This window comes from Musca autumnalis, unplaced genomic scaffold, assembly GCF_047663935.1.
Source record: "Musca autumnalis isolate F117 unplaced genomic scaffold, ASM4766393v1 scaffold_4, whole genome shotgun sequence".
Lineage (NCBI taxonomy): Eukaryota > Metazoa > Arthropoda > Insecta > Diptera > Muscidae > Musca > Musca autumnalis.
In genome coordinates this window covers 210,427,222-210,715,579 of record NW_027411977.1, presented here as the reverse complement: position 1 = coordinate 210,715,579, position 288,358 = coordinate 210,427,222, and the positions used below count along the sequence as shown (strand labels likewise).

General features: G+C 36.3%; 16 protein-coding genes across 29 annotated transcripts; 8 read left to right on the top strand and 8 right to left on the bottom strand.

Moving 5' to 3' along the window:
- Positions 1 to 59,172: 59,172 nt before the first annotated feature.
- On the bottom strand, positions 59,173 to 61,343 carry LOC141401197 (UPF0389 protein CG9231). Its single transcript, XM_073981177.1, has 3 exons — positions 61,223 to 61,343; positions 60,973 to 61,145; positions 59,173 to 59,557 (listed from the first exon to the last, which is right to left on the bottom strand). The coding sequence occupies exons 2-3, from the start codon at positions 61,143 to 61,145 to the stop codon at positions 59,353 to 59,355; spliced, it is 378 nt and encodes a 125-aa protein (XP_073837278.1). The 5' UTR covers positions 61,223 to 61,343; the 3' UTR covers positions 59,173 to 59,352.
- Positions 61,344 to 61,933: 590 nt separating this feature from the next.
- Positions 61,934 to 63,707, top strand: LOC141401196 (rRNA methyltransferase 3, mitochondrial). The gene is made up of 2 exons (XM_073981176.1): positions 61,934 to 63,180; positions 63,344 to 63,707. The coding sequence occupies exons 1-2, from the start codon at positions 62,057 to 62,059 to the stop codon at positions 63,510 to 63,512; spliced, it is 1,293 nt and encodes a 430-aa protein (XP_073837277.1). The 5' UTR covers positions 61,934 to 62,056; the 3' UTR covers positions 63,513 to 63,707.
- Positions 63,708 to 64,179: 472 nt separating this feature from the next.
- Positions 64,180 to 71,862, bottom strand: Kap-alpha1 (karyopherin alpha1). The gene is made up of 8 exons (XM_073981175.1): positions 71,738 to 71,862; positions 71,010 to 71,200; positions 70,530 to 70,940; positions 69,243 to 69,463; positions 68,903 to 69,166; positions 68,496 to 68,838; positions 64,913 to 65,072; positions 64,180 to 64,847 (listed from the first exon to the last, which is right to left on the bottom strand). Exons 2-8 carry the CDS (start codon positions 71,193 to 71,195, stop codon positions 64,663 to 64,665), a joined length of 1,770 nt encoding a protein of 589 aa, XP_073837276.1. The 5' UTR covers positions 71,196 to 71,200; positions 71,738 to 71,862; the 3' UTR covers positions 64,180 to 64,662.
- A 4,488-nt stretch (positions 71,863 to 76,350) lies between these two features.
- On the top strand, positions 76,351 to 110,599 carry Usp32 (Ubiquitin specific protease 32). 4 transcript variants are annotated; one of them, XM_073985600.1, is made up of 17 exons: positions 76,351 to 77,006; positions 89,130 to 89,364; positions 89,436 to 89,712; positions 93,049 to 93,277; positions 93,342 to 93,544; positions 93,604 to 93,775; positions 93,842 to 94,123; positions 94,201 to 94,563; positions 94,628 to 95,617; positions 96,218 to 96,523; positions 96,591 to 96,949; positions 104,447 to 105,135; positions 105,192 to 105,358; positions 106,274 to 106,497; positions 106,564 to 106,749; positions 108,543 to 109,370; positions 109,428 to 110,599. In XM_073985600.1, the coding sequence occupies exons 1-17, from the start codon at positions 76,949 to 76,951 to the stop codon at positions 109,704 to 109,706; spliced, it is 5,847 nt and encodes a 1,948-aa protein (XP_073841701.1). In that variant the 5' UTR covers positions 76,351 to 76,948; the 3' UTR covers positions 109,707 to 110,599. The 4 variants fall into 4 exon arrangements, with proteins under 4 accessions (XP_073841701.1, XP_073841700.1, XP_073841699.1 ...); XM_073985599.1 differs by having other exon boundaries at positions 96,588 to 96,949; XM_073985598.1 differs by having other exon boundaries at positions 76,367 to 77,006; positions 96,591 to 97,006.
- On the bottom strand, positions 110,283 to 116,019 carry LOC141403341 (DNA repair protein SWI5 homolog). Its single transcript, XM_073985607.1, has 2 exons — positions 115,881 to 116,019; positions 110,283 to 114,522 (listed from the first exon to the last, which is right to left on the bottom strand). The coding sequence occupies exon 2, from the start codon at positions 114,513 to 114,515 to the stop codon at positions 114,273 to 114,275; it is 243 nt and encodes an 80-aa protein (XP_073841708.1). The 5' UTR covers positions 114,516 to 114,522; positions 115,881 to 116,019; the 3' UTR covers positions 110,283 to 114,272.
- On the top strand, positions 113,030 to 114,054 carry LOC141403336 (protein MIX23-like). The gene is made up of 3 exons (XM_073985601.1): positions 113,030 to 113,209; positions 113,280 to 113,552; positions 113,621 to 114,054. The coding sequence occupies exons 1-3, from the start codon at positions 113,168 to 113,170 to the stop codon at positions 113,735 to 113,737; spliced, it is 432 nt and encodes a 143-aa protein (XP_073841702.1). The 5' UTR covers positions 113,030 to 113,167; the 3' UTR covers positions 113,738 to 114,054.
- Positions 116,020 to 120,276: 4,257 nt separating the features above from the next.
- On the top strand, positions 120,277 to 121,210 carry LOC141403337 (protein MIX23-like). The gene is made up of 3 exons (XM_073985602.1): positions 120,277 to 120,365; positions 120,436 to 120,708; positions 120,777 to 121,210. Exons 1-3 carry the CDS (start codon positions 120,324 to 120,326, stop codon positions 120,891 to 120,893), a joined length of 432 nt encoding a protein of 143 aa, XP_073841703.1. The 5' UTR covers positions 120,277 to 120,323; the 3' UTR covers positions 120,894 to 121,210.
- Positions 121,211 to 121,272: 62 nt separating this feature from the next.
- LOC141403339 (DNA repair protein SWI5 homolog) lies at positions 121,273 to 130,230 on the bottom strand. 3 transcript variants are annotated; one of them, XM_073985606.1, is made up of 3 exons: positions 130,092 to 130,230; positions 128,537 to 128,733; positions 121,273 to 121,678 (listed from the first exon to the last, which is right to left on the bottom strand). In XM_073985606.1, exons 2-3 carry the CDS (start codon positions 128,724 to 128,726, stop codon positions 121,644 to 121,646), a joined length of 225 nt encoding a protein of 74 aa, XP_073841707.1. In that variant the 5' UTR covers positions 128,727 to 128,733; positions 130,092 to 130,230; the 3' UTR covers positions 121,273 to 121,643. The 3 variants fall into 3 exon arrangements, with proteins under 3 accessions (XP_073841707.1, XP_073841705.1, XP_073841706.1); XM_073985604.1 differs by lacking the exons at positions 128,537 to 128,733; positions 130,092 to 130,230 and adding an exon at positions 122,936 to 123,074; XM_073985605.1 differs by lacking the exon at positions 121,273 to 121,678 and having other exon boundaries at positions 128,328 to 128,733.
- On the top strand, positions 127,332 to 128,265 carry LOC141403338 (protein MIX23-like). Its single transcript, XM_073985603.1, has 3 exons — positions 127,332 to 127,420; positions 127,491 to 127,763; positions 127,832 to 128,265. The coding sequence occupies exons 1-3, from the start codon at positions 127,379 to 127,381 to the stop codon at positions 127,946 to 127,948; spliced, it is 432 nt and encodes a 143-aa protein (XP_073841704.1). The 5' UTR covers positions 127,332 to 127,378; the 3' UTR covers positions 127,949 to 128,265.
- A 4,739-nt stretch (positions 130,231 to 134,969) lies between the features above and the next one.
- On the top strand, positions 134,970 to 156,028 carry Rab8 (RAS oncogene family member Rab8). Its single transcript, XM_073985842.1, has 5 exons — positions 134,970 to 135,507; positions 147,577 to 147,637; positions 147,712 to 147,916; positions 152,252 to 152,392; positions 152,466 to 156,028. The coding sequence occupies exons 1-5, from the start codon at positions 135,384 to 135,386 to the stop codon at positions 152,556 to 152,558; spliced, it is 624 nt and encodes a 207-aa protein (XP_073841943.1). The 5' UTR covers positions 134,970 to 135,383; the 3' UTR covers positions 152,559 to 156,028.
- A 4,194-nt stretch (positions 156,029 to 160,222) lies between these two features.
- Positions 160,223 to 198,243, bottom strand: Papss (3'-phosphoadenosine 5'-phosphosulfate synthase). Of its 3 annotated transcripts, none has more exons than XM_073985841.1 (5): positions 197,632 to 198,243; positions 164,012 to 165,067; positions 163,797 to 163,952; positions 161,138 to 161,560; positions 160,223 to 161,075 (listed from the first exon to the last, which is right to left on the bottom strand). In XM_073985841.1, exons 1-5 carry the CDS (start codon positions 197,671 to 197,673, stop codon positions 160,869 to 160,871), a joined length of 1,884 nt encoding a protein of 627 aa, XP_073841942.1. In that variant the 5' UTR covers positions 197,674 to 198,243; the 3' UTR covers positions 160,223 to 160,868. The 3 variants fall into 3 exon arrangements, with proteins under 3 accessions (XP_073841942.1, XP_073841940.1, XP_073841941.1); XM_073985839.1 differs by lacking the exon at positions 197,632 to 198,243 and adding an exon at positions 182,160 to 182,826; XM_073985840.1 differs by lacking the exon at positions 197,632 to 198,243 and adding an exon at positions 173,082 to 173,403.
- A 7,661-nt stretch (positions 198,244 to 205,904) lies between these two features.
- Positions 205,905 to 209,705, bottom strand: LOC141403985 (ATP-binding cassette sub-family F member 3). Its single transcript, XM_073987132.1, has 9 exons — positions 209,472 to 209,705; positions 208,985 to 209,362; positions 208,708 to 208,925; positions 208,000 to 208,647; positions 207,759 to 207,932; positions 207,507 to 207,687; positions 206,643 to 206,952; positions 206,482 to 206,573; positions 205,905 to 206,378 (listed from the first exon to the last, which is right to left on the bottom strand). Exons 2-9 carry the CDS (start codon positions 209,327 to 209,329, stop codon positions 206,226 to 206,228), a joined length of 2,121 nt encoding a protein of 706 aa, XP_073843233.1. The 5' UTR covers positions 209,330 to 209,362; positions 209,472 to 209,705; the 3' UTR covers positions 205,905 to 206,225.
- A 1,504-nt stretch (positions 209,706 to 211,209) lies between these two features.
- On the bottom strand, positions 211,210 to 229,904 carry ash1 (histone-lysine N-methyltransferase ash1). The gene is made up of 6 exons (XM_073987774.1): positions 229,315 to 229,904; positions 224,963 to 225,071; positions 218,575 to 224,874; positions 215,379 to 217,058; positions 213,144 to 213,413; positions 211,210 to 213,077 (listed from the first exon to the last, which is right to left on the bottom strand). Exons 2-6 carry the CDS (start codon positions 225,047 to 225,049, stop codon positions 212,898 to 212,900), a joined length of 8,517 nt encoding a protein of 2,838 aa, XP_073843875.1. The 5' UTR covers positions 225,050 to 225,071; positions 229,315 to 229,904; the 3' UTR covers positions 211,210 to 212,897.
- A 3,711-nt stretch (positions 229,905 to 233,615) lies between these two features.
- Positions 233,616 to 241,870, top strand: Taf6 (TBP-associated factor 6). Of its 5 annotated transcripts, none has more exons than XM_073987052.1 (6): positions 233,616 to 233,796; positions 234,460 to 235,367; positions 235,429 to 235,874; positions 236,121 to 236,306; positions 241,098 to 241,437; positions 241,649 to 241,870. In XM_073987052.1, exons 2-6 carry the CDS (start codon positions 234,492 to 234,494, stop codon positions 241,733 to 241,735), a joined length of 1,935 nt encoding a protein of 644 aa, XP_073843153.1. In that variant the 5' UTR covers positions 233,616 to 233,796; positions 234,460 to 234,491; the 3' UTR covers positions 241,736 to 241,870. The 5 variants fall into 5 exon arrangements, with proteins under 5 accessions (XP_073843153.1, XP_073843154.1, XP_073843155.1 ...); XM_073987053.1 differs by having other exon boundaries at positions 233,718 to 233,952; XM_073987054.1 differs by having other exon boundaries at positions 233,735 to 233,790.
- Positions 241,871 to 248,488: 6,618 nt separating this feature from the next.
- On the top strand, positions 248,489 to 270,424 carry LOC141403940 (uncharacterized). Of its 3 annotated transcripts, none has more exons than XM_073987057.1 (3): positions 248,489 to 249,201; positions 249,349 to 249,373; positions 267,045 to 270,424. In XM_073987057.1, the coding sequence occupies exons 1-3, from the start codon at positions 248,923 to 248,925 to the stop codon at positions 267,371 to 267,373; spliced, it is 633 nt and encodes a 210-aa protein (XP_073843158.1). In that variant the 5' UTR covers positions 248,489 to 248,922; the 3' UTR covers positions 267,374 to 270,424. The 3 variants fall into 3 exon arrangements, with proteins under 3 accessions (XP_073843158.1, XP_073843159.1, XP_073843160.1); XM_073987058.1 differs by having other exon boundaries at positions 248,716 to 249,201; positions 267,060 to 270,302; XM_073987059.1 differs by lacking the exon at positions 249,349 to 249,373 and having other exon boundaries at positions 248,737 to 249,201; positions 267,045 to 270,063.
- On the bottom strand, positions 249,407 to 253,101 carry lush. The gene is made up of 5 exons (XM_073987060.1): positions 252,945 to 253,101; positions 252,734 to 252,874; positions 252,616 to 252,651; positions 250,980 to 251,094; positions 249,407 to 249,549 (listed from the first exon to the last, which is right to left on the bottom strand). Exons 1-5 carry the CDS (start codon positions 253,011 to 253,013, stop codon positions 249,461 to 249,463), a joined length of 450 nt encoding a protein of 149 aa, XP_073843161.1. The 5' UTR covers positions 253,014 to 253,101; the 3' UTR covers positions 249,407 to 249,460.
- Positions 270,425 to 288,358: the final 17,934 nt, after the last annotated feature.

The following is a 288,358-nucleotide window of genomic DNA, read 5'->3' as shown; positions in this document are numbered from 1 at the left end:
TCTGAAGCGATTCGAGGCATTCGTCGGGAGACAATTTCGTCATTCCGAAGCCGTTAGAGGTTTTTCAGCTATTGCGAAGTCTTCAGAGGACTTCTTCTATTCTGAAGCCATAAGAGGGGGTTTTCACATTTTTGAGAAGTTTTCAGAGGACTTCTTCATCTATTCTGAAGTACTCCGAGGCATTCGTCAGAAGTCAATTTCGTCATTCCGAAGCCCTTAGAGGTTTATTCAGCTATTGCGAAGTTTTCAGAGGACTTCTTCATCTGTTCTGAAGCAATCCGAGGTTTTCTTCAGGAGTAGATTTTGTCATTTTGAAGCCCTTTGAGGCTTTTCCAGCTATTCAGAGGTTTCCAGAGGACTTCTTCATCTATTCTGAATTACTCGGAGGCATTCGTCAGAAGTCAATTTCGTCATTCCGAAGCCCTTAGGGTTTTTTTCAACTATTGAGATGTTTTCACGGGACTTCTCTCCTGTTCTGAAGCATTCCGAGGTCTTCCTCAGAAGTCAATTTGGTAATTTTGAAGCCCTTTGAGGTTTTCCAGCTATTCAGAAGTTTTCAGAGGACTTCTTCATCTATTCTGTAGTACTCCGATGCATTCGTCAGAAGTTAATTTCGTCATTCCGAAGCTCTTAGAGGTTTTTGAAGCTATTGAGAAGTTTTCAGAGGATTTCTTCTATTTTGAAGCCATAAGAGGTTGTTTTCACCTTTTTGTGAAGTTTTCAGAGGACTTCGTCATCTGTTCTGAAGCATTCTGAGGTCTTCAATTTCGTAATTTTGAGGTCCATTGAGGTTTTCCAGCTATACAGAAGTTTTCAGAGGACTTCTTCATCTGTTCTGAAGCATTCCGAGGTTTTCCTCAGGAGTAGATTTTGTCATTTTGAAGCCCTTTGAGGCTTTCCCAGCTATTCAGAGGTTTTTGGAGGACTTCTTAATCTATTCTGAATTACTCCGAGGCATTCGTCAGAAGTCAATTTCGTCATTCCGAAGCCCTTAGGGGTTTTTTCAGCTATTGAGAAGTTTTCCGAGGACTTCTTCTTCTGTTCTGAAGCATTCCGAAGTCTTCCTCAGAAGTAAATTTCGTCACTCCGAAGCCCTTAGGGGTTTTTTGGCCTTTTCGAGAAGTTTTCAGAGGACTTTTCTTCTTTTCTGAAGCATCCTGATGTCTTCCTCAGAAGTCAATTTCGTAATTTTGAGGCGATTTGAGGCCTTTTCAACTATTCAGAGGTTTTCAGAGGACTTCTTCATCTATTCTGAACTCCGAGGCATTCGTCAAAAGACAATTTCGTCACTCCGAAGCCGTTAGAGGTTTTTCAACTATTGAGATGTTTTCACGGGACTTCTCTTCTGTTCTGAAGCATTCCGAGGTCTTCCTCGGAAGTCAAATTCGCCATTCTGAAACCATAAGTGGGTGTTTTCACCTTTTTGAGAAGTTTTCAGAGGATTTCTTTATTTTGAAGCACTCCGAGGAATTCCTCAGGAATCAAATTCGTCATTCGGTAGACCTTAGAGGTTTTCAGCCATACAGAAGTTTTGAGAGAACTTCTTCTTCTATTCTGAAGCACTCCAAGGCATTCCTCAGAAGTACATTTCGTCATTTTTAAGCCCTTTGAGGTTTTTCCAGCTATTGAGAAGTTTTCAGAGGACTTCTTCTATTCTGAAGCACTCCAAGGTCTTCCTCAGAAGTCAATTTCGCCATTCTGAAACCATAAAAGGATGTTATCAGTTTGTCGGAATATTTCAGAGGACTTATTCTGCTATTCTGAATCACTCCGATTTCCTCAGGGGTCAATTTCGTCATTCCGAAGCCTTTAGGGGGCTTTTTCAGATATTTAGAAGTTTTCAGAGGACTTCTCTCGTTCTGAAGCTCTCTGAAGCATTCGTCAGAAGCCAATTTCTTCATTCCAAAGCCCAAGAGGGTGTTTTCAGTTTTTCAGAATATTTCAGAGGACTTATTCTTCTATTCTGAATCACTCCGATTTTCTCAGGTGTCAATTTCGTCATTCCGAAGCCTTTTATTGGATATTCAGAAGTTGTCAGAGGACTTCTTTCATTCTGAAGTTGTCTGAGGCATTCCTCAGAAGTTAATTCCGTCATTCTGAAGCCGTTAAAAGTTCTTTCAGCTATTCAGAAGTTTTCAGTGGACTTCTTCTATTCTAAAGCACTCCGAGGCATTCCTCATTAGTCAACTTCGTCATTAAGGTTTTACAGGTTTTCCCAGCTATTGAAAAGATTTCAGAGCACTTATTCTTCTATTCTGAAGTACTCCGAGGCTTTCCTCACATATTTAGAAGTTCATATACGTATTCCTTAAAGGACCTTTGGCATCATTTTCGCCTTTCCGAAGCCCTTAAAAGTATTTGCCACCTTTTCCATAACATCAGTGGCCTTCTGCTATTCAAAAGTATTCAGAGGAATTACTTATCTATTCAGAAGCCCTTAGAGGTCTTTTTCGCCTATTAAGAAGTATTCGGAAGTCTTTAAAAAATTCGTACAACAGTCCTCAGAAGTCATTCTAGAGCCCTTAAAGACGTTTTCAGTTACTCAGGGGTTTTCAAAGGACATTTTTTTCTATTCTGAAGCACTCCTAGGCATTCCTCAGAAGTAAATTTCGTCATTCTGAAGCCCGCATAGGTTTTTCCGGCTATTCAGAAGTTTTGAGTGGACTTCTTCTTCTCTTCGGAATCACTCCAAGGCCTTTCTCACGTATTCAGAAGTCTATAGAAGTCTTCCCCAGAGGACTTTTGAAGTCTCAGAAGCCTTTAGAGATATTTTTTGCCTATTCAGAAGTATTCGGAAGCCTGTTAAAAATTCTTCCTATGTACAACGGTACTCAGAAGTCATTCTAGAGCCCTTAGAGGGTTTTTAAGCTACTCAGAAGTTTTCAAAGGACATATTTTTCTATTCTGAAGCACTCCGAGGCATTCCTCAGATGTAAATTTCGTCATTCTGAAGCTCTCAGAGGGGTTTTCCGGCTATTCAGAAGTTATGAGTGGACTTCTTCTTCTCTTCGGAATCACTCCAAGGCCTTTCTCACGTATTCAGAAGTCTATAGAAGTCTTCCCCAGAGGACTTTTGAAGTCTCAGAAGCCCTTAGAGATATTTTTGCCTATTCAGAAGTATTCAGTCAAGGTAAAATTCGTCTTATGTACAACGGTACTCAGAAGTCATTCTAGAGCCTTTAGAGGGGTCTTCAGTTACTCAGAAGTTTTCAAAGGACATCTTTTCCTATTCTGTAGCACTCCGAAGCATTCCTCAGATGTAAATTTCGACATTCTGAAGGTCTTTTTCCTATTCAGTTTTATTCGGAAGCCTGTTAAAAATTCGTCTTATGTACAACGGCACTCAGAAGTCATTCTAGAGCCCTTAGAGGGGCTTTCAGTTACTCAGAAGTTTTGAAAGGACATCTTTTTCTATTCTGTAGCACTCCGAGGCATTCCTCAGATGTAAATTTCGACATTCTGAAGCCCTCAGAGGTTTTTCCAGCTATTCAGAAGTTTTTAGTGGACTTCTTCTTCTCTTCGGAATCACTCCAAGGCCTTTCTCACCTATTCAAATGTCTATAAAAGTCATCCCAGAGGGCTTTTGAAGTCTCAGAAGCCTTTAGAGGTATTTTTTGCCTATTCAGAAGTATTCGGAAGTCTGTTAAAAATTCGTCTTATGTACAACTGTACTCAGAAGTCATTCTAGAGCTCTTAGAGAAGTTTTCAGTTACTCAGAAGTTTTCAAAGGACATCTTTTTCTATTCTGAAATACTCCGAGGCATTTTTCAGTAGCCAATTTCATCATTCTGAAGCCCTCAGAGGTTGTTTTCAGCTATTCAGAAGTTTTCAGTGGACTTCTTCGTCACTTCGGAATTACTCCTAGGCCTTTCTTATCTATTTAGAAGTCCATAGAAGTCATCCCAGAGGACTTTTGAAGTATCAGAAGTCCTTTGAGGTCTTTTTTGCCTATTCAGAAGTATTCGAAAGTCTGTAAAAAATTCTTCTTATGTACATCGAATTCACTCCAAGGCCTTCCTCACCTATTCAGAAGTCTATAGAAGTCTTCCCAAGAGGACTTTCGAAGTCTCAGAAGTCCTTAGAGGTCTTTTCGCCTATTCAGAAGTATTCGGAAGTCTGTTAAAAATTCGTCTTATGTACAACGATACTCAGAAGTCATTCTAGAGCACTTAGGGGGCGTTCCAGCTATTCAGGAGTTTTCAAAAGACATCTTTTTCTATTCTGTAGCACTCCGAGGCATTCCTCAGATGTAAATTTCGACATTCTGAAGCCCTCAGAGGTTTTTCCAGCTATTCAGATGTTTTCAGTGGACTTCTTCTTCGCTTCGGAATCACTCCAAGGCCCTTCAGAAGTCCATAGAAGTCTTCCCCAGAGGACTTTTGAAGTCTCAGAAGTCCTTAGAGGACTTTTTTTGCCTATTTAGAAGTATTCGGAAGTCAGAAGTCATTCTAGAGCCCTTAGGCGGGTTCCAGCTATTCAGAAGTTTTCAAAGGACATTTTTTTCTATTCTGAAGCACTCCAAGGCATTCCTCAGATGTAAATTTCGCCATTCTGAAGGTCTTTTTCCTATTCAGTAGTATTCGGAAGCCTGTTAAAAATTCGTCTTATGTACAACGGTACTCAGAAGTCATTCTAGAGCCTTTAAAGGGGTTTTCAGTTACTCAGAAGTTTTCAAAGGACATCTTTTTCTATTCTGAAGCACTCCGAGGCAATCCTCATAAGTAAATTTCGTCATTCTAAAGCCCTCAGACGGGGTTTCCAGCTATTCAGAACTTTTCAGTGGACTTCTTCTTCACTTCGAAATCACTCCAAGGCCTTTCTCACCTATTCAGAAATCCATAGAAGTCTTCCCAGAGGACTCCTGAAGTCTCAGAAGTCCTTAGAGGTCTTTTGTGCCTATTTAGAAGTATTCTGAAGTCTGTTAAAAATTCTTCTTATATACAACGGTACTCAGAAGTCATTCTAGAGCCCTTAGGGGGGGTTCCAGCTATTCAGAAATTTTCAAAGGACATCTTTTTCTATTCTGAAGCACTCCGAGGCATTCCTCAAATGTAAATTTCGTCATTCTAAAGCCCTCAGAGGTTTTTTCCAGCTATTTAGAAGTTTTCAGTGGACTTCTTCACTTCGCAATCACTCCAAGGCCTTTCTCACCTATTCAGAAGTCCATAGATCTCTTCCCCAGAGGTCTTTTGAAGTCTTTTTCGTCTTTCCAAAGTTCTTAAAAGTATTAGCCAGCTATTCAGTTATCTTCAAAGGACTTCTTTTCCTATTCTATAGCATTCAGATGTCGTCCTCATCTATTCAGAAGCCCATAGAGGTAATTTCCGTCTATTACAAAGACTTCGAAAGTCTATTCAAATCGCTTTTCATGTTCTCTTCACAATTCTCGTTTTAAATACCTATCAGCCCTCGAATAAGTTCTGTCAAACCTCATGTGCACCACCAAACTGAACTGAACTTCTACATCATAGCCATCAATGGAACTTTTACTTTGTGCTTTACATATCCCTTTTTGGTGTCGCTGAAAAATGAACAAAAAAAGCACAAGAAAAAGAACACGAAAAAAATAAATAAATAAAAGACATATATCAATTTATATATAGAGTCTAATAAGTACATGAAATTATATGGTAACATACTTACAAACATACATAGATCGTATGTATGTATGTATGTTGGTTTTGCTACATACCCCCGGTATACTTTGTATAAAACGTTCGAAAAAGTAATGAAATATCACGACTTGTATAGAATATGAAACAAGAAAAAAATCCTGGATAGTTTCAATATCTCCTCTACGGCGAGTGAGTGGGTATGTGTGAGTGTGTGATTGAATGAGTGTGTCGAGTAACGCACTTTAGGGTTTGTTGTTTTTCTTTTTTTTTTCAATTAAAAAGGCCACCAATTACACATTTAAAACATAATCACGTACTGAGAAAAAAATAAAAAAATCTAAAAAAACCGAAATGTTTTTTTGTTTAATTGTTGAATTGATTATTTTTTAATTAAATGATTTACAAAAAAGCAACAGAAAAAAGAAGTGCTGAAGTTTAGGGGAATATTTCATTTATTCCCAAATTAAAATCTCCCATTTTTATTTATTTATTTTGTTGGTATTTAAAGATCCATTGATAATCTCTATTTGACATCTCCCAAACTTTCGCTTCGGCTGATTGTATATCAACAGATTTTTTTTTTGTCTGTCAAATCAATTAATTGTTAATCTTTTTCTTCTTCTTCGTCTTGCCAGACATTTTAGATGTTGAAAATCAAAATCGAGAGAAAAAAATGCTGTCATCATCATCATCCGCCAAAAAACAAAACAAGTTTTTTTCATTTGTTTTAAAAACAATTTTAAACTGGTTTTAAAAATTTAAAAATTGAACGAATTTCATTTCAATATTCGGGGTGTTGTCTTTCACCTCTTTTCGCTTTTAATACACATGAAGCTAAGAAAAATTTGAACAAGTGCTCGTTTCTAAAGTCTTTTGTTTCAATTCCTTTAAAAAACTATCGAAAGAAGCACCTTTTCTTTCAGAAAGGGACTATAAAAGCACCCTTTCTTTTTGAAAGGGACTATAAAAGCACCCTTTCTTTTTGAAAGGGACTATAAAAGCACCCATTCTTTTAAAAAAGGGACTATATAAGCACCCTTTATTTCAGAAAGGGTCTATTGAAGCACCCTTTATTTCAGAAAGGGTCTATAGAAGCACCCTTTATTTCAGAAAGGGTCTATTGAAGCACCCTTTATTTCAGAAAGGGTCTATAGAAGCACCCTTAATTTCAGAAAGGGTCTATAGAAGCACCCTTTATTTCAGAAAGGGTCTATAGAAGCACCCTTTATTTCTGAAAGGGTCTATAGAAGCACCCTTTATTTCAGAAAGGGTCTATAGAAGCACCCTTTATTTCAGAAAGGGTCTATAGAAGCACCCTTTATTTCAGAAAGGGTCTATAGAAGCACCCTTTATTTCAGAAAGGGTCTATAGAAGCACCCTTTATTTCAGAAAGGGTCTATAGAAGCACCCTTAATTTCAGAAAGGGTCTATAGAAGCACCCTTTATTTCAGAAAGGGTCTATAGAAGCACCCTTTATTTCTGAAAGGGTCTATAGAAGCACCCTTTATTTCAGAAAGGGTCTATAGAAGCACCCTTTATTTCAGAAAGGGTCTATAGAAGCACCCTTTATTTCAGAAAGGGTCTATAGAAGCACCCTTTATTTCAGAAAGGGTCTATAGAAGCAACCTTTATTTCAGAAAGGGTCTATAGAAGCACCCTTTATTTCAGAAAGGGTCTATAGAAGCACCCTTTATTTCAGAAAGGGTCTATAGAAGCACCCTTTATTTCAGAAAGGGTCTATTGAAGCACCCTTTATTTCAGAAAGGGTCTATTGAACCACCCTTTATTTCAGAAAGGGTCTATTGAAGCACCCTTTATTTCAGAAAGGGTCTATTGAAGCACCCTTTATTTCAGAAAGGGTCTATTGAAGCACCCTTTATTTCAGAAAGGGTCTTTTGAAGCACCCTTTATTTCAGAAAGGGTCTATTGAAGCACCCTTTCTTTTAGAAAGGGTCTATAGAAGTCTTCAGAGGACTCATATTCTGATGCACTCAGATGCCTTGACAACCTATCTAAATTTGCATAGAGGTCAAATCAGAGGCAGTTCGGAAGTATATAGAAGCCATTGAGGGCTTATTCCTCTAATCAGATGAATTTTGGGAGTACCCAGAGGTCTACCTCACCTACTCAGAAGCCACTTGAGGTCGTCCCCACCTACCCAGAAGACTTCAGAGGACTCCTTCTGAAATACGCCGTGGTCTTACTCAAACCTTTTCAGAAGCTCTTAGAGACCTTCTTCGACCATTCAGTGTGCCTTCAGTGTGCCTCCTCCTAACCAAAAGTTCATAGGGGTCTATTCATCTCTTCGTACAACCTTGGTAGTACTTGGCGTCATACTCAAGAGGTCTTCTTCGCCTTTTCACATGACCTTAGAATTCCGTTTCTGTCATTTCAGTATTTAGAAGTCTTCAAAGGATTCGACTCTTATTCTGATATACTCATACCTCTTACTCGTCTATAGAGAAGCTTTTAGACACTTTCGTCGCCTATTCAGATGACCTTAGCAGTCATTTTCGTCATTCTGAAGCCTTTATAGGTCTTTAGAAGTCTTCAGAGGTCTTCTTAACCTTATCAGAAGCTCATAGTTTTCCTCTATTCGTATATCTTCATGGAACTTCCTCTTCCATCCTGAAGATTTTTTATACCCTCAGCCTTTAGGCTATGGAGGGTATATACACTTTGATACGATGAAAATGTGCCTCATCGAAATAATGGTTTTAGACCCCAAGTATGTTTGGACGAAATGTGTTTCAGACAATTTGGAGTCGATCTAGCCATGTCCGTCCGTCTGTCTGTCTGTCCTGCTGGCTGGAGCGCACGATAACACTCGAACGGATGAACCGTTTCGGTTCAAATTTTGGCTTTCGTAATATTTTGCCCAAACTTAGTTTAAGTTCGAAGATGGGTTATATCGATCCACTCCTTCCGGTACCTCCCCCACAAAAGTTCGAAAATGTTCGAAAAGTTTGTGCGCACGATAACTCTTGAAGGGAGTGACCGATTTGGTTCATACTTTGTATAGTGTAAACCTTCTACCAGGGTAATATGAGGTTCTAATATGGTCTCAATAGGTCCACTCCTTCAGGTACCTCCCACACAAAATTTCGGAAAAGTTCAGTTTAGGCCCATCTCTAGAATCGCTTTGATTTTTGTTTTAGAAACTTGTATTCACTGCCCTCCATACGATGGTACAAGTACCATCAGAGGCAAGTCCATACTTCCTGAGAAAATAGCATGAAAGTTGCAAAAAAAACCTATGACACCGTGTGAGGTGGTTGGAGCTCAAGATAACTCTCGAACGGATCTGCCGATTCGGTCCAAAATATGGCCTTAGTAATGTTTTGTCCAAACATAGTTTAAGTTTGAAGATAAGCCATATCGGTCCACTCCTTCAGGTACCTCCCCCACAAAAGTTCAAAAATGTTCGGAAAAATTGTTCGTACGGTAACTCTTGAAGGGAGTGGCCGAATTGGTCTATACTTTACACATCCTTATATATCTACCAGATATAATTCAGGTTCAAATATGGACTATATTTGTCCACTCCATCCGGTACCTCCCACACAAAATTTCGGATAAGTTCACTTTAAGACCTAATATCGAATCACTTTGATTTTTGTTGAAGCAACTTGCATTCGCTGCCTCAATTACGAAGGGACAAGTTTTTTTAGGGCCAAGTCCATACTTCTTGAGCAAACAGTCCGAAGAGTGTAAAAACCCCCTATGGCACCATAGTTGTGGCTGGAGATCCACTTCCATAACGGTCAATGTCGATCCTTTCCTTTTAGTATCTCCTCCGCAAAACTTTTGATCTTTAATCCTAATCAACATTTTTGTCGGTTAAAACACCCAAAATTTTTAAAACCCACTAAATACATACGTATTTTGGGAAAAAATTGTTTCAATATACACAGGCTGAGGGTATATCTCTGTCGGCAAAGCCGACTGATACTTTTTTACTTGTTTTTAAAAAGTCCATTGAAGTTTCTTCACCTATTCACAGGACCTTGGAAGCACTTTTCGTCATTCCCAAGCCTATAGAAGTCGTATTCGCCTATTAGAAAGCCCATATACACCTTTTTCACCTATTCAGATGTCTTGAGATGATTTTTTCTCCTATCCTGTAGTTCGATTCTCTAACACATTTTTTGAATTACCGACAAAAATCGGTAACTTTAAAACGTAAAATTATGAATGAATGATCAAATAAAAGTTGACAACACTCTTGCTATCTGTAGAACTTTACGACTACTTTTTATTCGTCTCTAACTTACCGAAATATATCGTTAATTACCGAAATTATAAGCAAATAAATTTTACCGATTTTTGTCGGTAACTCAAAAAATGTGTAAGAGAATCGCACTACTGAAGTACTCCGAAATATTCCTCGCCATTCAGAAGTTTTTAGCTAACTTTTTCTCCTATTCAGAAGTATCAGAGGTTTTCTTCACCTATTCAGAACCCCAAAGAGGTTTTCTTCCTCTGTTTTGAAAATTTCAGAGGACTTCCTCTTCTATCCGGAAGTACTTAGAAACCTTCGTGACCTATTCAGAAGTCCATAAGTCATTTTCTATAAAGTATTTTTATTTTGAAGCCCTTAGAGGTCTTGTTCGCCATATTGTTGCTCTAAACAATCTCAGAAGTCTTTTGAGAGGAAAATTCTGTAGCTTTTAGGTCTACTTTACCTACTCAGAAGCCCATAGAAGTCTTCTTTTCTATTCTGAAATCTTCAAAGTCTTTATCTCTTATCCTGAGATCATAAGTCTTTCCAACCTATTCAAAAGGATGTTAAGAGAGCCTTGGAAGTTCTTTTCCCCATTCCGAAGTCTATAGAACTATTATTCACCTATCAGAAGTTCTTACAGGCCTCGTTCACCTATTCAGATGTCTTCGGAAGACTTCTTCAAGAACTATGATGTCCTCTTTGACATGCAGATGCATTTAGAAGACTTTAGAGTACTTCAACTCCTATTCTGATGTCCTTAGACGTCTTACTCGCCTATTTCGAAGCCTATAAATACCTTGTTCACCTATTCAGAGGACCTTAGAAGTCCTTTTCGTCATTCTGAAGTATTTAGAGGTCTTCAGAAGTCTTCATAGAACTTCTTCTCCTATACGGAACTACTCAGAGGTCTTCTTCACCTACTCAGAAACGATAGAGGTATTCTTCTTTAATTCTTGAAATCTTTAGAGGACTTCCTGTCCTATCCTGAAGTACTCAAAAGTCTTTCTTACCAATTCTAAATTCTTCTACAATTCTGGAAATCTTCAGAGGACTTCCTGTCCTATCCTGAAGTACTCAAAACTCTTCCTAACCAATTCTTAATTCCATAACGGTCTCTTCACCTATTTCGAGGAGCCTGGACGTGCTTTTTCGTCATTCCATGGTCTATAGAAGTATTATTCGCCTATTCCGAAGTGATCTTGTTCAGCTATTCTTAAATACTCAGAGGTCTTTCTCGCGCAATCAGAAGCCAATAGAGGTACTCTTCTTCTATTCAAAGGATCTTAGAAGTCCTTTTCTTCATTCAAAGGACTTCTCTTCATATCCTGAAGTACTCAAAGGCTTTCCTAGCTTATTCAAAAGTTCATAAAGGTCTCTTTGACCATTCAGAGGAACCTGGAAGTCATTTTCTTTATTTCAGAGTATGTATATAGCATATTCAGAAGCCCTTAGAGGTCTTATTAACCTATTCAGGTATCATCAGAGAACTTTTTTTCCTATTCTGAGAACGTCCTCTGAGGTCTTCCTGCCCTATACAAAAGTCTCTAGAGTTCTCTTTCTGTATCCAAAGGATCTTGGAAATCTGTTTCGTTATTCCGAAGCCTATGGAAATATTTATCGTCTATTCAGATGATCTTAGAGGCGGTTTTTTCCTATCCTGAAATACTCAGAAATTTTATTCGCCTAATCAGAAGTCCATTAGAAGTTCTCTTCGTCATTCTGGAGCATTTAGAAGTCTTCATAAGGCGCTAAGAAAAAGCCTATATACACCTTCTTTGCCAATTCGGAGGACCTTAGAACTCCTTTTCATCCTTCTTCACCAATTCGGAGGACCTTAGAAGTCCTTTTCATCCTTATGAAGCCCTAAGAGGTTCTTTTCCTATTCAAACGTACTCAGAGTTCTTCTTCGCCTACTCAGAGGTCCATAGAGGTCTCTTTAATTATTTCAGAGAACCTTGGAATTCTTTTTCGTCATTGCTTAGTGTATATACATACATAATTATTGTGTGCACGTTCAGAGGCTCTTATAAGTCTCTTTACCTATTCTGATGTGTTCAGAGGACTATTTTTCCCATCCTTAAGTACTCAGATGTCTTCCTCGCCTAATCTGAAGTCCATAGAAGTCTTCCTCGCATATTTAGAGGATCTTAGAAGTCCTTGTGAATTCGTCAGATATCTTCAGATGATTTGTTATCCTAAAGTATTCGGAGGCCTTCCCAACCTATTCAGAAGTCCACACAGGTCTCAACACATACCATGGAAGTCCATTTCATCATTCCGAAGCCTATAGAATTATTATTCGCGTAATCTTAGATTTCCCTTTCTACATTCAGAAGCCTCTATAGGTGTTCAGAAGTCTTCAGAGGACTTCTTCTCCTACTTATAAGTACTCAGAAGCCTCCGTCAGCTACTCAGAAGCCCATTGAGGTCTTCTTCCTTTATCCTGAAATCGCCAAAGAACTTTCTGTCCTATCCTGAAGTACTCAGAGGCCCTCCTAAGTCCATAGCAATCTCTACACCTATTCAAATGAAATCATTTTCGTCATTCCAAGGTCTTTAGAAGTATTATTCGCCTATTCAGAAACCCTTAGAGGTCTGGTTCACCTATTCTAATGTCCCCAGAGGACTTTTTCTCCTATCCTGAAGTATTCAGAAATGGTTTTTCCCTATTCAGACGACCTTAGAAGTGGTGTTCGTCATTGTGAAGCCTTTAGAGGTCTTCAGAAGTTTTTAGATAACTTAATTTTCTATTTAGAAGTACTCAAAGGTCATCTTCTCCTATTCAGAAGCACATAGAGATCTTCTTACTATGTTCTAAAATTTTCAGAGGAGTTTCTCTCCTATCCTGAAGTACTCTGATGCCTTCCTAACCTATTCAGAAATCCGTTGATGTCTCTTCATCCATTCAGAGGAACTAGAAGTTATTTTCGTCATTCCGAAGTCTATAAAATTGTTATTCTGAAGTCCTTAGAGGTCTAGTGACCTTCTTCACTTATTCCGAAACCTTCAGAGGACTTTCCCTCCTATCCGGAAGCACTCAGAGGTCTTGCTAACCAATTCAAATGTCCATAGAGAGGCCTCTTCGAAGTCATTTTCGTCATTCTGAAATATTCAGAGGAGTTTCTCTCCTATCCTGAAGTACTCTGATGGCTTTCTAACCTATTCAGAAATCCGTTGATGTCTCTTCATCCATTCAGAGGAACTAGAATTTATTTTCGTTCTTTCGAAGTCTATAAAATTATTATTCTGAAATCCTTAGAGGTCTAGAGAACTTCTTCACTTATTCCGAAACCTTCAGAGTACTTTCTCTCCTATCCGGAAACACTCAGAGGTCTTGCTAACTAATTCAAATGTTCATAGAGAGGCCTCTTCGAAATCATTTTGTCATTCCGAAGTATAATGATCTAAATAGACAGATTAGGGTCCTCCTATCCAAGATAGATGAGAACTTTCTCACACCAACAAACTTGGATGACGAACAGGTCGACGAGGTAAATGACTCAACTCTAACCAACGAGGAAGAAATAATGGAAACCACCATTATTCCCTCCACAGGTCAAGCTGAGTCGTCACCTCTGTCCGACAAAATCGTTCATCCAATTTGTTCAGGAGAAAAACCCACACAGCTTCTTAGACAAACTGCGGTTTATGAAGTTGTCGGAGAGTGTGACGCAACCATGGAGGTCATGGATGAGTCGCAAAAACCCTCAACCTCAAAACGCGCAAGTAAAGAGGCTATTGATAGGAAAAACTATCGCTTTGCAATCTCGTATTGTGGGCGATTTGTTGATAAGGACCCCAAGACCATCACCGAAAGGGAGTTTAAATTGATTAGGAAAAACCTAAAGTTTGTGAGGAGATTCAAAAGAAAATACCCTCACTTAACGATTAAGGATTTCCAAATTAATAAAATTCCCACGTCGCGTGAGGGAGGGTATTCTGTCGTAACCCGTATGGATGTGACGACAGACTACCCTCCTACTACTTTACCCGCCGGGGACCTGGCAAAATCACAGTCCATACAGACTGTGAAGAGGCCAACCAGGCCCAAAAAAACCGCTGCCACCCCCAAACCCCTCCGCTGCCCCTTCTTCTAAGCCCATAAATAAGGTGATGGAGGTGGGTCGGCTGATGGGCAGGGGGAAGCTCGAAAAACGGGATGAGAAGTCAGCGCCGGCGGCGACTTCTTCAAAGCCCAGTGATACCTCGAAGACCAACTCCACCGAACCCGCAGTGGTGAAGAGGATGAGGTCCTGTGAGGAGCAACCACCGGCTGCGAAGAAATCATCGCTATCACGGCTGATCATCTCGCAGACCTCTGCCGCACCGATAATCAAGGTGAGTGCAGGTGCCAGTAACTGTGGGGCTATACACTCCGCAGCGACCGCCACCATGCAATAACCTTGTGAGCCGAAGGTGATCAAGGAGAGTGCGAAGGACAGCACAGGGAAGATCTACACTTCCACAATCGCTGTCCCTTCACAAAAACCTTGTGAACCAGCCAGCGGGTCTCAAGAGAAACCTTGCACATCCAAGCAGGGTGACAGTGCGATGCGACGGACAGTTCCGGATGACCTGAGAGTGGCCATCATTGACAAGGCAGACCCTAATGGAAGGATCAGCACAAGTGACTGGTTGGAAATCGAGGGTCATCTTAGAGACGTCCTCATCTCAGACGAGGTGGATCGCAGTAAAGTAAGACTCGGTCAGTCTGCCCCCTATAAGGGGGTCATGGTTGTTAACTGCGAGAATAAGGAATCTGCAGATTTCCTTAAATCTACAGTTAACAACCTTGATCCTCTTTGGGAGGGGAATGATTTGGCTGCTGTCAGCATTGCTGAGATTCCGTGTGGGATGGTGACTTCAGTATGGGTCCCCCCTCCATCTATGGAGCTGGACAAAATACTGAAGCTAGTCGAGAGGCAGAACGTCGGTCTACAGATGGAAAACTGGAGAATTCTCAGTTCCTATCCGAAGAACGGCGGTCTTGTCATTCGCTTTGCAACAGATGTTAGCGGGGAAGCCTACCTACGTAGTCGAGAGGGGTTGCTTAATTTTGGATTGGGAAGGTTATGCTTCAAAATCCCACCAAAGCAACAGTAGGAGATAGGCGACAGCAGCTAAATGTGGTGCAGATTAATCTGCATCATTGTAATGCTGCTGCTACCGAGCTCCTACTTACTCTCTCGACTTCCAAAATTGATATTGCTCTAGTCCTGAGTAATAACAACTACACTGTCCTCGCTGCCTCCAACGGAGACATGGTGAGAACATGTGTAGTCGCAAAAAAGAACCTAAAACTAATGCTTCTCCCTAATTTCAGCAGAGGAGACATCACCACCATAAGGATGGACAGAGGGCATGGAAACCCCAAAAAGCAGTACAGGAAGGTACCTCGACAGAGAAATTAATCGAGAATGTTCCCACCTCCTCAACTTCAGGCCTATAAAACCTCCTTCTGGTGGTCTATAAAGGTACCCATCTGTTGGCCTATAAGAACTTTCTTTTGGTGGTCAATGAAGGCTCTCTTCAATTGATGATATTCATACTAGTCCGTTTCGAAATACCCAATTCAATCATTGATTCATGTGATTCATTGGCCACAATTTCTTCCTCTTCTCCAAGAAAAGAAACCGGCTAAAAATTTCCCAATGACGAAGAAATCTATGACGAATTTCACAAGTATTTCTGCACTGCACCACCGACTGTGGGAATTTTACAAACAAAAACAAACAACATGTGTTGGCCTTTGAATGGTGGTGGTGGTGGGTATTAATTCTTGGAAAATCCAATGACAAGATTTCAACATGACCGCCATCAACTAACTAGCTAACCAACTAAAACTACCTGCTTAAACTGGCAGCTACCTAGCAGCTCATTAAAGTAAATAGATTTCCTGCAAAATTTCTCTGAAACATGGAGGAGAGAAGATAAAGGAATCCTGCAGGTGCTAAAATCCACATTAAAGTGTCTACTTTGTATGGGGTACAGCCAGCAGGCAAGTTAGGCAACACCCTGTGCGCAAACGTTGTTTGGCGGCATCGAGGAATAATCGATCGATCTAGTCAACCGGCAAAATATCAAAATTCATGGTTAACTTAGGCTCGCCTCGCTCGCTCGCTCACTCCTCGCTTGTTTTGCTTGCAGCATACCAACTGAAAATCAAGCTACACCAGTTCGGTGTTTTGGTATTCTGGTTTCTTTTTTTTTTGTTTTGTTTTAACTTTTTGACATTATTGTCTTGCCAACAACAATAGCAACAACAACGAGATTAAGAACATGAATAGCATTCAAACTCCCCCATTGTGGTCTTGGTTTTTTGTTTTTTGTCTTTCTTTCAAACCTGGCCAAGAATATCGGCTGTGGCATATTTAATGATTTAGAGAAGGGGGATCGAAAAGATAACCGACATCAATGGGAAAAAAGTTGGTAATAAAGTCAAAGGTGGGGTCCCCATCAAACCTGAAAGACAAGGGGAGGGGAGGGGTTAGAAAATCAATACAATGAATTTTCACAATTCATTTAATTTGCCCCCCCCCCCCCTCTTTGCTAAGGCCAACATGAACAGCAACAACAACAACTACATAATAATAAAAAAGAGATCATAAAACAATGCGAGCAAACTAATCAGAGACGGAACATTGAAAGAAGAAGCAGCAGAAGAAGAAGTTAAGAAACCCACACACAGACACACACACTCAAACGCATTCACTTAGCCAACAACTGATTGTTGTTCGTCCGTCCGTCCACAAAGCCACATTGTTTCTGGTTGTTGTTGTTTATTTCTCTTTTTTCGGGGCGGGTTAGTGTGCGTGCAGCTCGTACGTGTGAACATGTATTGATCATTAAAACAAAATATCTGTACCGACCTACCGACGAACGACCGAACGAAAGGAGGTGGAGGAAAAGGCATTATACCAATACCCATTACCTGACTTTGAATTTGTACAATTAAAATTAAAGGCCTAAGCCGGGTAAAAAAGAAGGCATGCTGGCATGACAGCCAAAGAATAAAGGCAGAAGGCCAAAAACAACAACAGCAATAACAATCAAACGCACACACAACAAAAAAGGTAAAATAAACATTAAAAATTGATTGATCGACTTAATAAAGTCGAAGAACAACAACAGCAGCAAAGGTATAGAGATAGGTGTTGCTGCTGCTGCACAGTGTTGGGAAAACAAAGAAGATCAGGTGGAAAATATTTTTTAATGGAGGATTGTAGAGATTTTCTTCTTCACAGACTTCACAACACAACTGATGGTCTTTTTTTTTAGACGAGTAGAAGAGATTCTTTATAGACGTGCTGATTGTCGTCTTTATAGACGATCTGATGGTCGCCATCACCTATTCAGAAGCCTTCAAAGGAATTCTATTCCTATTCTGATGTACTCAGAGGTCTTACACACCTATTTATAAGCACATAGAGACCTTCTACGCGTATTCAGGTGACCATTTCGTCATTCAGAAGTCTTCTTCGCTTGTTCAGAAGTACTAGGAGGTCTTCATCACCAATTCAGAAGCTAGAAGACACCTAACTTCTTCAACTATTCAGAAGTGTTCAAATTGCTTCTATTTTTATGCTGATGTACTCAGACGTTTTACTCGTCTATTAAGAAGTACTTAGTCTCCTATTTAGTAGCTCATAGATAGCTTCTTCGCCTATTCAGAGTTCCTTACAAGTCCTTTTTGTCATTCAGAAGCCATTAGAGGTCTTCAGAGGAATTTTTATCATATTCAGAATACTTAGTGTTCTTCTTCACCTATTCAGAAGTGTTCAGAAGACTTCTATTCTTATTCTGATCCACTCAGAGGTCTTACTCACCTATTCATAAGCCATTAGGTGTCGTTTGCATCTATTTAGAAGTATTCAGAGAACTTCTAATCTTTTTCTGGTGTACTCAGAGTTCTTTTTCATCGATTCAGAAGTCATTCGAGGTCGTTTTCACCTATTCACAAGTGTTCAGAGGTCTTGCTCACATATTTAGAAGTCCACAGAGATCTTCTTCGCCCATTCAGATGAGCGTAAAAATCCTTTTCAACATCTAGAAGCTTTTAAAGGTAATCAGAAGTCTTTGAAAGACTTCTTAAATGTTCAGACGACTTCTATGGTTATTCTGATGTACTCTGAGGTCTTCTTCACCTATTCTGCTGTGCAGAGGACTTATATTTTTATTCTGATGTATTCAGAGGTCTTTCTCGTCTATCGAGAATCCATTATCAGAGGGGCTTATTCTCCTATTCAGAAGCACTTTTAGGCCTTCTTCTCCTATTCAGAAATGTTCAATGTATTTTTATTCATGTTCTGATGTACTCAGATGCTTTACTACCCTATTTAGAAGCCCATTGCGAGCTTCTTCGCCTATTCAGATGACCTACAAGTCCATTTCGTCATTCAGAAGCCTTCAGAGATCTTCAGAAGACTTATTTTCCTATTCAAAAGTTCTTAGAGGTCTTGATCATCTATCAGGAATTGTTCGGAAACTTCCATTCACATTCTTAAGTACTCAGAGGTTTTTCTCACGTACTCAGAAGCCGTTAGATGTCGTCTTCACCTATTTAGAAATGATCAGTGTACTCGGAGGTCTTACTTACCTATCTAAAATCCTCAGAAGATGTATTCTCCATTAGAGTTCCCCTAGATAGCAGTGTTCAGATCACTTCTATTCTTTATCTGATGTACTCAGAGGTTTATAATCCACTCTGACCTATTTAGAAGTCCATAGACACCTACTTGGGCTATTCAGAGCACATTAGAAGGATTTTTCGTCATTCCGAAGCTATTAGATGTCTTCAGATGAATTTTTATCATATTTAGAATACTTAGACGTCTCCTTCACCTATTCACAAGTGTTCAGAAGACTTCTATTCTTATTCTGATGCACTCAGAGGACTTACTCACCTATTCAGAAGCCATTAGGTGTCGTCTTCCAGCAAAAATCCTCATTACAAACCTCCTTTCCCACCCATTATTTTAACAAGGGGCATGTCGCGCGAAATATCTAGTTATTTTGTAACCGCTGAAATATGTAGTCAGAATCTACTCAGTATCTACTTATTTCAGTGGTTACCATCTACTTTGTTCAGTGGTTACAAAATAACCAGATATTTCGCGCGACATGCCCTTGTTAAAATAATGGGTGGGAAAGGAGGTTTGTAATGAGGATTTTTGCTGGGCTGCCTCTATTTAGAAGTGTTCAGATAACTTCTAATCTTATTCTGGTGAACTCAGAGTTCTTTTTCGTCGATTCAGAAGTCATTCGAGGTCGTTTTCACCTATTCACAAGTGTTCAGAGGTCTTACTCACACATTTAGAAGTCCATAGAGACCTTCTTCGCCCATTCAGATGAGCGTAAAAATCCTTTTCATCATCTAGAAGCCTTTAAAGGTCATCAGAAGTCTTTGAAAGACTTCTTAAATGTTCAGAAGACTTCTATGGTTATTCTGATGTACTCTGAGGTCTTCTTCACCTATTCGGCTGTGTTCAGAGGACTTATATTTTTATTCTGATGTATTCAGAGGTCTTTCTCGCCTATTAAGAATCCATCAGAGATCATTTTGACCAATTTAGAAGTATTCAAAGGACTTGTTTTCTTATTCTAATGCACTCAGAGGTTTAGCTCATTTAGTTAGAAGACCATAAGAACCTTCTTTGGCTATTCGGAAGACCTAAGAAGTTCTTTTCGTCATTCAAAAGGCCAGATAGAGACCTTCTTCGCGTATTCAGAGCCCTTTTCGTCATTCAGAAGTCTTTAGAGGTCTTCAGAAGGCTTCCTCGCCTGTTCAGAAGTACTTGGAGATCATCACCAATACAGAAGCCATTAGGTGTCTTCTTCACCTATTCAGAAGTGTTCAGATTGCTTCTATTCTTATTCTGATGTACTCACACGTCTTACTCGCCTATTAAGAAGTACTTAGAAGTCTTCTTCGCCTATTCAGAAGTGTTCCGAGAAGTATTCTTATTCTGATGTACTCTGTGGTCTTGGTCATCTATATAGAAGCCCATAGAGAGCTTCTTCGCCTATTCAGAGGACCTTTAAGTCCTTTTTGTCATTCAGAAGACATTAGAGGTCTTCAGAGGAATCTTTATAATAGTCAGAATACTTAGAGATCTTCTTCACCTATTCAGAAGTGTTCAGAAGACTTCTATTCTTATTCTGATGCACTCAGAAGTCTTACTCACCTATTCAGAAGCCATTAGGTGTCGTCTGCCTCTATTTAGAAGTGTTCAGAGAACTTCTAATCTTATTCTGGTGTACTCAGAGTTCTTTTTTGTCGATTCAGAAGTCATTCGAGGTCGTTTTCACCTATTCACAAGTGTTCATCGGTCTTACTCACATATTTAGAAGTCCATAGAGACCTTCTTCGCCCATTCAGATGAGCGTAAAAATCCTTTTCAACATCTAGAAGCTTTTAAAGGTAATCAGAAGTCTTTGAAAGACTTCTTAAATGTTCAGACGACTTCTATGGTTATTCTGATGTACTCTGAGGTCTTCTTCACCTATTCTGCTGTCTTCAGAGGACTTATTGTTTTATTTTGATGTTTTCAGAGGTCTTTCTCGCCTATCGAGAATCCATTGGAGATTATTTTGACCAATTTAGAAGTATTCAAAGGACTTGTGTTCTTATTCTGATGCACTCAGATTTTTAGCTCCTTTAGTAAGAAGACCATAAGGACCTTTTTTGACTATTCGGAAAACCTAAGAAGTTCTTTTCGTCATTCAAAAGGCTTTAGAGGTCTTCAGAGGACTTCTTCTCCTATTCAGAAGTACTTAGAAGTCTTCCACTCTTATTCTGATGTACTTAGAGGTCTAATTCAAGTATTTAGGAGCCCGTAGAGACCTTCTTCACCTATTCAGAGGAACTTAGAAGTCCTTTTCGTCAAAAGAGGTCTTTAAAAGACTTCTTATCATACTCAGAAATACTTAAAGGTCGTATTCACTTATCCATAAGTGCTCAGAGGACTTCTATTCTTATTTTGATGCACTCAGAAGCCTTACTCACCTATTTAGAAGCCCATATTTAGAAAACCTTATAAGTCCCTTTCGTCATTCAGAAGTACTTAGACGTCTTCTTTACATATTCAGAAGTGTTCCGTGGGCTTCTATTTTTTCTGATGTACTTAGAGGTCTTAATCACTTATTTAGAAACCCAAAAGGTCTTCTTCACCTGTTCAGAAGATCTTAGAAGTTAATTTGGTCATTTAGAAGTCTTTAGAGAACTTCTTCTCCTATTCAGAAGTACCTAGAAGATTTCTTCGTCTATTTAGAAGTGTTCAGAAGATCTTAGAAGTTAAATTGGTCATTTAGAAGCCTTTAGAACTCATCAGAAGTGTTTAGAGGACTTCTTCTCCTATTCTGAAGTACCTGGAGGACTTCTTCACCTATTTAGACGTGTTCAGACGAGGTTCAGAGGTCTTCCTCGCTTATATAGAACGTATTCTATTTCGTCTTCAACTATTCAGAAGTGTTCAAAGCAATTGTTTTCTTTTCCTGATGTACTCAGAAATCTTACTCATCTATTTGGAAGCCCATAGAGACCTTGTTCGTCCAATCAGAGGACCCTCACGTCATTTAGAAGAATTTCGAGGTCTTCAGAGGACTTCTATTCTTATTCTAATGTACTTTGACGTTTTACTCACCAATTTAGAAGCCCATAGACACTCTTTTCGCCTACTCAAAGAATCTTATAAATGGGTTTTGTCATTCAGAAGCCTTTAGAGGTCGTCAGAAGTCTTCGGAGGATTTTTTTATCCTATTCTTAGAAGTCATATTTAACTATCTAGAACTGTTCAGAGGACTTATATGGTAAAAAAAAAACAAAATTCCTATGCAATTCCATTTGAAAAAAATTAAACATTTTTTTTGCGGGCACGTAAAAAACTGAATTCACGCGCGGTCCAAAGGAAATTGAATGACAATTGTAAATTTTACACCCTAAAAATAGGTTTTTTAAGAAAATTCACGCATGAAATTTTGGCCTTTACTGGGATGCTGTACGGAGCACACTCAAGAGATATGTTAACAGTTCGCGAATTCTGAATGGGTGAAACTCGTATTCATCGATTGTAAAACATTTTTGGTTTTTACCATATATATTTATTCTGATGTTCTTAAGAGATCTTACACACCTACTTAAAAGTCCTTCTTCGCCTATTCATAGGACTTGTCAAACTGCAGGTTTCACCACAACCTCAGCAACCACACACATCCAAAACCAGCAGCCACCTCTCACAAGTCTTCATTTCATCACATCATACCACTTACATCAACAAAATCTGCAATAGACCAACCACTACTCATAACTTCTTTATGGGTGATCACAATGGACCTCAAGGTCTCCGAGTGGAGTAGCTGCCAACAATGGTAACTGCGCGTCCTAAAACCAAACCAAACCAAATCATAGGACTTTAGAAATATTTTTGGTCATTCCGAAACTTTTAGAGGTCTCTAGAAGAATTCTTCTCCCTTATTACAGATTTTCTTCACCCAATCAGAAGACATAAAAGGTCTTCAGAAGTCTCCTTCCCCTATTCAGAAATACTCAGAGTACTCTTATTCACCTATTCGAAATGTTCAGAGAGATGATATATTCATAGGTCTTACTCGACTATTTAGAAGCAAATAGAACCCTTCCATGCCTACCCTGAGAACCTTGGAAGTCATTTTCGTCATTCAGAAGGACTTATTCTCCTATGCAGAAGTACTTTGAGGCCTTCTTCTCCTATTCAGAAATGTTCAAAGTATTTTTATTCATATTCTGATGTACTCAGAAGCTTTACTCCCCTATTTAGAAGCCCATTGCGAGCTTCTTCGCCTATTCAGATGACCTACAAGTCCATTTCGTCATTTAGAAGCCTTCAGAGATCTTCAGAAGACTTCTTTTCCTATTCAGAAGTTCTTAGAGGTCTTGATCACCTATTAGGAATTGTTCGGAATCTTCCATTCACATTCTGATGTACTCAGAGGTTTTACTCACGTATTCAGAAGCCGTTAGATGTTGTCTTTACCTATTTAGAAGTGATCAGTGGATTTCCATTCTCATTCTAATGTACTCGGAGGTCTTACTTACCTATCTAAAAGCCCATAGAGATCCTCAGAAGATTTCTTCTCCATTAGAGGTCCCCTAGATAGAAGTGTTCAGATCACTTCTATTCTTAATCTGATGTACTCAGAGGTTTATAATCCACTCTCACCTATTTAGAAGTCTATAGGCACCTTTTTCTATTCAGAGGATATTAGAAGTATTTTTCGTCAATTAGAAGCCTTTAGAGGTCTTTAAAGGTACTAAGAGTCTTGTTCACCTATTCAGAAGTGTTTAGAGTACTTCTATTCGTATTCTGATGTACTCAGAGGTCTTACACACTTATTTAGACCCATAGACACCTTTTTGCCTATTCAGAGGGCATTTCCGTCATTCAGAAGCCTATAGAAGTAGTCAGAAGTCTTCAGAAGACTTATTTTTCTATTCAGAAGTAATCAGAGGTCTTCTTCATCTATTAAGAAGTGTTCAGAGGTCTTCTATTCTAATTCAGCGGTCTTCCTCGCCTATTCAGAAGTACTTAGAGGTCTTACTCCCTTATTTAGTAGCCCATAGAGACCTTTTCGCCTATTCAGATGACCTTAGAAGTACATTTCGTCATTCAGATGCCTTTAGAGATCATCGGAAGACTTACTTACGTATCTAGAAGCCCATAGAGACCTTTATCGCTTTTTTTCAGACGGGCTTAGAAGTCCTTTTCGACATTCAAAAGGCTTTAGAGATCTCCAGAAAATGTTTTATCCTTTTTGAAGTACTCAGATGTTTTCATCTTCTCCTGTTCAGATGTGTTCAGAGAACTTCTTCTTCAGAAGACTTTTTCTTCTATTCAGAAGAATTCAGAGGTCGTCTTCACCTATTCAGAAGTCATTAGAGGTCGTTTGCAGCTATTCAGAAGACTTCTATTTTTATTCGAGAAGCCCATAGAGACCTTCTTCCCCTTTTTAGAGGGCCTTAGAAGTCGGAAGCCTTTTATTCTGATTCTCATGTACTCAGAGTTTTAACCCACCTATTTTAAAGCCCATAGAGATCTTCTTCACCGATTCAGAAGACTTTAGAACTTCATTTCGTTATTTAGAAGCCTTTAGAGGTCATTTTTCTCTATTCAGAAGTACTTAGGGTCTTCTTCATCTATTCAGAAGCCATTAGAGGTCGCCTTCGCCTACTGAGAAGTATTCATCGGAGTTCTATGTTTATTGAGATGTACTCCGATGGCTTAGTTACCTATTTTGAAGCTACATCGCCTATTGAGGGGCCTTAGAAGTTCTTTTCGTCATTCAGAAAGCTTTAGAGGTCTCCAAAAGACTTTTACAAATCTTTTAAAGTACTCAGAGGTTTTTCTCACCTATTCAGAAACCACTAAAGGTCGCCTTTGTCTATTCAGAAGTGTTCAGAAGGCTCTCATTGTCTTCAGAAGACTTCTTATACTATTCGAAAGTACTAAATGTCATATTTAAATATTCAGAAGCAATTAGATGTCCTCTTCAAATATTCAAAAGACTTCTATTCTTAATCTGTTAAACTCAGAGGTACTATTAACCTAATTAGAAGCCTATAGAGACCTTCATTTAGAAACCTTTAGAGACGAATTCTCCTTTTTTGAAGTACTCAGAGGTCTTCCTCGCCTATTCAGAAGCCACTAGGGGTCGTCTTCATCTATTCAGTAGTGTGCAGAGGACTCCTATTTGTATGCTGCTTCGGTGCTTCTATATACCCTTTCTGGAAGAAGGTGGATTCCATAGACCCTTTCTGAAAGAAAGGTTGCCTTTATTGACCTTTCTGAATGAAAGAGTGCCTTTATGGACCTTCTGAACGACAGGGTGCCCTGTAGACCCTTTCTGAAAGAAAGTTTGCTTCTAAAAACCCTCTTTGAAAGAAAATGTGCCTCTATTGACCCTTTTCTGAAAGAAAATGTGTTTCTATAGAGCCTTTCTGAAAGAATGGGGGCTTCTATAGATCTTTTCGAAAAGAAAATATGCTTCTATAGAGCCTTTCTGAAAGACATTTTCTAACTATGTTACCCTTATCCTTTTATTCGTGTACTTCAATAGACCCTTTCTGAAGAAAAGGCTGCTTCTATTGACCTTTTTCTGAAATAAAGGCTGCTTCTATAGACCATTTCTGAAAAACGGCTGCTTCTATAGACCCTTTCTGAAAGAAAGGTTGATTCTATAGACCCTTTTTGATAGAAATGCTGTTTCTATACATCCTTTCTGAAAGAAAGTGGGCTTCTATGGACTTTTCTGAAAGAAAGGGTTGCTACTATAGATCCTTTCAGAGAGAAAGGGTGCTTCTATAGATCCTTTCAGAGAGAAAGGGTGCTTCTATAGATCCTTTCAGAGAGAAAGGGTGCTTCTATAGATCCTTTCAGAGAGAAAGGGTGCTTCTATAGATCCTTTCAGAGAGAAAGGATGCTTCTATAGATCCTTCCAGAGAGAAAGGGTGCTTCTTTGGATCCTTTCAGAGAGAAAGGGTGCTTCCTTGGATCCTTTCAGAGAGAAAGGGTTCTTCTATAGATCCTTTCAGAGAGAAAGGGTGCTTCTATAGATCCTTTCAGAGAGAAAGGATGCTTCTATAGATCCTTTCAGAGAGAAGGGGTGCTTCTATAGATCCTTTCAGAGAGAAATGGTGCTTCTATAAACCCTTTCAGAGAGAAAGGGTGCTTCTATAGATCATTTTAGAGAGAAAGGGTGCTTCTATAGATCCTTCCAGAGAGAAAGGGTGCTTCTTTGGATCCTTTCAGAGAGAAAGGGTGCTTCTATAGATCCTTTCAGAGAGAAAGGGTGCTTCTATAGATCCTTTCAGAGAGAAAGGGTGCTTCTATAGATCCTTTCAGAGAGAAAGGGTGCTTCTATAGATCTTTTCAGAGAGAAGGGGTGCTTCTATAGATCCTTTCTGAAATAAAGGGTGCTTCTATAGTCCCTTTCTGAAAGAACCTCTATGGACCTTTCTGAAAGAAAGAGTGCTTCTATAGGTCCTTTCTGAAAGAAAAGCTGCTTCTACAGATCCTTTCTCAAAGAAATGCTGCTTCTATAGATCCTTTCTGAAAGAAAGGCTGCTTCTATAGATCCAAACTCAGTCGACTAGTATTTATATAGACCTCTGCATTGCTACTTTCTCACAAAATACATTCTCAAACAACAATATGTGGCCTCTAGGGTTGATATTTCAGCACGTGAAATGAATTTTTGTTTTACAGAATAATTGGCAACTCTAATTTCTTCCACAGCATCATGAAAAATTCTTGAGACTCCTGAGGTTAGATTTATTATTCTAGTTGATAATATAACTACAACATGCATATGGATCTAGAATATATTGAATATCCATATTGCCTCCGTGCAGTGACAATATTGTTGGTTTGTACGGTTTTAAGGCCTCGGTACATGAGAAGCCTCGCGCTGTCTGTCTTAAGTCATTGGCTGGCATATTCGTACATGAATAAAAGGAAAATGATAACATAGCGTGGAAATTATCGAACTATGTTACTCTTTCTTCATAGGATTTTTTCTTATATTCTGAAGTAATCAGAGATCTCTCTCACCTATAGAGAAGCTATTATAGATCATATTCACGTATTCAGAAGTCCATATAGTTATCTTCCTCTATTCTTAAATGTGCATTGGACTTCTTTACGTATTCTGAAGTAATCAGAAGTCTTTTCAATAACATTTTCTTCTATCTTTCAATAATCAGAGGTCCTTCTCGCCTATTGAGAAGCTATTAAAAGTCGTCTTGATGAATTCAGAACTCAGAACTCTCATATTCAATAGTACTTAGAGGTCTTTTTCATCTATTCTGAAATGTTCAGAGGATTTCCTCATATATCTCGAAGTAATCAGAAGGTGTCCTAACCTATTCAGAGGTCCATAGAGGTATTTTAACCTATTCAATAGACCATGGAATTCCTTTTCATCATTTCGAAGTCTGTATAAGTATTATTCGCCTATTCGCAGAAGTCCATAGATCTTGTTCGCCAGATTAGAGTCCTCTTCACGTCACAGAACCCAAAATGAATTATTCACTTATTCTGAAGCTGATAAAGTTCACCTTCACCTATTCCGAAGCCACTCAGAGGTAGTCAGAAGTCTTCAGAAGACTTATTTTTCTACTCAGAAGTGGACAGTGGACTTCTAACCCAAAATTAATTATGCACTTATTCTGAAGCTGATAGAGGTCTTCTTCACCGAAGAAGAAGACCTCAGAGGACTTCTAATGCTAAAGGAAATATTCCTAGAATATTCAGAAGCCAATAGAGATATTTTCCCTTATAAGTATAATATATTCAGAGCAGAAGCGAGTCGATATTGAAAGAATTGCTTCTGTCCATACAAACATATACTCGTATGTTCCCTTATAAAAACTCCCTTCCTGTTGGGCTCAAAATAGATAAGTGGCGCCCAACATGGGGCTCAAGTTTTCAGAGGATTTCCTTCAGCTTGTCCATAAAAATTACCTTCTGCTCGTCTATATAGACTCCCTTCTGCTCGTATAGAAAGACTTCCTCCAGTTCGTCTATACGATTCCCTTCAGCTCGCCTATAAAGACTCCCTTCAGACCGTCTATAAAGTTCTTCCCAGAGAGTCTTTATAGAATTCCTTTGCCCAGTTTCTGGTCCACTAATTTTAAATCTATTTTCATCGTCCGAATCTATATCGCATGTGAGATCTTCCTCGAATATTCAGAAGCCAATAGAGATATTTCACCTACTCAGAGGAACTTAGAAGTTATTTTCCTTATTCCGAAGCCCTGATAAGTATAATATATTCAGAGCAGACGCGAGTCGATATTGAAAGAATTGCTTCTGTCCATAAAAACAAATCTGTACCTTTATAAAAACTCCCTTCCCGCTGGGCTCAAAATAGATAAGTGGATGCATCAAAATGGCGCCCAACATGGAGCACAAGTGTTCAGAGGATTTACTTCAGCTTGTTCATAAACTTTACCTTCTTCTCGTCTATAAAGACTCCCTTCTGCTCATATAGAAAGACTTCCTTCAGTTCGTCTAACGATTCCCTTCAACTCGCCTATAAAGACTCCCTTCAGACCGTCTATAAAGTTCTTCCCAGAGAGTCTTTATAGAATTTCTTTGCCCAGTTTCTGGTCCACTAATTTTAAACCTATTTTCTGCGTCCGAATCATATCGCTTTCCTACAATCAAAATCAATCTTTTGTTCCAAATCAATTTCTTCATTTATTTCAAATGTCATTTCCCTCCCCATGCAAACAGGTAGACGAGGCTCTTTTAACATTTTAAGCCGGCTATTCATTTCATTTGAAAAGAGATTTGTTGTTTTCTTAAACATGAGAAAGAATTTCTAGAATTTAAAACAAAAACATTCTCTAAAACGTAATTAAGTCACTGTTTTCGGCGCAGGTGAGATAAAGAGAGAGAGAAATGTTCCCCCTATTGGAAATGTGTAAAGAAAGAGCAAGAAAATGAGAGGGTGAGTTTTGAAAAGAAAAATATTTAACTAAAGAAATCTCTACCTAGCTTGGTTAATACATGTACTTGCAACATACCTATCTATCTACCTACCTACAAACCATGGCATAGCTGCATGTGCTTTAATGAGAGTGAGAGAAAGAGGTAATCACAAAACCTCAGCTCAAAACAAATGAATTGATTTCCGTCTCCTCCGTAGTTAAGAAACATAAGTTATTTCAAGACTGGCTAAATGGGTGTGAGTATGTATGTGTGTGTGTGTGTGTGTGTGTGTATTGTGTACTTGTTGCTTGGCTTCTTGAGACAGATGACTGTGGTTCAAGTCAGTGAACTAAAGTGTTAGCGCGTCGACGTCGTCGTCGTCATCATCATCACACACAACAACAACAAAAAGAGAATGGTGGTGGAGAATGAGGCAACAAGTTTTAAGATTGAGGGTTGTTGTGTTAAGAAAGTGTGGTAGCAGCAGCAGTAACAACAAAAACAACATTGTTAATATAACCCATACACATACACCCATGCCTGCTGAGCCAGACAAAAAACCCGAAAATCAGGTAAAACATTCAAGACTTCTCAACTTTTGCGGCTTATGGTATGGGCCAAATTTCAACAGTACCAGTATAAGCCACAACGTCAGCTAAGTCAACACGTTTTCGACACAAGATCAGTTTGAAAACGGCCATTGAACAGTGAACAGACCTAACAGCCTAAGCAAGAGCGCTCGCTCGGTCTTTCTTTTGGGGTACCGGCAAAAATCTTAAAACTATTAACACACACACAGATACATTCAAACGACGAACACCTACATACTTACAAATACCACTGAAAACGTTTTTATTTAATTAAAAAAAAAAGAATTTTGAAAAAAATCAAGAACAGCAGCAGCAAAAGTTGTCGTCATCATCGGCACCAACAACGCCACCACGATCTAACAGACGTTGACGGTTTTGATTTAAAAAAAAAAAATAATAAAACGAGTGGGCTTTGTTGCTACGTTTTCAGAATTTGTTAAAACTGTTTTTTTTTTCTTCACGAAAAAAAATTCTTAAGCAAAAAAATTCTTCTTTTTTGTTAACCGAAATTAGTTCGAAATTGTTAGGCCATGTTGAATTACCCGCAAAGCAACCAACACTAAACTTTTTTTGCTTCATGTTTGAAAATCACGCAACGAACGAGTTCCTAACTGAAATATTGCTGTGTGCAAAAGTACAGTGTGTAACAAAATATCGCCGATTTCGAAATTGGAAATCGGATTTTGTGAAATTTAAAAAAATGTGTTCTTTTTTGGAGACGAAAAATAGTTTTTTTAAATTTTAATTATAAAATATAAAGAAAATTGAAGCTGCCAAAAAATGGAATTTTTCTGAAATTTCGTGGACGAGGTGAGTAAAAAAAATTTGAGAAATATTTTGGAAAATATTATTTTTTTTTTCAAAATATTTTGTAATTTAATTTTTTTTTTAAAAAAATATTAAAATGGAAAAAAAATCTTTAGATATAAAAAAAAACTTTAAATAAAATAAAATTCTGTTTTTTTATTAAAAAAAATGGAAATTAATGTTTAGGAAAAATTGTATATTTATAAATAAAAAATTTGAAAAAAATATATATTTTATTTATTTTTATTTTATTTTTTAATTTGCTAAAGTTTGAAATTTTAAAAAAATATTTTTTTTTAATTTTTTACTGAAATAATAAAGTTTAAAAGTATAAAAATATTATTTTGTTAATTTGGATACTAAGAAAAATATCGAGAAAATCCCAAAATATTGTTTAGAAATTTTTAAAAAAATATTTTTTTTAATATTTTTTTGAAATAAATATATTTTTAAAAAAAATATTTTTTTTTTAATTTTTTCTGAAGTAATATACTTTGAAAGTATAAAAATATAATTTTGTTAATTTGGATACTAAGAAAAATATCGAGAAAATCCCAAAATATTGTTTAGAAATGTTTAAAAAATATATTTTTTTAATTTTTTCTGAAATAAATAATTCAAACTTGATTTATTTCAGAAAAAATTAAAAAAAAAATATTTTTTAAAAAATTTCTAAACAATATTTTTTATTAAAAAAATACTAGATAAATTCATTAAAAAAATACTAGATAAACTCAGATATATTTAAAAAATATTTTAAAAATATATTTTTTTCAATAAATATAGAAAACTAAATTTTAATAAAAAAATTTAACATTTCAAAAAAAATTAAATTAAAATAATAATTTTGTGAAAATTTTCAGACAGAAAGGAAAAAATTAAATATATTCAGACATTTTTAAAAATATCTTGAAAAACGTTTTTTTCAATTAAAAACAAAAAATTACATTTTAACAAAAAAAAAAAAAAAATAAATAAATTTCAGAAAATTTAAAATTAAAAAGCAATTATGAGAATTTAGAAATTTTCAGAAAAAAATATTGGTTTTATATAAAGAACGAAATTTAAAAAAAAAAAATATATTTTTTTTTAAATTTCCCCAATCAAAAAATTCCAATATATTGTTCACACAATATTTAAAAATTTTCTTAATTTTGAAAAATCCATAACCTTATCAAAAGATATTTGAAAAATTATACAAATTTATTTCTTTCTCAATATCAGAAAAATAATCAAAACTAAAAAAAAACTAGATAAACTCAAATAGATTTTAAAAATATATAAAAAATTTAAAATTTCAAAAAATTTTGAATTAAAAAAATATATTTCAATTAAAAACAGAAAATTACATTTTATTAAAATTACATTTTAATAAAAAATTTTAAATTTCAAAAAATTTAAAATTAAAAAAAAATAAATTTTGTGAAAATTTAGAAATTTTCATATTGAAAAGGTAGAAATTTTCATATTGAAAATTTAGAAATTTTCATATTGAAAATTTAGAAATTTTCATATTGAAAATTTAGAAATTTTCATATTGAAAATTTAGAAATTTTCGTATTGAAAATTTATAGGTTTTATATAAAGAAAGTAAATTAAAAAGAATTATAGGTATTTTTTTTTAAATTTCCCCAACCCAAAAATTCCAATATATTGTTCACACAATATTTAAACATTTTCTTAATTTTGAAAAATCCATAATATTATCAAACGGTATTTGAAAAATGATAAAACTTTCTTTCTCAATATCAGAAAAAAATAAAAAAAAAATAGATAAACTTAGATACTTTTAAAAAATATTTTTAAAATGTATTTTTCAATTAGTATAGAAACAATTAATTTTAATAAAAAATTTCATATTTCCAAAAAAAAAAAATAAAAATAGGTTTTTTGAAAATTTACAGAAAGAAAGAAAAAATCAAATAAATTCAGACTAAATCTTAAAAAACATTTTTTCAACAAAAAACAGAAAATTACATTTTAACAAAAAAAAATTAAATTTCAAATTAAAAAACAATAATGAAAATTTGGAATTTTTCAGAAAAAATATTGGTTTTATATAAATAACGAAATTTAAAACAAAATATATATTTTTTTAAATTTCGCAAATAGATTGTTCACACAATATTTAAAAATTTATTTAATTTTGAAAAAACCATAATATTATGAAACGATTTGAAAAATGATAAAACTTTCTTAATTTTAGCAATTTTTTATTTGACAAATTTTCAATTTTTTTTTTCAAATTTTTCAATATTTTGAAATAATACATTTTTTAATTTGGAATATATAAATCTAATTTTGTTTAAAAAAAATTCTATATTTATTTTTAAAAAAATTGACAAAAAATTTTAATTAAAATTATTCGAAAGTTTTTTTTTTAATTTTTCTTTCTTAATTTTGGAAATTTTATGAAAATAATTCCAAATTTTTATGCTACAAAAATTCCTAATCTAAATTCTCCAATTAAAAACAAGTGTTTTAGAAAAAAAGCAAAATTATTTTCTTTTTAATTCTGTCAGTAATTTAAAAAATGTCAAATTTGTTCTGGATTTCGAAAAACAATTGACAAATTTAAATTTTCCTAATTTTCGAAATATTTAAAAAATCGATATCTAATTTTTTAATATTAACAAAAATTTCGATATTTTTTATTCCGAAAACTTATTTGTTTAATATTTTCAAGCAAACTGGCAAAAATTTCCAAATAAAATAGCATTAAAAATCATTTGAAAAAAATTTTAACACTTCAAAAAATTCAAAATATCTATGTTCCTGATTTAAAACCCGGAATTTTTCATTAGAACATATTTTAAAAAAAAATAACATTTCTCATTTTCTAAATATTTGAAACAACTTTTAATTTGGAATATTTTATAAACATTTAAAATTTAAAAATTTTAATTTATTCTCTAAAGTACCTAAAAACTTCAATTTTAAAAATATTTTTTTAAATATAAAAGACTTAAGACCAAAACTTCGGGTGCCACCGTGGTGCAACCGTCTTTTAAACCGTGGCAAAATTATCCCTCAAGAATGTTAACGGCGTTTCTTGAGTATTTCAGCCACGTAAAACAGCTCTACAAGTGGTGTCTTAGGTCACGCCGTTCGGATAAACAGTAGGTAATATGAATCGGGGTGCACTCATTGATATGAGAGAAATCTCCCTTGTCCCTTCTCGGATGTTTGTGTAACATTTATATTAAGACAAAAACTTTAAAATACTCATTTACGATAAACTTCAGTACGATAATATCTCGAAATAATCAAATCTCCCTTTTGAGATTTCCGCAATGAGAATTTAAATGGTGTCTTTTATTCCTTTTTGAGGGATTCTGAAGTTTGTGCCTTAAGTCTTTTGTTTATTATTGGAACTTCGCATTGCCCACGTGTAGCTTTTGATATGATCAATGTGGGCCCCGGTTTTTACGGCGAGACCAAGTCTTTCAGTCCTTGTTAACTTAAAAAATTTTTTCTTTGAAGTTGGCATTTTCCATGTGAGTTTTGTACACAACTTTTTTTCCAGTAGTTTCGTTTTTTTACAAAAAATCACTTCCATTCATTTGTGAAATACCTCTAATAAAGTTATTGTTGTTGTTTTCTACCTAACTCAATATTGGTTTTAACATCATCATCACAATCATTGATTGATATTTCGTTTGTCTACATCCGGCTGTGGGAATAAATAGCAACAACAGCCACAACAACAACAACAAAAATAATGAATGATCAATGATAGCAATGGCAGCACAAATGCGATGGCGGTGTCAGCGGCATTGACAGCAGTGACGATGACAAGATGAGAGATTTGCGTACGCGCAATATTTTTTATTTTTATTTTATTAAGTTTTTTGTGCTTTTGCTGCCTTTAAAAACAATTATCAATGTCGTTTTCAAGTGTGTGTGTAGGTTTATTTGGTGAAGCCAATGTGTAAATGTGTGTGTGTGTTTTAATCTAAGATCTCGTATAAACTGGTAACTAAAACTCGAAATTTAAGAAAATGGGAAGTTGATATATTTTCAATGGATTTGTTAATTCAATTTTCGGGCTTTACTAAATCCCATTTGATGTAAATGTGCCATAAGATATCGCAATGCAATGTCGTTTATTTAAACTGGCAATTACTAAGAACCGTTTGATGTAAATGTGCTATAAGAAAATACCATGTAATGTTATTTATATATCTTTATGTATCTCGGCCGCGATATTGGGAGAGGGCTGTTATTCTCAGTCTCTTTCTCTTCGTTTGACAATTAAACCGTATTTGATGACATTACACATGTCATTTATAATGGCCGCCGCATGGCCTTTTACTGCCTCCACAAAAATTGTCATATATATTTTTAAAATTAACGGTCGTTTATAATACACACACCACTTACACACACACCCGAACCCTCACTCATGATGATGTTATTTTTTACTTTTGTTATTTATTAATTAATACCGGTTCTATTAACATGTTCTTAAGTCGCATTTATTTATATTTTTTTTTTTATTTATTTGTACTTTCGTTGTTGTTATTGCAGGTTAATATCTCGCAAGCAGCAGTTTCTTGGTAATTTTTATTATTCATACACACAGAGCTGCTATTTAGACTATTTACATTAATAATGCCATTTATGGCCACATTTTCAGTTGCAATGTGAACAAAATGTTCCGGTTTCACAATACCAAAGTGATTTGTTCTGTTTTGTCTGTACTCTGAAAACGGTAATTAATTTTTATTATACGCACATGTCAGCAAATGAATCATTGGATGATGATTGAATGAATCATTGAAATGGTAATTTAAATTTCAATATCATTTGTGATGTAAATGTGATATAAGAAAATAGTCGGATAATCTTTAATAGCTCATTTAGATTAGCCATAAATCCTCAATTGGATTTAACAAATCTAGTACAAATCTCGTTGCATTTAGATATACCTTGTCCGTGTTTACACACACGGGAAAGTAAATTCAGTTTTTAGGCAATAGGGGTTAGGAAAGAGTATTGAGGAGCTCTTTCCTCTCCGCTCTCTCCCAAAAACTCAATTTACTTTCCCGAGAAATTTGTGTGTCTAAACACAGACCTTTGGATGATATAAATGACAATCAGCTGATTTTTGTTCATAGCACAATTACCAAGGTAGACTCATCAGCCTATTTGATCGAATTTGAAACGTCGAAAGAAGTTGTTGTAAAATGAATTCCTCTTAAAAACATACGGCAAATTACAAATTTATTGTTTAATATTGAAAATGTTAGCACATTATGCTACTAATGCATGGCACAATAATACAGGTACAACGGGAAAAACAGCTGATTATCACACTAGTTGTCAAAATGCATTATTGTGAATAAAATCACATACAAAATGTAAACAAGCAATTCACAGTAATGCGTTATTGTGAGCAATTTTGACGTTTGGTATGATTTGATGTAACACCTTCTTATTCCACCATGTACTAATGCTAACTAATGAGGAAATAAAGAATTATTTTATCGTTTAGACATCGTAAATATTAGTCTTGGTTTAATCAACCAATCAACTTTGTATATCAAAGCAAATTTAATTTTTCGGCCTTGTTTACACATTTTGACATTTGAAATTATTTTTATTGTAGCAATTCACAGATGCATCTACCTTGTTTTTTTGTGCAAGCTTGCAACTTTTTGTATTTTCTAGCAACATGTTGCAAAACAACAGAGTTGTATACAAGGATTTATGCCGGGTTTAAAACAAATCCACCCAATACGAGGATTTATTTTTGTATGGGAAATCTGGTCGATTTTCGTCGGCTAATGAGGTTATATCTAAATGGCCTATTACGGAGTTTGCACTAAAGCTTTTTTTCCCTGGTTAACCTTCTTTATGCGGATTTATTTCACGTTTGCGCTATGAAATTGACATTTGAAACCCAGTGGTTTCATTAAATTCGGTTAAGTGCAAACGGGGTATTATAGTACGTTTATATATAACCGGATTTAACAAACCCACTGGGTTTAAAATGTCAATTCCATTACATATACGTCAAACAAATCCTGATAATGAAGGTTAATCTCCCAAAAAGCTCTAATATAAACAGCATATACGTCAAACAAATCCTGATAATGAAGGTTAATCTCCCAAGAAGCTCTAATATAAACAGCATATTACTCTCTTTTTGCTAATAAATACGTAAAACGGCGTTTGCACTAAAGCTTTTGGCCGGGTTAACCTTCTTTATGAGGATTTATTTGACATTCACGCCATTTGAAACCCAAACCCACTGGGTTAGTCCGGTTAAGTGCAAACGGGATATAATAACTGATATTAATCTTGGTTATAATCGCATTTGATGTAAATGCGCTATAAGAAAATACAATAAAAATTAATAATTTGTCTTAATCATGATGAAATTATAAGGTGGCGTAATAGTAAGTTTACATTTACGAAATCGAGTGGATTTCAACTGTCAATTGCTTTGTGTATACGTCAAATGAAATCGCATCTGAAATCCATTGGATTTCATTTGACGTTTATGCAATGGAATTGACAGTTGAAATCGAGTGGATTTCGTAAATGTAAACCTAGCATAAGACGACCACCTGATTGATTTCAATTTGTCAATTTTGTTTCTTATTGTGAATCATTTATATGAAAACGTAAACAAAAATTTTGACATATGGGAGAATTTTCGGCCAAAATAGAGTTGTTGTTGTGCAACTTACGTGACCTGATACAAAAATCTTGGTCTTAATTTACTATTTATTTTGACGCTATGGACAGAAAATTAATAATTTTATGATAAAAAATCATTGAATAATAATTTAAATTCCATTTGATGTAAATGCGCTATAGGAAAATACCATGTGATGACATTTATTTGTCGTTTTGAACTGTTTATTTTGCGAATGTTGGACCTATTGAGGGCTCTTTCTCCCCTTTTGATAATAAATCAGTATTTCAATCTTATAAGTAATTTATAATGTCGATAATAAGCTATATAAAGCTTTATAATAATCGAACTTGATGTAAATACACTATAGGAAAACACAATGTGATGTCATTTATTTGTCTTTATTAACTGTTTATTTTGGGGATGTGGGACCTATTGAGGGTTCTTACTTCCCTTTTAGTAATTAACCCATAATTCAGTCTTATAAGTAATTTATAATTGCATTTATATCTCTTGGTAAGAATCACATTTGATGTAAATAAACTATAATACCATGTAATGCTTTTTATTTGTCTTTATTAACTGTTTATTCTCGGGATGTTGGAGCTGTTGAGGGCTCTTTCTTCTTTTTTTTTTGTAATAAACCCGTAGTTCAATCTTATAAATAATTTATAATGGCAATTATATATCTTTGTAATAATCACGTTTGATGTAAATGCGCTATAAGAAAATACCATGTGATACCATATATTAGTCATTATAAACGGTTGGACCTACATATGTTGTTATTGTCAGACTACTTCTCCCCTTTTGGCAATAAAACCGTAATTAATTACATTTATATCTCCTGGTAATAATCACATTTGATATAAATGCGCTATAAGAAAATACCAAGCAGTGTAAATGTGTTTATTTAAACGGCATTAGCATTAGAGCTTTTTGCCGGGTTAACCTCATTTATGATGATTTATTTGGCGTTTGCACTATGGAATTAAGATATGAAACCCAGTGGGTTAATTAAATGCGGTTAAGTGCAAACGGGCTTTTACAGTTTATTTTGTCGATATTGGGAAAGGGGCTATTATTCTCAAACACTTTCCCCCCTTTTGGAAATAAAACCGTAATGATTGAAGTTTTAATGACATTTATATCTATTCATAATAATCGCATTTAATGTAAATGCGTTATAAGAAAATACCATATGATGCAATTTATTTGTTTTTAGCATGGCACAATTACCAAGGTAGTGGTATCACACCAGCTGTTCGAATATGAAGTGTCAAATCCGTTTATAAAAAATATTTTTGTTGTAATTTCCCCAACAACATAAAGAAAATTTTGAAATAACATATTACAAATATGTTGATGTCACTACCTGGTCGATATGCCTTGGTTTTTAGCAAATCTTTATTTTGGTGATATTGGGTCTATTATAGGCTGTTATTCTCAGACTCCCATCTTGGAAGCTCTCACACATGGTTTACAAATTTAATCAAACATTTGCCTTTTATAGTGCCCTACAAAATCTCACAATGGCGAAAATACCTAAGTGGAGGAACTGGAATATTTAAGGTGGGGTTTGCCGCAACAAATAAAAGTAGAATTTTAGATTGGTCATCAGCAATGGTGGCAAATGGCCAACATAACGTTGTTGGCATGGCGTTAGAAATAAATCCAAAATACTACCCCACCATCCCTCCATTCCCTAATAACCACCATTACAATAAATTTAAATTAGTGAATGTTACTGGTGGCTGGCTGGTGGTCAACAACATTTAGGCCAACAACAAGAGCAAGAGCAGCAGCATAACGAAACAAAAAAACCCGCTCCCATTCCAGTTTCAAAAGTACCCAACCCAAACCAAGTTTACCTGGCATTTCATAGATTTTTTCAAAAATGTTGTAATCCATACCAACCCAACAACCAACTGGTGGCGTTTCCCTGCAACTAAATAAATAATTGCAAAAAGAAAAAGAAAAAAGAAAGAAAAAAATCACAAAGCATGGCAGCAGACAAGGAAAAGAAACCGAAATGAAACGGCCAAATTGTAAACTACTAACAAATTCAAAAGAAAACTCAAGAAAAGAGAATGGTAAACAAAAATTTCCCACAATTACGTGAACCACATACCAAAAAAGATCATCATCGTCATCATCATGATGGCTATTGTCTTCATCATTATGTGTTATGGCCATGCATTGCTTCACTTACTTTCAATTGGTCTTCATGGCAGAAATACATACACCACATACCTACCCAGAGCATTGTAGACATTGAAGAGGAAATATTTCAACATTTTTTTTTTTTGTTTAATGGAGGTCATCAAAATTATACACTTGTGTTAACTTGTTTTAACCAGCTCTAGTACTACCACCAACCACCACCATTACACGGTTATGGGTAAATGGATTTTCCCCACTTTTAATATTTCTTGTTGTTGTTTTTTTTTTCTTATAAGAATTTTCCATTTCCATGCTCTGCAAAGTTATTTAATTAAGCGTAATGTTGTGATTTCATCAGGGAAAAAATAAACAACAACAACAAAACGTTTATGACTTTTGAAATAAAAACAAATTCAAGTTCTTGGGAACTTTTAATTTCGTCATAAGTTTTGTAGTTTTATATCTTATGACAGGTCATTAAAACCAAATTTGAAAAGAAGAGGAAGTTAAAATCGGATTTTAATTTATAATTAATTAGCAGAGAAATATAGAAAATAAGACCCTCCTGAAGCTCTTCTATAAGGCCTTCCTAAAGCTGTTTTATTAAATATATAAAAACTTCCCTAAGCTCTCATATTAAATATAAGACCTTCCTGAAATTTTTATATTGAATAAAATATCTTCCTAAAGCTCTGGTATTGAATATAATACTATGTTTACATTTACGAAATCCACTCGATTTCAACTGTCAATTCCCTTGCGTATACGTCAAATAAAAACTCATCTGAAATCGATTGGATTTCATTTAACATTTGAGCAATGGAATTGGCAGTTAAAATCGAGTGGATTTCGTAAATGTAAACATAGTATAAGACATTAGCGAAACTTTTATATTTGGTAAAAGATCTTCCTGAAGCTCTTATATTTAATATAAGACCATCATAAAACTCTTATATTAAATATAAAATATTTCTAAAGCTCTTATATTAAATAGAAGCCCATCCTAGAGCTCTTATACTAAATATAAGACCTTCCTGAAACTCGTATAATTAATACAAGAGCTTCTCGAAACTCTTATAATAAATATAAAGAACTTCATGAAGATTTTGTATTTACTATAAAATCTTTCCGAAGCTCTTATATTGAATATAAAATCTTTCCGAAGCTCTTATATTGAATATAAGACCTTTCCAAAGCTCTTATATTGAATATAAGACCTTTTCGAAGCTCTTATGTAGAATATAAAACATTGTTGAAACTCTTATATTGAATATGAGACCTTCCTGAAGTTCTTATATTGAATATAAGACCTTCCTGAAGTTCACATATTGAATGTAAAACCTTCCAGAAGCTCTAATATTGAATATAAGATCTTCCCAATGCTTTTATATTGAATATAAAACCTTTCTGAAGCTCTTATATGTAATATAAGACCTTCCTTAAGCTCTTATATTAAATAGAAGAGCTTCCTGAAACTCTTATAACGAATATAAGACCTCCATTAAGCCCTTATAATGAATATAAAACCTTCCCGAAGCTCTTAAATTGAACATAAGACCTTCCTGAAGCTCTTATATTGAATATAAGACCTTCCTGAAGTTCATTTATTGAATATAAAACCTTCCTGAAGCTCTTATATTGAATATAAGATCTTCCTAAAGCTCTTATATTGAATATAAGATCTTCCCAAAGCTTTTGTATTGAATATAAAACCTTCCCGAAATTCATATATTTAATGTAAAACCTTCCAGAAGCTCTTATATTGAATATAAGATCTTCCCAATGCTTTTGTATTGAATATAAAACCTTCCCGAAGCTTTTATATTTAATATAAGACCTTCCTTAAGCTCTTATATTAAATATAACACCTTCCTGAAGCACTTATATTGAATATAAGACCTTCCTGAAGTTCTTATATTGAATATAAGACCTTCCTGAAGTTCATATATTGAATATAAAACCTTTCTGAAGCTCTTATATTGAATATACGATCTTCCCAAAACTCTTATATTGAATATAAAACCTTCCCGAAGCTCTTATATTTAATATAAGACCTTCCTTAAGCTCTTATATTAAATAGAAGAGCTTCCTGAACCTCTTATAATGAATATAAGACCTTCATAAGGCTCTTATAATGAATATAAGACCTTCCCGAAGCTCTTAAATTGAATATAAGACCTTCCTGAAGCTCTTATATTGAATATAAGACCTTCCTGAAGTTCTTATATTGAATATAAGACCTTCCTGAAGTTCATATATTGAATGTAAAAACTTCCTGAAGCTCTTATATTCAATATAAGATCTTCTCAAAGCTCTTATATTGAATATAAAAACTTCCCGATGCTCTTATATTTAATATAAGACCTTCCTTAAGCTCTTATATTAAATAGAAGAGCTTCCTGAACCTCTTATAATGAATATAAGACCTTCATTAAGCTCTTATAATGAATATAAGACCTTCCCGAAGCCCTTAAATTGAATATAAGACCTTCCTGAAGCTCTTATATTGAATATAAGACCTTCCTGAAGTTCTAATATTGAATATAAGACCTTCCTGAAGCTCTTATATTGAATACAAGACCTTCCTGAAGTTCGTATATTGAATACAAGACCTTCCTGAAGTTCATATATTGAATATAAAACCTTCCTGAAGCTCTTATATTGAATATAAGATCTTCCCAATGCTTTTATATTGAATATAAAACCTTCCCGAAGCTCTAATATTTAAGCTCTTATATTAAATGGTAGAGCTTCATTAAGCTCTTATAATGAATATAAGACCTTCCCGAAGCCCTTAAATTGAATATAAGACCTTCCCGATGCTCTTAAATTGAATATAAGAGCTCCCTGAAGCTTTTATATTGAATATAAGACCTTCCTGAAGTTCTTATATTGAATATAAGACCTTCCTGAAGTTCGTATATTGAATACAAGACCTTCCTGATGGTCATGTATTGAATATAAAACCTTCCTGAAGCTCTTATATTGAATATAAGATCTTCCCAAAGCTCTTAAATAGAATATAAGAGCTTCCTGAAGCTCTTATATTGAATATAAGACCTTCCTTAAGCTCTTATATTAAATAGAAGAGCTTCCTGAACCTCTTATAATGAATATAAGACCTTCATTAAGCTCTTATAATGAATATAAGACCTTCCCGAATCCCTTAAATTGAATATAAGACCTTCCTGAAGCTCTTATATAGAATATAAGACCATTTCGATGATCTTTTATCGAATACTAAACCTACCTGAAGCTCTTATATTGAATATAAGATCTTCCCAAAGCTCTTATATTGAATACAAAACCTTCCTGATGCTCTTATATTTAATATAAGACCTTCCTTAAGCTCTTACATTAAATAGAAGAGCTTCCTGAACCTCTTATAATGAATATAAGACCTTCATTAAGCTCTTATAATGAATATAAAACCTTCCCGAAGCTCTTAAATTGAATATAAGACCTTCCTGAAGGTCTTATATAGAATAAAAGACCTTCCTGAAGTTCTTATATTGAATATAAGACCTTCCTGAAGCTCTTAGCTTCAGGAAGGTCTTATATTCAATATAAGAACTTCAGGAAGGTCTTATATTCAATATAAGAGCTTCAGGAAGGTCTTATATTCAATTTAAGAGCTTCGGGAAGGTCATTATAAGAGCCTTATGAAGGTCTTATATTCATTATAAGAGGTTCAGGAAGCTCTTCTATATAATATAAGAGCTTAAGGAAGGTCTTATATTAAATACAAGAGCTTCGGGAAGGTTTTATATTCAATATAAGAGTTTTGGGAAGATCTTATATTCAATATAAGAGCTTCAGAAAGGTTTTATATTCAATATACGAGCTTCAGGAAGGTCTTATATTCAATATAAGAACTTCAGGAAGGTCTTTTATTCTATATAAGACCTTCATTAAGCTCTTATAATGAATATAAAACCTTCCCGAAGCTCTTAAATTGAATATAAGACCTTCCTGAAGGTCTTATATAGAATAAAAGACCTTCCTGAAGTTCTTATATTGAATATAAGACCTTCCTGAAGCTCGTATATTGAATATAAAACCTTTCTGAAGCTCTTATATTGAATATAAGATCTTCCCAAAACTCTTATATTGAATATAAAACCTTCCCGAAGCTCTTGTATTTAATATAAGACCTTCCTTAAGCTCTTATATTATATAGAAGAGCTTCCTGAACCTCTTATAATGAATATAAGACCTTCATAAGGCTCTTATAATGACCTTCCCGAAGCTCTTAAATTGAATATAAGACCTTCCTGAAGCTCTTATATTGAATATAAGACCTTCCTGAAGTTCTTATATTGAATATAAGACCTTCCTGAAGCTCGTATATTGAATATAAGATCTTCCCAAAGCTGTTATATTGAATATAAAACCTTCCTGAAGCTCTTATATTGAATATAAGATCTTCCCGAAGCTCTTATATTGAATATAAAACCTTTCCGATGCTCTTACATTCAATATAAGACCTTCCTTAAACTCTTATATAAATAGAAGAGCTTCCTGAACCTCTTATTATGAATATAAGACCTTCCCGAAGCTCTTAAATTGAATATAAGACCTTCCTGAAGCTCTTATATTGAATATAAGACCTTCCTGAAGTTCTTATGTTGAATATAAGACCTTCCTTAAGCTCTCATATTAAATAGAAGAGCTTCCTGAACCTCTTATATTGAATATAAGACCTTCCTGAATCTCTTATATTGAATATCAGACGCTTCCGAGAATTTTATATTTAATATTAAACCTTCCTAAAGCCCTTATATTGCATATAAGACCTTCCTGAAGCTCTTATATTGAATAAAAATCTTCCTGAAGCTTCTATATTGAATAGAAGGCTTTCCTGAAGTTCTTATATTGAATATAAAACCTTCCTGAAGCTCTTATTTTGAATATAAGACCCTTGCAAGGATCTTATATCGAATATTTAACCTACCTGAAACTCTTATATTGCATATAAGACCTTCCTAAAGCTCTTATATTGAACATAAGACCCTCCTGAAGCTCTTACAATGAATATAAGATCTTTACGAGGCTCTTATATTGAATATAAAACTTCCCGACGCTTTTTTATTGAATATAAGACCTTCAAGTAGCTCTTATATTGAACATTAGACCATCCTGAAGCTCTTATATTGAAAACAAGACCTTCCTGAACCTTCCTAATATGAAACCTTCTTCAAGCACAAAAGACTTAAGACACAAATTTGAAGAAAAATTCAACTGAAAAACGAAAGACTTAAGAAAGAAACTTCGTGAAATAATTTTCTCACTTTTTAATTGTTGCTATTTTTCTCTTCTCTTCTTCAAAACCACAAATGAGGTAAATTCCAACAATTAAACATAATTTATTATAAGCTCTTCCAACAGTATTTAACCTTTTCATTTTTTCTTTCACAACAGAAATAACAACAGCAACAACAACAAATGGACAGTAACAAAAAATATAATTTATTTCAGACATTTAAACACAAAACTTTCAAATCGTGCAAATGTAATAATTGTTGGCAAAAGAAGTCAGGCAGGCAGGCAGGCAGCAACAACAACTTCATCACAACAGCTAGCAGCACAGCAACAACAAACGGTGAGTGACTACATCTTAAAACCGCTCGCTGGAGTCAAGCATTTTAAACGAGGCCCATAATTCATGATGCGTTGGCGGTGTTGTCAATTAATTTGCCCCAGCAGAGAAACAGAGAAGCGGTTTATTTATGAGGGGGCCGTTCCGCCGCCATACATTACATTTTGGTCATTCATTACACGTTTATAGGTTGCCATTAATTTCGAGTGATCGTGTGATTTCGAGCGGTAAGTATTTTTCCTTAATGGCAATTTTTGATTTACTTTTTAGTGTTTTTTTTTCTTCTTCTCAGATGATGATGACCAACCACCCAACCGACCAACCACCACCCAAACGTGGTCAAACTACATAATTAATCGGCGATAATGCGTAAGTTCCCCCACGCCATGAATTTTCGGTCAATGCGTTTTACGCCGTTCAAATATTAATTACGCGCAATTAACATGGATATTTTTCAAAATTTATTACCTTTCGTTGTGGCCGAACGAAACGTGTCTCTGTCACACAAAGTGTTAATCTAATTTTGAAAATCGTTTTTAAGTGTTATTTGCCAAAAATGGCCAAAGAAAACATCATGGAGCGCCAACTATCATCGCCAATCCTCCTCCTCCTCCTCCCATAATGAAAAGAGGTGTTATGTTCTCTTTGGTTATCTAGCTGTATGAGTTCTATATGACGTCATAAAGCTAGCTTACCGAAGTTAATGTTAACACTTGATCAACTGATAAAAGTGTTTATATAAATATGTGTGTGTGTATCTGTGATAATTTGTGAAAGTGTTAAAGTTGATATAAAATGTGCAAATTACAGTGAATTAAATTAGAAGAGTTCAGTGTTAATTAAGAATAATTATGACCTTTGATAATTTTCAATTCAAGTTTCATGAAAACTGTTTCATTTACAAAACATAAAAAAGGGTAAAAATTATTTTACAACTAAAAAATATAATACAAATAATACTTTTCTGAATCACTTATATGGAATAGAAGACCTCGTTGAAGCTCCTCTACGGAATAGAAGGCTTTCCTGAATCTCTTCTACGGAATAGAATTCCTTTCTAAAGCTATTTTATGGAATATAAAAGACCTTTCTGAAGCTATTCTATAGAATAAAAGACCTTCCTTAAGCTCTTCTATGCATTAGAAGGACTTCCTGAAGATATTCTATATAATAGAAAACCTCTCTGAAACTCTCCTATAGAATAGGATACATTTCTGAAGTTCTTCTAATGAATAAAAGTTTTTTCTGAAACTCCTTAGAGAATATCAAAAAATTGTTCTGTAGAATAAACGGCCTTCGTAAAGCTCTGCCAATGAATATAAGACCGTCTGGAAGCTTTTCTATAGAATATAAGACCTTCTTGCAGCTCTTCTATAGAGTACAAAACCTTCTTGGAGCTATTTCCTAGCATGTGTTTTCGAAGCTCTTCTAGGAATCAAACAAATCCTCTACCAATCCAACTCCAAATATGAACAATCTTCTCGGATCTCTCTTACCAAATATAAAACCTTCTATAGAATAGAAGACCTTCCTGAAACTCCACTAGAGAATATAAGACCTCTCTCAGGCTTATATAAAATGTAAGACCTTTCTGAAGCTCTTGCATAGAATGTAAAAACAAACTTACTACCTAATATAAGACTTTCCGTAAGCTCAACTTTGGAATAGAAGACCTTCCTGGAGCTCTTCAATGGAAAAGAAGACATGCCTGAAGCTATTCTTTGGAATAGAAGACCTTATCCAAGTTCTTCTAAGGACTAGAACACCTTCCTGAAGCTCTTCTATAGAAAGACCTACCTGACGCTCTTGTAGACTAGAAAAACTTCCTGAAGCTATTCTAATTAATATAAGACCTTCCTAAAGCTGTTCCATAGAATAGAAGAACTTCCTGAAGCTATTCTAAAAAATATAAGACTTTCCTGAAGCTCTTCCATTCCTGAACTTCTTCCTGAAGTTCTTGTATTAGATATTAGACCTTCCTGAAGCTCTTCTGTAAGATAGAAGTACTTCCAGAAGCTCTAGTACAACATAGAAACCTTCCTGATGATCTTATATAAGATTAAAGTTCTTCCTGAAGCTCTTGTATATGACAGAACTATTTCCTGAAGCTCTCCTATGTGATATAAGTCCTTACTAAAGCTCTTCTGTAAGATAGAAGCCCTTCCAAAAGCTCTAGTACAACATAGAAACCTTCCTGATGCTCTTATATGATTAAATTTCTTCCTGAAGCTCTTGTATATGACTGAAGTCCTTCCAGAAGCTCTTCTATAAGATAGAAGTGTTTCCTGAAGCTCTTCTGTAAGATAGAAGTCCTTCCAGAAGCTCTAGTACAACATAGAAACCTTTCTGGTGCTCTTATAAAAGATTAAAGTCCTTCCTGAAGCTCTTGTATATGACAGAAGTCCTTCCAGAAACTCTTCTATAAGATAGAAGTCCTTCTTGAAGCTCTTCTGTAAGATAGAAGTACTTCTTTGTATAAGCTAGAAGTCTTGTATAAGGCAGAAAGCCTTCCAGAAGCTCTTCTATAAGATAGAAGTCCTTCCTGAAGCTATTGTATAAGATAGAAGTCCTTCCAGAAGCTCTTATATGAGATAGAAGTGCTTCCTGAAGCTCTTCTGTAAGATAGAAGTCCTTCCAATCCTTCTAGTACAACATAGAAACCTTCCTGATGCTCTTATAAAAGATTAATGTTCTTCCTGAAGTTCTTGTATATGACAGAAGTCCTTCCAGAAGCTCTTCTATAAGATAGAAGTCCTTCCTGAAGCTCTTCTGTAAGATAGAAGTCCTTCCAAAAGCTCTAGCACAATATAGAAACCTTCCTGATGCTCTTATATAAGATTAAATTTCTTCCTGAAGCTCTTGTATATGACAGAAGTCCTTCCAGAAGCTTTTATATAAGATAGAAGTGCTTCCTGAAGCTCTTCTGTAAGATAGAAGTCTTTCCAAAAGCTCTAGTACAACATAGAAACCTTTCTGATGCTCTTATAAAAGATAGAAGTGCTTCCTGAAGCTCTTCTGTAAGATAGAAGTCCTTCCTGAAGCTATTGTATAAGATAGAAGTCCTTCCAGTCCTTCTAGTACAACATAGAAACCTTCCTGATGCTCTTATAAAAGATTAAAGTTCTTCCTGAAGCTCTTGTATATGACAGAACTCCTTCCAGAAGCCCTTCTATAAGATAGACGTCCTTCCTGAAGTTCTTCTGTAAGATAGAAGTCCTTCCAAAAGCTCTAGCACAATATAGAAACCTTCCTGATGCTCTTATATAAGATTAAATTTCTTCCTGGAGCTCTTGTATATGACAGAAGTCCTTCCAGAAGCTCTTATATAAGATAGAAGTGTTTCCTGAAGCTCTTCTGTAAGATAGAAGTCCTTCCAGTCCTTCTAGCACAACATAGAAACCTTCCTGATGCTCTTATATAAGATTAAAGTTCTTCCTGAAGCTCTTGTATATGACAGAACTCCTTCCTGTAGCTCTCCTATGAGATATAAGTCCTTACTGAAGCTCTTCTGTAAGATAGAAGTCCTTCCAAAAGCTCTAGTACAACATAGAAACCTGCTCTTATATAAGATAGAAGTCCTTCTTCTTAAAGATAGAAGTCCTTCCAGTCCTTCTAGCACAACATAGAAACCTTCCTGATGCTCTTATATAAGATTAAAGTTCTTCCTGAAGCTCTTGCATATGACAAAAGTCCTTCCAGAAGCTCTTCTATAAGATAGAAGTCCTTCCAGAAGCTCTTATATAAGATAGAAGTCCTTCCAGAAGCTCTTGTATAAATTTGAAGTGCTTCCTGAAGATCTTTTGTAAGATAGAAATCCCTCCAGTCCTTCTAGTACAACATAGAAACCTTCCTGATGCTTCCTGAAGCTCTTATATAAGATAGAAGTGTTTCCTGAAGCTCTTTTGTAAGATAGAAGTCCTTCCAGTCCTTCTAGCACAACATAGAAGCCTTTCTGATGCTCTTATATAAGATTAAAGTTCTTCCTGCAGCTCTAGTATATGACAGAAGTCCTTCCAAAAGCTCTTCTATGAGATAGAAGTCCTTCCTGAAGCTATTGTATAAGATAGAAGTTCTTCCAGAAGCTCTTATATAAGATAGAAGTGCTTCCTGAAGCTCTTCTATGAGAATAGAAGTACTTCCATGTATAAGATAGAAATGTTTCCTGAAGCTCTTGTATAAGATAAAAGAACTGCCTGAAGATCTTGTATATGATAGAAGTCCTTCCAGAAGCATCTCTATGAGATATAAGTCCTTACTGAAGCTCTTCTGTAAGATAGAAGTCCTTCCAAAAGCTCTAGTACAACATAGAAGTCCTTACTGAAGCTCTTCTATGAGATAGAAGTCCTTCCAGAAGCCTTTGTATAAGTTAGTAGTCCTTTCTAAAGCTTTTCCATAGAATAGAAGTTCTTCCTGAAGCTATTCCATAAAATAGACGACCTTCCAGAAACTCATCTATAAGAAAGAAGTCCTTCCTGAAGCTTTTCTGTGATATAGAAGTCCTTCCTGAAGCTCTTGTATAACAAATAAACCCCCTTTTGAAGCTATTTTATAAGGTAGAAGTCCTTCCTGAAGCTATTCTATTCGAGGAAAGACCTTCCTGAAACCCTAAGAAGAAGAAAAAAGTGTCTCCTGAAGCTTTTCTATAAAATAGAAGTCTATCCTGAAGCTATTCTATGCGAGAGAAGTCCTTCCAGAAGCTCTTGTACAACATAGAAGTCCCTACTGAAGCTATTTTATATGACAGAAGTCCTTTCTGAATTTATTCTATAAGTATAAGTCCTTCCTGAAGCTCTTCTATGAGATAGAAGTCCTTCCAGAAGCCCTTGTATAAGTTAGAAGTCGTTCCTGAAGCTTTTATATAAGATAGAAGTCCTTCCTGAAGCTATTCTATGAGAGAGAAGACCTTCCTGAAGCTCTTCTATAAAATAGAATACCACCCAGAAATTTTTCTTTAAGAAAGAAATCCTTCCTGAAGTTTTTCTATAATATAGAAGTCCTTCCTGAAGCTCTTGTTTAAGTCAGAAGTCCTTCCAGAAGCTTTTGTATAATTAATTCTATGTGAGAAAAGACCTTCCTGAAACAATTCTGTAATATAGAAGCTCTTCTATTAGAAATCTCTCCTGATGCTTTTCTATAAGATAGAAGACCTTCCTAAGGCTCTTGCTTCAGGCAAAAGTCATTTTAGAAGCTCTTGAATAATAAAGAAGTCCTTCCTGAAGATCTTCTATGGGATAGAAGTCTTCCCTGAATCTTTACCATAAGATAGAAAAATTTCCCGAACCTTTTCTATAAGAAAGAAGACCTCCTAGAAGTTGTTTTATAATATAGACCTTAATGAAGCTCATCTATAAGAAAGATGGCCTTCCTGAGGTTCTTCTTGAAGCTCTTCTATAGAAAGGAAAACTTTCCCGAAGCTCTTCTTAAACTTCTTGAAGCTTTCCTATTGAAAATACCTTCCTGAAACTATAGAATGGAAGACCTTTCTGAAGCTTTTCCTTAGAAGTCTTTCTTGAAGCTCTTCTATAGAATAAAATACCTTCCTAAAGCTCTTCTGAAGCATTTATATCGATGAAAAGTCATTGCTGTTGAACTTCTATCGAATAGAAGGATTTCCAGTAGTGGAATTCTGAAACTCATTTTTTGAGTTACCGACAAAAATCGGTAACATTAAAAGGCAAAATTATGAATGAAAAGTATCGATAAAAGTTGACAGCACTGCTGCTATCGGTAGAATTTAGCTTTATTTTGGTTTTTAACTTACCGCAAAATATCGTTCGTTAAGTGCCGAAATTATAAGCACTTGAATTTTACCGACAAATATCGAAAAATGAATTACAGAATTCCACTACAGATGCTCTTATGTAGAACACCCTAGGGTGGGGTTGGAGCTTTTGCCAGGTAAAAGTTAAAAAGTAATATGGACAGTACCCCTCCCTCGTGACCCCTTATTTGTTTCGATGTTGTCCCTCCAAAATCCACTCTGGGCTGTCTTCCGTCCATGTAGTTTGCCACCCATTTTTTAAACGAGTTTGGGAGGGTAGTTTCTGTATCGAAGGCCTTTGACTGGCCCACTGCCAACAATATGGATCTCTTGTGATATTTTTTATTGTTGATAGTCACTGATATTTCGCATTCATTTTGTTTTTGTCCGCAGGATGTTCGAAGAATATCCGACAGAAAGAGGAAGCGGTTTTCCCATGGGAGTGCAGTCTTATCGTTTCTCTTTGGATTAGAACGGTAGTATTTTTGCGTCCATGTCGAAATCTTCAGGATGTTCCCTTCACTTCTTCCTTTTGTGATTTGAAACGCACGAGTCTGTCGATTTCTTTATTAAGGGCAGGTATTCTTTGATCAGATGGATCAGTTTCTTGTATTCTATCCCTTTGTGAGGCTAACCTTGAGGCTTGTGTGGGGAAGTTCAACCTGAGGGAGGGGAGGAAGGGGATACTTCTTTTGCATGCGTGAGTTGTGCTTGGTAAGAGGTAGTTTACACCAGCTATCAATGTCATATGACATGAAAAAAACCATTCCATATCTACCCACGGAGGCAATGTGGAGACGCAGTTTTTTTACATTTTTGCTGGTGTGGGCCCACAGAGTAAATGGGATAAGGAAAATCTCCAATATTGCACATATTAGCGAATATATAACGATGGAAAGTTTCATGTCATATGACATTTACATATAGTGTAAACTACCCCTAAGGGAGTTTTTGATATTTATTTTCCGTTTTGGTCGTTATGAGTTTCCGACCTTATAAAAGTTGTTGAAAGTTCGGTCTTCCGATGTAGAAAACTCAGGTTTCGTAGAGATTTTTAGGATTCTGACTTCTGAGTGGAAAGCTCAGGATCCGTAGAGACTTTTAGGGTTATTGGGAGGTGATGGGAATTTGGAGCTATGTTTACATGCCATGAAGGTGATGTGGAAAGGTCGTGACTTGCAATGGAAATGTCAAGGGACCTTTCGTACGAGGCCGTAATACGTGCGAGGTAGTCTAATCGAGTCCGCCTGCGTCTTTTCCACGGTCTAATTGTGTAGAAATATTACCTTAGTAAGGTGTTCCTGTTAGTCATTTTGGTTTCTTGTACCGCTGCGATGTAAATACTTGTTTGTCCATGTAGTTTGAAATTTCTGTGATTTTACAGATTAAGTCATTGCAACACTACTTCAGGATTTGTATATAATCAGTCCGATCATGAATATGAACTCCCCGTGAGTTGTCTCACGTTGTAACGGCGGAGAGACAAAACTCCCTGGGCATCGAATGTGACACCTAGGATTTTGGGGTAGTTTGTGGTCGGAATAATTCCACTGTCGACCTGCACATTCAGTGGAAGCTTCATTTGCGCCGTCCATGTGGTGGACAGTGTTGATGATGACTTAGTGGTGGATATTTTCATATTCCTCGCGTGGAAAAACTCTACAAGATCAATGAGATAGGCCTTTAGCTTGTCACAAACGTTACCAATGTTGGAACCTGACGCCTTGAGTGTACAATCAACCGCATATGTAATTAACTCAATGCCGACGGGGGGCGTGGAATTGCAGAAAGGTATAGGTTAAAAAGTTCCGGAGATATCACCCGTCCTTGGGGAACTCCCTGCTTCACTCTACGGGGTTTGGACTTCCTGTCTCTGAATTCCACGTATGACTGGCGACCACACAAATAGTTGATGACCCAGCGTTTCCTGCAAGGCCGGAGGGTAGTATTCTCGATATCCTAGAACAGCCTAGCATTGCTGACCGTATCAAACGCTTTGGTCAGATCCAATGCTACCATCACTGTTCTGTGACATTAGGTTAGTGGTGTAGGGTATCGTATGGTCGGCCCTGTACGACTATTGTCTTTGCTTACTTGTTTCAATTTCAATATTGAAGTTAGTTGTGTTCCTTTACTTACCTGTGGTTTTACGAATATATTTCGAATTTTTAAGTATATATATCACATGCTATAAAATACAATCCCCAACTAACATAATTTATTTAAATTAAATCACTCAACTGTGGACTGGGATTTACTAACAAAAATGTATAATAATAACAGAATAAAACGTTAAAGGTAAATGAATCAGCTCAGCTGATAGAACATCAATTTTCAAAACAAGTTGTTGTATATTAAACTTTTTACAAATACACAAATACCGGCACCAGTGGTAGCCGGACCTGAACCAGTGGTAGCAGGACCTAATTGGGAAGGAATTTTCGCAGACATTACCAATGGCACCATTAATCCTCCATATAATGAAGTCCAGAGGAAATCAATAATGATATCTTTATTATTATCGAAAAGTAAATACAAAATAGCACCAGGTTACGGAATGCGGTGGGCATTCGATGTAATGCATTTGTTCCAAAATTTTATAAGATATTTGCTTAATTCGGCTATTTATTATGACAATCCTGCTGTACAGGCCAGTGGAAATGAACTATCGAGATATGCAATCGGAGAATACCTACATCGTAGATATTGTTACACACGTGTTTCTAAAACACATTACGAAAAAATTTTAAATAACATAGTTAAGGATATGTTGCAATCAATAAATATAAATAATGATCCAGGAATAAATGCTACAATAGAAATTATTACACAAACAATACCCTGTATGAATCTTCTGTTCAACGAAAGACGACATTTCTTTGAAGCAAAAATACTGATTTGAAATAATTTCCTAAAATTTTTGCGAAATGTATCCTTTTCATTACGAAGATGCTTTGTAGCAACTATAGAAACATTGCTGCACTTTCTGGAAACTGATGAAAATATTTGTGTGTCATCATGTTCGACCCATTACACTATCGAGAAGTTTGGACATGACGTATCAACGCGTTCGGGACCCAATATGGCGTATGACAAAATTTTGTACTCAAAGTCAAGATATGACGCAGCAGTAGAAAATACCGAATCATGGGATCTACAAACTTTTCTTTAAAGAGGACAAATTCCCACCATGAATTTATCCTCTGAATGGAACAGCTGCTTATCCAAGGAATCTTTTGAGTTATATATAGACTTTGAGTACAAAAAATTTACCAAACGTCATATATTTGGTTGACTCCACGATGATAGGGAAACTCATCGATATTCAAAAGATGGGAACAGAAGATGTACATAAAGACATTTTCGTGTTTTTTACATTTTCAACAATGTTTTTCTTTAATGTTGGAATAAAGCATTTTACTCGTGAAAATAATATCTTGTACAAAAATGTATAAAGCGCCATGAAATCACCTTTTTACTTTTGAAGAAATACATTTCATTGAATAGCAATTGCAGAAAAGTTAGTGCGTTGTTATTTACATTTCTACAAATATAATTTTATTTTATATTTGTACAACGCACATGTACATATGTATATTCATTACAAGGACTTTCATCAGTAATCTTTTTAAGTCCGAAAACTAAGCATTGTATTTAAACCTACCATGCCAATATTATTCTGTACTTCCACTTTGCCCTCTTCAATTTATGAGCAATATAGTGGCGCACAGACACCGACACTTACAGTGAATCACAGTCAAAAGTATCCACTTCAATTTCTTTCATTAAAACTGCGATTGCTAAGAGTTAATTAATGATAGCGATTTCATTCTTTTTTATATTTTTACACTAGGGTCTTAACTTAAATAAAATTAAATTAATGAAATTCGGGTAAATTTAGATGAAAAAATAAAAATTGTTAAACAACATCGATTTCTACCTCTCAGTGAAAAGTATCCACTCTAAAAGTTTTATGAAACAAAAAGGATTTCTTAGGGGTTTAGCACTTGGTATGACATCCTTTGTTATCCTTTATAGCTTTTAGCATTTTTTGGCAAAGATTTAACTAAATTTTGGGGGCAAAATGTCCGCATTTTTCCCCATTCTCCTTGCAAGGCATTTTTCAGGGTTCCTGTACTTTAGGTGTTATGATTTCTTATATTTGTCTCCAAAATACTCCATAGATTGCCCATAGGATTCAAATCCGTGGATCGGGGAGGTGTTTGAATCCCTTTTGGACAGTTATATGACATCCATTCTCGAAAAATGTGTGATTTGTGCTTCGGGTCATATCTTGATAAAATTGGAATGTTGACCCAAATCCCATTTTTTTAGCGCTACATTTCAAATTATACATTAGAATGTTTAAATAATATATCTTATCCTTATTTCCTCCAATAAAAACAAGATTCCCTACACAGGAAGTACTCATACAACCCCATACCATACACAACAATTTTACTACATATACACACACATAAATAACATTGAAATCGAATGTTATCCGGTTATTTTTATACAACAGACAAAAATTCGACGTTGCTGCGTGCCCAATTGCACGTCGAAAGACCCGATGCAATATGGGAGTATGCATGCGGTACGAAAAGAGTGGATACCATTGTTAATGGCAAAGTACCACACAATACTGCAGGAGAATCAATTGCGAAGCATTTGCTAAACATTTTCATAGTTGTGATATTTCACAAGCAACCAAAATAATTTTTCCAGGCTCTCAGCCATATTTGCCCAACCTTGATGCGATCAGAGCACAGGAAGCACAGAATAATATTGAAATGGTAATTGCCAATGCTGAGGTTAACAGAATAGAACAAAATAATGTTGAAATTCCTAATATTGAAAATGATGAAACGAGTGTTGACTCCGACGATTCGGGCTTTCGGGGATTCGATGATGCTGAAATAAATAACGGTATTTTCGGCATTCAACTCATAGATATTGAAAACAATGAGGTACCAGGACCTGAAGCAGTGGTAGCAGGACCTGAACCAGAGGTAGCAGGACCGGCACCAGTGGTAGCCGGACCTGAACCAGTGGTAGCAGGACCTAATTGGGAAGGCATTTTCGCAGACATTACCAATGGCACCATTAATCCTCCATATAATGAAGTCCAGAGGAAAGCAATAATGATATCTTTATTATCATCGAAAAGTAAATACAAAATAGCACAGAGTCGGATGCCATTGCGACTTCAATCGGCTGAAACTTTGGAAGCGTTATACCCGCAGTGTCCAATGGGTTTTAACAAAAGAACAAAAGCAATTTTAAGAACAATTTTATCACAAAAACCAGAAGAAGAAAGGTTATGCGTGCTTTCGCTTGATGGTTTCAAACTTAAAGATCACAAAGAAGTTCAAATGTTCCTATTAACCAGCCTTTACGGTAATTGGCAAATTTTTATGGGTGTTAACTATGTGGAACCACTTAATAAAGACAACCTTAGACAAATGTTGACCACAATATACCGTGCGGCAACAGATCTAAATGCAAACGTGGTATAAACGGTATGTGATTGCTTCAACCCACATTCAGATTTATTGCAACCTGTCATTCATGGTCAACAAATTTATGCGGCTGTACCAGATTACGGAATGCGGTGGGCATTCGATGTAATGCATTTGTTCCACAATTTTATAAGATATTTGCTTAATTCGGCTATTTAATATGGCAATCCTGCTGTACAGGCCGGAGAATACCTACAGTGAATCACAGTCAAAAGTATCCACTTCAGTTTCTTTCATTAAAACTGCGATTGCTAAGAATTGGTTAATGATAGCGATTTCATTCCTTTTTATATTTTTACATTAGTGTCTTAATTTAAATATACAGGCATGTCACAGATTCCGATCGGAATGGTTTCAATTCCGTAATTTCATTTCGATCGTTTTTGTTTAAGCTTCTTCAGATTCCGATCGATTTGGTGAATTCCGAAAATCATATTATTTGGTATAAATATGGCAACATTAGAGGAATCAAAAGAAACAAAACAAAAACATATGATTAGGAAACAGCATGAAAGTGGGAATTGTGAAAATATTGTGTTTAAAGAAAGCTTTTTTTGTGTGAAAAGAATGTTAATTTTTATTGGATATTCAGTTTTAATGTAATTGAGGCTCAAAAAATCAACATAACATTGAAAAATGCCGTGTTTGAGTTCATTCTTATTTTGTTCTTTTTTATGTTTGTCCCAATTTACATTAGGCGAGTTTACTTGCGGCAATTGTCAGTTTGTTGGTGAGAGAGGGTGTTGAGAGGCAAAGGGTTACCATATGCCTCACCTCTCTCTCCATCAAACTGACAATTGCCGCAAGTAAACTCGCCTAATGTAAATTGGGACTTTGCTTTAAGTTATCATTCGTAATGCCAGATTGTTTAGTTTTTAGAACTGATAAATCTTTGTTCGAAGAAAAACGTGATTTTCACGAAAAAAATTATGTGGCAACACTTTGTTAATAATTGATTTTGTTGATTGAGAAATAATGGAAATTTGCGAATTTTTTCAATAAAATGATCAAAAAATATGAGACTAAATGCGATTTTGTTAATAAAACAATATTTTTATTATTTTTAAGTGCTTTTGCAGTGTTTTAAAGTGACATGTTACCAAACAAATGCAATTCCACTTGATAAACCAAAAGTGGTTTCATTCCGAAAGAATTTTTCGTTTTTCGGTTTCTGAAGAAGCTAAATACGGAATCAATTCCACTTTCGATCGGAATTGGTTTCTGTGACATGCCTGATAATATTAACGAAATTCAGGTAAATTTAGATAAAAAATAAAAATGGTTAAACAACATCGATTTCTACCTCACAGTGAAAAGTATGCACTCTAAAAGTTACATGAAACAAAAAGGATTTTTAGGGTATCAGCCCTTGTTATGACATCCTTTGTTATCCTTTACAGCTTTTGGCCTTTTTGGTAAAGATTTAACTAAGTTTTCGGGGCAAGATATCGGAAATTTTCCGCATTCTTCTTGCAAGGCATATTTCAGGGTTCCTATACTTTAGATGTTACGATTTATACAAAAATCACATATTTTTACCATACAGTCGGACAGCTTACACATCAATTTTATAACATTGAAATCGAATGTTATCTGTTTATTTTTATTCAACAGACAAAAATTCGACGTGGCTGCGTGCTCAATTGCACGTCGAAAGACCCGATCCAATATGGGAGTTGCCGTACGAAAAGAGTGGATACCATTGTTAATGGCAAAGTACCACACAATACGGCAGGAAAATCAATTGCGAAGCATTTGCTATAAACATTTTCATGGTTGTAATATTTCACAAGCAACCAGAGGTAGCAGGACCTAATTGGGAAGGAATTTTCGCAGACATTACCAATGGCACCATTAATCCTCCATATAATGAAGTCCAGAGGAAAGCAATAATGATATCTTTATTATCATCGAAAAGTAAATACAAAATAGCACAGAGTCAGATGCCATTGCGACTTCAATCGGCTGAAACTTTGGAAGCGTTATACCCGGAGTGTCCAATGGGTTTTAACGAAAGAACAACAACATGCAAACTTGGTATAAACGGTATGTGATTGCTTCAACCCACATTCAGATTTATCGCAACCTGTCATTCATGGTCAACAAATTTATGCGGCTGTACCAGGTTACGGAATGCGGTGGGCATTCGATGTAATGCATTTGTTCCACAATTTTATAAGATATTTGCTTAATTCGGCTATTTATTATGGCAATCCTGCTGTACAGGCCAGTGGAAATGAACTATCGAGACATGCAATCGGAGAATACCTACATCGTAGATATTAGCTTCGTTCCAGAACTAAAAAGTTTTTACACATTTAACACATGTTGAACATTTTTCCCCGAAATGCGTTCCCGTACACCAGCCAAGATCATCCATATACGTTAACGTGACTACAACAACAACACACGTTCTCTTTTTTTCTCATCTGCCGTGGTTTAGCTAAGGAAAGACACTCTCAGAGAGACAAATGAACAAAATAATTTGAGCATCAATGCCGTACACCAAAAAAGTTGCAAAATGTTCATTTCTCTTTGAACAAAAATGGCGCTGAATGGCTTTCTCTTTAGAAACTTTTTACACGACAAATTTGAGCGAGCAAAAATGTGCACCATGTTTGCCGGCTTCCGATTCGCTGACACGCCGACTTTGACATTTGTTACAGATTTTTTGACGTTTCTGCCATTTTTCCGTTCCCGTACATTTTGGAAAAATGTGTGCGTTGAACTCATTTTTGACAGTTTTCAGTTTTCAACATTTTGCCATTAAAAAAGTACTGGAACGAAGCTATTGTTACACACGTGTTGCAATCAATGCCCTTTTTTGAATCTTCCGTTTCTTTCTTTGGATATTAATAATAATATTTTTGCGAAATGTATCCTTTTCATTACAAAGATGCTTTGTAGCAACTATAGAAACAAACATTGCTGCACTTTCTGGAAACTAATGAAAATATTTATGTATCATCATGTTCGACTCATTACACTATCGAGAAGTTTGGACATGACGTATCAACGCGTTCAAGACCCAATATGAAACCAAAATTGACTTGGTTCATTCTTCTAGAATAACTCGGCGTACTTCATTTATATAAAATATTTTAATAAATTAATGAATATCAGTGTTTTTTTTTTTTTTTTTTGGAACACAAAACGGTTGGGGACACGCACGGTAATGACGTTTTGCAACTTGCATATAAGTATGTAAAATATTTTTTTTAATTTTTCATATGACGTTTGCCATTTTTCGTTCTTGACATATTTTTAAACTTTGCTCTATTTTCCGTTCCTGTACTTTTTGAAAAAGTATGTGTTCTGAGAGCGAATTCGGCAGTTCTCTTTTTTGCTATTTTTGCCATTACTGGAACGAAGCTTAAGCGAATTTTACTTTTTAAATTTTTTTCCGCGCGGAAAACTCCGAGGGAAATGTTCATGATTGCCCCTATAAATCTTCGCAGATTTTATAACGTACGCAACCATTTCGGATACACGTACGCTAAAATATAAAGTTTGTGTACATGTACGGTATCTTATCGTAGTGTAACTTTTTATGCTAGGTACGGTACAAAACGTTATGGTACGGTACCTTAATGTATGTTTTCGAACGCTGTAGACGACCCAGTGATGTGGCTGTAATTTGCAGATGGATCCTTGAGAGGGTTCTTACACTCGCTCGCTTCAACTTTTTACAGCTCTACTATAAGAAGTCCTTACAGATCGTCCATAACATCAAATTTGCTATGTTTTTTTCGATATTCAAAGCACACATATTTAACATTTATTTTAATAAATTATTTTCTTGTTGTTGTTGTTTTGTTTTAAACAAAAAATAATCTAAACAGCGAAATTTCTTTGTATTATATACAATGAGAGGGAGTATATCTATATAATATAAAAGAGAAGACCTGAAGATAGATTCTCTCTAGCTATTGGTGTATTTTGACGAATGATTATTTCTCATTCCTTGGCTCCTTCCTTATTGGCATACTTTTCATTGTACTGTTTGTGCCAATCAAGATTTTGTTTGGTTACCGATTCACCACGTTTTGCCGCTTCCTTGCCACTGTATACCATAATACCACAGCCGATAACGGTGAGGGCCATCATAATATTGGCCAAACGAATACGAATTGTGTTGCGGCAACGTTCCATCACATCACGACTGAAAGAAGAAGAAGAAAAGAACAAATGATAATTAGGTTTAAGAAATATAGGAGACTTACAAAACGAACGAACGACCTTTAGCTCGTCCATAAAGATAACTTCCAACACGTCTGTAAATATGAACTCTGTCTCGTCTATAAAGATGATCTTTAGCTCGACATTTAGCTCGTCTATAAAGAAGTCCTTCAGGTTAGTCTATAAAGAAGACGTATTTTAGCTCGTCTATAAAGACGACCTTTAGTTTGTCTATAAAGACGGCCTTCAGACTCGTCTAAAAAGACGACCTTCAGCTCGTCTATAAAGATGACCTTTAGCTCGTCTATAAAGAAGGCCCTCAGGTTAGTCTATATAAAGAAGACGTCTTTTAGCTCGTCTATAAAGACGACCTTTAGTTTGTCTATAAAGACGACCTTCAGGCTCGTCTATAAAGACGACTTTCAGGCTCTCCTATAAAGACGACTTTCAGGCTCGTCTATAAAGACGACCTTCAGCTCGTCTATAAAGACCACCTTCAGCTCGTCTATAAAGACGACCTTTAGCTCGTCTATATAGACGACCTTCAGGCTCGTCTATAAAGACGACCTACAGGCTCATCTATAAAGACGACTTTCAGGCTCGTCTATAAAGACGACTTTCAGGCTCGTCTATAAAGACGACTTTCAGGCTCGTCTATAAAGACGACCTTTAGTTTGTCTATAAGGATGATCTAAAGATCGTCTACAAAGACGACCTTCAGACCTGTCTATAAAGACGACCTTCAGCTCGTCTATAAAGACGACCTTCAGCTTGTCTATAAAGACGACCTTCAGCTGGTCTATAAAGTCGACTTTCAGGCTAGTCTATAAAGACGATCTAAGCTCTTCTTTAACAGATTTCTTTATAAAACTTTTCTAAGTTGTGGACACAGGCTTTAACACTTGACGAAAACCTTGGTGTATGTGATGAAATACATACATGTGTATGTATTGGGATCAGTGTTCTTCCCCCCATGCAAGTGCAATTTCTATGTGATCCATGTTTTTTGTTGATGCTGTTGAAGGCGATTATTCCATCACGATTCATTTACTGGTTATTGTTGATAGCAAGATCTAATGCACATTGCCAAAATGAAATACACAAAAAACTGAGGGTATATTCACCCAATTAAGATCTACTATGTATACGTGATTGATGGAGTATTGCACGTACGCACATAGTATTAATCAACAGATATAAGCCCGCAAATTAAATGATGTTTTCCATGAAACAACAAATTTCTACACGCTTACACATACATACAAACATACATATAATTATGTGGTATGTAATTTGCACCTGTATCACGAAATTCACAAAAGAAGATGGAACCTATTCCAATGTCACACAGGGAAGGCATTATTACATATTTTAGTTTAATATCTATCCCATACATACCTGACAAAGTTAGGAACCTCTTCTACACTCTTGTATTTACCGGTCCACACCAAGAAACGTTTTTCCAATCCATTAGGTTCATGATTGTTAATGCCCTGTTTGAGTTTTGGTGAAGTCTGGAAACAACGACGGCTCACTAAACTGCGAGAGATATTAAGGGTATGACGAAACATCTATCGACAACAACAATAAGAATAATAATTCTATATAAAATACCAAAAGATTACTTTAATGGGGTGGATGGATTTACCTTTAAAAAAATTCCACGATCCTCCTCTGTCACTGACCGAAATTATACAACAAATAACAACAAAGTATCTTGTCCCCTCAACGATGAACTCTCTCACACAACACAACGAAGCAAACAGCTGTAAAAACAAAAACAGGTGATTGCCGTTGTGCCGACCAATGACAAAACACAATGAAAGGCGCTGGCGTTTGGCGAACAATTGGACGCCGGTACATGATTTTTGCATAATTAATTAATAAAATTACAATAAATGAGAGTAATAACAACAAAAAGGAAAGTATATTAATAAAAAATTATTATTTTAATTAAAAAGAATTCTAAACAAAAAGAATAGCATACGTTGGGGCGCCATCAAATAACAAAACACAACGAAAGCTCTGGCGTTTGGCGAAGAATTAAGTCCGTGTTTAGACACACGGGAAAGTAAATTCAGTTTTTAGGCAATAGGGGGTAGGAAAGAGTATTTAGGAGCTCTTTCCTCTCCGCTCTCTCCCAAAAACTCAATTTACTTTCCCGAGAAATTTGTGTGTCTAAACACAGACTAACGGCCGACGTAAGACTTTTACACAATAAATTAATAAAATCATAATAAAGGCGAGTAATAATAACAAGGAAGAGTATACATATAATAAATAATATTATTTTTATTGAAAAAAATCTAAAAAAGAATAACATCCATCTGACGCTTGCCGCTTTCATTGAACTCAGTTTACAGCTGGTGGCGAGCCTGCATTTGTCATATAACTCAAGTCATTCACTGCAGTTGAGGTTAGGTTTAGATTGTGTTAAGTTTTGTTTATTATTTTAAAGAAATTTGGAAATTATTGAATTAAAATGTTAGCAAATTTACTAAAAACACTGGCAACTAAACCACAAATACGCTACAGTTATGAAATTTCCCGCAGCCTATGCTCACAAACCAACAAAGATGTTTATGCTGAGAAAAGTAAAAGAGAGGAGGATGAAACATTAAAAATTGGCTCAAGTCTGTTTGAACAGGCTTCTATAAAATATGAACCGGTAACTGCAGAAGAAGTTTTACGTAAAAACATAAAACACAAGTTAACAAAAGAAGCCAAGGAATCAAACAAATCCTCTTCCAATCCATCTCCGAAATTTGTACAAAATGCCAAACAAAAATACATTAAACAAACACGACAGGAGCGTGAATCAAAATCTCGTCTGATAGATGACAGTGAATTGGGTTTACAGTATTTAAGATTGGATCTCAATGATCCACGGCTAGGTACACTCATGATATCTGCACGTTCCAAAAAGCGTCGCGATAAAGATGGAGAAATTGTCATCGAAGGTAGACGTTTGATTTTGGAAGCTTTGGAATGTAAATTGCAACTTAATGCGGTAATCTTTAGTCAAAAAGATGAATTGGCCGATATAAAAGACCACATAAAATCAGCCTTGGAACGCAATCCACAATGTAAAATCTACAAGGTACCACATCATGATTTGAAAACCTGGTCCACGCTGACCACACCACCAGGTGTTATGACCCTCTTCCAAAGACCTTCACTGGAGTATATTGTGAAAAAATCATCCGATTCTGCTGGGGAACTCCTGCCTCTAACTGTGGTATGTGACAACATTCGTGAACCCAATAATTTGGGTAGTATTATACGTACCTGTGCCGCATTACCTTGTTTCCAAATTGTCATAACCAAAGGATGTTGTGATCCCTGGGAATCGAAAGCATTGCGGGGCGGTTGTGGTGGCCATTTTCGTGTACCCATACGAGATGATGTCAGCTGGGAGAATGTCCCGCTAATGATACCTCCCGAAAAAGCAGATAATTGTTGTATATTTATTGCAGAGAATAATAAGGAAAAACTAAAGGCTAGCAATTTGGAGGTAGTTGATTACTCGGAGGTGCAGAAGGTGGGCTCACACAATGTTGTTGTGATTGGCGGCGAGAGTCATGGTGTCAGCAGTGATGCTTTTAGGTGAGTTAATATTTATTTTTGGAAGCTTATATTTTTATTGTAGAGGACTACAAGGACTCTATTCCAGCTCGTCTATAAAGACTATAGACACTTTCTGAAAGAAAGGGGGCTCCTACAGACCCTAGGTCAATATTTACTTATTTCTCTTCTTTTGTCATTTCAGATTTATGTCCACAGTGGGCTCTAGAGGAAAATGTATTAACATACCTTTGGCGGAGGGTTTTGATAGTTTAAATGTTGCCTCAGCCTTGACTCTTATACTCTATGAACTGCGTAAAAATATACTTCAGACCGATAAATCCACCTCCTCCTCGACGACAGCAACAGTTTAACTTGGAAAAGAAGGGATTTTTGAGACTTTTTAATTCTTTATTTATGAATTTGTTAATGTATTTCGTTTTTCATTGTTCCAAAAATGAAATGCTTAAGAAGAAATGAAGAGAAAGAAAAAAAAGAGAGAAAATAATTATAAAACAAAATTGAAAGAAAGGCAAGCAAAGATAAAGAAATAAAATAATAATAACACAGTTTTTTGTTTTTCTTTTTTTAACTATAAATTATTATAAACATATTTTTTAGATCGTTTTTTGTTAAACTTTGTTTTTTTATGTTAAATAATATAATTATTATAATAATAATAAAAATATATATGTACATATTACATAGGAGATGAGAGGGGGATGCTGGTTGGTTGTTTGGTTGCTATTCAAAAAATATGGAAACAAGTCTCTTCCAACTTGGAAAACATAATAGTGGGAGAGTGAAAGAGGAAAAACATAACTGAAAAAAGATGATCAACAGCATTGTTTGTCTATTTGGTATGCAATAATAGGAGATTTATAAAAAAAGTTATGCATATAACAAAAACAAATAAATGTAAAAAATAGTAAGAAAGGGAAAAGAAGCAAATGAAAGCTTTGTTTGAAAGAGGGGGCTATGAGACATGCAAATAGGTATGGATGTAAGTAGTAGTAACTTTTACAAAGGATTCTTCTTCTATTTTTAAGTTATTGGAAGTTTGTTTGCCTCAGTTGTTTTCTAGTTAATGGACCTTCAGACCAGAAGACTTGGTCATTCGATAACCATTCCAATACATATGTATCCAAGATCATACATCACAATCAAGAAGTTTACTAAATAGCATAAAAATCCAAGGACTTTATACAGGAACCTAAGTGAATGGCAAAGAATTGGAATTTGAAGGAAAAAATATTGCCTCATTTAAAATGAATATCGTTTGGCGGCTCATGCAATATTGAAGAAATGTTTGTTAGTAGTATGCCATAGGAATCAAACTTCTCCCTTATTTTGGTAGCTATAAACTAACTAAGCTTAAATTAGGGCCGTTGTTGGTCTTCTTTTCATTAACATCATCATGGTCATTATCATCATCATCACGGCTATTATTATTTCCATTATGGGTTTATGAGGTTGTTTCTGTTGTTGTTGTTCTGGTTCTTCTTGTTGGGTTTTTAAACAAGGCTAAAAATTAAAACCTCCTTGGGGTGCACCCAGATCCGCATTAAACGCATATTGATTACCCTCAACTGCAGGTGCAACACGTTCCACTTCTTCTTCATTAAAGAAATATTGTTCAATAATATTAAAGGATTTATGATAGATGTCATGATTCTCGTGCGATTGCAAATATTCTATTTTATCTAAGCCTGGAAGATAGAAAAAAGAATTTAAAGATCAATAATTCAGGAAAAAAAAATAACTGCAAACATACCTCCACATTCCTCAATGATCATGGCATAGGGATTTGGTCTCTCTGGGAATTTCTCACCAGCCTTTAGGATATTTTCCAAAGCATTTAAGGCTACTTGGATGATGTCCGAATCAACCACGGTTAGGAAATCACACATTGGTATAATGCAGCCAAGGTGGACCTGCAATGGAAATAAAAAATTCAATAGGTAAATAAATAAAAATATAGAGTTTAGATGAAGCCAAAGACTTTATAGAGGAACTATAGACGCACACTTCTTTCATAAAGGGACTATGGAATCACCATTTCTTTCATAAAGGGACTATGGAATGGAAGCACCATTTCTTTCAAAAAGGGACTAGCACTAGAAGCACCATTTCTTTCCTTTAGAAAGGGTCTCTAGAAGCACCCTTTCTTTCAAAAAGTGTCTCTAGAAGCACCCTTTCTTTTGAAAGGGTCTCTAGAAGCACCCTATCTTTTGAAAGGGTCTCTAGAAGCATCCTTTCCTTTAGAAAGGGTTTTAGAAGCACCTTTTCCTTAAGAAAGGGTCTCTAGAAGCTGACGTTCTTTTAGAAAGGGTCGCTAGAAGCACCCTTTATTTTAAAAAGTGTCTCTAGAAGTACCCTTTCTTTTAGAAAGGGTCTCTAGAAGCACCCTTTCTTTAAGAAAGGGTCTCTAGAAGCACCCATTCCTTTAGAAAGGGTCTCTAGAAGCACCATTTCCTTTAGAAAGGGTCTCTAGAAGCACCCTTTCCTTTAGAAAGGGTATCTAGAAGCAACCTTTATTTCAAAAAGTGTCTCTAGAAGCACCCTTTCCTTTAGAAAGGGTATCTAGAAGCAACCTTTATTTCAAAAAGTGTCTCTAGAAGCACCCTTTCTTTTGAAAGGGTCTCTAGAAGCACCCTTTCCTTTGAAAGGGTCTCTAGAAGCACCCTTTCTTTTGAAAGGGTCTCTAGAAGCACCCTTTCTTTTGAAAGGGTATCTAGAACCACCCTTTCTTTTTGAAAGGTTCTCTAGATACACCCTTTCTTTTAGAAACGGTCTCTAGAAGCACCCGTTCTTTTAAAAAGGGTCTCTAGAAGCAACCTTTCTATTAGAAAGGGTCCCTAGAAGCACCCTTTCTTTTAAAAAGGATCTCTAGAAGCACCTTTTCTTTTAGAAAAGTTTCGAGATGCACCCTTTCTTTTTGAAAGCGCCTCCAGATACACCCTTTCTTTCAAAAAGTGTCTCTAGAAGCACTCTTTCTTTCAAAAAGTGTCTCTAGAAGCACCCTTTCTTTCAAAAAGTGTCTCTAGAAGCACCCTTTCTTTTAGAAAGGGTCTCTAGAAGCAACGTTTCTTTTAGAAAGGGTCTCTAGAAGCTGACGTTCTTTTAGAAAGGGTCTCTAGAAGCACCCTTTATTTTAAAAAGTGTCTCTAGAAGCACCCTTTCTTTTAGAAAGGGTCACTAGAAGCACCCTTTCTTTTAGAAAGTGTCTCTAGAAGCACCCTTTCTTTTAGAAAGGGTCTCTAGAAGCACCATTTCTTTTAAATAGTGTCTCTAGAAGCACCCATTTTTTTAAAAAGTGTCTCTAGAAGCACCCTTTCTTTTAGAAAAAGTCTCTAGAAGCACCCTTTCTTTCAAAAAGTGTCTCTAGAAGCACCCTTTTTTTCAAAAAGTGTCTCTAAAAGCACCCTTTCTTTCAAAAAGTGTCTCTAGAAGCACGCTTTCTTTCAAAAAGTGTCTCTAGAAGCACCCTTTCTTTCAAAAAGTGTCTCTAGAAGCACCCTTTCTTTCAAAAAGTGTCTCTAGAAGCACCCTTTCTTTCAAAAAGTGTCTCTAGAAGCACCCTTTCTTTCAAAAAGTGTCTCTAGAAGCACCCTTTCTTTCAAAAAGTGTCTCTAGAAGCACCCTTTCTTTTAGAAAGGGTCTCTAGAAGCACCCTTTCTTTTGGAAGGGTCTCTAGAAGCGCCCTTTCCTTTAGAAAGGGTCTCTAGAAGCGCCCTTTCCTTTGGAAAGGATCTCTAAAAGCACCCTTTCCTTTAGAAAGGGTCCCTTGAAGCACCCTTTCTTTCAAAAAGTGTCTCTAGAAGCACCCTTTCTTTTAGAAAGGGTATTTAGAAGCACCCTTTCCTTTAGAAAGGGTCTCTAGAAGCTCCCGTTCTTTTAGAAAGGGTTTCTAGAAGCACGCTTTCTTTTATAAAGGGTCTCTAGAAGCATCGTTTCTTTTAGAAAGAAGAACCCTTTCCTTTAGATAGGATCTCTTTCTTTCAAAAAGTGTCTCTAGAAGCATCCTTTCTTTCAAAAAGTGTCTCTAGAAGCACCCTTTCTTTCAAAAAGTGTCTCTAGAAGCACCCTTTCTTTTAGAAAGGGTCTCTAGAAGTACCCTTTCTTTTGGAAGGGTCTCTAGAAGCGCCCTTTCCTTTAGAAAGGGTCTCTAGAAGCGCCCTTTCCTTTGGAAAGGGTCTCTAAAAGCACCCTTTCCTTTAGAAAGGGTCCCTTGAAGCACCCTTTCTTTCAAAAAGTGTCTCTAGAAGCACCCTTTCTTTTAGAAAGAGTTTCTAGAAGCACCCTTTCTTTAAGAAAGGGTCTCTAGAAGCAACCTTTCTTTTAGAAAGATTCTCTAGAAGTACCGTTTCTTTTAGAAAATATCTCCAGAAACACCCTTCTTTTAAAAAGGATCTCCAGAAGCACCCTTTCCGTTAGAAAGGGTCTCCAGGAACACTCATTTTTTTAGAAAGGGTCTACAGAAGAACCATTTCTTCCAATAAGGATCTCCAGAAGCAAAAATCTAGGAGCACACATTTTTCCAAAAGGTTGTGCAGAAACACGCTTTCTTCCAAAAAGGGTGTATAGCAGCATCCATTCTTTCAGAAAGGGTATATAGCAGCATCCATTCTTTCAGAAAGGGTCATTAGAAGCAACCTTTCTTTTGGAAAGGGTCTGTAGAAACACACGTTCTTTTAGAAACGGTGTCTACAAACGAAAGGGAGTCTATATAGACGAGCTGAAGGGAATATTTATAGAGGGGCGAAAGGTAGTCTTTCTAAACGAGCTGAAGGGAGAAAGGGAGTCTTTATAGACGAGCAGAAAGGGTATATTTATGTATATCTTTGTAGATGAGCTGAAGGGAGTCTTCCTTTATCGACGACCATAAGGGAGTCTTTATAGACAACCATATGGGAGTCTTTATAGATGGGCTGTAACGAGTTTTTAAAGACGAGCTGAACGGAGTCTTTATATACGCTCAAGAAGGGGTCTTTATAGACATTTGGAAGAGAGAATTGATAGGCTCCCAGAAGGGAGTCTTTATAGACGACAGATGGGAGTCTTTATAAAGGTGCAGAACGGAACTCACATTCGCAAATATTGTAGTATTCTCAAACTTTCAATGATCAATCTTTCCTTCTCTTTACACTCTTCCCTGGCAAGTAGTCATTGTTGCTGTTGTTCCGTTGGACTCTTGATTCGAAGACTATGCGGCCTTTAATTTGACAACAACAACTTGTCCTTTAAGGTCCCTCGTTTTTCTTTTCAATATTTTGTTGTATTCGTAAACTTTCTATCACCAATCTCTGATAATCTTTTAAAGCCTGATAAGGATATCATTTTCAAGTCCAACTTACCAAATATCTTATTTGCTCTGCCGTACCACTGCTTGTGGCATTAGTTATAGCCCAAGCTGCCTCTTTTCGTGTTTTAAAATCGGACGATTGCAACATAATGTTGATCAATATGGGGAAAATATTAGCATCAATAACAGCCTGAATTTGTTGACGATTGCCTGCTGCAATATTTGAGATCGTCCAGCAGGCTTCCTTTTTAATAGTATCCATGGGTGAGGTTAATAAATGACTAATACAGGGCAATGCATTGCAATTTAAAATGACTTGAGTTTGGACATCATCACCGGTGACAATATTGCCGACGGCACGAAGGGCGGCGGTGACAACATTATTTTGAGGATGCCTGCCGAACAAAAAAAGTGAGGGATTAGTAACCAAAACAATTGCTTTAGGAAATTTAAACTTACATCAAGAGTTCCACCAAACGCCTACACACCCCAGCATCTATAACTGCCTGAATCTTATCATTTGGACCGTCCGATAAATAGCTAATGGCCCAACATGTATCACTTAAAACATCTGTATCGGTATGATTGAGCAGACGGGCCAATATGGGTAGACCATGGACAATTTTGGAAAAGTCAGCAGGTGGATTTTTGCCACGACACAAATTCGATAGGGTCCAAACGGCATTGCGGATCATCGTTAAACGTTCAGTGGTACTTAGAACACTATATATAGAGGAGGAAGATGAAATGTGGGATATTAAAGGTAGTTTTGGAAATATTTTAAATGAGGAATACTTACTGCAATAGAGGCTGCATAATACCAGAGTTTAATAAATGATCACGACAAGCTGGAGAATCACCGGCAATATTTCCCAAAGCCCATACAGCCTGTTCCTGTACATCGTCATGAGGACTTGAGAGCAATTCTATAAATATTGGTACACCACCGGCCTCAATAACTATTTTCGTTTGCTGTGATGTACCGGAAGCAATGTTTGTTAAGGTCCAAGCTGCTTCAAACTGAAAAATAGAAACAAAACAGGAAATTTAAAACTTATGGATCTCAAACGAGAAGAGAAGATGAAAGGGAAAGCTAAAGGGAGACTTTACCAAAGGGGGGCCTTTATAAACGACAACGGGGAGTCTTCATAGACGATCGAAAGGGAGAATTTATAGACAACATGGAGTCTTTTTAGACGAGCTGAAGGGGGTCTTTATAGACAAGCTGAAGGGAGTCTTTATAGACGAGCTGAAGGGAGTCTTTATAGACAAGCTGAAGGGAGTCTTTATAGACGAACTGAAGGGAGTCTTTATAGACGAGCTGAAGGGAGTCTTTATAGACGAGCTGAAGGGAGTCTTTATAGATGAGTTGAAGGGAGTCTTTATAGACCACATGAAGGGAGTCTTTATAGACGAGCTGAAGGGAGTCTTTATAGACGAGCTGAAGGGAGTCTTTATAGACCACATGAAGGGAGTCTTCATAGACCACATGAAGGGAGTCTTTATAGACCACATGATAGGAGTCTTTATAGACGAGCTGAAGGCAGTCTTTATAGACGAGCTGAAGAGAATCTTTATAGACGAACAAATGGGAGTCTTTATATAAAGGGGAGACTTTATAGACCACCAAAAAAGTCTTTATAGACGAGCTGAAGGGGGTCATTATAGACAAGCTGAAGGGAGTCTTTATAGACGACCAAATAGGAGTCTTTATAGACGACCAAATAGGAGTCTTTATAGACGACTAAAAGGGTGTTTTATAGACGACCAAAAGGAAGAATTTCGGGCTTTATAGACGACCAAAGGGGAGTCTTTATAGACCACCAAAAGAGTCTTTATAGACGACCAAAAGCGAGCATTTATAGAGGATCAAAAGGCAGTCTTTATAGACGAGCAAAAGGAATTTTTTATAGAGTTTTTATAGACTTCGAAAGGGAGTCTTTATAGACGACCAAGAGGGAGTCTTTATAAACGACCAAAAGGTAGTCTTTATGGACGAACAAATTTGAAAATTTATATACGCCTTAGGGCCTAAAAACTTTCGAAAAATAACCCTTAGTTTTCAAAAAATATAATTTCATCTCACCTGAAGTGAAGCGTTGTTATTGTTCTTAAGAAATTGTACAAATCTTGGTACAGTACCCCTTTGTATAACTTCTTCAATGGGTGGATTTGGATCTCTAGATAATAGTTTACGAAACTTTTGTGTTGCTTCCAGCTGAACACTTTCATTATCACTATAAAGAGCATCAATCATTTCTTTTTTTATAATTGTTGTTGTCCCCGTCGAATGTTGAGGCAATGGTGTGACATAGTGTTGTTGCTGTTGTGTTGTTTGCTGCTGCTGTTGTTGTTGGTGATTAAGCACCGTCTGAGGTATTTGTTGGAACTGAGTTGTGTGTTGTTGTTGCTGTTGATCATTATTATGTTTAGTGGATAAATCTAAACCAGCTTCAATAGTTTGCATATCATTTGGATGTTGATGCATTTCAGATTCCTGAAGAGAATGCAAGAAAATAATAAAAGATATAAATACATATATTTAAAATGTGTTTAAAGGACATACCTGCATGGAATCATTATCCATACTGTTATTGGGAGGATTATCCAATACCACATTACGTCGTTTTGTTAGCTGCTGTTCCCGTTTCTGTTTACGTAGCTGTATGCCTTCTTCTTCACGTCTTCTACGCATTTCCGAAGAATCCATGCCAGCATTTTTATAACGATGCCTGTGACTGGTAGCTGACATATTGACTGTAATGGGAAAAAAATGAACTAATAACATTAAAATTAAGGGAAAGGGGTGTGGTTTGTATGCATTTTTTCATTCCCACCAACAAAAAACTTTATTCTACTTAATAAATCAGCAAGATTTGTTTATGTTTCGTTTTGTTATATTGTTGTTGTATAAACAATTCTAAATCAATTTTTTATGCAAATAAAAACTTTTACTTTTCATTGTGATACCACTTCTACTCAACATAATCATCATTGACATCATCATTATCTTCTTTAATCATCATTATCTTCATTCATCATCATCATCGCCAATAACCAAACCACCACATGAAATGTAAAAGTGCAGTTCATATTCTATCCCTGCCTTTTTCTATCAACCAAAAAGACACAACGGGGAGAGACGAAGTATTTCTTCACTTTTACTTTACTTATAAAACACACGTTTTTCACAAATGTTCTGGCGATTTCTTCTCGTCTATCGGCAGTTTATTGTTGTTACTTCAATTAGTTAATAAATAAGTGATTTTGTTATAATTTTTTTTATAAATTTACCTATTTTTATATGGATTTTGTGCTTGAATTTGTTAATAAAATTAATTTTTTGTAAATTGGGGACTGACTTCGACTAATATCGATTTTGTTAATATCGATTAATACTCCTGGTGGAAGTGAAGGAATTTATCGAGTAGTTGATAGTCGATAGTTGTTGTAATCGTGTGAAAGCTAGAGCTGGCAAAAAATTTGATTATTTTTAAAAAATTCAATATCGATTGATAGTTTTGTCTACCGATATTATCGGATAAATGCTCTGTTCACACGAGCGTTTGAAGTACGTTGTTCGCCATTCGAAATACGTACACGAATTAACCCGTTTCCACAAGAATCTACTAAATTTTTACTATTTTAGTCGATAACATAAAGGAAAAATCTCACAATTACATACACGAATTAACCCGTTCAGACGACATGGCACATACTTCATATCAATATAGTTCATTTTTTTTAAATTTTTGTTTTTTGATTTTAAAGGAATTTTAAATCAAAAGACATGTAAAATTAGTTAAAATGAACTGGAAAATTAATTTTCTTTACATCAAATATCTATTTAATATTAAATTATATTCTTTTCATTCATGTTTTCAATTTTTTTCTAATAATTTTGGTGTTTTCAACACATTTTCAAATTTTCTATTTTCAAAATTAACGAGAGAGATCTGCCAATATTCCTTTTTGTATACAGACTTTTAGGCAGGTATTTGATTTTTGTTTCTAGATTTGTACGCGAATTTAAAACAATGGACAAAAAATAGAAAATTTGCTATGCTTTGAATGTTTTGCAGTTTTTCTAAAAAAGCGCTACATTTTTAAATTTTGTATTTTGTCTGTCATAATTAATTTATTTCGATAAATGCTCTCATATGTTAGAGATGGGACATATTTTATCGTTGTTCGGAGAGTAATTCTAAATAGAAAAATCGTCGTTCGTTCTCAGAATTTTGTATGGGGAATCAAGTAATTTTTTCGTATTTGAGGGTCGAACAACGCATAGAGAACGAACGACGTACCGTGGAAACGGCACATATGAAAATGTTCACAAAATAATTTGGAGCCGAACAGCGAATAGAGAGCGAGTTACCGTCAGTATGAACAAGGCATTACTTTTTCACACACACAAACCCGATAAGTCCAAACATTTCATTAAATTAGGTGTTCTTAATTCGAATTCCCCACTACAGGCTCCAGAATATTGTTGTTGGAAAAGTGTTCCAAAAATAGCAAAAGTTCTTCCCAAACTTATGACAGTAAAAAATGTCATTCAATAATTTTCTACTTGACAAGTTTGGCTAATCTGACATCGTGATTGCTGGTATCCGATTTTTATCAGATAAATGTCAGCAGAATTTTTACAAAAATTGTAATTTTTACATTCCCGTACTTTTGGAACAAATTTAAATTAATATCTATATTTGATAAATTGTTCATTCGTAAGTTTCGCTAAAAAAATCAACAATTTTATTTTGCCACGCGAATACACATTTTTTGTCCTTGTTTTCAATTTTAAGATATAGTGTTACAGCAGAAGTTTTTTGTTGGAACAATTCAGCGATACATCTACCTTTATGATTGCATAATGTCAAAAACAGTACAAAAAATGTCAACCCTGCTTTTGACAGATTAGGCCATAAAAAGAAAAAATTGTAAACAGCTGTTAGCTGTGGCCTACCTTTATAATCGTACCTTTACTTTATTCTACCATGATAACAACCATGGTACAATAATACAGGTAGCATTATCATGCCAGCTGATGGTAACATAATGTGTCAATTGCATTGAATTGATGTCAAATTTTGACATCTTATGTTGCCAACAATTGCCGATGCGGCTACCTGTGTATTTGTACCATGATAACAACCATGGTACAAATACACAGGTAGTCGCATCGGCAATTGTTGGTAACATAAGATGTCAAAATTTGACATCAATTCAATGCAATTGACACATTATGTTACCATCAGCTGGCTTGATAATGCTACCTGTATTATTGTACCATGATAACAACTAACAAATTTACAAAAACAACATTGTTGTTATTGAATATTTAATGTCAAAGAAATATTGAATAAAGGGGTCGTTTTAAAAAAATTCTCAGGAAAAACAAAAATACATTCAAGGCATATTCATATAAGGTAAATGGATGAACTGACACTTGTATGTGTAAACGTTCGGAAAAAATTGACGTTACTTTCAAAGCACTTACATTAGGTATGTTCCTTTACTTTTGAAAATAGTAAAACCGGTAAAAGTTGTAAACTGCTCCCATATGAATTGTACGGTGTCTAAATACAGTAATTTCATATGGTCTGTTCCTTTACTTTTAAAAATGTCAAAACCTGCAAAAGTTATTACGTGTGTCCATTCTGGTGTTCGATTTGGCCTCCCGACTAGCCAGTGAGAAGCTACTAGGGCTAGGGATCTCAACCCGCCGACGAACCCGACACACAATAACATTGAATGAGGGAAACTATTTTACGGGTACTCTACGCTCTAAGTAAACAATGAAAGAAACATCTCATAGGGACCTTGATGTTTGATCCCCCACGAGCCCACCCGACCTCGGTCCAACACATCCCATACTTACTTTTACGTTGGATCCCTCGAACCACACACACTTCCCACCCCTACTTCATCACGCAACCCCCCACTATCATTCAGATTTACAAAGACATGTTTTTAAATTTTAACAATATACACATGCAATACTTTATCATGTCAGTCCTATATATCACCACCGTTCAGCAGCCAAAAGTCAATTTTCCAGTCAGAAACCATTTTCTATTTTCACGACCAAGTTTTCTTTGGGGTATATTCATCATATGTTTTAGTTTGTTTTGTTTTTCTCGGAGTGTCTCCTTTTTCTCTGTCGTTTGGCACAAATGGTCTGGCCAGATTGTATCAAATCTTTACTTTAACGCCCCCATATATAAAGGAGATTCACATCTGTTAAGACTCACTCCAATTTTTTCTTGATAATCTTTGTTTCCAAACCGGCTGAACGGTGGTGATATATAGGACTGACATGATAAAGTGTCAGCCTATTCTAACAAAGACGTCCAACACCACAGTCCACTACGTAATATCCTGACGGAATTAAACGAAACTTGAAATCGGATAACAGCATCATTTAGTTAACATTTATATTGTATATTTGTAAGTGTGTAAATATCTAGATACTTGTAGTGAATGTGTCGTAGAACAAGTGTGTGATTGTAATGTTCTATTTTCGTGGTCGTTTAACAGAGATTCTGCACTGGACTTCAAAGGAGTCCACGGGGGTCAGTGTCATCTTTAAATTGACTGCTTAGAGGAAATCCATATATCGGTTATTGAAATGTCTGCTGGGCAGTAGTGTAACCGAAGGCAATAGCCAAGAACAACTTGATGTTTATGTGCGAGTGATTGATCCCGGACCGTGGCAGATAATCAGAACCTTACGGGAAGAAAACGGGCACTGGTATACAACCATGGTAGAATAAAGTAAAAGTAGGCCACAGATAACAGCTGATTACAATTTTTTCTTTTTATGGCCTAATCTGTCAAAAGCAGGGTTGACATTTTGTACTGTTTTTGACATTATGCAATCATAAAGGTAGATGTATCGCTGAATTGTTCCAACAAAAAACTTCTGCTGTAACACTATATCTTAAAATTGAAAACAAGGACAAAAAATGTGTATTCGCGTGGCAAAATAAAATTGTTGATTTTTTTAGCGAAACTTACGAATGAACAATTTATCAAATATTGATATTAATTTAAATTTGTTCCAAAAGTATGGGACTGTAAAAATTACAATTTTTGTAAAAATTCTGCTGACATTTATCTGCAAATCGGATACCAGCAATCACGATGTCAGATTATCGAAACTTGTCAAGTAGAAAATAAGTGAATGACATTTTTTCACTGCCATAAGTTTGGGAAGAACTTTTGCTATTTTTCAATTCAATTCAATTCAATTTATTTAACTTGTAATTCAAAGCCAACCGGCCCATCAGTGTAAATTACAAAATGCATAAGAATTGCTTAACCAAATAAAAAGGAAAAACTACTCGAAAAATATAATGTAAGACCAAGAAACTAAAAACTAATATAAAAATATGCATACCAATAATATATACAGATTTACTTTGAAACTACTCCAAAACAATTTCAATCAATATGCAACATCCAAATCTCACATGACATAACGTCACTTAAGCAAAAGTAATACATAATAATAAATATATATATATATATATATATATATATATATATATATATAATATCTAAGTGCACTTTCTAAAAAATCAAACACTTTTCCAACAAGAATATTCTGGAGCCTAGCTAAAGAAATGTTTTTACACTATATGGCACTTTTAACATATAAAAAGTGAAGCTTTAAGTTCCATATGTTTTTGTAATACGGGATAGCTATACAGGTACATCTACCATTATTATTGTACCATGCCATTTGACGTTTTAAGCCATGGCTGCAGGGTGGCATTTCTCAGTGATTTTCATACCTGGCCTACCTCTACTTTATTGTACCATGGTTGTTATAATTCATGCATATACCTTATATAAATTTGCCTTGTTGTTGTCTATTGCTTACTCAATGTTATCAATTCACTGTGCTTGCCCCACCAAGCCCCACATCAGTCAAGAAGAAGAGCCAGTATTGTTAACTTTACAATGAGAATTTCTGATCGGTCATAAGATAGAATTTTCCAAAATAAATAATGGTAGTGGTGAAAATATTAAAATTAGTTTATGATAATACGCAAAAATAAAGTAACAACGGGGTAAATTAAGTAAATTAATGCAAACCAACCCAAAGAAAATGGATATGAAGAAATTAAAACGCAAATTGTTATAGTGTTAAAAAGAAAATTTTATTTTTTGTAAGTGGCCCGAAAAAGAAGTAAAGAAAAAACGAGAAAGAGAAATAAAAACAGACGTAATTTGTTGTTTCTTATTGTAACTGCCTCTCGCCACTCTGCTCCAAAGCGGAGTTTGGAGTACGCGTTGTGTGTGTGTGCGTGCGAAACGAACGCAGAGAAATACATAGGTGTGTGGTGTAAGGTGTCGTCTCCGGAATTCGACTGCAGCAGTTTGTGGGCTAACCAAAGCAGGTGCTTGCTTGCAGTTAGCCACTAGCAGAACTACCATTTACAGATATTGTTGTAACACCAGCACCACCCATTTAGCTAGCACCACTCAGCAGCAAAAATGGGTGCTAAGGAATCAAAACAGACTTGCATTAGTTATGAGGATGCAGTGAAAAGAGGTAAGTAGGAATGAAGGAAAAAATATAATACCCACTGCTAATTATTTGTTTTTGTTGTTGTTTAGTTCCTTAATTTGTGATTTATAGTCATCTTATAGGCCATGGAGATAGGTGGGAGTGTGTTTTTGCTTTCTTTGCCAATGGCGTTTAGGTGGTGTGTGTGTTTGATCCAAAGAGAGGGGCCTCAAATGAAAAGAGGGTCAATGAAATGGGTTATTTGTTATTTTGCCTTATTGGTCGGGACCACAGACGATGGATGAAAGAAAGAGCGTAGAATTCTTTTTATCATTGACTTTGTTGTTGTCTCCAAGTTTTTCTTTTATTGTTTCTCTTTTTTATTTTTTGTTATTGTTTTCGTAATCTTTTTAACATTTTTTCTTCGGCTGGTTGTTCTTAGATTACTATGATAGATTTTAGTTAAATTGTTTTTGTTGCGTTTTTTTTTTTTTGTTAATAATAAATGCAATTGTGTGTGTTGTTGTTGTTGGGCCAAGATGTATGCGAGTGACAGACAATAAGATGGCTTTGTGATGGATGAAGTTATTAAGAATAGGTACCCCACAATCTAACTAAGGGGAAATTGTTGTTATGGTGGGACCATTCATTGTTTCTGCAATAGATGGATGTCGTTGAGCAAACAATGGGATACAAAGACAATGTGAATTCGATAAAAACAATTGATTGATATCGGCATAGACTGATCGACCTACATAGATATGTGTATGTAGAATTAATAAATCGTCTGAGGACATACATTTTAAAGTACTTTAGAACTTCCCACATTGTTTTAGGGGATCTAAGCTTTGGAATATGGCAATTTTAAAGCGACCACGCGAATCTCTTGAATAGTGGGTCTTGGGGCTCTGATTACAACGACATATATTTTGTTGTTGGGGAAGTCCATACTTCACGAAAATTTTCAAATTTCCGAAGGTTCCCTTGATATTATCTCATAATCGACTAGTGATAAAATCTCCCTTTAAAAAGTAGAAGTTCTAATGACCGGTCCTCGACCTGGAATTTATTTATTTATTTATTTATTACATTAACTAGTAGTAAATACAAAGTTAATAAGAGGGTAGCTTTGGCTACAAAGGCCATCAGCTAGCATTTTTAAAATACTTATTACAAATTAAAGACTAATTTTGTTATATAATGAAGTTAGAATGTGTTATGAAGTTATATACAGCATTAATGTTTAAAGAAGTCGGTGACTTAAGCATTGCTAATCCAGTATTATTGAGGTACGCGTTGTGTAAATTTGCGAAAGCGTTGCATGATTGTAGCATATGTTCTATGGTGTTGATATTGCCGCATTTTTGGCATTTGTTGTCAGTATTTTTGTTGAGAAGGTGTTGATGTGTGGCAATTGTATGGCCCATACGTAGTCTGGAAAATGTCCGTATTTTCCTTTTTTCTACATTGGTAGGATAAATAGGCTTGACGCGACTGGGATTGATGTTGGTGTAATGAAAATGGTTGAATAGCATGTTGTTTTGTTTGGATATACATTCAAGTTCAGCATCAATACGAGTTCTCAAATCTATTTTTTCAATAATGTCATCACACACTAGAGGTGCTGTGCATGCATATTTGGCAGCTGTATCAGCATGTGCGTTTCCTGTGATGCCAACGTGGCCAGGTATCCAATAGAGTTGTATGTTATCTTTATCTGTTAACAAGTCACGAATTTTATTCACAGAGATCCAGTTTGTTTTAGAGACGTTCAAGACTGCTTTGAGCACAGACAGACTGTCAGAGAAAATTATAGTTTTCTGTTTTGACAAAAGCGCTATGTTTATGGCTTCAATGATACCTGCAGCTTCAGCTGTAAAAATAGATGTAAAATCCATAAGGGTTTTTGTGGCCAATGTGTTACCATTGGAATCAACGACTGCATACGATGTTGTAGAGTTAGTCTTAGAAGCATCGGTGTAAATAAATTTCCAATCAGAATGTTGTGTGCAAAAATGTTGGAAATGTTGTGCATATATATCGCAGGGAGTTGTACTCTTGCCGAGAGAGCTTAGCGATATATTGCAACGTCTTTCGGAAAACATCCATGTAGGATACTTCATTTTGTAGCTCGGTAGCTTATATTTAAAGTTGAGAACGTTGTTCGTTAAGGAAAGATATAAGGCCGATGGAACATTAGGAATTCTTTTTGCTTTTAATATTTTAGAAATATCTGCGTCTATGATGGAAGATTTAGATGACAGGATTTTAGGTAACAGACGGTTGCGGGCATCAGCGATTCGCTGTTCAAGAGATGGTAACCCAGATTCGATTAATAACGTGTTTATGGGAGTAGTCCTGTAGGCATAGATACTACATCTTATGCTATCGTGATATACAGCTTTGATATGCTTCAGAGTAGATTTTGGGCTGCTGCCGAATAGGTATAAACCATAGTCAATTTTGCTTAGAACCAAGGTTTTAACTAAGTAGGTTAGGGTGTTTATATGTGTAAAACTTTTGGAGGCCAGGTATTTGATTACATTAGATCTGAGCAACAGATCCTTCTTCAGCTTATTGATATGTTGGTTCCATCGATAGTTTCTTGCAAAAATTACACCCAAGATTTTTAATTCGTTGACGTATGGGATGTTAAGTCCATTTGTGGATAAAGTTGCGGGAGTACAGTTGTGCTTACGACATATGTGAAGAATTGATGATTTCGTAGAGGATATTTTGGCACCAGATAAATTGGCCCAATTCGTAATATCGTTTATAATATTGGAAAACTGAGAGTTGGTTGCATTATTGTCTTTGTTGCAGCTCAAAATATAGAGATCATCGGCGTAAAGGCAGTGATACAATTTTGGACACTTGTTTATGATATGGCTTATCTGATTGAACGCGATTTGGAAAAGTATTACAGACAGCGGAGAACCTTGGGGGATGCCATTTTCCAACGTGAATTGGTCCGAGAGATAGTTATTAATTCTGACGCGAAAAGAGCGCCCAGAGAGAAAAGATTTTACGTAGTTTAATATCTTGCATCCTACTCCCCAAGAAGATAAGGAGTCCAAAATGATATGCATGCCTATGCGATCGAATGCTTTTTCGAAATCAATTGATAATACTGATGAATGGTTTCTTGTAGAAATGGCTTTTGTTGCATAAAAGTCTATATGCAGGAGGGCGTCAATACAGCCTTGATTTGCTTTATAAGCTACTTGATTAGCTGCTATGAGATTTCGTATACCAAGGAACCATAATAGACGATTAGAAATAATACGCTCTAATAGTTTGGAAAGGCAGGGTAGCAATGAAATTGGTCGATACGAAGAAAAATCGGTCTTAGTCTTGTGTGGCTTGGGTATTGGTACAATAATTGCCGATTTCCATGAGTAAGGGATTATTCCAGTGTCGAAAACTGAATTATATAGAGATATCAGTTCAGATTTGGTGCTGTCGGACAAATTTTGTATCATGGGATAAGAAATATTATCCCTCCCTGGGGTGATACCCTTCACTTTCTTCAAAGCACAAGTAAGTTCTATAGTTGTTATGCTTGATTCAATAATCGATGCGTGTTTGTTTGATGGGATATTAGAAAAAGTGTGGGGAATGCCACCTTTAGCAGAACAAAATTCCAGAGAAAAGCTGTTATTAGACGATTCTATTGACCATTTGTTGCCGAAAAGGTTCGCAATTTCAACTGGATCGCTAATACTCGTGCCGTTGGATTCCATTGTTGTAAACGTATGATGCGAACTTTTCCTGGTCATTTTGTTTATTTTTTGCCATACGAGACTGAGAGGCATATCACGGCTTATGGTACGGGAGAAATTGTAGAAGCAGATTGCTTTTGCCTTCTTTGATTCGTATCTAAATTTCGCATTTGCCTTTTTATATAATTTCAGATTTTCCGAGGAGGGAGATCTTCTAAATTTGCGATAGGTGGTTATTTTGTTTTTGCGCAGGTTGTTAAGCTCCTTGTTCCACCACGGAACATATGACTTAGCGGTTTGCTTCATTCTCGGGATAGTTTTGTTACACGCTTTGCGAATGGCCTTTGTGATAATGGCGTTTACTTTGTTGGGGGTTTCCATTAAGGGTTTTGGTGGCTAATTCTGTGTTAACATTAGAACTATAGGAACTCCAGTTCGCCTTTTTTAGATTTTACTTGTAGAATGGTTTTACTTTCAAGAATGCAGAGCCGAAATTGATGTTGGTAATGATGGGGAAATGATCACTTCCGTAAAGATCGTCAAGAGTGTAACTCTGTACTAAAGGAAGGAGAGATGGGGAACAGCACGTAATATCTATATTTGTAAAAGTCCCAAACGTTGATAGGTGGGTGGGTTTGCCATCATTAATTATGCATAAGTTTTGGATATTAATAGCATTTTCCAGAACCACACCCCTTGAGTTATTTTTGGTAGATCCCCAGATGGTGTTCCAACTATTAACATCACCGACGAAAATTATAGGTGTATGTATGTTGGTGAAAATATCTAATACATCAGTTAAGGAAAATGGTTCGTTCGGGTTAATATATACAGAAACTATGGTAAATTTTATGCTTAAAGTAATTTCCATAACAATGTTTAAAATATTCGAATTATTGAATATTCTTTTGTGGGGTATATTATTTTTAATTAACACACCAACGCCGCTTTTCGCTGTGGTGTTTACAGGTTTATTAGCTGTGTATGCGGTGTAGGCTTTAGGACCAATAAGTTGAGAGTTGTATGGTAGGTGGGTTTCTTGTAAAGATACAAATTGTGGATTGTGATCTTTTAGAAGTAATTGAAGATCGATGTAATTATTTACAAGTCCTTTTATATTCCACTGAATAATTCCAAAACTATCCATGTGGAGGTGATAAAAGGAATGTATCAAATAATACGTTGGATGTGGGGGATCCACACGGTCCCAAATGCCAACACCATAGCGCATATGTTGAACAAAACGACTGGATTTTGTTTAACACATACGCTACGGAATCGACACCCGGGGCCGAGCGGATCCCCCAAATCCAAACGTACTAAGCAAATTTAATTAGACATGTCAATATCATCTTTGTCATGCACTTCAGATCTTCTGGATGTTATTTTTGCTGGGGTATGTTTAAGAGAATCGTTATTTGTTTCTTCAGAGATGTTTTTTGAAATATTGAGAGTGGATGAATGAGGTTTGTTGAGAGTTGATGGGCTGTAGCTTGTGATTGGTTTTTTATATTGTTTTAGATCGGTATTAGATGTTTGTGTATTTGTTTGTGATGTAGTTGGTATAGTTTTATTTAATTGAGTATTAACAGAGAGAGTATCTCTGTTAATTATAGATGTTGAATTTTCTGTGGTGGATTTTGTTGTGTGAGTTGTTATTTCGGTAGTTTTTGTTGTTTTGTTGTTAATTTCTGACTGTTGATGAACATTGATGTTCTGTTCAGTAACGGTGGCTGAGGTGTTGTTGTTTTCTTTATTAGTTATGTTCAGTCTCTTTCTACGCTCTTCTATAGCATTTTCCAATGTTTCTGTTGGTACGTCAAACGAAATATTTTTTGGTGTTTGTTGAAGTGCTTCTTTGAATGAGCATTTGTTTTTTATTTTGTATTTCAGTACCTCCTTTCTTTGCAGTATTGCTGGACATTTTTTATTGTTGGAACGGTGCGGGTGATTGCAGTTAATGCATTGAATTTTAGTGCAAAGCTGGGGATCATGAACTGAAGAAGAACAAACTTCACAAGTAGGGTTGTTGTTGCAATGCTTTTTTGTGTGTCCAATTTTAAAACAGTTTTTACATTGCAATGGGTTTGGGACATATTCCTTGATTTTACATGGGATTATTCCAACTTCGACAGTTTCTGGCAAGTCGTATAGATCAAAACTAAGAACGTGCATTGGTGTGTTGGTTACTTTACCGTCTTTATAAGATGTGATCTTTTGGCATGCAGTGACTCCCTGGGATTTCATTCCTTCCACGATCTGTTCTTCGCTAAGATTAGTCAGAAGGTCACAGTGTATGAATCCTTTAATGGTATTTAATGTAGGATGTAGTGTGCATTCAATGGGGCAGATACCTGCCAGATTCTTTGCCTTTAAGAAACGAGAAGCCTGAGCTTCGTTTTTTGTTTAAAATAATATATTACCATCCCTTGTAAATACAGTTTTTAATGTCGGCTCACTAGATATGCCTTGTATCGCCTTGGACAAGAGGAAAATGTTGAAAGTATTCAATGGTTTTTCTGCATATTTGCTTTTCATTATAATATATTTTGGACATTGTTTCCTTGTTTTTGACTGAAGAAGGGGAGGGTAATTCAAAGAATTCCCAAGATGAATTGTTGCGCTGGTTTTTTGCTTTTTACGCCTAGGAGAGGAGGGGCTTGTTTCCCCTGGATCTAGGCAAGCGTAATAATTTCCTCCCGAGGAGGACGCCATTATGAACACCAACCACTAACGCGTTTTATTTTAAAAAGTTTATTAAACAAAACGAATGAAAAAGTTCTCAAAAAATATGAATGTAATAAGCAACGATTTATGTTATGAAGATAACGACTTGTGTGTAGTGCGCACGTAAAAAGATGTTGACCTGTCACTTCAAAAGCTAAAGGTGAACTGGACCTGGAATTTAAGACTTGGACCTTTGAACACATTTCAACAGCGTCTACGCAACAAAATCGTCACAATTGCGTTGGTTATCTTTCACTTCTACCTATATACCCTTTCTGAAAGATAAATAGGGTGCTTCCATAGGCACTTTCTGAAAGGAAGGAAGCTTCCATTGACCCTTCATGAAAGAAAGGATGCTTACCTACTAAGCTGGGATCGGGATGAAATTGTTTTTCATAGGTAAATCTCGTCACCCTGACTACAAATATATACAACATTTGTTGTGGAAGTCCATACTTCTCGAGATATGGGCCTCTGAAGTTACGAAAATTCACTTGTTTAAAATTTTAAATTTAAAAAATATTTTGTTCCCGTGCCCGAAATTAGCTCCTGTCCATAAAATTAAAAATTTACATTTTTAAAGAATTTTTCTAGACCTTTTCTGAAAGAAAGGTGCTTCCAAAGACCCTTTCTTAAAGAAATTTTGTTTCCAAAGAACCTTTTTGAAAGAAAGGTTGCTTCCAAAGTCCCTTTGGGAAGGAAAGGTTGCTTCCAAAGTCCCTTTGTGAAGGAAAGGTTGCTTCCAAAGCCCTTTGTGAAAGAAAGGGTGCTTCCAAAGACCCTTTCTGAAATAAAGGGTGCTTCCAAACACCCTTTATGAAATAAATAAAGGGTGCTTCCAATAAAGGGTGCTTCCAAACACCCTTTGTGAAAAGAGGGTGCTTCCAAACACCCTTTGTGAAAGAAAGGGTGCTTCCAAGGAAGGAAAGTGTGCTTCCAAAGACCCTTTGTGAATGAAAGGTTGCTTCCTACGATAAACCTTTAAAAGGGGTGGTTCCAAAGACACTTTGTGAAAGAAAGGATGCTTCCAAAGACCCTTTGTGAAAGGAAGGGTGCTTCCAAAATCCCTTTATGAAAGAAAGGAAGCTTCCTTTCTGAATGTTTGTGTGCTTCTATCGACACTTTCTGAAAGTTAGGGTTCTTCTATCGACCCTTTCTGAAAGTTAGGGTACTTCTATAGACCCTTTCTAATGGAAATGCTGCTTCTGCCTTTGTGAAATAAAGGGTGCTTCCAAAGGCCCTTTGTAAAAGAAAGGGTGCTTCCAAAGACACTTTGTTAGGGTTCTTGTATCTACCCTTCCTGAAAGTTAGGGTGCTTCTATATACCCTTTGTGAAATAAAGGGTGCTTCTATAGACCCTTTGTGAAATGAAGGGTGCTTCTATAGACCGATTGTGAAATAAAGGGTGCTTCTATAAACCCATTGTGAAATAAAGGGTGCTTCTATAGAACCTTTTGTGAAGTAAAGGGTGCTTCTATAAACCATTCGTGAAATAAAGTGTGCTTCTATAGACCATTCGTGAAATAAAGGGTGCTTCTATAGACCATTCGTGAAATAAAGGGTGCTTCTAAAGACCCTTTGTGAAATAAAGGGTGCTTCTAAAGACCCTTTGTGAAATAAAGGGTGCTTCCAAAGACCCTTTGTGAAATAAAGGGTGCTTCCAAAGACCCTTTGTGAAATAAAGGGTGCTTCTATAGACCCTTTGTGAAATAAAGGTGCTTCTATAGACCCTTTGTGAAATAAAGGGTGCTTCTAAAGACCCTTTGTGAAATAAAGGGTGCTTCCAAAGACCCTTTGTGAAATAAAGGGTGCTTCCAAAGACCCTTTGTGAAATAAAGGGTGCTTCTATAGACCCTTTGTGAAATAAAGGTGCTTCTATAGACCCATTGTGAAATAAAGGGTGCTTCTATAGAACCTTTGGTGAAGTAAAGGGTGCTTCTATAGACCATTCGTAAAATAAAGGGTGCTTCTATAGACCATTCGTGAAATAAAGGACGCTTCTAAAGACCCTTTGTGAAATAAAGGGTGCTTCTAAAGACCCTTTGTGAAATAAAGGGTGCTTCTAAAGACCCTTTGTGAAATAAAGGGTGCTTCCAAAGACCCTTTGTGAAATAAAGGGTGCTTCCAAAGACCCTTTGTGAAGTAAAGGGTGCTTCCAAAGACCCTTTGTGAAATAAAGGGTGCTTCCAAAGGCCCTTTGTGAAATGAAGTGTGCTTCCAAAGACCCTTTGTGAAATAAAGGGTGCTTCCAAGGACTCTTTGTGAAATAAAGGATGCTTCCAAAGACCCTTTGTGAAATAAAGGCTGCTTCCAAAGACCCTTTGTGAAATAAAGGGTGCTTCCAAAGACCCTTTGTGAAATAAAGGGTGCTTCCAAAGACCCTTTGTGAAATAAAGGGTGCTTTCAAAGACCCTTTGTGAAATAAAGGTTGCTTCTAAAGACCCTTTGTGAAATAAAGGGTGCTTCCAAAGACCCTTTGTGAAATAAAGGGTGCTTCCAAAATACCCTTTGTGAAATAAAGGGTGCTTCCAAAGACCCTTTGTGAAATAAAGGGTGCTTCCAAAGACCCTTTGTGAAGTAAAGGGTGCTTCCAAAGACCCTTTGTGAAATAAAGGGTGCTTCCAAAGAATCTTTGTGAAATAAAGGGTGCTTCCAAAGACCCTTTGTGAAATAAAGGGTGCTTCCAAAGACCCTTTGTGAAATAAAGGGTGCTTCCAAAGACCCTTTGTGAAATAAAGGGTGCTTCCGAAGACCCTTTGTGAAATAAAGGGTGCTTCCAAAGACCCTTTGTGAAATAAAGGATGCTTCCAAAGACACATTGTTAGGGTTCTATCTACCCTTCCTGAAAGTTATGGTGCTACTATAGACCCTCTGTGAAATAAAGGGTGCTTCTATAGACCCTTTGTGAAATAAAGGGAGCTTCTAAAGACCCTTTGTGAAATAAAGGGTGCTTTTAAAGACCCTTTATGAAATAAAGGGTGCTTCAAAAGACACTTTGTGAAATAAAGGGTGCTTCAAAAGACACTTTGTGAAATAAAGGGTGCTTCAAAAGACACTTTGTGAAATAAAGGTGCTTCTATAGACCCATTGTGAAATAAAGGGTGCTTCTATAGAACCTTTGGTGAAGTAAAGGGTGCTTCTATAGACCATTCGTAAAATAAAGGGTGCTTCTATAGACCATTCGTGAAATAAAGGGCGCTTCTAAAGACCCTTTGTGAAATAAAGGGTGCTTCTAAAGACCCTTTGTGAAATAAAGGGTGCTTCTAAAGACCCTTTGTGAAATAAAGGGTGCTTCCAAAGACCCTTTGTGAAATAAAGGGTGCTTCCAAAGACCCTTTGTGAAGTAAAGGGTGCTTCCAAAGACCCTTTGTGAAATAAAGGGTGCTTCCAAAGGCCCTTTGTGAAATGAAGTGTGCTTCCAAAGACCCTTTGTGAAATAAAGGGTGCTTCCAAAGACTCTTTGTGAAATAAAGGATGCTTCCAAAGACCCTTTGTGAAATAAAGGCTGCTTCCAAAGACCCTTTGTGAAATAAAGGGTGCTTCCAAAGACCCTTTGTGAAATAAAGGGTGCTTCCAAAGACCCTTTGTGAAATAAAGGGTGCTTCCAAAGACCTTTTGTGAAATAAAGGGTGCTTCCAAAGACCCTTTGTGAAATAAAGGGTGCTTCCAAAGACCCTTTGTGAAATAAAGGGTGCTTTCAAAGACCCTTTGTGAAATAAAGGTTGCTTCTAAAGACCCTTTGTGAAATAAAGGGTGCTTCCAAAGACCCTTTGTGAAATAAAGGGTGCTTCCAAAATACCCTTTGTGAAATAAAGGGTGCTTCCAAAGACCCTTTGTGAAATAAAGGGTGCTTCCAAAGAATCTTTGTGAAATAAAGGGTGCTTCCAAAGACCCTTTGTGAAATAAAGGGTGCTTCCAAAGACCCTTTGTGAAATAAAGGGTGCTTCCAAAGACCCTTTGTGAAATAAAGGGTGCTTCCGAAGACCCTTTGTGAAATAAAGGGTGCTTCCAAAGACCCTTTGTGAAATAAAGGATGCTTCCAAAGACACATTGTTACGGTTCTATCTACCCTTCCTGAAAGTTATGGTGCTACTATAGACCCTCTGTGAAATAAAGGGTGCTTCTATAGACCCTTTGTGAAATAAAGGGAGCTTCTAAAGACCCTTTGTGAAATAAAGGGTGCTTTTAAAGACCCTTTATGAAATAAAGGGTGCTTCAAAAGACACTTTGTGAAATAAAGGGTGCTTCAAAAGACACTTTGTGAAATAAAGGGTGCTTCAAAAGACACTTTGTGAAATAAAGGTTGCTTCTATAGACCCTTTCTAAAATAAAGCGTGCTTCTATAGAGCTATTGTGAAATAAAGGGTGCTTCTATAGACCCATTGTGAAATAAAGGGTGCTTCTATAGGCCCTTTGTGAAAGAAGGGTGCTGCTCCGTTCAGATCACCTCCAAAGAACACATTTAGGTTGTCTATAACGACGCCCTTCAGATCGCTTCTAAAGACTTCTCCCTTCAGCCACCTTTAAAATCTCCCTTCTCGTATAAAGACTTTTCTGTTCAGCTCAACTTTTTTAATCTCTCTTTTAGTCCCATATAACTCTCTCTTGTGGCTGCCCATAAAAACTTCCATCTGAACGTCCATAAATACTAGTTTCGCGTCGTCTATAAATACTCCCTGCTGGCCGCATGAACAGACTCCCATCTGATCGGAGAATCACTGCTGATCGCCTTCAAGACTTTCTTTCTGGTCGCCTACTAAATTTTCCTACAGCTCGAATATAAAATCTCCTTTCAGTTCGCCTGCAAAGTCTTACTTCAATTTATCTATAAAGACTCTCTTTCGGTAACCTATAAAGATTTCCTTCCTATCGTCTATACATTTTGTTATCATTATCCTTTCATCTTGCCTATAAAATCTCCCTACAGCTCACTATACATAACTCTGATCGCTGCTGGTCTTTAAAACTACAGTTCGAATATTAAATCTCCCTTCAGCTTACCTTTACAATCTCCCTACAGCTCGCCTATAAAATCTCCCTTCAGCTCATCTATAAAATCGAGCAACAGCTCGCCTATGAATTCTCCTTTCAGCTCGCATAAAGTCTCCCTTCAGCTCGCCTATAAAATCTCCTTACTCTCGCCTATGAAGAGTTTATTCAGCACGCTTAAAAGGCCTCTCTTAGGCTAGCTTATGAATGTCCCCTTTAGCTCCATTTGGTGCCTACAACACACCTCTTTTAGTTCCTTATTTTTGTAATATGCTGCCTCTTTGTATAGCCTCTTCAAACAGTTTTTTTCACTATTAGTTATTAAACAAAAAAATAAAATTAATTAACCAATATTTGTTTTATACGCAAAATCGAAAATAAATCCTTTCAATTATGAGGAACAACCACAGAAACAGATTTAGAATTGCAACCCAACCATAAATGTATAAAATTATTAACAAATACATGCTGCTTATGTCAATATTGTTGTACATTAGGTTCTTCAGTTTGCTAATGTAGATAAGATTTTTGAAAACAATGAATCATTACTATGCAGAACAAAACATAGTGGGCAAGACGACTCAACTTTAAAGAACCTTTCGAGGGGACGAACAACGGTATAACAAGACATTTTATTTGTTGATTTTTATCATTCATTAGGTGGTGTATTGCTTCTTGTATTTCAAATTATTATTGATTAATTATTTGTTTTATATTTTTTTACTTTTAGTTTCTGAATCGGAATTGAGGCGCCTAAAGGAGGCCTTCAAGAAATCAGCTGGTGTTGGACGAACAAATCTTAGCCGTAATGCCTTTCAACAGGATGTCCTATTCGAGGGTGTTCCAGCGCATGTAACAGATCTGCTGTATACAGCATGCGGTGGTACAAATAAGGGAATATCTTTCAAAGATTTGTTATGTGGTTTGGTTTTAATAACAAAAGGCACCGAAGAAGAGAAGACAAGGTAGTTTTAATGAAACCTAAATTTTTGTTTTCTATATACATATACATATATTTTCTTTCTTTTTCCCACAGATTTCTTTGGAATCTCTATTGCAATGACAGCGGCACATATATTTTAAAATCGGATTTTACCAAAGCCCTCAATTTATTGCCTTATGAAAGTGCATCACTGTTTGCCCAAACAGATCGCATAAATTTTGAACAATTCCAAGCATGGTTGCTGAAAAATCGCACCTCAACCGTCTTATCGAAATGGTTGCTATCTGATAATTGTATTTCACTAACATCGGAATTGGAAACGCCAACATTTTATCAAAGTTTAGCGGGTGTAACACATTTAGAGGAGAAGGTAGGTGGTGGCAGTAAACAAATTTTAAATTATAAACATATAAAGGAATCATCATTATTGCGCATGTCGTAAATAACAAATCTAGGATAATGTTTCCTTTGTTTACTACAGCAATTGCAACAAATAACAATAACATCATCAGGTTATCTATCCTTCATCTTTGCTCTCTCTTGATTTGTATGCATTTGCTTTGGTTACAAAGGATCAAACCACAACAAAGCAGTTCTTTGTCTGAAAACAAACAGTTTTCATTTGGTCCTTTAATGAAATGTCATCTTAAGGGTTAATTGACCTTAGGCGGGGATGTAATCGAATGTGTTTCAGAAAGTGTCATAAAGATCCCCATCATCATGTTGTCTATAAAACTTGACTGAGAACATCTATAAAAATTATCTTTGGCCTATAAAGGTTGCTTCTGGTAGCTCTATAAACACTCCCTTTGGTTCATCTTTGAAGATTCCCACCTGCTCTTCTATAAATATTACCATCTGACTCCCTTCTACTCGTCTATGAAGGCTTTCATCAACTTCTCTATTTAGACTTCTGTCTACTCGTCGATTTAGACTCAATTCAGTGTTTCGATGACATATAGGTATTAATTTGCCTTTGATTTTTATGAACTTTCGATTGTTTTTGTTGTTGTAGCAGGCAATTACCCTCCGACTTTTTATTACCTCAGCCTATAGGCTAAAGAGGATATATTCACTTTGATACGACTAAAAAAGTGTGCCTAATCGAAATAATGGTTTTAGACCCCAAGTATGTTGAATGAAACCCTTTTCACACAATTTGGAGTTGATCTGGCCATGCCCGTTCGTCTGTAAAATGTTGGGTATCGTAATATTTTGTCCAAACTTAGTTTAATTTCGAAGATAGGCCATATTGGTCCACTCCTTCCGGTACCTGTCTCACAAACGTTTGAAATTTTCGCTGCAGGTTGATAACTCTCGAAGGTAGTAACCGATTTGGTCAAAACTTTGCATATGGTAATATTACTTTCAGGCATTGATTAGGTTTGAATGTGGACTAAATCGGTATACTCCTTCATGTAACTTCCATACAAAATTTAGAAAAAGTACAGTTTAACAGCTCGCATTGGACCATTTTAAACATTTTTGCAATAAGTTCTTCTTGTGGGCCCTGTTACGACGACGCAACTTTTTTCGGAAGCAAGTCTATACTTTCTGAGATAATGGCACAAAAGCTCCTAAAAAAGCCTCTGTCGTATTATTTCTTAAAGACTCGGATTATGTCCAAATATTGACTACATCGGACCACTCCTTCGTGTACCTCCCATACAAAGTTTGGAGAATGAGTGCAGTCTAAGGACTCGTGGGTTCGTTTTAAAATTTTTTGGCAACATGTTGTGTACGCGGCCTTAGTTACGACGGTACACTTTTTTCGGTGACAAGTCAAGAGCAAGACTGAGCTTCTAAGCCTGCCGGCTCCAACTGTACTGGATAATACGTAAGATAACCCTCGGAGGGAGTACCCGATTTGATGCAATTGTTGTACATCGTATTATTTCTTACAGAATCGGATTATGTCCAAATATTAACTACATCGGACCACTCTCAAAAAACCTCTATATACGTCAGAAGTTTTGAGTTTACTTATTTTCTTTAGTTCCGAGACTGAGGGTATATCTCTGTCGGCACAGCTCACTGATACTTTCTTATTTGTCTACTTAAAGCTCGAATTTACAGCATCTCTGTTTGCTAAACAAAAGCGCTTACATAGATTTCTTTTTTCCGCAGCATTTTCAATACGAAAATGTATTATTCTCAATATCTTTTATACGAAAATTTATTATCCGCAAAGTTTTCTACACGAAAATGTATTATCCACTACCTTTTCTACACGAAAATGTATGATCTGTAATATTTTCTATAGGAAAATGAATTATCCAAAATCGTTACTATACGAAAATGTTTTATCCGCACTAATTTCTAAACGATCATGTATTATCCGCTACGTTTTTTTACACGAAAATGTATTATCCGCAATTTTTCTACACGAAAATGTATAATGCGCAACATTTTCTATATGAAAATGTTTTATCCGCAACATTTTCTATACAAAAATGGATTATCCGCAACATTTTCTATCAAAAATGGATTATCCGCAACTTTTTCTACTCGAAAATGTATTATCCGCAAAATTTTCTACACGAAAATGTATAATCCGCAAAATTTTCTATACGAAAATGTTTTATCCGCAACATTTTCTCCCAACAAAATTTATTATCCGCAACATTTTCTGTACAAAAATGGATCATCCGCTTCTTTTTCTACTCGAAAATGTATTACCCGCAACTTCTTCTATACGAAAATGTTTAATCCTCAACATTTTCTATAGGAAAATGTTTTATCCGCAACATTTTCTCTACGAAAATGGGTTATCCGCAACCTTTTCTACACGAAAAGGTATAATCCGCAAAATTTTCTATACGAAAATGTTTTATCCGCAATATTTTCTATAGGAAAATGTTTTATCCGCAACATCTTCTCCCAACAAAATTTATTATCCGCAACATTTTCTATAAAAAATGGATTATCCGCATCTTTTTCTACTCGAAAGTGTATTATTCGCAACCTATTCTACTCGAAAATGTATTATCCGCAACTTCTTCTATACGAAAATGTTTAATCCTCAACATTTTCTATAGGAAAATGTTTTATCCGCAACATTTTCTCTACGAAAATAGGTTATCCGCAACCTTTTCTATACGAAAATGTATTATACGCAACATTTTCTTTATGAAAATGTATTATCCGCTACATTTTCAATAGGAAAATGTATTATCCGCACCCTTTTCTACACAAAATTTTATTATCAGGAGCATTTTCAAGGCGAATTTATTATCAAATTTATTATCCGCAACAATTCCTTACGAAATTGCATTATCCGCAACATTTCTTATATGAAAATGTATTATCCGCAACATTTTCTCTACGAAAATTCAATATTTTCTAGAGGAAAATTGATTATCCGCAACATTTTAATATCCAGAACATTTCGCCTGCGAATTTTTTTATCCGTAAAATTTTTTCTCGGAAAAATATTTATTCGCAAAATTTTCTCTAGGAAATCTTTTCACCCGCATCATTTTCTGTGGAAAAATTCTTATCCGCAACATTTTCTCTATGAAAATTTATTATCCACAACATATTCCTTACAAAAATCTTTTATCCGCAACATTTTATCTAAGAAAATATCTTATCCGCAACATGTTCTCTCGGAAAATCTTTATCCAAGACATTTTCTTTTTATTCACAGCACGTTCTGTTTCATATCCATTCATATCCACTTCTCTTTTTTCTCTCTCAATTCCAGGACATTGTCGATTTGGAAAAAGAATTTTGGCGTTTGAAAAATTCCTCACCAAATGGTCAATTGGATTTACAGTTTCTGGGACCTTTACTTAGTCCCCCAATACCAAAAAATGCATTACAAGGTCTATTCAATGCCTTTGATGAGAATCGTGATGCTCACATTGATTTCAAAGAGTTGTGTTGTGGTGTCAGTGCCGCCTGTCGTGGACCCGGGGTAGAGAGGACAAGATGTAAGTATGAGATTTTGATTTTTGGTTTCTCAAAATATCCTTAACCTTTTTCCCTCCATTTCAGTTTGTTTCAAAATATTTGATGTTGATAGTGATGGAGTTCTGAATCATGCCGAAACATTGCAAATGATAAATGTTTTATTGTATGTGGCCAAAGAGAATCGAAATGTTAATATGTACAAAGATATTACCAAACAGGAAGCTTTAAGGGACATTGTCAATTTTACAAATCAAAAAGAAGGTGGTGGGGTTGCACCACAAACAATGGTAAGGTGAAGAAAAATGTTGAATTTGGAATTTGATTAATATGTTTCTGTCTTTTCCAGGATTCCCAACAATTGGCTGATTTATCCATCACCCTAACCGCCGAGGACTTTATGATGTGGAATGTTGAAAGCAATTTAAAATTGCTCCAACCCTTTTTGGATTTAATCTTTGAAGTGTGTCATATTGTGTTTGGCCTATGGCCACAATGTCGCCATATGGAACATGATATTGGTAAGGTTATTTTCTTTTTAAATTCTTTTTATGGTTTTAATGTGAGTTTCATTATTCCCCTTTCAGTTCGCGGTTGGCTAGATCGGGAGGAGAAACGCAAGTACACAGTTGGACAATTTTGGTATTTAATATCTCGCGATTGGTGGATTCAATGGCTGCATTATGTCAACAATACCACCGTCTCCTGTGAATATTGTAAAAATACCTCGAATGGAACATATCAGAGGACATCATTTTCTGGCATTGACGAGGCCGTAGTTTGTGATGAAACTTTCAATACTAACTCCTTGGATTCGGCAATGTGTGCAGAATTAGGTGTTACAGGATCAGCTGATAATTGTAGTTTAGGTAAATCTCTCTTAAAACAGGGAAATGTTTTATCCGCAACATTTACTTTATTACACACTTCAACCTTTCTCTTGCAGGTTCTTCCAGCAGTGGCATTTCATCATGTCGTCAAATGGGTGCACGACCCGGGCCAATAGATAATACCAATCTTGTTATCCCCAATCCCTATAAGAATGTACGCACCCTAACCGGAGAAGGTGGTCATTTGAAACGTGATACTCCATTGGTACAGAATCATAATTTTGAGCTGGTACCGAAATCTTTGTGGAAGGCTTTAAATCGTTGGTATGGTGACAATTTACCATTGCCACGACAAGTTATACAACCACCCAATTCCAATCAGGTTGAGTTGGAGTTATATCCTTTGAATTTAAGGATTCTGTTACATCAAATTGTGCCGCAACAACAACAAATGGCCAATAATTGGGGAGCCATGACAAGTAAAGAAACATTTTTCCAATTCAAGTATACAACATTACATACTAACTCATGTTCCACTTTTAGGTAGTTATGGTGTCATAGCATCCGGCGGAGGATTTGCAGCAATTTCATCGCCAAATGTCTTACAGCCACCCAAACGTTATTTGGCCTATACCGCAGCCTTTAGTCGTTTGGCCACGGTTCAAAAAGTCGGAGCCTTTCTATGCGAACAATTGCGTTTGCGTGCAGATGATATACGCCTATGGCACATACCATCGGGAAATATCGATAACAGTGCCATCCTCTTGGAGGAAGATAACATGACTCTGAAAGAGTTACTATTCAAGGATAATGATCAGATACTTTTGGAAATACGCAATAAAGATCAAACATGGCCCGAAGAATTGGGCTCCCTAAGTCTAACACAATCTGGAGGATCTTCCATCAACGATCGTCGTCTAACCCGTACCTCCATAATGTCGGTGCAGGCCCCCGGTGCCACAGGTCTACACAATTTAGGCAATACATGCTTTATGAATGCCTCGCTACAAGTTCTCTTCAATACTCAACCATTGGCTCAATATTTCCGACAAAATATGCATTTATTTGAGCTGAACACTACCAATAAATTGGGTACACGTGGACATTTAGCCACACGTTATGGTGAATTATTAAAAGAAGTTTGGAGTGCCACAACACGTTCGGTGGCACCACTAAAACTAAGATTTTGTGTGACTAAATATGCTCCTCAATTTGCGGGTGGTGGTCAACATGATTCCCAGGAATTGTTAGAATGGCTGCTGGATGCATTACATGAAGATTTGAATCGTGTTATGGAGAAACCATATAGTGAGCTGAAGGATTCGAATGGTAGACCGGATAAAATTGTTGCCTCTGAGGCATGGTCTCAACATCATGCCCGCAATCAATCGATCATCATTGATCTCTTCTATGGTCAATTAAAATCCAAAGTTAGTTGTATGTGCTGTGGCCGTGAATCGGTGCGTTTTGATCCATTCAGTTTGCTGAGTTTGCCGCTACCCGTGGAGAATTATATTTATTTTGAAGTTTTGGGTAAGTTGTGAAGGATTTTTGTGGAATTTTTTGGTTATAGGAATCTTTCACAAAGCGTCTATAGATGCAACTTTTTTTAGAAAGGGTCTATAGAAGCCTTCTTCCCTTTCAAAAAGGGTCTATACGCAGCCTTTCTTTCAAAAAGGGTCTATAGACGCAGCCTTTCAGAAATGTCATCCTTCAGAATCCGTTTTTTTAGAAAGCGTCTATAGAAGCCCGCTTTCTTTCCGGAAGGTTCTATAGAAACACCTTTTCTTTCGGGAAGGGTCTATAGAAGCACCCGTTCTTTCCGGAAGGGTCTACAGAAGAACCCTTTTTCCGGAAGGTTCTATAGAAGCACCCTTTCTTTCCGGAAGGGTTTATAGAAGCACCCCTTCGTACCGGAAGGGTCTATAGCAGCAACCTTTCTTTCTATATAAGTTCTCTTTCTTTTAGAAAGGGTCTATGAAAGTTCGCTTTCTTTTAGAAAGGGTCTTTAGAAGTTCCCATTCTTTCAGAAAGGGTCTTTAGAAGCCCCTTTCTCCTCAGATTACCTATAAAGGCTCTCTTCAGCTGTAAATGTTCGTTAATACATTGTTTTGTCTTTATTTCCACCCCTAGTTATCCTACTCGATGGTTCGGTGCCCATAAAATATGGTTTGCGCTTAAATTCCGAATGTAAATATTTCGATTTGAAACGCAAGCTGGCCTCCTTGTCATATTTGAATCCCAACTTTATGTTGATTTGTGAAATATGGAATTCCCAAATACGCCACATATTTCCCGATGAAGAGAAAATCAAGCCCACAGCAGCCAAGGAGTTGTACTGTTACCAACTACCCGAGGAATGTCAAGATAGATCCAGATCCAGTTCTACCATGGGCATCAATATTGAAAAGGGTCTAAAGGATATACAAAGGAGTTCAGGTAAGCTTAACCACATCTCACTAATGAAGACAGGAAACTAATGAAGAAATTTATTTTCTTCTAGCAGCCATGTTAACGGCCTATGACTCATTTTCCTCGCTAAATGCTTTGAACAATTCCGCCAATAACACAACAAACCACAATAGTGGTGATAAATTACTTTACAGCGAAACATCATTTGAAGAAATAGTTGCTCCTACGCAAGCACCACCACAATTGCCCATATCGCCACCGCCACCACCAACGCAACTACCTACTAGTCAATCGGCAGCAATTAATGTAACATCTTCACATTCGTCTGGAATGTTACGTTGTCAAAACAATAGTTTCGATAATGTACCCATGACCGTACTCGGTGGTGGTAGTTGTGGTCATGATGAGGGTGATGATGAAACCGAAGACGATGATGTACATGTATCAACGAAGGTAAGGCGGTGCTTTGGAAACAATATGTGCATGCCCCAGACTTTATTATGCTTCAAGGTATGGCTATAGTTTTTAGAATTGTTTTTGCAAAAACATTTATTGTATTTAATAACGTATATACATACATTCTACTTTTTGATTACAACATATCGATGCACTCCGGCAATGGGGATGCAATGAGGAGGTAGCGGATTTTTTTTTTTTTTTTTGTGAATTTAATTTAATGAATTTGGAGGATACTTATGGCTCTATAAATGTAGAATTCTTAGGAGAGTCTATACGAACAGATTTCTTGGATATTTAAATAATGTGATCTTTAAATGTGGGGGTTTATAAGGGATAGCCGGAACACAAATCGTGGATAGTTAAAAAATATTTTTAGGGAAGACAATCAGCAGATGCCGTGGATATTTAAAGAATATTTTATGAAAGACAAAGGTTAATCCGAACATTAAGAAGAATAAGTCTTGGATATTTAAAAATTGTTTGATGTACTATCAGATCTTTAAAGGGGGATTTTTACCAGTAACTCTCAGAACTGTAAGAGTGACCGATTTTTAAGAATATTTTTTGATTGACAAACTTTTAAAAAATGCCATCACATAAAATCGAGTAAGGTAACGTAGATTTTGTGATTTAATTCAAGACCCACAACATGTGAATGAATCTCCTCCTAATCATTGCATCCCCAAAATAAATACAAGTGAATGTTCCTTAACAAAATATTTATACAAAGAATGCGCATTACATAGGCTTTTGCTGCTGCCGCCGCTAAGTGTCGTGTCGTATAAATATTTTATATTCTAATTTTATTAAAAGAAATTAGAGCAACTCTTTCAAAATTACCATTCAATGTTAGAGAGATAGAACATCTCAGCATCGTCTCATATGCAACATTAGCCATTAGGAATGAGGGGTTTCTATGCAGCCACAACATTAACACTTCCATTTTATGTTGTTTCAATTTGGAAAACAAAAAATACCCAAAATGATGGACAAAACAAAGTGATACGTATTAAATACAAATGTTTACACTAGCAACAAAAACAAAATTTCTTCCTTTTTTGCTTTCCCTAGTTATATGGTTTTGGATGTAAATATTTTTTTTTTTACTTTTTTATAATAATTTGGTCTATAAGTTTTAAAGATTTTTACAATGATGTACAATTTAACCTCACTTTATTCTATGTTTGAATGTCGAAAGAAGTAGCCGATTTGTTTAAACTATGAATCCTACATACAGTTCGAAGATGGGCTATATTGGATCACACATTTTTGTATCATCTACAGAAAGTTTTTCCACAATATGTTAAATTATATTTTTGGATATTTTTTAGCGTTACTGGAATTACGTTGATTTTTAAATTCAAATTTTGTGGAAGTGAAAGAACATTTTAACAAACTGGCATGTCACAGAAACCAATTCCGATCGTAAGTGGAATTGATTTCGTATTTAGCTTCTTCAGAAACCGAAAAATTCTTTCGGAATGAAACCACTTTTGGTTTATCAAGTGGAATTGTATTCTTTTTTTTTTTTTTTTTGGTAACATGTCACTTTAAAACACTCCAAAAGCACTTCAAAATAATAAAAATATTGTTTTATTAACACAATTACATTTAATTTCATATATTTTTTTTATCATTTTATTGAAAAAATTCGCAAATTTCCATTATTTCTCAATCAACAAAACCAATTATTAACAAAGTGTTGCCTCATATTTTTTCGTGAACATCACGTTTTTCTTCTTCGTTTCTAAAAACTAAACAATCTGGCAAACATAAAAAAGAACAAAATAAGAAAGAACTCAAACACGGTATTTTTCAATGTTTTTGCGCCTCAATTATATTAAAACTGAAAATAGAATAAAAATTAACGTTCTTTTCGCACAAAAAAGCTTTCTTTAAACACAATATTTTCAGAATTTCACTTCTACAGTGTTTTCTAATCATATGTTTTTTTTCTTTATTTTGTTTCCTCTAATGTTGCCATATTTACACTTTAAAATAAGATTTTTGGAATTCACCAAATCGATCGAAATCTGGAGAATCTAAAACAAAAACGATCGAAATGAAATCACGGAATTGAAACCATTCCGATCGGAATCTGTGACATGCCTGAAAGACTCCCTTCTACTCACGTGGAAATATATTCTTTTGACAAAGGCTCCATTCTGGGCGTCTGTAGAGACTCTTTCGACTATGAAGGCAACCTTTGGTTCGCCTATAAATACTAACTTCGATTTGTTTATAAGGACTCCCTTCTTCATATAAAGATATAGAAATAAATGAAATGAAAGACACCTTTCTGGACGTTTCAAAGACTTACTTCTGGTCGCCTTTAAAGACCCTGTTATTTTATTAATGGCTTCACAACGAATGAAAATTTATTTTAATAATTTCCTGTATAACATGACAACTACAAAAAACTATGTTAACTAGATATTTTTCAAATACAATAAGTACAATGGTAGTATTAGGTAGTTCATTCTTCTTTTTCAACACCCCAACTAGATTGAACTCCTAATCCCATGAGTTCACAGCAATACTGGTGTTTCTATCTTGATAAAGGCTTCGTAAAAATATCGGCGATCATCTCGTTTGTGTTTAGATATTCAATACACAATTTCTTATTTTCAACCAATTCCCTAATGAAATATCAATGTGTTTTGATCGTGCGTGGTATGTGCTATTATGGCTCAAACTTATTGCACTTTGATTGTCGCATTTGATACTGATGAAAGAAGAATTTCCAAGCTCTTTAAATAGCGATCCCAACCATAATGCTTCTTGCGCAGATGCAGCCATTGCCATGTATTCGGCTTCGGTAGTAGACAATGCCGTTGTTGATTGTTTCTTCGAGTTCCATGAAATTCAACCGTTTTGAAATTTGAAAATGTATCCAGAGGTAGATTTTCTATCATCAAGGTCACCTGCCCAGTCAGCATCGGAAAAAACATTCTATAAATTTGGTGTCATCTTTAAGTTTATAATCCACTGTGCCCTTGAGGTATCTCATTACCCGTTTGACAGCTTCCCAGTGTGGTTTTCCATGATCATTGTTGTACCTTGACAGTACCCCCACTGCATATAATATACCGGGGCGACTGACCTGAGCGGCATAGGGCAAACTTCCGACAGCTTCTTGATAAGGTACGTCATGGTGCATTTTCGAAGAGTTCATATCTTTTGTTAATTTTTGATTGACATCTAATGTTGTACAAACAGAATTACAATTTTGCATATTAAATCTTTTCAATACACCTTTGATGTACAATTCTTGGTCCAACCACAATTTTCCATTTTCACGATCTCTTGCGATTCTCATGCCCAGAATGTAACTTGCCTCACCAATATCTTTCATTTTGAAATGTCGCACCTAATCAACAAAAGGGAAGCAACTCAAAATTTCTTACTTTTCAGTAGAGACAAAAAACTGTTCATACTTAACTGGTAACTCTGAGGACACGAAGAGTGAAATAACAATATTTTTTGACGAAAGAGTAGACAAACCAATGTGACATTTTTACAGTGGATGGAGTTGATCATTATCTATCGTTTTTTATTAAAAAGTGAAAATTACCAAATTTTGAGTTACTACCCTTTTGTTGAACAGGTGCGATGTCTTGATAAGCAATTCTTAATATGTTGTTTTGATTCAGGATTATTCGTAAGGATCAAAATATCATCCACATATATTGCGACATATGTTATTTCCGTATCGTTCAATTTGTAATATACACAAGGTTCGGGTTTAGATTGTATTAGCCCAATTTTCTTTAATGTTCCATCTGATTTCTTATTCCAAACCCGGCTAGCTTGTTTAAGGCCATTTAATGACTTCCTTAGTTTACAAACTTTTCCTTTGCTTTCCTCAAGACCTTCTGGAATTTTCATATATATTTCCTCTTCCAATTCACTCTGCAGGAAAGTTGTTACTACATCCATTTGAATTATGTCAAGATTATGCTGAACTGCCAAGCTTAAAAGTAGACGTATTGAGGAATACCTCACCACCGGAGAGAAAGTTTCTTCGTAGTCTATCCCATATTTTTGAGAGTATCCCTTTACAACAAGTCAAGCTTTGTACCTCTCAATCTCGCCTATCGAGTTGCGTTTTACCTTAAAGCACCATTTACTATCTATTGGTGTTTTCCCTTTTGGCAATTCAGTAATTTTCCAAGTTTTATTTTGTGATAAGGCTGCTAGTTCGTCATCCATTGCCTTTTTCCACTCTTGCTTTTTGTTTCCTCCCAATGCTTGTTGTACTGTCTTTGGTTCTTCATCTTCACTTGACGCATGACACACATATCCATATCTTGTTGTTGGTCTTGAAATTCTTGTTTATCTCCTTATATTATTCGTTGGTGCGATTCCCGCATCTGATAATCTTCGATCCATGTTTTCCGATACATTGTCAAAACCAAGAAAAGAGTAACAATCCGTTTCGCCTGAATAATATTCCGATTTTGAATTTTCTTAATCACGTTGTCTCTCTTCTATTGCTTGATCATTTGTGCCTTGCAATATATCATAATTTACATCATCATCATTAGAGGCATTAGCAACATTATCATCATTAGGGACATTAGACGATATTTCCCCCACTGAATCGCATCGGCGGAAATAATAGAATTTTGCATCATCTTTTGGCATATCTTCACAAAATGTATTTTCCAAAATCTTAGCATCTCTACTTAATTCAACGCTGTTTCTACCGGGACGATATGTCTTTTTGGAATTGCTGTAACCAACAAATATAACTTCTTTTCCCTTTGCATCCAATTTCTTACGCTTTGGCTTAGGGATGTGAATTACGGCTCTACATCCAAACACTCTGAGATACGTTAAACAGGGCTTCTTACCTGACCATGCTTCTTCCGGAGAAATTTCATTTAACATTTTCGTCGGTGTGAAGTTAATTAAATGAACTGCAGTGTTTGCTGCTTCGGGCCAAAACTTTTTGGGCAAGCACGACCGAATCAAAAGACACCTAGTTTTTTCTATAATGGTCCTGTTCATTCTTTCTGATACTCCATTTTGCTGAGGCGAATATGGTACTGTAGTTTGGTGATAAATACTGTTTTCAACAAAAATGCGTCTCATTCTTTCATTACAGTATTCGGTTCCGTTGTCACTCCTCAAGGCTTTAATCTTTCGTCCTGTTTGATTTTCGACAAATTTTTTGAATTTGACGAACTTTTCAGCAACTTCAGACTTCCGTTTCAGAAAATATATAAAAACTTTTCTCGAGTAATCATCTATAAAAGTTAATATATATCGAAAACCACTTAAAGAATCTGTATCCATTGGACCACAGAGATCAGTATGAATTAAATCCAATATACCGTTGACTCTAGTTCCTGTATCGTTAAATGGGTTCTTGATATTTTCCCTTTCAAGCAAGGAATACAATTTTCTTTACTTATCTCACAATTTATTCCAATGACAGCTCCTGATGCCATTTTCTTTAGTGTTTCATTGTTTACATGACCGATTCGATTGTGCCACAAATTGCCTTCTTCAATCTTACCTTGAGAAACCATTGCTTTGTTACTTGAAAAATTCAAACGAAACATTCCTTCAACCAAATCTCCTGTAACAATAACATCGCCACAATTATTGATAACTCTGCAGCCTTTTGCATCAAATACAACTTTGAATCCGTTTTCAACAATTTTTGAGACAGACAGTAGATTAATATACAAATCCGGAAAGTGAAGAACATCTTTAAAAGTAACGTTTTCTTTCTTTCAGTTTCCCACCAATGAAACCATGTTGACATTTCCAATTCCATCGATGTAGAATTATTTGCTATGATTACCTCAGAATTTTTTTCTTCATATCGATCACTGAAAAATTCCTTACTTGAACACATGTGGGCTGTGGCACCGGAATCGAAGTACCAATCATTGTTATTCAGTTTACGTAACGAAAACGCTTCCATCGCAGAATTCCCACCATCTTTCTGTGAGAATACTTTCTTGGATGATTTGTTTGGGCATTTGGCGGCTATATGACCATACTGATTGCAGTTATAACACTTCGATCCTTTAACATATTTGCCAATTCTCTTTTTGTTGAAAGATAAAGCCATTTCAGTTGCTTCATTCTTCACATCTTGCAATATTTTCAACTTTATAGCGTCACCTGTTATTTTTATACCCGAGCTTTGAATCCCCATAATCATAGGTTTATACTCATCCGGTAATCCAGCTAATAACATTGATCCGATCCACTCTTCATCTACGTTAAGTCCAACAGCCCTTAGTTTGTGCGCCGAGTTGATTATCTCATTGACATATTCCTCAACATTTGAACAATCTTTCAACTTTGTTGAGGAGAATGCTGTGTTTTGGACAGTTTGGAGGTTTGGAGGGCTGCATAGTCCAGTATAGTCCATCGTTGATGGAGCTTTTTTACACTGCTATGTGGTATTTTCGATGATTGCAAAATACACAACAAATGTATGACCCTAGTATACATATTCTTAATCTGCATAAAATACCCATTCGATGTCCATCAGTCTTCCCGTCTGGATAAAATTAGACAAAGCTCTCAAAATTTTTGATAGAGCTTTTAATGAAAAATATATAACTCCTAAGACTTTGGACTGGTTTGCAAGATGGACGAAGTCTTTTGAGGGCAGCCAGTTTGTATAAATGATCGAAACGTTTACATTTGTATCAATTAATCCAGGTTTATCTAAAAACTTATATTTTTCTTTAAAATTGTACATCATTGTGTAGCAAAATTTCTATAACTTATTCATTTTTTATTCTAAATTAACTCTCCAAGACTATATAGTTTGAGTGTATTTGTATATTAGCTTATGTTATAGTGTAATTTGTTTCAATAGATAGCACCTTCTTTTTTTAATAATTGTTCAATAATATTTCTAGTTACTATTGTTTTGTGGTGTAGCTAAATATTAGCAGCGTAAATTTTTAGTTGTAGATTTTTTTGTTTAAATTTGATTTGATTTTAAGAACATTTTTTACAGTGTCGGGGAGGAGAGGGGGAATTTTCGCCCTTTTACAACTCCCAAAAAATACAATGAAGTATCTTCTTTGAGCCTCCCACGACAGTGTTCAATTGGTTCTTAAATCTCATAGTTAATTGTGGTGTGGAGCAAAAGAGCTTTGTAAATATAAATGTCTTCAGTCTTACCTTACAACAATTATTCAAACTAATTCGTTTTTATAATTATCACCAATTTGAATTTGCTTCCTTTGCACACTTGGCTTAATAGGTGAAGAGTTTTACTAGCTGTAACAATTTTAATGGCTTTGTTATTTGTCTTTCCTTACTTCTATAATCCTCCGAGCACACTTTGCTGTAATGTTATTTTAAAGTACTGTAAAAAAATTGCTAATTTTAAACACAATTATATTATTACATACCCTTGTATTTTTAACATAATTTGTATTTTGTATCCCAATCCACCACTACCCATTCACACAACAACCCAAAATGTTGGTGCTCTACGTACATCTACAGCACACCTCCAACATAAGTCGTAGTCCCGAGAATACCTTTGTTAATGGTGGCATTTTGCAAAAACATGTATCCACCTCTAAGCTATTACATACCACCACTGAACCAAATACATGCTCCTCATCCTCAGTGGCTACTGCAACACATTCCGGTGATAATTCCATGGAAAGTTCAACCTGTGATCCTGTTATCATCAACAGTTCTCAAGCCGAATCAATTGGTGGTGGTGCCGGTATGTGTGAGGGTGGTTTGAGACGTTTAAGTGATTGCCCCTGCCGCCTGAACAACACAGCCGATGAGGCAAATGCCCAACGTTTAATGGAATCTGAAATAAATAGACAAAATTTCATGAAACAAGAGTTACAAGATTCCTATGGTGGTGGCGGCATACCTTTGTCCAATGGTTTAATGGCTTCCGGTAATCTTGATGGTGGTGTATTTTCCCGTGTTCCCTCACAGCACTATAAAGTGGGCAGATATCTTATGGCTTTGCATCGTAAAATCACACGACAGGATAGCTATTTTTTGTCACATCATAAAACACGACCCAGTATATTTGGAGTGCCTTTATTAATACCCAATTTAGAGGGTGGTACAAACAAGGATTTATATTGTGCCGTATGGTTGCAAGTTAGCCGGTTATTGACACCACTGCCAGCCTCAACGGATCAAGCAAATCATGCAGCTGATTGGTAAGTAGGAAAAGAAAATAAACAGTGAATTTTTAAATTTTTTCTATTTCCCCTAGTGATGATAGTTTGGGCTACGATTTCCCCTTCTCATTGCGTGCTGTGAAAAGCGATGGTCTAACATGCGCCTTATGTCCCTGGTCAAATTTTTGTCGTGGCTGTGAAATACCATGTAACAATGAATATGTATTCCAAAGTTCATTATTTACTAATAGTTTTGATACAAGTAAGTGATCTTGAATAATCCACACATCCACTACATCTACTCAAGTGCAGGCGACCCTATGGACCATCTACTCTACAGTAGACGACCCCAAGGGCCATCTACTCTACAGTAGACGAGCCTATGGGCCATATACTCTACAGTAGACGACCCTATGGGCCATCTACTCTACAGTCGACGGCCCTAAAATCACAAAAGGTGGTACATGGGCCACCTACTCTACAGTAGACGACCCTATGGGCCATCTACTCTACAGTAGACGACCCTATGGGCCATCTACTCTACAGTAGACGACCCTATGGGCCATGTACTCTACAGTAGACGACCCTATGGGCCATCTGCTCTACAGTAGACGACCCTATGGGCCATCTACTCTACAGTAGACGACCCTATGGGCCATCTACTCTACAGTAGACGACCCTATGGGCCATCTACTCTACAGTAGACGACCCTATGGGCCATCTACTCTACAGTAGACGACCCTATGGGCCATCTACTCTACAGTAGACGACCCTATGGGCCATCTACTCTACAGTAGACGACCCTATGGGCCATCTACTCTACAGTAGACGACCCTATGGGCCATCTACTCTACAGTAGACGACCCTATGGGCCATCTACTCTACAGTAGACGACCCTATGGGCCATCTACTCTACAGTAGACGACCCTATGGGCCATCTACTCTACAGTAGACGACCCTATGGGCCATCTACTCTACAGTAGACGACCCTATGGGCCATCTACTCTACAGTAGACGACCCTATGGGCCATCTACTCTACAGTAGACGACCCTATGGGCCATCTACTCTACAGTAGACGACCCTATGGGTCATCTACTCTACAGCAGACGACCCTATGAGCCAACTACACTACCAGTAGACCATTTAAAATTCCTAAATTTTCCCTCTTTCTTCCAGGTAATACATCTACACCTAAAATGATGCCAAAATCTGCTAATAATTCCATGTCTGGTGGAACTTTAGATAATCGTAAACCATTATATTCCACATCATCTGATCGCGACTCTTTGCAGTCGCAACAATCAATGATCTTAACACGAAATTATGATAATAAATATATCATTGCCATAGATTGGGATCCAACGGCATTGCATTTACGTTATCAATGTACATTGGAGAGGGTAAGACGACCACATTACACAGCTACCATATTTAGAAGCTGAACTAAAATTGTTTGTATTTTATAGCTTTGGGTTGATCATGAATCCGTTGCCATATGTCGTAAAGAACAAATAGAACCTGTCGATCTTAATCATTGCCTGAGGGCCTTTACATCTGAAGAAAAGCTGGAACAATGGTATCATTGCAGTCATTGCAAGGGTAAAAAGCCAGCCACTAAGAAGTTGCAGATTTGGAAATTGCCGCCAATTTTGGTAAGTAGATTGTCAACCTCTCACTCTCCGAAATTTAGACCTACTGTAGACGACTGTAAGACCTTCTACGCTTTAGTTGACAAGCATGTGGGTCATGTACACTATATTAGGTGACCACAAGGACCATCTATGCTTTAATAGACGATCCTAAGGGTCATCTACGATACAGTAGACGACACTAAGGGGCATCTACTCTACAGTAGACGACCTCTAGGGTCATCTAGATGAACCTACTTGTTAGTAGACGATCTTAAGGGCCAACTACTTGACTGTATGAAAAAATATTTCCTTTTTATTAATGATACAAAATTTAAAAATATATTATAATTATATTTGTTGTGGTCCGTAACTTACTGTGAAATTCGATGGAGAATATTTTCTCCATTGACACCGACCACCTAAGCTGAAGTATAGAGGGAGATATGGTCACAATTTGTAACCTAACCCCAAAATAAATTCTTGATATTAATAATCAAAATAAAATTGACATTTTAACGATATAAATATTATATCTACAATTTTCTTGTTGTCAGTGACTTATAGCGAAATTCGATGGAGAATATTTTCTCCATTGACACCGACCACCTAAGGTGAAGTATAGAGCGAGATATGATCCAAATTTGTGACCTAACCCCAAAATAAATTCTTGGTTTTAATAACCAAATTAAAATTCACCTTTTAACGATATAAGTATTATAACGACAACTTTCTTGTTGTCAGTGACTTATAGTGAAATTCGATGGAGAATATTTTCTCCATTGGCACCGACCACCTAAGGTGAAGTATAGGGGAAAAATGATCCAAATTTGTGACCTAACCCCAAAATAAATTGTTGGTTTTAATAACCAAATTAAAATTCACCTTTTAACGATATAAATATTATATATACAACTTTCTTGTTGTCAGTGACTTATAGTGAAATTCGATAGAGAATTTTTTCTCCATTGACACCGATCACCTAAGGTGAAGTATAGAGGGAGATATGATCCAAATTTGTAACCTAACCCCACAATAAATTCTTGGTTTTAATAACCAATTTAAAATTCACCTTTTAACGATATTAATATTATATCTACAATTTTCTTGTTGTCTGTGAATTATAGCGAAATTCGATGGAGAATTTTTCTTCATTGGCACCGACCACCTAAGGTGAAGTATAGAGGGAGATATGATCCAAATTTCTAACCTAACCCCAAAGTAAATTCTTGGTTTTAATAACCAAAATAAAATTCACATTTTAACGATATAAATATTATATTTACAACTTTCTTGTTGTCAGTGACTTATAGTGAAATTCGATGGAGAACATTTTCTCCATTGACACCGACCACCTAAGGTGAAGCATAGGGGGAGATATGATCCAAATTTGTAACCTAACCCCAAAGTAAATTCTTGATTTTAATAAAGAAATTAAAATTGACATTTTAACGATATAAATATTATATCTACAATTTTCTTGTCAGTGACTTATAGTGAAATCCGATGGAGAATATTTTCTCCATTGACACCGACCACCTAAGGTGAAGTATAGAGGGAGATATTATACAAATTTGTAACCTAACCCCAAAATAAATTCTTGATTTTAATAACCAAATTAAAATACACATTTTAACGATAAAAATATCATATCTACAATTATCCTGATGTCAGTGACATATAGTGAAATTCGATGGAGAATATTTTCTCCATTGACACCGACCACCTAAGGTGAAGTATAGGGGGAGATATGTACTTGACAGTATACGACCCTGAAAGTCATCTACAACATTTAACCCCTCTTCTTTTCCTTTCAGATTATCCACTTGAAACGTTTCAATTGTGTCAACAACAAATGGGTAAAATCACAAAAGGTGGTACATTTCCCGCTGGACGATTTTGATCCCACACCCTATTTGGCTGCTGTGCCTCAAGAGACGATACTAAGGCATAAGGAATTACTCGAAATGAATGAAATTTCCAAAACCATGAATGGTATTAACAATGAAAATAACGAAGCAATAACAACAAGTGATATTAAACAAAAAGATACACAAGCTGAGACTAAGTTAAGTAAACAAAGCCAAAACGAGATGACCATCAATAGTGCCACTGTTGCGGTTGCTGCCTCCACTAACAACACCACCACCACAACCAATGCCACCAACAATTACGCCTCGCTTAATAATGGCAATAATGCCAATAAACCACTTAATGGCCTGACTAAAGAGGCTCAATTAGCACTTAATGAAAAAGTTAATAATATTTTAAATTTACAACAACAACCAACTGCTACAAATAAGGAACAAATTTTAGATGCTTGTAGTAATATTATTGATAATGGCAATGGCAAATGTTGTAGGGATGGTGGTGATGGTAGTGTGGCGGCGGCACCTAATATAAATGGCGTTGGCTTTGATAATGATGACGATGAAGATGGAGAGTCTTCAGATAAAATGCTAGACAATGCTGCCATATTACGGAAGGCCGGTGATGATCGTACAATGACACGAAGAAAAAGGTTGATATCCACCAGTCTCACCAAAACACCCATTGTTGATGGGGCATTTGAAGATTTTCATCAGCATAAACTGAAGGCCGGAGATGATCCGTTTGATCCCAAGTATAAGCTATATGCTGTGGTGGTAAGTTTGAGATTCCAATTCGGCCTTTATATATTAAAAAACAAATTGATTTTCCAGTCCCATTCCGGCATGCTAAACGGTGGCCATTATGTCTCTTATGCCGCCAATCCAAATGGTTCATGGTATTGCTATAACGACAGTTCATGCCGTGAAATATCAAATCCACCCAACATCGATCCTAGTTCGGCATATTTACTTTTCTATGAACGCAAAGGTCTAGACTATGAACCATATTTGCCAAATATTGAGGGAAAAACTCTACCAAGTGGTGTCTTGGGCATCGAAGATAATGACGAAACGGAAAATGATTTGAAAAAGATGTGTACAATATCCTAAGCTAGCTACATAAAGAGATGTATAGGAAATAATCTGTAAGAGAGAGAGAGTGAAAACCGAAAGAAGAGAAGATGAAGAAAAGTAACATTTGGAACCACTAATACGCCGAGCGTTTAAACAATTATTGTGATTATTATATAATTTCTAGCTATAGCTACAGTCTATATATTATTTTTGTTTATTGATTTTTTTCATCTGGAAATGTTTTTTAGTGGCCCTGAAATTTGAGTAAAAAAATTTTGCTTGAATTTGTGTGTCCGTCGCGTAGTTGTTTTGTTTGTGTGGTGATACATTTATAATTATTTATATCTTAATTTATGTCTTAATACAAATTACGTTTTATATACATACCTACATATTAAAAAAATAACGTTATAATAAATTATAATAGTCGAATTTAGGTTCTTTCTTTCCTCCACCCACTTCACTCTTTGTTCATGTATGTTTTTTCTTATTTTTTGTCATTCTTATTATTTAGGTGTTATATTATTGTTTTTTTTTTTCTCTGTTTCTGTATTCCATCGATACTGCTCTTTTTATAAAGTGCAATATTTCAAGAAAATTAATATTAGTTTGTTTTGTTTTTTTCTTCTTTTTGTTGTATATATAAATATATATTTGTTTTAAGTTGAACTCTTATAATATTAATGAAGAAAGCAAGTTAATGCTGAGACAAGAAAACAAATTAAAAAAAGCTTTGGAAATTTATGTTTTGCAATACAAAAATGTTATCCTATACTAAAAAATAAATGATATTGATATTTTTTTGCATAAATGTTTCGTAAAACGGAAAAACCATTTTTTTAAATAGTATCTATATACATACATATAAAACATTGCTTTAAAAAATATAAATAAATAAAAAGTCAAGCTTATTTTGAAAACATGAAAAACTGGTTTTTTTACTTACTCACATTTAAAATCATATTTTATTCATAGATGTATATACTACAGGTTTGTTTTGGGTCAGAGACTTACAGTGTCGGCCAAAACTAAAGCACCCCCTCAGTATATTTTTTTTAAATGGTAATTTTTTTAACCCTGCTACTACGTTAGAAAAAAAATCACATACGCTATGTTAGGGTCATTTGATGACCCATTTATTGAAAAAATTTTATAGTATACATTTTTATAAGGTTTTTAAGGCGTGGGTATTATCTACTCTACAGTAGACGACCATAAGGGCCATCTACTCCACAGTAGACGACCCCAAGGGCCATATACTCTACAGTAGGCGACCCTAAGGGCCATATACTCTACAGTAGGCGACCCTAAGGGCCATCTACTCTACAGTAGACGACCCTGGGGGCATTTTACTCTACAGTAGACGACCCTAAGGGCCATCTACTCTACAGTAGACGACCCTAAGGGCCATCTACTCTACAGTAGACGACCCTAAGGGCCTTCTACTCTACAGTAGACGACCCTAAGGGCCATCTACACTACAGTAGACGACCCTAAGGGCCATCTACACTACAGTAGACGACCCTAAGGGCCATCTACACTACAGTAGACGACCCTAAGGGCCATCTACACTACAGTAGACGACCCTAAGGGCCATCTACACTACAGTAGACGACCCTAAGGGCCATCTACTCTAAAGTAGACGACCCTAAGGGCCATCTACTCTACAGTAGACGACCCTAAGGGCCATCTACTCTACAGCAGACACCCTAAGGACCATCTACTCTACAGTAGACGACGCTAAGAGCCATCAAATCTACAGTAGACGACCCTAAGGGCCATCTACTCTACAGTAGACGACCCTAATGGCCACCTACTCTACAGTAGACGACCCTAATGGCCATCTACTCTACAGTAGACGACCCTAATGGCCATCTACTCTACAGTAGACGACCCTAATGGCCATCTACTCTACAGTAGACGACCCTAAGGGCCATATACTCTACAGTAGACGACCCTAAGGGCCATCTACACTACAGTAGACGACCCTAAGGGCCATCTACTCTACAGTAGACGACCCTAAGGACCATCTACTCTACAGTAGACGACCCTAAGGGCCATCTACTCTACAGTAGACGACCCTAAGGGCCATCTACTCTACAGTAGACGACCCTAAGGGCCATCTACTCTACAGTAGACGACCCTAAGGGCCATCTACTCTACAGTAGACGACCCTAAGGGCCATCTACTCTACAGTAGACGACCCTAAGGGCCATCTACTCTACAGTAGACGACCCTAAGGGCCATCTATTCTACAGTAGACGACCCTAAGGGCCATCTACTCTACAGTAGACGACCCTAAGGGCCATCTACTGTAGAACTAGTAAATTGTTTTCATCGATTGGTAAAGAGATTTTGTGAAAATTCGCCTTTGGTCGTCTGATGCCACCTATGGTCGTCTACTAAAGACCTGTAAAGCAACACAATGAGATGCTTTCGTTGCAGTAGCTGCTTGGATGTTATCGTGTGAGCCATCCCAATAACCATCTTGTGGGTAGGCCCGGCCCATTCAGGGAGATCAGGAAGGATATCCATGCTCTAGAAGGAGAGGTCCAACGATACAGGAGAGAACCCCTAGATCAACAAGCATATCAAGCAGGATTGAATAGCATTCACACGGACGCAGTTGCCAAGGCCTTAAGCAATTATAGTGTGAATAAAGTACTCGGAGTACATCCTCCATCTATCGCAGCTGAGGAGCGTCAGCTGCCACGACAAACCAGAGTAGTTTTGGCTCAACTACGCTCGGGATATTGTAGTCGCCTAAATTCGTATTGGGCGGAAATCGATCGCGCTGTGCAAGACATATGCCCAGTATGCGGCATGGGCCCGCACGACACACAACACCTTTTTAACTGCCCCGCCAAACCTACCCATCTAACTCCAGTGGATCTTTGACTACATCCCATCGAAGCCGCCACTTTTCTGGAACTGGAGATAGACCCAGAGCCAGATTGAACAGAGGAACGAACAAATAAACATAACAAAAACACTGTTACAACAACAACAACTAAAGAGTATAAGGCCCTTATGGTCGTCTACTGTATAGTAGTTGGGCCTTAGGGTCGTCTGCTGTAGAATATATGGCCCTGTGGTCGTATTCTAAAGTGTATATTGCCCTTCAGATTGTCTACTATAGAGTAGATGACCCTTAGGAAATGACGCCACATATGAAGACGCTCGACCCATGGTGCCATTTACTCTTCAGTAGACGACCATTGATTGGCTTGAAATGGGATCAATCTTATTTCACAGTAATTGACTAATTTTTTTTAAATGTCGACCTACATCATTTCTTTCAGTGTAAACAAAACACACGGTAGGTAAAAACAACCCTGTCACAAATAAGGTTATGTTTTGTACTAAATCCAATTTGACATTTCAGTCGGTGTTTTTTGACCGCTGTCATTACTACATTCATTTTGCTCATTTTGCATTAATTTTGTAACACTTTTTTATAAAAAACAGAAGATAAAACATAAATTTCCTCCAGAAATATGGCCACATCATATTCCTGCTCAGATTTTCTTGGCTTCCAAGTACGTGTGTGTGGAACATTTATGGGCACAATAATTTCTAATATGAAAAACATGAACATTTTTCTTACAGGAAGCTTTGAAGAAAATGCGAGATATTGATGATAAGATCATCTATACCTTGAATACTTCCCTACCGACTGAATCTTTTAAGGGACAAGTGAATAGTGAACAAACATGTAGGGATTTGTATGACAAGATGAAGGTGGGTCACAAACAACGCGAAGAAGCAATACGCGGTTGTATTATGGTCTCCACCGATACATTGAAAACACTGATGGAACAACGTCAAGCTAACCCAGATGATGTTGATGTTAATAGGAAATTCAAATCGGAACAAAGAAAGGTTGGTGGTATTGTCTGTTGTGTGATAAAAGGGAACATATTGTTAATATTTCCTCCCTCTCCTTTTAGCTACGCGTCTTACAATCTGAACTGAATGTGGAAGACATTGTTAAAGATCGTTCATACAAAGCCTTTAATGAACGTTGCCGGGTATTCTTTAGAGCTGGAGATGAATCAACTTTATGATTATAGAATACATTGTTTTTGGTATATGGAATCTAAGCACCCCCAATTTTAAGATGCCTCAAATTGAAGCAAAACAAAACGGTGTGCTTTATTGTCAATGAAATGTTTCATTTGCCGTACCCCACACAAGTACAATGTTGGCATTTTTTTGATTATCTTATGTAATTAAAGAAAACAAAAAAATCTTCTAGAAATAGGTCGAACATATGTTATTGTTATTCTTTTTCGCAAACAACCAGTGCTAAAAATCTTTAAAGATGAAATTATGTTTCTTTTTCGTTTTAAACATAGATCAAATAAATATTATAAATACTGTATTATGACGCATATATTGTATATTGTGAGAAACACATGGGATTGAACCGAAGGCATATTAGAAGGTGTAACAATTTAAACGTTTCGTATATGTTCAAAGAGATTCAAAACATTAACGGAACTTTGTATGCATGCTTTCCTTTGGTTTATGTTTCTGTTATTATAGGTAATATTCTTTAAATACGAGTTCATTTTCCTTGAATATAAAATTCTTAAAAATCTATTCATTCAGTGGTAAATTATACTTTAAATGCATTTCTTTTATGGTCTTACGTTCCAAATTTGCCAATGCTCCCACAACAATCTGAGCTGCATCTTTAACATCGTTGAAATCGTGCAACAAATTCATTATTTCTGTTTTTCGTTCCTGGTCAATCGATGACGCACTGGTCGCCTGTTGCCGTAGTTTCTGTTGCAAGTCCTCGTAGATAGTTTTTAATTGAGCTGTTGTTGTACTTTCCATGTTGGCGCTATACAAGAGGAGTACGACAATTTAAAGAAGTCTTTAGATTACAATCCAGAATATATACAGCCCAATTATGAATGTCAACTCCCCGTGAGTTTTCTCATTTACACTAAGTTGAAACGGCAGAAAGACAAAACTCACGGGGAGTTGACATTTATAATTGCCCTGATAAACTTTAAAGGTCTAACATGATTAGTTAAGATTTATAGAACATGTTAGGATAGGAACACCCCTTTATACTCCCAAGTTTATAGTAGATAAGCGGATTGTGCCGATATTTTTGACCTGTTTGCTAAGACGATTCAAATTCAAACTTCTGTTTGTTTTAATATTTGATCCATTATTGTTTTAATCAAGCCATTTCGTTGTGGTGTTGTCTGGAAATTGGCCAAGATTTAACTTCCAAAATTAGAAAAAAATAATTCAAACCAATTTTAATTCGAGTCGTTTTAGAGAAACAGGTCATTAAACTCTATTCCAGCTATGGACAGCAACAAATTCCCTACTCATTTTAAATATCTGTTGATGAAAAGCAATGGGCTTAAGACGGGTTTACACGCGCACGCCCGATTTTTACCACAGGTAGGTCTCGTTGCCCTGATCACAAAAATATATACATTGTCTAGATGTAGTCCATACTTCCCGAGATATAGGCCTTTAAAGTTCCAAAAATATGTAGCCGAAGGCCGGCTACTTAGAGAAAAATTAATAATATAAAATAAAGTTTTGTTTCCATTCCCTAGATTTGCAATTGTCCATAGGTGAAAGTCTGAAGTCCCCGGCCGAAGGCCGGCTATTTAGAAAAAAATTTAATTTAAAAGAAAAATTTGTGCCCGTTCCCGAGACTTGTACCTGTCCATAGCAGAAAGTCTTAAATCCCCGGCCGAAGGCCGGCTATTTATAGAAACATTTATAATTTAAAATAAATTTTTTCCCGTTCCCTAGATTTGCCTCTGTCCATAGGAGAAAGTCTTAAATCCCCGGCCGAAGGCAGGCTATTGCAAAAGAAAATTATAATTTAAAAGAAAATTTGGAATTTTAATGGCCTATATCTCGGGAAGTATGGACTACATCTGGACGATATATATATTTTTGTGATCAGGGCAACGAGACCTACCTGTGGTAAAAATTTCAAAAAAAATCGGGCGTGCGCGTGTAAACCCGTCTTGTTCCAAAGCAATGTGAGATAACTTCTGTTACAAACTTGTCCAGTAAAAGAGAACTGAGCAGTACTTGGAGGTACTTTTTACTAGCGAAGTTATGGAACAGACCTACTAACGTTGGTCACTCGTTTTTTTATTCACACTAGTGCAATTAGTGATTTTAATTCTTGAGCCGTTTGGAAGACGAGTATGTACATACCTTAGGTTATTCGCGTAAGTTACAGTTTCTTCAAAATTATTCTTATAATTATTTGAGTTTTGCTCGGTTTTTTCCGCTACGAAACGATTGCCGGGAAAATCACTTTAGGAAGAAGATCATCCTCCAAGGATTAATTACATATAACTTGAATTAGTGAAAACGTATTGCAGGTATTGTACGAAAAATATGATGGGACATAAAGTACGAAGGCCACACATCGATTCCATCGTTATTATTTACTTATTTAGTCCCAATTTACATTAGGCGAGTTTACTTGCGGCAATTGTCAGTTTGATGGAGAGAGAGGTGAGGCATATGGTAACCCTTTGCCTCTCAGCCCCCTCTCTCACCTACAAACTGACAAATGCCGCAAGTAAACTCGCCTAATGTAAATTGGGACTTATACGTTGCGATAGAAGCCTATTGGCCAATTTGCATCGCAACACAAGCTTTGTTCCTTTACTTTTTTAATGGTAAGAGTGGTAAAAGAGAAAAGTGTCAAAATTGTTAAAAATTGCTCTCTCATGAACATTTTTACAATAAAAGTAAAGGAACGGAAAAATGGTAGATCCGGCAGCAATGTCAGAAAAAAACATAAAAAATTTTCGTCTTTTATTTCACAGTTTTTAATTTAGTGTTGTCAGTGTTCGACTTTTTCTTCGGTTTTTCGCCCATTTTGTGAAATAATCGTCAAACAAAAGTCGAAAAATCAGTTCTGCCATTTTCTACCTGCAGAAATTTTGCTGGTAGCCTGTGGTAGAATAGAAAGCCATTTTCGCACTCTCTCCCCTCTCACTCTCTTAAAAATTGCTTCCAGTTTTGCCACTTTTCGGGGTTAAGGAAAATGGTTAAAATGGTAACCTGAGGTAAGTAAAGGAACACAGCTACAGCAAGAAACTACAACATTTGGTCTGTTCCTTTACTTTTGAAAATGGTAAAACCAGCAAAAGTAGTAAAAGTTGTAAACTGCCCCCATGAAAAAAGTAAAAAGTTGTAAAACTTGAAGATTCTTGTACGTAAAGGAACAGAGCTATTATTTCATATTACAAAATGACTTATAGATAATAGCCCGTTTCCACGGTACGTCGTTCGTTCTCTATTCGTTGTTCGACCCTCAAATACGAATAAATTACTTATTTCCCCATACAAAATTTTGTGAACGAACGACGATTTTTCTACGTTGTTCGATTAGAAATACTCTCTCAACGACGAATAAATATGTCCCATCCCTAACAAATGAGAGAATTTATCGAAAAAATTAATTTTGACATGTCTAAATTCAAAATTGAAAAATTTGTTGAAAACACAAAAATTTTTAGAAAAAATAAAAAATATGAATGAAAGTTAATGAACTGAACATTATATATAGATGCAGAAGGAAGATGGATGTATTTCCTTCTTAATTCAACACACATTTCTTGTCCATTAGTTCAAAATCGCGTAAAAAATCAGAAACAAAAAGGAAACAAAAAACCGAAAGTCTGTATACACAAACATTGTTTTGACATGTCTCTTTCTCTTTAATTTTGAAAATAGAAAAATATAAAAATATATTGAAAATTTAAAATTATTCAGAATTTATGGAAAAAATGAATGAAATGTGTGTAGCTAAATATAGAAGATACATTTGAAGGAAAGTCTATTGCTTTTCCTATTCATTTAATGTATATTTTTTGTGTTTTCGGTTCAAATTATCGTGAAAACAAGGAAACAAAAATCAAGGAAATTTTGTTTATGTTTCTGTTAATTACGAATGGTGTCGTGGAAACGGGTTAATTCGTGTACGTCGTTCGACAGGCGAACAACGTAATTGAAACGCTTGTGTGAACATGACATAAGAGATAAGACAAAATAGATATATGTATATTACACAATGTAAGTTAAAATTATTAAGACAAAAATTGCAAAAAAGGCTCCCCAGCCTTATAAAAGAATCAAATATTGCTGGTAATTCAACATGATCGAAAAAGCATGTATTCAGTACAATGTACTACTCAGTAAAATACCATATAAAGGGTGTTTTTTTAAGCTAGATAGAACTTTAAATTGTCAAAAGTAACACAAAAAATTAAATTTTGATGAAACTTTTTTTTATTTGTTTCAGTATACTCTGACAAATCATCATGAATAGACTCACGCTTGAACAACGCTACGAAATTATCCAAATTTACTTTGAAAATCAGTCGTCGTTGGGCTCTAGAGCAGTTGGCAAATGACCCGTTGTTTTATCGCAAAATTGTGTTCAGCGATGAGGCGCATTTTTGGCTTAACGGGTTTGTTAATAAGCAAAATTGCCGCATATGGAGTGAGACCAATCCACAAGAGACCCTACAGACTCCATTACATCCAGAAAAATGCACCGTATGGTGCGGTTTTCACTCTGGTGTCATCATCGGACCTTATTTCTTCAAAAATGAAGCCGGAGCTCGCGTTACGGTCAATGGAGATCGTTACCGCACCATGATCAATGATTTTTTGTTTGAAAATATGGATGACATTGATCCGGAGGAGATGTGGTTTCAACTGGATGGCGCTACGTGCCATACGGCGAACGCAACCATCAACTTATACTATGTTTACATTTACGAAATCCACTCGATTTCAACTGTCAATTCCATTGCTCAAACGTCAAATGAAATCCAAACGATTTCAGATGAGTTTTCATTTGACGTATACACAAAGGAATTGACAGATGAAATCGAGTGGATTTCGTAAATGTAAACCAAGCATTATTGAAATCAAAATTTGGCGATAAGTTGATTTCGAGAAGTGGACCTGTCAATTGGCCTCCAAGGTCGTGAGATTTGACACCTCGCGATTATTTCCTGTGGGGCTACGTGAAGTCACTAGTTTATGCTGATAAACCAGCAACAATTGACGCCTTGGAGGCCAGCATTGTTCGTGTTATTCGTGACATACGGCCAGCAGTGCTCGAAAAAGTTGCCAAAAATTGGACGTCCATAATGCACTTCGTCAAGAACAGCCGCGGTGCCCATATGCCCGAAATCATTTCCAAATGTTAATGTCACGTATTGATCTTTCGAATAAAAAAAAAAATTTGATTACAATTTAATTTAAGGCCTTGCCTGATTGCCTTCATTTCTAACATAATAAAAATAAAAGAATAAAGGAGGCCGAGCAACTTTCGAACTGGGTTGCCCTTTTTTTTATTCCTTTATCAGAAGCAAGCAAGGTAAACAGGCAAGGCAGCTTATGTACGCAGGCCTTTATGCCTTGGACAACAAAATGAAACATTTATATCATGGCACAATTACCAAGGTAGTGGCATCCATGGTTTAATAAGAAATGTTAGCTAATGCTTTGTGTCAATTTAATGTTTTTCTTTTGAGTGTTCCTAAAACTTCAAAACAATATACACAATCTGTGTATGTGTGTGTGCTGTTTGAATAATATGCCAAACAATTTTAAAAACAATGGAATTCAATGATTTTTAAAATTGTTTTTAAAGCATTAGTATGGAAGAAATTCTTCCGTTTTGCATTGGAACAAACATTTAATCATATCCAAAACTCGATTATGTGGAGAAACTTGATACTTCATTCATTTTCGCGTTTTTTATAAAATGCTCAAAAAAGGTATTGTAAACAAACCCACCGGTTGCTTTTGTGTTTACTAATTTTGAAGTTTTATGGGTACTTTACAAGGTATGTTTTTTACATACCGTGTAAAGTACCCATTAGGAATTCGGGAACAACAAGGGTTCTATAGATGGTTTTCTTTTAAATCTACCTCTTTACTTATACCATGGTGGCATCGTACAATTTTGAATATGTTATGTCAAAATGTTCTTTATTTTGTTGGGGAAATTACAACAAAAATAATTTTTTTATAAAGGTATTTGACTTTTCATATTCGAACTGCTGGTGTGATACCACTACTTGGGTAATTGTGCCATGATTTATATGTATCAAGGCATATTTATATAAGGTAGAAGTGACAATCTGCTGTATTTTTATTTTTTGTAAATTTGGTTTTCAAAATGTAATAGGGTCTACTCATGATATTTGATATGATATTTGGCATGATATTTGCTACCATAAAATACTACAACGTAAACGTGTAATAACTATGACCTACGACCGTTCTGTACACTGGCTCAACTACGCTCGGGGTATTGCAGTCTCCTAAATTCGTATTGGGCCGAAATCGACCGTGCCGTCTGCCTAGTATGCGGCATGGGCCCACACTACACAAAACACCTTTCAACTGCCCAGCCAAACCTACTCATCTAACTCCAGTTGATGTTTGGTTACATCTCATCGAAGCACCCACTTTCCTGGTACTGGAGATAGAGCCAGATTGAACAGAAGAACGAACATACAAACATAATAATAAACACTGTTACAACAACAACGGCCGTTCACACAAATAAATTCTGAGACAATTGAAACAGAAGATAAAACATAAATTTCCTCCAGAAATATGGCCACATCATATTCCTGCTCAGATTTTCTTGGCTTCCAAGTACGTGTGTGTGGAACATTTATGGGCACAATAATTTCTAATATGAAAAACATGAACATTTTTCTTACAGGAAGCTTTGAAGAAAATGCGAGATATTGATGATAAGATCATCTATACCTTGAATACTTCCCTACCGACTGAATCTTTTAAGGGACAAGTGAATAGTGAACAAACATGTAGGGATTTGTATGACAAGATGAAGGTGGGTCACAAACAACGCGAAGAAGCAATACGCGGTTGTATTATGGTCTCCACCGATACATTGAAAACACTGATGGAACAACGTCAAGCTAACCCAGATGATGTTGATGTTAATAGGAAATTCAAATCGGAACAAAGAAAGGTTGGTGGTATTGTCTGTTGTGTGATAAAAGGGAACATATTGTTAATATTTCCTCCCTCTCCTTTTAGCTACGCGTCTTACAATCTGAACTGAATGTGGAAGACATTGTTAAAGATCGTTCATACAAAGCCTTTAATGAACGTTGCCGGGTATTCTTTAGAGCTGGAGATGAATCAACTTTATGATTATAGAATACATTGTTTTTGGTATATGGAATCTAAGCACCCCCAATTTTAAGATGCCTCAAATTGAAGCAAAACAAAACGGTGTGCTTTATTGTCAATGAAATGTTTCATTTGCCGTACCCCACACAAGTACAATGTTGGCATTTTTTTGATTATCTTATGTAATTAAAGAAAACAAAAAAATCTTCTAGAAATAGGTCGAACATATGTTATTGTTATTCTTTTTCGCAAACAACCAGTGCTAAAAATCTTTAAAGATGAAATTATGTTTCTTTTTCGTTTTAAACATAGATCAAATAAATATTATAAATACTGTATTATGACGCATATATTGTATATTGTGAGAAACACATGGGATTGAACCGAAGGCATATTAGAAGGTGTAACAATTTAAACGTTTCGTATATGTTCAAAGAGATTCAAAACATTAACGGAACTTTGTATGCATGCTTTCCTTTGGTTTATGTTTCTGTTATTATAGGTAATATTCTTTAAATACGAGTTCATTTTCCTTGAATATAAAATTCTTAAAAATCTATTCATTCAGTGGTAAATTATACTTTAAATGCATTTCTTTTATGGTCTTACGTTCCAAATTTGCCAATGCTCCCACAACAATCTGAGCTGCATCTTTAACATCGTTGAAATCGTGCAACAAATTCATTATTTCTGTTTTTCGTTCCTGGTCAATCGATGACGCACTGGTCGCCTGTTGCCGTAGTTTCTGTTGCAAGTCCTCGTAGATAGTTTTTAATTGAGCTGTTGTTGTACTTTCCATGTTGGCGCTATACAAGAGGAGTACGACAATTTAAAGAAGTCTTTAGATTACAATCCAGAATATATACAGCCCAATTATGAATGTCAACTCCCCGTGAGTTTTCTCATTTACACTAAGTTGAAACGGCAGAAAGACAAAACTCACGGGGAGTTGACATTTATAATTGCCCTGATAAACTTTAAAGGTCTAACATGATTAGTTAAGATTTATAGAACATGTTAGGATAGGAACACCCCTTTATACTCCCAAGTTTATAGTAGATAAGCGGATTGTGCCGATATTTTTGACCTGTTTGCTAAGACGATTCAAATTCAAACTTCTGTTTGTTTTAATATTTGATCCATTATTGTTTTAATCAAGCCATTTCGTTGTGGTGTTGTCTGGAAATTGGCCAAGATTTAACTTCCAAAATTAGAAAAAAATAATTCAAACCAATTTTAATTCGAGTCGTTTTAGAGAAACAGGTCATTAAACTCTATTCCAGCTATGGACAGCAACAAATTCCCTACTCATTTTAAATATCTGTTGATGAAAAGCAATGGGCTTAAGACGGGTTTACACGCGCACGCCCGATTTTTACCACAGGTAGGTCTCGTTGCCCTGATCACAAAAATATATACATTGTCTAGATGTAGTCCATACTTCCCGAGATATAGGCCTTTAAAGTTCCAAAAATATGTAGCCGAAGGCCGGCTACTTAGAGAAAAATTAATAATATAAAATAAAGTTTTGTTTCCATTCCCTAGATTTGCAATTGTCCATAGCAGAAAGTCTTAAATCCCCGGCCGAAGGCCGGCTATTTATAGAAACATTTATAATTTAAAATAAATTTTTTCCCGTTCCCTAGATTTGCCTCTGTCCATAGGAGAAAGTCTTAAATCCCCGGCCGAAGGCAGGCTATTGCAAAAGAAAATTATAATTTAAAAGAAAATTTGGAATTTTAATGGCCTATATCTCGGGAAGTATGGACTACATCTGGACGATATATATATTTTTGTGATCAGGGCAACGAGACCTACCTGTGGTAAAAATTTCAAAAAAAATCGGGCGTGCGCGTGTAAACCCGTCTTGTTCCAAAGCAATGTGAGATAACTTCTGTTACAAACTTGTCCAGTAAAAGAGAACTGAGCAGTACTTGGAGGTACTTTTTACTAGCGAAGTTATGGAACAGACCTACTAACGTTGGTCACTCGTTTTTTTATTCACACTAGTGCAATTAGTGATTTTAATTCTTGAGCCGTTTGGAAGACGAGTATGTACATACCTTAGGTTATTCGCGTAAGTTACAGTTTCTTCAAAATTATTCTTATAATTATTTGAGTTTTGCTCGGTTTTTTCCGCTACGAAACGATTGCCGGGAAAATCACTTTAGGAAGAAGATCATCCTCCAAGGATTAATTACATATAACTTGAATTAGTGAAAACGTATTGCAGGTATTGTACGAAAAATATGATGGGACATAAAGTACGAAGGCCACACATCGATTCCATCGTTATTATTTACTTATTTAGTCCCAATTTACATTAGGCGAGTTTACTTGCGGCAATTGTCAGTTTGATGGAGAGAGAGGTGAGGCATATGGTAACCCTTTGCCTCTCAGCCCCCTCTCTCACCTACAAACTGACAAATGCCGCAAGTAAACTCGCCTAATGTAAATTGGGACTTATACGTTGCGATAGAAGCCTATTGGCCAATTTGCATCGCAACACAAGCTTTGTTCCTTTACTTTTTTAATGGTAAGAGTGGTAAAAGAGAAAAGTGTCAAAATTGTTAAAAATTGCTCTCTCATGAACATTTTTACAATAAAAGTAAAGGAACGGAAAAATGGTAGATCCGGCAGCAATGTCAGAAAAAAACATAAAAAATTTTCGTCTTTTATTTCACAGTTTTTAATTTAGTGTTGTCAGTGTTCGACTTTTTCTTCGGTTTTTCGCCCATTTTGTGAAATAATCGTCAAACAAAAGTCGAAAAATCAGTTCTGCCATTTTCTACCTGCAGAAATTTTGCTGGTAGCCTGTGGTAGAATAGAAAGCCATTTTCGCACTCTCTCCCCTCTCACTCTCTTAAAAATTGCTTCCAGTTTTGCCACTTTTCGGGGTTAAGGAAAATGGTTAAAATGGTAACCTGAGGTAAGTAAAGGAACACAGCTACAGCAAGAAACTACAACATTTGGTCTGTTCCTTTACTTTTGAAAATGGTAAAACCAGCAAAAGTAGTAAAAGTTGTAAACTGCCCCCATGAAAAAAGTAAAAAGTTGTAAAACTTGAAGATTCTTGTACGTAAAGGAACAGAGCTATTATTTCATATTACAAAATGACTTATAGATAATAGCCCGTTTCCACGGTACGTCGTTCGTTCTCTATTCGTTGTTCGACCCTCAAATACGAATAAATTACTTATTTCCCCATACAAAATTTTGTGAACGAACGACGATTTTTCTACGTTGTTCGATTAGAAATACTCTCTCAACGACGAATAAATATGTCCCATCCCTAACAAATGAGAGAATTTATCGAAAAAATTAATTTTGACATGTCTAAATTCAAAATTGAAAAATTTGTTGAAAACACAAAAATTTTTAGAAAAAATAAAAAATATGAATGAAAGTTAATGAACTGAACATTATATATAGATGCAGAAGGAAGATGGATGTATTTCCTTCTTAATTCAACACACATTTCTTGTCCATTAGTTCAAAATCGCGTAAAAAATCAGAAACAAAAAGGAAACAAAAAACCGAAAGTCTGTATACACAAACATTGTTTTGACATGTATCTTTCTCTTTAATTTTGAAAATAGAAAAATATAAAAATATATTGAAAATTTAAAATTATTCAGAATTTATGGAAAAAATGAATGAAATGTGTGTAGCTAAATATAGAAGATACATTTGAAGGAAAGTCTATTGCTTTTCCTATTCATTTAATGTATATTTTTTGTGTTTTCGGTTCAAATTATCGTGAAAACAAGGAAACAAAAATCAAGGAAATTTTGTTTATGTTTCTGTTAATTACGAATGGTGTCGTGGAAACGGGTTAATTCGTGTACGTCGTTCGACAGGCGAACAACGTAATTGAAACGCTTGTGTGAACATGACATAAGAGATAAGACAAAATAGATATATGTATATTACACAATGTAAGTTAAAATTATTAAGACAAAAATTGCAAAAAAGGCTCCCCAGCCTTATAAAAGAATCAAATATTGCTGGTAATTCAACATGATCGAAAAAGCATGTATTCAGTACAATGTACTACTCAGTAAAATACCATATAAAGGGTGTTTTTTTAAGCTAGATAGAACTTTAAATTGTCAAAAGTAACACAAAAAATTAAATTTTGATGAAACTTTTTTTTATTTGTTTCAGTATACTCTGACAAATCATCATGAATAGACTCACGCTTGAACAACGCTACGAAATTATCCAAATTTACTTTGAAAATCAGTCGTCGTTGGGCTCTAGAGCAGTTGGCAAATGACCCGTTGTTTTATCGCAAAATTGTGTTCAGCGATGAGGCGCATTTTTGGCTTAACGGGTTTGTTAATAAGCAAAATTGCCGCATATGGAGTGAGACCAATCCACAAGAGACCCTACAGACTCCATTACATCCAGAAAAATGCACCGTATGGTGCGGTTTTCACTCTGGTGTCATCATCGGACCTTATTTCTTCAAAAATGAAGCCGGAGCTCGCGTTACGGTCAATGGAGATCGTTACCGCACCATGATCAATGATTTTTTGTTTGAAAATATGGATGACATTGATCCGGAGGAGATGTGGTTTCAACTGGATGGCGCTACGTGCCATACGGCGAACGCAACCATCAACTTATACTATGTTTACATTTACGAAATCCACTCGATTTCAACTGTCAATTCCATTGCTCAAACGTCAAATGAAATCCAAACGATTTCAGATGAGTTTTCATTTGACGTATACACAAAGGAATTGACAGATGAAATCGAGTGGATTTCGTAAATGTAAACCAAGCATTATTGAAATCAAAATTTGGCGATAAGTTGATTTCGAGAAGTGGACCTGTCAATTGGCCTCCAAGGTCGTGAGATTTGACACCTCGCGATTATTTCCTGTGGGGCTACGTGAAGTCACTAGTTTATGCTGATAAACCAGCAACAATTGACGCCTTGGAGGCCAGCATTGTTCGTGTTATTCGTGACATACGGCCAGCAGTGCTCGAAAAAGTTGCCAAAAATTGGACGTCCATAATGCACTTCGTCAAGAACAGCCGCGGTGCCCATATGCCCGAAATCATTTCCAAATGTTAATGTCACGTATTGATCTTTCGAATAAAAAAAAAAATTTGATTACAATTTAATTTAAGGCCTTGCCTGATTGCCTTCATTTCTAACATAATAAAAATAAAAGAATAAAGGAGGCCGAGCAACTTTCGAACTGGGTTGCCCTTTTTTTTATTCCTTTATCAGAAGCAAGCAAGGTAAACAGGCAAGGCAGCTTATGTACGCAGGCCTTTATGCCTTGGACAACAAAATGAAACATTTATATCATGGCACAATTACCAAGGTAGTGGCATCCATGGTTTAATAAGAAATGTTAGCTAATGCTTTGTGTCAATTTAATGTTTTTCTTTTGAGTGTTCCTAAAACTTCAAAACAATATACACAATCTGTGTATGTGTGTGTGCTGTTTGAATAATATGCCAAACAATTTTAAAAACAATGGAATTCAATGATTTTTAAAATTGTTTTTAAAGCATTAGTATGGAAGAAATTCTTCCGTTTTGCATTGGAACAAACATTTAATCATATCCAAAACTCGATTATGTGGAGAAACTTGATACTTCATTCATTTTCGCGTTTTTTATAAAATGCTCAAAAAAGGTATTGTAAACAAACCCACCGGTTGCTTTTGTGTTTACTAATTTTGAAGTTTTATGGGTACTTTACAAGGTATGTTTTTTACATACCGTGTAAAGTACCCATTAGGAATTCGGGAACAACAAGGGTTCTATAGATGGTTTTCTTTTAAATCTACCTCTTTACTTATACCATGGTGGCATCGTACAATTTTGAATATGTTATGTCAAAATGTTCTTTATTTTGTTGGGGAAATTACAACAAAAATAATTTTTTTATAAAGGTATTTGACTTTTCATATTCGAACTGCTGGTGTGATACCACTACTTGGGTAATTGTGCCATGATTTATATGTATCAAGGCATATTTATATAAGGTAGAAGTGACAATCTGCTGTATTTTTATTTTTTGTAAATTTGGTTTTCAAAATGTAATAGGGTCTACTCATGATATTTGATATGATATTTGGCATGATATTTGCTACCATAAAATACTACAACGTAAACGTGTAATAACTATGACCTACGACCGTTCTGTACACTGGCTCAACTACGCTCGGGGTATTGCAGTCTCCTAAATTCGTATTGGGCCGAAATCGACCGTGCCGTCTGCCTAGTATGCGGCATGGGCCCACACTACACAAAACACCTTTCAACTGCCCAGCCAAACCTACTCATCTAACTCCAGTTGATGTTTGGTTACATCTCATCGAAGCACCCACTTTCCTGGTACTGGAGATAGAGCCAGATTGAACAGAAGAACGAACATACAAACATAATAATAAACACTGTTACAACAACAACGGCCGTTCACACAAATAAATTCTGAGACAATTGAAACAGAAGATAAAACATAAATTTCCTCCAGAAATATGGCCACATCATATTCCTGCTCAGATTTTCTTGGCTTCCAAGTACGTGTGTGTGGAACATTTATGGGCACAATAATTTCTAATATGAAAAACATGAACATTTTTCTTACAGGAAGCTTTGAAGAAAATGCGAGATATTGATGATAAGATCATCTATACCTTGAATACTTCCCTACCGACTGAATCTTTTAAGGGACAAGTGAATAGTGAACAAACATGTAGGGATTTGTATGACAAGATGAAGGTGGGTCACAAACAACGCGAAGAAGCAATACGCGGTTGTATTATGGTCTCCACCGATACATTGAAAACACTGATGGAACAACGTCAAGCTAACCCAGATGATGTTGATGTTAATAGGAAATTCAAATCGGAACAAAGAAAGGTTGGTGGTATTGTCTGTTGTGTGATAAAAGGGAACATATTGTTAATATTTCCTCCCTCTCCTTTTAGCTACGCGTCTTACAATCTGAACTGAATGTGGAAGACATTGTTAAAGATCGTTCATACAAAGCCTTTAATGAACGTTGCCGGGTATTCTTTAGAGCTGGAGATGAATCAACTTTATGATTATAGAATACATTGTTTTTGGTATATGGAATCTAAGCACCCCCAATTTTAAGATGCCTCAAATTGAAGCAAAACAAAACGGTGTGCTTTATTGTCAATGAAATGTTTCATTTGCCGTACCCCACACAAGTACAATGTTGGCATTTTTTTGATTATCTTATGTAATTAAAGAAAACAAAAAAATCTTCTAGAAATAGGTCGAACATATGTTATTGTTATTCTTTTTCGCAAACAACCAGTGCTAAAAATCTTTAAAGATGAAATTATGTTTCTTTTTCGTTTTAAACATAGATCAAATAAATATTATAAATACTGTATTATGACGCATATATTGTATATTGTGAGAAACACATGGGATTGAACCGAAGGCATATTAGAAGGTGTAACAATTTAAACGTTTCGTATATGTTCAAAGAGATTCAAAACATTAACGGAACTTTGTATGCATGCTTTCCTTTGGTTTATGTTTCTGTTATTATAGGTAATATTCTTTAAATACGAGTTCATTTTCCTTGAATATAAAATTCTTAAAAATCTATTCATTCAGTGGTAAATTATACTTTAAATGCATTTCTTTTATGGTCTTACGTTCCAAATTTGCCAATGCTCCCACAACAATCTGAGCTGCATCTTTAACATCGTTGAAATCGTGCAACAAATTCATTATTTCTGTTTTTCGTTCCTGGTCAATCGATGACGCACTGGTCGCCTGTTGCCGTAGTTTCTGTTGCAAGTCCTCGTAGATAGTTTTTAATTGAGCTGTTGTTGTACTTTCCATGTTGGCGCTATACAAGAGGAGTACGACAATTTAAAGAAGTCTTTAGATTACAATCCAGAATATATACAGCCCAATTATGAATGTCAACTCCCCGTGAGTTTTCTCATTTACACTAAGTTGAAACGGCAGAAAGACAAAACTCACGGGGAGTTGACATTTATAATTGCCCTGATAAACTTTAAAGGTCTAACATGATTAGTTAAGATTTATAGAACATGTTAGGATAGGAACACCCCTTTATACTCCCAAGTTTATAGTAGATAAGCGGATTGTGCCGATATTTTTGACCTGTTTGCTAAGACGATTCAAATTCAAACTTCTGTTTGTTTTAATATTTGATCCATTATTGTTTTAATCAAGCCATTTCGTTGTGGTGTTGTCTGGAAATTGGCCAAGATTTAACTTCCAAAATTAGAAAAAAATAATTCAAACCAATTTTAATTCGAGTCGTTTTAGAGAAACAGGTCATTAAACTCTATTCCAGCTATGGACAGCAACAAATTCCCTACTCATTTTAAATATCTGTTGATGAAAAGCAATGGGCTTAAGACGGGTTTACACGCGCACGCCCGATTTTTACCACAGGTAGGTCTCGTTGCCCTGATCACAAAAATATATACATTGTCTAGATGTAGTCCATACTTCCCGAGATATAGGCCTTTAAAGTTCCAAAAATATGTAGCCGAAGGCCGGCTACTTAGAGAAAAATTAATAATATAAAATAAAGTTTTGTTTCCATTCCCTAGATTTGCAATTGTCCATAGGTGAAAGTCTGAAGTCCCCGGCCGAAGGCCGGCTATTTAGAAAAAAATTTAATTTAAAAGAAAAATTTGTGCCCGTTCCCGAGACTTGTACCTGTCCATAGCAGAAAGTCTTAAATCCCCGGCCGAAGGCCGGCTATTTATAGAAACATTTATAATTTAAAATAAATTTTTTCCCGTTCCCTAGATTTGCCTCTGTCCATAGGAGAAAGTCTTAAATCCCCGGCCGAAGGCAGGCTATTGCAAAAGAAAATTATAATTTAAAAGAAAATTTGGAATTTTAATGGCCTATATCTCGGGAAGTATGGACTACATCTGGACGATATATATATTTTTGTGATCAGGGCAACGAGACCTACCTGTGGTAAAAATTTCAAAAAAAATCGGGCGTGCGCGTGTAAACCCGTCTTGTTCCAAAGCAATGTGAGATAACTTCTGTTACAAACTTGTCCAGTAAAAGAGAACTGAGCAGTACTTGGAGGTACTTTTTACTAGCGAAGTTATGGAACAGACCTACTAACGTTGGTCACTCGTTTTTTTATTCACACTAGTGCAATTAGTGATTTTAATTCTTGAGCCGTTTGGAAGACGAGTATGTACATACCTTAGGTTATTCGCGTAAGTTACAGTTTCTTCAAAATTATTCTTATAATTATTTGAGTTTTGCTCGGTTTTTTCCGCTACGAAACGATTGCCGGGAAAATCACTTTAGGAAGAAGATCATCCTCCAAGGATTAATTACATATAACTTGAATTAGTGAAAACGTATTGCAGGTATTGTACGAAAAATATGATGGGACATAAAGTACGAAGGCCACACATCGATTCCATCGTTATTATTTACTTATTTAGTCCCAATTTACATTAGGCGAGTTTACTTGCGGCAATTGTCAGTTTGATGGAGAGAGAGGTGAGGCATATGGTAACCCTTTGCCTCTCAGCCCCCTCTCTCACCTACAAACTGACAAATGCCGCAAGTAAACTCGCCTAATGTAAATTGGGACTTATACGTTGCGATAGAAGCCTATTGGCCAATTTGCATCGCAACACAAGCTTTGTTCCTTTACTTTTTTAATGGTAAGAGTGGTAAAAGAGAAAAGTGTCAAAATTGTTAAAAATTGCTCTCTCATGAACATTTTTACAATAAAAGTAAAGGAACGGAAAAATGGTAGATCCGGCAGCAATGTCAGAAAAAAAAACATAAAAAATCAATTTTCGTCTTTTATTTCACAGTTTTTAATTTAGTGTTGTCAGTGTTCGACTTTTTCTTCGGTTTTTCGCCCATTTTGTGAAATAATCGTCAAACAAAAGTCGAAAAATCAGTTCTGCCATTTTCTACCTGCAGAAATTTTGCTGGTAGCCTGTGGTAGAATAGAAAGCCATTTTCGCACTCTCTCCCCTCTCACTCTCTTAAAAATTGCTTCCAGTTTTGCCACTTTTCGGGGTTAAGGAAAATGGTTAAAATGGTAACCTGAGGTAAGTAAAGGAACACAGCTACAGCAAGAAACTACAACATTTGGTCTGTTCCTTTACTTTTGAAAATGGTAAAACCAGCAAAAGTAGTAAAAGTTGTAAACTGCCCCCATGAAAAAAGTAAAAAGTTGTAAAACTTGAAGATTCTTGTACGTAAAGGAACAGAGCTATTATTTCATATTACAAAATGACTTATAGATAATAGCCCGTTTCCACGGTACGTCGTTCGTTCTCTATTCGTTGTTCGACCCTCAAATACGAATAAATTACTTATTTCCCCATACAAAATTTTGTGAACGAACGACGATTTTTCTACGTTGTTCGATTAGAAATACTCTCTCAACGACGAATAAATATGTCCCATCCCTAACAAATGAGAGAATTTATCGAAAAAATTAATTTTGACATGTCTAAATTCAAAATTGAAAAATTTGTTGAAAACACAAAAATTTTTAGAAAAAATAAAAAATATGAATGAAAGTTAATGAACTGAACATTATATATAGATGCAGAAGGAAGATGGATGTATTTCCTTCTTAATTCAACACACATTTCTTGTCCATTAGTTCAAAATCGCGTAAAAAATCAGAAACAAAAAGGAAACAAAAAACCGAAAGTCTGTATACACAAACATTGTTTTGACATGTCTCTTTCTCTTTAATTTTGAAAATAGAAAAATATAAAAATATATTGAAAATTTAAAATTATTCAGAATTTATGGAAAAAATGAATGAAATGTGTGTAGCTAAATATAGAAGATACATTTGAAGGAAAGTCTATTGCTTTTCCTATTCATTTAATGTATATTTTTTGTGTTTTCGGTTCAAATTATCGTGAAAACAAGGAAACAAAAATCAAGGAAATTTTGTTTATGTTTCTGTTAATTACGAATGGTGTCGTGGAAACGGGTTAATTCGTGTACGTCGTTCGACAGGCGAACAACGTAATTGAAACGCTTGTGTGAACATGACATAAGAGATAAGACAAAATAGATATATGTATATTACACAATGTAAGTTAAAATTATTAAGACAAAAATTGCAAAAAAGGCTCCCCAGCCTTATAAAAGAATCAAATATTGCTGGTAATTCAACATGATCGAAAAAGCATGTATTCAGTACAATGTACTACTCAGTAAAATACCATATAAAGGGTGTTTTTTTAAGCTAGATAGAACTTTAAATTGTCAAAAGTAACACAAAAAATTAAATTTTGATGAAACTTTTTTTTATTTGTTTCAGTATACTCTGACAAATCATCATGAATAGACTCACGCTTGAACAACGCTACGAAATTATCCAAATTTACTTTGAAAATCAGTCGTCGTTGGGCTCTAGAGCAGTTGGCAAATGACCCGTTGTTTTATCGCAAAATTGTGTTCAGCGATGAGGCGCATTTTTGGCTTAACGGGTTTGTTAATAAGCAAAATTGCCGCATATGGAGTGAGACCAATCCACAAGAGACCCTACAGACTCCATTACATCCAGAAAAATGCACCGTATGGTGCGGTTTTCACTCTGGTGTCATCATCGGACCTTATTTCTTCAAAAATGAAGCCGGAGCTCGCGTTACGGTCAATGGAGATCGTTACCGCACCATGATCAATGATTTTTTGTTTGAAAATATGGATGACATTGATCCGGAGGAGATGTGGTTTCAACTGGATGGCGCTACGTGCCATACGGCGAACGCAACCATCAACTTATACTATGTTTACATTTACGAAATCCACTCGATTTCAACTGTCAATTCCATTGCTCAAACGTCAAATGAAATCCAAACGATTTCAGATGAGTTTTCATTTGACGTATACACAAAGGAATTGACAGATGAAATCGAGTGGATTTCGTAAATGTAAACCAAGCATTATTGAAATCAAAATTTGGCGATAAGTTGATTTCGAGAAGTGGACCTGTCAATTGGCCTCCAAGGTCGTGAGATTTGACACCTCGCGATTATTTCCTGTGGGGCTACGTAAAGTCACTAGTTTATGCTGATAAACCAGCAACAATTGACGCCTTGGAGGCCAGCATTGTTCGTGTTATTCGTGACATACGGCCAGCAGTGCTCGAAAAAGTTGCCAAAAATTGGACGTCCATAATGCACTTCGTCAAGAACAGCCGCGGTGCCCATATGCCCGAAATCATTTCCAAATGTTAATGTCACGTATTGATCTTTCGAATAAAAAAAAAAATTTGATTACAATTTAATTTAAGGCCTTGCCTGATTGCCTTCATTTCTAACATAATAAAAATAAAAGAATAAAGGAGGCCGAGCAACTTTCGAACTGGGTTGCCCTTTTTTTTATTCCTTTATCAGAAGCAAGCAAGGTAAACAGGCAAGGCAGCTTATGTACGCAGGCCTTTATGCCTTGGACAACAAAATGAAACATTTATATCATGGCACAATTACCAAGGTAGTGGCATCCATGGTTTAATAAGAAATGTTAGCTAATGCCTTGTGTCAATTTAATGTTTTTCTTTTGAGTGTTCCTAAAACTTCAAAACAATATACACAATCTGTGTATGTGTGTGTGCTGTTTGAATAATATGCCAAACAATTTTAAAAACAATGGAATTCAATGATTTTTAAAATTGTTTTTAAAGCATTAGTATGGAAGAAATTCTTCCGTTTTGCATTGGAACAAACATTTAGTCATATCCAAAATTCGATTATGTGGAGAAACTTGATACTTCATTCATTTTCGCGTTTTTTATAAAATGCTCAAAAAAGGTATTGTAAACAAACCCACCGGTTGCTTTTGTGTTTACTAATTTTGAAGTTTTATGGGTACTTTACAAGGTATGTTTTTTACATACCGTGTAAAGTACCCATTAGGAATTCGGGAACAACAAGGGTTCTATAGATGGTTTTCTTTTAAATCTACCTCTTTACTTATACCATGGTGGCATCGTACAATTTTGAATATGTTATGTCAAAATGTTCTTTATTTTGTTGGGGAAATTACAACAAAAATAATTTTTTTTATAAAGGTATTTGACTTTTCATATTCGAACTGCTGGTGTGATACCACTACTTGGGTAATTGTGCCATGATTTATATGTATCAAGGCATATTTATATAAGGTAGAAGTGACAATCTGCTGTATTTTTATTTTTTGTAAATTTGGTTTTCAAAATGTAATAGGGTCTACTCATGATATTTGATATGATATTTGGCATGATATTTGCTACCATAAAATACTACAACGTAAACGTGTAATAACTATGACCTACGACCGTTCTGTACACTGGCTCAACTACGCTCGGGGTATTGCAGTCTCCTAAATTCGTATTGGGCCGAAATCGACCGTGCCGTCTGCCTAGTATGCGGCATGGGTCCACACTACACAAAACACCTTTCAACTGCCCAGCCAAACCTACTCATCTAACTCCAGTTGATGTTTGGTTACATCCCATCGAAGCACCCACTTTCCTGGTACTGGAGATAGAGCCAGATTGAACAGAAGAACGAACATACAAACATAATAATAAACACTGTTACAACAACAACGGCCGTTCACACAAATAAATTCTGAGACAATTGATGCCCAAGGATTGTATCAGACCATATTACAAGACGATTCAAGGCCTTCTGTATGTAATTTGCGCCAAGAATTCCGCGGAATGTCGTAACTTCCTGAGAAATCTGCGGAAAAACGTGCATTTATCAACGTCCAGGAAGAAATATTTTGCACAAGAACAACGTCAAAGCTTTCTAGGGTCTCAAGATTTGCAATCCGACACCAATCAGACGTCGGCAACCATGTTACTATTTTGAATGACAGCTTTGTTGTTGCTTGCTAGTGTGGCCGTTCATTTTTGTCATTCATCATGCAACCACAAAATGTTTTGTGGTTGCTGGCTGGTTTGACAGTTATCGATAATTGCGAAATATCGACATTCAAAACTGACAATGTGTACTGCACTTAATATGACATGTTGCCATGCCACTTAACAATGCGACCCTGCCTATGTGACAAACACCAATTACTTTTGGTACTCATAACCTACTCTTAAGTAACCATATTATTTATAATACCAATATGGCAACTCTCATCTCAACCACCATATATTTTTGGTAGACTGTGTAAAGAGATTTTGATTTTGTCATCAACTAGAAAAAAAGAAAAGGAATTTGAAGAGTTTTTCTTTATAATTTAATTTCATTGTGATTGCAAGGAGCACAACTCGAAGGATAAATGTATTAACAAATAAAAACAGAGATCATCAACAACAGCTAATCATTGCAAAAAGAAAAATAACCAAAATCAAATCACCATCATCATCACATACATCGTCAATTCGGTTTGTTGTATTTCATTACGAAGAGAAGAAGTAACACGCATTCGGTCGCGCAGCAAGAAAGTTTTCGTTTTGTTAGCGGAGATTTTTGGAGATTTATTTAAAAAAATATAACAATAATGGCTAAAACATACGATTATCTGTTTAAATTGTTGTTAATTGGTGATTCTGGTGTTGGCAAAACCTGCATATTATTTCGTTTCTCTGAAGATGCCTTCAATACAACATTCATATCGACAATAGGTGAGTGAGTTTTACACAGAGTTTCCCCCCGTTCAGATATGAAATGATGGATGACGACGGACGACTACGTACGACGTCGTGAAGATGGGTGACACGGGGTACATATCTATATATTAATATTGTTATGAGTTGTGTGTAACAAGAAAAAAAAAAACTGGAGAAAAATAATATGCTAGAGGAATGAGTAACAACAATTAAATGAAAATGATACATATATGAAAATATTATTGAATTCATTATCAAAAAATATTAAAAAGTTCCAATTGTAAGTTTTGGTGGTTGTGTGATAGTGCAGAAAGTAATAAGAAATTAAAAAAAAAACAACAACAAAAACATTGTCGTCACCCTTACACTGCTTATTGAAAAAAAAAAAACTTTAAAGGAGGGGTCTGCGGCAATTGTTTGCTTGCCAGCCATCGTCGTCACTGGTTGGGTTTGGTGCCTGTTGTTGTTGTTGTACCAGCAGCAGCTCCAAAGTCAAAGTACGATATATACAATAAAAAACAAAGATAAACTTCCGCAACAAAATATCTCCCCAAAAAACTCAATGAATGAAAAATATAAAGAAATCTTTGTCATAAGGGAAATAGGGAACCATGGCATAGTCAGCGACAATGGACGGCCTGCATTTGCCATTTGTTGGCTAACCGATTTTGGTAATGCCCCAACTCCCCCTTCCCCTTTTTCTATATAAAATGTATTTATAAATAATGTTTTCGTTTTTTGTTTTGTTTTTGCTTTTAGATTCTAAATGTGTTGTGTAGAAAGACAAGAGCCACCTTGCAAAAAATAATAAGACAAGATAAACAAATCATAGCATCCAAAAATGGGTTTTCAGGGATTTGTCCTATATATCAAGAGAGAGAGTGTGTGTTTATTTGTAGAAGATTGGATGTGGTAATATCCGGAGGAAATTCAAATTTGGAAAGTTTGTTGATGATAATAGTGTGACCCAAAACAATTTCCACCCACTAAAAAATTAATTAGGAGCCTTATTCTCAGTAGCAAGTATTCGAACTATATCACTCGGTATTTACCGTTTCCTTGTACTCAACCTTGGGTATTGAATTAAGTCAATTTTAGAGGCCCCAACTGAATTATTTGCAAATTCTAAACAAAGACTCAATAGAAGGGTGTATAGAAGCGCTCTTTCTTTCAGAAGGGTTCTATAGAAGAGCCCTTTCTTTCAGAAGGGTTCTATAGAAGAGCCCTTTCTTTCAGAAAGTTTCTATAAAAGCGCATTTTCCTTTAGAAAGGTTCAATAGAAGATCCATTTCTTTCCGAAAGGGTCTATAGGAACACCCATTTTTTTAGAAAGTGCCTATAGAAACACCAATTCTTTCAAAAATGGTATATAGAAGCAACCTTTCTTTTTAGAAAGTGTATAAAGAAGCACCCTTTCTTTCAGAAAGGCTCTATAGAAATACCTTTTCCTTCAGAAAGGTTCAATAGAAGATCCCTTTCTTTCCGAAAGGGTCTATAGGAACACCCATTTTTTTAGAAAGTGCCTATAGAAACACCCATTCTTTCAGAAATGGTATATAGAAGCAACCTTTCTTTTTAAAAAGTTTATAAAGAAGCATCCTTTCTTTCAGAAAGGCTCTCTAGAAATATCTTTTCTTTCAGAAAGGTCTTTAAAAGAACCCTTTCTTCAGAAAGGGTTCATAGACGCACCGTTTCTTTCAGAAAGGGTCAGTAGAAGCAAACTTTTTTTCAGAATGCTCTATTGAAGCCACACTTCTTTCAGAAAAGGTACACAGAAGGACCCTTTCTTTCAGAAAGAGTATATTTTATAGCACATTTTTTTAGAAACGAACTAAAGAATCACCCTTTGTTTCAGAAAGGCATCCTTTCTTTCAGAAAGGGTCTATGGAACAACCCTTTCTTTCAGAAATGCTTTTTAAAAGCACCCTTTCTTTAAGAAAGTTATCCTTTCCTTCTGAAAGCGTCTATAGAAGCACCCTTTCTTTCACAATTTCCCGTCTTTACAGACAACCAGAAGGTAGTCTCTACAGGTGACTTGAAGGGAGTCTCTACAGGCGACCAAAAAGGAGTTTTTATAGACGAAGCTTGGGAAGACCAAAAGGGACTCTATACGGGCGACCCGAGGGAGTCTTTATAGGTGATCCGAGGGAGTTTTATAAACGACCAGAAGGAGTCTTAATAGGCGACAAGGAGGGAGTCTTAATAGAAGACCAGGAGGGCGTCTTTGTAGACAATCGGAAGAGAATCTTTGTAGATAACCTGAAGGGAGTCTTTATAGACGACAGGAAGGGAGACTTGGACGACAAAAAGTGAGTGTCTACCTTTAGGCTTCCATATTGGAGTCTTTGTAGACTAGCCAAGGAAATTTTATAGACGATCAGGTTTGACAATGACTAGTCTAAGTAGAATAACAGTAAGGACAAACATTGGAAAGTATATAATTGTTCCACAAACATCCCCCAGAAGGGACACTTGTCTCATATCAGTGAGCGTACCCCGATTCATATTTTTTTTTTATTTTTTTTTATCGAACGTTCCCACGCCTCACTTTCCCACCCCTCAAGGGGGTGGGACCTACTTTTTATCGACGAGTCCGAATGGCGTGTCTTACGAAACCACTTGTAGAGAAGTTTTACATGGCCCAAAATACTCAAGAAATGTCGCCAACATTAGTGAGGGGTATTTTGCCACTATAAAAATTTGATGTTGCCTGGTCTGAGAATCCAAACGCAGATCTTCTGAGTGCAAGGTGGGTGTGCACACCACTGCACCACGCTGGCACTCATATTGGAAAGTAAAAAAGTGTGTTATTAAACAAAGCACGACTTTATAGATGACCCTTAAGGCCACCAACTCTACCGTAGACGACCTTTGGGGCCACCTACTCTATCGTAGACGTCCCTTGGGACCATCTGCTGTATAGTAGCCGACCCTATGGGCCATCTACTCTACAGTAGACGACCCTATGGGCCATCTACTCTACAGTAGAAGACCCTATGGGCCATCTACTCTACAGTAGACGACCCTATGGGCCATCTACTCTACAGTAGACGACCCTATGGGCCATCTACTCTACAGTAGACGACCCTATGGGCCATCTACTCTACAGTAGACGACCCTATGGGCCATCTACTCTACAGTAGACGACCCTATGGGCCATCTACTCTACAGTAGACGACCCTATGGGCCATCTACTCTACAGTAGACGACCCTATGGGCCATCTTCTCTACAGTAGACGACCCTATGGGCCATCTACTCTACAGTAGACGACCCTATGGGCCATCTACTCTACAGTAGACGACCCTATGGGCCATCTTCTCTACAGTAGACGACCCTATGGGCCATCTACTCTACAGTAGACGACCCTATGGGCCATCTACTCTACAGTAGACGACCCTATGGGCCATCTACTCTACAGTAGACGACCCTATGGGCCATCTACTCTACAGTAGACGACCCTATGGGCCATCTACTCTACAGTAGACGACCCTATGGGCCATCTACTCTACAGTAGACGACCCTATGGGCCATCTACTCTACAGTAGACGACCCTATGGGCCATCTACTCTACAGAAGACGACCCTATGGGCCATCTACTCTACAGTAGACGACCCTATGGGCCATCTACTCTACAGTAGACGACCCTATGGGCCATCTACTCTACAGTAGACGACCCTATGGGCCATCTACTCTACAGTAGACGACCCTATGGGCCATCTACTCTACAGTAGACGACCCTATGGGCCATCTACTCTACAGTAGACGACCCTATGGGCCATCTACTCTACAGTAGACGACCCTATGGGCCATCTACTCTACAGTAGACGACCCTATGGGCCATCTACTCTACAGTAGACGACCCTATGGGCCATCTACTCTACAGTAGACGACCCTATGGGCCATCTACTCTAAAGTAGACGACCCTATGGGCCATCTACTCTAAAGTAGACGACCCTATGGGCCATCTACTCTACAGTAGACGACCCTATGGGCCATCTACTCTACAGTAGACGACCCTATGGGCCATCTACTCTACAGTAGACGACCCTATGGGCCATCTACTCTACAGTAGACGACCCTATGGGCCATCTACTCTACAGTAGACGACCCTATGGGCCATCTACTCTACAGTAGACGACCCTATGGGCCATCTACTCTACAGTAGACGACCCTATGGGCCATCTACTCTACAGTAGACGACCCATCTACTATACAGTAGACGACCCTTGGGGCCATCTACTCTACAGTAGACGACCCTATGGGCCATCTACTCTACAGTAGACGACCCTATGAGCAATATACTCTACAGTAGACGACCCTATGGGCCATCTACTCCACAGTAGACGACCCTATGGGCCATCTACTCTACAATCTACCCTTGGAGCCGTATACTCTACAGTAGACGACCCTATGGGCCCCCAACTCTACCGTAGACGACCCTATGGGCCATCTACTCTACAGTAGACGACCCTATGGGCCATCTAATCTACAGTAGACGACCTTTGGGGCCATCTATTCTATGGTAGATGATCATTGGGGCCTTCTAATGTATGGTAGGCAACCCTTGAGTCATCTACTGTACCGCAGGCGACCCTTCGGATCATCTAATCTACCGTAGACGACCCATGCGGCCACCTACTCTACCGTAGACGAACCTTGGGGCCATCTACTCTGCCGTAGATGACAATAAGGGCCATTTTCTCTACCGTAGGCGACCTTTGGGGCCACCTACTCTAAAATAGAAGGCCCTTGGGACCATCTATCTACTCTGTGGTATATGACGTCGCTTAGGTACATCTTCTCTACAGTAGATTGCCCTTAGTGTCATTGCTTACAAGTTTCGATTTCCTACAACTTGCTGTCTACTTGCCCCGCAGTGTTACAGCAAGCACATGGCTAAGTTCGTGTAAATAAGCATTATTTTTCTATGAAGCTAATACCCACTGAACACAACAACAACATCACAATTTGGTGTTATCACAGATTAACATCAATCAATAGCATCTTCCAATAGCGCATCAGCGGATAAGAACCAGTTTTTAATGAATTAAATTTCAAATCCAAAAACAACTTTCGTCGTTTTTTTTTTTTGTTTTTAACTTTATATTTTATTGATATATTTTCACTTTATATTTTATTGATATCTTTTCACCACCTCCTCCTTCTTAAATAAGTGAACTAAAACGCGATTAGCCAGTAACACAAAATGAATAAAAAAAAAAGCAAATTAATTTCTTTAAAACCCTCTGCGAATGACTCATAACATCATCGGCCGCCGCCGTATTACATTTCCATTTGGATATTTGATTATAAACTACAATGTATGTGCATACATATTTATATGGAAGATTGTATGTTTGTATCAATTCGAATATTAAATGTTTGTTCAAAACGACTATGTAGATTGTGTGTATGTGGGTCCCCTTTAATTTGCCATAATTAAAGAAACTAAAACAAATTCCTTTATTCTTCTAAAGAAAAAAGCAAACAAAAAATTTCCAATGAAAGAAACAAAAAAATTGTCTAGAAAAAAAGACATGAAAAAACTGCGCGCTTTTTTCTCCTCCTCACAATGCAATCATAACAACAGCAACAACAAAGGGAATAAACATTGCAGCCGAACAGCCAGCCACAGCCACATAGTCAGTAGTCAGCAGATCAAAAAAATTTAAATAGTTTTCAATGTATAATTTTGTTCTTTTTGTTTATATGGCACGACAATCAGGGAAGTAGACAGGGGTGTACTCTGAACGTCTTGTAAGCATGTGATTGTTGTAATATATTTGTTAAGAATTTGTAAATTCTCGGGCGTAGGGTGTCAGTATGCAGTGCAATCTAAGTGACCATTCCCTTCTATTTCTTTTCTTCTCATTGCTATTTCTTTTTTTTTTGCTTCTTGTGAGAAGCCGAATCTGCAAATAGTTTTGCAACGCTGTTCAATGCACTTTCATTGTTTGTTTTTATTTGGTCTCGTGCTGTGTGATGGTATTCTTGGCATCTCCTCTCCCCGCCGCCTTTCCCATTCTCATAGACATTTATTTGTGGGAAGGTTAAAGTTCGCTATAACGTTATTGTGACCACCAATACTTTATGTTTCTGTTAACAATGACAATGTTGCGTCTTTTTTCTTAAGATGAGAAGAAAGCCTTTATACAATACAAGAAGGGAATATCCATAAACGAGCTGAAAGGATTCTTTATAGGCAACCAGAAGGGAGTTTTAATAGACGACCAGAAAAAGATGCATTTATAGACCACCATAAACGTCCAGAAGATGTCATTATAGTCGACCGAAGGGAGTAATTATAGACCAACAAAAAGGAGTCTTTATAGACGACCAGAAGCGACACTTAATAGATGAATAGATGGGATTATTTATAGAAGACAAGGAGAGAGTATTGTTAAGCGACCATAAGGTAGTATTTATAAACAACTGGAAGGGTATCTTTATAGATGACCAGAAGGGAGTCTTTACAGACGACAAGAAGGGAGTCTTTATTCGGTATATCGATAAACACTCCCTTCTGGTCGCCTATAGAGACTTCCGTCTAGTCACCTATCCGAGCAAAATTTCATGGAAGTGGTTCCATGAATTGCATTGGTTCCAATGAAGTGATTAAAATATCCAATCTGTAGGGCGTTTCCAAAAGAAAAGGTACTTCTATAGAACCTTCTTTACAGAAAAGGTACTTCCATAGACCATTTCTAAAAGAAAGGGTGCTTCTATAGACACTTTTTGAAAGAAAGGGAGCTTCTATAGACCCGTTCTGAAAGAAAGGGGGCTTCTATGGACGCATTCTGAAAGGAAGGGTGCTTCTATCGACGCTTTCTGAAAGAAAGAGTGCTTCTATAGGCCCTTTCTAAAAGGAAGGGTGCTTCTATAGACCTTTTCTGAAAGGAAGGATGCTTCTATAGACCCTATCTGAAGGGAAGGTTTCTTCTATATACCCTTTCTGAAAGACAGGGTGCTTCTATAGACCCTTTCTGAAAGAAATGGTGCTTCTATAGACTTTTTCTGATAGAAAGGTTGGTTCTATAGACCCCTTCTGAAAGAAAGGGTGCTTCTATAGACCCCTTCTGAAAGAAAGGGTGCTTCTATAGACCCCTTCTGAAAGAAAGGTTGGTTCTATAAACCCTTTCTGAAAGAAAGGCTGCTTCTATAGACCCTTTCTGAAAGACAGGGTGCTTCTATAGACCCTTTCTGAAAAGAAGGATGCTTCTATAGACCCATTCTGAAAGAAAAGGTGCTTCTATAGACCCATTCTGAAAGAAAGGGTGCTTCTATAGACCCATTCTGAAAGAAAGGGTGCTTCTATAGACCCATTCTAAAAGAAAGGGTGCTTCTATAGACACTTTCTGAAAGACATGGTGCTTCTATAAACCTTTTCTGAAAGAAGAGGTGCTTCTATAGACCCTTTCTGAAAGGAAGGGTGCTTCTATAGACGCTTTCTGAAAGGAAGGGTGCTTCTATAGACCCTAGCTGAAAGAAAGCGTGCTTCTGTAGACCCTCTCTGAAAGAAAGAGTGCTTCTATAGACCCTTTCTGAAAGATAGAGTGCTTCTATAGACCCTTTCTGAAAGAAAGAGTGCTTCTATAGACCCTTTCTGAAAGAAAGAGTGCTTCTATAGGCCCTTTCTAAAAGGAAGGGTGCTTCTATAGACCTTTTCTGAAAGAAAGGGTGCTTCTGTAGACGCTTTCTAAAAGAAAGGGTGCTTCTATAGACCCTTTCTGAAAGACATGGTGCTTCTATAGACCCTTTCTGAAAGAAATGGTGCTTCTATAGACGCTTTCTGAAAGGAAGGGTGCTTCTATAGACCCTCTCTGAAAGAAAGAGTGCTTCTATAGACCCTTTCTGAAAGATAGAGTGCTTCTATAGACCCTTTCTGAAAGGAAGGGTGCTTCTATAGACGCTTTCTGAAAGGAAGGGTGCTTCTATAGACCCTTTCTGAAAAGAAGGATGCTTCTATAGGCCCTTTTTGAAAGAAAGGATGCTTCTATAGACCCTTTCTGAAAGGAAGGGTACTTCTACAGACCCTTTCTGAAAGGAAGGATGCTTCTATAGACCCTTTCTGAAGGGAAGGTTTCTTCTATAGACCGTTTCTGAAAGAAAGGGTGCTTCTATGGACCCTTTCTGAATGGAAGAGTGCTTCTATGGACCCTTTCTGAAAGGAAGGGTGCTTCAATAGACCCTTTCTGAAAAGAAGGATGCTTCTATATACCCTATCTGAAGGGGAGGTTTCTTCTATAGACCCTTTCTGAAAGGAAGGGTGCTTCTATAGACCCATTCTGAAAGGAAGGGTGCTTCTATAGACCCATTCTGAAAGGAAGGGTGATTCTATAGACCCATTCTGAAAGGAAGGGTGCTTCTATAGACCCATTCTGAAAGGAAGGGTGCTTCTATAGACCCATTCTGAAAGGAAGGGTGCTTCTATAGACCCATTCTGAAAGGAAGGGTGCATCTATATACCCATTCTGAAAGAAAGGGGGCTTCTATGGACGCATTCTGAAAGGAAGGGTGCTTCTATAGACCCATTCTGAAAGGAAGGGTGCATCTATAAACCCTTTCTGAAAGAAGAGGTGCTTCTATAGACCCCTTCTGAAAGAAAGGGTGCTTCTATAGACCCCTTCTGAAAAAAAACTGCTTCTATAGATCCTTTCTAAAAGAAAGAGTGCTTCTATAGATCCTTTCTGAAAGAATGAGTGCTTCCTTCTATAGATCCTTTCTGAAAGAAAGGGTCCTTCTATAGATCCTTTCTGAAAGAAAGGGTGCTTCTATAGACCCTTTCTCAAAGAAAGAGTGCTTCTATAGACCCTTTCTGAAAGAAAGGTTGGTTCTATAGACCTCTTCTGAAGGAAAGGGTGCTTCTATGGACCCTTTCTGAAAGGAATGGTGTTTCTATAGACCCTTTCTGAAAGGAAGGATGCTTCTATAGACCCTATCTGAAGGGAAGGTTTCTTTTATAGACCCTTTCTGAAAGAAAGAGTGTTTCTATAGACCCTTTCTGAAAGACAGGGTGCTTCTATAAACCCTTTCTGAAAGAAGAGGTGCTTCTATAGACCCTTTCTAAAAGAAAGGTTGGTTCTATAGACCTCTTCTGAAGGAAAGGGTGCTTCTATGGACCCTTTCTGAAAGGAATGGTGCTTCTATAGACCCTTTCTGAAAGGAAGGATGCTTCTATAGACCCTATCTGAAGGGAAGGTTTCTTTTATAGACCCTTTCTGAAAGAAAGAGTGTTTCTATAGACCCTTTCTGAAAGACAGGGTGCTTCTATAGACCCTTTCTGAAAGAAGAGATTCTTCTATAGATCTTTTCGGAAAGAAAGAATGCTTCTATAGACCCTTTCTGAAAGAAATGGTGCTTCTATAGACTTTTTCTGAAAGAAAGGTTGGTTCTATAGACCCCTTCTGAAAGAAAGGGTGCTTCTATAGCTTCTGAAAGAAATGGTGCCCCTTCTGAAAGAAAGGGTGCTTCTATAGACCCCTTCTAAAAGAAAGGGTGCTTCTATAGACCCCTTCTGAAAGAAAGGCTGCTTCTATAGACCCCTTCTGAAAGAAAGGCTGCTTCTATAGACCCCTTCTGAAAGAAAGGGTGCTTCTATAGACCCCTTCTGAAAGAAAGGGTGCTTCTATAGACCCTTTGTAAAAGAAAGGTTGCTTCTATAGTCCCCTTCTGAAAGAAAGGGTGCTTCTATAGACCCTTTGTAAAAGAAATTCTGGTTCTATAGACCTTCTCTGAAAAAAGTCTGGTTATATAGACACTTTATGAAAGAAAGGGTGCTTCTATAGACCCTTTCTGAAAAAAGGGTGCTTCTATAGACCCTTTCTGAAAAAAGGCTGCTTCTATAAACCCTCTCTGAAAGAAAATGTGATCGATAACAGATTTTCATGTAGAAAATGTGATCGATAACAGATTTTCAAATCGAAAATGTGATCGATAACAGATTTTCAAATCGAAAATGTGATCGATAACGGATTTTCAAATCGAAAATGTGATCGATAACAGATTTTCAAATCGAAAATGTGATCGATAACAGATTTTCAAATCGAAAATGTGATCGATAACAGATTTTCAAATCGAAAATGTGATCGATAACATATTTTCATATAGAAAATATGTACTTACTTACTTAGTTGGCCCATTACAGAACATTTGTTCCATAGACCGAACTAAGAAAAGATCTCCATTCCTCTCTGTTTTTCGCTTGACTTTTTGGAATACCGCGCCTTATCATTTCTTCATCCACTTGTATGCTCCATCGAAGCTTAGGCCTGCCGATTCTGCGTGCACCGCCATGTGGCATGTATTCATACGCCTTTTTAGCGGGTTCATCATCGCTCATTCTCATGATATGGCCTAGCCAACGCAATCGTTGCATCTCGATACGTTTAACTATATGCATGTCTTTGTATAGCTTATATAGCTCGTGGTTCATACGACGTCGATATTCACCGTCAACGCAAATCGGCCCGTAGATCTTTCGAAGAATTTTCCTCTCAAACACACCAAGCACTGCCTTATCTGCTTGCGCAAGTACCCATGCTTCGGAGCCATACATTAGCACGGGTAGTATCAGCGTTTTGTATAGTGTTATTTTTGTTTGACGAGATGTGGCTTTGTTTTTAAATTGCTTACTTAAACCATAGTAGCATCTGTTGGCCAATACAATTCTTCTTCTTATTTCACAACTGATGTTGTTTGTTGTGTTTATGGCAGTGCCGAGGTAGACGAAGTCTTTAACTACCTCAAAATTGTAGGTACCAACTTCCACAGTTGGTCCGACCTCTATGGACGCTTTGCGCGTCGACACCATCAATTTGGTCTTTTCGCCGTTTACCGCCAGACCCACTTTCGCAGATTCTGCTTCGATCTTCCTAAAGGTATCGGTTACTTCCTTTACTGATCGTCCCATGATGTCTATGTCATCAGCATAGGCAAGTAACATGTGGCTATTGGTGTAAATTGTGCCATTTCTTTTGACATTTGCATCTCGTATTACCTTTTCCAGCAAAATGTTGAATAGGTCACACGAAAGGCTGTCTCCTTGTCTGAAACCTCTTTTGGTACAAAATTCTTCGGAGAGGTTCTTTCCAATTTTAACTGAGGACCTAGTATTAGTTAAAGTCATCTTACAAAGCCGGATGAGCTTTGCGGGGATACCAAATTCAGACATTGCGTGGAATACCTTTGATCGGAGGGGACTGTCGAATGCTGCTTTTTATAATCGACAAATAGGTGAAATGTGTCGATCTGCATCTCTTGGGTCTTCTCTAGGATTTGCCGCAGGGTAAATATCTGGTCAATGGTGGACTTGCCAGGTCTAAAGCCACATTGGTATGGTCCAATTATTTCGTTGACCATTGGCTTTAGTCGTTCGCACAATATCCCTGACACTATCTTATAGGCAATAGGGAGAAGACTTATGCCCCTATAGTTGGAGCATACAGTCTTATCTCCTTTCTTGTGGACGGGACATAAGATGCTCAGGTTCCAATCGTCGGGTACGCGTTCTTCCTGATGTATGTATATACCCAAAAGGAACTATGGGTCTATTTCGTTTCCTTTTGTATGTTACTTACAAATGCACAAAGACATAATACCCCTTACCACAGTGTGGTGTAGGGTATAAAAAGTGACGGATATTCCATTTTTTTTAAGGAAATACACATTTCTATATAAAATATGTACTCGACAAGTATAGACAAGTTTATCATTTCAATATTTTATTACAAAAAGTTTTGAACAATCGCTGCTACTGAATTGCGTAATTGATGTATGATTCTTTTGAAAATGATTTGTAAATTTCACAGTTATAAATTGTAAAATTGAGTAGTGATTAACGATAGGGGTCAAAGTAGAGGCCAACGATGATGATTCGAAGATAAACCTTTTTAAAATATACACAACTAAATATAGGCTTTACAAACTAATACAATCAGCTTTCACAATTGATGTAATATTTAAGTATCAAAGACAAGTTTTTTTTATTAAAAGCAAGACCTAACATTTATTTATATTTCAAAAAAATTATGTTAATTTATCCCTTCTAAAATTAACTCTTTCATTTTCTCTTTTTTTCATTTTAGGCATAGACTTTAAAATTAGAACTATTGAATTGGATGGCAAGAAAATTAAATTACAAATATGGTAAGTTTTGAAAACCCCAACTCACTTTTTAACACAATACATAAAATAATTGTGCCTATTCAACATTATTTCAGGGACACTGCTGGCCAGGAGCGTTTCAGAACAATTACCACCGCATACTACAGAGGCGCCATGGGCATAATGTTAGTTTATGATATAACCCAAGAAAAATCCTTTGAGAATATTAAAAATTGGATACGTAATATTGAAGAGAATGCATCAGCGGATGTTGAGAAAATGTTGTTGGGCAATAAATGTGAATTAAATGAAAAAAGACAGGTGAGTGAGTAACTGAATTTCATACCAACAATTTCTGAATAATAATTAGATGTTGGTTAGCACAGCCAATTAAATTACTATTCTTGGTATTAATGTGTGTGTGCGTGTGAATTTACCAGAAATCCTTGTTCCATTAGATGGTGATGTCATAATTGTAGTTTAAATATTCTCTCCTTTATGGTCATTTGTGGAATTATTTTTTTGGTAGGAAATAATTAGCATTTGGAAAGGGGTGTGCTGCCATTAAAACAAAACATTGTTTCTTAATCAATAGAATTGTTCATGATTATGGTGAAACGACATGTGCCTAATTATAATGAATGGAATAGTTTGTTAGTTCACAGTTTCTGTTGTTAGTAATATTATCATTGTGTCCTTTTAAACTGTCTACAATTCACATAATATCAAATAAAACAAACGAACACAATTCATATAGATAACACGATTTCACAGCCTTTGATGACATATTTTCATAGAGAATATTCCTTTGATAACACGTTTTTTTAGAGAAAGTGAGTTCTATAATACATTTTCGTAGAGAAAAATTGTTCGATAACACACTTTTTCATGGAAAATGTATTCGATAACACACTTTTCTATAGGAAATGTTTTCGATAACACACTTTTCTATAGGAAATGTTTTCGATAACACACTTTTATAGAAAATATGTCCGATAACAAACTTTTCTATAGAAAATGTATTCGATAACACTCTTTTTCTATCGACAATTTATTCGATAACACACTTTTCTATAGAAAATGTATTCGATAACACTCTTTTATAGAAAATATGTCCGATAACACACTTTTCTATAGAAAATGTATTCGATAACACTCTTTTTCTATCGACAATTTATTCGACAACACACTTTTCTATAGAAAATGTTTTTGTTTTGTGTTCGATAACAAACTTTTCTATGGAAAATGTATTCGATAACACAATTTTCTATAGAAAATGCATTCGATAACACTCTTTTCTATCGAAAATATATTCGATAAAACACTTTTCTATAGAAAATGTTTTTGATAACATCTTTTTCCCATAGAACACAATTGATAACATATTTTCATAAAGAATATGCCATCGATAACATATTTTTTAGAGAAAGTGAGTTCTATAATACATTTTCGTAGAGAAAAATTGTTCGATAACACACTTTTCCGTGGAAAATGGATTCGATAACACACTTTTTTTATAGAAAATGTATCCGATAACACACTTTTCTATAGAAAATGTATTCGATTACACACTTTTTTATATAAAATTTGTCCGATAACACACTTTTCTATAGAAAATGTATTCGATAACACTCTTCTTCTATCGACAATTTATTCGATAACACACTTTTCTATAGAAAATGTATTCGATAACACTCTTTTTTATAGAAAATGTGTCCGATAACACACTTTTTTATAGAAAATGTATTCGATAACACTTTTTTTCTATCGACAATTTATTCGATAACACACTTTTCTATAGAAAATGTTTTTGTTTTGTGTTTGATAACACTCTTTTCTATGGAAAATGTATTCGATAACACAATTTTCTATAGAAAATGCATTCGATAACACTCTTTTCCAAGGAAACTGTATTCGATAACACACTTTTCTGTAGAAAATGTTTTTGATAACACACTTTTCTAGAGATAATGTTTTTCAAAACAGATTTTTCCATAGAAAATGTATTCTGTAACACACATTTCTATAGAAAATGTGTTCGATAACACACTTTTATATAGAACATGTGTTCGATAACACACTTTTATATAGGAAATGTATTCGATAACACACTTTTTATGGAAAATGTATTCGATACCTCACTTATCTATAGAAAATGTATTCGATAAAAAATTTTCCTATAGAAAATGTATTCCATGTAAAATGTGTTTAAAATGTATTCCATTTCATAGAGAAAATTTGTTCGATAACACATTTTCATAGAGAAAATAGTTTCGATAACAAGAATTTCATAGAGAAAATTTGTTTGATAACCCAATTTTCTTAGAAAACGTGCTCTGTCACTTTTCGATAACACACTTTTCTGTAGAAAATGTTTTCGATAACACACTTTTCTATCGAAAATGCATTCGATAACACATTTCTAAAGAAAAAGGATTTGATAACACTCTCCTATCGCAAATTTATTCGATAACACACTTTTCTATATAAAATGTATTCGATAACAAACTTTTCTATAGTTTCGATAACAGAATTTCATAGAGAAAATTTGTTTGAAAAACCACTTTTTCATGGAATAGTACTCGATAGATAACACACTTTTCCATATAAAATGTATTCGATAACACACTTTTCCATAGAAAATGTATTCGATAACACACTTTTTGTATAGAAAATGTGTTCGATAACATATTTGTCTATGGAAAATGTATTCGATAGCACTCTTTTCTAAGGAAACTGTATTCGATAACACATTTTTTTATAGAAAAGCTATTCGATAACTCACTTATCTATAGAAAATGTATTCGATAACAAACTTTTCTATAGAAAATATATTCCATGTAATATGTGTTTAAAATGTATTCCATTTCATAGAGAAAATTTGTTCGATAACACATTTTAATACAGAAAATAGTTTCGATAACAGAATTACATAGAGAAAATTTGTTTGATACACTGCACTTTTCCATGGAAAGTGTATTCGATAACAAATTTCTAAAGAAAATGTATTTGATAACACTCCTATCCAAATTTTTTCGATAACAGACTTTTCTATAGAAAATGTATTCGATAACAAAGTTTTCTATAGTTTCGATAACAGAATTTCATAGAGAAAATTTGTTTGAAAACCCATTTATCCGTGGAAAATGTACTCGATAACACAATTTTCTATAGAAGATGTATTCGATAACACACTTTTCCATAGAAACTGTGTTCGAAAACAAAAATTTTTATAGAAAACACACTTTTCAATAGAAAGTGTGTTCCATAACACACTTTTCTAGGCAAAATCTGTTCGATGACACACTTTTCTATAGACAATGTATTCGATAACACACATTTTCTATAGAAAATGTATTCGATAACACACTTTTCTATAGAAAATGTATTCGATAACACACTTTTCTATAGAAAATGTTTTCGATAACACTCTTTTCTATAGAAAATGTATTCGATAACACACTTTTCCATAGAAAATGTATTCGATAACACACTTTTCTATAGACAATGTATTCGATAACACACATTTTCTATAGAAAATGTATTCGATAACACACTTTTCTATAGAAAATGTATTCGTTAACACACTTTTCTATAGTTTCGATAACAGAACTTCATAGAGAAAATTTGTATAACACAATTTTCTATAGAAAATGTATTCGATAACACACTTTTACATAGAAAATGTATTCGATAATATACTTTTCCATAGAAAATGTGTTCGAAAACACACATTTCTATAGAAAATGTATTCGATAGCACACTTTTATATAGAAAATATATTCTATAGCACACTTTTCTTTATATAATGTATTCGCTGACAAACTTTTCTATAGAATATGTATTCCATTACACAATTTTCCATAGAAGATGTATTCGATAAACACTTTTATATAGAAAATGTATTCGATAACAAATTCTTCTATAGAAAATGTATTCGATAACACACTTTTCTATAGAACATTTATTCTATAACACACTTTTCTATAGAAAATTTGTTCAATAGCACACTTTTTTATAGAAAATGTATTCGATAACAAACTTTTCTATAGTTTCGATAACAGAATTTCATAGAGAAAATTTGTTTGAAAAGCCACTTTTCCATGGAAAATGTACTCGATAACACAATTTTCTATGGAAAATGTATTCGATAACACACTTTTCCATAGAAAAAGTGTTCGAAAACACACATTTCTATAGAAAATGTATTCGCTGACAAACTTTTATATAGAATATGTATTCCATTACACAATTTTCTATAGAAAATGTATTCGATAACAAATTCTTCTATAGAAAATGTGTTCGATAACACACTTTTCTATAGAAAATTTATTCCATAACACACTTTTCTATAGAAAATGTGTTCGATAGCACACTTTTCTATAAAAAATGTTTTCAATAACACACTTTTCTATAGAATATGCTTTTGATTTTTATAAACAAAGTGATAACACATGTTCATAGAGAAATTTTCTTCGAAAACTAATAATCATAGTGAAAATGTTTTCGATAACACAATTTTACAGAGAAAATATGTTCTATAGCTCAATTTTGTTTAGAAAACTTTTCAATAACACAGTTTTGAGTAGAATTTTTCGATAACACATCTTTATATAAGAAATGGTTATTTCAATATCCCATCCTATATATTTTTAGGTCTCACGTGAACGTGGTGAACAATTGGCTGTTGAATATGGCATTAAATTCATGGAAACCTCAGCGAAGGCAAGCATTAATGTGGAAGAGGCTTTCTTAACATTAGCTAGTGATATTAAAGCAAAAATGGAAAAACGAATGGTAATTTTCAACAAATAATTTTTATGTAATCTCCATAAACTCAAAATTTCTTTACATTTTTTCACTTCAACAGGAAGCGAATAATCCCCCCAAAGGTGGTCATCAATTAAAACAGAATGATCATAGAAAAGCAGAGAGTTGGTTGTCAAGGTGCAGTCTGCTTTGACGAGGTAAATACAACGATGAATGTAGTTTTCTATCCTCTTGTTAGGCCTAACAAGAACTTAAACTTTTTTATGTAATAAATATAATAATATAATAAAACAAAAAAATAATATTAAAACTAAAAATAACAATAATAGTGAACAACAAGAAACGAAATGATATAAAACATAAATACATAACGAAAAAAAAAAACAAAAACAAACAAATAATCATATTTAATTATAGATGTTTAAAAACAAAAAAAAAACGTATTGCAATTTTACCACGAAGAAAGCACGAAAATTCGTAAGACAAAACGCAAAACAATTCAATTCAAATAAAAAAAAAACAAATTCATACTTAAATCGGCAACAACAATTTTGTGGTCAATAAATGAAATATTGGGTTTAAAACACACAAAAAACATCAATGCATGTCTTATATAAATAAATTTTTAATATTTATTTATATACACAAAAAACGGAATAAAACATTATTTAATAACAACGGAAAAGAAACAACCTTGCAATTTAAAATTTTATTAGAATAAATATTAAATAACAAAATACTGAAAACAAACAAATAAGATAAGCATTGGGCGGAATCAGACACTAAGCAACCAAAAAGGTACTTTTAGTTAATCGAAGTTCTCACATGGGTATCGGTAATTAATGCTGCCAATAGAAAATGAGTTTAGTAACTGACTTACACGTAGAAAATGGGTTCGATAAAAAATTGTCATATTGGAAATATTTTAGATGACACTATTTTCTAATGGAAATGTCTTTGGTAACACAGTTTTCTAAGGGATACGTCTTCGATAGCACTGTTTTCTAAGGGAAAATGTGTCCGATTAATAGCTTCTTTTAGAAAATGTGTTGTGTGGGTGTTATCGAACACATTTTCTATAGAAAAGTGTGTTATCGAACACATTTTCTATAGAAAAGTGTGTTATCGAACACATTTTCTATAGAAAAGTGTGTTATCGAACACATTTTCTATAGAAAAGTGTGTTATCGAACACATTTTCTATAGAAAAGTGTGTTATCGAACACATTTTCTATAGAAAAGTGTGTTATCGAACACAATTTCTGTAGAAAGGGTGTTATCGAACACACTTTCTAACGAAAAGTGTGTTATCGAACACAATTTCTAAAGAAAAAGTGTGTTATCGAACACACTTTCTAAAGAAAAGTGTGTTATCGAACACATTTTCTATAGAAAATTGTGTTATCGAACACATTTTCTATAGAAAAGTGTGTTATCGAACACATTTTCTATAGAAAAGTGTGTTATCGAAAATATTTTCTATAGAAAAGTGTGTTATCGAACACAATTTCTATAGAAAAGTATGCTATCGAACACATTATCTGTAGAAAAGTGTTTTATCGAAAACATTTTCTATAGAAAAGTGTTTTATCGAAAACATTTTCTATAGAAAAGTGTGTTATCGAACACAATTTCTGTAGAAACACACTTTCTAAAGAAAAGTTTGTTATTGAACACAATTTCTATAGAAAAGTATGTTATCGAACACATTATCTGTAGAAAAGTGTTTTATCGAAAACATTTTCTATAGAAAAGTGGTTTATCGAACACATTATATGTAGAAAAGTGTTTTATCGAAAATTTTTTCTATAAAAAAGTGTTTTATCGAAAACATTTTCTATAAAAAAGTATGCTATCGAACACATTTTCTATAGAAAAGTGTGTTATCGAACACATTTTCTATAGAAAAGTGTGTTATCGAACACATTTTCTATAGAAAAGTGTGTTAACGAAAACATTTTCTATAGAAAATTGTGTTACCGAACACATTTTCTATAGAAAAGTGTGTTATCGAACACATTTTCTATAGAAAAGTGTGTTATCGAACACATTTTCTATAGAAAAGTGTGTTATCGAACACATTTTCTATAGAAAAGTGTGTTATCGAACACATTTTCTATAGAAAAGTGTGTTATCGAACACATTTTCTATAGAAAAGTGTGTTATCAAACACATTTTCTATAGAAAAGTATGTTATCGAACACATTATCTGTAGAAAAGTGTTTTATCGAAAACATTTTCTATAGAAAAGTGGTTTATCGAACACATTATCTGTAGAAAAGTGTGTTATCAAACACATTTTCTATAGAAAAGTGTGTTATCGAACACATTTTCTATAGAAAAGTGTGTTATCGAAAACATTTTCTATAGAAAAGTGTGTTATCGAAAACATTTTCTGTAGAAAAGTGTGTTATCGAACACATTTTCTATAGAAAAGTATGTTATCGAACACATTATCTGTAGAAAAGCGTTTTATCGAAAACATTTTCTATAGAAAAGTGTTTTATCGAAAACATTTTCTACAGAAAATTGTGTTATCGAACACAATTTCTGTAGAAAGGGTGTTATCGAACACACTTTCTAAAGAAAAGTTTGTTATCGAACACAATTTCTATAGAAAAGTTTGTTATCGAACACATTATCTGTAGAAAAGTGTTTTATCGAAAATTTTTTTTCTATAGAAAAGTGTTTTATCGAAAACATTTTCTATAGAAAAGTGTGTTATCGAACACATTATCCATAGATGTGTTTTATCGAAAACATTTTCTCTAAAAAAGTGTGTTATCGAAAACATTTTCTCTAAAAAAGTGTGTTATCGAAAACATTTCCTCTGAAAAGTGTGTTATCGAAAACATTTTCTCTAAAAAAGTGTGTTATCGAAAACATTTCCTCTGAAAAGTGTGTTATCGAAAACATTTTCTCTAAAAAAGTGTGTTATCGAAAACATTTTCTCTGAAAAGTGTGTTATCGAACATATTTTCTATAGTAAAGTTCGTTATCGAATACAATTTCTCTACAAAAGTCTGTTATCGGAAAAATTTTCTATGGACAAGTGTGTTATCGAATACATTTTGTATTGAAAAATGTGTTATCGGACATACACATGCGTTATCGAACATATTTCTAAATGTAAATCCAATTTCAAAGTAGAAATGTTGCTTAGTGGTCCAAAATGTTTCTATTTTCAATACACGTACCTTACGATATTTCCAAATTCTCAAAATTTTTTGGCTTTTAAAGCATTTGTTTTTAAGTATTCTGTGATTTCATAATAACTAATTCCACGTGTCCTCTAGTAGGCCAACTGTATTGAATGACTTTAAATAAAAATTCTTATAAATATTTATTTTGTTCGTACGTGTGTTTTTAAAAAGCTTTATCTTATTTGTTTTGTTACTCTATTCTTTCCGTATAGAAATGTGTTTATAGTCCATTTGTTAGTTTTTTTTTTACTTTTCTAATAACTAAAAGATCCCTCCTATTGCTCTTCTCCAGCTACCCACATAAAAACGTTTGAAATGTGCAAAGAAAAATAAATCGAATATGAATAGCTTTTCTTTTTTTTTAATGTCCATGTCCTTAGATACAGGTTTTAATAATTATTAGTTTTTAAATAATCAAAAAAATAAACGATTTTTTATAAATAACAATTTTAATTTAAAATTTGTTTGCAATTTTTTTATTTACGTTTTATATAAAAATTTTGAAACTAATAACCCAAACATGCCATCTATAATTCTCGAGAAAATATTAAAAAAAAAATTAAATTACAAAAAAATTTGTACACTTGTTTAAGCCAAATTTTTAAAAATTACGCACAATTTTTTAGTTTATTATGTAATAATTTTGACAAAATTGAATTTGATTTTCTTTGGTTTTTTTGTTATTGACATGGAAAGCATGGATGGGTTTAAAACAGGGGTGGGCTTTATGCCCAGCCTTGATCTAAACCGCCCTCTTCAAGCCATGGGTTTCCGATTAAACTCCTTCCTTTAAGTTCTTCCTTCCTTTTATGTTTTAACTTTTACTTTTGTTAATCACATTCTAATCGGGCTTGTATAGATAAAAATCACATTTTGTAAAATATATATAAAAATATGTATTTATAATATAATTTGTTTTCTTCTTTTTTAATTTTTATCTCGTCATCGTCGTCTTCATTACTTTTATTTTTTAAAGGTGCTTTATTACAACAATCAAAGTATTGTTTACTTTTTTTATTGTTTTAGTATTCTTGTCTTTCTCCTCTCTTTCACACATTTTTCTTTAATAATAAAAATAAAAGCAAATCCATAATAAAAAAACAAAACAATATCTCATAAATATTTAATTAAAAACAATGACAAAAAAAACATCATCATCACAATCGCTTTTGTGAAGAAAAAACAAAATATAGTAATATAAAGTGAATAAAATAATAAAAAAAAAATAAACATCTACAATTTGATATTATTTAGTATTTATAATTGTAATAATTATACTTATACAATTTTATAAAAATATTAAAACAAACAAACAAATTTTGTTTTATTTTTAAAGGGGGGTGGAGACAATAATTTGTAAAGTTTGCTTAATAACACATTTTCCTATAATAAACGTGTTCGATAACGCATTTTCTTGTAAGAAACGTGTTTTCCTATAGGAAAAAAATCCTTAACACATTTTCCTATACGATATATTTTCGATAACACACTTTTCTATAAGAAATGTGCTCCAAAGCACATTATCCTATGGGAAATGTGTACGGTAACACATTTTTCTATAGGAAATGTGTTCGATAACACGTTTTCCTATTGGAAATGTGTTCGATTACACATCTATAGATTATTATCGACAAATATTTCTATAGACATTGTTGTTATCGACAACCATTTCTATAGAAATTGTTGTTATCGACAAACTATTTCTATAGAAATTGTTGTTATCTACAACTATTTCTATAGAAATTGCAGTTATCGACAACTATTTCTATATAAATTGTAGTTATCGACAAATATTCCTATAGAAATTGTTGTTATCGACAACATAAAGTAACATAACATAAAGGAAAAAATGTTATAGTAGTAAAAAATAGTAGCTTCTTGCAGGTTCTGGGACAGTGCAATTGTCATCGACAACTATTTCTATAGAAATTGTTGTTATCGACAACTATTTCTAAAGAAATTGTTATCGACAATTATTTCCATAGAAATTGTTATCGACAACTATTTCTATAGAAATTGTTGTTATCGACAACTTTTTCTATAGAAGTTGTTGTTATCGACAACTGTTTCTATAGAAATTGTTGTTATCGACAATTATTTTTATAGAAATTGTTGTTATCGACAATTAATTCTATAGAAATTGTTGTTATCGACAATTATTTCTATAGAAATTTTTGTTATCGACTAGTATTTCTATAGAAATTCTTGTTATCGACAACTAATTCTATAGAAGTTGTTGTTATGGACAGCTATTTCTATAGAAATTGTTGTTATCGACAACTATTTCTATAGAAATTGTTGTTATCGACAACTATTTCTATAGAAATTGTTGTTATCGACAACTATTTCTATAGAAATTGTTGTTATCGACTAGTATTTCTATAGAAATTCTTGTTATCGACTAGTATTTCTATAGAAATTCTTGTTATCGACAACTAATTCTATAGAAGTTGTTGTTATGGACAGCTATTTCTATAGAAATTGTTGTTATCGACCACTATTTCCATAGAAATTGTTGTTATCGACAATTATTTCTATAGAAATTGTTGTTATCGACAACTATTTCTATAGAAATTGTTGTTATCGACAACTATTTCTATAGAAATTGTTGTTATCGACAGCTATTTCTATAGAAATTGTTGTTATCGACAGCTATTTCTATAGAAATTGTTGCTATCAACAGCTATTTCTATAGAAATTGTTGTTATCGACAATTATTTCTATAGAAATTGTTGTTATCGGCAACTTTTTCATAGAAATTGTTGTTATCGACTAGTATTTCTATAGAAATTGTTGTTATCTACAACTAATTCTATAGAAATTGTTGTTATCGGCAACTTTTTCATAGAAATTGCTGTTATCGACTAGTATTTTTATAGAAAATGTTATCAACAACAACTATTTCTGTACAAAATATTGTTATCGACAACTATTTCTATAGAAATTATTGTTAACGACAATTATTTCTATAGAAATTGTTGTTATCGGCAACTTTTTCATAGAAATTGCTGTTATCGACTAGTATTTTTATAGAAAATGTTATCAACAACAACAATTTCTGTACAAAATATTGTTATCGACAACTATTTCTATAGAAATTGTTGTTATCGACAACTATTTCTATAGAAATTGTTATCGACAATTATTTCTATAGAAATTGTTGTTATCAACAATTATATCTATAGAAATTGTTGTTATCGACTTGTATTTCTATAGAAATTCTTGTTATCGACAACTATTTCTATAGAAATTGTTGCTATCGACAACTATTATTATAGAAATTATTGTTAACGACAATTATGTCTATAGAAATTGTTGTTATCGACAATTATTTCTATAGAAATTGTTGTTATCGATCAATATTTCTATAGAAATTGTTGTAATCGACAACTATTTCTGTAGACAAATATTTCTACAGAAATTGTTGTTATCGGCAACTATTTCTATAGAAATTGTTGTTATCGACAACTATTTCTATAGAAATTGTTGTTATCGGCAACTATTTCTTTAGAAATTGTTGTTATCGACAACTATTTCTATAGAAATTGTTGTTATCGACAACTATTTCTATAGAAATTGTTGTTATCGACAACTATTTCTATAGAAATTGTTGTTATCGACAACTATTTCTATAGAAATTGTTGTTATCGACAACTATTTCCATAGAAATTGTTGTTGTCGACAACTATTTCTATAGAAATTGTTGTTATCGACAACTATTTCTGTAGAAATTGTTGTTATCGACAACTATTTCTATAGAAATTGTTGTTATCGACAACTATTTCTATAGAAATTGTTGTTATCGACAACTATTTCTATAGAAATTGTTGTTATCGACAACTATTTCTATAGAAATTGTTGTTATCGGCAACTATTTCTTTAGAAATTGTTGTTATCGACAACTATTTCTATAGAAATTGTTGTTATCGACAACTATTTCTATAGAAATTGTTGTTATCGACAACTATTTCTATAGAAATTGTTGTTATCGACAACTATTTCCATAGAAATTGTTGTTGTCGACAACTATTTCTATAGAAATTGTTGTTATCGACAACTATTTCTGTAGAAATTGTTGTTATCGACAACTATTTCTATAGAAATTGTTGTTATCGACAACTATTTCTATAGAAATTGTTGTTATCGACAACTATTTCTATAGAAATTGTTGTTATCGACAACTATTTCTATAGAAATTGTTGTTATCGACAATTATTTCTATAGATATTGTTGTTATCGACAATTATTTCTATAGAAATTGTTGTTATCGACTAGTATTTCTATAGAAATTCTTGATTGACAACTAATTCTATAGAAGTTGTTGTTATGGACAGCTACTTCTATAGAAATTGTTGTTATCGACAACTCTTTCTGTATAAATTGTTGTTATCGACAACTATTTATATAGAAATTGTTGTTATCGACAACTATTTCCATATAAATTATTGTTATCGACAACTTTTTTCTATAGACATTGTTGTTATCGACAGGATATGTGTTCAATAACACATTTACGCATAGAAAATGTGTTCGATAACACATTTTTCCTATATAAAGTGTGTTCCACAGCATTTTTTCCTTTAGAAAATTAACCCTTTATGTCTAGACATAATCTTAACTCACCTCGGCCAAACACAACAAAACAAAATGGATATTCATTAAATAATAAAACTTTATTTAAAAATGTTTATAACAGATATTTTTTCTATATAAAATTTGATTTATGTACAAATACAAGAATTTCGTTTGTACAGCTCACATTCATTTGTTTTGAAATCGATGTTGGGGTTTTGGTCTTTGTTTTGTACTAGAAGACGACTGGCTGTACGAAAAACAAAAAGCTGATTTTCAATAATAAAAGGTCATTTAGTTTAAAACATAGAAAAGCATAGACTTTAAATATGTTTTTCGACAATTTTGTTTGTATAGACAAATAGGACATGTGTGTATAGGGACTGATCAAGTAAGTATATAGCCATTTAGTGATTTTCTTTTGAATATCGTTTTAAAATAGAAAATTAAATTGACATTTCTAATTACAAACTAATAGAAAAAAAAAACATAAAATACAATTGCTGGCTCTTAAAAACTAATGGTAATGTTATAAAAATAGGAAGTATATATAAATAGTTGTTTATATATGCATAAATATAAAATAGTCAATATTTTGTGTGTGTAAAGAAGTTGTTGTTGTTTTTATAAAAAGAATTGCACTTAAAATGATAATGATACTTTTTTGCTTTAAAAAATTTGATTGGAATCATATAACTACAACTACTGAACCTGACTACTACCAACTATTACTGTTTGTTTAGTGATTGATAGTATTCGGCTAAGATTTTCCAGGCTTTGGGCTCCATAAAACCATCCGGAGGATTGGCACCAGTCCGGGCTAGTGTGCGCATTTTAGTTCCTGAGATAAATTCAAATTCGTCTTTACGTTTGGGTTCGAAGAAGGCCATGCGTGAAACGCTTTTGTCATAGGCAGCAACACGGAAGGGTAAAATCTAAAATAGGAAACAAATTAGTCACATCTGTATGATGAATTTTTGTAATTTTTTGTCCATACCTCCATGCTATCTAAACCTTGAGCCATTTTAAGTACCCTTGCACCGTGTGTGGCATCATACAAATTACCATCGGGATACATTTCCTTATCGGGATGTGGCATACCAGCTGGATCACGACCCACAATATAGAAATTGGCACCAGCATTCATGCGGGCCTTTGCATGCCATTGCACTTCTGTGGGACCGGCATACATCATGGGTGAGGGGAAAATGGCCAAAACGGTATCATCACGACTCAACACACCAGAATCTAGTACGGCTTGATGTTGTGCCATACGTACCGGCAATGGTACATCATCATCCTTGGTCCAACCACCAAGAGGATGAAGCAGAAGAACAGGTTTCTTGAAGCCACGTTCCAACAATTGGCGTTTGGTGTCTTGCATTAGCAGAGCATGGCCATTGTGGATTGGATTGCGGAGCTAAAAGAAGAAGCGATTTATTATGCAATCGATAACAATTCCTGTGGAAATAGTTGTCGATAACAACAATTCCGTTGGAAGTAGTTGTCGATAAAAACAATTTCTATAGATATAGTTGTCGATAACAACAATTCCGTTGAATATATCTGTCGATAACAACAATTTCTATAGAAATAGTTGTCGATAACAAAAATTTCTGTAGAAATAGTTGTCGATAACAACAATTTCTAGAGAAATAGTTGTCGATAACAACAATTTCTAGAGAAATAGTTGTCGATAACAACAATTTCTATAGAAATAGTTGTCGATTACAACAATTCCGTTGGAAGAAGTTGTCGATTACAACAATTCCGTTGGAAGAAGTTGTCGTTAACAACTTTTTCTATAGAAATAGTTGTAGATAACTACTTTTTCTATAGAAATAGTTGTCGATAACAACTTTTCTATAGAAATAGTTGTCGATAACAACTGTTTCTATAGAAATAGTTGTCGATAACAACTTTTTCTATAGAAATAGTTGTTGATAACATCTTTTTCTATAGAAATAGTTTTCGATAACAACTTTTTCTATAGAAATAGTTGTCGATAACAACTTTTTCTATAGAAATAGTTGTCGATAACAACTTTTTCTATAGAAATAGTTGTCGATAACAACTTTTTCTATAGAAATAGTTGTCGATAACAACTTTTTCTATAGAAATAGTTGTCGATAACAACTTTTTCTATAGAAATAGTTGTCGATAACAACTTTTTCTATAGAAACAGATGTCGATAACAACTTTTTCTATAGAAATAGTTGTCGATAACAACTTTTTCTATAGAAATAGTTGTCGATAACAACTTTTTCTATAGAAATAGTTGTCGATAACAACTTTTTCTATAGAAATAGTTGTCGATAACAACTTTTTCTATAGAAATAGTTGTCGATAACAACTTTTTCTATAGAAATAGTTGTCGATAACAACTTTTTCTATAGAAATAGTTGTCGATAACAACTTTTTCTATAGAAATAGTTGTCGATAACAACTTTTTCTATAGAAATAGTTGTCGATAACAACTTTTTCTATAGAAATAGTTGTCGATAACAACTTTTTCTATAGAAATAGTTGTCGATAACAACTTTTTCTATAGAAATAGTTGTCGATAACAACTTTTTCTATAGAAATAGTTGTCGATAGCAACTTTTTCTATAGAAATAGTTGTCAGTAACAACTTTTTCTATAGAAATAGTTGTCGATAATAACTTTTTCTACAGAAATAGTTGTCGATAACAACTTTTTCTATAGAAATAGTTGTCGATAACAACTTTTTCTATAGAAATAGTTGTCGATAACAACTTTTTCTATAGAAATAGTTGTCGACAACAACTTTTTCTATAGAAATAGTTGTCGATAACAACTTTTTCTATAGAAATAGTTGTCGATAATAACTTTTTATACAGAAATAGTTGTCGATAACAATTTTTTCTATAGAAATAGTTGTCGATAACAACTTTTTCTATAGAAATAGTTTTCGATAACAACTTTTTCTATAGAAATAGTTTTCGATAACAACTTTTTCTATAGAAATAGTTATCGATAACAACAATTTCTATAGAAACAGTTGTCGATAACAACAATTTCTATAGAAATAGTTGTCGATAACAACAATTTCTATAGAAATAGTTGTCGATAACAACAATTTCTATTGAAACAGTTGTCGATAACAACAATTTCTATAGAAATAGTTGTCGATAACAACAAATTCTATAGAAATAGTTGTCGATAACAACAATTTCTATAGAAATAGTTGTCGATAACAACAATTTCTATAGAAATAGTCTTTGATAACAAAATCTTCTATAGAAATATTTGTCGATAATAGCAATTTCTATAGCAATAGTTGTCGATAACAAGAATATCTATAGAAATAGTTGTCGATAACAACAATTTCTACAGAAATAGTTATCGAAATATTTGCCGATAACAACAATTCCTATAGAAAAAGTTGTCGATAACAACAATTCCTATAGAAATAGTCGTCGATAACAACAATTTCTATAGAAAGAGCTGTCGATAACAACAATTTCAATAGAAATAGTTGTCCATAACAATAATTTCTATAGAAATATTTGTCGATAACAACAATTTCTATAGAAATAGTGTTCCATAACAAAATTTTATATAGAAATATTTGTCGAAACAGTTGTCGATAATAATTATATTATCGATAACATCAATTTTGCCATTCAACTTACTTGGAATGCAAAAATTGCATCAGCCTTCATTTCGGTGAATTTCTCTCTCAACTCATTGGGAGTTAAACGATATTGGTCCAAACCATCGTTCCATCGGATGCGTTCAATAACATCCAAGTCACCGCCGACCAAATAATCACCTGATTCCATGACCATCTACACAACAAACAACAACAATTGAGAAATCTGACATTCAATCAATTTCTAATACCCACCTTACTGTAGGGATGATTGGAATTACTGGTACCAAACTGACGTGACAAACGTTCTTCCTTGCGATGATAGAAGAACTCAGGCTTTCTTAGAATAGCGACAGGTTTACCATCATAGGTTAGGGTAATTGCTGAAACACCATCTAATTTTTCTTTATTTTCAGTCGTCACTGATAGGACAATTGGCACCGATTGATTTTCCCTGAAGGCACCATCTTCACTTAGGATGGAATTGAAATGCAAGGTTTGTAGATATTCATCCTCACGCATGAAACCCTTCAAGGGGTAGGCCCAACCCTCAGCCAAAACTTGCACCCATTGCAGTTCAACCTGAGTAATGGGCACCGAAGGCAATGACTTTGCCTCATTGATGATAGCCTCTTTCAGCGAGTCTTGTACATAGAGTTCTGGCAGTTTTTCAACATCTCTCAAAGTCTTGGGAATAATACCTTCCTCCTCCAGCAAGGCGATAACTTTTTGTGTCGATTCTTTAATGGTAAAACCATCTGTGCTAACAATCAATTCTGGTTTCTCGGGTTTTTCATATTCCTGAGTAATGCCGGTGAATCCTTTGATAACACCTTCCCGGGCCTTTTTGTAGAGACCCTTAACATCACGTGATTCACACACAGCCAAGGGGGTGTCAACGAAAATTTCGTAGAATTTCAAATCGGCATCTTTGTGGATTTTACGAGCCACTTCACGATCATCGGCAAAGGGTGAGACAAAACTGCAAATTGCCACAACACCACTGTCAGCAAACAACTTGGCCACTTCTCCAACCCGGCGAATATTCTCCTCACGATCAGCTGGTGTGAAGCCCAAGTTTTTATTTAGACCAGTGCGAATGTTGTCACCATCGAGACCATAGGCTGGAATACCTCTCGACACCAAATAGGCTTCCAATTCGAAGGCAATCGATGTTTTTCCTGCACCACTCAAACCAGTCAACCAGACGGTACAGCCACGGAAACCACGACATAAACCGAGATTTTTACCACGAATTTCACGGGTGACATGATGTTTTTGTTCTGTGACATTTGTGGCTACTTGGAGGCACTGGAACAAAACAGAGAAGAAAGGTAATGAAAAATACAATTGTGAAACTATGCAAAAACAAATACTCATGATAACAGAATATAGCTATCGATAACAAGAAATTATGAAGGAATAATCCTCGATTACAGCAATTTATATAGAAATAGTTGTCGATAACAACAATTTCTATAGAAATAGTTGTCGATAACAACAATTTCTATAGAAATAGTTGTCGATAACAACAATTTCTATAGAAATAGTTGTCGATAACAACAATTTCTATAGAAATAGTTGTCGATAACAACAATTTCTATAGAAATAGTTGTCAATAGCAACAATTTCTATAGAAATAGTTGTCGATAACAACAATTTCTATAGAAATAGTTGTCGATAACAACAATTTCTACAGAAATAGTTGTCGATAACAACAATTTCTATAGAAACAGTTGTCGATAACAACAATTTCTATAGAAAAAGTTGTCGATAACAACAATTTCTATAGAAACAGTTGTCGATAACAACAATTTCTATAGAAACAGTTGTCGATAACAACAATTTCTATAGAAACAGTTGTCGATAACAACAATTTCTATAGAAACAGTTGTCGATAACAACAATTTCTATAGAAACAGTTGTCGATAACAACAATTTCTATAGAAACAGTTGTCGATAACAACAATTTCTATAGAAACAGTTGTCGATAACAACAATTTCTATAGAAACAGTTGTCGATAACAACAATTTCTATAGAAACAGTTGTCGATAACAACAATTTCTATAGAAACAGTTGTCGATAACAACAATTTCTATAGAAACAGTTGTCGATAACAACAATTTCTATAGAAACAGTTGTCGATAACAACAATTTCTATAGAAACAGTTGTCGATAACAACAATTTCTATAGAAACAGTTGTCGATAACAACAATTTCTATAGAAACAGTTGTCGATAACAACAATTTCTATAGAAACAGTTGTCGATAACAACAATTTCTATAGAAACAGTTGTCGATAACAACAATTTCTATAGAAACAGTTGTCGATAACAACAATTTCTATAGAAACAGTTGTCGATAACAACAATTTCTATAGAAACAGTTGTCGATAACAACAATTTCTATAGAAACAGTTGTCGATAACAACAATTTCTATAGAAACAGATGTCGATAACAACAATTTCTATAGAAACAGTAGTCGATAACAACAATTTCTATAGAAACAGATGTCGATAACAACAATTTCTATAGAAACAGTTGTCGATAACAACAATTTCTATAGAAACAGTTGTCGATAACAACAATTTCTATAGAAACAGTTGTCGATAACAACAATTTCTATAGAAACAGTTGTCGATAACAACAATTTCTATAGAAACAGTTGCCGATAACAACAATTTCTATAGAAATAGTAGTCGATAACAACAATTTCTATAGAAATAGTGTTCGATAACAACAATTTCTATAGAAATAGTTTTCGATAACAAAAATTTCTATAGAAATAGTTGTCGATAACAACAATTTCTATAGAAATAGTTGTCGATAATAACAATTTCATTAGAAATAGTTGTCGATAAATACAATTTCTATAGAAATAGTTGTCGATAAATACAATTTCTATAGAAATAGTTGCCGATAAAAACAATTTCTACAGAAATAGTTGTCGATAACAACAATTTCTATGGAAATAGTTGTCGATAACTCCAATTTCTAATTAAATAGTTATCGATAACAACAATTTCTATAGAAATAGTTGTCGATAACAACAATTTCTATAGAAATAGTTGTCGATAACAACAATTTCTATAGAAATAGTTGTCGATAACAACAATTTCTATAGAAATAGTTGTCGATAACAACAATTTCTATAGAAATAGTTGTCGATAACAACAATTTCTATAGAAATAGTTGTCGATAACAACAATTTCTATAGAAATAGTTGTCGATAACAACAATTTCTATAGAAATAGTTGTCGATAACAAAAATTTCTATAGAAATTGTAGTCGATAACAACAATTTCTATAGAAATAGTTCTCGATGGGTGCCACCGTGGTGCAATGGTATGCACGCCCGCCTTGCACGCAGAAGGTCGGGGGTTCGATACCCCGGCCAAGCAACATCAAACATTTTTCAACGGTGGCAAAATACCCCTCAGTAATGTTGGCGACATTTCCTGAGTATTTCAGCTATGTAAAACATCTCTACAAGTGGTGTCTTAAGACAAGCCGTTCGGACTCTGCGATAAACAGTAGGTCCCATATCATTGAGCTAAATATGAATCGGGGTGCACTCATTGATATGAGAGAAGTCTCCCTTGTCCCGTATGGGATGTTGTGGAACAATGTTTTGTATAGTTCTCGATAACAACAATTTCTATAGAAATAGCTGTCGATAACAAAAATTATACAGAAAAAGCTGTCGATAACAACAATTTCTATAGAAATAGCTGTCGATAACAAAAATTATACAGAAAAAGTTGTCGATAACAACAATTTCTATAGAAATAGTTATCGATAGCAACAATTTCTATAGAATTAGTTGCCGGTAACAACAATTTCTATAGAAATAGTTGTCGATAACAACAATTTCTATAGAAATAGTTGTCGATAGTAACAATTTCTATAGAAATAGTGTTCGATAACAACAATTTCTATAGAAATAGTGGTCGATAACAACAATTTCTCTAGAAATAGTCTTCGATAAAAACAATTTCTATAGAAATTGTGGTCGATAACAACAATTTCTATAGGAATAGTTGTCGATAACAACAATTTCTATAGGAATGGTTGTCGATAACAACAATTTCAATGAAAATAATTTTCGATAACAACAATTTCCATAAAAATAGTTGTCGATAACAACAATTTATGTTGAAATTGTGGACGATTACTAAATATTCTATAAAAACAATTGTCGATAAAAACAATTTCTATAGAAATAGTTGTCGATATTAAAAATGTCTATGGAAATAGTTGTCGATAAAAAATTTTTTATAGAAAAAAATCATGAATATGTACATTTACATACTGTGAGAATGATTTGTTGTTGTTTTTTATCCAACGTTAAAGAATCGCTGGTCATTCCCCATTGGCAATAATCTGTCCCAAATGACCACTTTTAAATGGCATTTCTCTGAGCTTTTCTTCGTAAAAAAAAAAACAATCCCATACAGCAAATTATGTACACATATGCTGATACATATCTACATATGTATGAACGACCATTAGGGTCAATAAACTACCCCTTAAAATAGCCTGAAGCTGTTTATCTCTCCATAAGTTAATCGAATTTAGCATAATAAGCATTCCAAGCAATTGGTTGATAGTCCGTCTGTCGTTAACTATGATGGTGGTGGCGGTGTTGGTGGTACAGTTATTAATGATTATAACCCTTGTGATGGGATTTGTGAACTCGGTCAGTGAGAGGTCAACGAAAGCTTTTACCAAATGTTTGTTTTCGATTAGCATAAAATATGAATAAATAATGAAAAAACAAAAAAAAAAACAGGAGAGAAGAATGTGAAAAGATTTTAAGTTTAAAATATATTTTTTTCTAATGATTAGGGATGCAAATTAATATACAGTTACAAATGTTACATCAGTTTGTAATTAAGTATCGGAACTTCGTATATCTGGAAAAGTTGATAGAATTTGAATTTGTTTCCCTACACAAATATGTGTAACACTTTTCTTGTAGGTTCTGGAACAAATTATTTATTGGTCTGTTCCAGTACTGCAAGAATCTACTAATTTTTACTATTTTTTCGATAACATAAAGGAAAAAATGTTATCGTAGTAAAAAATAGTAGCTTATTGCAGATTCTGGAGTTCTGGAACAAAGCAAATACAATTGCCACTAACATATTTTTAATAAATGAATTTTGTTGCAGAAAATATTGCCTAGAATTTGGCTTTAACTGGATTTTAAATCGAAAACATTATGAATTAAGACATTATTATCGACATATATCGATAATGTCAATTATAAATTATTCGATAAGAACATCTTGAATGCTGTATGGTGTTGGTAACACAACATATTCCAAAATAAAATATTAACGATAACAATTTTTCAAAAACTATTTGTGAAAGTTTATGACATATTTAATCTTGTTGTATATAGATTTTTATTTTGCAAATTTCTGTTTCTATTTATTAGCAAACTTTTGATAAGATAAACATTCTTTGAAATCATTGAAATTCAATGTTTTAAAATTTCCAAACAATTTCAGAAGTTGAAAAATGCCACCGGCAAAATTCTGTTGTGTAGACATAAATCAAATCAAAACTGCAAATCATGATGAGGTTAGAGAAAAAGATAACATTTTGTAGTACTTTTTGAAACAGCAAACAATTGACAAATGTATGCCAGATAATGAAATCAATATAACGTTTTTTTTCAATTGTTTTTTTTTAATATGTAGATAATTTGTGTAGTAACATCCGCCTAGCTTCTAAAGATCTTTGTATCTAAGAAAATTACAGTTTCATTTTCGAAACAAAAGTGTTATCGGTTATAATTCCTGTCCCAAATGTTGTTATCGATTAGATTTTCTAAAAAAATACCTTTTATAGATCTGGTTATCTACAGAAACTTTGTTATCGACAATAAATGTTGTTATCGACAAGGTTTTGTATAGAAAATTTTGTTATCGACTAGATCTTCGACAATATTTTCTATAGAAAATTTTGTTATCGACAATATGTTCTATAAAAAATTTTGTTATCGGCAATATTATCTATTGAAAATGCTTTTATCGACAATTTTTTCCTATATAAATTGTTATATTCGACAAGTATTTCTGTAGAAATTGTTGTTATCGACAACAATTTTTATAGGAATTGTTGTTATCTACATATATTTCTATAGAAAATGTTTTTATCGACAATATTTTCTAAAGAAAATGTTGTTATCGACAATATTCTCTATAGAAATTGTTATATTCGACAACTATTTCTATAGAACTTGTTGTTATCGGCAAATATTTCTAAAGAAATTGTTGTTATCGACAACAATTTCCATAGAAATTATTGTTATCGACAACTATTTTTATAGGAATTGTTGTAATCGACAATTATTTTTATAGGAATTGTTGTTATCAACAATTATTTTTATACCCTCAGCCTTTAGGCTAAGGAGGGTATATACACTTTGATACGATGAAAATGTGCCTCATCGAAATAATGGTTTTAGACCCCAAGTATGTTTGGACCAAATGTGTTTCAGACAATTTGGAGTCGATCTAGCCATGTCCGTCCGTCTGTCTGTCTGTCCTGCTGGTTGGAGCGGATGAACCGATTCGGTTCAAATTTTGGTTTTCGTAATATTTTGTCCAAACTTAGTTTAAGTTCGAAGATGAGCTACATCGGTCCACTCCTTCCGGTACCTCCCCCACAAAAGTTCGAAAATGTTCGGAAAGTTTGTGCGCACGATAATTCTTAAAGGGAGTGACCGATTTGGTCCATACTTTGTATAGCGTAAACTTTCTACCAGAGTAATATGAAGTTTCAATATGGTCTCAGTAGGAAAATTTCGGAAAAGTTCAGTTTAGGGCCATCTCTCGAATCGCTTTGATTTTTGTTTTAGCAGCTTGTATTCACTGCCCTCCATACGACAGTACAAGTTTCATCAGGGGCAAGTCCATACTTCCTGAGAAAATAGCATGAAAGTTGCAAAAAAAACCCCTATGACACCGTGTGAGGTGGTTGGAGCGCAAGATAACTCTAGAACGGATCTGCCGATTCGGTCCAACATTTAGCCTTAGTAATATTTTGTCCAAACATAGTTTAAGTTTGAAGATAAGCCATATCGGTCCACTCCTTCAGGTACCTCCCCCACAAAAGTTCAAAAATGTTCGGAAAAATTGTTCGTACGATAACTCTTGAAGGGAGAGGATATCCCAATATAACTTCCTGATATAGATCAGGTTCAAATATGGATTATATTTGTCTACTCCACCCTATACCTCCCACGCAAAATTTCGGATAAGTTTACTTTAAGACCTGATATCGAATTACTTTTATTTTTTTTGAAGCAACTTGCATTCGCTGCCTCAATTACGATGGTACAATTTTTTTCAGGGATAAGTCCATACTTCTTGAGAAAACAGCCCGAAGGGTGTAAAAATCCCATAGGCACCATATGTAGTGGCTGGAGATCCACTTCCATAGTGGTCAATGTCGATCCATTCCTTTTAGAATCTCCTCCTAATCAACATTTTTGTCGGTTCAAACACGCAAAATTATTAAAACCCCCTAAATAAATACGTTTTTGGGCAAAGATTGTTTCAATATACACAGGCTGAGGGTATATCTCTGTCGGCAAAGCCGACTGATACTTTTTTACTTGTTATCGACAATATTTTCTATAGAAAATGTTGCTTTCACAAAATTTTCCTTACCCTGCGTTTACAAAAGACAGGACAGTTGACTTCATGTATTGATTGTCAAAACCCCAAAACTTGCCTCTGTAACGTAGGCGTCAAGACAACTGCAAAAACAGTTGTAAAATTATGAATGGAAACCATAGATTTATTTTTGTTTTCCGTTCACAAATTTTGTTTTTGTACCTATTCTTTTGTTTTAAACACATTTAAATTATCATCTCACTTCTTTTTTCACAAAATGTCAAAAATTTGTTAACCCTACTATCTATGAAAAAATGATGGACAGCTGGGAGACAAACGACAAATGTATGTATGTGTTAGTAAATCAGAGTTGTATTTGAAGACAAACTGTCTGGTGTAAACGCCTAGTTAAATAATTTTTCATAGACAACACTTGGTTTGTTCCAGTACTGCAAGAATCTACTAATTTTTACTATTTTTTTTGATAACATAAAGTAAACAAGTAGGAAAAGCGTTAAGTTCGGTCGGGCCGAACTTTTTATACCCTCCACCACAAATTTCAGCCATTTCGGTGGATTAATGTGGCCACAACCTTTAAAATACCGAAAATCGGAAGGTACAGTTCTATGGGGGCTATATGATGGCGTGGACCTATACCTACAAATTTCTGGGGGAAGTTCTATACCCCCAACGAAGACTAAATACCAAATTTCAGCTATCTCGGAGTGATAATGAGGCCAAAACCTTCAAAATACCGAAAATCGGGAGATATCGTCCTAAGGGGGCTATATCAAAACGTGGACCTATATAAACATTTTATGGAAGAAATATTTCATAGCCCCTGGAAACACAAAATACAAAGTTACAACCGATTCTGTTGTCAAATGGGACTAATACATTTAAAACATATGGGGCGTTATATGGGGGCTATACCAAAACGTGGACCTATATAAACCAAGTTTGGTAGGAATGTTTTTTGGCCTCTGGAGACACAAAATACCAAATTACAGCCAATTCGGTGGTAAAATGGGACAAATATCTTAAAAATTCCTTAAAACGACGACGCGTCACGCGTCATTTTGTATGGGGGCTATGAGAAAGCGTGGACCTACATAGCCCGCTTTCAATAACAAAAGTCCTACGTACGTAGATTTTCCCAAAATTTCATTCACCTACGTCAATCCGTTCGGACGCTAGAGTGATTTCCACAGACGGACAGACGGACGGACATGGCTATATCGATGTAGAATTGCACGTTGATCAAGAATATATATAGTTTGTGGGGTCTACAATGATTATTTCGAGTAGTTACAAATGGAGTGACAAACTTAATATACCCCCCCATCCTATGGTGGAGGGTATAAAAATGTTATCGTAGTAAAAAATAGTAGCTTTTTGCAGGTTCTGGAACAGACCAATTGTTGTCTACATTTCAAAAAAAGAAAGGTGTATCATAACATCATAACACCTTATATCCACAAAATGGGTTCACATTGCAACAGCTATTTCTGATTCTAATTTTCGAAAATTTTTAATTTTTGTTGCTTCATTTTCCGGACGGCAACCTTCAACCGGCATTGTTTACTGCACACTTATTGCACAGCCTTCAATACCACTACTGAGGAAATATTTATAAAATTGTTATAGTTAATTATGGTGCAATCACTTTTTAATTTGCAAACAAATCACTCACCCTCCTCTTAACATGGGGATAGAAACCGATTGGAGGGTTTGGCATATTTGTAGTTTAGTTTGTATATAGTTTTTTTACACTTTTATTTAAATATTTTTTTTTTTTTACAAAAACCTTGTTCTATATTTAAATTTTTCTTTATCTTTTAATCAACAATATTTCACTATAAAATACTATTTTTTGTTGTTGCTTTTGTTATTGCTATTTATGATGATAAGAAAACTATGTTTCAACACTTTTAAGCTACTGACGATTGACTGGCGCCTGAGTGAGTGACTGACTGGCAAGTGTTTGAACCAACGATCACGAATAAACTGAGGTCTATTCAAAACATTTGCAGAACTTTAAGTTTGAAATTCCAAAAAAATACAAAAATTACAACAACATTAATAACAAAAAACCGATGAAGAAACACAACAACGAAGAAAACATTTCCAATAGGAAAAAAAGACAAAATAAATAATAATAAAAACAACAACAATAAACACTATTATTGATAAAGTTGATTAAACATCATTCAGCAGAGTTTGCTTAGATGTTTTTTTTTCTTCGTTGAGTGGCACAGAAAGAAATTAGTTTTTGTGATGATGAGGTGATGAATTAACATAAAATTTGTATAGCTGTTATGGTGCTGCTGCGGTGGTTGGCCAAAAGGTAAATAAAGTTTGGCATACTTTACGTGTGCCACACAGAAAAAAATTATCAAACAGAAGAATAAGAAGTTGATTTGAAGAATACCATACTATCAGACAGCTCAGTTCAGTCTGTCTGATAGAATGAGAGATGTTTGGAAACCGGACAAGCCATCGCAGCATCCAAGCAAATAATCAGTCAAAGAAGTGTCAATATCAGTGGAATAGGTAGCAAGACATTGTATATATTGTAAACACACAGTGAAAAGACAAAAGAGATAAGTGAAATAAATTTGTTTTTTGTTTTTCATTTTATTGTTGTTTTTTAAACAACAATGTTCCGAGCCAAATGTCATAAATTTTGTAATATCAAATATTTAAAGAAGATTTGTTAAATTTTGTTACCCTTTCTTTTATTAAAAACAAGTTGTAAACAAGACAATGGGCTATACCACGTCACCCCATTTACGTTAGGGGGACGTCTACATTTCTTTCTCCCAAGTCAAATACATATGTATCATTACGACATAAACGTTCAACATGTATCCCAGTGGAAGAACAAAGTTTGATTTTATTACTCAACCATATCTTCAAATTTTTCTAAGACCCTTTTCTGGAACAAGGAGTAGGCGCAGGAAGCTTCAATCAAAGGAAAAACTATTTCTTGAAGGATCCTCTACATTTCATTCTCCCAAAGCAAAGGTCTGTCATAACGTCTTAAACCCTCAACATGTGTTTCAGTGGAAGAACAAGGTAGGATTTTAATATTCGCCCACTTTTAAGATATCCCTTTTTTTTGTAAAACCCTTTTCTGGAACATGGAGTTGGAGTAGAATGTTTCGACCAAAGGAAAAAACATTTCTTAAAGGGTCCTCTACTTTTCACTCTCACGAAAGAAAGGTGTATCATAACGCATTACATCCGCAAAATGTAATTCATCGGAGCAGCAATTACAGATTATAATTTTCTAATTTATTATTTCCATTTTTCTTATTTAATTTTCCGGAAGATTTTCATTGGCTGGAAGGTTCCCACAAAGGAGAAACATGTTTCTTAAACGATCCGCTACATTTCATTCTCCCAAGGCAAAGGTGTATCATAACGTCTTAAAACTTCAACAAGTGTTTCAATGGAAGAACAACGTAGGTTTTTAATATTCGCCCACTTTTAAGATATCCCTATTTTTGTAAGACCCTTTTCTAGAACAAGGAGTTGGAGTAGAATGTTTCGACCAAAGGAAAACATATTTCTTAAAGGGTCCTCTACATTTCACTCTTACGAAAGAAAGGTGTATCATAACGCATTACATCAGCAAAATGTGATTCATCGGAGCAGCTATTTTTCAGATTATAATTTTCTAATTTATTATTTATATTTTTCTTATTTAATTTTCCGGAAAATGTTTATTGGCTGGAAGGTTCCGACCAAGGAGTAAAATGTTTCTTAAATGGTCCTCTTCATTTCATTCTCCCTAAGCAAAGTTCTATCTTAACGTCTTAAACCTTCAACATGTGTTTAAGTGGAAGAACAACGTAGGATTTTAATATTCGACCACTTTTAAGATATCCCTAGTTTTGTAAGACCCTTTTTTGGAACAAGGAGTTGGAGTAGAATGTTTCGACCGAAGGAAAAAATATTTGTTAAAGGGTCCTCTACTTTTCACTCTCACGAAAGAAAGGTGTATCATAACGCATTACATCAGCACAATGTGATTAATCGGAGCAGCAATTACAGATTATAATTTTCTAATTTATTATTTCTATTTTTTATTTAATTTCCCTGAAGATTTTCATTGGCTGAAAGGTTCCCACAAAGGAGAAATATGTTTCTTAAACGGTCCTCTGCATTTCATTCTCCCAAAGCAAAGTTCTGTCATAACGTCTTAAACCTTCACATGTGTTTCAGTGGAAGAACAACGTAGAATTTTAATATTCGACCACTTTTAAGATATCCCTATTTTTGTAAGACCCTTTTTTGGAACAAGGAGTGGTCGTAGAATATTTCGACCAAAGGAAAAAATATTTCTTAAAGGGTCCACTACTTTTCACTCTCACGAAAGAAATGTGTATCATAACGCATTACATCAGCAGAACGTGATTCATCGGAGCAGTTATTTTTCAGATTCTAATTTTCTAATTTATTATTTCTATTTCTCTTATTTAATTTCCCGGAAGATTTTAATTGGCTGGAGGGTTCCGATCAAGGAGAAAAATGTTTCTTAAACGATCCTCTACATTTCACTCTCCCAAAGCAAAGTTCTGTCATAACGTCTTAAACCTTCAACACGTGTTTCAGTGGAAGAACAAGGTAGGTTTTTAATATTCGCCCACTTTTAAGATATCCCTATTTTTGTAAGACCCTTTTTTGGAACAAGGAGTGGTCGTAGAATATTTCGACCAAAGGAAAAAATATTTCTTAAAGGGTCCACTACTTTTCACTCTCACGAAAGAAAGGTGTATCATAACGCTTTACATCAGCAAAATGTGATTCATCGGAGCAGCTATTTTTCAGATTATAATTTTCTAATTTATTATTTCCATTTTTCTTATTTAATTTTCCGGAAGATTTTCATTGGCTGGAAGGTTCCGACCAAGGAGAAAAATGTTTCTTAAACGATCCCCTACATTTCATTCTCCCAAAGCAAAGTTCTGTCATAACGCCTTAAACCTTCAACATGTGTTTTAGTGGATGAACAATTTAGGATTATAATATTTGCCCACTTTTAAGATATCCCTATTTTTGTAAGACCCTTTTTGGAACAAGGAGTTGGAGTAGAATGTTTCGACCAAAGGAAAAAATATTTCTTAAAGGGTCCTTTACTTTTCACTCTCACGAAAGAAAGGTGTATCATAACGCATTACATCAGCAAAATGTGATTCACTGGAGCAGCTATTTTTCAGATTATAATTTTCTAATTTATTATATATATTTCTCTTATTTAATTGTCCGCAAGATTTTCGTTGGCTGGAATGTTCCGGCGGAGGAGAAAAATGTTTCTATGTTCCTTATACTACAAAATTATCAAATCTTCCTCTTATAACTCTACAGGTGTGCATGGTAAGATTGTGATAAAGTTCGTGGCCAAGAACTCATGTAAAACACAGAACTTATACCCTAACATTACGTGTGCTAATCAAAGGGTCAATAACATTGACCTGAATTACAGGTAAACCGCATGGTTATACAAATATTATAAATTATGGTAGCATGTAACATAGCGTGGTAACAATTTAAACATGTAAGAATGTTAGAATTTTTATTAAGCATAGAATTCAAACTGAATATAAATTTATGTAAATTACAGATTTAGTTTGAAAGATAAACAAAAGTAGATAATGCCGTTATAAATAAACTGGATTTATTAATTATTAATATAATTTATAATTTTTTTTATTAAAAATATGCAATAAAATACAGTAAATGGCCTCTCCACTTGCCTTCATAAGCAAATTATAACACCGAGCTTTCATTAGAAGACATGCTTGTTTCATGGATCAGATGTACATACTTACATATGTATGTATGTACTTAAGTTATATGTGCCGTTTACCTGTGGTAATTGAAGTTCGAATGTTTTTTTGTTAACATAACAACGTTATTATTAGAATTAATTATTATAATAGAATTATTTCAAAATTGTTAAACCTACATTCGACTAGAAAACAACAACAATAAATCCAAAAAGTGAAATCTAAGTTATATTCAAATTCAAACAATTTTTGAATAGTTTTCTATATATATAATAAAATACCTATGTATGTGTTATATATTAGGGTGGTTCGATAGGCCCTTTCTAAAAGATAGGGTGCTTCGATAAACACTTTCTGTAAGAAAGGCTTCTTCGATAGACCCTTTCTGAACGAAATATGCTTTTATAGACTCTTTCTGAAAGAAAGCGTGCTGCGATATACCCTTTCTGAAAGAATGGGTGCTTCGATAGACATTTCTGAAAGAAAGTTTGCTTCGAAAGACTCTTTCTAAAAGAAAGGGAGCTTCGGTAAACCCTTTCTGAAAGAAGTGGCGATTCGTTAGACTCTTTCTGAAAGAAATTGTGCATCGATATACCTTTTCTGAAAGAAAGGGTGCTTCGGTAGACCATTTCTGAAAGAAAGTGTGCTTCAATAGACCATTTGAAAAGAAAGTGTGCTCCGATAGACCCTTTTGAAAAGAAAGAGTGCTCCGATAGACCCTTTCAGAAAGACAGGCTGCTTCGAAAGACCCTTTCTGCAATATATGTTGCGTTGATAGACATTTCTGAAAGAAAGTTTGCTTCGAAAGACCCTTTCTGAAAGAAGTAGCGATTTGTTAGACGCTTTCAGAAAGAAATGGTGCATCGATATACCCTTTCTGAAAGAAAGGGTGCTTCAATAGACCCTTTTAAAAAGAAAGAGTGCTTCAATAGACGCTTTCGGAAAGAAAGGGTGCTTCAATTGGCCCTTTTGAAAAGAAAGTGTGCTTCAATAGACCCTTTCGAAGGAAAGGGTGCTTCAATAGACCCTTTCGGAAAGAAATTGTGCTTCAATTGACCCGGGTGATTCGATAGACCCTTTCTGAAAGAAATGGAGATCCGTTAGGCCCTTTCTGAAAGAAAGGGAGATTCGTTAGACCCTTTCTGAAAGAAATGGTGCGTCGATAGACCCTTTCTAAAAGAAATGGTGCGTCGATAGACCTTTTCGGAACGAAAGGGTGCTTCAATTGACCCTTTCGGAAAGAAAGGGAGCTTCAATTGACTCTTTCGGAAAGAAATGCTGCTTCGATTGACCCTTTCGGAAAGAAAGGCTGCTTCAATTGACCCTTTCGGAAAGAAAGGGTGCTTCAATTGATCATTTCGGAAAGAAACGGTGCTTCAATTGACCCTTTCGGAAAGAAAAGGTGCTTCACTAGACCCTTTCGGAAGGAAAGGGACCTTCCATAGACTCTTTCTGAATGAAAGCGTGCTTCGACAGACCCTTTCGGAAAGAAAGGGTGCTTCAATAGACCCTTTCGGAAAGAAACTTTGCTTCGATAGATACTTTCTGAAAGAAATGGTGGTAAGGGTCCTTCCACAGACTTTTTCTGGTGCTTCAATACGCGTTTTTGAAATGAAAGAGTGCTTCAATAGACCCTTTCGAAGAAAAGGGTGCTTCAATGGACCCTTTCGGAAATAAAGGTTGCTTCAATTGACCCTTTCTGAAAGAACGGGTGCTTCGATAGACCCTATCTGAAAGAACGGGTGCTTCGATAGACCCTTTCTGAAAGAAATGGAGATTCGTTAGACCCTTTCTGAAAGACATGGATATTCGTTAGACCCTATCTGAAAGAACGGGTGCTTCGATAGACCCTTTCTGAAAGAAATGGAGATTCATTAGACCCTTTCGGAAAGAAAGTGTGCTTCAATTGACACTTTCGGAAAGAAGGAGTGCTTCAATTGACCCTTTCGGAAAGAAAAGGTGCTTCAATAGACCCTTTCAGAAGGAAAGGGTCCTTCCATAGACTCTTTCTGAATGAAAGCGTGCTTCGATAGACCCTTTCGGAAAGAAAGGGTGCTTCACTTGACCCTTTCGGAAATAAAGGGTGCTTCAATTGACCCTTTCGGAAAGAAAGGGAGCTTCAATTGACCCTTTCGGAAAAAAAGGGTGCTTCAATTGACCCTTTCGGAAAGAAAAGGTGCTTCAATAGACCTTTCAGAAGGAAAGGGCCCTTCCATAGACTCTTTCTGAATGAAAGCGTGCTTCGATAGACCCTTTCGGAAAGAAAGGGTCCTTCAATAGACCCTTTCGGAAAGAAAGGGTCCTTCAATAGACCCTTTCGGAAAGAAAGGGTGCTTCGATAACCTCTTTCTGAAAGAAAAGGTGCTTCGATAACCTCTTTCTGAATGAAATGGTGCTTCGATAGACGCTTTCTGAAAGATAGGGTGCTTCGATAGACTCTTTCTGAAAGATAAAGTGCTTCGATAGACTCTTTCTGAAAGATATGGTGCTTCGATAGACCCTTGGGGCCATCTACTCTTTAGTAGACGACCCTTGGGGCCATCTACTCTATAGTAGACGACCCTTGGGTCCTTCAATAGACCTTTTCGGAAAGAAAGGGTGCTTCGATAACCTCTTTCTGAAAGAAAAGGTGCTTCGATAACCTCTTTCTGAAAGAAAAGGTGCTTCGATAACCTCTTTCTGAAAGAAAAGGTGCTTCGATAACCTCTTTCTGAAGGAAATGGTGCTTCGATAGACGCTTTCTGAAAGATAGGGCGCTTCGATAGACTCTTTCTGAAAGATATGGTGCTTCGATAGACCCTTGGGGCCATCTACTCTTTAGTAGACGACCCTTGGGGCCATCTACTCTTTAGTAGACGACCCTTGGGGCCATCTACTCTATAGTAGACGACCCTTGGGGCCATCTGCTCTATGGAAGACGACCCTTGGGGTCATCTGCTCTATGGTAGACGACCATTGGGGTTATCTACTATATAGTAGACGAGCTTTGAGCCATCTTCTCTATAGTATACAACCCTTGGGGCCATCTACTCTATAGTAGACGACCCTTGGGGCCATCTACTCTATAGTAGACGACTTTTGGGGCCATCTACTCTATAGTAGACGACCCTTGGGGCCATCTACTCTATAGTAGACGACCCTTGGGGCCATCTACTCTATAGTAGACGACCCTTGGGGCCATCTACTCTATAGTAGACGACCCTTGGGGCCATCTACTCTATAGTAGACGACCCTTGGGGCCATCTACTCTATAGTAGACGACCCTTGGGGCCATCTACTCTATAGTAGACGACCCTTGGGGCCATCTACTCTATAGTATACGACCCTTGGGGCCATCTACTCTATAGTAGACGACCCTTGGGGCCATCTACTCTATAGTAGACGACCATTGGGGCCATCTACTCTATAGTAGACGACCCTTGGGGCCATCTACTCTATAGTAGACGACCCTTGGGGCCATCTACTCTATAGTAGACGACCCTTGGGGCCATCTACTCTATCGTAGACGACCCTTGGGGCCACCTACTCTATCGTAGACGACCCTTGGGGCCATCTACTCTGTAGTATGCGGCTCTTGGGGCCATCTACTCTATAGTAGACCACCCTAGGGGCCATCTACTCTATAGTAGACGACCCTTGGGGCCATCTACTCACGATGCCATATACTCTGTGGTAGACGGCCCTTGGAGTCACTTACTTTGTAGTAGTTTACCCTTAGGGCCATATACTTCGTGGGAGACAACCTTTGGGGCCATTTACTCTATAGTAGACGACCTTTGGGGCCATGTACTCTGTGGTGGACCGACCTTGGAGTCACTTACTTACAAACCCTAGGGTCATCTACTCTGTGGAAGACGATCTTTAAAGACATTCTGGTCCATCTTCTAACTTGACAAAATATTAGGAGGTGCAAAGATTGCACCACATTGCTTTATCCGTTCGCTAATTTGTCGCCAATTTGTCTGGAAGGGATTACATCCAGACTTACGTGAGGTTCAATGCCATTATTTCGGTATGGCACAATTTTGATTGTATCAAAGTGTAAATACCCTAGTCGTTAGCCTAAAGGCATAGATTTAGAATATATACCACGAATAGGTATACATTTAGCGGATAGCCTAGTGCAAGTGATATTTTTTACATAATTTTATTGCAATTTTTTATTATAAATTTTGTTATTGAAATAAATAAGGTATACCTATAAAGAATAATTAATTTTGTCCCAACAAGTCTCCAGGCCCAACTGGAACAGTACTTTCAAGACCGACATCTCAGTAAGTATGGACTTCTCCCAGATAAAAAAAATATATTTTTGTGTTCAGGACAATAATCCTTATCTGTGCTAGAAATTTTAAAGAAAGCGCATGGCTGCGCCTATTCCCTTCATGGCCTCAAAAGAGATTTGCTCTGCTAGGAGATTTTTTTGGGAATTTTGAAAGCAAATATCTCGGCAAGTATGGACTTCCCATAAATAATATATAGTATTTGTATTCAGGACAATTAGAGACAAGACTCGGATCGATGATAAAAAATGTTCGATTTAAAGTAAAATTTTGTTCGCGTTAGCCAAGATTTGTCCCTGTCCATAGAAGAAAGTCTTAAATCCCCGGCCGAAGGCCGGCTATATGTATATGAAAAAAATTCAATTTAAACTAAACTTATCGTCGAAACCAAGAAATTTTTTGAACTTTCGGAGCCTATATATCGGCCCATGATATATATTGGCGTGACCAGCACTGCACTGCACTATAAAAATTTCAGATCGAACCAAATCCAGTCCAAATATTCAATCTGCTCCCAATTAAATCTATCTGTGGTAAAAAATTTCAGAAAAATTTGAATGTCGCACTTATGTATATCCGATTTAGTATGTCCAAAACAATTGAAAATGCAGCCTTGAATTCTCAATATTCCCTATCAAGGAGACATGATAGGATATTATTAGTTAATCACAACCTTAGCTCAAAACAACTTACCGAATCCATGCATTTTCCATGATCATGATGACAGTTTGCCGAAGAGGTTCCATTGTTATTATTATTGTTGTTATGTAAATTAATATTATTTAATAAATGCGAACGTTTTGCAAACATTTTTGGTCAGTTTTAATTAGAGTTGGCTGAGAGATTTAACACTTTTTATTTGACAAACTAAATGTTGTCTTGTTTGTTTTGAAAGAAAAAGAAAAAGCACAACACACACCACAGCCCAACCACAACAAGTCCAAATAACACAAGAAGAAGAAAAACTTTCACAACAAGTGTTACAACTTGTCAAAAAAAGAAATGGGAAGGCAGGCAGGTAGTTATGTAGTTTGTCCAGCGGCAAAGTATGTTTAGGGGGATTTCTTGTTTTGTTTATGTTTTAATTTCTCGTTGTTTTTATTATTTCTCACTTCCGTCAACTATGCAGCCAGCTGGTGGAATACATTTAACACTGTGCGCTGTTTGGCGTGGCGTAATACTAAAATATGGAAGATTGGACTGCAACTCAAGTTGAAAACTTGTGAATCAAAATGCTTTTGTTTATCAGACGAAAAAACAGCATTTGTACTCTACTCTTAGTGTGAGAAGAGAATTCGTGGCTGGCCATCACACTCATTTGGCAAATTTCATTAGATATCATGAGATGATGAGAGGAACTGCAAACGAGACTTCAAGTGTCAACTCTCATAAGGCCCAAAGTACAATTGAATTATTTGTGAGCTGGCAGAAAAAAGTGCAAATATTTTTGTTTGCTTTTTTTTTTACTTCAACAGCTGTGTTCACAAATCTGTGGAATAAAATTAATTGTTTATTTTTTTTTTTACTCTATAAATGATAAATTGTTGCCGATTAATTGGCGAGACACATGTTCATTACAGTGATCTGTGAAGAAGAGCAGATGACAAGTACTTTCTCAAGGTCTCCTGTGAATAAATTTGCATGCAATTTGACATCTATGAACATTTATTTGGCGCCAAAAGTCAGGACGGAAATTGTAACAATACAATGGGTGCTCGATGGAGCATGCTTCTATAGACTCTTTCTAAAAGAAAGGGTGCTTCTATAGACCCTTTATAAAAGAAAGGGCGATTCTATAGACCCCTTCTGAAAGAAAGGTTGCTTCTAAAGACCCTTTATAAAAGAAAGGGCGATTATATAGACCCCTTCTGAAAGAAAGGGTGCTTCTATAGACTCTTTCTAAAAGAAAGGGCGCTTCTATAGACCCTTTATAAAAGAAAGGGCGATTCTATAGACCCCTTCTGAAAGAAAGGGTGATTCTATAGACCCCTTCTGAAAGAAAGGGTGCTTCTATAAACCCTTTATAAAAGAAAGGGCGATTCTATAGAGCCTTTATGAAAGAAAGGACACACCATTTCGGAAAGAAATGGTGCTTCGATAAAACTTTTCTAAAAGAAGGGGGCTTCGAAAGAACTTTTCTGAAAGAAGGGTACTTCGATATACCCTTTCTGAAAGATAAGGTGCTTTGATAGACCTTTTCTGTAAGAAAGGGTGCTTCGATAGACCCTCTCTGTTGGAATGGGTGTTTCGCTAGACCCTCTCTGTTGGAATGGGTGTTTCGGTAGAACCTTTCTGAAAGAAAGCGTGCTTCCAAAGAACCTTTCTGAAAGCAACGGTGCTTCCAAAGAATCTTTCTAAAAGAAAAGGTGCTTCCAAACAACCTTTCTGAAAGAAAGGGTGCTTCCAAAGTACCTTTCTGAAATAAAGGTTGCTTCCAAAGAACCTTTCTAAAAGAAGGGGTGCCTCCAAAGAACCTTTCTGAAAGAAAGTTTGCATCCAAAGAACCTTTCTAAAAGAAGGGGTGCCTCCAAAGAACCTTTCTGAATGAAAGGGTGCTTCCAAAGTACCTTTCTAAAAGAAAGGTTGCTTCCAAAGAACCTTTCTGAAAGAAAATATGCTTCCAAAGATGTTTTCGGAAAGAAAGGGTGCTTCCAAAGAATTTTTCTGAAAGAAAGGGTGTTTCTAAAGAACCTTTCTGAAAGAAAGGGTGCTTCAAAAGTACCTTTCTGAGAGAAAGGATGCTTCCAAAGAACCTTTCTGAAAGAAAGGGTGCTTCCAAAGAACCTTTCTGAAAGAAAGGGTGCTTCCAAAGAACCTTTCTGAAAGAAAGGGTGCTTCCAAAGAACCTTTCTGAAAGAAAGGGTGCTTCCAAAGAACCTTTCTGAAAGAAAGGGTGCTTCCAAAGAACCTTTCTGAAAGAAGTGTGCTTCTAAAGAACCTTTCTAAAAGGGTGTTTCGACAGACCATTTCTGTAAGAAAGGGTGCTTCGATAGACCCTCTCTGTTGGAATGGGTGCATCGATAGAACCTTTGTGAAAGAAAGGATGCTTCCAAAGAATCTTTCTGAAAGAAAGGGTGCGCCAAAAAATCTTTCTAAAAGAAAAGGTGCTTCCAAACAACCTTTCTGAAAGAAAGGGTGCTTACAAATAAACTTTCTGAAAGAAAGGATTCTTCGACAGACCGTTTCTGAAAGAAAGTGTGTTTCGATAGAACCTTTCAAAGGAAAGGATCTATCTTTCTCAAAAAAGGTGATTCGATAGACCCTTTTGGGAAGAAAGGCTGCTTTGTTAGACCCTTTCTGAAAGGAAGGGTGCTTCGTTAGACCCTTTCTCAAAGGAAAGGGTGCTTCGTTAGACCCTTTTTGAAAGGAAGGGTGCTTCGTTAGAACCTTTCTGAAAGGAAGGGTGCTTCGTTAGAACCTTTCTGAAAGGAAGGGTGCTTCGATAGACCCTTTCGCCAAAAAGGGTGCTTCGATAGCCCCTTCCTCAAAAAAGGGTAGGGGGTTCGATAGACCCTTTTGGGAAGAAAGGCTGCTTCGTTAGACACTTTCTGAAAGGAAGGGTGCTTCGTTAGACCATTTCTCAAAGGAAGGGTGCTTCGTTAGACCCTTTCTCAAAGGAAGGGTGCTTCGTTAGACCCTTTCTGAAAGGAAGGGTGCTTCGATAGACCCTTTCTCCAAAAAGGGTGTTTCGATAGACCCTTTCTCCAAAAAGGGTGTTTCGATAGACCCTTTCTCCAAAAAGGGTGTTTCGATAGACCCTTTCTCCAAAAAGGGTGCTTCGATAGACCCTTCCTCAAAAAAGGGTGCTTCTATAGACCCTTTCTCAAAAAAGGGTGCTTCTATAGACCCTTTCTCAAAAAACGGTACTTCGAAAGATCCTTTTGGAAAGAAAGGGTGCTTCGATAGACCCTTCCTCAAAAAAGGGTGCTTCTATAGACCCTTTCTCCAAAAACGGTACTTCGATAGACCCTTTCTCAAAAAAGGGTGTTTCGATAGACCTTTTCTCAAAAAAGGGTGCTTCGGTAGACCCTTTCTCAAAAAAGGGTGCTTCTATAGTCCTTTTCTCAAAAAAGGGAGCTTCGATAGACATTTTCTCAAAAAAGGGTGCTTCTATAGTCCCTTTCTGTAAGAAAGGCTGCTTCTATAGTCCCTTTCTGTAAGAAAGGGTGCTTCTATAGTCCCTTTCTGTACGAAAGTGTGCTTCTATAGTCCCTTTCTGTAAGAAAGGGTGCTTCTATAGTCCCGTTCTGTAAGAAAGGGTGCTTCTATAGTCCCTTTCTGTAAGAAAGGGTGCTTCTATAGTCCCTTTCTGTAAGAAAGGGTGCTTCTATAGTCCCTTTCTGTAAGAAAGGGTGCTTCTATAGTCCCTTTCTGTAAGAAAGGGTGCTTCTATAGTCCCTTTCTGAACAAAAAAACAGTGCTTCTATAGTCCCTTTCTGAACAAAAAAAGTGCTTCTATAGTCCCTTTCTGAACAAACAAGAGTGATTCTATAGTCCCTTTCTGAAAGAAGGGGTGCTTCTATAGTCCCCTTCTGAAAGAAGGGGTGCTTCTATAGTCCCTTTCTGAAAGAAGGGGTGCTTCTATAGTCCCTTTCTGAAAGAAGAGGTGCTTCTATAGTCCCTTTCTGAAAGAAGGGGTGCTTCTATAGTCCCTTTCTGAAAGAAGGGGTGCTTCTATAGTCCCTTTCTGAAAGAAGGGGTGCTTCTATAGTCCCTTTCTGCAAGAAGGGGTGCTTCTATAGTCCCTTTCTGAAAGAAGGGGTGCTTCTATAGTCCCTTTCTGAAAGAAGGGGTGCTTCTATAGTCCCTTTCTGAAAGAAGGGGTGCTTCTATAGTCCCTTTCTGAAAGAAGGGGTGCCTCTATAGTCCCTTTCTGAAAGAAGGGGTGCTTCTATAGTCCCTTTCTGAAAGAAGGGGTGCTTCTATAGTCCCTTTCTGAAAGAAGGGGTGCTTCTATAGTCCCTTTCTGAAAGAGGGGGTGCTTCTATAGCCCCTTTCTGAACAAAAAAGAGTGCTTCTATAGCCCCTTTCTGAACAAAAAAGAGTGCTTCTATAGTCCCTTTCCGAAAGAAAGGGTGATTCTATAGTCTCTTTCCGAAAGAAAGAAAGGGTGCTTCTGTAGTCGCTTTCCGAAAGAAAGAAAGGGTGCTTCTATAGTCTCTTTCCGAAAGAAAGAAAGGGTGCTTCTATAGTCCCTTTCTGAAAGAAAGGGTGCTTTTATAGTCCCTTTCTGAAAAAAAGGGTGCTTCTATAGTCCCTTTCTGAAATAAAGGTCGCTTCTATAGTCCCTTCCGTTGGAAAGGGTGTTTCGACAGACCCTTTCTGTAAGAAAAGGTGCTTCGATAGACCCTCTCGTTGGAAAGAACCTTTCTGAAAAAAGGGGGCTTCGATCTGAAAGAAAGCCTATAGTCCCGTTCTGTAAGAATGGGTGCTTCTATAGTCCCCTTCTGAAAGAAGGGGTGCTTCTATAGTCCCTTTCTGAAAGAAGGGGTGCTTCTATAGTCCCTTTCTGAAAGAGGGGGTGCTTCTATAGCCCCTTTCTGAACAAAAAAGAGTGCTTCTATAGTCCCTTTCCGAAAGAAAGAAAGGGTGCTTCTATAGTCTCTTTCCGAAAGAAAGAAAGGGTGCTTCTATAGTCCCTTTCTAAAAGAAAGGGTGCTTTTATAGTCCCTTTCTGAAAAAAGGGTGCTTTTATAGTCCCTTTCTGAAATAAAGGTCGCTTCTATAGTCCCTTCCGTTGGAAAGGATGTTTCGACAGACCCTTTCTGTAAGAAAAGGTGCTTCGATGGACCCTCTCGTTGGAAAGAACCTTTCTGTAAGAAAGGGTGCTTCGATTAGACCATTTCTGTAAGAAAGGGTTCTTCGATCATTTTGGGAGTCATTCCTTTCAGAATTGTTTTTGTGCCAGTCGGTCATTTAAGTTGGTCAATGTAGGATTTTTTTGGAGTTTTTGGTCTTTCTGAAAGAAATTGTGCTTCGATAGACCCTTTCTAAAAAAAGGATGTTTTGAAAGACCATTTGTGTAAGAAAGTGTGTTTCGATAGACCCTTTCTGAAACTGCTTTTTCACCATTGGTCTACATTCAAAACAATGATTAGACAATACGTCGAAAGAAACAAACGCGATATTCGCAATCATGCTGAATTCGTTAACCTATCACTCACTGGTATTTCCCGCTTAACACTACTTTTTGCATGTCATCATTATAAACAGTTATAAAGTATAATACTTGAACATTTTGAACATGGAGTTTGAAAGAAAAAGATAACCATATATTTAGTGCTTGACCAGAGCCTTCGCACATATTCTTAGATAGAGTGCAAAAAAAAAAAAAATTGCAACGCGTGATGTGATAAACGTGCCAGATAATATTCTTGAAAAATTTATTGGAAAATATGAGCCGGCAAGAACATGTGTGTAGAAAAAGGAACAAGATTGATTAGAAATGAACAAAAAGCAACTAACAAATAAATGCTTTGTTCCAGAACCTGCAAGAATCTACTATTTTTTACTACGATAACAGTTTTTCCTTTATGTTATCGGAAAAAAATAGTAGATTCTTGCAGTTCTCGAACAGACCAAAAATTATATACTTCGGGCATAGGCCATTATATACTATGGCATAGGGAAATATACGAATTGTTCCATTTGTAATTTGAATTTTTTCATTTGAAATTCCAAATGAAAAACTTCGATTTACAAATAGAAAAATTCGAATTACAAATGAAATAATTCGAATTACAAATGAAAAAATTCAAATTACAAATGAAATAATTCGAAATTCAATTGGAATTCTCAAATTACAAATGAAATAATTCGAAATTCAATTGGAATTCTCAAATTACAAGTGAAATGTTTCGAATTTCAAATGAAATAATAAAATTACAACTGAAATTCTTCGAATTACATGTGAAAATGGTGTAGACACTTAAAGAATATACAATAACAATAAAATGGGTGCTCGATAGAGTCTTTCTGAAAGAATGGTTGTTTTGATACCCCTTTCTGAAAGAAAGGGTGCTTCTATAGACACTTTCTTTACGAAAGGGTGTTTCGATTAGACACTTTCTGTAAGAAAAGGTGCTTCGATTAGACCCTTTCTGTAACAAAGGGTTCTTTGATCATTTTGGGAGTCATTCCTTTCGATAGTTATTGTGCCAGTCGTCCATTTAAGTTGGTCAATGCAGGATTTTTTGGTCTTTCTGAAAGAAAGGGTGCTTCGATAGACCATTTCTAAAAGTAAGGATGTTTTGAAAGACCATTTGTGTAAGAAAGGATCTTTCGATAGACCCTTTTAGAATTTAGTGCTTTTTGACCATTGGTCTACATTCAAAAGAATGATTAGACAATCGACGTATCGTAACAAACAAACGCGATATTCGCACACATGCTGAATTCGTGCACCTATCACTTAAAGCAGTAAACACTACTTTTTGCATGTCATCATTATAAACAGTTATAAAGTATAATACTTGAACATGTTGAACATGAAGTTTGGAAGAAAAAGATTACCATATATTTGGTGCTTGACCAGAGCCTTCATACATATTCCTAGATAGAGTGCAAAAAAATTGCAAGGTGTGATGTGATAAACGTGCCAGATAATATTCTTGAAAAATTTATTGGAAAATATGAGTCGACAAGAACATGTGTGTAGATAAATGGAACAAGATTAATTAGAAATGAGTAAAAAACAACCAACAAATAAAATTATATTCTTCGGCCATAGGCCATTATATACAATGACATGGGGAAATTCATACAGTTTGTCAAGGAATTGTTTTCACATTAACCCACTTAAAGCCACTGGTCGTTTAAACGCCAGCAAAAAATGTGCACAAAAATGCAGGTAAAAAACAGTTAGATACGTGTTTTATCGCGGGGTTTTTTGTATTTTCTAATTATTTACTCATATGTCTGTCCTTCCCCGTTCATAAATTGACATTTGACCTCCGTAGTTTTTCGCGGTTCGGTCACAAAAATAACCCTTTTCGTGAAGTGATTTTTTGATTTTCTTACAATGGTACAAAACACATAATTAGATAAGTTACACTTATACAACGCAAAGATTATTTAGAAATAATGTGAAAGTATTATTCTAAAAACATAAATTGTGAATACAAAGCAAGAATTCTTCTGTATTACACTGCAAAGTTAGCTGTCCGTTTAAACGGACAGTGGCAAAATCCACTACCGTAAATTTGTTTGGGAAATTGATGTTTTTTACAATTACGGATAAAGTAAACATGCCGTTCTTTAGGGCGTACGATGGAAATTATTTTATAAAATGAAGAAGATAGAGAATATCTTTAAAAATATAAAACAGTTGGCTTTGTGCGTACGACTAAAAATGAAGTTTACTTTATACATATTTGTAAAAAACACCAATTTCCCATACAAATTTACGGTAGTGGATTTTGCCACTGTTCGTTTTAACGGACACCCGATTCCGGAAAAACTATAAGTTTTAAGAAAAAAAGTTACTTTTTAAAAAATGCTTAAAAATAAAAATAAAACTGAATTCAATAAGAAAATTTAAAATTTTCCAAAAAAATTTTTCTGGCGCTAAGTGGGTTAAGAAAACGAACACTTTTTCACTGTTGGACCCTGGAAAAATAAAAATAAAATATGGCAACCCTACTTGTCGAGTTATTTTATTGCTAATATTTATTATATCGTCTGCTCCGTCGGAAAAGGTCGTAAGTCCCTTTCAATAAATTTTTCAGGAGGAAGAAAAAACATTCCAGCGCTTTCCGTATTAAAGATTTTATTATGATGGTAAAGACAGTATTTTTCGTTTATTTATTCCGCTTCAATATCTGTACTTTGTTTGATAAAATTCCGTCGCGTTTGAGAGATAATTGGATGTGTTTGGACTTACGACCTTTTCCTTGTACAGTTTTGTATTTTTGTAGGGACTTACGACCTTTTCCTACAATTTACGGACGTTTTTAAAATAAAATATTTATACTTTACAAAACAATGTGGAACGGGTATTATAAGTTTGTTTTGCCCAATATTCGTGTAACATCGCAAAGTATTCGTCGTAGACCCCCTCCCCTTGCCATTTTTTTCATATCTTGACGAGATAAAGCGATCTAGCTATGTGTGTCCGTCCATCCATTAACAATTGTAATAAAACTACAAGCCTCAATTTTGGACCGATCGCCACGAAATATAGTGGAGAGGACCCCATTAGATGTTGGTTATGATCGAAAGGTGTGAAATGGACCAAACCCACAATTTTTACCCGACTTTGTAGCTGTCCTGTAGATTTGAGTTTAAGACAAATTATTAGCGGGTTTAATGGACCAAAACTTTTGTGTGAAATCTTATATATAAAAGACAATGTGTGTATGTTTGTATGTCCCGCATAGACTCAAAAACGGATGAATCATTTTTTTTTTTTTGAAAATTTCAGAGAATATACAAGGAACAACCGAGGTGAAAATAGGCTTTATATTTTTTGAAATTCGGAGGAGGTGGGGGCAAGAACTATTTTTCAAAAAACGCTTTTTTTGTAAAAGTTATGAAAGTATCGGTCAGAAAATTAATTTGCGAGGCAACGGTTGTTGAATCTCCAACCCTAAGTACTTTTTCCATGTAATTTTCAGATTATGCACAGGGATGTCCCTTGGTTTAAGTAGACTATATATGTATTTTGTTGAATTTCGTAGTAGCGGGTTACACCTGTGCCCTATTTTTTAAATGCGCTATATATAAAACTTACGAACGATTTTGTTTCCCCAATCCTGGGTACATATTTAAGCAATAAGACCCGACCAGAGTAAAATTCTAAGTCGGTATAACCATGACCGTCTGTCCGTCTTTTGAAATTAAGATACAGCTCGCAATTTTTAAGATAGATCTTCGTGATTTGGTATAGAAGTTTCTATTACTTCTAGGATGTTTGGTATTGATGTCATCAGAGCTTTCAGAATCACCCTTAAAACCATAGGGAACTAGACCCATGACACAATCGTCTAATTCCATTCCAAATTCATACAGCTCTTTGTTAGCAAAAATCATAATGCCTTCTTAGTTTTATAGCATTTCAATCAATTATTATTTAAGAATCATTTAATATTATAAACATTGCACTTACCCGTCCGTTAGAAGGTATTACTTTATTGAATTCAGAATACAAACTAATCTCGTTATGTGAATAAATGTCCCTAGAGAAACCACAAATTACCATTTGATAAAGTTAAGTAAAATATACGACAGTCAAAACAGTAAAAATTTTGATTTTTTTAAAAAATGTTCAATATATGAGGTATTTGAACACATACAGCATCACAATTTGTATCAATGAAAAGGCCAGAAGTTAATCTTTTATAATCAGTTCGCTTATAGGGGAAAATAGATTTCAAATGTAAATTTTCGTTGCAATATAAAAATTATCACATTTTTGTTCAAAAGTTTGGTCCACAGGCTCCGACAAATATCATCAAATTATCATCCAAAGGTGTAGGCTAGTTCTTTACATTGTACCCCAACCATGGATGACGTTAAACATTATATCTGAACTACATTAGCTGTAGTATTCTTTTAAAGTATACATTTCCCTGTGGACTTACGACCTTTTCGTACTCAAATTTGTACGTTTTGTGGACTTACGACCTTTTCCGACAAGAGCAAAATATATAAAAAAACGCCACATACTACCATTTTCTTTGTATCATACGACGTGTTTTGACTTGTACTATCATCCTGTAACAAAAACGCGATTTCCAAAAAAAGTGGACTTACGACCTTTTCCGACGGAGCAGACGATATGTGATACAAATTTTATCGAAATAAATTGAATTATCTTTATATTATTATTATGTTCTGATCTCTGTGTGTATATGAATAAAGATCACTTGTTGGCATTGCATCCATTCGCAGTCTTTTATTGTTTTTTATTTTCTCAAAAGAGAGGGAATAATGACTTTTTCTTGCCATAAATTAAGGTCAAGAGTTTTCATGACAGACGGACGAAGATATCAAAGAAATGTGTATGTAAATCATGAACCACATGCAAGCACAATCAAGCAAGCACACACAGATATCATTTTACATTTTAGTAAGTAGTTCACTGTCATATGTGGGTCAGTTTGGCCAGTTAGTTTAGTGATGATGTGTTAACTAAGTTATCTTCTTTTGTTTATATTTTGTCTTTCTATTAATGCCGGAGCCATTTCAGATACATTTCATTTATTTTCTCAAAAAAAAAAAATGGTAAAGAAAAGGTTATTAAAAAAAATAAAATAAAATAAAATAAAATAAAAAAGATCGGGAATATCAACGGTACCCGTATAGAAATAAGATAAAAGTTAGATAGCGATACGTCTGAGGAGCCTTCTTTACCAAAAGGGCGAAACATGTCATGTCACATTGTGGTGGGTGTACGGGTTCGAGTCTTCGGCTTTCCTTTTTCAGATGCAATATTGATCATAAAGCTCGATTTTCCAAGGAGAAATTAATTAAAAAAATAAAATTAAGATTTGAAAAATGCAAAGCCATTAGATAAACATCATTATCCGTCATTTTGATCATAATATGGTCATTCAACTTCTCACTCTCTCTCTCCTCCCAATGTCTCTCATTTAATCAATGCAAAAAAAAAAAAAAAAAAAAAACAGACATGACTGACTGTGAACAAAAGATGATGATGATTATTATTAAAGATAAAATTTAAAAAAAAAAAATAGCCACAGACTCTAAAAAAACAGAAACAGGTTTTATTTATGAATTATTTAATTCTTGTTTTGTTAAATATAGTCAATTATATTCTTTTTTATTTATAAATAAAACATTAACGATAAAATGGATAAATAGCTACAATGTAAGTTAATTGAATAATAATTATTACTGCATCTGGCTAACCCCCCTTCTTTTGTCTGGTCGGTTTTTACTCGAGGAAAAACTGTTACAATGTTTATATTTAAGTTTTTTTATATAGAAGCAGTTTATGGACCATATTAAATGAAACGTCTAATTTAGCTGATAAGATTGCCAAAAATTTGCATTTGAAATCTTATCAAAATTTGGCAAACATTTATGGACTGTAGGTTCACAAGGCAATGATGGAAAAATACGAATAAAAAAGCACTTGACGATGGTTCAAACCTCTATATAGGAGGTGGTGCTCTGACTTTGCAAAAGCTCTTTCTCCTGTACGCAAATACATCCGTATTTTGTTAGTGTTGATCTTAAGATAGTGTTTTTTTTTTAGTCTTCGGCAAACACTGGACAATAAGAGCTCGTAGTGAAATATGTTTGGACGAAATATTTCTCCAGATATATGGTCATTATCGGTGCACTCTCTCGGGCACTATTCGCACAAAATGTTAAAAAATTTCGCAATAGTGCAGTTTAAGGACATGCCTCGCATTGTTATAAATGTTTTTGTAGCGGGTTGTCCTCGCGTCTTTTTATCGAAAGCACGTCCATACTTCCTGAAACAATGGTCCAAAAAACTCCCAACTAAAATGACCGACGAGCTCTATAACATACGATTTGAGTGTCCCATTATGGGACAACACCTTCGTGTACCTCCTTCACAAAAGTTCAAAATTTTGCTTTAGTGCAGGGATGTTCGACGATCGTTTTGAAATTTTTGTCAAAGGTACAGCTTGTGGTCCGGATTACAAAGATTTATTGTTTTTCTGACACAATATCTCGAAATCTATAAAAATCCTATGCCGACAAACTAAAATAGCTGGTGGGTAAGACAACTATCGAAAAGAATGATTGACATTGGTCCAACCTATACGCATTGCAATACATTGCACACTAAACTCAAATCAAGGTGGTAGATGGACTCTATCGGACAACTCCTTTCGGTATCTCCCTCAGAAAAGTTCAAAATAAATGAAGGAATGATTCTCAATGAGTTCCAAGAAGGCAACATTCTATTCAGAAAAATCTTTGGAAGTACCCTTTGTTTCAGAAAGGGTCTTTGGAAGCACCCTTTGTTTCAGAAAGGGCCTTTGAAAGCTTCCTTTGTTTCAGAAAGGGACTTTGGAAGCATCATTTCTTTCAGCAAGAACACCTACTTTCAGAAAGGGTCATTGAAAGCACCCTTCCTTTCAGAAGAGGTCTTTTAAAGCACCTGTTTCTTCAGAAATGTTCTTAGGAAGCACCCTTTCTTTCAGAAGGTGTATTTAGAAGCTCTCTTTCTTTTATAAAGGATCTTTGGAAGCACCCTTTCTTTTATAAAGGATCTATCGAAGCTACCTTTCTTTCAGAAAGGATTTATAAAAGCATGCTTTCTTCCAGAAAGTGTCTTTGGAAGCAGCCTCTCTATCAGAAAAGTTTTATAGAAGCACCATTTCGTTTAGGAAGGATCTTTGGAAGCACCCTTACTCTCAGAAAGGGTCTTTGGAAGCATCCACTTTTTCAGAAAGTGGCTTTGGAATCAGCCTCTCTATCAGAAATGTTTTATAGAAGCACCATTTCGTTTAAAAAGGATCTTTGGAAGCACCCTTACATTCAGAAAGGGTCTTTGAAAGCACCCCTTCTCTCCGAATGGGTCTTTGGAAGCACCCTTTCTTTCAGAAAGGGTCTTTGGAAGCACCCTTTCTTTCCGAAAGGGTCTTTGGAAGCACACTTTCTTTCGGAAAGGGTCTATAGAAGCAGCCTTTGTTTCAGAAAGGAATTACATAAGTGTCATTTCTTTCAGAAAGGGTCTTTGGAAGCACACCTACTTGCAGAAAGGGTCATTGAAAGCACACCTACTTTTAGAAAGGGGTATTGAAAGCACACCTACTTTTAGAAAGGGGTTTTGAAAGCACCCTATCTATCAGAAAGGGCCTTTGAAAGCACCCTTCCTTTCAGAAGGGGTCTTTTGAAGCACCTATTTCTTCAGAAATGGTCTTTGGAAGTACCCTTTCTTTCAGAAAGTGTCTTTGGAAGCTCTCTTTCTTTTAGAAAGGTTCTTTGGAAGAACACTTTCTTTTACAAAGGATCTATCGAAGCGACCTTTCTTTCAGAAAGGATCTATCAAAGCACGCTTTCTTTCAGAAAGCGTCTTTGGAAGCATCCATTCTTTCAGAAATGGTCTATGGAAGCACACTTACTTTCAGAAAGGGTCTTTGGAAGCACACTTACTTTCAGAAAAGGTCTTTGGAAGCACCCTTTCTTTCGGAAAGGATCTTTGGAAGCTATCTTTCTTTTAGAAAGATTCTTTGGAAGCACCTTTTCTTTCCGAAAGGGTCTTTGGAAGCACACTTTCTTTCCGAAAGGGTCTTTGGAAGCACCCTTTCTCTCGGAAAGGGTCTATAGAAGCAGGCTTTGTTTCAGAAACGGATTACACAAGTGTCATTTCTTTCAGAAAGGATCTTTGGAAGCATCCTTTGTTTCAGAAAGTGTCTTTGGAAGCACCCATTCTTTCAGATGGCGTCTTTGGAAGCACCTGTTCATTCAGAAATGATCTTTGGAAGCAACCGTTCTTTCAGATGTGGTCTTTGTAAGCATCCATTCTTTCAGAAAGTGTCTTTGGCAGTCTTTGAAATCAATCCCTCTGTCAGAAAAGTTCTATAGAAGCACCCTTTCGTTTAGGAAGGATCTTTGGAAGCACCCTTACTTTCAGAAGGGGTTTTTGGAAGCACACTTACTTTCAGAAAAGTTCTTTGGAAGCACCCCTTTTTTCGGGAAAGGTCTTTGAAAGCACACTTTCCTTCCGAAAGGGTCTTTTTGGAAGCAGCCTTAGTTTAAAAAAGGGTCTTTGGAAGCACCCTTTCCTTCAAAAGGGGTCTTTGGAAGCGCCTGTTTCTTCAGAAATGGACTTTGGAAGAACCCTTTCTTTCAGGAAGTGTCTTTTGAAGCTCTCTTTCTTTTAGATAGGTACTTTGGAAGCGACCTTTCTTTCAGAAAAAATCTATCAAAGCACGCTTTCTTTCAGAATGGGTTTTTGGAAGCATCCATTTTTTCAGAAAGTGTCTTTGGAAGTCTTTGAAATCAGCCCCTCTATCAGAATAGTTTTATAGAAGCACCCTTTCGTTAAGAAAGGATCTTTGGAAGCACCTGTTCTTTCAGAAATGATCTTTGGAAGCAACTGTTCTTTCAGATGTGGTCTTTATAAGTAGCCTTTGTTTCAGAAAGGGTCTTTGGAAGCGCCCTTTCATTACCTAGCCCAGTCTATGTTTCTCCTATTGTTTCCTCCAATTGTCTGTCCATGTTATAGCCTTTCAAACAGTGATTAAATTCTCATAGACAACAAAAAGAACTCTTTCTCTCTTCCACACAACCTTAGAAACCAAAATCAAATACTGAACATAATAAAGATAACAATATTGGTCAAAGATAATGATAAAATGAGTTTGAAAAAAAAAAATTACTTAAATTATCTACAAAGATAGCAAGTAACGTAAATTGCATTCGTAATGAAAAAATGTGAAATTGGCAAATATTTTTTGAATATTAGCCACAATATAAATTATTTAAAAATGCTTACAAGTCATTAATTCGCTGACTCGACGATAAACCCCAAGAGTAAAGGGTTTATAAAAATAACAAAGCACATTTATTACTTTTATTAACCTTTATTTTCGTTTCTCGGGAAAATGGTAATAACCAACATTTCTTGGGTTCTTATCTGCAAGAGAGAGAACATCCATGCCCTAAAGCCGGTAACTTTTCACTCCATATGTAATATGTCATATTGCGGGGTACACGTTATGGTACATTTCAAACATGTTCTTTAGAAAGTTAATTTGTCTGTGATTATTTAATTTCCTGTTTATACTCGTACTTCCCTCGGAGACGAGAAGATCCCCTTTCAGTATGAAATAAGTCCTTCCTCACGACTTGGTACGTTTCCCTACACAAGTTTTGTCCGTTATTCCGTCATTTCCTGATGCGTTTATCTTTATAAGTTGGGAGAACTCATATGTTGACCATACTTCCATATGTTGACCATATTTCTAAAACGACTAAATTATTAAGAAAATTGTACACGTCACAGATTTATCTCTATATAACCCCATCTCCAACAATAACAAAATGTAAACATTTACTTCCATCTCATCCCCCTTGTTTTCCCCAGATATAACAAGTTTTTTTGAACTTGTTTTAGAAGTGGGTCAAACAGCTGTTTTTCCAAACAAATTCTACAATTCTATTTGATAACCCAATTAGAATTTCTAGTACAAACACTTTTATACCTAAACAAACTTACCGTCTTTTGGCGTTTTTTGCTGGTTTCAGGTGTTTCACTCATATTGTATTGATAAGAAAATATTTATTCACAATTGTTGTTATTTGTATTGAGAAATGTGCACGTTCTGTTTCTTGGAATTGAATTTACATACAATATAGCACGCACGGGACAAGATTCGTTTAGCCACTGCCTAAAAGCAAACGCTAAGATATGAAGTCTCTTTTTATCGTTCGTTAAAATACTTATGCACCGTCAGTCGTTAATCTCGGCAAACAAATATGTACTAATATCTTTTTTTATTCCCTAATAATTTGGTTTACTTGGAAATTGTTGTAGCACAAGAAAAAAAAAAACAAAAATTACGCTACACACAGATACTTTTCGCCACTCATACAAAGACAGGTTAGGTAAACATAGGAGGTTTGATCAAACAACACGCTTTTTATTATTTATTGTTTGGTTTTTGATGGAAGCACTTGTTTTAGCTAATATTAGAATCTATTATTTATTTAATTTAAATAATTTATATTTTTAATTGAAAATCTTTTACTTTTCATTGATAAATGCAGTGTTTTCTACAGATGTTCTCACTCTCCCAGCTCTCTCTCTCTCTCACGGTTGTTTTTTGACAAGTGGTGGACAACGGTTATCATTTCATAGCGATTAGCAAAATGAAACATGGGGGTTGTCATTCAAAGTGATTGATTTACAGATTTTGGCGGGAGCGAAAATAAATTAACGCATTTTAGGAGATTTGATTTCCGTTGAAGCAAATGTTGTTTAAAATATCAATTTGCATGTGGTTTTACTTTCTTTACAGATTATGGCGGGATAGAAAATAAATTGAAAGGAGAATAATGCATTTTAAGAGATTGATGAAGCAAATGTTGATTAAAATATCAATTTACATGTGGTTTTACGATTTATAGCCTTATAGCCTGTTCCACTATGTCGAACGAAAATGAAACCGAAAGGAAAACAACTAAACTCGTGTATGGTATTTAAATTTTTTAGTTGCTTTAAAGCAAACACAAAGTCAATATTGCCATGAAAACCAAGGTTTAGGTGTTTTTCGTTCACAATCTTTCGACAAAGTGAAAAAGGCCCTTAAATTTGTGAAAACTACTTAAGATTTTCAGAACCAAATATATTAATACAATCCGACCAGATTGACCCGAAACCAGATACCTCAGACTTAAGGATATGTATTGTAGGTCCAACATACTTTTTTCTTGACTTAAGTTCAGCCTAAAATCGTGCCTCGAAGCGTTGGAAGTCTATATTTTGGAATTTATGGATTTGCCCCACAAAAGATGGATGTACATATATCATTATAATCGGGACAACAATATCTATATTTGTATTCCGAGCAGTGCCTTTAATTCAAACTTTAATCGCCTATTGGCCTCCGGTTGAAATTTTCCGTATTCAGAGTCCCTTATTGGGGATATATCAATTCGCCACCTGGAAGATATACACACTTGTAGTCAGGGAAACGAGACATAATCTTAGTGAAAAACGCATAGTAATACGATTGGTGTCCCTAAAAATGGATCAAATTCCAGGAAGTATAGACTTCCACCACCGAAGATATATGTCATTGTAATCAGGACAACAAGGCCTACATCTGTTAACAATTTTATAGTAATCTTTGTGATGCTCATATACTGAACTTAAGTCAGTTTAAATCCTTATTTTGTTCTACCTTTTACCTTTAGAACTGATCAAATTTTTCTTTTGTGTAATTTTTATCAGGTGGGTGAAAATGGTGCTGGTAAATCTACACTATTAAAAATCATTGTTGGTCAACTTACCACTCCTCTTGGTAACATAGTTTTACATCGTAGCCTGAGAATAGGTTTGTTTTGCCCAGCATCATGTTGATCATTTAAATATGAATTTAACATGCGTTGGTGTATTGGCTGAACTATTTCCTGGACGGCCTGATGAAGAATATCGTCGCCAATTGCGTAGTTTTGGAATATCTGGTACCTTGGCATTGCAAAGCTTGGCAAGTTTGTCGGGAGGACAAAAATCTAGGGCGGCTTTGGCAAAAATGTGCATGGGTATGTGTGCTGTTGTTTAGGCATTTCAACAGAAAAATAAAAAAGTAACTGAACTTGTTTTCTTTTGCAGCTGAACCAAGGATTCCTATTTTCGATTTCAAACAAGGCAGACGTGTTTTCAGTCATATAAAATAAAATAAATTTTATTTTTTTGGAAATTGAAAAATAGAATTTCCTTTGGATTCTGATTTTTGAAATGGATTTGACCTCATTGGGCAAGCTCGCTTGCAATCCTTCGGAGAATATACCCCCAGATAAATCATGTACAATTACGAACTCTGATTCTAAAATCGGAAATCTCTCGCAAAACTCGAAGCATCTGGGACAAGAGAATTGGCTTCCAGCAGCTTCATCAAAAGTCAAAGAAGGGAATCTTAAAGCCGTGGTGACAAATGTTGAACAGTTGCCCCTATTGAAACCTATTGAAGATGATAATTCTATTGATATGGAAGAATGTGCTCCCTCAGACGATGAAGTTTTTCAACTTGTAGAAAGAAAACGGAAAATTGCTCATGGTTCAAAAAAAGCTAAGGTAGATATGTCTAATTTTCGTACAAACACGCCTATTAGTCTGGCCGCAACACCTGGTCAATCCCTATCGTCTTGCAACAGATTTGCTTTATTAAGGGATCTAGATGTGAAATCAGATAACGAATATCAGAAAAGAGTTCCTGTAAGGGAAGTTCCAGATGAAGATATTGTTCATGTTAAAAGAAAATCCTTTTGTCCTCCTATTTTTCTCTTTGGGGTTGATATGCAAAGCCTCATTAAAGATCTTAAAGCCAGGAATATTAAATTTAAACTTGTAAACAAAAGCAGACACAAGAGCAAGCTTTACTTAGAGGATGCCAAAATACACTCAGAACTTATGAGCTTATTACGCGAAAAAAAATTAGATTCTTATTCTTACACTCCCAAGGAGTTGAAGCGCCAATCTATTGTTCTTCGTGGTCTTTTACATAACACCGACGTTGACGACATCAAAGCATATCTAGATGCCCTAGTGCCCGATACTGTGTTCAATGTCACAAAATTTACTACTTCCTTCTCGAAGAAAAACAATTTTGATACAGGTCTTTTTCTGGTAACGCTTCAATATAGTAAATCGACATCTGAATTGAAAGCAGTAAGATATGTATTGGACCAAAGAGCATTTTGGGAGATTCCTAAGAGAAACTCGGGAAATATTCAATGTTATAGATGCCAGCAATGGGGACATATGTCCCGTAACTGCAATAGAGAATCTGCTTGTGTGAAATGTGATAAAAGCCATGAACCAGGTCAATGCTCTTTCGTTCAAAGTGAGGGAAATCTACCTTTCTGTGTAAACTGTAAAATCCGCGGTCACCCATCTAGCTTTAGAGGATGTCCCGAATATTTAAAATATGTAGAGTTGAAAAAGAAAGCACGATCAGCCGCTACTGAGAGGAAAGAAAAAGCTAACAAAAATGTTTTTAACGCCATTTCATCGTTTTGTCTCCCTAATATATCGTACTCAGATGCCTCACGTGGTGAGCGGTCATCTTCCAACAAACCTAAAATTGTTGAAGAATTTTTAAAATTGGCCAAAGAACTTTGTCCACCAAAAGTAATTTCTCTCGAAGAAAAAATTGCCACATTTATGGGAAACTTAAAATCGCTTTCTAAGGAAGAGGCTGTGCAGCAGTGTATAAGCCTCTTACGTGAAGTTAACGACTTCTATGGTCCGTAATATTCTTAATCTAATCACTTTTAATGTTAGGTCATTAATTGATTGTGGCCGTAGGTACGAGCTTCTCAATATTGTAAACACTTACAATATTGACGTTGCTTTTATTCAAGAAACTCACTTGCGTTCAAGAAGTTCTGCTTTTGGTTTCGATAACTATAATTTTATTAGAGATGATAGTTCTCAGGGTGTTGCTATTTTAATTAGACAAAATTTTAAATGTAAAAAAGAAGTTATTGCAGGTTTCAGTTTGCCAAGTTTATTTATTTCTGTCGAGGTCTACATTAATGGTGTTTGTAGGAAAATTTTGTTAGGTTCAATTTACATTCCCTGTAATTCCGCTAATTCACTGGTGTTAAGCTCCCTTGTAAGTTTGGGCAATTTTTCCAGAGGGTATGATTTCACATTTATTGGTGGTGATTTTAATGCGAGGCATATTTCCTGGGGAGATTCAGTAAATAATTTGAACGGTAATAGTTTTTATGATTTTCTCCAACAGCATCCTTATTATTTTTCCAGAATTTCTTCATCTTGTCCCACTTTTCCGAACGGATCATCATTTTTAGATCACTTCCTTGTTTGTTCTTATGCCACGGATTTATCCACTCCCATTTGTTCAACATCGTGTTTACCCACCTTTTCAGACCATTTTCCTTTAAAATTGAATGTCGTACTTCCTAGTTTTGATATAGTTTTGCAACCTCCGTCAAGTTTTGTCAGTTATCGTAACTGCAATTGGGAAAATTTTAAGTATGATGTAACTGAAAATATTCTGAATCACTATCCAAATGCAGATACAAATTTGTCAAACAATGAGATCGATGAATATATTCATAAATTTGTTCGTACCGTTACTTCAGTTTCCGAAATTCATTCAGAAAAAGTCCTGACTGGAAAAAGAAAATTTATTGTTTCTGATAGAATAAAAAATTTGTACAGAATTAAGTATGCTTGGCAGAAACAACTTAAAAGACTTTACCAAACTTCTAGTAACAGACACAGTCCTGAATACAGTTTATTATCTAAACAAATTCAATTATTGGGAATTATTATTAAAAAACAGGTAGAACTTGAACAAATTTCGCATTTTAATGAAAAACTTAAAGGAATTAAACCGGGCCCGAAGGCGCACCGACAAGTTTTCAACATTACTGGTCATCGGAAAACCAAACCCATTGAAAAATTATCTGTCGATGGTACCAATATTTCTAATGATTCTGAGTGTCTTAACCAATTAAATTCGTATTTTTCGAATTTATATAACAATCCTTCTCCTAATTCTTCAGCAAATGAAGAATTAATAGGCAGTTATATTGCTAACGTCCCCCAACACAGTTTTTCATTTCCAAGTGATTCGGATGCAAGGAATCGGGGTAGATGTGAATTCCTTACAACAACAAAAGAAGTTGTAGACATTGTAGGCAATGTAAACAATAAGAAATCATCAGGGATCGATTCGCTTTCCAATTTTATCATTCGCAAACTTCCTATGAAAGCATTCGAATTTTTGGCAATAGTTTTCAATAATTGTATTTCCAATGGATATTTTCCTGATTCTTGGAAAATTTCGAAGATAATTCCTATAAAGAAAAAAACCAATAGTGATGATATTTCAAATTTAAGGCCAATATCTTTATTATCAAATTTAGGCAAACTATTCGAGGTAGTTCTTCGTGTCAAAATGGATATTGGAGTCAACCTGCCGTATGTACCAAATTCTCAGTTCGGTTTCAAAAAGGGACACTCTACTGTCGATGCTATGCTAAAATTTCACAACGACATTGTTTTAAATTTGAGGGAAAAGAAATGTACAGTTGCGGTGCTTCTTGATGTTGAAAAAGCTTTTGATCATGCAAGTCATAATGGAATATTGACCAAAATGATTAGAATCGGAATTAGTCCCTTAATGATTAAATTATTTAAAAGTTTTTTCACAAATAGAAAGTTTTGTGTCCAATTTCAAAATCAGGTATCAAATTTATCAAATGTAAAGTGTGGTGTCCCTCAAGGTTCAGTATTGGCACCCCATTTATACAACATTTTTATGTACGATTTCCCTCACAATTATGAAAATTCATTAGGCATTTTATATGCGGATGATTCTTTATTGTATTCCCACAGCGAATCTCCCGCTAGAGCATTATTAAATATTTCTCAATACCTTGACAATGTGAAACAATTTTATGACACATGGGGCATAAAAATTAATGCTGCAAAGTGCGAAGCCATTTGCATCAGAAATGCTTCGGGTAAATGTAAAAGATTTGTTGTTCCGGAAAGCAAATCTTTACAGCTGTTTTTAAATGGGGTTGAAATACCATTTAAAGATAAGGTCACATATCTTGGTATCGAATTTAATAAACTTTTTAAATTTAATGGGCATGCCAGAAAAGCACGAAATAAAGCTCAAGGCGTTTTTGTATCATTTTTAAAAATTCTCTATAATAAAAATCTACCTGTCCGCACAAAATTGATGCTATATAAGACTTGTATTCGGCCTGTTATTTTGTACGGGGTTCCTATTTGGTTCAATATATCTCCGTCTGTTATGAAAGAACTTGAAATCTTAGAGAGGAAAATTTTGAGACTCTGTATCGGTAAAAATTTTAAGTGCGTCAATAAAAGATATTCTAATAACTACATTTATACAAATTGTAAGATTAAGCGGCTTTCTAGGTACGTCTGTGATATGTTGGAAAAGTTCAACCAGAGATTGGCACTTCATGAAAATCAACACATGTCTGAAGTTGTGAATAGTCAAGTAAACATTAGCTGGTCAAATGTTTATTATTTATCCCCTTTGGGACTTTCATTAGAACACAACGATGGTATTTCTGGGTTTTACGAAAAGGCCCTTGCCGGAACCCACCGAGGGTAGTTACATGTTTACCTTCTTTTGTCTGTTTTTGTTTTTTTTTTTCTTTGTTTTTTTTAGTTTTAAGTACACAACCCCTAAAATTAAGAAACCTTTTAATCAGCCCCGGGAGCAAGGGCGTATATACCTTTATAAACACTATCTATGTATATAAGCGACAATCTATGTATAAGCCTGATGCTGTAAACACCATTTAATCATTGCGATAATACATTATAGTCGTAAGTGTTCATTATTATGTAAAAAAAAATCACCTTATTGTTATCCTTTAGTCTCAATAAATTAAAAAAAAAAAAAATTGCAGCTGAACCAAATTTTTTAGTACTCGATGATAGGGATCGATTAGGGATCGATTATGGATAGCAACTCAACTGTAGTTGCGTTGCCAGATAAGAAAATCACACAATTAAAATAACTGAAACGATAGAAATTTTTGTTAAAATACATTCAATATCAGTGTTTTGAAGCTTCAAATATCAATTTAATTGCGGAAATGGAAATTTCTATTATTCGACCCAATAGATATTGAGACAATAGATGCCCTGGGAAAGGCAATAAATGCTTTTAAGGTATGTAAAAGGTTTTAGAAACGACTACCTCTCCAGCCTTTTATGGTACTCTTCTTATATGCCGCTAATAATATGCATCCTCCCTTCTGAAATGAAATAAAAGCTATGTTCCTTTACGTGAAAGAATCTTCAAGTTTCACCACTTTTTATTCGAAAAGCGGTCCTTCAGACTGTTTAAAACTTTTACTACCATTTTCAAAAGTAAAGGAACATTTGCAGCTCTTTAGATTTCATTTGACGTTTGAGCAATGGAACTGACAGTTGAAATCGAGTGGATTTCGTAATAATTGTGTCTTACAGTATGTTTACATTTACAAAAACGAGTGGATTTCAACTGTCAATTCCTTTGTTTATACGTCAAATGAAATCTCATCTGAAATCCATTGGATTTTATTTGACGTTTAAGCAATGGAATTGACAGTTGAAAACGAGTGAATTTCGTAAATGTAAACTTAGCATGAATATCCTGATAATTGAAGGCGTTTTTACACGGAAGAGTAACTGCTATCATATCACTCGTGAATAATAACGGCTATTTTTAACGTACACAGTGAGAGTATGATTGAGCGCTGTGTCAAACGCTAATAAAACAAATTTCCTCTTTTTATTTATTCATTGTTGACATTTGTAATGAAATATAGGCCGACTTCCGTATTGTCAGTTGCTTTGTATTCGTACATGAAACTAGGTGTTATTAAATCGATTTCTTACTGCAATTTCATAAAATGACTCTAGTATGGAACTCGATTTAAGAACCCCTAGTTTCATGCAGAAATACAAAGCAACAGACAATACGGAAGTCAGCCATAAACGTTTATTCCGTGTTTACATCTAATAAAAACAGTGCCTGAGTAACGGCCGTTAACTGAAGTCGTTTTTACATATTGTTGACAATTTTATGCAATAGATGGCGCGCTCTGGATCTGCTATATTTGTGCAAGTTACCTTAGCCTAACATTTAATGGAAAAAAGAAAACCAAAAACCATTTACATACGCCTTCGCCTATTTAAACACATTTAGAATGTGTCTTAAGGATTGTTTTTTACGATCCTTCTGAGTTAAAAGTATATTATTTTTTGTTGTTTATAAATAAATTTATTACAATAGTGTTCATGTGTGTGTGTGATGAGTAGAAGATGAGTTACATTTACTGTATCAGTGTGTATTTATTAAATTCATTCTATTTTTTCTTAATTTTATAGGCCATTTTCACTTAATCTCACATGTACAGATTGCAAATAAATTTCAAAAATGTTTCTTTTTCGGTTGTTGTTGGCCTTTTATATAGTGTGTATATTTTGTTAGTTTATATACGTTTAGGTCAAATTGTAACATGAAACCCCCTTTTGTTGTTAAGGATGTACCACATAAAAAAAAAAAAACAAATAAAAATTTAACTATTGGCTTCGATTTCTTTGTAGACTTCACGTTTATATTCATCTAGACCGCCTTCAATGGCGCGTACGGTACGATTGCCACAGACCCATAATTCTTTGCATACTACTTTGATAAGACGTTCGTCGTGAGATACTAGAATGACACCACCCTAAAGAAGGGAGAAAGAGGAGAGGATAGATATTATTAGCGGTATATAAGAAGAGTGCCATAAAAGGCTGCAGATGCAGTCGTTTCTAAAACCTTTTACATACCTTAAAAGCATTTATTGCTTTTCCCAGTGCATCTATTGTCTCAATATCTAAATGATTTGTGGGTTCATCGAGTACTAAGAAATTTGGTTCAGCTACAAAAGAAAAAAGTTAAGTTACTTTTTTATTTTTATGTTGAAATGCATAAAAAACAACACACATACCCATGCACATTTTTGCCAAAGCCACTCTAGATTTTTGTCCTCCCGACAAACTTGCCAAGCTTTGCAATGCCAAGGTACCAGATATTCCAAAACTACCCAATTGGCGACGATATTCTTCATCAGGCCGTCCAGGAAATAGTTCAGCCAATACACCCACACATGTTAAATTCATATTTAAATGATCAACATGATGCTGGGCAAAATAACCTATTCTCAGGCTACGATGTAAAACTATGTTACCAAGAGGAGTGGTAAGTTGGCCAACAATGATTTTTAATAGTGTAGATTTACCAGCACCATTTTCACCCACCTGTTAAAAATTACACAAAAAGAAAATCTGATAAGTTCTAAAGGCAAAAAGTAGAACAGAATAAGGAGTTAAATTGACTTAAGTTCAGTATAGGAGCATCACAAAGATTACTATAAAATTGTTAACAGATGTAGGCCTTGTTGTCCTGATTACAATGACATATATCTTCGGTGCTGGAAGTCAATACTTCCTGGAATGTGATCCATTTTAAGGGACACCAATCGTATTGCATTGCGTTTTATACCAAGAGTATGTCTCGTTTCCCTGATTACAAGTGTGTATATCTTACAGGTGGCGAATTGATATATCCCCAATAAGGGACTCTGAATACAGAAAATTTCAACCGGAGGCCAATACGCGATTTAAGTTTGAATTTGAGGCACTGCTCGTAATACAACGAAATTTTGATTAGAGGTAGACATTGCTGTCCCCATTATAATGCTGTACATCCATCTTTTGCGGGGCAAATCCAAATTTCCAAAATATAGACTTCCAAAGCTTCGAGACACTATTTTAAACTGAACTTAAGTCAAGAATAAATCTGTTGGACCTACAATACATATCCTTGAGTCTGAGGTAGCTGAAAGGTTGACATCCTTAAACACAGGTAGTGGATCCTTGGGATTGTATCTGAATTCAATTTCCGATATGGCCAATACAGGTGGATTTAAGGGTTCAACATCAGGGAATTTCAGTTTAACTTCAACTTCTTTTTCCACTGGTTTCAGTTCAGGCCTATAAAAAGAAAATATTAGAAATTAATATTAGCATTTCCAATAAAAATATTTGTATTCAAAGCGACTTACAATTTTTCCAACATTTTAATTTTTGATTGTACCGATGCGGCACGATTTGCATTATAACGGAAACGATCAATAAACTCTTGGACATGTTGGCGATGAGCCATTTGCGCCTCATATTCACGCCTTTGGGCTTTGAGTTTTTCATTTTTGGTCTTTTCGAATTGTTCATAGTTGCCCCTGCAAGCAAAAAAGTGAAAGGTAGACGATACACAACCTCCGTATGGCAAACAAAAACTTAACATACTTATAAGCCTCCAGCTGCTGGGAATGTAAGTGAATAATATCTGTTGGTACGGTATCCAAAAAGTTACGATCGTGAGAAACCACCAATATAGTTGTGGGCCATGACTGCAGATACGTTTCTAACCATATAATGGCTTTAATATCCAACATGTTTGTCGGTTCATCAAGCAATAGCAAATCGGGTCGCGAAAATAAAGCCCTAGCCAATGCCAAGCGCATACGCCAACCACCAGAAAATGATTTTGTGGGTCTCTGTTGCATATCGGCGTCAAAACCTAAACCTTTAAGAATCACCGAGGCCCTTGCCACCGCCTTGTCAGCTTCAATATTTTGCAAGGCCGTGTATACCTCACTTAGCTCGGCATTTAATTTTGCATCCTGTGTACCACTATTTAGCAGGGCCATAATTTCTTTTTCTCTTGCCAAAAGTCGGGTACGTTCGGTATCACATTCAAGTACACTATCTACGGCTGGAGTGTCATCACCCACAACTTCCTGTTCAACATGGAGTACAGATATGTGGGATGGTATTTGTAATTGACGTTCGGATATCATACGCAACAGGGTGGTTTTACCCAAACCATTGCGACCCACAAGACCATAACGACGACCAAATGATAGCAGGAGATTGGCATTTTGCAGCAGTACCCTAGAAAAACAGAATTTTTCATTATTATAGAATATAAAAACCCTGAAATATTTTTCTCACTTGTCGCCAAACGCCAAATCGAAATTCTCAATTTTAATATCCATGGAACGATTTGTTCCTTTGGCATCCATTTTTGTGGCTTTTTTATTTGTAACCTGAGAGGCTGTGGCCTGTTGCAGTTTAACCGGCGCCTGTGGTCCCTTGTTGGCATCTTGGCGTTTTTCTTGCTTCTGTTGTAGTTTTGCCTGGGCCTTCTCCAATTTTTTGGCATCAATTTTCTGCAAAGAAAATAAACATTTAAAAAAACTGCAATTGCATTGCTTTTCTTTTCACTTACATTCCCTGAATCTTTATTAACCAGCCATATACTGTGCATATCATTATCACCAGATTCCATGGTTTTGGCCATTTCTGCGATATTCACGGGAGCGTTGAGTACCTTTTGCTGGACACTGTTATTATTGCCAACATTCATGATAGTGAAAAATTGTTCACATAATTCACGAACATCATCTTCGGACTTTTCACTGTTGACACTCTGCAGAATATCACCGACAGCATCATAAATATCATCCGCCGTCTCAAAATCTTCAATGGATTCGAGCACACCTTCAACATAATCTTTGGATTCATTATCCAAGGCTGGAAACTCCTTTTTTAGTATTGCAGTAAATTTGCTCATTTTACTGATGTCGCTGGCTGTTGATATATGTATCTGTATTCCAATGTAAAGCGCGTTAGACTATGATGACCGTGAAGTGTGAACTTGAATGAAGAACCCCCTTTGCAAAAAACTAAACCCACTAACTCAGTTCAACTCTCACCAGTTGCTGTTGCTGGGTTAATGTGACGTGTGTTACTTTTGTTGATTAATTCGTTTGATATATGTAAAAATCGGGATTTCAATTAAGCAGGTGCAAGAATTCAGTTTTTAATTTATATTAAATACTGTGGAACACGCTGCAAATTATATTCTCTAAAAATTTTCAATTTTCCCAACACAAAATTAATCAACCACACGTCCCAACGAGTGAACTGTCAAAAAGGCTGTCTTCTTCTATTTTCGCAGGTGGCATTCAAATATGAAATGATAACATTTAGGTGACAAGAGATTTCTTATAGCTGGTTTCTACTTATGCTCCGAAATCCAGTGGATTTCACGAAATCAGGAAATACACCCCGTTGTTTACACTTATTTGTTGTAGATTTGCGGTACAACAACCACATGAAAACTTCAAGAACAAACTTGACATCACTTACACATTTTTCATGTAGTTGTTGTTTTCAACGCGCAACCGTATGTGTTTGGCCCATGTGTTTGGCGCAACCGTATGTGTTTAGCCCATTATGGCTATATTACACCATATGCTTTTTTACATGTATGTTGTCACTCTGGGTATACTAATATACAGACCAGCTGGCGTCATACATGTGAAAAAGCATATGGTGTAATAGATCCATTAGTGTTTTATAAACAAATAATTAAAGGTAAAAAGGGGCATAATTACGACATTCGATCGAGTATTTGCTTGTGAATGAAAAAAATCGAACTATAAAAACCTATGTGTTCCTCAAAGAACATTAAGAAGGTAGATGGTAAAAAATGTTGTTCTTTTAAGCAAAAACTAAAAAACAAATTTATTAATGAAAAATGTAAATATTTGTTGAAATCGTTGAAACTTTGGGTAATAATTTCGGAATGAAGTTGTGCTAGAAAACTGTACGAAATGATTTATTTTTTGTAAACCTTTTTGACATTGTTGTGTACAAAGTCCCGGTACACACTAGAGTGATGTTATTGAAAAATTTTCATGAAATTATGCGTCTCTAGATCGACTTCCATAGTAGAGTAAAATCTAAAAATTGCTGCAGTGAGGAACTCGATTTAAGAACGCCTAATTTCATGAAATTTTTTAATGAAATTCACGCTAGTGTGGACCGGGACTTATTCATCTACCTACGGTTGGTGGCGCGAATAGGTTTTCATAGTTTGATTTTTTCATTGTCGAGCAAATACTCGGTCGAATCGAATGTCGTAATAAGGCCCAAGATAATTTTTTGAAAGAAATTTGTTTTCATTTTATCTCACATCTGTAGTGGGATTCTGTAACTCATTTTTGCTGTTACCGACAACAATCGGTAAAATTAAATCGCAAAATTATGACTAAAAACATAAAGAAAAGTTGGCATCACTGTTTGTGTCGGTAGAGGCTAGCGACTACTTTTTATTCATCGTTAACTTACCGAAAAATTTCGTTAACTATCGAAATTATAAGCATTTTAATTTTACCGACAAATATCGATAACAGCAAAAATGTGTTACAGAATCCCACTACTGATCTGTTCCAGAACCTGCAAGAAGCTACTATATTTTTACTACGATAACATTTTTCCTTTATGTAATGGAAAAAATAGTAGAAATTAGTAGATTCTTGCAGTACTGGAACAGACCAATTATATTACTTCGAAATACAGAAATGGAACAAGTTATTGGTAAAACAGGTTATATAAAGACCCCAAGACCTTGACAGATATTTGAAGCAATAAAACAATAAAAAATTTGTATTTTAAAATCCATTTTTCGAATTCTTTCTTTATTCAATGACAAAACTTGGTTTTTCATAGCTCCTCTTAGCTCAAAACTCATTGATGTATGAACTGTCCTACTTCTAAAGTATAAAGAACAAAAGTTGGTTTATGTTTTTATTGTGTAAAAATATATATTTCGGTTTTATTCAAAAAAAACTATAATAAAAAACAATATTAGGCAAAATTATTTTGTTTAGTAAAAAAGAAATAACAATGAATATGCGTTAAACCATGTTTTGCAGAGTTTTTATTATTATTAGAGAAAAAATGTGCTACTTAAAAATAACCAAGTAGTAAAAAATTGTGTATATATGTATAATAAAATAAAACTAAATTCAAAAAGAAAAAAGTATTCAGAATAAAGTGGAAAAAAAAACAGTGAAATTCAAAAATGAATAATAATAATAAAATAGCAATAACACAACATTAGTTCAATAAAGAAAATAATTCCTAAGAGCAAAGTGGAGTGGGGGAGGAGGAAATCTTACAACATTAAAAAATTAAAACAAGGAGAATAAATAATTATAAATTCAAAATCTATGTGGTTGTATTTTTTGGGAGAAAGGAAATTGGTGTATATATCAAAATCCAGCCATAAATTACAAACAAAATTTCCTATAATTTGTTAGGTTAGTTTGAAGCTAACCTAACATTTGTTAAATTTACAAAGTGAAAAAAAAATATTTTAAATAATTACAATAATAAATCAATATACATAATTTATGTATAAATGAAGAATTAATAATAAATTATAAGCACAACTATTATTAATAAATTTGTTTAAAACAAAGTCCACCAATATATCGTTATAAAAAAATCAATAATTATATGTATAGTCATCATAATCGTGTGTATATAAAATTGTAAAATGTATATAACAAGGCTTTCGAATATATGTAAAAAAATAATAAACAAGTTAGAAAAATGGCTAAAATCGGTACAAACCGACTATATTAAAATCTACACCAACAGCTTTAACTTTTGAAAACTTTTTAGCTTCTACAGTACACATTTAGCCAATGAAAAAAATTAAAGGTAATACCAATAGAAGATGTGTATATATAGATTTTTAGGAATTACCATAGATATCGAATTTTGATTGTTGGTGTAGTTTGTTTTTTAGGGGGCTAGGGAAAAATAAAAAAATATTGTAAAACAAGTACAAAATCATACATCATAATGTGGGTGTTCTTCTTTTTGATTCATTATCAAGTGCAGTGTTTATGTATAGAAGATGAAATCTTATGTACTTAATAATATACCATATTAGTGTTAGATTAATAAATAAAAATAAAGAAAATATTCATAAAATGTACAATTCTTTTTTTTCACTATATGTAAAATTTTGTTTTTCCCATTTCAAACTCTCTTATAATAAAAGTATATGGTTAAATATATAATGCCTATTATGTAAAATACATACATACATATACATAGAAATAATGTAAAAATTGATAATAGAAGCGTGTCTGTGTGTCTAGTTTACGTTATGATGATGATAATGATTATAAATCTCAAATCTATATTACAGAAAAAATGAAAATATTTTACAATTAGTTTACTTCTTTTAGAAGAAAACTTGCGCCAGCAAGCAGTAGCAGAGTGCATTTTTGTTTTATTAAAATCTCTCTAGCGGTTGTTCGTCGGTGTAGAGAGTTATATTAAACAAAATCTTTTCGTATAGCAAGTGGTGTTTTCCGTTGCCGAGCACCACGTCCCGACAACAAATAAGACAAATCTAATGGTGTTTCATTGTTATTTGCCACGGGATTGAGTAGTTTTTGACGTTGTTTCAGAGATTTCAAAACATTTTCCAAATGGGAACGTTTTTCTTTGACCGTCTAAAAGGTTAATTGGGGAAAATTAATTTTAGTCTCAAGATAACAATAAAACATTTCAAAACTTACCACTTTAGGTGAGGGTGTTGGTGCTGCCGGTGTACTTGTTGTTGTTGGTGGTGCAATTGTAGCAGGACTTTTGCTACTCTGCCGTTTGGATTTCGAGTTCAAGTTGTTTTGTGGTGTTTTATTTGAATCCTGTTTGGTATGGCCACCGCCTCCGCCACCACCATTACTATTTTCAGTCGTTACTGCCGGTGAATTTGAAGCTATGCTTGGACATTCACCATCAGTCTTCTGTTTTCGTGGCTTCAACATGGCTGGATCAACATCATGGGGCTAAAAATCAGAATTATATTAAATAGAGAAAAGATATTATTTAGCACTCGTTCAGGGAAAACTCTTCGAACCGCTTCGAAAAACTTATATTCGAATTTAAGCTTTGAGTTGAAAATAAGCTGCAGTTGAAAATATACAGGTTTTTAACAGCAGTAAAAAAAGTTTGTTTATATTGCCACTTTATTTTTTGTGTATTATTTGAATAGAAATGTTTCAATGTAGATTCCAATTTAGTTAAATAATTACAAATTGGGATTATTTCTGCTTTAGTATGTGGCAATCTCTAAGGAATGATAGCAGCCTTGCTCAAAGAGAGACCTACGTATAATGCATGGATAATTTTAAATCAATTAAATAACACATTAAGCTCAAATGTTATATTTTTGTGTTTAAATACTAATCGAATCATTTCAACATCCTGCCTCATTATAAAAATAAATATAAATTATTTTCACCGGCAAATTTGCGCGCTTCTTCTTTTACTTGTGCCAATCAGTACAGAATGACAACATACTTTTATAAAGGGAGCCTACATGAAAACAGGTGTTTTTAACAGCATCATAAATTAATATAACATAATATAACAGTAAAAAAGGTTTGTTTACATTGCCACTTTATTTTTTGTGTATTATTTGAATAGACATGTTTCAATGTAGACTCCAATTTAGTTAAATAATTACAAATTGTATGAATCAGGGGATTATTTCTGCTTTAGTATGTGGCAATCTCTAAGAAATGATAGCAGACTTGCTCAAAGAGATACCTACGTATAATGCATGGATAATTTTAAGTCAATTAAATAACACATTAAAGCTCAAATGTTATATTTTTGTGTTTATATTCTAATCGAATCATTTCAACACCCTGCCTCATTATAAAAATAAATATAAATTAATTTCACCGGCATATTTACGTGCTTCTTCTTTTACTTGTGGCAACCACTACAGAATGACGACATACTTTTATAAACGGAGCCTACATGAAAACAGGTGTTTTTACAGCATCATAAATTAATATTGAACAATATTTAACAGCATTATTAATCATATAACAGTAAAAAAGGTTTGTTCATATTGCCACTTTATTTTTTGTGTATTATTTGAATAGGAATGTTTCAGTGTAGACTCCAATTTAGTTAAATAACTACAAATTGTATGAATCAGGGGATTATTTCTGCTTTAGTATGTGGCAATCTCTAAGAAATGATAGTAGACTTGCTCGAAGAGAAACCTACGTATAATGCATGGATAATTTAAGTCAATTAAATAACACATAAAGCTCAAATGTTATATTTTTGTGTTTAAATACTAATCGAATCATTTCAACATGCTGCCTCATTATAAAATAAATATAAATTATTATTTTCACCGGCAAATTTGCGTGCTTCATCATTTACTTGTGCTAATCACTACAGAATGACAACATACTTTTATAAAGGGAGCCTACATGAAAACAGGTGTTTTTATCAGCATCATAAATTAATATTGAACAAGTTTTATATTATTTTATTTGGTTTTATATAAGTCGAATCACTGTTATGAAGGACGACTACATTGAATAACTAGAAAATGTGCTTTTTAGTTCGTGCTACTTCTTTTATTTTGTGACAATCACAACTAAATTACATTACCAATAACGGACACGAACATCGCAATTAGCTAGAGTTGGGTAATCTAGTTCGTTGTACTATTTCCAAAACGTATGAACAACATCATAAAATGTAACGTGAGATATTAAGTATATGCAGTTTGTTAATAGGAAAAATGTGGGCCATTGGAACTGCGAAGTGAACTATATAGTTCCTTTGGCACAAATCTAATGTTAGTACATTTGTAATAACTGATTTAAAAAGTAAAAAAAAATGATTAGGAATGAAAGCGCTAATTGCGACAATGTACACATTGATCTTTTTCCCTTATGGAATAGAAATTTTACAAGAAAAAAAAATATCAATAATCTACTTACCGCATACGTTTTCGATATTCTCAGCTTCTCGCTGAATTTACGGAATGCATAACTTTTTGTACAGGTTGGATGATTTGTTTTAGCCTTGGAAAAGAAACGTGCCGATTTATCCACTCTCAGCTCACATATGAAACAGTGTGTCTCATCGTTACACTCAATGGGGCGGCCTTTACAAAATGTCGTACGATCGAGTACCCAACAACGGCCAATAACCAAATTAATGGGAACAACTTCATACAATGGAACACGCACAACTTCATTGGGATAAAATTTACGCGACGGCTCATGGAATGTTTCATGGGGACGTAGAAAATGATGACCAAATATAAAACGTTCACCCTTATCATCTTTCCACAAACGTTCAACACGAAAAATATCACATTCATTGTAATCGATTTCTCCTATTGTTTCGTAGGTATGTTTCTTTGTTGGGACCACATTACCCGCTGAATCTTTAACGGGTATATCACGCAAAACATAAACAGCATCACCTTGACGTACTTGCAAGTCTTTGCCACGCATTAGCGTTAAATAATAACGATGACCTTCTTCGGTGAAATCATCCAATGGGATTTCTCTATCTACATCACGTGGTTCACACCGTTCACAGAGATAATTATCTGCCTTAACATCGGCTTTGGTACATTCTGTATGTTGCCATACCATACAACGGGCACATTGGATCATTAAACCTTCATCTTTGAAGAGGCCACAAATGCAACGTATTATGTCCTCATTGGAGGTGTTTAAAATATTGTGGTCTATTAAGGGTTGTTCGGAGTTGTGGCCTGTCTTTGTTTCATTATCTTTATGGGCAGTAATCGGTGTTGGTTCCTTGAAATCTTTTAGCAAAGATTCATCGCCAAGTATATCCATTAAGGCCGGGTATTGTTTATGTTTTTCCTCTACAAAAGATTTCTCCAACAATTCCAAAAGATGCAACTTCTGTGGCTCATTCTTTTCCAAGGCGGTTCTAGTTTCCTTGAACAGCTTTTCCATATCTGCATTAAATTCACTTGGTTGTTTATAGAAACCCTGTTCCACATTACTTTGTATTGTTTTAAAATCATGGAGATCGGACTTTTGTTGTTGTTTAAGGGAGGCTTTCTTCTTTTTATTGGCTCCAGATAATGTGGAATTGGATATGGTTAGAGAGACCAAAGCAAATGGTGGTTGTTGTTGTTGTTCGTTACATTCCGGATACTTAATGGCTTCCAAATTTGTACAAATATCTCTAAGTACCTTGGCCATTTTTGCCATTTTCTCTAGTTCAGGATCTTGTACAGCCAATGTAAGACCCCGGGTCTTGATATTTCTTGCTGTACACAAAGCTGTAATTTGTGCTGCCAATGATGCTGGTGTTGAGGGACGTCTTTGTGTGATTGCACCGGGCATTAAGGGACTGGGACTAGATGCTGGCGTTGTTAGCGGTGTTTGTGTTTTGGAATCGTTGGTTTTATCCAACGTTCTACGAAGCATTTTTTTCGCACGAATCTTTTCAAAATTTCTAACCAAAAAGATTGAGTATTGCTTCACGAGTTTCCGTTCTCTTTCAGAGAGTGGATGCATTCGTGTTGGTGTTGGTGCATCCTTCGTAGTTTGCCGTTGAGTATTCTTCTTGGCTTTACGTTTCCGTTGCCGACCCTTGGCATCACCTTTGGTGGTATTTTCATTGGGAGTCTGGATGGAAAAAAAAGTTGACATTAGTGGGATGTAGCATTTAAAAATATTCAATGGAAAAACAGTATAAATTCACTTGAATTAATAAATCGAGTAGAAAGAAAACATTCGCCTTTTATACGATTAAAATAGCGCGGTTTTGCGGCAACTTCATTTTCTTGAGTTAATTACTACTGAAGGGCTTTCTTTTACAATGTTGTGCTGTAAATTTAACGATTATTAAAATTTGATATTTTATATTTTTCAGTCTAAACCCTCTAAAAAAGCGCAACATATTTAGAAAACTGGAAATTTTTATTTAACTGGCCGCGAAATGATGACAACCTTTAGGAAGGACGGTAAACGTAGCTAAAGCAAGCACATACATACTTTAGATAACACATTTATATTAAACATTAATTTAATAAATAAATGTAATCGTAAACTAAATAATTAATGATAATAAAATAAAGGATGACTTCCGCATCGTCAATTGCTTGGAAAATCACTGCAAATGTGTGAAGTATTATGTTTCTTAACGCCGTAGTACTTAACAACTGCGAAGCTACGTTTTCCAAAATGTCAAAAATACGCATATATAACGCAGGTAAAAAGCAAACATGTATCATTTTTATTTCTGATGCATTTTTTGCAACTGAATTATTTTGACAGTTTAAACAATAAAAAGCAACTAACGACACGGAAGTCAGCCATTGTTATTTAACTGGCAAGTTCGTGAGTCTTTCTTTTACTTGTGTCAATCACCGCGAAATGACAACAGCCTTTAGAAAGCACTGTAACAACTAACGGAAAGCACCGCGAACTACTTTAGATAAATTTAATAAATAAATAAATAAACACAATCGTAAATTAAATATTTAATGATAATAAAATAAAGGCGTCACATGTATGAATGACTACAATATGTGATTTAACTGACAAATTCGTGCGTCTCTTCTTTTAATTGTGTCAATCGCCGCGAAATGACATCATTTAGAAAACACGGTAAAAGTAACTAACGGAAAACAGAACGAACAACTTTAGAAAGCACGCACATTTATATCACACATTAATTTAATGCTAACAATAATAAAAATTGTACATTTTAATGTAATAATAATAAAATATTACATGTTAATGTTTTGTTATTAAAATCCAAACTCTCTTAGGAGTGAATAATTAGAATTGTACGTCTTCTTCTTTCACTTGTATCAATCACCGCGGAATGACAACAGCCATTAGAAAGAACGGCAACACAAGGAAAAACTTTAGTTACAACTTGTCAAATATAAGATAAATAAAAAAATTTGATAAATTAAAAAAAAGAGAAAAACGACTAACATTTTTTTGTTACAGCAATAAAGGCAGCGAACGGTATGTGTTCTTTAGAGGGGTCTTCTTTTCATTAGGGTTTGTCACGGACTGAAAAGTAGCGGGCATACACATGGAGGAATCCCTTAACTACGAAATTATTACTTTCTCGTGTAAACTCATGCCCAACGTGAATCACAAAAATACATATATATTTTTCACTTACCTTCGCCTCAACGGGTAACGGTTTGATGCGCTGTGACTTGCCACCAATAACACCTCGGCAATTTGGTGTATTACAACGACACGGCTGCCCCTCGGATGGATTAAACAGCGAAAAGTTATAATCATAGGTTAACTCCTCACCCTCCTGAATTGGGCGTTTTGCAAAGAGTGCCATACGTGACAAACCATTAACAGACCACTTTTGGATTTCACAATTTGGTTCACACGAATGATTGACAAAACGACAATCACTACCCATACGATGACCATCGATTACCAAACCACCATCCAAGTGGAGACAATAATGATGTGTATCATTCAAATAAATTGTAGCCATGCGATCTTTAAATTCACGTTCAGTAACAACTTCACCAACATATTCAAGAATATAAGTTCCCTTTGGTATGGGCAATTTGGTACGTACACCCCATCCTTTATTCTCGGTCATGAATCGCTCCACTCCTGGTGCAATTTCATGTTTTTGTATCTTTTGATTGCGACATTTTTCCCGGGTGGGACAATTTGAAGGTGAGCATTCCGTGTAGACCATACGATTGAGACAATTATCACCACAACCGGCATCTGGTTTACAATTACACATTGGATGATCATAGGCAGCAATGGGTGGGGGTTTTACATTCTCAGCATAAATATTGGTGCGTATTTTACGGAAATTCCACGAGGCCACGGTGATACGTGACGGCAATTTGGAATTGGTATATGCCCACCATATGTCATAGGGTAATTCAAAGTCATATTGTGTCCGTCGAAAATACTTTTCACAATATGGTGGCGGGGGTAAAGTGGGTGTTATCGCCGGTTCTTGTGTGTCCTTGGCACCCTCTTTTTGCGGTTCACTGCTTTTATCACTCTCTGACTTTTTCTCCCCACCAGCTGCACCATTACCATCTTTCTTATTGGACCCTTTCTTATTTCCGCCATTGCCATTTGGTATCTGCGTTACCTTGAAATAATCAGAGAATAATCCCGCCACCAAGTAGGTCTTTTTACCCAATTTCGATTTTTTGGAAGACGATGAAGATGAATGTGTTGACAACTTCTCTTCACTGGTATCACTTTGTTCAGCTCCTTCTGCCGCAGCTATGTGAAAAATGTTTTCATGCAACGGTAGAATATCATGTTCCTCATAATTGATATTGGAATCTTTGGATGCCGAGTTCTTTTCTATTTCTTCGGGTGTTGGTTCCACTTCAATGGGTAGTGGTGGTTTTGGGGCAGGTAATGTGGGGACGGGAGGACATTTCGCCGTTATTGCCAAGGGATGAATGGAGTTACGACGTTTTAGCTTAATTTTACAACTCATCAAAGAGCTGGGATCAATGCCAGCAGGTAATTTGATATTTGCATCTAAAAGAGATTTCACGGTCTTGGAGATGGGGGCAGGTGGTTTACGTTGAACTTGATTTGTGGATTGTGTACATTGTATGGTGGGTGCAGGAACAGGAGCAGCAGGTGGTTTACTTTGTGTTTCCTTTACTTCTTTTAGAGGTTTAGAACGTCTCCTGGCCCTTGAGGCCAGAGGTTTATCATCATCGTCTACAACAGGCTTTGTCGCAGGTGGTAGGGACTTAGATACAAGTTTTTTGTTATCATTGGATGTGGTGGATGGTTCTTCCGCCACCGTTTTTTCTACCTTATCCAACTTCCTCTTGACTTCTCGTCTATTGTGCCTTGATTTGGGAGTTGTTGGCTGCTCTGCCGGCTGTTGTGGTTTTTCCTTGGCAACTTCCTTTTCATTTTTCTCTTTATTCGTTTGCGGAGATTCCTGCAATCTTTCTAGGGCCACCACTGAAAGTCTGGGTGTGCGATTGTTGCGTTCCATAAATGTCTGCGACGTCTCACCCTCCTGTGGCACACGATCACATTTTTTGGCAGGTATACTGCTGCTGACCGGAGAACACTCACTTGGTAGTACAGCGGGAGAGATCTGCTGTTCTTCCCCTCCCAGATCTGGTATAACATCCAACACCAGATTTTCCTGGATCCTACGTTTCTTTCGCTTTACTGTGGGAAATCCGGTTCGATTGATTTTTTTGCGTTTTCTTTTCAAAATCAAATTGCCACCAGTTTTATTCAGTAATGTTTCCACCACACCTCTTTGGCCATTGGTTTTGGGTGGTACCACCTCCCCGCCATAACTTTTACTAATGTCCATAAGAAGAGGAGATTCAATTTCGGACTTGGTAATGATGCCCGTTGCAGGATCTGTTAACTTGGCAATGGGTGGTATTTGTATTTCCAGTTCCACGGAGGGCTCAAATACTCCTGGTGGAGGACAGGAGGAGGATTCTGATTCGATTTGTAAGGCTGAGGATAGTTGATTTTTATTTTTCCCCGTTACCACTTCGTCACCCTGATGATTGGTGGTGGCAATGCGTGATACCAAACCCTCTAGCCGCGAACGCTTTTTGTTGACGGCTTCTGTAACCTGTTTAAGGCTGTTGAGAGATTGGGGGCTGATATCGAGTAACTTGCCACCACTAATGGAATCCCCCACAGCCACTCGGAGCGGAGATAGGGTACTAGCGGTTTTATTGCTATTGGAGTCTTCACTAAGCGTGTGGGGGTGGGGATGCGGATGATGTGGCGTATGTCCTCCACCCTGCTGCAGTAAATGCCTCTTCTTTGGTGTCAGATTTGCCTTTGCCGAACGAGCATTGAATTGCTGCTGTGACTTTGTATTGGCCGTTGATTTGGCTGCTGCAGCAGCTGCCGCCCATGCCTCTGAGTTGTTGGCAAATAATTTTGCCGCCACTGCTACCGCTACTTCACTGGATTTTTCCCCCGGTGTAAGAAGGTAGTGGCGTTTTTTCAATGGCAATTTATGATCATCGGGACTAGAGCTGCTTGCCTTTTTATGTCTTCGCTTGGAGGAGGAAGATGTACCTTGTGGTACGCCTGATGGTGTGGCGGAAGTGCCACTTTCTGCTCTAGCTGAGAGCATGGCAAAATCAAGATTCTCTGACATTTTTCTTTTCTTAAGGGATTTTTTGTCCCGTGTTTCTCCTCTTTTCCCTGGGGCACTGGAAGATAAAGCTGTACTGGATGTTGATGCCGCCGCCTGGGCAGCAGCAGCTGCTGCAAATGATTGTTTTAATTTATTTGCCTCTGCCATTAGTTTTTCCTTTAGCGAAAGATTGCCCGCACTGCTGTTGGCGGAAACCGCCGCCGCCACCTTTTCACCTTGTACTCCCGCCGCCGTTGCTGTTTGTATTTTACACCTTGAGGCAAAGGTATTGGTGAGTATTTCAATTTCAGTTAAAAGTTTCGAATCAATAACCGAATTTTTACTTGACGAAGAGTTGTGGCTACGAAAAAGTTTCTTTCTGCGGCGTTTTCGCATTTTCGTGGTACCCACCGAGTAGAATGAACTGCAATAGCTGGCCACTGATGAGCGTCTTGATTTTATTTTCCGTGCTGTGTGCTGGGCACCCGGTAGCTGCATTAGTAAATCATGAGCAAATTCAGATGTTGTGGAATTCTTCCTTTTGTGGAAATTCATCTTTGCTGGGGTGGGTGTACTGGGCAGGTGGTCTAAAGATAAATCGAATATCTTCGCTTGATTACTGCTACTGAGACTGGCAAATGATTTACCCGATGAGCCACGACCAAAATACTCCCCCGTGGCAATGTAACGATTGATTTCGCCATACTTTTTGCTGGCACTTGTTGTTGGCAACTTTTCAAGCGAAGGCTTGCAAACATATTCATTGGACTCCTCACTACTCTGACCCAAAGAGAGACCAGCCAGCTGTAAAATATCCTGCTCATCTTTAAGCGAACCCATTGTGGATTTTGGCATAATGGAAGCCCGACGTTTTCGTCGAAATTTCTTTGATGATGTACCCAAAACACTTTCCTTGCAGTCGCTGCGATAACCACAAGATTTGGCTCGTGATTTGCGGGAGGCACAACTTTTCGTGCTATAACGACTTTTACAACTGGCATCACTTTTATAGCCCGAGTTGTGGGAGTGTTTCGAATGTTTGGAAGTGACACGAAATGATGAAGAACCATAATCAGAGACATAACCACTTTTGGCTGCTAAAATTTTACTACAAACTGTGGATTTACTGGAACGATCCCGGATGCTACGGCGTTCGGTGTCGGTGAGACCACCATCACTTTTGTAACCACCACCGCCGCCAGCACCTCCGGATGTACTACACACACTGGGTCTGCGAAATTTGCGATTGACATCAATTTTCCGCCACACAGGATCCAATTGTAAATCTTCCTTGCTGGGCACCACCACTTGTTGCTGCTGTGGAAGGCTGTTGGATGAATTATTACGTGATTTTTCCGTGGTGGCAGCACTCATTGATTGTCTACGTTTATTTCTGGGTGGTGGATATAGTACCCTTTCAGTGGCGGCATACATGCGCTTATCCAAAAGAGCAATATCAATTTTAGGTTTTGCTGCACTTGAGGAAGAAGTCGCTGCGGCAGCTTCACTCAACTGCTGCTGTTGCTTTTCAGGAGTATTATTTACAGTTTTATTGGGCGAATGCGGGGAGGTATTATCATTACAGGAAGAAGAAGAAACCGCCATTGTGGTACAGGGATGAGGTGATGTACTTTGTGTGGATATACTTGTGGTGGAAATAACACCAGAATCTGCAGATTCATTGATATTGGACACCTTGTTTTGGGGCATATTGTGGTGGTGTAAAGGCGAGGAGGAGGACATTGAGTTGTGGGTCATGTCTCGCAGCGGTGGTTTATCCGGTTTCTTGGGTCTACCTCGACGTTTTTTATTTACCACACTTGCAGAGGATGATGCCACACTATCCGATTGTGAATTGGTATTGGTGTTGAGTTGAGCCAAAATTTCTTGCTGTGCCGAAATTTGGGCTTGTTTGTTGGCCGGTTCACTTTCGGATGACTTGGAATTTTGTCCCAACATTTGGGTCTTTTCCATGAAATCTTGCAGCAATGTAGATTGATATTGGGGTAAATGCTTCGTTTTAGCTTTGGGATAGTGGGACAACATTAAATCGTCATCATCATCATCGTCGGAGTCGCCTACCACTCTCTCCACAGCTGCCCTTATGTTGGGTAGATCGTTGTCACTGCTGGATAGACCAATGTGATCACTACCACCACCTCCAGCCATGGTGCCACTACTCGCACCTTGTGTTGTAGTGGAACAATTCAGCGTTAAACCCCCCATCATTTGGGCACTAAGGCTATTCGCCGACATCATATTTGAGTTATGTTTTACACCCACCGCTGTTAGCAACAGACGTGGTGCTCTTTGTGTTGTTGCTGCTGTTGCTGCCGCCGTCACATTTGTTATCACTTTATTTGACAATGGTTCATCATCTTCCGAATCTGTGGAAAACGCATTATTTTGCTGGGAGCTTATGAGCGTTTTCAAGGTCTTCAACGTTCTCTTGGCTTCTAGGGTACCTTTAAGCAAAGCTTTTTTACGTTTTACTTTTCGTTTTGATGGTTTTTCGGGACCGGTGGTTGCAATTGTTGTATTAGTAGCCTCTGAACAACCAGAATCGGTAATATCACTTTCGGCACCACCGCCACCAACGCAACTGCCCACCATGCTTGTTTTTGTTAGTGTGGGTATTAGTGATGATAACTCATTTTTCTCTTTAACGGTACATGGACTTACAATTACAGACATTGGTGCAGGTGTTGTTCCTGTTGCTGTCGTTGATGTTGCTGTTGATAGCAAAGTTTTCATTTTATCTTCAGACTTATTTCGTTTACTCTCCACCACAACGGAAGAAGATGATGCTACTGATAATGATGATGTTGTTGCTGGCGGAGGTGGTGGTGGAGAAATTTTCAATTTAATTGATTCTAAATTATGGCTGATATTTGCTAGTTTTGATTCTCCTTGTTCCTTTGCCGTCGTCGTCGTCTTTCCCGCCGTTGTTGTAGTTGCCTTTTTATTATGTACTCCTGTAGTAACCGACGCCGCCGTATTTGTTGCTGTTGTTACCGTTGGCCTTATCGCTGATATTTTCATACGCAAACAACCTTCTGTACGTTGAATACTGAATTGAGTAGCTAATGCAATGTTGGAGATGTGATGATTGTTGTTGTTGTTACTTGTGCTGCTACTGCTGTTGCTACTAGTGCTACTGCTGGTATGACTACTGCTGTTGCTAATGCTGTGGTTACTGCTGCTGTTACTGTTGCTATTCGTTGTCGCTGAACTCGAAGACGTTGTTGATGCGTTGTTGTTGCTACTGCTTGAATTTTTCTTCTTTTCATGTCTTTTTTTATGTTTATCTTTTTGTGAGCTTTCATGTTCATTCTGCAATGAGAGGGGGGGATAATGTGGAGTAGGAGGTTCAAGTTAGGGATTTGAATATTAGGCACAAAAGTGTATACATTTTACATACCTTGCTTTCATGTGTAGTTTGTTCTTTACGTTGCTGATGCTGCAATTCCGAAACATTCCTTGTTTTTGCATCATTCGATGTGCTCATTATTTATTGGGAAAACTTGTTCCTGTAAAGAAGAAAGGAAGAAAAAAGTGAGATTAGTACATATAAGAATATTAGGTTAGTATGGAATTTAAAAACTTTCTGGTTAAGATAGGAGTAACAGAATGAGTTGGCTTTGCCGGCAGCTATATATCCTCAACTTATTACTGTTGGTTAGGTTAAGGATGCCAAGCTATCTAATATAATTGGTGACTGCTTCAATCGGTCCATCCTGGTTGTTGTTGTTGTTGTAGCAGCATAAAAACCTACATATGTAGAAGCATAGGTTTTATGCTGGGTTGGCAGCCGCTGGCCGAAACACTATGGTTTCGGGTCAATCCGGTACGAAAGAACCCGCTGCCGTGGGATTGGTCCATCCTGGTAGGGTGAAGATAATAAGACTTATTACTGCAAATTCTAAAAAAAAAAACGGGGCCCTAGAATATTATTCGGAGTGAAATATAATTTCGCGTAACAAATTATATACGACAACCGGGAACACCAGTGTACCTTTCAATATCGGGATTAAAAATGGATTTAAACCAAAATTTTATGCGTACTTTTGTGAGAGAGGCTTCGGAAGAATAGTCTTAAACTGTTCATATATCGGATAGTGTAAACTTTTCTATGAAAAATGCCAGCATCTCAGGTCCCTGGGGATTTTTTCGTTTTCTATAGAAAAAAATCCGTAGGTCCCTGAGGATGGCCTTGCTAAGAAAAAAATCCTCAAGTCCCCTAGGATGGTTTTTTTTTCTACAAAAAAAAATTTTTTCAGATCGCTGAGGATAGTTTTTTCTGTAGAAAAAATTTCCTCAAGTTCCTGAGGATGGTTTATTATGGAAAAAAATCCTCATGTTCCGGAGGATAGTTTCTTATTTAGAAAAAGTTTCCTCAGGTTCCTGAGGATTTTATTTTCTGTAGAAAAAATTTCCTCAGATCTCTGAGGATGGTTATTTTCTGTAGAAACAAATTCTTCAGGTCTCGAAGAACGTTTTTTTTTTAGAAAAAAAAAATTCTCCATGTCCCCGAGGATGTTTTTTTTAAGAAAATATATGGTGGTATGTTCTTTTTTCTGCTTAATATGGCCTGCTTGACAGACTTGTTGATCTAGGGATTCTCTATTATAAACTTGGACCTCTCTTTCTTGATCATGAAGATCCCTCCTGACATGTCTGGGTGGGCGGATCCTATCCAGCATGCGCATGATGGCTCTCACGGTAAAAGCCCCGCAAGCACTGCAACGAAAGCATACCTTTGTATTCCTGATGATTGGCAACTATTTCGGATAACTATTTCTAATGCTTGGGAGGATTAAAGCCTCAAGGGTTTTTGCTAAGCGCGACAAAAGCGAAATTGGCCTGTACGATTCTCTTTGCTGGCATCATTTTCCAGACTTCGGTAACGACGTGGGCGTTTAGCGTCAGGTTGAGAACTTTAGTGAGATACTCGACTCCCGAATCATTCAGGTGTTTCAGCATTACCATGGAGATTCCATCAGGGGCTAACGCGGATGATGTAGCGTTCCTGATGGCATTGGCAATAATAACTGAACGACGTGACTGAGGTCCTATCTTCCTTCTTTCCAGGTTTCGAGAGTGACTCAACAGTTGCCAACTCTTCAGATGATAAAACCACTTGTTCCGTTTATGTTCACCTACCAACGGGTTAAGTATCAGTATCAGCTCCCAGATTCAGGGTCGGGGTGGGCACGACGAAGCTCATCACGTTCATTTGGCAGTCCAGTCGCCTCAGCTGGGAATTTAAGTCTATTTTCGGGTATTCGACCAGGTATATTTTATCAGATTAAGGAACTTAGGGAAGCGTTGATTGGTAAATACTCTGTACCCTTGCCAATCAGATTTTCCATAGTTCACAATTTCCTAGACCACGACGTGGGTGTTTAGCGTCAGGTTGAGAACTTTAGTGAAATACTCGACTCGCGAATCATTCAGGTGTTTCAGCATTACCATGGAGATTCCATCAGGAGCTAACGCGGATGATTTAGCGTTCCTGATGGCATTGGCAATAATAACTGAACGACGTGACTGAAGTCCTATCTTCCTTCTTTCCAGGTTTCGAGAGTGACTTAACCGTTGCCAACTCTTCAGATGATAAAACCACTTGTTCCGTTTATGGTCACCTACAACGGGTTAAGTACCCTGAATCTGGGGTCACTGGGGTTGGCACGAAGAAGCTCATCACGCTCATTTGCCAGTCCGGTCGCCTCAGCTGGGAATTTTAGTGTATTTTCGGGTATTCGACCAGGTACATTTTCTTAGCTGGAGGATCTTAAGGAACCGTTGATTGGTAAATACTCTGTACTCTTGCCAATCAGCTTTTCCATGGTTCACAATTTACTAGACCACGTGCTACAATGGTGATGTCTGGCGAGCTGTGGCAATCTCCTCTTATCCTCGTAGGACCGCTTTCCTTTACCGTGCAAAATGTTGAGTTATCAATTTGCTCGGCCAGCCCATTACTACTCTGGCCATCGCCTAGGACGGAATGTCCAAGTTCATGATGAAAATTGAAGTCCCTTAGCACCAGACGGTGATTGTCCTCCAAAAACGAACTAATATCAGGCATATAACGCAGTTGTTGTTGTTGTTGGGGAGACTGGGGTGTGTCTGGTAATCTAAGGACGACTATGAATCCGAAGGGGGAAAAACACTAGATGTTCTGGCGCAGCAAGCAACAACATAACTACTATCGCAGCAGTCCTGGATGCGGCTTATGACCAGAGACAGCAGCCTCGGAAATGCGCCCATTATCTAATATAAAAACTTTAAAGAGATCCTAGCTGTGTCCCTGAATAACCCAACGATAATGTCAAGACCCATAGGAGAAGTATTATATATCGTTGTATTCAGGATGCCAAGGGCTATCTACTGTAAAAATTTCAGCCCGATCCGAGAGGTGCCCCTAAACAATCTAAAAGTGTGAAAGTACGAAATTTCCGAAATATCTCGGGAAGTATGGACTTCCCCCGGAAAATTATATATCGTTGTATTCAGGATGCCAAGGGCTATCTACTGTAAAAATTTCAGCCCGATAAGAGAGGTGCCCCTAAACAATCTAAAGGTGTGAAAGTTCGAAATTTCCGAAATGTCAAGACCCATATCTCGGGAAGTATGGACTTCCCCCCGGAAAATTATATATCTTTGGAATCATGTAAAAATATCGGACCGATACGAGAGGTGCCCCTAAACGACACTTGTTCCAAAGTGCATTATGCAATTCCAGAGATCTTGACAAGGTTACCATTCCTTCATTCTCTGAAAATATCTATTCTATTACAAAACTTGTTCAAAGAACTTTTCCACACACCTGCAAAGTCACTTCAATTACACCACACCTCCTCCTCATCCCTCTAATCTTACTGACCAAAATTTACCAAAATTACCACTAAAAATTATGTCTATAAAACAACAACAACACCAAGAAAAGAACAAAGTAAAAAAACAACATACCAAACAAGAAAGGTTAATACGTGTGTTGTTTATTGTGTATGCGTGTTTCCTCATGTATTATGGGCCTCTTTAAGAGGAGAGATACAAATTTCGAAAGTGTGATTGACACAATAAATGCAAATTACAAATGAAAGGAAGAAACAAAAAACGTAAGAAATGCAAAAAACGCGCGATCATATCAATTAAAAAACAACCACATAAACAGCCAGCCAAGTCAACCAACCAGAGAATTAGCAGCCTGTCTACCTTTGCCATACAATAAACTGAAACTCGAACGAAAGTGGCGGCACGGCACCACCACGACAACGAAGAATGTTTGAGAAGGCAAACAAAACAAGAGAATTTCCAAAAAAACAAAAAGGGAATCAAGCAAAAAAAGGACATTAAAGTAGTAGACAAATGGGCAGATGTTTTCACAGAAGCCAAGTGTAGAGGGAATGGATTAACAATTTGTACCCATGTAGGCGCAACTATGAAAACATCATCATCTAATATTTGTTTAAAGCTCTTTTCAGGTATATAGGCTTTTTTTCTATACTTCGTGGAACATTGTACAAATTAGGTCACTGCTTTGTTGTAAAAAAGGCCTACATATTTGGAATTTTACGACAGCAATTTTTCAGGGCCTTTTCAATTTGGAATCTTTACATGTACTTCTATTACATTTGTGTGTTACGTACATAACCACCACATTATCCACTGCTGGCTAGCTGTGCAATTACACCTTAAATTTAAGGAAAGTTAAATTTTTTCTTCTTGATTCAAGTGACGAAAAAATGTTTATACATCACCACTTACACAATTTCAATTTCATGTATCTGCTCTGCTGCTATTCTTATTGTTGGTGTTGTTTGGACATTCATCTATCTGCAACTTCTTTTAAGTGTTTTTAACAATTTTTGGAAGTGAAATCTCTTTTTCTTTAAGTCCACCGTTGAAAATTAAAACCAAAGAAATAAAAACACAAACTAAATTTACAACACTTCACTTTTTTGTTGCTGTGTTTTTCTTTTTCTTCTCACTGCTCTCTACGTATTTTTTCTTCTTTTATTTTTAACACATTCTTTTGTGTTTTCTTTTGTTAAAATGCATTTGCCTCGGTTCTGCTTTGTTTCTCCTTTCTTCTTAAAATGGCGCCGTTTATTTTTTCTTTTCGTTTTGGATGGACAACAATTTTCACTTAGATTTTTTTAGGTTGTTTGGGCACGTTTATTTTAGATATTTCATGCTTTTTTCATTTCACCACGAAGCTTAGCTTTGAGATTTCATATTATTTTACAATTTTTTAAACTTTTTTACGTTTTCCGTAGATATATCTGCATTAAAAACTAAAAACTAAACCTCACGAAAATAAAAACGAAATACGAATACCCGGTTACTCGGTACTCGGTTTTTCAGTTTTTCTTCGCCGGACATACAAAAAAACTCCGCCGCCGCTGTGTTTTCGGGCTACCATTCCGGCGTGAATAGCTAAACTCTTGTGCCAGACTATGAAAGTTTTCAGAAAATGATTTGAGTTTGTGGCATGGCACAATTACCCAGGTAGTGACATCGTAAAATTTTGAATATGTTATGTCAAAACTTTATGTTGTTGGGGAAATTACAACAAAAATAATTTTTATAAAGGGATTTGGCTTTTCATATACCATCAGCTTGTGATACCACTACCTGGTAGTTCTGCCATGGTTTGTGGGTAATGGGTAAGAAGTAGAGCTGGGGCTGGATTCTTGCTCTATGAATATTAAAAATGAAAAATATTTTCTTTATATTTTTTTTTCATTAGAGATTTTTCCTTTATTATCCCCAACATTAAGGCCCCCACTCATTAGTCAGTCTGACTACCAGCATTTATGGTAGTATGTGTAAATTTTTGAAATTTTGAGAATGTATGTGTGAGTTTTCCAAGACTGATGAAAATCAAAATAGTTTTGATTTCAAAATGAACCCCCATAAGTCTGGGTGAATTGTCTTTATTTTCAAATTATCAATAAATAATTTTGAAAAACAGAAAATAATGTTGGTGTTGGAACACAAAAAAGTAGAATTCATTCATTTTTGGAGGAGAAATTCAAGATTTTTAGACTTGACTGATGGTTCGTGCTACACACTTGTCAGTCACACATACAGAAAGGGTTCATCGGACTGACGGCACAGACTGATAAATGAGTGGGGGCTTTTAAACTGTGTGATTGATAATACGTTTGTCGTACTTAGTCCAGGGCCACACTACACTAATTACACTGAAATTTTGATATGAAATTATGCGTCTCTAGATCGACGTCCATAGTAGAGTAAAATCATAAAATTGCTGTAGTGGGGAGTTCGATTTAAGGACACCCAATTTCATGAAATTTTTAAATGAAATTCACGATAGTGTGGACCGGGACTTTCGAAATGCTGCTTTCAAAAAGGGTCTTTAGAAGCTCCCTTTTTTCAGAAAGTGTCTATAGAAGCTCCCTTTTTTCGGAAAGTGTCTATAGAAGCTCCCTTTCTTTCAGGAAGGGTATATAGAAGCAGTCTTCCCTTCAGAAATGATCTGTAGAAGCAACCTTTATTTTAGAAAAAGTCTATAGAAGCACCCTTTCTTTCAAAAAAGGTCTATAGAAGCACCCATGGTACAATAATTCTTAGGTAGGCCACAGCTAACAGCTGATTAAAATTTTTTTTTTGTTATGGCTTAATCTGTCAAAACCTTGTTGACATGCAGAGTTGATATTTATTATTGATCAAAAAATTCAACTCTGTTTTGTTTTCATTTCAACATTTCGTTTTTCTTCTTCTTTGTTTACTCATCTGTTATCATTCATCAAAACAATTTTGACGTTTTAAGCCATAGCGACAGGGTTGTACTTTTTTGGCGATTCTCATACCTGGCCTACCTATGAATTATTGTACCATGGAAGCACCATTTCTTTCAGAAAAAGTCTATAGAAGCACCTTTTCTTTCAGAAAGTGTCTATAGAAGCACCCTTTCTTTCAGAAGGATCTATAGAATCACCCCTTCTTTTATAAGGGTCTATAGAATCAACCTTTCTTTCAAAAGGGGTCTATAGAATCACCTTTCTTTCAGAAGGGGTCTATAGAATCGCCCTTTCTTTCAGAAGGGGTCTATAGAAGCAGCCTTCCTTTCAGAAGGGGTCTATAGAGTCACCCTTCCTTTCAGAAGGGGTCTATAGAATAACCCTTTCTTTCAGAAGGGGTCTATAGAAGCAGCCTTCCTTTTAGAAATGATCTGTAGAAGTAACCTTTCTTTCAGAAAAAGTATATAGAAGCACCCTTTCTTGCAGAAAAAGCACCATTTCTTATAGAAAATGTCTATAGAAGCACCCTTTCTTTCAGAAAAAGTCCATAGAAGCACCCTTTCTTTTAGAAGGGGTCTTTAGAATCTTTCTGAAAGGGACTATAGAAGCACACTTTCTTTCAGAAAGGTCTATAGAAGCAGCCTTCCTTTCAGAAGGGGTCTACAGAATCACCCTTTCTTTCAGAAGGGTTCTATAGAATCACCCTTGCTTTCAGAAATGGTCTATAGAAGCAACCTTTCTTTCAGAAAGAGTCTATAGAAGCACCCTTTCTTTCAGAAGGATCTATAGAATCACCCCTTCTTTTATAAGGGTCTATAGAATCACCCTTTCTTTCGGAAAGGGACTATGGAAGCACCCTTTCTTTCGGAAAGGGACTATGGAAGCACCCTTTCTTTCGGAAAGGAACTATGGAAGCACCCTTTCTTTCGGAAAGGGACTATGGAAGCTCCCTTTCTTTCGGAAAGGGTCTATAGAAGCACCCTTTCTTTCGGAAAGGGACTATGGAAGCACCCTTTCTTTCGGAAAGGGACTATGGAAGCACCCTTTCTTTCGGAAAGAGACTATGGAAGCACCCTTTCTTTCGGAAAGGGACTATGGAAGCACCCTTTCTTTCGGAAAGAGACTATGGAAGCACTCTTTCTTTCGGAAAGGGACTATGGAAGCACCCTTTCTTTCGGAAAGGGACTATGGAAGCAACCTTTCTTTCGGAAAGGGACTATGGAAGCACCCTTTCTCTCGGAAAGCGACTATGGAAGCCCCTTTCTTTCGGAAAGGGACTATGGAAGCACCCTTTCCTTCAGAAAGCGACTATGGAAGCACCCTTTCTTTCGGAAAGGGACTATGGAAGCACCCTTTCTTTCATAAAAGGACTATAGAAGCACCCTTTCTTTTAGAAAGGGATTATAGAAGCACCATTTCTTTCAGAAAGAGGCTACATTTCTTTCAGAAAGGAGCTACCTTTCTTTCAAAGAGGGACTATAGAAGCACCCTTTCTTTCCGAAAGGATAACTATATAGGTCCCAAATAACCCGAAATCGGCAAAAAAGAAATGTTTTTTATTTTGGTCACTCTATTGTAAACTACCACCATTTTTTTCTAAATGTACCCAAATATGTACACTACGTGTTTTTTTAATGTACGCGCATTTCGGTTGGTTACGTGGTTGTTACATTAGGGTGGTTGCATACCAAAACTGTATGTTTGACGAACTTTCGTTTTAAGTTCTCGTTTATAAGTTTCACGTCCATAAACGCTAAAATATATTTTGAAGGTTTGCGTACGCGTACATAAAATTTATTAATGTATATGCTCTGTTCCAGAACCTGCAAGAAGCTATTAATTTTTACTGCGATAACAGTTTTCCTTTACAGCTTCGTTCCCAAATTTTTTAATAGTAAAACTCGTAAAAGAGAGAACTGTAAAAAAATTGTTCTCACACAAACATTTTTTTGAAATAGTTCGGGAACGGAAAAATGGAAAATACGTCAAAAAAACTGGAACAATTGTCAAAGTTTTTTACACGCTCAAATTTGTCGAGTAAAAAGTTTTTAAAGAGATCGTATCGTATAAAAATTGTAAAAACTTTTTAGTTTTGGAACAAAGCTAACATAAACAATGCTTCTTCTTATTAGTGCCAAACCTAGGTTTGGCCCTTAAGGTAAAAGTATCAATTGTTGACAACCTGTTGACAAAGTGTTGATTTTGTCGTATAATAGTAAAAATTAGTTGATTTTTGCAATTCTGGAAAAGACCACATGTTAATGGTAACAAAGTGGTGACATGTCCCCATGCTTCCTACAGGGCTGGTATAGCACTTTGTGCTATCAATCCTATGAGAAGAAGAAGTTTTTTTTTTGTTATTTTCGTCTTATTGTCAAATTCGATCTATAGATCCTTTCTATTGAAAGATTTGTTTTGATTTACATCTTTATCCGAAATACACTTAACGCACTAGGAGATATCTCTCAACCAGGTTTTCGTGAGTTTTATAAAAGCCCTGTTCCTTTACGTTCAAGAATCTTCAAGTTTTACAACTTTTTACTCGAAAAGCGTTCCTTTACTTCAGACACAATACAATTCATATGGGAGCAGTTTTCAACTTTTACTACTATTGCCGGTTTTACCATTTTCAGAAGTAAAGGAACAGACCAAACGTTTTTGTTTTATTCGTATATGACGGAACGCCATATCTGTAGTGGAATTCTGTAACTCATTTTTCGAGTTACCGACAAATGTCGGTAAAATTAAAAAACTATTAATTTGGGAAATTAACGAAATATATCGGTAACTTAACAACTAAAATAAAGCTGTCGCTAACTCATACCGATAGAAACAGTGTTGTCAACATTTATTGGTACTTTTTATTCATAATTTTGAGTTTTAATTTTACCGATTTTTGTCGGTAACTCAAAAAATGAGTTACAGAATTCCACTACAGTTATACTATTTGTATTGTCGATGTATTTATATGTTTAATTTGCTGGTTTCATGAACCGGTGTGCTGTCTTGGAATCATTCTGAATACACCCTGGCTGTCTGAATCCTTCCTCTCGAAGTAAAGGAGGAGATTCGCTTTATAGTCCAAAAAAGTTATTTTTTGAGCCTTTGTAATCTGTTCATTGTGTATTTCTTTACCACATAGATTTCCTATATTTATAAAATTTCCAAACCAAAATGAGCTCTGCAGCATCCACATCCGTTGGAGATATGATGTATGGGACTACATTATCGGCCGAGTCAATGAAAGTTATTGCGGAGAGTATTGGCGTTGGATCACTACCGGATGATGCCGCCAAGGAATTGGCTGAAGATGTCTCGATTAAAATCAAACGCATTGTTCAAGACGCCGCGAAATTTATGCATCATTCGAAGCGAGAAAAGTTGATAATGAGTGATATCGATCATGCCCTAAAAGTTCGTAACATAGAACCACAATATGGATTTACATCCAACGATTTTATACCATTCCGCTTCGCGTCCGGCGGAGGTAGGGAATTGCATTTCAATGAGGAGAAAGAAATGGATTTAACAGAAATTGTCCAGGGCAATGTAGCTAAAATTCCATTGGATATTACGTTACGCACGCACTGGTTGGCTGTAGATGGTATACAACCTACAATACCTGAAAATCCTCCACCCCTTTCCAAAGATCATCAAGCATTGGATTCAGTAAATCCGGTAATAAAACTTGAACAAGGAGTTACAAAGGATACAGCTGGTAAGCCGGCAACGGGTAAAATTCATAAACTAAAGAATGTTGAAACGGTCCACGTCAAACAATTGGCCACCCATGAGCTATCGGTTGAACAACAGCTGTATTATAAAGAAATTACTGAAGCTTGCGTGGGTTCTGATGAACCACGTCGTGGTGAAGCTCTCCAGTCGTTGTCTTCAGATCCTGGTCTTCACGAGATGTTACCACGTATGTGTACCTTTATTGCTGAAGGTGTTAAGGTTAATGTGGTGCAAAATAATTTGGCCCTGCTAATCTATTTGATGCGTATGGTTAAGGCTATGCTGGATAATCCTTCGCTGTATTTGGAGAAATATGTAAGTTGAAATGTTAAAGTATTCTAAATGTTCGACAAATTAACTTTGTTTCATTTTGCAGCTCCATGAGCTTATACCCTCGGTCACCACTTGTATTGTTTCGAAACAATTGTGTATGCGTCCAGAATTGGACAACCATTGGGCACTGCGTGACTTTGCCTCCCGTTTGATGGCTCAAATTTGTAAGACCTTCAATACTTCCACCAACAACTTGCAGACACGTGTAACACGCATCTTTAGCAAAGCTTTACAAAACGATAAGACCCATTTGTCATCACTCTATGGTTCCATTGCTGGCCTATCGGAATTGGGTGCGGAGGTTATAAAAGTATTTATCATACCCCGCCTCAAATTCATTTCAGAACGCATTGAAAGTCATTTGCTGGGCTCATCACAAAGTAACACAGATAAAACAGCGGCAGGTCATATAAGGGCTATGCTGCAAAAAGTTTGCCCACCAATTCTAAAGCAGATTCGCTCACCACCCGATTACGCTGAGGAATATAAGTATGTAAATGGGATTAATATGAGTTGAGGGACACCAATCAGATGGCTGTGACATCAAACATAAATAGATCTCATTATACTCAATTGCGAGGTCCTAATTCCGGTGATATTGGTCCCTGAAATTCCGTTAAATTCTATGAAGATAATTCAAAATCAAAGCAATCCATTTGGTGCCCTTTACCTTCGGTTTCGTTTTCTGTCTCCTTTTTACTTTTTGTTTTTATCAGATTATGGTTTTCTTTTTAGGAATGATTTTGGTTTTCTTGGCCCCTCTTTGTGTCAAGCTGTTGTTAAGGCCCGCAACACACCATCTTCCACGGTAACAATCACCGGTTCTAGTGCAATATCTAGTGGAACAATTACATCGGCAGCCCAAACTGCCACCACAATTGGCAGACCTCAAGTGACACAGATTACACCACAGAGACAACCGTAAGTATTTGATTCCATTATCCTTGAGAATAGATATTTATAACTTTAGATAGTATGTCAAAAAACCCCTTCGTTTAAAAAGGGAGCGCCATTTTTTTTGATAAAGAGAGTACAATTTATTTCAGAAATGGAGCACCCTTTCTTCCCGAAAAGGTCTATAGAAACAACCTTTCTTTCAGAAAAAGTCTACAGAAGCGCCCTTTCTTTCAGAGGGGGTCTATAGAATCACCCTTTCTTTCAGAAGGGGTCTATAGAATCACCTTTTCTTTTATAAAGGGCCTATAGATGAATCCTTTATTTCAGAAAGGGTCTATAGAATCGCCCTTTCTTTATAAAGGGTCTATGGAAGCACTTTCTTTCAGAAAGTTTCTATAGAAGCACCCATTCTTTCAGAAAATGTCTACAGAAACACCCATTCTTTCAGAAAGGGTCTAAAGAAGCAACCTTTCTTTCCGAAAGGTTATATAGAAGCACCCTTTCTTTCCGAAAGGGTATATAGAAGCACCCTTTCTTTGAGAAAGGGTCTATAGAAACAACCTTTCTTTCAGAGAAGGTCTATAGAAGCACCCTTTCTTTCAGAGAGGGTCTATAGAAGCACCCTTTCTTTTATAAAGGGTCTATAGATGCACCCTCTCTTTCAGAAAGGGTCTATAGAAGCACCCATTCTTTCAGAAAGGGTCTATAGAAGCACCCTTTCTTTCAAAAGGTTTCTATAGAATCACCCTTTCTTTTATAAGGGTCTATAGAAGCACCCTTTCTTTTATAAAGGGTCTATAGAAGCACCCTTTCTTTCAGAATGGGACTACAGAAGCACCCTTTCGTTCAGAAATGGAAGGCTAGTTATATAGGTGTCAAGATACTCAAAATCGGCCAAATATGCATATTGGAGACATATCATAATCAGAACCATTACCATTTTGAAAAGTAAAGGAACAGACCAACTGTTTGTTTTCCAACCCTGTTCAAAACACTTTTATATTTTTGTTCTATGTCAGTGCAATATTTGTCATTTAATAAATTAAAATTGAAATATAAATTTCCCAAAAGGAAAAAAATCGTGGTTTTTTCTCCCGGTTTTCGCACAGTTTGTGATAAAAAATTGTTGGCCTATCTCCATTAAAAAGAAAAATCTGTGGTAAGTTCGAAAATAAAACATACATTGTTAAATCGTTTTTTTCTGAATATCAATCATATTTTCCGTTAATAGGTAAGCACTTCAAGTGGTACTCCAATATTTCTCAGGATTCTAAATGACATACGAAACATGGATTTCAGAAAGGGACTATAGAAGCACCCTTTCTTTCAGAAAGGGACTATAGAAGCACCCTTTCTTTCAGAAAGGGACTATAGAAGCACCCTTTCTTTCAGAAAGGGACTATAGAAGCACCCTTTCTTTCAGAAAGGGACTATAGAAGCACCCTTTCTTTCAGAAAGCGACTATAGAAGCACCCTTTCTTTCAGAAAGCGACTATAGAAGCACCATTTCTTTCAGAAAGGGACTATAGAAGCACCCTTTCTTTCAGAAAGCGACTATAGAAGCACCATTTCTTTCAGAAAGGGACTATAGAAGCACCCTTTCTTTCAGAAAGGGACTATAGAAGCATCCTTTCTTTCAGTAAGGGACTATAGAAGCACCCTTTCTTTCAGAAAGGGACTATAGAAGCACCCTTTCTTTCAGAAAGGGACTATAGAAGCACCCTTTCTTTCAGAAAGGGACTATAGAAGCACCCTTTCTTTCAGAAAGGGACTATAGAAGCACCCTTTCTTTCAGAAAGGGACTATAGAAGCACCCTTTCTTTCAGAAAGGGACTATAGAAGCACCCTTTCTTTCAGAAAGGGACTATAGAAGCACCCTTTCTTTCAGAAAGGGACTATAGAAGCACCCTTTCTTTCAGAAAGGGACTATAGAAGCACCCTTTCTTTCAGAAAGGGACTATAGAAGTACCCTTTCTTTCAGAAAGGGACTATAGAAGCACCCTTTCTTTCAGAAAGGGACTATAGAAGCACCCTTTCTTTCAGAAAGAGACTATTGAAGCACCCTTTCTTTCAGAAAGAGACTATTGAAGCACCCTTTGTTTCAGAAAGAGACTATTGAAGCACCCTTTGTTTCAGAAAGAGACTATTGAAGCACCCTTTCTTTCAGAAAGAGACTATTGAAGCACCCTTTCTTTCAGAAAGAGACTATTGAAGCATCCTTTCTTTCAGAAAGAGACTATTGAAACACCCTTTCTTTCAGAAAGAGACTATTGAAGCACCCTTTGTTTCAGAAAGAGACTATTGAAGCACCCTTTCTTTCAGAAAGAGACTATTGAAGCACCCTTTCTTTCAGAAAGAGACTATTGAAGCACCATTTCTTTCAGAAAGAGACTAATGAAGCACCCTTTGTTTCAGAAAGAGACTATTGAAGCACCCTTTCTTTCAGAAAGAGACTATTGAAGCACCCTTTCCTTCAGAAAGAGACTAATGAAGCACCGTTTCTTTCAGAAAGAGACTATTGAAGCACCCTTTCTTTCAGAAAGGGACTATAGAAGCACCCTTTCTTTCAGAAAGGGACTATAGAAGCACCCTTTCTTTCAGAAAGGGACAATAGAAGCACCCTTTCTTTCAGAAAGGGACTATAGAAGCACCCTTTCTTTCAGAAAGGGACTATAGAAGCACCCTTTCTTTTAGAAAGGGACTATAGAAGCACCCTATCTTTCAGAAAGGGACTATTGAAGCACCCTTTCTTTCAGAAAGAGACTAATGAAGCACCCTTTCTTTCAGAAAGAGACTATTGAAGCATCCTTTCTTTCAGAAAGAGACTATTGAAACACCCTTTCTTTCAGAAAGAGACTATTGAAGCACCCTTTGTTTCAGAAAGAGACTATTGAAGCACCCTTTCTTTCAGAAAGAGACTATTGAAGCACCCTTTCTTTCAGAAAGAGACTATTAAAGCACCCTTTCTTTCAGAAAGAGACTATTGAAGCACGCTTTCTTTCAGAAAGAGACTATTGAAGCACGCTTTCTTTCAGAAAGAGACTATTGAAGCACCCTTTCTATCAGAAAGAGACTATTGTAGCAGTCTTTCTTTCAGAAAGAGACTATTGAAGCAGTCTTTCTTTCAGAAAGAGACTATTGAAGCACCCTTTCTTTCAGAAAGAGACTATTGAAGCACCCTTTCTTTCAGAAGAGACTATTGAAGCATCCTTTCTTTCAGAAAGAGACTATTGAAGCACGCTTTCTTTCAGAAAGAGACTATTGAAGCACGCTTTCTTTCAGAAAGAGACTATTGAAGCACCCTTTCTATCAGAAAGAGACTATTGAAGCAGCCTTTCTTTCAGAAAGAGACTATTGAAGCACCCTTTCATTCAGAGGGGTATATAGAAGCACCCTTTCATTCAGAGGGGTATATAGAAGCACCCTTTCTTTCAGAAAGAGACTATTGAAGCACCCTTTCTTTCAGAAAGAGACTATTGAAGCACCCTTTCTTTCAGAAAGAGACTATTGAAGCACCCTTTTAGGGATACTCAGTAAAATGCAATAATCGGTTTTTCGATTATACGGTTTTCGTAAAAAACTAAAAACTCGATTTTCGGTTAGTCGATTATTTGAGAGTGTACTAAAAATCGAGTTTCGATTATTCGTTAACCGCGGAAAACCGATCATAATCGATATATAATCGACCATTTTCGTTGATGCAATCTGTGATGTACATATGTACAAAAAAGTACCGTCCATTACGCGGTTTTAGCTCACCCAATAGCCAACTACGACTAATAGTCGTCCACGATTAATAGTCGACTACGAATAATAATAGACTACGACTAATGGTCGACTACCAATAATAGTTGACTCCGACTTTCGAAAGTCGATTAAGAATAATCGGTTATACGGTTTTCGCACAGTCAATAGTCGACTACGATTTTTAGAGATTTTACGGCTAATAACCGATTAATCGATTAACCGAAATCGGATTTACGTATCCCTACACCCTTTCTTTCAGAAAGAGACTATTGAAGCACCCTTTCTTTCAGAAAGAGACTATTGAAGCAGCCTTTCTTTCAGAAAGCACTAAAGAAGCACCCTTTCTTTCAGAAGGGTATATAGAAGCAAACTTTCTTTCAGAAGGGGTATAGAAGCACCCTATCTTTGAGAAAGGGATTACAGACGCACCCTTTCTTTCAGAAAGAGACTATTGAAGTTCCCACTTTTTTCAGAAAGAGACTAATGACGTACCCTTTCTTTCAGAAAGAGGCTATTGAAGTACCCTTTCTTTCAGAGACTATTGAAGTACCATTTACTTCAGAAAAGGACTATAGAAGCACCCTTTCTTTCAGAAAGAGACTATAGAAACACCCTCTCTTTCAGAAAGCAACTATTGAAGCACTCTTTCTAGAAACATCCTTTCAGAAAGAAAGGGTCTTGACAAGCGCACTTTCTTTCAGATATGGTCTCGAAAAGCACCCTATATGCTAATACATGCCGAGATATTGGCCGCGTTGGATATTTCAAGCAAATATTTAGGCCCACTTGTTTCAATATTTTCCCACTAACAAACACATTAGTCAAACTATTTTTAAATTTTATCAACAATGTTCAATCAAGCGTCAAGTATCATTTTTCCTCATAATGTTTAATCATTGGAAATAATACGATAAGAGGCAAATATTACCTAACATATGGTTTTCCCACAATAGATTAAAGATAAGTTCCATTAGAATCATTACACTTGACCTCAAAAAGCAACCACACGAACATAAGTTGTTCTTGCTTTCAAAATGTTGTTTTGTTTTTGCTTTTCATTATTTGCAGAAGTCCTGTCATCACTACCATACCTCAGTTGCGAGGCATACAACAACCTCAACAGCAACCACAAACCCCACAGCCACAAAAATTCGTTATTGTACAGGCTCAGCAACAAATTCCATCGCAACAACAACAACAGCAGCAACAACAATCTACACAATTAGCAAGTAATTCATCTGCAAATGGTGGCAACAGCAGCGGCACAATGACAATTGGTGGGTCAGTTGGTGTCGGTGGAAATGGTTCAATGGCTGCCACAACAAGTGTGGCCAGTAGCCTTTTTAGTACCGTAGGCAATACGGTTGTTATTGGCAGTAGCAATAGTCTACTAAACAGAAGTGAAAGGGTAAGTGGTTGGTGACGAATATTCCAAAACAATTTGCAAATCGCTCTGTATATCGTATTGTTTACCAAGTGCTGCCTCCTTGTATCTCATTGGTATAAGAGGCACATGAACAGCTTATCATCTGAGCGGATTACTAATTTATGATTTCCGTTTGCCACTTTACTCATCCGTTTGTTGTTTTTATTTGTCTCATTTTCTGTTTCCTTTTCAGACATCTGTTGATTCAAATAATATTATAATTGAAACGGAAGAAATCCGTGCCCCACCGGAATTAGATGACCTATCACATTTGGAGTGAAATAAATAAAACGACAGGATACTGCAACACTATCCTGTCGCCTATTTTCGTATTTAGATTTTAAGTATTTCTATTAAGCTGCTGCTGCTATGAGAAGAAGTCAATAAACTGAAAATTATTCTTTAGCCGAACAAAGCAAATATTAATGGAAAACAAGTTACCAATAACATTTTATTGTCTCTTTGTCTAAGGGCAAAACAAAAAAGTAATCACAAGTGTTATTAGAGCTCCACCACAACTCTTCCATTGTATTGCATGTCACTCGCCGCTCTTTGTTTGGATGTCACTGTTAGCTTTAGCACGCAACAACAACGCATGTGCTGTTTAAAAAGTGAGTAAATATCGATTTTTCATCCTCACACATACACACACTACTACAACTAACTTAACCTAATACAAAACTTCATTTAATAACACTTGGACCCTGACTAAATGAGGGAAGGATAACCACAATGAAGATGTGGAGCTTTTATGAATATCACTGTTACTTGAAACCAAATACCTTAAACATCCAGTTTTGAAAAATTCCGTATCTATTCGAATATTACTATAAACTAAAGTCGACACCTCTCTCTGGAATTTAAACTGAAGATCCTTGAAGACGATAAAAGAAGGTAAGAACATTTACATTTAAAGAATTTACATTTAAGAACATTTAGCATGTTTTAAACATACAGCTCTGTAGTGCGATTCTCTAACACATTTTTTGAGTTACCGACAAAAAATCGGTAAAATTAAAATGCTTATAAATTCGGTAATTAACGATATTTTTCGGTAAGTTAGTCGTAAAGTTCTATCGATAGCAACAGTGTTGTCAGATTTTATTTTAACTATTCATTCATAATTTTGCGTTTTAATTTTACCGACATTTGTCGTTAACTCAAAAAATGAGTTAGAGTATCGCACTGCCGATGCCTTTCCGAATAAAAGGGTGCTTCTATAGACTCTTTCTGAAAGAGTGGGTGCTTCTGTAGAAGAAAGGGAGCTCCTATAGGGATTTTCTATAAAAATGAAGCTTCTAATGCCCTTCGTAAAAGAAAAGAAGCTTCTATAGGCCCTTTCTAAAAGAAACTGAGCATCTATAGACAGACCCTTTCTAAAAGAAAGGGAGCTTTTATAGACCCTCTTTAAATGAAAGAGAGGTTCTGTAGGCCCTTTCTGAACGAAAGGTTGCTTCTATATACAGTCGAACTGCTCTGTAACAAACTTCCCAAAAACGAGCTTCCCTACAACGCATGGTAGAACAATATAAGGTAACAGCAATACCCAGCTGACTGAACTGGTCTGTAATGTTAGTGTCAATTTACGTACGACATTGTTGGTCTGTTCCAGTACTGCAAGAATCTACAAATTTTTACGATTTTTTTCGATAACATAAAGGAAAAAATTTTATCGTAGTAAAAAAAGTAGCTTCTTGCAGGTTCTGGAACAGAGCATGGGAAAGTTTTTTCTATTTTCGATATACATATATTAAGGATATACATAAATCTTTTGAGGAAAAAAATATATCATTTAGAAAAAAACAATTTCCATAAAGACCTTTTCATATCGACGGCATGTAACCCCCTCCAAGTCTGAACAACGTGCCGCACACTATAACTCCGCTTATAGAGGCGGTACATTCACATCGCATGTCATCGAAAGTGATAGAGAAAATTATATCTCACATGCATGGCGAGAAAAATATGCATTAATAGCTTAGCAAAGACATGCCAACTCCAATCGTTTCTCAAGATAAACTAAAACTAGATACTACTGACAAAATGGCTGAGATGAGACCTTTTTCAAAAGTTCTTTCAACAAATTTTTGTCAGTATGGTTAACAATTATGATTATGGTATGGTTATATTAATGAGGTGACGTAGGGGATGGAAGATACCAAGAAACGGTCCTGACCGGTTTTAACATGGCAAAGCCCAGGATTTATCTTGGTCCCACTTTCATCTCAAGTGGACACTGACCTCCCCGTGGTGTCACCTGGGGAACTGCCTTTAACACCCGTTAAAGGTAGTGAGCTAACATGTGCCGCGCGTTCTCCCATAAGAACGTTAAAAACTTGGGTTTGGGCGTCGGGTTAGTAACCCTCCCTTAGACAGCATACTATGAAAAAACGAAAGAAAAGAAAAACAACCCCCTCCAAAGTTGACGAACCCCGCAAACGTTTTAAGGACCATGATCTGCGAATCTGCACCTGGAATGTTCGCACTCTTTATAGAGAAGGTGCAGTCTTCGCATTGGCAGACGTACTTGAAAAGTAGAAGGCCGATGTTACTGCCATACAGGAAATACGATGGATTGGGAAAGGCGTCACAACAACACCTAAAGGTGATGCACTGTATTATAGCTGCCATGAGTTTGGTTGCGGATTTGTAGTGAGTCGGAGACTAAAAATCTGGTATCCGGCTTCACCCCAGCTGCAATTCGAATAAAAGCTAAATTCTTCAACATCAGCTTTATTTGCGCTCATGCTCCCACTGAAGAAAAGGACGAACAGACCAAAGATATATTTTACGAGCGCTTAGAAGAAACATACGACCGTTGCCCTGCCCATGACATTAAAATCATTCTAGGCGATTTTAATGCCAAAGTTGGAAAGGAGAATATCTTTGGCCCAACAGTCGGGAAATTCAGTCTCCACAGTGAAACATCTGACAATGGTATGAGGCTGATAAACTTTGCAGCTGCAAAAAACATGGTAGTTAGCAGTACCTGATTTAATCATCTCGATATTCATAAGGGCACCTGGCTGTCTCCAGATCAAAGAACAAGTAATCAAATTGATCATGTTGTGATAGATAGAAGTTCCGAGGCGCAAACATTGATTCGGACCACTACCTTGTTGCAGCAATGGTACGTACCCGTCTAAACGTTGCAAATAAAGCACGACCAGACACAACGCGGAAGTTGGACATCGATAGGCTGCAAACACAACAGATAGCCACAGCATATTCCACTCAACTAGCCCAATTCCTTAACGCGAGCACTCATTGTCCCGATAACATAACAACACAATGGCACATCCTCCTGTAGATACCAGCAAGGTAATCTGGTAACATATACAGATAGCGTGCTCAGGATATGGAAGGAACATTTCTCCAATCTGCTGGTATCCAATAGTAGCGAAGACGATGATACCACATATCCAATCCCAGAAGATGATATAGAATGTATACCGCCCGGCCAAGATGAGGTAAAAACAGCAATCGACCGGCTGAAGAATAATAAGGCAGCAGGGGCCGATGGCTTACCAGCCGAGCTGTTTAAAACCGGAGGCGACGCGCTGATAAGGTGTATGCACCAGCTAGTTAGCACCATCTGGCAGGAAGAACGCGTACACGACGATTGAAACCTGAGCATCCTGTGTCCCGTCCACAAGAAAGGAGATAAGACTGTATGCTCCAACTATAGGGGCATAAGTCTTCTCCCTATTGCCTTTAAGATAGTGTCAGGGATATTGTGCGAATGACTAAAGCCAATGGTCAACGAAATAATTGGACCATACCAATGTGGCTTTAGACCTGGCAAGTCCACCATGGACCAGATATTTACCCTGCGGCAAGTCCTGGAAAAGTCCCAAGAGATGCAGATCGACACATATCACCTTTTTATTGATTATAAAGCAGCATTCGACAGTCCCCATCCGATCAAAGGTATTCCATGCAATGTCTGAATTTGGTATCCGCGCAAAGCTCATCCGACTCATTCAGTACCAAAAGAAGTTTCAGACATGGAGACAGCCTTTTGTGTGACCTATTCAACATTTTGCTGGAAAAGGTAATACGAGATGCAAATGTCAAAAGAAATGGCACAATTTTCACCAATAGCCACATGTTACTTGCTTATTCTGATGACATAGACATCATGGGACGATCAGTAAAGGAAGTAACTGATACCTTTAGGAAGGTCGAAGCAGAATCTGCGAAAGTGGGTCTGGCGGTAAACGGCGAAAAGACCAAATTGATGGTGTTGACGCGCAAAGCGTCCATAGAGCTTGGACCAACTGTGGAAGTTGGTACCTACAATTTTGAGGTAGTTAAAGACTTCGTCTACCTCGAAACCCTTCTTCGCTGCCATAAGGTTGCCTGTCCATTAACTTATCCTGGGAAGAAATCCCAACCGGTATGGTGGAACAAGGATCTTTGCGAACTGCGGAAAAACACCAAAAAGTTGTATAACAGGGCGCACGCGACGAAACTTGACTGTGACTGGGAATCGTATAAAGCGAGTTTCAACAAATACAAGAGGGAAATTGAGCGCGCCCCAAATCCTTAGTGCCCTAAGGCTACATGAATTGAATCGGTGGCGTGACAGCACCTATGGACATGCATGCATTCTTCGGGAGCTAGGACCAAACCTTAGCTTAAATCTGCAGGGGAAAATTAGCGACTACTTATCACCAATCCAAAGATTTCAAGGTCGTTATCCCTAGTAGAGATGACTGGATCCGTAGTAACCCTCCTCTGGACGGTCTGGCTTTCTACACAGACGGTTCCAATATGGAAGAAGGTACCGGAGCTGACGTCTACTGCGAAAAGCTTTGTCTCGAATACTCATATATGTTGGACAGCGACTGCAGTGTTTTCCAAGCAGAAATCTTCGCGATCAAAATGGCTGCAGAGTTGATAAAAAGTCTGGATGCAGAGATCTTTGAACCGGTGAATATCTTCGTTGATAGTCAGCCGGCTCTTAAAGCCATCAATTCCTCCAACATCAAGTCTGAGGCCGTTCTTGAGTGTAGAACTACTTTGGCGAATCTCACACACGCTGTCCGACTCTGCAGGGTACCGGGACACTGTGACATTGTGGGAAACGAGAAGGCAGATGAACAAGCAAGACATGGATCACAATCAACAAGTCTAGCAAGCACAGACTCAATCAAACCACCCATAAGTCACCTTTTTCGGAGAGTGGAGACGTTCTTTGAAGAACGAGCCAATGAACTACGGCATAATGAACCGATGTGCAACGTGTCAAAGGCCATTTAGCCGACTCTATCAAGAAACAGAACAACTTCACTCTTAAATTTGAGCAAATCAGAAATCAGGGTATTGACGGGAGTCATTGCCGGTCATTGTCGGTAAATGGCAGAATGATTGCAGGCTCTGTGAAGGCGAGGAGGAAACGGAGACTATTGAGCATATTTTATGTCGTTGCCCGATGTTAACTCGAAAACGATATAGATTAACAGGAGTATGCTTTCCTCCAAGCTTAACCTTCTACTCAAACATGGAACCAACAATCATAAATAACATCATCAAAAATTTGAATTGGCTGGGACGGCGCGACCCATAGGCGTAACCCTTTGTAAAAGAAAGATGGCTTCTTTAGAATCTTTCTAAAGGAGAGAAAGCTTCTATCGGTCCTTTCTAAAAGAAAAGCTTCTATAGACCCTTTCCAAAAGACAGAAAGCTTCTAAGGGCCCTTTCTTAAAGAAAGGGTGCTTCTATAGTCCCTTTCTGAAAGAGAGGGTGTTTCTATAGTCCCTTTTTGAAAGAAAGGGTGCTTCTATACTCCCTTTCTGAAAGAAAGGGTGCTTCTATAGTCCCTTACTGAAAGAAAGGGTGCTTCTATAGTCCCTTACTGAAAGAAAGGGTGCTTCTATAGTCCCTTACTGAAAGAAAGGGTGCTTCTATAGTCGCTTACTGAAAGAAAGGGTGCTTCTATAGTCCCTTACTGAAAGAAAGGGTGCTTCTATAGTCCCTTACTGAAAGAAAGGGTGCTTCTATAGTCCCTTTCTGAAAGAAAGGGTGCTTATATAGTCCCTTTCTGAAAGAAAGGGTGCTTCTATAGTCCCTTTCTGAAAGAAAGGGTGCTTCTATAGTCCCTTACTGAAAGAAAGGGTGCTTCTATAGTCCCTTTCTGAAAGAAAGGGTGCTTCTATAGTTCCTTTCTGAAAGAAAGGGTGCTTCTATAGTCCCTTTCTGAAAGAAAGGGTGCTTCTATCTATAGTCCCTTTCTGAAAGAAAGGGTGCTTCTATAGTCCCTTTCTGAAAGAAAGGGTGCTTCTATAGTCCCTTTCTGAAAGAAAGGGTGCTTCTATAGTCCCTTTCTGAAAGAAAGGTTGCTGCTATAGTCCCTTACTGAAAGAAAGGGTGCTTCTATAGTCCCTTACTGAAAGAAAGGGTGCTTCTATAGTCCCTTTCTGAAAGAAAGGGTGCTTCTATAGTCCCTTTCTGAAAGAAAGGGTGCTACTATAGTCCCTTTCTGAAAGAAAGGGTGCTTCTATAGTCCCTTTCTGAAAGAAAGGGTGCTTCTATAGTCCCTTTCTGAAAGAAAGGGTGCTTCTATAGTCCCTTTCTGAAAGAAAGGGTTCTTCTATAGTCCCTTTCTGAAAGAAAGGGTGCTTCTATAGTCCCTTTCTGAAAGAAAGGGTGCTTCTATAGTCCCTTTCTGAAAGAAATTGTGCTTCTATAGTCCCTTTCTGAAAGAAAGGGTGCTTCTATAGTCCCTTTCTGAAAGAAAGGGTGCTTCTATAGTCCCTTTCTGAAAGAAAGGGTGCTTCTATAGTCCCTTTCTAAAATAAAGGGTGCTGCTATAATCCCTTTCTGAAAGAAAGGGTGCAAACTTTTTTGAGGGTTAGTAAGGACAGAAAGTTCAATGAACCAAAAGTTCACCCCATAAACCAAGTTCACCACCCCATATCTATTGTAGCAGCTAGAAGGAATTCCAAACGTGTCATGTGGCCAACATTCCCCTAGACACAGAATGCAGTACAGTAAGTGGGTGGTTTTGTGTATGGTGGTGGTGGGTATTACTTACAGTTTACATTGACTGACAGACAGGCTGTTGTAGTGTCAATGGTCGGGGTGTTGTTATGAAAAGTGTTTGCCGTGGGGTGGTTGAAATTATTATCTTTAGACTTACACACAGACACTCTCGCAGCTACTTGTGTACATGTACGCAATTTTAGGAGCAGAAATACCAATACATTTTCTTTCTCTCCGTTGAAAGTAGATACCATCATCATCGTTGCAAAGAGTAGAACATGGCATTGTTGTGCTAGAAGTAGTTTATAGATACACGATTTCGAAACCATACATACGCTTACAGGAACAAGGATATTATTTTTAAAAATAAAATTAAGAAAAAGAAAATTGTTTTGAAGTTCGGTTTGGAAGTGAAAATTTAGGAAATATTACTAAAAGTTAAAGAATTCCTAAAGAAAAAAAATAAATAAAATTATAAAAATGCGTGCCCATTTCGATATTCCTGCCTCACCCGATACCGATGATGGTGAGATTTTGGAAACAAAAGATAGCCAAAAGTCACAATCCGTTAGTAATAATAATGGCCAAATTGCTGGCGGTGGTGGCAACGGTGATGAAGAATTAAAATCGCGTATTATGGAATTTAAAAGTGATTCAAGTAAAATGGCTGTGCTGGGTGAATTCATTGACGAAGTGCTAGAAAAGGCTGAGGAAGAAGCTAATAAACAGCAAGGCGATACCACAAGCAATTCGCAACAGGTATGTACATACAAACACACTCCTTTTGGGTGTATTGTGTTAGGCCTATGTAGTACTGACCCTTCCCATGCATGATATAGAATAGAGAGAAGAGGGAGAAAACCCAACTTATTAATAAATTTCCTTTTTTCTCACTCACTTTTTCAGAGTAAAAATAAATCCCAAAAACAAAGTAAGTCAACAACAATAGCAACAATAATCAATATTTTTTCTTAACTTTGGTTTTTATTCCGTTTATTTTTGTTTTGCCACAAAACTTTTATGGAAATTTATATACTTTTGGGTTTGAATAATATAAACATTTTGTTGTAAAATACATCTTGTCGCATGGGTCCTTGTAGTCCTTTTCTGTAATAGAAAAATCATAAAAAAGTAAATAAATAAATTAGTTCCCACCTGGTCTGTAGCGGAGAATATTTTGCAACAACCTCAAATGTATGTAAATGTCGGAAACTCCATTGCTGTCTTCTTAAAAGGGGAAGAGAATTGTCCCTAATATATTTTTAAAATCCAGGAGCCTTGGCTTGTTTCCCTAAAATATTTTTAAAAATCCACGAGCCTTGGCTTGTTTCCCTAAAATATTTTTAAAAATCCACGAGCCTTGGCTTTGTTCCCTAAAATATTTTTAAAAATCCACGAGCCTTGGCTTTGTTCCCTAAAATATTTTTAAAAATCCACGAGCCTTGGCTTTGTTCCCTAAAATATTTTTAAAAATCCACGAGCCTTGGCTTTGTTCCCTAAAATATTTTTAAAAATCCACGAGCCTTGGCTTTGTTCCCTAAAATATTTTTAAAAATCCACGAGCCTTGGCTTTGTTCCCTAAAATATTTTTAAAAATCCACGAGCCTTGGCTTTGTTCCCTAAAATATTTTTAAAAATCCACGAGCCTTGGCTTTTTTGTTCCCTAAAATATTTTTAAAAATCCACGAGCCTTGGCTTTGTTCCCTAAAATATGTTTAAAAATCCACGAGCCTTGGCTTGTTTCCCTAAAATATTTTTAAAAATCCACGAGCCTTGGCTTTGTTCCCTAAAATATGTTTAAAAATCCACGAGCCTTGGCTTGTTTCCCTAAAATATTTTTAAAAATCCACGAGCCTTGGCTTGTTTCCCTAAAATATTTTTAAAAATCCACGAGCCTTGGCTTGTTTTCCTAAAATATTTTTTAAAAACCAAGAGCCTTGGCTTGTTTCCCTAAAATATTTTTAAAAATCCACGAGCCTTGGCTTGTTTCCCTAAAACATTTTTAAAAATCCACAAGCCTTGGCTTGTTTCCCTAAAATATTTTAAAAATCCACGAGCCTTGGCTTGTTTCCCTAAAATATTTTTAAAAATCCAAGAGCATTGGAAGGTTCTCTAAAGTATTTTTAAAAATTCCACGAGCCTTGGCTTGTTTCCCTAAAATATTTTTAAAAATCCACGAGCCTTGGCTTGTTTCCCTAAAATATTTTTAAAAATCCACGAGCCTTGGTAGGTTTCCTAAAAATATTTTTAAAAATCCGCGAGCCTTGGTAGGTTCCCTAAAATATTTTTAAAAATCCACGAGCCTTGGCTTGGTTCCCTAAAATATTTTTAAAAATCCACGAGCCTTAGTAATTTTCCTAAAAATACTTTTAAAAATCCAAGAGTCTTGGTAGGTTTCCTGCAAGGTTTCGACGCTTTTCAAATACATACACCTACAGACCATCTCTGATTTATATAAGATATCCTTCGCCTTACACCCCTTTGCACAGAATATGGCATGGAACAATATACCGTGTACAATAGATACAACTACTTACGAACATCCTTGCAATTATTGAGTGCTTCTATTGCCTCAGCCTGTATTTCCTTGGGTAAAATTATAGGTATTTGTGCTGTGGCCTTTGGTATACTGAAGTCACCCTTTTTTGTTACCTGAAATGTATGGGAAAATAAGAAAGATTATTTGTGAATATATAAATGAAGTGATATTTGTATAGAAGACCTGAGGAGAATTAGATACATAAGTAGTAGGTCTCTATGTCTGGTCCCGGTGAATCGTACAGACCGATTTGGCTTTTGTCGCCCGTAGCGAAGACTCCTGGGGTTTTATTCTTCGTCATAGTCAGAAATAGCTTTCAAGCTACCGATTATCGGAAGAAATATAACACTACAATATCGCTGCAAGTAGCACATTAGGAGAGATTCATTCAGTTCGACAACACAATGGCATGCTCAAGTTGCAGTACTTGCACAGGTGTTATGGTGAGGCAAGACAGGAGGGATATGCATGATCTAGAGATAAAGAGGTGCAACGTTACAAGAGAGGCACGATAAACCAGAGTAGTTTTAGTCCAACTAAGGTCGATCAAATTTCCAATCGCCCCAATTATACCACTGGTCATTCTCTCAAAAATGTGTCTGATCGAAATAATGGTTTTAGACCCGAAATATGGTTGGATGAAATCAGCATCAGACATCTCGGATTTGATTTAAAACTGTTCGTCCGTCGTTCTGGTCGTGGGTCGTGCTTTTTGAGTTTGATTAGAGAGGATCCAGATAGAGCCAAGTAAGAGCTTTCGAAACAAATGTGGACCACATGAAAAAAGTCCTCAACTCAACTCACATTTTTAGAGGAAAGTGAAGCCCATAACGTGGATCTTTGAATATGTAACTAAGTAATCTCTTTGAAGGACTTAAGAGTACTCTTGGTAAGGGTCAAAAGTCATGAGTCGAGGATTCAACCAGAACCGGACGTTCGATAGGAGAGTGTTGGTGTCGCTTGACTTTTCAAAGGCTTTTGATGCTGTCAATCACTCCACAGTGTTTGAGGACATCGAGTGGACAACCCCGACCAAATTTTAAACGTTGGAAGCCAGTCGTTCTTGGAATTCAGGAACAAGAAGACAAAGACCCTTAAAGTGAAACAGTGCCGCTCTAGACGGCACTGAGATCATTAGGTATCCGGTTGATTGTACCATTCTTGGGTCGGTTATCTTCCCTAATGTGATTTTGTGATGCGTTTTAGGTCGAATTCCCCACTGCACCAATTGCATGATTTTACCCTACTATGGAACTCGACCTAGAAACGCCTAATTTCATAAAATTTTTTAATGAAATTCACGCTAGTGTGGACTGGGACTAATTAACATAGAACTGTGGAACTTAACGAATCAGGAACCCATATAAAAGCTAATTAAATGCAGTAGGAAATGGAGATTGATTGGCCGCACCTTCAGAGCAAATGTTCATAGCCTAACCACGATGGCGTTAGAATGGAATTCCCAAGGAATCGAGGTCGATTAAAAAACACCTGGCCTAGCGACAAACAATAACCCAAGAAGTAAGACAAAATAACCTTACTTTGAAAGTTGCAAAAACAAAGGCAACTAATCGTGTAAAATGGCTATGCTTTGCGGAGGTCCATGCTCCCAAGAAAATATTTTTTATACTCACCGTTCCTGCAAGTTGAGCTACACACTTCGTATAACACTGGAATGCAAAAAAAAAAAAAAAAAAAAAAAAAAATAAAACGTACATAATTAAAAAACCCAAACTATTTTAAAATATCCACCTTTATATCCGAAGAATTTTCATCGATTTGTTCGAATCGTCCATAACGTAAATTATCCAAAGTTTCCATTGTATTTTTGAATTTGGGAGCACAACCATTACGCATCATTTCTAAACTTTGTTCGAATTGTTCCATAGTAACCTAAAAAAAAAAAACAAAACAATTAAAAATGTCTCAAATTTATTGCACTTCCTCCACATTAATTACTTACTGCACTTATTGCTGTTATCCGTAGAAGGTATAATAAGAAGAGCCTTATTAGGATACAAAACATGAACATTTCGATGCAAGTTGTTAAAAAATGTCGTTAAAATTCGGAAGAGTACAATTAATAATTTCAAAGTAGTTCTAACAAAGATTTCCTATATCAGCAATTCCTTATATTTATAGATTCTCATTTTCGTATGATTAGGAAACAGAAAACACAAAATAACGTCGTAGCATGTCAAAACTACCATTATTATGTTTAGTATCATTACTAATTACAACATTCCGAACTGTGTAATTAAGAAAAATCATAGCAAATTGAGACATTTTAATTACTACCCGTTGCAATTGTCACATTATACTTTCTTCTTTGTTTACAGGCGATTCTGATTAATAGGAATTTTTATAACTCAAACTTAATAAAATTATACTGAATTAACCTCCTTCCTTTACCCTTGAGGCCGCTTATGAAAACTCCTTATAAAAACTCTCCTACAATAATTTTATTTCGCCCAAAAAGACCCCCTTCACTCCGTCTTAAAAGAGTCTCTTTACGTTAGGTTATAAAATACGATATATAGGCATAACTAGGCGTTCACACCAGACAATTTGTCTTAAAATACAACTCATTACTTATTAACACATAAGCGGAACAAGTGGCTAGACCAACTGATGCAATGCAACATTGGTGCAGGAATAAGTAAATTGTGGGCAACGTTGAAATCACTCTCAAGTCCGGAAAAGAAGGATGACAGAACGGCTGTTACTTTTAACGGCGTGACAGTAACTGACCCAAAGAGGTGCGCGTGTTATTTTAACCGGCAGTTCATAGAGCACCCCGAGAGTGATAGGGCGAAGAGAAGTGTGCTACGCCTTATAAGAAGAGCTCTTCCAGCTGAGGAGGTACCACCACAATTTACGATGAGCGATGTTGCAGATGCCATCCGAAACGCTAAATCATCCAAAGCGTTGGGCCCGCACCGAATATCGATGGTAATGCTTAAGCAGCTGGAGGAACCTGGAGCTGAGTATTTAACAAGTGTTCTCAACCTATCGTTAGCCACCCATGTTGTACCGGATTTCTGGAAAGTTGGCAAGGTGGTCCCGCTACTGAAGCCTGGCAAGGATTCCAGCAGGCCGTACAGGCCGATTTCACTCCTGTCACCAGTAGCAAAGATCCTGGAGGCGCTACTCCTCCCCACGATGAGAAGGTGTTTTCCAGTTGCCCAACATCAACATGGATTTCGGAAAATGTATAGTACTACAACAGCATTAGACGCCATATCCACACATATCAGTAGAGGACTGAACCAGAAAAGGCCGTACGACCGAACAGTCATGGTGGCTCTTGACCTATCGAAGGCCTTCGATACCGTCAACCATGCTAAGCTGTTCGAGGATATAGAGACAATTAATCTCCAGCCATGTTTGAAACGTTGGGTAATCAAGTATATGTGTGGACGCCAGTTGTTTGTAGAAATCAGAAACAAGAAGTCCAAAACCCGTAGAGTGAAACAGGGAGTTCCCCAAGGAGGGGTGATATCTCCGGAACTGTTTAACCTCTACCTTTCTGAAATTCCACACCCTCCAGACGACATAGAGATCGTGATGTATGCGGATGATTGTACGATCTTGGCGTCGGGTCCTATCGTCGATGACATATGTGATAGGTTAAATGTCTACATAGCTGACATAGTGCAGTTCTTCCATCTGAGGAATATGAAAATATCCGCCGCTAAATCCACAGCCACGCTGTTCACCACAAGGACGGCTGAGATGAGGCTCCCACTGAACATATTGGTCGATGGTGCACTGATTCCGACCACTAACTACCCTAAAATACTGGGTGTAACGTTCGATAGCATGTTCCAGTCGTTCGCGCATGCCACAGCTATTTGCAATAAGATCAGAAGAAGGAACAAGGTTCTGAAGTCGCTGGCCGGCAGCACTTGGGGTGCTGATAAAGAAACCTTGTTGACCACCTACAATGAAATAGGCCGGTCTGTGGTAAGCTATGCAGCGCCAGCGTGGTCCGCAAAGGTTAGCGCATCGCAGTGGAAGGAGATTCAAACCTGCCAGAATGCCGCCCTGAGGACTGCAACAGGGTGCCTCCTCATGACACCAGTGGACCATCTTCACGAGGAGGCGAAGGTTTTACCGGTGCGCCAGCATAATAAGATGTTGTCGATGCAGTACCTGCTTGGATGTTACCGCAGTGAGCATCCCTGTCACGATTTGATGGACAGGCTCCCCCCACCCATGCACGTCAGGAGAGACCTTCATGATCTAGAGAGAGAGGTCCAAAGGTATAAAAGAGAGCCGCACACCAACATGGTCGCGCAAGCAGTACGAAGATACAGTGTGAATGCCGTACTTGGAAACCATCCCCCATCCATCGCAGCAGAAGAACGCAGCTGCCAAGGCAAACACATTTATTCAACTGCCCAGCTAGCCCCACTCACCTGTCTCCTCATTCTTTATGGACGCAACCAGTCCAGGTTGCAGAATTCTTTAGTCTGGATACAGAGGAACTTGATAACTGAAATAATACACGAACGAACATACAGTATGCAAAGTTCATATTCGTACACCCCTTAAAAAATGAATAAAATCGTTATTAATTCCATATTTCATGTGCAAATATGAAATAATTGATAGGAATTACCATAACGAAGAAAGATCTACGAATAGCAAAACAAATTTTTAATTAATTCCGTCATTTAGGTATAGATGGCGCCTGTGTGGGTGGCAAAGTTCGTATTCGTACACCTATAAGCACTATATATTTGGAGTTTTTAAGGATTTTCAAAGAAAAATACCGCAAATTTTTTCTCTTTTCTTCTTTTGGAATGCCTCTGCTACAGAAATCTGTAAAAATAACGGTAATTTTATTAAAAATGTTGCATGAATAAAAAGTCGGACGAATATTTGAAATACTTAAGAAAAATGTGCTGGATATGATTAACTATTGCAATTTATTCCCGAATTTTGGACGAAAGTAGTAAATAACAGTCCTCCTTTAACAATATTCGAGGTCTAATATGAAAATAAATGTTGTCAGCTTTTGGAAATGCAAAGAAACGTAATCCGGGCTTAGGTAAAGTAAACACATTTTTGGTTTTTACTTGGTAAAAATTCGTTTTATATTTGACATAAAATATATTGAAGTTTTAGAATACGGTTTCGAAAATCATTTTATGTCGAAAACTGTGAGAAATTATGAAAAAAAATGAATCTGTACAAGTTTTCATACTGTCTACGTACGACTGAAATTCTACGCTTACAATGAACGAGGGTTATGGCTGCCAAAATTGCGAAAATAATGGTTTTTACTTCTTGAAGATTATATTTCTTTACCGAAGGAACCAAAATGAGCACAAAAATGTCAAAAGAATGAAGTAAAGTGTCCAGGAAAGAACGTGGGGTAACCTTTTGAAGAAACGAATTATTTTCGGGCAAATTCTATTCCTTAAAAATTCATTATTCCTCGTAATTTCCGATATGTCTTGACATAAAATGATATTCTAAAATTTCAATACATTTAATGTCAAATATAAAACGAAACTTGCGATTTTGACCAAATACAAACCAAAAATGTGTTTACTTTACCTAAACCCGGATTACATTTCTTTGCATTTGCAAACGCTGACAACATTTATTTTCATATTAGACATCGAATATTGTTACAGAAGGACTGCTATTAGCTATTTTCGGGTAAAATTCGGGAATAAATTGCAATAGTTAATCATATCTAGCACATTTTTCTTAAGTATTTTAAATATTCGTCCGACTTCTTATTCCAGCAAAATTTTTAATAAAATTACCGTTATTTTTACGTATTTCTATAGCAGAGGCATTCCAAAAGAAGAAAAAAACAAAAATTTGCGATTTTTTGCTTTGAAAAACCTTAAAAACTCCAAATATATAGTGCTTATAGGTGTACGAATACGAACTTTGCCACCCACACAGGCGCCATCTATACCTAAATGAAGGAATAACTTAAAAATTTGTTTTGCTATTCGTAAATTTGTCTTCGTTATGGTAATTCTTATCAATTATTTTATATTTGCACATAAAATATGGAATTAATAACGATTTTATTCATTTTTTAGGGGTGTACGAATATGAACTTTGCATACTGTATATGCGTTGCTACAACAACAACAACAACAAATTGTGAACGAAAAACAAAAAGAAATTGATGATTTTCATTCATAATTTTACACATGTTTTTGCAGTTGTCGGGACGCCTACGTCACAGGCAAGTTTTGGATTTTTGACAATGAATACATGAACTCAACTGTCCTGTCATGTGTAAACGCTGGGTAAGCGTCTGTCATTCATGCAAGGCTTTCTGGTAAAAGAAAGAAGAACTATTTAGAGCAAATTTAAAGTCTTGTGCCAGACTATGAAAATTTTCATTAGAAAATTCTTTGTTATTCTCTTTTAAATTTTCATTGACGCCCACTCACTTATATGAAATCATATGAAAATTTTGATATTTTCATTGATTTTCATTGCTTTAAGAGTTACGAATTTGAACACAAAGAAATATTTCAGATTATAGAACCTTGTGTACAGAGTTTCACCCCCTTCACACCTCTTTTCATAGTCGGGCATAAGACAAAGAATTTTTACCTTTGCCACTTATGAGAAACGACTTAAGCCGAAAAAACATCCAACGTTTTAGTAAAATTGGGCGCCATTTCTGATGAAAGAATAAAAGAGCAAGGGAAATATAGTTCGAATTTTTCTTTATTCTCTTTTCAGATATGACGCCCAACTTTAGGTTAGGTTAGGTTTAAGGATGCTCAGCCCTCTATTATAATAGATGACTGCTTCACTAGGAGGCCTTTGGTCCAATGTGTTCAACCTGTATAGGCTATTTTGAGATGCTGGAAATGATGATTTAAAGATGATGGTGTATTGCTTAGATGTTTGACGATGAAGAAGATGATAGAGTGTTGATGCAGCTTGATGAAATGAGGATGATGGATAGCGGTGAAGAGATGATGGTGAGTGTAGGGGGCGTATCTGGAAAAGTGAAAAAGAAATTTTTTATTAAGGGTTGCTAGTGATCTTTGCCAAGCCATGCTAGATGTCTGGCAAAGTTGAGTAGGACGATGGGATCTATGTTAGACAGAAAGGTCAGAGTGTCTATCTCATATCTGCCTAGTGTACGGTATCTCCTTGTTTGTAACATGGGTCACGTACAAAGCAGATGTTCGACAGTCTCTATTTCCTCCGCATCTTCACATAGTCTGCAATAGTCAATGCCACTGTCGTCCCATTTTAAAGTTAGGGATATCACTCTGCAGTGACCTGTTATAAGTCCCAAAGACATAAATACAACAAGATAAGACATTTTTTTTGCTATCATTCTTCAGTGAAGGGCTTTTGAATTTAACATAATGTTATATTACGATATGGTGATATAACATTTTTTTCTTTTATACATTTTTACGTATTTAACCGAATTTACCGATCCAATTGACATAGAATTATTCTTGAATAGATCCTTGAATTCATAAATTTCGTTTCTCATACCATTACATGAAATGTTCCTCCTTGGTTGCGATTTTGAATTAACTGGTAATGTTTCTATACAAAGTTTTGTAAACATATTTTTGTTGCATGCATTTTGTCTAGTCTTAGTTGTATTTATGTCTTTGTAAGTCCAACCGCGATTTTCATCCCTTACTTGTCAAGTGAGAGGATGGAAGCCGTTCTTCGACGAGAAACCACAGGCCAATAGTCATCTTTGATGTGCTTTCTCATTGAAGAACTCCCGAAGTTTGCCGATGTAGAGACACATCGGTGGCCGGAAGGTTTCATAAACTGATAAGTCGATAGACCTAGAGCCACCTCGAGCCAGTTCATCTGCTACCTCGTTTCCCATGATGTTGCTGTGGTCCGGTACCCAACATAGCTTTACGATATCGTGTATATCCTGCAGAGCTCTGCCACTGTCGTCCCATTTTGAAGTTAGGGATCTCACTCTGCAGTGACCTGTTTAAGTCCAACCGCGATTTTCATCCCTAACTTGTCAAGTGAGAGGATGGAAGCCGTTCTTCGACAAGAAACCACAGGCCAGATTGCCTTGGATACCCTACAACCAGGTTCCAATAGCCATCTTTAATGTGCTTTCTCATTGAAGAACTCCCGAAGTTTTCCGATGTAGTGACACATCGGTGGCCGGACGGTTTCATCAACTGATAAGTCGATAGACCTAGAGCCACCTCGATGATGTTGCTGTTGCCCGGAACCCAACATAGCTTTACGATATCGTGTATATCCTGCAGAGCTCTCCTTGAACGCCGCTTGACTATCGACATATATAGTCACCGGTCCTGTAAGACTGCCTTCAACCCCTTTAACCAATTCAGCTGCTTTCCTGATAACAAGAATCTCCGCCTGAAAAACACTACAATTATCGTCCAGCTTATATGAGTTTTTAATTAGTGGATTCTCGCAGTAGACGCCAGCGCCAGTACCTTCTTCCATCTTGGATCCGTCTGTGTAAATTGCCAGACCGTCCAGAGGAGATATGTTCTCAGTCCATGCGACTCTGCTTGGGAATATAACGGTTAAGGAGTCAAACTTGAATGAGGTAGGCATATAATCGCTAACGCAACCATTGTCACCTAACTCAAGTTGACTATCAATTAGTTTTAGGACATTCGAGTGTCCAAATTGTGAACCACCCCAACAACCTGACTCCCGTTGGATGTGTTTTCAGCTTTAAGCACGAATGACGTCCTGTTTGTCTTAAAGTATGAGACACCCAAGGTTGAGATTCTTGTATAAGTCAAGTTCCTGAAATGCGGTTCGGACAGCCCTTTTTATTTTACCACACTAATATTCGAATAAAGATTTGAATTTCGGGTTAAATAGTAATATTCGAATCGAACGGACTTTTTTTATTCACTTTAAGTCATCCTTTGAACACGTTTTATTTTACGGGCATCAACAAGTCTGTGCCCTGCGTTCATAAAACTAGGGCGTACGACTTGATCTCTGACTTGGTAAGATTAAATTCGATACCTTTCATCTAGGTTCGGTGATGTCAGATCTTCGCGGTTTCCTCGCAGTAGAATTTGTTGAGTTTTTCAAGGAAATTTTTAATTTTTGGTTAAATAGTAATATTCGAATCGAACGAATTTTTTGACCTAATGTTAAGCTTTCAAACTTATGGACATCAAACAGACTACGGTTTTTGTTCATAAGACTAGGGCATCGACCGAAAAGCTGAGCGTTATTGTTGTATTCCCTCTGATAAATGACGCCACATGGCAACCCGTCGTTTCTTTTGGGTCAGACCATCTCCCCATAATTGTCTCCATCCGTAGACCTCCCGATTTCATCTTCTTTGAACGCCACAATTTCATCAACCATGTAAAACCATATTGGCCGAGTTTCAGTGAGTTCACTAAGTGCCGCTTCAGTGATATGCCCAACCCTTCTGATGTTCGGGTAGCAAAAGAGACGTTCCGAGACATAATCACTGCTGCAGCCGCTCGCCATATACCAGCTGGTCGAATACCCGAAGTGAGACCAAATTTTCCAGCAGAGGCGACGAGATTCCCAAATGAGCGTGATAAGCCGTGTCAACCCCAGTGACGCCAGAGTCAGGGTGCCGACACTGGACGTTAACAGATTGGTCGGTTAGCATAATCGGAGCAAGTGTCTAAATCATCTGAAAAGTTGCAACATTGGAGCCGGAATATGTGAATTGTGGGCAACGGTTAAGTCATCCTCCAACCCTGGAAAGAAAGAAGATAGGACCTCAGTCACGTTTAGCAATGTTACGCCGACTGATTCGAAGAAGTGTGCAAGCTATTTAATCGACAGTTTGTCCAAATTCATATTAGGCAATTTTCCTTGGGGAAATTTGTTGGTTAGAGAGGTTACTGAGAGGCAAATGGTTACCGTATGCCTCACCTCTCTCCTTCCAAGTGACAATTGCCGCAAGGAAAATTGTCTAATAAAAATATGGACATTGTCGAGCAATCCGGGAGTGACATAGCGAAAAGAATAGTAGTCTTCCTGCCGATAATGTACCACCAATTTACAATGGATGATACTGCGAATGTCATTAGGAACGAAAAATTATGTAAAGCGTTAGATCTAATGAAATCTCCATGGTAGTGCTTACTAAAGTTCTCAACCTGTGGCTAGCCACCCGCATCGTTCTCAAAGTCTGTTCTTCCTCGAATGCTACTCTGAGAGCCATCCTATTCACTACATGGTATGCCATCCCGGCATGTCAGAAAGGATCTTCATGATCTGGAAAGATAGTTTCAACGTAACATGAGAAAACTTCTAAATCAACAAGCCTATCAAGCAAGTTTAAATAACAACTATCGTGTAAATCCCGGAGAATATCGGGATAGTGCAGCCTTCTAAATTCCCATAGGGCAAGGATTAATGGGTCTGAGACTCCAGCAATTGCCTGTTGAGTTCTTGCAGAAACATTGAGCAATCAAGTATCTCTTTGTGCGTTCAATGGTGTTCCTTTTCCACCATAGTTGATGGTCTCCAATAAAGACTTACTATATGTATTCAATAAGGACTCAGATAGTCCATAAGGACTACCTTTAGATGACCATACAGTTTGCGTATATAGACTCCTTTATATATTTATTATTATTATATATATGGCTTATTTGCTTTTATATGGTGTTCCCTGTACTACATTGCACTGGGCATATGGAAGCGTTTGAGAGTTGGAAAAAGTGTAGGCAAAAATAAATATAATTGTTTGAAAAAGAAAATGCAAGCAATCATTATTTACGAAGAAGACTCGTCTGTTTTGTCAATTCATTATTGATGTAACAGTGGGCGAGGTATTACATCTGTTATAGAATGACAATTCATTATGCCCGTTGAAACGTTTAATTGGTTCATTTGTAAATAAGCAGAAGTTTATTTACCTCCATGTTCAGTACTTTTGGTTCTTTATACAAAAATATATTCCTTTGAAATAGTAATATTCGAATCAAACCGGGAATTTTAATCTTGCTCTCTAGATTGCCTAGAAACTGAGGTATCTATAATTCTTTCCGAGAAGTTAGTATTTTGCAGATGACTACTCCTTCTCTGGCCACAGGTATATTAGGTTCAAAATATCAAGGCCACCGCCAAACCCGATAACATTCCTTAACAAATCCAAAACAAACTGGACCAAGTTGGAATTAAATTAAGGTACAGACTAGGGCAAGAAGAAGATGAGGAAAGTCTAAGTAAAGAGGGCATTGACAGTAAAGTCAACAAATTAGCCGAAGCCCTGGTAAATTCTTTCGAGGATAGTTGTCGCCTACGAGAAAGGAAGTCTGCCTACGAAAACCCCTAGATGACAGGGGAAATTCGTAACAAAGGCAAAGTGGTCCGTAGACTTTACAATAGAGCGAAACGAAAAAAGTTAGCTGTATTCTGGGACAACTACAAATCAAAACTAAAAGAATACAACAAACTGACAAGGAACGCCAAACGCAACTCCTGGAAACTTTTCTGCGAACAGGTAGATATCGTAAACGACGTATCAAAAATTAAAAAGTTTCTTTCCAAAAACAAACCGAGCTAATGGTTGATGAAATGGGAAGGAAGATGGAAACAAGCGAGGAAACCTTAGGCCTTCTCATGAGAACACACTTCCCTTCGAGCACTGCGGCCCAAACAGTGCTTTCGACGGAAAATGTCCACGCATCAGAAGAAGTACGAAAAATAGACAACTCTATGGTAACGCAAGCCATAATGAGCTTTTCAGCAAACAAAGCAGCAGGACCCGACCAGATCTCCCCGGCCTTTTTTGCAAAGGGAAGTGGACTACATTTCGTCCAAGCGGGTCAGAATTTTCAACGCGTGCTTAAAATTTTCGTATACTCCCATAGCCTGGCAGGAGGCACGGGTGGTTTTTTATACCCAACCAGGTAAGGCAAGTTACACAGTACCAAAATCTTATCGCCCGATAAGTTTAACTTCTTTCTTACTCAAGACAATGGAACGGGCAGTCGATACCATGAGCAAGAGCAAAATTCCCAACGACATGTTGAAATATAAACAACATGCATACGTGAAAGGTAGATCAGTGGAAACCGCATTACATGAGGTAGTACACCACATAGAGAGGACTTTCGAAATGAAGATGTACACACTCGCAGTTTGCATCGACATAGAAGGTGCTTTCAACAACGTCAGCACGGAAACGCTGACCCACTCCTTAGACGGATTTCGTGTCTGAGGAACTGGACAGACGACATGCCAAGAAACAGATGGATAAGCTGCGCGCTACATGACGTAACAAGAAGAGACAAAGTAGGGTAGGGAACACCAGAGGGGGGATTTTATCGCCGCTTCTGTGGGTCACTACCATAGTCTACTAAGGTCCTTAACCAAGGCAGGATTTGAACTAGTCTGTTATGCAGACGACGTTATAATACTTCCAGAGGAAAGAATCCAAATCTACTTTGTAGGAGAGCCGAAGAGGCTCTAAATATAGCTTACAACTGGGCTAGACAAAGAGTTCTTAATGTTAACCCGAAAAAAAACCAGAGTTATGTCTTTTCAGTAGGAAAACGAAATTGGGCTCCTTCGAGGAACCAGTTTTCCTGAATAAAACAATAACTATATCTCCAAAAGTTAAGTATCTAGGGGTAATTCTAGATATGAATCTTAAATGGAAAGACCATATTCAGGAAAGGGCTGCCAAAGCACACAGATGTTGGTCAACTTGTAGAAGTGCTATAGGCTCAAAATGGGGTTTTAATCCAAGAATGATACACTGGCTATACAGAAGCGTAATAATACCGATTCTTACTTACGCATCTGTTGTATGGTGGACAGCTATGGACAAAAAATACAATGTGGAAACATTGCAAAGAGTCCAAAGAATGTGCTGCCTAAGCATTAGCGGGGCGATGAGGACTACACCAACTAGGGCTTTAGAGACAATTCTATTTGTCCACCCGATAGAAATACAGGTAAGGTATGAATCAGCCATCGCAGCTATAAGACTGAAAGCGATGAGCGAGTGGATCGAAAGAGACCACCAAACATACCACCAAAGCATATTACGGGTCACGACGGGTGAATCTATATATCTAATAGTATCGGACCAGATACCTGAATCAAGTGAAGTAGCTCTGTGTGAAGTTCTAATACCGGACAGAGATATGTGGATCGATGGAACCCTAGCACAGATTCCCGCTGGAAGCTGCGGGTTTACGGACGGGGCTGTGTCGTTGTTCAGTCCTTCTTAACCTGCGTTTACTCATGACAGGACAGTTGACTACATGTATTAATTGTCAAAAACCCAAAACTTGCCTCTGTGACGTAGGCGTCCAGACAACTGCAAAAACAGTTGTAAAATTATGAATTCAAATCATCTATTCCGTTTCGTTTTCCGTTCACATATTTTGTTTTTCTTTTGTTGCACCTCAGTCCTGTTGTCTTTTTGTTATTTAAAATAGTTTCGTTTTCATTTGTTCAAAAATTTCCGTGTTTACTGTCTACGAAAATTACCAGACAGTGTCGAGGCAACTAGCCAAATGTTTGTATGTATTAGTAAATCAAAGTTGTATTTGCAGACAGTCTGTGTAAACGCCAAGTTAGATAGCAGATTTATTGAATTGCTTGGTGTTGTTAATTCTCATGGACTTAGTTTTCTTGATGTTAATCTCAAGTTCAACTTTGCGAGACAATCTCTCCAGTTCTTCTAAGTTTGACTGCTTGTTGTGTATTTTGTGAGAAAAAGACAGACATATGTACATCATTCTCAGAATCTAATTCTATGAGAGACACCATGTTAAGCCTCTTTTCTGAAAACATACTTCCCACTAAACAATTGTTGCCGAGCGCTCTGATGTTAGATTTGTTTAAGAGTTTTTTTACGAAATTTCTTCAGAATTCGAAACTAATTTTTGTGGAAACTCCAATGCTCTTTTCGAATTTCCCTCGACAAATTGTTCCGAATTCTGCGAACCGCTTCACACAAAAACGGACATGTTTTGCATGCGAAGACGGCATCGGAAATAGAAACTTGTGCAGAGATTTCGGTAAGATTTCGGCAAAAATTGTTTAGTGGGTTCATTCATTATTGCTCCCGTGTTGGTGAAAAACGCTTGGCTTTCGTTCCGTTGTGCAGGACTGAGATTTCTTCATCCTCGTACATCGCTCTTATTATTCGTATTATATTTTGGGGTAATCCCTTTTTGTTTCCCATATGGCAGTTCGTCTGATGGTGCGGAAGGCTTCATTGAAGTCGATACATATTTCAAGTCGCCAGTTTTTATATGTAACTTCACAACGATGCATTTCTTCCACGTTGGAAGTAGTCTTTCTTCCTCCCAAGCTGATATGATTGGAGTTCGAAGTAACTGTAGAGCTTCTCCGGCAGCTTTGTTGGTTTTTAGTCGTTCTATAGCCTCTTTTTATCGTTCAAACTGGGACGGTTACACGGGTTTGTCTCCTGGTACACCTCCTATTTGTGAGACTATCTGTTATCCGTATATGCAATTTAAGTAAGTAATGACAGATCGCACTACTATTAGAATTATATCACGTTTATATATAACCGGATTTAACAAACCCACTGAGTTTCAAATGTCAATTCCTTTGCGTATACGTCAAGTAAATCCTCATTAAGAAATTTAACCCTTTAGAAGGCTTTAATATAAACATGGCCTTAGGCCCTTTTACTGAATCGTGTTCAAATAAATCTTTGGATTAAATAGTAATATTCGAATCGAACGAATTTTTGTTGACTTCAAGTCATCCTTCTAATGCATCAAATTGAACGCTTTGCCGCCTGATTTTTTGGCATGCTTCATAAAAGAATGATGAAGGAAAGGGCAACCTTGTTCGGCATTGGCTCCGCCTCCTGTAATATTTTATTTTTATTATGTCAGAAATAAAGCGAGACAAGAAAGCCAAGCGGCGAGGCTTCTTATGTACCGATGCATTAAGTAAGGTAAAGGGCAACAGTGTTCGAATTTAGCTTGACCTAATGTTATAGCTTTGTTCCTTTGCTTTTTTAATGGAAAAATGGTAAAAGAAAAAAATCAATGTTGCCTTATCATGACAAGTTTAAACAGAAAAAAAAATTAAATTTTCTTTTTTAATTTCACTGTTTTTAACGTTGATTTATCAGCGTTCGCTGTTTTTGTTAATTTATTACTTCATTGTTCTACCATTTTATAAACAAAGAGATTTGCATGATAGCCTGAGGTAGAAGAGAAGTCCTTTTTTGTTCTCTCTCTTTAAAAAATTGCTTCTAGTTTTACCATTTTTTGGGGTTATTTCTTCACTGTTCTACCATTTTATAAACGAAGAAATTTGTATGATAGCCTGAGGTAGAAGAGAAGTCTTTTTTTGTTCTCTCTCTTTAAAAAATTGCTTCTACTTTTTCCATTTTTTGGGGTTAAGTAACGCTTTGCAGGTTAAAAATGGTAACCTCAGGCAAGTAAAGGAACTTATTTAAGAATGTCATGCTTCATATTTACCGAGGCCTAGGTTCATAGATGTCCAGAAATGACGCAAAACTTTAGCGAAACATTGATTGTGTTTTCGGCTTTAGACAAGATTGTCTAATTAGTTATGCGGCTTTTACATCTACGTCACTTAAGTTGTTAATTCCATAAAATATATGTCAAATAAATGACGTAAATTCCCAAAACACCTGTTCAACGAAAATATTCTCACCACGTTTAGATTTGCAATTCACCACTGTACAATTTAAGATCCTAAGCAAACATGTATTTGCAAACTTAAGAATTGTAAACTTTTGTTCGTAGTCTTTTATTTTCAACAAAATGTATTTTGTTCTTCTAATAAAATTTACGCAGATGTATATAAGGCACTTTTAAAAAAAATTTTAAATCTTATTTCCCCAAAATTTAAATCTTTATTATAGCACAAAAAATATTTATACATATAAGCATGAACTAATAGTTTCTTCTTTCTTTTCTTTTTTTCGTATAATATCGCACCTTCTTTTGCTCTTTCTGCATCTGTACAAATTTACATCAACTGTAAAAATACAAATTACGCTTTTTATTCAACATAACCTCAACATCTACATATGATATTTCAAATTACTAAACTAAAGCTTTCGCTATACCAGATTTCAAGAATGGCAAAGTGGTCAACAAGGCACGAGGATTTGTGGTGCGTCTCTTTGAATCGATATGCAATTGTGCTAATAATGCGACAGCTGCACCGGCACGTTTTAAATTACGAAGTGGCAAAAGGGCGGCCTCTACCACAGATGCCCCTGAGACAAATGGCAAGGTTGAAGCCAAACGTGAAGATAAAGTTAAGAAGAGCGTTTCGGTAAAAGAGAAAAAGAATGAAAAAATCAAATTTGCAGATGAGGCAAATGATGGTGGCGAGAAGCAGCAGGAGCAACAGCAGCAGGAGGCAATAGAGTTGCAATAAGGAGTGATAATGAGCATGATCATTGAGTAAAAAAGAAGAAGGATGAAAGAAAGCAAATGCAACAAGCTAAAGCAAATTAATACACCACATTCAAAAAATATCTCTAGAAGACTTAAACAAAGTAAACAAAAAACCAAAGCAAAACACTATTGTATAGCAATACTAAATGGCTTAGAAGAAGAACTGAATATACCAAAAAATCAGAATTTAGGATAAAAGAAAAAAGTAAGAAAACCAAACTCTTTGATAGCACCGAGCTCAACACCATCCAAAGGTTTCCTAGACTAGTTTACAAAACAATTTACAAAACATCTACAAATTAAATGGCGATTCTTATAGTCTAGGGAGGAGTAGCAGCCGCAAACAACATTACGGGATATAAGGCCAATAAAGACTTCAGATATCTTGTCACAAAATATCACAGATTTGAGGATGAAGCCAATAGCATCTCTGACGGCTTTCTTGGCCTTGCATCTTAAAAGAAATAGAACACATACCAAAATATTAACTATAGATGTAATTATCAATAAGTAAAACAACAAAACAATCATCACTTTTAAATGTCAATATAATGGATTTATACAAATCGTCTAATAGTAACACAATGGTCCACACACACAATAAGACCACACAGAAATAGTAGCAACTCAAAACTTAGTTTCAAATTACCAAAATAGAATTCAGTTTAAATAAAGACAGAGATGCATAAGCAGCGTGGCATTCTCGAGATTGGATGATAATCCTTGATCCGTTGAGTAGAAATGATTTAAGCAGGGACCTTCGCTGCCATTTATGTCACATGCCTAAAGTCGAAAACACATCCAACGTTTCAGTAAATTTGGGCGTCATTTCCAACAAAATAATTTAGTCTTTTATTAGAAATGACGTCCAACTTTACTGCAACGTTGGATGTGTTTTCGGCTTCATGATTATGGGTTAGATAGTAATATTCGAATATACGGAATTCTGTTTTGCCTATTTCGACAGAAAATTCTTTCTATTGTAGATCCTAGCACGCCGTTGTATGCCACAAAAACTTTTCAATATTTCTTCCAGACATAGAACAGTTTCGACTGTCGATTTCATACATATATCGGTCCACTGTTTGGTAGAGTTGGAGCCCAACTCTACTGTTTGGTGTACCTCGCACACAAATTTTTAATTTTTTTTTCGTCAAAGTCAGTTTCAGTAAATGCCTCAAATCGTTTGAAAAGTTTTTTTGCTGCATGTTTTTCTTGCAGCCCCAATTACGAGGTTACACTTTTTTTAGGGGACAAGTTCATTCATCCAGAGATTATGGCTCAATAGCTTCAAAACAACCGTGCCGACAAAAAACTAAAGTGTGCTCGCTAAGTTGTCTGAGATCAAGTGTCAGGAGTTTGTTCTCTGGTTATTTTAGTGGAACAAGGGTTTGTGCCATGGGTTCCAGTGAGATGGTCTGGGCAGATGTGGAGCGATTCTGCCCTCAGGGATTCATCTGTGGTTCATTTATTTGGAACTCCATGATGGATTCTCTCTGTTGTGGGAGTTGGCGACAACATTTAAGATATGTGTGTATGCACATCGAGGGTAGAGGTACGTACGGAGGATGCGTAGAGGCATGTACAGAATAGTCCGAGCGGGTTAAACGGCAAATATGTCCTAGGCAGATGTAAAGGACACATTTGCCCTCATTTTATTGGATAACGTACTCTCTAAGTTGTCTGAAATCAAGCGTCAGGAGTTTGTTCTCTGGACAAGTTATTTTAGTGGAAGAATGGCTTGTGTCATGGAATCCAGTGAAACCATCTGGGCAGCCTTCATCTGTGGTTAATTTATTTGGAACCTCATGACGGATTCTCCTTCTGACGTGCGAGTTATAGACAACTTTAAAGATCTGTGTGTATACAGTTGATCCGCATATAATGACTGAAGGTGAGACTCGTGCCGAGTTGAATCGTTATAGTGAGCAGGCTCTGGGTATAGTGGGGGTCTGGAGTTTCCGAGTGGGTGTTGAGGTGGCGAGTGAAAAGACGGTGCTAAGGCAGGTTAGCCCATAATCGATCTTAAACGTGTCGTCAAGAAGTTTACATGTTTCTCATCTTGACCGCTAAAACCATGGCGCACCAGGGCACGGTAACAGTGATATCATTCGTAGGCCAGGGCCCCGTTTTGGGATTATCTAGATAACTCTTAGAAAGTGGTTGACCTCCACAGAGCTCCCAGGCCTATCTCGCAGCCAGAGATTCACTGCATGGGTTTCACTTCCATCCAGGGATGCCAACTGCTCCGAGGTAAAAATCGCTACAGCCACATACGCACCATAGTTTTGTAGCGATTTTTACCTTAAAACAGGTGACATTCCCGCTTAAACAGTGGTTTTTGTACGTCAAAAATCACCACAAGTAGTGGGAAAACTACCAACTTGGCACCCCTGCTTCCCTCTAGGTAGAAGGATGAGGTTTATTTTTCGCCAGAAAAAGTCTCCTGCCAGATTTCGTAGTTGACTCGATTACCGGTTAGATCTCGTAACCGAGTTACTTCCAGTTTCGGTCCCATGTGACCGAAGGGTTGGTAAACCCAGTAAGACTGGGTCCGCGAGGTCGTTATTCCTGTTGTACCCCTTTAAAGAATACCACTGAACATGGCATACGTAAGTGAGCACGGTGCGCCTTAACTACAATTAAATGAAAGGTGCTTACACCTGAGAAGTTTTTGCGGTTTCTGAAACTAAAATGTTCATAGATAAGAAGAATCAAAAAAATCGCCGGAGGGATTTTTTAATAAATCGCGGCCAAAGTTCACATTTTTGGGGCTTTTTTAGGTTTTCACGATTTTGCTTGGAAACCGCAAGCCCTATCGAAATGGGTTGTAGCAGTGAAAATTCTCTACAATATTGTCTTTTATGATATTTTCGTAGGTATAACCATTTTTGAGATATAGAAGTTCAAATTTTAACAAAAGGTGATGTTGCTGGTAGGGTCAGAAGAGTTTGACTGACTGACTGGGGATTGAGCAGACGCCCATTGTGTACCATATATTATATGGTATTCTGTTGTGGTTCGGCAAAAAGTAGGAATTTATTCGTGGAAGTAGGAATTTATTCGTGGCGCTACGTTCGTAACGTGCCGGCCAAACTTTTTTAAGAGTTTCAAAGTGATTTTCTTAAGGCTTTCCTGCTCTGCTGCATTTCTGATAAAATAACAAAAAGGAAATGGGCAAAAGTTCATGCATTTTTGTCCGTTATTAACCGGTTGCTTGACCGCGGGAGCCAGATACCATTATTATCTAGTCTAGCAGTTGGTGCTGTCCTCCTTGTGACAGCATCGCAGTGGCTGTGGTTTAGTCACGCGAGCACGGCTTTTCGTTCGAATATGGAATTGCATTATCAACAAGGTGATTGTCCTATGGAAAGTCAGGAGTGTTAGATGGGCTTCGCATCTAACCAAGAAGGTGGTCACTTCCAAATACGTGTGAGCGAATTGGTACTCGTACATCTGTGCGGGGGCGTTGCTAGATGCATTGTATTCACCCGGTGTTAAGAGCACCGTGAGGTAGACCCTATGGTAGTTACTTACATTAAGCTCCACAACTTATGTCCTGGAATCCAGAAAAGTTTAACGATTTTACAGAGCCCTTCTGCAATGCAGTAGTATACGTTTAATGATTTGAGAGCATTTAGGGGCGGAATAATTACTTTGCAAATCAGCGTGATGGATGTTTTTGATGAGTCACGAGTTTATTTTCCATGACTTGAGAGGTTTATAACAGCCTGACATTGTATCTGCTGCTAACTGATGGCATGAATCTCTGATTGGAAGCTATTTTCAAGCTCATATGAGTACTTTTTAGTAGATTTTCGCAGTAGAAAGAGGTGGCAGTAATCGCAGTAGAAATTATATTACTATCGCCAAATTCAAGCTGACTATTGTATGTTCTTCATCGTAGCTTGAAACTGGGCTTATAAATTAATACAACCTATAAAATATTGGCCTCAGGATTTCCACTTCCCGACAATACTTCGCGATTGGGGCTAACTAGTAATATTCGAATCAAACCGGAAAGTTGTCTTTAAAAAGTATGTCCATATCATTTTGTTAATGAATCGGAATGTACTCATTGATATGAGAGAAGTCTCTCTTGTACTTCACGGTTGGCGTTAACTAGTAATATTCGAATCAATCCGGAACTTTCTTTTGACATTTTCCGTAATTTTCTTTATATCTACACAATTCTTAAGGCCTGGATACATAAGAAACCTCGCCTGCTCGCCTTGCTTGCTTCTGATAAAAGAATAAAGAAGAAAATGGCAACCTATAATCTTTATTATTTTATTTTTATTATGCCAGAAAGAAAGCAGGAAAGCAAGGCAAGCAGGCGAGGCAGCTTATGTACACTGGCCCAAAAAATTATTCATATGCATTAAGAATTGTGTCCAAAAAGTTTTGTCAATGTTCAGATTCATTCATGCATATTATGAACGCTGTTCCTAAAGCGAAAAATACTAGTTTCTTCTGAAAGATTTCTTTTATTGCAGGTTGATTTCACATCTTTTTTATTGACACAAACTCGGACCTTACAAACTCACTAACGAAAAAACTGTTGCCAATGTTTTGCTTCATGCATATTATGAACGCTGTTCTTCCTTTTCCTGAAAAGATGCTAGAAGAAAAGATAGAAGTTTGAGAACTACTTGAATTCTATTTTGGTAATTGATATACTATAAACTTTTTCATAAAACGCTCAATTGCAATCAGAAGAATAAAAATAATAAAATAAAAAAACACTTGTTTTCACATACACTACAAGAAATCAATACACATACTTATATTAGTAGATAACTTATATGAAAAAATAATAATTTAAATACATATAAACATAAATGTGTGAAAAGAAAATGGGAAATAATATTAAATATTACGCACATACATACCCAAAAAAATGCATAGCTATTTGCGAAATCGTAGATAATATTCTTTGAGAAAGTCTTGAAAGAAAGAATACGAATCAATCAAAAAGCAACAACAAAAAAATATATTCAGACTTATTCTAAACTGAAATTCCCCGTGAGTTTTATCTTTCCGCCGTTTCAATGTACGGGAGAGAGTAAGAAAACTCACGGGGAATTTACGTTCCCCCCATTAATTTTTCCCATTGGTTGAACACGGACAATTTTGGTCGGAGGGATTATAGAAGAACTTCTATGTTTTTCCTTTATGTGTCCTTCCAATAGAAGGCTTTAAAAATAACTTCCATAGAAAATCAATCAATGAAAGGTCTACTATCGAAGGACATAATAGTACGTTCATATTTACGAAATCCACTCGATTTCAAATATCAATTCCAAAGAATATGCGTCAAAAAGAATCCACTGGATTGATTGATGAAAATGTATTTTGACTTGACGTTCCAAATTGATTGGGTCGATTGAAGCAATCTTTATGTATTGATGAGAAGACCTATTAAAACGTCATCTAAATGTGTGGAAGCTCCATCAAAGGGTTTCAAACTATAGAAGACTAATAAAGGCGTTAAACGCGACACTCAACGAGTCGATTTTGTATATAGACGATGGTTGTGTGTGTTGAATAACTGCATAATGTAAAGATCTTCCATCTTTGTTAAACTTATAAAAAAACAGCCCTTAGAAACTGAAATTGTCTTGTGTAAACTGGAACTAAGAAAATATTCCACAACACCCATTACAACATAAAATAATTTTTGGTTATTATTTTGTTTTGTCACGCCTTCATATCACAGGACAAAAACTAAAGGAATTTCAAAATGTTTACAATATCTCTTACAAAATTTGACTATCCTAGTATTTTTTACACTGTGTATTTAAATAAAATTACAGATAAAAAACAAATAAATCTTAGAATTTTATTGTATGTATGTATTGATATACCTATATTTTATGTATTGTATATTTATTATAATACCTATAATGTACTGTGTATTTTAATATTGAAATCAAAATTTTTGTACCAATTATTTATTTATTTTTTTAATTATCGAGGCCTAAAAGATAAACAAAAATCAAATTCATTTCACTTTATCCCACTTCCCCCAAAATTTTGTAAATCCTATCCATTCTCCCAGCCAACTTTAAAATTATTACGACTTATAAATATACACTGATGCACCACTAATTGCTCAATTTAACAATATTGTCTTAAATAAATGTTAGGAAATTTTTTAGGTTAGGAACCTAACCTAGGAAATTTATGTTATGTGTGAAATTGATAAAGAAAAAAACATAATGAGAAAAAATTCAGTTAACACTTTTTGAAGTGTGCCCTATAAAAAAACCAAAAACTGAACTGAGTTATAAACTTGTTTGTTATATAAAGTATGATGACCCCCGATTCGGAATCCGTAAAGCAATTTTGTTGTATCAGTATTAAAGGAAATAAATAATAATTTATCAGATGAGAAAGAAAAATAATAAAACAAATAGAACTAATGTTTGTGGTTAATTTTTTTGGTAAAACTTCAATGGTAAATTAAGGTCTCGGTACATAAAAGCTCGCTTTATGGCTTAAGTCATTGGCTGGAAAGAGGGGTAACATTGTAGTTCAAAAATTTGGGCAACTATATTTGGAAGCTAAATCAATCTAAGAAAGGTCTACAAGAAATGAAATAATAACAGCACACAACGTTGACGAACATAGGCCCACGTAAAAGCACAAGAATAGGAACTTGGAACGTTAGAACGCTAAGCGATTCTACAAGGCTTGCACAGGTTATATCCCAAATGGAACTATTTGACATCGGAATCCCAGGGTTAAGCGAAATGCGATGGACCACAAATGGGGAGTTCATAACATTAAACGGAAGTCTAGTGTTGTTCAGCGGCAAAGAGGAAAGACACGAAAGTGGAGTCGGCATAATACTCTCAAAGGGAACAAAACATGCACTAAAATCTTGGGAAACTGTAAGTGATCGGATCATGACGGCACGCCTCAACACGTCAGTGAGGAAATGTGTTACAATTGTTTAATGCTATGCTGCAACTGAAGAAACGGATAGTACAATGAAGGACGAGTTGAGCAGCTGACCGCCACTATATCAAAGGTCCCTATTCGCGACATCCTATTAGTCATTGGCGACTTTAATGCAAAGATTGGTTCCGAAAACACAGGATTATCGCACATAATGGGAAAACAAGGAATGGGAAAAAGAAACGATAATGGAGAACGTTTCATCGCGATGTGTCATGCATTCAATCTTATTATTGGTGGCTCTGTATTTCCGTACAAGGAAATCCATAAATATACTTGGACATCGCCAGATAGAAACACGAAAAATCAGATCGATCACGTTTGTATTCGGAAGCAGTGGAGAACTTCCTTAATGGATGTTAGGACAAAACGAAGTGCAGATATACACAGCGACCATGAATTGGTCATTGCCCATATCCGGCTAAAGTTGAAGAGACAACAAAAAAGAAACAATGCCCAGAGAGTAAAGAAACGCTTTGAAGTTCGAAAACTAAAAAAACGTCAACAAAAGAGAAGAGCTGAGACAGCAAATAAATGACACTTTTTCCCAAATAATAACTACCCTTGGGAAACTACATGTAATATGCTAAGGAACATAGCAGAGGACAAAATTGGGTATGTCAGCAACCGAGAAAGAAACGCTTGGATATCCGATAATACATGGAATTTAATCCAAGAAAGAAATCGCTTAAAGATACAATCCCTGAACAAACCCAATATACTTCCTACATATCACAACGTTGCAAAACAAGTGAAACGGTCAGGACGTACCGACAAGAGGAAATATTTAGAGGAAATGGCAAAAGAGGCGCCATAACATGCAGCAGGCGCCTACAACATGCGCAAATTATACCAAATAATTGGCCAAATATCAAACCAATCACATAACAGGAACAGAGGGATAAAGGATACAAACGGCGACATAATAACAGATGTGGACCTTCAAGCCGAAAAATGGAAAGAACATTTTGAAAGCATTAGCAACAATTATGAAAACGACGAAAACGAGAGCGTTAACGCCAGCATTTCTTTTAAGGAGGAGATAAACGAGAATCCTCCAACAGTAGACGAAATCGCAAACGTTATTATGACACTTAAAAGAAACAAATCACCAGGAGAAGATAGCATACCAGCCGAGAAGCTACAGATTGAACCAAGAACATCAGCCAAAATGATACACCCATATTTGACGGACGACTGGCAGCTAGAATTACTACCAACAGTTGGACGCGCGGAAAAATTATAAAACTCCCAAAAAAGGTGACTTATCAGACTGCAACAACTGGAGGGGAATCACCCTTCTTAACACGATTTATAAAGTATTAGCAACAATAGGCTACAGGTGATCGAGCGCTCACTACGCGACGAACAAGCCAGTTTCAGACCCCATCGCAGTTGCATTGACCAATCAAATACACTTCGAATACTGATAGAGCAGTCTATCGAATGGCAGTCGCCCCTCTATATAATGTTCATTGACTTGACGAAAGCCTTTGATTCGGTAAAACGCATCGCAATATGGAATACTTTACGAAACAAAGGACTCCCACAAAAAATAACCAACATAATAAAAGCTATGTACGAGAATGCACCCCTCAAAGTTCGACACAATATATACAGCGATACGTTCTCTACAAACTTCGCAGTGAAAGAGAGGAATTGTATGAGGATTCCAGCGTCATCTTGAAGATCTAGACTTTGCAGACGACATTTGCCTAATATACCATAAACATAGCAACATGCAAAGTAAAGTCAATGTATTAATAAGGTTCTGCAAAATTGTCGGCCTAGAAGTTAACATTGGAAAGACTAAAACCATGCAAATAAACTGCAACATCATACAGAAGCTTAATATAAATAATATATAGATCGATTTTGTGGAAAAATTCTGTTACTTGGGATGTATTGACGATGTTACAACCTGTTTCTGTATGTCGAAACGAAAATGTGTGTGAATGAAACACGCACAAACTTTTGCGTTTTTACTATTTGTTTTTTGTTTTGAAGCAAAAGCAAAGGTAAAGGTAAAATATATTTTGAAAACTAAAGTTTTGGCGTGTTTCATTCGCACACATTTTCGTTTCGACATACAGAAACAGGCTGTTAATTTTAAGCTGGGCAAAGCCAGAGCGGCCTTTGGGCGTTTGAATAAAATATGAAGATCTGCGCAAATATCAATTCAAACCAAGCTACATACGTATGTATATTCAATGCCTGTGTCAAAACTACATTACTTTACGGCCGCGAAACATAGATGACGTCGAACGCAATAGTTCCGTAACTGCAAACTCAGTTAAACAAATTTCTACGAATAATTTGGCGCATATTCTGGCCCAATACAATATCAAACGACAAACTCTGAAGGAATTCAAACGAACTACCCATTGGAAAACAGCTAATGAAAATAAAGTGGAAATGGGTGGGCCACACTCTCCCTAAAACCCCAGATAGAACTGCTAAGTATGCTTTGGAATTGAACCCGCAAGGCAACAAAAAGTAAACCTGTCATTTAATAAAATAAAAAATATTTGTCATGATAAAATTAAATGGAATGAACATGTAGATACCCTACCCTATGTTCCCAAGTGGATTAAATAATGGAAAAAATAATTGGTTTCCAATTCCTCCTTCAATGAATCTTTCAATCTATTTGAATAAAAAACGATACAAAACCGAGGTCAATTTGGAATATGGAGCGTATACTTGCTTTCGTTACTTATATGTCTACCAATCCAGTAGTAAATAAAGGTAAGGTCACATTAGGCAAATATTTGTTACAAATTCGTTGCAGAAATTTTGTGTCGGAAAATAACTTCAAAAACTAGAAATTTCTAGCCAAATTGCCTACAAAGTGATACTAATTACGATCATACCAAAATTACTTCAGGAACATTATTTTTAAAATTTTGAAATTATTAATCGTTTATTGTCGTGAATCATTTTCAATGCTCAATTTAAAATAGCCCATTTTTTGTTTTCCGGAAATATTTTAGTATAAAGGTACTGTAAACGTAATATTTTATGCCCCGAGGGTGTTTGTTAGTTCTCCTACCGGGCGCGTCCCCACCGGCGGATAAGGGGAGGCGGATGACCGTACTAATTTGTTCTAGATCTAGGGAATTCATTTGTGACTAAACCTGTTCCGCATCGGATTAGTACGATCACCTGCCTCAGGGAAATTTATTTTCCCCGCGGACAAAAAACTGACTATGGGGGTGTTCCCCGAAAACAAAAACACAAATATGAAGAAAGTTGGACAATGCGTAAAAGTTACGGTGCAGGGCCTAATAAACCCAGTACCGGCGGGTGATGTTGATCTGCCTACGAGTCACACCCCGTCATCATCATGAGATCGTGAGCAAATCTCTCCCACAGGTGTGGGTGCCTTGGCACCTGTGGTCGAAGGTAATGCGACAAGCACTCAGCCTAAGGGCAGATACAGGGAGGAAGAGACTGAGAAGCTAAGGGGAAGTTCATGCTCGACCCAGCCTTCAGATACAGGTAGCGACTCAGACACCGTCATGGAAATCCCAGAAAAGGAGGAGGTCCACAAGATGGTAGACGAAGTGAGCGACAGCATTGCAAAGCTCACAACACACAAGAAGCAGCTGTCTGGTGATCTACGACGCAAGTTCAGGAAGCAACAGGCATGCAAAAAGGCTATATCGCAGGATGCTCCCACAGGGATCATGAACACTCCCTCCACTTCTTCGGAAGCGGCGAAGAGGATCAGATCCCCCGAAGAGCAGAGCACTGTAAAGCCGAAGAAGAAGAAAAAGAGCTCCACATCCCCAAAACGTTTCGAGTGCACCGCGTCAAGTACCACGCAAAGGAGACTGTTCCGAGAATCCTTTGGCAGAGGGCGACAAAGTCAGATCGAACGTGAAGAGGGTGTGCCCAGCCGCGGAATCGACTGCAGTGCCTGGGGATTCTACGAAGAAATCCCGGACCCGGCAGAAGAGGAAGAGGGCTGCGGAGACTGGTAGAGAGCCGCCATCTTACGCCAAGGTAGCCAAGAAACGCTACAGTTACGAACTCTGCTATGCAGTGATCGATACCAATAGAGGTTCCGGAAAGCTACCCAAAGACCATCTTCCAGCAATTGAGGAAATGGTCAACAATAAAATATTAGATTGGAGGTGATCCAATTTAAATTATCAGCAGCGGGGTCAAAGGTGACGTGATGGTGTTCCAATTTGCCCAGCATGCAAACGTTGCCGCCCTCAAGGATATTATCAGCAGCATAATACCTCCATGGGAAAGCGGCAAACTAAAGTTGGTGAGGAAAGATCAAATTCCTCAACTAACAAAAACTTCGGTATTCGTCAGAGGATGGGGCAGCAAGTTCGAGACGGAACGCATGCTCGAAGTCTTTGGTCGCCAAAACAAGGACTTGGACGTGAAGAGATGGGAGGTCTTCCATAGGGACGAGCAGGAGGACGGAACTCTCCTTGTGGTCGGAGTTGACCATCTCTCCATGGCTAGTTTGACAAAGACTAAGGGCAGGGCTTTCTACATCTCCAACGCTGTCCACTTCAAAGCAGGAAAGGCGGTAATCGGCGAAAGCGAGGAAGCCAAACAAAATAGCGAAGAGGTTTTACCTCCCAGCAAAAATGAAAAGGAAGTCCATGTCGCAATCACCGACTCTCAAGAAGCCCGTTTACTGGAGGACCAATGATTGAGGTCATCCAGATAAACCTCCATCGGAGCGAGACGGCAACCATGGCCCTGATGGAGCAAATTAATACAGGTAAAATCCATATTGGCTTGATCCAGGAACCTTAGACTATTCAGAACAAGGTCTCTGGACTAAACCATATAAACTACCAACTGTTTTATGAAAATACGGGGTCTCGACGGAGAACCTGTATAATATGTCACAAAAACTTATGTTTTCTTTTTTCTCCAGAGTTGTCAAGATCGGACGCAACTGTGCTGAAGCTGGGGAATGGCAATATATACCTTGCGTCAGTATATTTACCGTTCGACTAGCCGACACTACCACCTACGTCGGAGCTGCAGCGGTTGGTGAGGAAAGCAAAACAAACAGGTAACGAAATACTAGTAGGTAGCGATGCTAATTCGCACCACATTGCGTGGGATAGTACTAATACTAACAAAAGGGGCCAAGCCCTTTTAGATTTCTTGCATACTAACGACCTAATAAACCTTAACATAGGACATAAAGCCACCTTTGTTAACAAGATTAGGGAAGAGGTATTAGATATAACAATATGTTCCGAAAATCTTATAAACGAGGTGCAGAATTGAAGGGTCTCGGATGAGCATTCCTTCTCGGCTCATCGGTATATAAGATTTGAACTAACACGGCCACCGCCGAAACCTATAAGTTTCCGAAATAAATCCAAAACCAATTGGATAAAATTTGGGAAACAAATAAAAGATAGGCTAGGGCACGATAGATATGAATGCCTAAGCACGGAAGATATAGACAGAAATGTCAACATTATAACGGAGGTCTTAGTAAAGTCATTCGAAGAAAGTTGTCCCCTTCGAGAGAGGAAATCTGCCTACGAAAAACCCTGGATGACAGGAGAAATTCGTTGCAAAGGCAAAGAGATCCGAAGGCTTTACAACAGAGCTCGACGAAAGAATTTAGCTGTATTCTGGGACAACTATCACACAAAACTTAAATCATGTATCCAAAATAAAAAAGTTTCTATCGAAAACCCATACACAAACCGAGATCATGGTGAATGATAAGGGAAATAAGATGGAAACAATCGAAGACACGCTGGGGCTTTTGATGAATACACATTTCCCGCCGAACACTGCGACGCTCGCAGGGTTGCCGGTAGTTAGGGAATGTGTTACAGAGGAAGCACCAACAATTGATGAAGCGATGGTAAAGGATGCCATCAAGAGCTTCAAACCCTTCAAAGCAGCGGGGCCGGATGAGATATTTCCGGCTTTACTCCAGAAAGAGATGGACTACATTGCGCCCAAACTATCTGGAATTTTTAATGCATGCTTAAAACTTGAGTATACCCTTAAAGCCTGGCAGGAGGCGAGGGTAGTATTTATCCCCAAACCTGGGAAGGCAAGTTACGCAATTCCTAAGTCTTTTGTCCGATAAGCCTAACATCCTTCCTGCTTAAAATCATGGAACGAATAGTCGACACCATGATTAAGAGCAAGATTCCAAACGATATGCTTAAATGCAAACAACATGCATACGTTAAAGGTAGATCAGTGGAAACCGCATTACATGAGGTTGTACACCACGTCGAGAGCACCTTCGACAGGAAGATGTATACACTAGCGGTATGCATTGATATCGAGGGTGCTTTCAACAACGTCAGCACCGAAACTCTTATCCAATCTTTAGATAAGTTTCAGGTGAATCGGGCCCTTAGGGACTGGATAAGCCACATGCTAAGGAATAGATGTATAAGCTGCGGGCAACTTGACGTAAAAGGGGGTGGGGATTTTATCCCCACTCCTATGGGTCACTACCATAAATAGCCTATTAAGGACTTTAACCGATGCGGGATTTGACTCAGTCTCTTATGCAGACGACGTTATAATACTTCAGAGGGGTAAGAATCCAAACTTGCTATGCAGAAGAGCTGAATCTGCCTAAAACTAGCGTACAACTGGTCTAGACCAAGAGGTCTTAATGTAAACCCGGAAAAACGGAAATATGTCTGTTTACTAGGAAAACAAAACTGGGACACTTTGAAGAACCAGTTTTCCTAAACAAGACGATCAATATTTCCAACAAAGTCAAATATCTGAGAGTAATTCTGGATAGGAAACTTAAATGGAAAGACCATATTCAAGAAAGAGCCAATAAAGCTCATAGATGTTGGTCAACCTGTAGAAGGGCTATAGGCGCCAAGTGGGGCCTTAATCCTAAGATGACACACTGGCTATACAAAAGCGTAGTTAGACCTATTCTAACAAAAGCTTCAGTAGTCTGGTGGACGGCTATGGATAAAAAGTATTTCAACTTAACAGAAATCGATGATTTCTTAGTTGAATCGTGCTGTCAGCTTGCAAATATTTTGTTCTGGTGTTTTTTTGGGAAAGCCGAAAAGTGAGCATCATTCTCATTAACATGAGAATACTCGATGCTTAAAGAGTTCAGATTTTCACTAAAAAATCATCATTTCAATAACTGAAAAGCCAATTGATAATTCCCTTCGCCGGGATGAAATCATGATATTGGTAGCGATCAGTAAATTTTGCAAGCTGTCAGTGCGTTTTGTAAACATTTTTCTCTGCAAAGAGGAAAGTGATGAAGTTAAGCCAATGGGGGAAACTCCAGACTTAAACAATCAGTTTTTGAAAATCTCAACTCGTTTCCAAGTTATCGACGTTTACATTTTTTATTTCAGTTTGCATCATTTTCAGTGACAGTCACTGTACATTGCCATAACGGTTACACACATATGTATGTCGTTCCCACGACGATCGGATCTTTGTTCCGGAACGACCCGAGCCATCGGCCAGGGATCGTCGCCTCAGCAACAGCTGTATAAACCGCCCGTTTTACCCCCAGGCGAGCAATTCATTCCAGCAGTTTTGCTCTATATCCTCCTGCTTATTGTTGGCATTGAACAGAATCCTGGCCCCAATCCACAAGATGAGGTCACGATCTGTTCAGTATGTCATACCCGTATTAACCATAACATCACGCAAGTACGTTGCAATGGTTGCCAGCAGTGGTGTCACATTCGACGATGCACAGGACTTATCAGCCATAAAGATTACACTGATTCGTTCGTGGCAAATTGCTGTTCGCGACAGCGGCGCAGCAGAAACAGTATTCCTGCCAACACCTCCATAAGACACACTCCAGCTAGTGTCTACGGTGCCCCAGATTACTGGGTGTGTTGGGTGTACAAATTTACGTTCTCACAGGCAGTGGAACAATGAATTCGTGGCAACTTGTGGCACTGGCAATGCAACACCTTCGTCACCACAGTCAAATTTGAGAACAACGTAACAGCCTTCCATCCAAACTGCCACAACTCCGTCGCATGTAACCATCACTCAATCAACATCCATCACAATATCTGCACAGTCTCCAACTCGTATACAACTAACCAGCAATAACCCAACCACGCAATCACCTACATTTCACCCATCCTCACCTCTTACCAATAACACATCAGTAAATTCCAAAACTAATACAACCATCAACTCAGCACAAGCGTGCACTTCTCCAATAGCCCCGAATATTAGCCTGAACAACTCACACACACTTATCAACTAATCCTAATACACCATTCCCTACAATCCAAACATCCTCACACACAGCCCCGCAGTCTTTCCAGATCCTGCAGCTTAATTGCAATGGGATCCGGAAGAAGATTGTGGAATTAACCAATTTCATGCACTTCAATAACATACCAATCGCAGCAATACAGGAGACCAAACTAACAACTAACTGCAGGTTAGCGAGTCATAATGGTTATGTGATTGTCAGACGGGATAGAGAAAGGAGCTATTGTGGTTTTCTTGCGTTCATCATTTATCGTGACGTAAACTACAGGATCATAGATCTTCCCGACCCTAACCCATATGACGACATAATCGATGCAATGGCCATCTCAGTTCTGACGGGAGATTAAGAGCTGGAAATTGTTAATGTCTGCATTCCGCCAGTGAACAGCCTTGGCCCAGGTTATCGACCCTCAATCTCACATCTCCTCGAGGGTGAAAACCGAATGATACTTGGCGATTTCAATGCTCATCATGAGCTATGGTTTTTTCAAATGCCTCCCGACTCGCGTGGCAACTTAATTGCGGATTAGATTGACTCCTCGGATTTCTCGCCCATAAATGATGACTTACCCAACAGGATCACGGCTCATTGCACTAGCTCCCCTGACATCTCGATCGTCAGTGCGTCGCTCCTGCCTCTAACAACTTGGCAAACCCGGATCACTATGGCATCGGATCATATCCCGATTATCATAACGGTGGAGAAGCCTAGCGACTTCGTGGAGCCGGAGATACGCTCATTCATCAATTATAAGAAGGCCAACTGGCATGGCTTCCTGAATGAGATCGACAATGCCATCAGTCTTTCACCGCCCCCCTCATGTGCCAGACAGGGAGAGAGAACATTAAGAGCTATAATTCTCCGGGCGGAAAAGCGTTTCATCCCAGCAGGCAGAATCCCACATTGGAGGCCCAGTTTTCTTACTCCAGCTGCACGCCTCGCAGAGCAACGCGACGAGTCAAGACGGACGTGCCCAGATGACCCCACAATTCCCACTCTCACGGAGGAAATAAATAACTTGGTGAACCAGCACCGGAGAGATAAATGACTGAGTCATCTTGAAAGCTGTGAAGCCGTTTCACATAAACTCTGGGCCACAATAAGGAATCTAACTGGTGCCAGAGTACAATCGGGGAATGTAGCTGTAAATTTCGGAGGTACTGCTGTAACAGATACCAGGAAGTGTGCACTGAAGTTCTGCCAACAGTTTGTCGTACACCCCACTGTGCAGACATGGCAAAAAGATCTGCCCTCAGGAGAGCTAAGAAGGCCCCCACTGAGGCTCCCCTCCTCTTTTTCTCGGAGGAAGTCAGTGCAGCGATAACCAGAGCAAAACCATCTAAGGCACTGGGTCCCGATGGCATCTCGATGCTCATGCTTAAAAACATTGGTCCTGCTGCAAAAGTGTTTTTAGCGCAAATCCTGACACTCTCCATCAACACGTCATTGATACCAGAGATATGTAAAACGGCAAGATTTTTTCCACTCCCAAAACTTTAGGGGAGATTCCTATCGTCCGATCTCCCTACTTTCACCCATAGCCAAGGTTTTGGAGTCTCTGCTGCTGCCAAGCATGACGGAACATCTTCCAATCCCAAGTCACCAACATGGATTCCGGAAAGCAGCACCACCACTGCCCTCACAAGCGTCTTGAACAACATCTCGAATGGCCTAAACTAACACAGACCTGCCCATAGGACAATTGTCGTGGCCCGGATCTATCTAAGGCCTTCGATACTGTCGATCACGTCATTCTTCTAGACGACATCCTTAATTCCACTTTGCCTGACACAATCAAGCGTTGGTTTTGCAATTATATAAACGGCAGGCAGAATACAGAGGCAGAAAATCTAAGAGCCGTAAGATTAAGATGGGTGTACCGCAGGGTGGGGTCATCTCCCCACACCTCTTTAATCATTACGTTGCCAATTTTCCTGCACCTCCAGAAGGAGTAAAACTTTTTACTTATGCAGACGACTGCACAATAATGGCAACAGGTGTCAACATCCGCTCGCTAGAGACCAAAATAAATTGCTACCTCAACACCATCTCGCAGTTTTTGCAGTATAGACATTTACAGCTTTCGCCGCCAAAATCCACTGCAACTCTCTTCACAACATGGACCAAGGAGATGAGGAGGTCCCAGAACATCAAAGTCGGAGATCTGGAGATACCAACTTCGACAACCTCCTGCTGACTACATACAAAGCAGTCAATTTTAAACTACGCTGCCCAGTCTGGACGCCGTTTCTAAGCAATACAAGGTGGAGAAATATTATTATCTCATGGATTTTCAGGAGAAACAAGACGGAAGATACTGTCCACCTGTTACAACAACAACATATGTATGTATTGGATCTTAAGGAATTCATGTGCATCGCAACCTTCACCCTGGCCATGATGAGTGCATTCAAAACTGAAATATTAACCTGGTATGTTTGTCAATGCAATGCAAGTGTTATAGGTTTGTTTTGAGTTGAAACGAGTTTCTACGGTTAAAAATATTAATGGCCTTTATTAACTTTTTTTAGTAAAAGAACAATAAATGAGAATTTAATGAGACTGGCGATACGATGAATGTCAAACCTAAAATGTTTGGAGTGTGATTTTAAATTGAAAAATTACAGATTCGACGGGTTATACTTTTGCGTTTATATATCAATACTGATTTTAGGATATTGAGATTTGTTTAATTAAAAGACGAAACAAACGGGGATAAAATAATGATATACCTATTCAAATTTAGAAATTGTACAAGTATACAAATATATTTTGACAAAAAGAGAAGACACATGGGCTTACTGGGTCACCTGACATTTGCATTATGATGATGCAAATAACTTAAAATAAGTGAAGACCTACGGGTCCTATTCAGATTCCTGTTAATGCATATTTATCACATAGAAGCCCAACAATTTCTCTTACAACCTTGACCTCTATAGCTATTGGGGTAGAAACAATTTGCATTTGATGCCTTTAACGCAACAATTTCTCTTTTTTCTGAATATTTATAACCTTCATACAATGCAAAATTTGGTGATAAGTAGATAAGTAGAAAATACAGTTAGCTGTCGATATGTTATGTCTGTTCTCCGTTGATAATAGTGTACCATCTCTAAACACTTTCGCATTTTGCACAACTTTCTCCACAGGATGACGAAAAGAACACATCATCAACAAGTATATAGCCATCTGCACCCATCCTGTGTTTCATTGTGATCCGAAGAGGACACTCTTCAGACACTATTGCTTCATATTCTCTGTTTAAGTATTTCAAATGGTTCTCCTTCCCCCATTCACAAACGGCATTTAATTATATACCGGTTAATCAGTTTCATTCTTCGGCAGAGGAACTGTCATTTTTTTATTACCACTTAACAAAAAGCTACAATGTTACAGAACCAGATGACAGAACAAAGATCAGATCAGGTTTATAAAACGAATACTGTAAGCCGGCAGTTTTTGTTGTTGCTTTGTTTTCACTCTTGAAATTCAAGATAATTTTTGTTCCATAACTTGTAGCACAAAATCAGCTAAAGCTTAAAGATGATAGAGAGGCGATCAGTAAAACCATGTGACATATAAACAAACATTATTACAGATGTACATATAAATGTAGTTAAATGCCAAAACCCCTCCCCACTAACCTTTAATAAACCCACATTGTTAGGAAACTGCAGATATGCAGTCTCTACACAGTAGAGAGCAAAAGTGGAAGAAGAAAAAACTAAAAATGTTTTATTCAGCCGGGCTGAATAGAAGTTTTCTTCTGGAAACGCCTATTAAGCCTGGCTAAATAGAAGGTTTCTTCTGGAAACGCCATAAGAAAACTTCTATTCAGCCCGGCTGAATAGGCGTTTCCATAAGAAAACTTCTATTCAGCCCGGCTGAATAGGCGTTTCCATAAGAAAACTTCTATTCAGCCCGGCTGAATAGGCGTTTCCATAAGAAAACTTTTATTCAGCCCGGCTGAATAGGCGTTTCCATAAGAAAACTTCTATTCAGCCCGGCTGAATAGGCGTTTCCATAAGAAAACTTCTATTCAGCCCGGCTGAATAGGCGTTTCCATAAGAAAACTTTTATTCAGCCCGGCTGAATAGGCGTTTCCATAAGAAAACTTCTATTCAGCCCGGCTGAATAGGCGTTTCCATAAGAAAACTTCTATTCAGCCCGGCTGAATAGGCGTTTCCATAAGAAAACTTCTATTCAGCCCGGCTGAATAGGCGTTTCCATAAGAAAACTTCTATTCAGCCCGGCTGAATAGGCGTTTCCATAAGAAAACTTCTATTCAGCCCGGCTGAATAGGCGTTTCCATAAGAAAACTTCTATTCAGCCCGGCTGAATAGGCGTTTCCATAAGAAAACTTCTATTCAGCCCGGCTGAATAGGCGTTTCCATAAGAAAACTTCTATTCAGCCCGGCTGAATAGGCGTTTCCATAAGAAAACTTCTATTCAGCCCGGCTGAATAGGCGTTTCCATAAGAAAACTTCTATTCAGCCCGGCTGAATAGGCGTTTCCATAAGAAAACTTCTATTCAGCCCGGCTGAATAGGCGTTTCCATAAGAAAACTTCTATTCAGCCCGGCTGAATAGGCGTTTCCATAAGAAAACTTCTATTCAGCCCGGCTGAATAGGCGTTTCCATAAGAAAACTTCTATTCAGCCCGGCTGAATAGGCGTTTCCATAAGAAAACTTCTATTCAGCCCGGCTGAATAGGCGTTTCCATAAGAAAACTTCTATTCAGCCCGGCTGAATAGGCGTTTCCATAAGAAAACTTCTATTCAGCTCGGCTGAATAGGCGTTTCCATAAGAAAACTTCTATTCAGCCCGGCTGAATAGGCGTTTCCATAAGAAAACTTCTATTCAGCCCGGCTGAATAGGCGTCTCCATAAGAAAACTTCTATTCAGCCCGGCTGAATAGGCGTTTCCATAAGAAAACTTCTATTCAGCCCGGCTGAATAGGCGTTTCCATAAGAAAACTTCTATTCAGCCCGGCTGAATAGGCGTTTCCATAAGAAAACTTCTATTCAGCCCGGCTGAATAGGCGTTTCCATAAGAAAACTTCTATTCAGCCCGGCTGAATAGGCGTTTCCATAAGAAAACTTCTATTCAGCCCGGCTGAATAGGCGTTTCCATAAGAAAACTTCTATTCAGCCCGGCTGAATAGGCGTTTCCATAAGAAAACTTCTATTCAGCCCGGCTGAATAGGCGTTTCCATAAGAAAACTTCTATTCAGCCCGGCTGAATAGGCGTTTCCATAAGAAAACTTCTATTCAGCCCGGCTGAATAGGCGTTTCCATAAGAAAACTTCTATTCAGCCCGGCTGAATAGGCGTTTCCATAAGAAAACTTCTATTCAGCCCGGCTGAATAGGCGTTTCCATAAGAAAACTTCTATTCAGCCCGGCTGAATAGGCGTTTCCATAAGAAAACTTCTATTCAGCCCGGCTGAATAGGCGTTTCCATAAGAAAACTTCTATTCAGCCCGGCTGAATAGGCGTTTCCATAAGAAAACTTCTATTCAGCCCGGCTGAATAGGCGTTTCCATAAGAAAACTTCTATTCAGCCCGGCTGAATAGGCGTTTCCATAAGAAAACTTCTATTCAGCCCGGCTGAATAGGCGTTTCCATAAGAAAACTTCTATTCAGCCCGGCTGAATAGGCGTTTCCATAAGAAAACTTCTATTCAGCCCGGCTGAATAGGCGTTTCCATAAGAAAACTTCTATTCAGCCCGGCTGAATAGGCGTTTCC

What these genes read in the sequence shown, in the direction of transcription:
- LOC141401197 (XM_073981177.1), bottom strand. Translation starts at nt 61,145, where the DNA reads ATGTTTCGTCATACCCTTAATATCTCTCGCAGTTTAGTGAGCCGTCGT. An exon ending in GAGGTTCCTAACTTTGTCAG is followed by an intron (nt 59,558 to 60,972) that starts GTATGTATGGGA and finishes TTCTTCTTTCAG; the next exon opens with TCGTGATGTGATGGAACGTT.
- LOC141401196 (XM_073981176.1), top strand. Translation starts at nt 62,057, where the DNA reads ATGTTAGCAAATTTACTAAAAACACTGGCAACTAAACCACAAATACGC. An exon ending in GTCAGCAGTGATGCTTTTAG is followed by an intron (nt 63,181 to 63,343) that starts GTGAGTTAATAT and finishes TTGTCATTTCAG; the next exon opens with ATTTATGTCCACAGTGGGCT.
- Kap-alpha1 (XM_073981175.1), bottom strand. Translation starts at nt 71,195, where the DNA reads ATGTCAGCTACCAGTCACAGGCATCGTTATAAAAATGCTGGCATGGAT. An exon ending in CGTTTGGTGGAACTCTTGAT is followed by an intron (nt 68,839 to 68,902) that starts GTAAGTTTAAAT and finishes TTTGTTCGGCAG; the next exon opens with GCATCCTCAAAATAATGTTG. An exon ending in CAGAGCAAATAAGATATTTG is followed by an intron (nt 65,073 to 68,495) that starts GTAAGTTGGACT and finishes TTTCCATTGCAG; the next exon opens with GTCCACCTTGGCTGCATTAT.
- Usp32 (XM_073985597.1), top strand. Translation starts at nt 76,949, where the DNA reads ATGGGTGCTAAGGAATCAAAACAGACTTGCATTAGTTATGAGGATGCA. An exon ending in TGAGGATGCAGTGAAAAGAG is followed by an intron (nt 77,007 to 89,129) that starts GTAAGTAGGAAT and finishes TTTTACTTTTAG; the next exon opens with TTTCTGAATCGGAATTGAGG. An exon ending in ACCGAAGAAGAGAAGACAAG is followed by an intron (nt 89,365 to 89,435) that starts GTAGTTTTAATG and finishes TTTTTCCCACAG; the next exon opens with ATTTCTTTGGAATCTCTATT.
- LOC141403336 (XM_073985601.1), top strand. Translation starts at nt 113,168, where the DNA reads ATGGCCACATCATATTCCTGCTCAGATTTTCTTGGCTTCCAA. An exon ending in CAGATTTTCTTGGCTTCCAA is followed by an intron (nt 113,210 to 113,279) that starts GTACGTGTGTGT and finishes TTTTTCTTACAG; the next exon opens with GAAGCTTTGAAGAAAATGCG. An exon ending in TCAAATCGGAACAAAGAAAG is followed by an intron (nt 113,553 to 113,620) that starts GTTGGTGGTATT and finishes CTCTCCTTTTAG; the next exon opens with CTACGCGTCTTACAATCTGA.
- LOC141403341 (XM_073985607.1), bottom strand. Translation starts at nt 114,515, where the DNA reads ATGGAAAGTACAACAACAGCTCAATTAAAAACTATCTACGAGGACTTG.
- LOC141403337 (XM_073985602.1), top strand. Translation starts at nt 120,324, where the DNA reads ATGGCCACATCATATTCCTGCTCAGATTTTCTTGGCTTCCAA. An exon ending in CAGATTTTCTTGGCTTCCAA is followed by an intron (nt 120,366 to 120,435) that starts GTACGTGTGTGT and finishes TTTTTCTTACAG; the next exon opens with GAAGCTTTGAAGAAAATGCG. An exon ending in TCAAATCGGAACAAAGAAAG is followed by an intron (nt 120,709 to 120,776) that starts GTTGGTGGTATT and finishes CTCTCCTTTTAG; the next exon opens with CTACGCGTCTTACAATCTGA.
- LOC141403338 (XM_073985603.1), top strand. Translation starts at nt 127,379, where the DNA reads ATGGCCACATCATATTCCTGCTCAGATTTTCTTGGCTTCCAA. An exon ending in CAGATTTTCTTGGCTTCCAA is followed by an intron (nt 127,421 to 127,490) that starts GTACGTGTGTGT and finishes TTTTTCTTACAG; the next exon opens with GAAGCTTTGAAGAAAATGCG. An exon ending in TCAAATCGGAACAAAGAAAG is followed by an intron (nt 127,764 to 127,831) that starts GTTGGTGGTATT and finishes CTCTCCTTTTAG; the next exon opens with CTACGCGTCTTACAATCTGA.
- LOC141403339 (XM_073985605.1), bottom strand. Translation starts at nt 128,726, where the DNA reads ATGGAAAGTACAACAACAGCTCAATTAAAAACTATCTACGAGGACTTG.
- Rab8 (XM_073985842.1), top strand. Translation starts at nt 135,384, where the DNA reads ATGGCTAAAACATACGATTATCTGTTTAAATTGTTGTTAATTGGTGAT. An exon ending in AAAATTAAATTACAAATATG is followed by an intron (nt 147,638 to 147,711) that starts GTAAGTTTTGAA and finishes ACATTATTTCAG; the next exon opens with GGACACTGCTGGCCAGGAGC. An exon ending in AATTAAATGAAAAAAGACAG is followed by an intron (nt 147,917 to 152,251) that starts GTGAGTGAGTAA and finishes ATATATTTTTAG; the next exon opens with GTCTCACGTGAACGTGGTGA.
- Papss (XM_073985839.1), bottom strand. Translation starts at nt 182,276, where the DNA reads ATGTTTGCAAAACGTTCGCATTTATTAAATAATATTAATTTACATAAC. An exon ending in ATGGAAAATGCATGGATTCG is followed by an intron (nt 165,068 to 182,159) that starts GTAAGTTGTTTT and finishes GTTTTGTTCCAG; the next exon opens with TGCCTCCAAGTAGCCACAAA. An exon ending in CCAATCATCCCTACAGTAAG is followed by an intron (nt 163,953 to 164,011) that starts GTGGGTATTAGA and finishes TTTGTTGTGTAG; the next exon opens with ATGGTCATGGAATCAGGTGA.
- LOC141403985 (XM_073987132.1), bottom strand. Translation starts at nt 209,329, where the DNA reads ATGAGCAAATTTACTGCAATACTAAAAAAGGAGTTTCCAGCCTTGGAT. An exon ending in GATTTGGCGTTTGGCGACAA is followed by an intron (nt 208,648 to 208,707) that starts GTGAGAAAAATA and finishes CTGTTTTTCTAG; the next exon opens with GGTACTGCTGCAAAATGCCA. An exon ending in CAGCAGCTGGAGGCTTATAA is followed by an intron (nt 207,933 to 207,999) that starts GTATGTTAAGTT and finishes TTTTGCTTGCAG; the next exon opens with GGGCAACTATGAACAATTCG.
- ash1 (XM_073987774.1), bottom strand. Translation starts at nt 225,049, where the DNA reads ATGAGCACATCGAATGATGCAAAAACAAGGAATGTTTCGGAATTGCAG. An exon ending in AAACTACACATGAAAGCAAG is followed by an intron (nt 224,875 to 224,962) that starts GTATGTAAAATG and finishes CTCTCATTGCAG; the next exon opens with AATGAACATGAAAGCTCACA. An exon ending in CAACACCCTCACCTAAAGTG is followed by an intron (nt 213,078 to 213,143) that starts GTAAGTTTTGAA and finishes TTAACCTTTTAG; the next exon opens with ACGGTCAAAGAAAAACGTTC.
- Taf6 (XM_073987052.1), top strand. Translation starts at nt 234,492, where the DNA reads ATGAGCTCTGCAGCATCCACATCCGTTGGAGATATGATGTATGGGACT. An exon ending in GATTACGCTGAGGAATATAA is followed by an intron (nt 235,875 to 236,120) that starts GTATGTAAATGG and finishes TTTTCTTTTTAG; the next exon opens with GAATGATTTTGGTTTTCTTG. An exon ending in TACTAAACAGAAGTGAAAGG is followed by an intron (nt 241,438 to 241,648) that starts GTAAGTGGTTGG and finishes TTTCCTTTTCAG; the next exon opens with ACATCTGTTGATTCAAATAA.
- LOC141403940 (XM_073987057.1), top strand. Translation starts at nt 248,923, where the DNA reads ATGCGTGCCCATTTCGATATTCCTGCCTCACCCGATACCGATGATGGT. An exon ending in CCACAAGCAATTCGCAACAG is followed by an intron (nt 249,202 to 249,348) that starts GTATGTACATAC and finishes TCACTTTTTCAG; the next exon opens with AGTAAAAATAAATCCCAAAA. An exon ending in AAATAAATCCCAAAAACAAA is followed by an intron (nt 249,374 to 267,044) that starts GTAAGTCAACAA and finishes ACTAAACTAAAG; the next exon opens with CTTTCGCTATACCAGATTTC.
- lush (XM_073987060.1), bottom strand. Translation starts at nt 253,013, where the DNA reads ATGTTCATGTTTTGTATCCTAATAAGGCTCTTCTTATTATACCTTCTA. An exon ending in AAAATTCTTCGGATATAAAG is followed by an intron (nt 252,652 to 252,733) that starts GTGGATATTTTA and finishes TTTGCATTCCAG; the next exon opens with TGTTATACGAAGTGTGTAGC. An exon ending in TAGCTCAACTTGCAGGAACG is followed by an intron (nt 251,095 to 252,615) that starts GTGAGTATAAAA and finishes CATACATTTCAG; the next exon opens with GTAACAAAAAAGGGTGACTT.